We start from the raw sequence: 231,522 nt of genomic DNA on the forward strand, positions 1-231,522 counted from the left end.
TAATTAATTTAAATCTTTGAAGATGTTATGTACATTATCAAGCAACTAAAATCAATGGGATAATCACTCCCATAATGGGTGTATACATACTTCCAACTGCAACTTGAAGTGTGTATTACTTTTGGCACCTGGTGCGGGGTAGAGGATGTAGTTGCTTTCAAGGTTTGGTTGGATAGATATTCATAGTTGGAAGGTGTCAAAGGCTGGGTGAAAAAGGTCTCTCACTGCATCATAATTGGAGTTAGTTCAATGGAGCAGTCACAGAGGAGCAGGTACAGAAGGTGAAGAGCGACTGAATACATGGGAGCAGACAAGCCAGGCTTGAAGGTACCCAAAGAGGCTTTATATAGGAACATCCTGGTAGCCTCCTTATATAAAGGCCATTTGTCATTATAAAATTGAATCTCTTGAAAAATTGATTGCTTACAGAATTCTGTTTCCATTTTGCTTCCCTCAATGTTGATTCACAGTACTTCAGTGATGCTGATCTCTAGGTACATATTCATGGTTGCTAAAACATAACTAAATTCATCCATCACAATTGATGCGCCTCAAATGAAACAATTTCAGCTGCTGTCTTGTTGCATTAGGATCTGCATCCTGCGTGCTTCATCCAGCTGTCCTTTTACTGGATTCCCTGTGTTGATAGCGGGTCTCACAAGTGGAAGCTGCAGCTATCTGAATCGTTTATGAGGCCAAATGTGGACATCCTCAGACCCAACATTGCTAGAAAACGGCCTCTATTGTGAGCGCTTGATGCTGCATTGTTACACACACTGCAGAATGTGAGGATTTCCAGGATAGCAGGAGCACAAAGGTTCCTGGAGCAATATTGAAAAGTGTGAGTGTGTTTATGTTCATGCCTTGTCCAGAGAGAAGCTAGGAGGTTATTCATGAGTTTGAAAAATTAATATGTAAAGAAGAAAAAGACCTCCTTTCACACTAGGGGGTTTTGTGTGTGTGTATGTGTGTGTGTCAGTTTGGGACAAACAACACAGACACATGTACATATTAAAAAAAAAACATTAAAAAAAATTACAGTTTTGTACAGTTTTATTTTCTTTTTGTTTTAACTTTTCTCCAAATTTTATCACTTATTTTCTTCTAAGATTCCTGTGCCATGTTTTTTAGTGAGTAAAAATAATTACACCTTAAACAAACATTATGTGTTACTCCGTTGTGACAATTAAAAAAACAAAAACAAATTAGAAATTAAAATATGTTTCTATGTAATAATGGTAAACATCTTTTATACCCTTAAACAGACAGAAGAATAGGAAATAAAGTTCTTGTTGCATTAAGTGTATTTTCTGCATCTCAACAGAACGCCATCTTGCACTCTTTAATATTCATGTCAACCTTACATAGTAATATGTAGAAATGACAGCTGTTCTTGCATCGTTTTGAATTTAGTGTAGCAAAAGAACAATGTGAAACTGAAATTTTATTATTATTATTATTGTTTCTTATAAAGGGTAAGAAAATGGCTACATACCTTGCATCTTAAGCTGCACTGCAGCATTGCTCTAACAGCAGCTCAACTCTCCAGGTACTTCTATGAAAAAATTGAATGGGGATAGTCATATGTAACATAATAGTATGATGATAATAATCATCACTTTTGTCCTATGCATTCAAGTCACCCCTTATTGGAGCAGTGGTCTGGCACTGTGTTGTGCCTGGGGTGCATTCCTAAACTTGCCTGAAAGCTGAATTCTCATGGTATTTTTACATTCATAAACACACAAGAATCCATCTTCTCCCGCCTCCGCCTCACAAATCAAAAATGGTTTGGGCCAATCATGTTGCAGTATTGTGGTTTAAAGTGGGACATACAGCTGTCAGCTAAGCAAGAGCAACCAAACCAAAATAAACATGGCAGCTCAGCAGGATGCACGCATAGCTGCTGCTATCACATCTGCTTTTGTCAGGATCCACAATTTCAACTTTGACAGAAGAGCACCAAGAAGTGCCTTGACTAGCGTAACTTGTGGTTTATCATGGGGCCTGCTGCTTACAACCTTTTTATTTGATACCGTGATTGGCTAAAACCAACCTCGTGTAGGCAGGCCCTAAAGTGTCGCTTTGCCCAATCAGCTCGAAAAGTTCTGCTGAACACCCCCTCCCCCCCCCTCCCTGAACAGATTCAATGGGAGGAGGACCAGATTGATAATGGGCAGAGAGCTACACATTATCAATCTGGCTTTCCAGGTTAGAGCATATGGGTTTCGCCAGAAGATCCAGAATGGCACTCTGTGCAATTTGAACCGGGGAACTTGCAGCTTTCCCTGCATGCAAACACCCTGCTCTCACCACTACGCCAGTTGTAGTTGTCATATTTTGATGTGTGGCTGGGGGGATTGTTGTAACCTGTCAGTGTCTAACCTTCAGTAAAACAATCACTTTGAAAAACTGTAGCTGGGGAAAAAAAAATGTTTTATCTGGAAAATTGTGGTAAAGACTACTAAAAAAGGGATCAGGTCCAAAGTGGAAAGAGAACATCTTAGAGCTTAAGCTTAAATATCATAGCAGTTCATGTGGCGGTTTCGGGCTATGTTGGTTTGCAATGTTAAGGTCTGGAACACAACTTTTATAAACAATGAGTGCATGTGTAGACATAAGTGTGCTTGGGTTGAGTGGGTGTATGTGAGGAAATGTGTCACCTGGAGGTTGTTAGAGTGGACAGTGGAAGGCCTGCAACAAACAGCAAAGGACAGGCGCATTCAACTCTGCAAGGTTAGAGCAATAAGGAGGGAAATTGGTCAAACAAAAATTCAGTCAAACAAAAAGTAATTTCAATTAAAATAAATATTTGTAAACAAATCTTTTAATTATTCAGTCAAACAAAAGTTATTTCAATCAAAAGATATTTTTGATGAAAACGTTTTAAACTGCAATTAAGTAATTTTAAAATAAAAGTTTTGTTAACAAACCCTTTTTTTTCAAATTGCTTTTGAAAAATGTTTTTCTGCAAATCAGAAAATTATGTTTAGGCATGTCAGAATTGTTTTGTTGCAACACCAACTTTTGGTTTTGACCCTCCCTCTTTTGGACAGAGCTCAATGATTTTGAGTGTTGAGAACATGGACATCCTGGGCGGGGCTTAAGGAGGAACAATGTTAGAATTGTCCCTATTGGTTAGTGCGGACTGAAATGACAGCCTGTGTGATCCGTGCAGCAGAGCACATTAAGGCTTCAGTGAGTGGTCGTAACCAGAGGAGACGATGGGTTACTCAGTAAATCTTTACAAAATCACATAGTTCAGGAGCTTATGTGTGTCATTAGAACTTTTCCAGCACAAAAACTACAATCCTCAAAAACCTGGACTAAACTGTTCTTAACTAATAGCACACATAGATCAGAACTTAAAGGTATGTGTCTCTGGGGTAAACTTTAAACTTGTAAACCTTTTTTAATAACATTGCAGCACTTTATGTAGACTGTACTGTTTTAGAGATCTGCAAAAAATATTTGTCTCAAGTAATTTTCTCCAATTTCATACCTTACTGATGAACTTTATGTACAAAATGAAGTGTAATTTTGGAGATATAAAATAAAAAAAATGAAGGGCTTTGACTGTTTCAACAAAAATGTTGCTCCAGGTATCGTGCAAGCCTCTGTCTGGAGACACAATGACAAGTATGTGTGTCCTCTCTCTTTTCATTTAATGGAATGCAATTCTTGACATGGACCAGTATTTCTGAAACAAATTCAAATCTTGATAATAATGTATGACTTCAAATCTGTCCTTGCTCTCAGCTCAACTCTGATTAGAATAACCCTTCAGTTGCACAAATTGAGGTTGTTTTAGACAGGTTTCTGTTGCAGGTAACATAGTGACTACAAATCAACACTGCTGAATCACACTTAAAAGGCATACTCTTTGGTTTGCAAGATCTTACAGCACACCTTACATATATTCTGCAAATTTGAAATGAACTCACATAGCATCTCAGTGTATCAAGGAAATAAAGAAATGTAACTATACATTTCCTTTTCAATGCTTTACACTTTGAATAATCTTTTTACTGAAAAGTGCTTTATAAATAAACTTGACATGCCTTGCCTTCTTCTGCAGCTTGTGAATTAAGATGGAGGAAAACCCAGACATAAGAGGAAGAAGCCCTGGTTATGTTTTGCATATGTAGACAGTATGAACACTACACAAATGAATGTACTGAAAGAGTGATTATACTTAAGTAGCAGATCTAACAACCTCATTACTGGCTTATTTACTACTTCATTTTTGCCTTTTTGTTGTTTCTGTTTCCTACATGCCCATCTCTCAAGCAAGGCATGCTTCAAACAAAACACATCTACTTAGAGTCATTAACTCTCATGTGTTTCTGAGACTCTTATTAATATTTTCATATTATCATTCCCAGCAGAGATAAGAAATATCACAATAGCTTGTCTGGGCGTGATGATTAAGAAATAACTTATTTATTGTTGAGAATTTGTGTGATGATGATGTGTTAGCAGACTTAATTCATGTGCTTCAATAAAAGCACATCTACATTTGGCTGCAAAGAACAAGACAATAAAAAAAAACATTTACAACTAAATGTGATCATTATTATATGTAGAGTAATTTCATCTTTGGCTTTCCATAAGTGCTATGTTTAAAATAAATCCTAATCATTTCAGCAGGTTAGGTGAGGTTCAGGTCTGATTCTCAAATTTTCCAAGACTGCATTGACTGCTGAGCAGTTAGAAAATCTTAAGAAAAGCCCAAGAACAGAACCAAGATGTGGAGTGATGGTGGAGGACATAACAGATTCACTTTCCCTTAAATATATCAAAGACCATCTTCACAATTATCTGGTTAAAGTCACCAAGCTGATTAAGTCTGTCTTGTGAGAACCAGTTTTTCTTTTTTGTGTGTAGGTAGAACTGTTACATAACACCGTTTTATAATGGTTTCTGCGCTTCTTACATACCTTATACAAAAAGTGTCTTGCAAGCCTTTTTTTACTTCTATCATCCGTTTTACATTTTATATCCAACCTTTGAAGCCTCAAATGTTCTGATTCTGAAATGTTAGTTTTTTTTTTTGTTTTCTATTGTGTTCCTGTTTTCTGGCTGTTGCTGTTTTCTAGCTTGTGTTCATTGTTCATGTTGAATTATTTCTTTTTGAGAGTTTCCCCTGGTTCTCTGTGTATCTCCGATCAGCTCCATTCATGTTAATTAGCTTCCTTTCCTCCGCCTCATTGTGCTTATTCTTCCCCAACCGCTTCACATTATCTCCTGATTGACTCACTTGTATTAAAAAACATTCTCCACTTGTCCCTAAGTATTTATGTTTACTGGTTCTCATTTTTACTATTCGCCTGCCTCGTTCTTGTATCCGTTGCCATGCCTGTTGCTAACCTAGCAAATTTCCTGTTTACCCGTCCATGCCACATGTCCTGTTTCTTTTTTTCGTGCCGAGATGTACACTTTTTTTTTTTTTTTTGCCTTTTTGTTATTATATTTATATATTATATTATATTATATTTCGCTTAACACTTCTTCCATGGGTTTTGTCTGAATTTGGGTGTTACTACACACCTAACATGGCATCAAAAGCTTTAATCTGCCTTGGTCCAAAATAAACTTTTAGTTTATCAGCCGCCTCTTATAAGTACACTTTATTTGGACATTTATTCATCAGACTACATATATTGAAACTATTGAAAAACAGAAAGAAATCTTAATTTGTCATTGCAAGTCTACATTGCAATCTGGGGCTGAGGGTCATGCTCATGAGAAGGCGCTCTTGCTTGTCCACCATCTTTTTCGCACTGGACTGTTCGGAATTTGCGCAGAGCGGAAACCTTTGGCTGCCCGGAGGGGCGTGGTTGCCAAAATGATGTAATATGGCCACACAAACCTTGTGGATAAGTCAAGCATAAACCAGGCTTAAGCCACCACTCTATTGTACTATGGAATACCATGTAATGACCAAATCCTTCCAGGGACTAAAAAAAATAACCAAGTGATTATTTGTAAGAAAACAAAATAATAAAATAAAATAAATGAGTGAGTAATTGATTAACTAAACATATAAAGTAAATATAAAGTCAAGTATCTGAAGCAAAAAAGGAAACCAAGTAAATAAGGATTTAGGTAACTGAATTGGTAAAGAAGTACAGTTTTATACTTAGTTACAAAATAATTAATAATTAGGGAAAGTATCATCTAACTACTGTGATAGACTGGCGACCTGTCCAGGGTGTACCCTGCCTCTCAACCATTGACAGCTGGAGATAGGCATCAGCACCCCTCATGACCCCAATAGGGATAGATGTGTTAGAAAATGGATGGATGGATTATCTAACTGCCACATTAAGTCATAAAAAAGGTAACTAAGTTACTAAAAGAAAACCAACTAGGCAAACAGTATGACATTATAATTTAAGTTAATGGTCAACATCATAAATATTTTTTATGACACAACCCACTGCATCCAAGTTTTCTGAGTTGTACCTTTGCATTGTAGCTAAAAAGAAACACATTATTATCATAGTCTAATAAATTTAGTAAGTTTTTAAAAGCTGCAATCAGTGACTTCTCCAGATGGCCATAGTTCTTGAATTAAACAAAAAATAAGTTCAAGTCTTCCACTGATACAGTTATATGACTCTTCATACGCTATCAGGAGCATCTCCACAGCGTAGCATGGTATTACACTGTTATTGGGTCTTTTGGCATTCTGACATTTCCACAAAAAATCAAGGTAGATACCCAGTAGTGCAACAGGAATATGTCATCTTGATGGTTTTTGAGAGACCTGGAAGAGGTGCTGGAACACACTGGTGCAACATTATTGTTTTGAATTTTATCTTTGAACTCTGACCAGGGCATTAGAAAATGCTATCTACATCATAAGGGTAAGTCCCAATACAGGTGATAGGGACAACAGACAAACCTACCAAGCATACAATAAAATATATTCCAACATTCAATGAGCACTGCAAGCTGCAGAGAAGATTTGCTGAAATAATTTGAACTAGACAGGACGTTTCCTGTCGGATGCGAAGGACAACAACTGTTACTGTGCACAGAGTGATGAATTATTACTCAGACTGGCAACTGACCAGGCGGCTTTCATAAAACTCTGCCATGCTTCTAAGTTTGGTGCACACAGAGTCAAGCTGTCTGCCATAACTATTAGGACAAGCTGAGCTGAAGTTTGATGTAGAAATATGGTGAAAGCCGGATGTTTTCTGATTGTTAGAAATTTTGTTATTCTTATTTGTAACATGATGCCATGAAGTCTATACATTTAAAAAAAAAATCTCTTTTTCTACACAAGACAATAGCATTATGGGATAGCTGGTATTTGCAATCTGTGTCAGCTTGTCTTTCATCAGTCAGTGTAATAAAACAAGTCCAAAGTTTCAGGCGCTCAGATCAGCTGTCCATACTCCACCTCTGGTCCAACCACCTTTCTGGCGCTCCTGACCTTTGGCTGATGTCTACGCGATCCGACAAACTCTGACTATCAGCCAGCGTTCTCCCCTCAGATTGCAGGATTGTTTACCAGACGAGGTATCGCAGCTGACTGGCCTCACGACTCGAGCGCTGCCAGTGTGTTTCCATGGCAACCGTGTATAGTATGGAGAAGAGGAGCAAAGAGAGCGAGAGGGGCGAGAGACAATGAAGCTTTGGCACTTGTAATATGTTGTTTGTCTCTGTGCTCCCATTATCTGCTCTACAGGTAGCAGCTTAGCTGTTACATTAAAGCAACAGATGCCTGTTTTTTTGACAAGACTTTAAAAGTTATCTTGATATTATTAGTACTATGGCTACGTTCTCATGCCATTAAAATATTTGCTTTTTAATCAACTCTGCCCACATTACTTATTCAAACATGTTCCTCAGGCTGTTAGATATGCTTGGACACAATTTGCCTCCCAAGGGGAAGGTCCACATGGAGAAACTAAACCAAAGACAAACACCTAGTGTATCCAGTTATTTATGCTGTGTTTTAAGCGGCTTAAAAAAGACAAAATGCTTAATCATTTATGGCTATGTTTACTGTCCCAGACTTGCTGGAAGGTGAAAGGCTGACTTAGCCTCAAATTTTTTACAGCTTCAAACAAGTTGTCCTCCATGATAACTGTGATTGAGCCACATTCCTCCTTCTAACTCTGACCAGTGTCACAACACGGCTTATGGTTGGGACAAAAAAAAAAAAAACTCGGTCGGCAATTTATGGAAAAGTATCCAAATAATTGATTTAGTATGTGACGTCTTGAACACTATGATGTGTGTCCTTAGTCCTCAGTCTGTCAGCAAATGGACGTGTTGTGCAATTATGCACTGTTTAAAAGTTAGTTAATGTTAAATAAATAACTCTCTGTCTGTTAGGTATTGTCCGGTGGATATCAGCTCTTAAGCTGATATCGGGACAATGGTTGAAAGGAATGATTGCAGCACTAGCGATCTTTTAACAGCAAACTCTGCACACACATAGAATAAATAAGTAACAACTTCTCTTCAAGTTCAAGAATTTAATAACAGAAATAAAATGAACATCCAGAGAACATCACTATGTAATGCTGTTTATCTGAATTAACACTGAATTTCAATCGACAAATCCTCTCTACTAGGCTAGTGAAACTTAACTAAACTACTAAGCAAAATGAAGATAAAAAGAAGCTAGGCTAAGGAACTATGTACATGCAAAAAGATAAAAGATCATCATCAGAATAATTCAGTGAATACTGGTTCACCGCAGATCTGACTTAAAGAACATGGAATGGAGTTAAATTAGCTTAACTAATTCAGAACACATTTCAATCTGAAAAACTCACACGGAGAAAAGAGACAAGAGACTTTGGCGCTCAGACCTTGGCAGGAAATATTCACACTGAATTATACTTCAATATGCATTAGCAGGTGAATGAGAATAGGGATGTCCCCCCGCCCCCCCAGGCTTGAAACTGGTGGTGGAGTGGAGATAGATGAAGTTGGTTTAGTCCATAGAGTCTGGTTTGCGAGATGATCTACTTGAGCTGAATTGGTGGGATCCAGTAGACTGCGTAAGCTGGTACCAATGCTTCACTCGGAGACTCGAAAGATAGATGTCCAACTTGGATAAACACAGGTTTGCATGAACTGTCCATGATGAGCAAGCATGAAGTGACTGTGGAGAGGAAAAACTCCCCTTTGGAAAGAAACCTCTGGCAGAACCAGGCTCAACATGGCGGTCTTCTGTTGGACCGATTGAGACGTGACAGGGAAATCCGTAAGAGTCCGGGAGGAATTACACTCTGATAGGGACAAGGTTGAAGGAGCACCATAGGAAGCCAGACGGAGCTTGCTACGATGGTGGAGAAGGGGATGGGGGTGGGTTGAATCCAGTCATCAGAGTCCAAATCAGACATTGAGCAGCCACTGCTTGCTCGCTGGGTGGAAGGCTGAGATGTGGATTCGAAGTTCTTTTAAGATGAACCCAGGATGCTGATTGGCTTTGTGGAGGAGCAGCTCAAAGCTGATTGTCTTGCGTCGGAGGCGGATGAGTCTCTGATTGGATGGAGGTATAGGCAATAAAGTTTCTTCAATTTAATTTCCGCTTAAGCTCCATTTGGAATGTGTTTCAACCCATTCGCAATGCAATACACAAAACATTATTTGACAAAATAACATTTTAAAAAGTTAAAGAACCAAAGTTCATCTTAAAGAATGTGAATTGAGGTTAAATTAGCTTAACTAATTCAGAACATTTGGTATGTTTGTCAACCCATTCACAATGCAAATCCTGAGTTACACAAAACATTATTTGAGGAAAAAACGTTTTAAAGAATGGTTTGCTCAGTAAAATCATTATTTAGTAACACTCGATTTTATCAATGCGATTATACCTCTGGGAGCTAGGGGTTGCTGTAGGGATTGGTCACTAAAATCGGCTAATCCTAAAGTTTAACAAAACGCCTTTAAAATCGACATTATTATTCCATATTAATGCGGTAATAACGCTCATAGCACTATCGAACGATGACAGAGCAAAACAAACAAGCCTTATGCTTGAAAGAAGTTTAGTTGAATAACCAGAAATCGGAAGTTACCAGGGCTAATAGCATTTTGGCTAGTGGACTTTCGCCGCCAACTTTAAAAGCTTCGGCCTTATTTTTCGTCATAATGAGTGAACCGGATAACATAAACATTAATATCCCATCAATGTATGAAACCCTTGTGGAGATAAAGTTTGTTATAACCATAAAAACACACTCGAATCATATCAGCAATGGCCTGATACAGAATCCTAGCATGAGCTACGTCCGTTAGCTCTTTGTGTTTAAAAAAAAACATGTAACCGGATCACACCAAAATTTCCACAACGAACCCTTCAACTTTCCCTGTGGTTTCTCTGCTCAACCTGTCGGTGCCTCGTGAGAGTTCGGTTCATTTTGGCCATCCAAGGAAGAGCAGTGGATAGCATATACGTTGGTCCTTTCAGCAGTGGGCTTTGCTGCTTAGCAGTAGCAGAAATGTCGCCATGAGCTAGCCGAAACATGGTCGGAGGGGAGGCCTGGCCCGGCGTCCTTCATATAGCCTCTGACCCGGTTTCAGTCAAGTCCCCTTAATGCAGATTTTCGCCGATTTCAGCAGATTTTGCCCTCAGCTTGGGAAAGTGGGTCCTATGCCGGCCTTTCAGCTCCGTCTGGAGTCCGCTGAGGTAGCAAAACAAAGCTGGCATAGACGGATTTGTTCACTTCGGCATCTGTTTTAAGCAGAAGTGAGGGACTTGTCTTTGATCCGGCTGGCAGTTTCTCCGATGCCAGCGGGAACTGAGTTTCAGAGAGGCTAATTTTTACTCAGCTTGCAGGTCTATCGGGCCCTATGAGGCCCCATGCCTGGCTGGTTTGTGCGGGGGGGCTCTCTCTCCTTGAGAGTCCCAGGAAGGAGTGGTGAAGAGTGCGGGGTTGTCCTGTGGGAGCAAAGTTTTATAGCAACAGGGAATCCCTGCTGTGAGCGCTGTCTCTGCATCAGGGTGGTGAAATTCCTTGCTCACAATCCAGTTTGAGTCCTTCCCCATGTCACATGTTGTTCAAAATTCACTCTGAATTTTGCCATGGCGCGATGGTATAATAGATGTGTCACCATGTCTTTGTAGTGTTTTTCAGTGCAGAACAAAAACTAAAACATATGGAGTGAGTCCCAGCAGGAACCAGGGCAGAATAGCCTTCTCCCGTCTTTATGTTTAAGAGTCTGTGGTAGTCTTTGGTCGGTTTGGGTTAGGACCTGCAAAGTAGCAGGAAAACAGCAAAAAGAGGCCATAATACTGGCTTTACTGTTCTTCCAAAAGAAAAGCATCCTAACAAGATGATGCTCCTATTACCCTGTGTAGACATAGTTATCTCTTTTTGTTAACATGCTCCGTTAAAGATCCTTCCACCTTCTTCCATATATTTATATATACCCCTTACATGACTTATGGAAATTGAAAAATTCTTTTTGTGGATTTATTTCATTGGGGCCTTTCTTATACTAATTCTTTAATATATGGATTTTTATGGAGATTATCTCTATTTGTTGTCCTCTGAACAGAATTTCCCACCTGAGCCGAGGAGCCCCACTGCTTCTCCATAGTTACCATTGTTCTCTTTATCACTTCTGTGATTATTGCTTTTCTTACCATGATTAGTTTTCTGTTGTATCATATTCTAACATTCTTGCATGAGCTTGAACAGAGTTCTTTAAAATGTACAAAGCTTAGCATATTGTTTTATAACCTAATCTTGGTAGAAACTTCTCCACAACTTAATCCCCAATATGTGATTTATTTCTTAATGCTTGTTTACTGACAAGTTCTCTAGGGAACCTCTGAAGCTTTTGCAAAACTGTTGTGTTTATACTTAATCTAAATAACACATTACACACAAGTACACTTTGTACTGGTTCCTTGATTTGTAAAAACAGTTGGATTGGATTTTATTTCATCTTCTCATTTAATCTTTCACATTCATCATAAGACGCCAATTTGGACCTAGAAACACCAGAAGTGTCTTATTTGGGCTAAAAAGAAAAACAAACTGGACTGTTGCTCAATTGTCCCAAGTCCTCTTTTTAGATGAAAGTCAATTTTACATTTCATTTGGAAATCAATGTCCCAGAGTCTGGAGTCAGAATGGAGAGGCTTAGAATCTGCCTAACATGTGTCATGATTTCGGCACTGTTGTCTGGACTTAATTCTCTATTATACACCTGCTTAGCTCCGCCTATTTCCCATTACCACAGATTTGTTCCACCTGCTTCCACTAGTATATAACCAGCTCTAAGACCAGACAACAGTGCCAGTTTATTTCGTCAGCCTTTTGATCGACTTATTCCAGCGTTCTGTTTCCTGACTACCTGATCGTGACCTGTTCTGTCCTCCGACTTCCGAGCTAGCCTAGCCCCACCTGATCCGTGTACCCGACATGACTTTAGACACCCGACCGACCTGAGTTTCTGCCTGTTCCTTGCCCGACCGTGTACCGAACCCTGAACTGCGACCTGACTACGATTTGGATTATCCTTTTGTACTTCATCGGCTCTCTGACCTCCCGGTTCCGACCCTCTGCCTGTCCACCGACCTTCGACTCTGCTACACGGACCCTCAAGGCTTCACATCGTGCCGTGTCTGGCGGGCAGCTCATCAGCTGGAATCTCGTCCCGTCCCCGGATCCACACTGGACATAAGGACCAGAGGATCCAGCTGCTAGCGCTGACGTCGGTCACCTCCGGTCTTTCTTAAAATAAACTGTTTGTCGCCTCGAATACTGGGTCCTTCTGTTCTATTCATAACAACATGAAGTCCAGTGTGACGTTTCCACAGTCAGTGATGGTCTGGGATGCTATGTCATCTGTTGGTGTTGGTCCACTGTGTTTTCTGAAGTCCACAGTCAATGCAGTCGTCTGCCAGGGAATTCAAGAGCACTTCATGCTTGCTTCTTCTGACACACTATGGATAGGCTGATTTCATTTTCCAGCAGTAGTTGGTACTGGCCCACACCGCCAAAGGTAACAAGTGGTTCAATGACCACAGTTGTACTCGCTTAATTGGCCAGCAAAGTGGCTGGATCTGAACCCCGAAGAGAATCTATGGAGTATTGTCAAGAGGACGATGAACGACACCTGACTCAGCAATGCAGAACACCTAAAGGTATTGATCAACGTAGATGAGCTTCCTTGGCAGAAACACAGGCAGATCACTGCCATACCACACTGCATCAACACAGTAATTTGTGCAAAAGGAGCCCCAACCCAGTATTGAGTGCATACAAATGAATAAGCTTTTCAGAAGCCTAACATTTCTGCCTAAAATATCCCTTTAGTATTGATCATAAGTTAATATTCTGATTTTCTAATACACTTAATTTAGGGTTCTCATTAACTGTATGCCTTAATCAAAATAGCAAGAATTAAAGGCTTAAAAAATCTCCCTCCATGTGTTTTCATGGGCCACATTTAGATTTGTAGAAATTTAAAATGAAATTAACTTTATTTTTACCTGCTCAAGGATATACACAATCCTAAATTGTTCTCCGTTTTCTGTTCCAAGAAACTTTTTCAACTTCACAATCTGCAACAACAGCGATGTGTCATTTTTTCTATGAAAATCCTTGCTTTATTGGACCAAGTTTAATCAACAGGTGCACTCAAATCTACTATTGAGTAAAAGTCATTGGGCATTTACTGTTTTATCTACTATGAAATCAAAATTGGGAGAAAAAAAATTAGTTGTTGTTTTTTCAGTGAATGTTTCACTTGACAAAATTAAAGAAAAATTATCCATTGGCATCAACAGTCTGTGGTGATGGACCAGAAATCCTCCAAATGGCCCACAGGCTCATCTTCAGACACTCCTAGTATATGATTTAAAATTCTAACACTAACCAATGAAGTTTGTGGTTGTACCTTGACAAATAGACAAAGACTTCAAGGGGTATGAATACTTTTGAGAGGTGTAGTGCACATCTCTCCCTCTTCCGTTCAGGACCTACAAGTTACACCAACGTAGCATCTCCAGATCTTCTGCGTTACATTGACGCACAGTCTGCTCTGTATATATATATATATATATATATATATATATATATATATATATATATATATATATATATATATATATATATATATATATATTGTCTGCACCATCAAATTCCTTGTAAGTGCAAACCTACTTGGCAATAAACTTGATTCTGATTTGTTTTTTCCACTACTGGAATATTTGTAGTAAAAAAAAAAAAAAAAACATAATGTTCTAGATGTGTTTTCTTTAAATAAATCACATAAAAAAAAACAGCTTGACTAAATCGTTGAGATACAAGAATATTCATGATAATGGAAGTAGGTTTGCAAGTGAGAATATGAGTGGACAGCATGAGACCACTCTTTGCTCAGTGTCATTAAATTGAGCTGCGATGCTGCCTGCACCCAGGCAGCTGGAACATTGAGTTCTCATCAGTCCTCACGGAAGCTGCACTAAACATTAAACATGAATTTAAAAAAAGCAAATAAATTGCATGGGTGTTGAGTCTTTTATAAACATTTGCATGCAAACATAAAATTACCAAAATTTAGAATAGCATTCACGTGAATGTTTAATCTCATGCAATCTTTATTCAGGTTTTTTTATACTAAATACATCTGCGTAGGCATGTGAAAAAGCAATGCTCTAATTTGTTTCTTGGGAAAAAAAAAAAAAAGGAAAAAAAAAAGCATTGTTATGGACCAAAACACCGTAAGAGGAAACAAAGCAGTCGCAACCTTGGGTGCTTTGTGACATGGACATTGTCTAGTTTACTGTATACTGATTCTTTCTAGCAATGAATTACCGTGAAATGTGCAATGTCCATATAGCCACTGGGGCTAAACTCTTCTTATAATTGCAATTATGTGCGAGTCTGGAAATAATATGTATTATCTGGACTGCCAGCGACATCTTGTGGCAACTATGATAAACTACAAAAACATCAACAGGAGTGCTTTATGATGCATCGGAGGATTTTATTCCAAATATTGCTGTTCTTGAGGGATACAAAAAAAAGTGTGCAATAATTTTTATCTTATAGTGATTTCTAAAGGTGCCCAACTCTAAATTATTTTGTCTTATTGGATGGCAACTCAGATGCCTCAAAGCCTTCTTATGACATCAGTCATCTGTGTGACAAATAATACTTTTATTAATGTTTTGTGTAGATGTTTAAAGTCCAGTTAACTTAAAGTGCAACTAAAACCATTTGAATTTCAAACGTATTCATACACCTTTAACCTTTTCACATTTTGTCACTATAAAGTCAAACGCAATGCATTTAATTGGTTATCTCTTTGATACACCAACACTAAGTATTTCATCATTGTGATGTGGAAGCATTTTTTTTCATGGGTTTAAAAACTAAAACAAATACTTTTGGACTGTTTGTGCATCAGTACTCAGCCCTGCACTGCAACTACAGCTGCAATTCGCTTGGGGATTGTCTAGACATCATTTGCACTTCTAGAAACTTAAAATTTGTTCCACAGAAGGAAAATATATGACAAGTTGAAGAGAAAGATCATACGAATAGAAACCAATGGGCCCGGAACAAACTCCAAATAAAGGTGAACTCCAAGGTCGAGGTACATCAGTGTCAGATTGCACCATCTGTCACTCTTTGAGCCAAAGTGAACTTCATGAGAGACACCAATGTTGAAAGCAAATAATCAAAAGCAAGACTAAAATTGGTCACAATGCATATTTTAAAGCCACAAAGCTTCTGAGAGAATTTCCTTTTGACAAATGAGACAAAACTGGAGCTTTTTGGCAAGGCACACTAGTTGTTCAGACACAAAAACATAAAGTTCACCTAGGAAAGAACACTGTCCCTACTGCGAAACATGGAGGAGGCTTCGTTATGTTTTGGAACCACCTTGCTGTATCTGGCACTGGGTGTCTGAAATCTGTGCAGAGTTCAATGAAATTGCAAGACTATCAAGGCATTCTGGAGAGAAATGTGTTGCCTACTGTCAGAACGCTTGATCTCAGTTGTAGGTAATGAGTCTTAACAGCATAATGACCAAAAACACAGTTAAAACCACAGAAGAATGGCTATACAACTATTCTGAAGTGGCCTCCTTTGAGCTCTGGTCTAAATCTTATTGAACATCTATAGACAGAGCTGAAATGAAGAGTTGGCCAAAATACCCGTTGCACTGAATGAGATAAAGTTTTGAGAGTGAGGTTTGTGGCTGGAGTGTCTAAGTGACATGTAGGAGAACACAAAAGGGAGGAACAGTTCAAGGATATCTTTAGATTAAAATTTATCAAAGAATGAGTTTATGGTTTATAAATGATGGCCAGTTGACCAAGGCTTTAAAGTACAGCGATTAGTGAGAAATGTAAGGAAATCATTCATGCTAGATGTCAATTGTGTGTCATTAATACTGAACTTGCTGCAAACTCTATCAACGCAAATATTTTAATATGGAATTTTAATGTACTATATGGTAGGGCTACACTGTGGTGCAGCAGTTAGCGCTGTTGTCTTGCAACAAGCATAGGCTTGTTCTGCTTGGAGTTTGCATGATCTCTCTGTTTGTATGTGGGGTTACGCCAGCTTAATATAAAAGTCCAAAAAATATATATTTTTGGTCATTGGCTACTAAATGTGTATGTGCAGAGCCCCTGGCGATCCTGCAAAGACAAGCGGGTTTAGCCATTGGATGAATGGATGGAAGACAAATCACTGGTGATGATGTAACTAAAAATGTTCCTATTTCTGAAACATGAAAACAGTGTTATGCAGTCACATGCACAGGGAAACAGAAATTGACTTTACAAATGCTCTGTAGTAGTTAGCTTTGGCAGCAACTAAATACATATTTTATTAAATAACACTGCATATTTTTCAGAGATCATATCATAGGCGTTTTCTGTTTGTTTTGCTGTTCTGTCTCTTTTTCTGTAGGCATAGAAACAGACTCCAATGATGTTATCTTGGGCTCTCTTTTCACCTTCTTTCCCTTTAAATGTTTCGCTTCAACTTTCTCTTTTCCTGTCTTTCCATTTTAGCTTTCCATTTCAGTGACCATTGAATTTGAAACAATCCCAAAATAATATCCAATAAAGTTTGTTGTATACATATCAAGCAGAGCACTATAGTGAATGCAATAATGCTCCACTTGTGAAAGTAAATCTGTTGGGCTCTCTTTGGCAGTACTACACTGCCAGACGGTAAAGAATTTTTTTGTACCGTGTTAGCTATCTTGGGCTATAATCCCAGCTGGAGGTCTTTCTTGCTTTTTACATGTTCTGATGGACTTTGAGTAGACTTTTAAGACCAGTCTTAAAACTTTTCTTTATGATAAAACTTGTAGTTAGACTGGCTTGGGTTATCCTGAGCTATTTCTGGAGTTATGCTGTGATGGATTGGACTGCTGGAGAACATCAAGATTTATTTCTCTCACTCTGCTGAGTTCTCCTACTGTTCTCCAATTTTGCATTATTTGTTGTTATTTCAACTTTATATTCTCTGGGGTCTTTTTACTTTTCATGTTTGGTACATCTGGCCTGGCATTCTGTTTTGTTGTGACACCCTCCAGGGGAGGAGTTAATCTGCTGCTTTTTGATGCAATCTGCTGGGTTTCCTTATATAGGAAACTTTTTGATCAATATGTCTGTATGATTTGATTGAATTTGAAAAGTGCCTTGAGATTACATGTATTGTGAATTGGCGCTATAGAAATAAAATTGAATTGAATTGACTGTTTCCCTGCAATGAACCAGCAACCTGTCCAGGGTCTGCTGAGTAGATGCCGGTGTCCACTGAACCTGCATAGAACAGCAGGCAGACTGTAAAAGGACGTTCTAGAGACCACTTTTTTTATTTTAGTACACTGATAATATGAACTAATGTGAACTGTGTCTGAAAGATGTGTTTTATTCCCTTACAAAGTGGAAAGTATGACTCAGAAAAAAACCCACGAATATAAAAGAATTTAGTGAGCCAAATGATTAGGTTAAAAAAATAGGTTCTGACCCATGCATGTCTTGGAGGGTTTTTTTTTCCTTCTTTTTTTGGCTCCCTGTGTGCCTCACAGATTTTTTAAAAAGGTAAATGCCTTTATAAAATGTTTGACTTTTAATGTTCTCAAGATAATCACATGTCGACATATCCCAGCTCTGTTGTAAATATGATGTGAATGAAAGAAGTAGGAAACAACAGAGGCCTGGTTGTGTTTGTACTGAATATATTTTGTTTTATATGAAAGCAGGGACTGCAGAATGAGTGAACAAAATGTTCCTGGCATATCCATATCAAGACATATTAGACAGAAACATAAACAGTTTTGTAATTTTGTAGTTGAGCATATTGAGGACATGTAAAATTATGAGTCTGTTTTTTCTCCAAAACAATTTAGTAATTTGGACTGGCTAAAAATAAAGCAAATCACTAAAATTGTTCCATTAAATATAACCCAAATAAACATCGGAATAATTATGGTGAGGGATATTCTTAATATACAGAACTGTACATGAAACTGTGCAATGAAACCTTCCTGATGGTTAAGATTGTGCAAAAGATATTCATTCACAGTAGCGATATTGTAACATGTATAGACTCAGTAATCTCATCAGGGGGTGATAACCCTTACAGCTTTTGGAAATAAGTTGTTTCTAAGTAAAAATCTATAATGTCAAAGTATTATGGAGAGATTACTAGAAGAGAAGGTGGAATAATGTTGAAGATGAGAGTATGGTCATACCTACAAATTATTTTCTATTTATAATCAGAAAAAGTAATCATAAGGAGAAAAAGAAAGTGTGGATCATGTTTCGATGACGTGTTGATGCAGTTAATGGGGAGAGGATGAGGAAAAAAGTAAGAGAAGCAGTGAGAGAGAACGGAGTCTAAAGGGAGTATTGAGACAAGAAGGAGGGAAATGAGGTAATCAGAATCATACATAAAGCATTGTTTTTATTTTTACACAATAAAAATCTAAACCACAGATCTTAGTGGGTTAAGGCTACGATGTTATTACACGTACAGAAGAGGGCGGCTTGCACCTTTTCAATTTGTTTGCGAGCTGCCGTTGAGCCAAAGAAGAAGAGGCGCCGCCGGTTTGCAGCGGAACTGTTTGTTACTGCTTGTTTCAGGCCGGCCTTGTGAAAGGAACGCACAGCACATAGTTGACAGTGGTGTGTTACTTACTAACATGCTCAGTTCCAAGTCCTAAAGCCGTGTTTAAATTGAGCTGTCTTTGTTTCACACAGAGGTGAGTGGGTTTGATAACCAGATTAAACCAGTTAGAGTGAAGTTAAGGACAGTCGGCAGCAAATTCCCCCACAGTTTTATTCAATCGGCAGGCGCTAACCATTGTAGCATCGGTTGCTAACGGTAAAGCCTTTAGATAATTTAATTTTTTATCGTTATTATTTTTATTATTTGCCTGTGCAAATAATTATATTTTTGCTAGCATTGTTGTAGCATTCACTTGCATTAAACGTAAATTCGCAAAGTCTTTGGTTTTAATAATACTCTCCTGGACACCGTGAATAGCACACTGTCTATTTCCCTTGCATTGTATACATTGTTTTACATTGTTTACGTTTCAACTGTTTGCATAAATCGCTGCTGCATCTTTATCCTGAAATTTAGTGCAATTTACTGTGATTTTTTTCAAGCTGTATGCAAACGAAATTTCGTTCTGTTCTCACTTTGTCCATACAAAATGACAAATAAAGTTGTCTAAGTTCGTTCACAGCTGTAGCGACATTTAGCTTCAATTTGTGGTTTTATGCCAAAACATTTGGTTTAAGAAGAAGTTCTAGCGGTATTGAGGCTATTGTCTTAATTTCACCCAGTACTAACTATTACATGCTCATCAAATCCATTTTTCTGTGTGTGGTTTAGTGTACTATACTAGACTGAAGCACCTCTTGATAAATACAACGGTGGATTACTGACCATGACGTCTCTGGTAAGTAGTGACTTTTACCCTTAAAAAAATCAATAAAAATGTACCTTTCTTGTCCTTTCCAGCCACTTTAATACATCCAGTCCATTGTTTGAACTTACACTTAAAGTCTGAATCAAATACGGCTTGTGCTGCAACTCCTGAGTCACAGAAAGGCCAACGAAATGTTTTTAGACATTTTCTGTTTTATCCTTCAGAGTGGTAGCGGTCCCTCAACCACAGAGTACACTGTGCGAGTCCCCAAGTGAGTAACGCAGGCCAATATGTTTATTGCAACTTGTGAAGTTAAGGTTTTACACTGAGTATAGGCATGAATTTGAAATTTAAGCTGCATTAAGGGTTCATCTCTGTGTCTTTGCTATAGAAACACCAGCAAAAAGTACAACATCATGGCTTTCAACGCAGGGGACAGGGTCAACTGCTCAAGCTGGACACAGGTGGGCCTTTATATCCCCGTATGAGAACTGAATCATTTTAAAAGAATTTCGAGAGGTGCCCAAATATTACAAAGATAAAAAAAACTGCAATATACCTCAGTGTTGGTTTGTAAATGTTCTCCTTTTCTTTTTGCCTCCCAGGCCCGAATGGAAAGAGACATGAGCGCTCGGCGAATATACGGGGAAGAGGAGACACCGGAGAGCGGGGCGGGCAGCGAGTTCGGCAAAAAGCAGCGCGAGGAGGCTCGGCGAAAAAAGTTTGGAATCGTGACCCGAGAGTTCAAAGTGGAGGACCAGCCTTGGATCCTAAAGGTCAATGGCAAAGCTGGCAAGAGGTTAGAAAATAAGCTCTTTGTTACTTTCTTTAAGACTTAAGAAGTTAAAAAGCTTCACAGGTTTTGAAAGCAATATATATACTTTTTTGCTTAATTGTATCAAAATTGTGTGTTTGCAGGAATTTGTAAAATACATTTTTGCATTACTCTTATTTATAATGTTCGCATTTATTTACTTATTTCAACTGGTGTTTTCTACTTTCCTCTGCTTGTGTTTTTCTCAGGTTTAAAGGTATAAAGAAGGGCGGAGTTACAGAAAATGCGTCCTACTACATTTTCACCCAGTGCCCAGATGGAGCTTTTGAAGCCTTTCCAGTTCACGGGTGGTACAACTTTACACAGCAGGCGAAACATCGAACGTTGACCGCTGAAGAAGCCGAAGAAGAGTGGGGAAGGTGAGGGGTGTGTGGGGTTGAATAAACTAATTGAGAGTTAGAAGCTAATTTGAAAAATTGGGCCATGAAAAAATATAAATCACTTGCATGAAAAACAATTTAAGTCACTTGCTCCTCTCCTTTCACAGACGGAACAAGGTTGTTAACCACTTCAGCATCATGCTTCAGAGACGCCTTCGGGAGCAGGGGGGTTGCGAGGACGATGAAGACGAGACAGAAAAGGGTGGGAAGAAGAAAAAGAAGGGGGGGCAGAAAGGTGGCGACCTGCGCCTACACGACCTCGATGATGACCTGGAGATGAGCAGTGACGACAGTGACAGCAGCATGGGAGAAGGTAAGGAAAATCAAAAGAAGTCGCTGCCTTGACTCAACACATTATGAATTTTCATATTGGTCAAAATTGTGTCCATTTAACCAATATTGACAATCTTCTTTGCTACTTGGGTCCTCTCGTTTTATGTAACAGATGGAGAAAGCAAGGCAAAGGCAAAAAAGGACTTGGGAAAAGGGAAAGCGAAGAAGAAGAAGCAAAAGAGCCATGATAAGGAGGCCATTGAAGAGAGTGACGATGGAGATTATGAGGGTCTAGAAGTGGATTATATGTCAGAGGAAAGCAGGTCAGATCACCAAAACCTTTTTTTTTACGATCCCAGCAACACTATACACAATCCAGAATTTCTCACGTCTGATTTTTCAGATAGTCCCAGGTGGCATAAAAATACACCATTTAAATGTTTCTGTAGAAAACTGTTGTCCAGAACAGAGAAGAAACTCCCATTTAAGACTTGATGATAATAATAATAATAATAATGTAATTAAGTTATGTTTGTAGTATAACAAATCTTACCTTATTGCAATATCATTGAGTGTAATTTGCATATCACAAAGGACCTGCCTGGACTGTGATAACTGTTTGCTGATGATTTAAGTACCATGCAGTCAGACTATCTATACCTGTAATCTGTTTGGTGACCTTTGCTTAATGTAGGATGGAATAATTTAGAAGGTCATGTGGTAAAGTTAAGTTGTTTTTTTGGCAAGACAGCAGATGGCGACCAGATGAAACTATTTCAGTAAAATGTTGTAGTTGAAATGGAGTGTGTGAATGTTTTTTTGGCAAGTAGGCAGATATACTACATTATCTGTAGTCTACATTTGAAATAAATCCAAAGCGGAAAGGCGTTAACAGTTTTTATTTATCTATTCATCACAAAGCAGATCTGAGATGGCACTGTCCAATATTATTGCATATTGCTTGTTTTCCTGATACCGTGCAGCCAGTGGGTGTCTACTGCCCAGTTCTGTAATAAAGGATTTGTTGCTTGGTTAGGTCCGACATATATCCGCTGCACTGTTAATGGGAGCATGGATATTTTTTTCATTTTTATGTCTTTATTCATTTCACAATCCCCATGAGTTGCATTTCAAAAATACTGTCAACTTTGTATTTTCAGTGGTCAGTGTTTAGATTAGATCCAAAGGATCTAAAAAAAAAATTTTACCATAAGTGCCCCAGTGGCATAACACTGCAGAGTACTGTGGTACATGTTCTAGGTGGCATTGCAGCGATTAGTTGTGGCGCTCAGTGCGATGGGGTTTTATTAAGATATAAACATAACTCTGCTTTAAATTGTACAAATTTAAGTGGTCTTTCCTTTGAAAGTAAACTTTCAATCGCTACTAGCGATTTGTGGGGAAAACTAGGATAGATCAGCACAATATATGCCATCAGGGAGACTCTCGCAAATCAAAATTAAGGAAAACTGTCAACCTTTCCAAATCGCAGTGTGCAACAAGAAAGTAAAATGCAAGGGGATAAAATTGTCTGGATACTTATACAGATCCTGCATTAACATTTTGCCCAGAGAATTGGTACTAGCCTGTCCTCTACCTTTCACAACAGATTCAACTAGCAGTTTTACATGTACACCCATTATTTTCTCCTTTTCTGTCTCTTTAACTTTCGTTTCTCTATTTCCTTCTCCAACCGTGGTCCATACACAGCCTATTCGTGTACCTGCCCGGTTGCTGCAAGTACCCACAATGCACTGCTGTTTGATGTCTATGTTCCTTTCTAACTGCAACGGTTGCACTTTTCTTCTTGTGATTGCTCTTTGCTGTCTGCAAATTTTACTGAACTACGCTAAGAGAAATCTGTCCCACAGCAATAAATATTCCCTGGTGAAAATGCGGTAGTATAAACCATATTAATTATGTTATTCTGTGTTTCCCCCCATCAGCTCGGACGAAGAGCCCGCAAACGAGAAGCCCAGCAAAGCAGAGGAGCACCCTAAAGGTAACTATTAAAGGTTGCTAAAGGTTGCTTAACACTGCGGGATAACTGCCAGGGCCGTGTCAGTGTCGCCCTAAAGGCCTTAACGTTTCTGTGTCAAAATAAATAAATGTATAGGTATTGATGAGATGTCAGAGAGCGAGGAAGAGAGTGAGGAGGAGAAACAGAATGAAGAGGAAGCAAAAGAGGAAGAAGAGGAGGAAGGGAAGAAAACCCCGGTTCAGGTGGAAAACAAGAAGAAAAAAGGTGAAAACTGATGAGGTTTTTTGCTTGTTTTTTTTATGAAGGACATTAATATTGCCAAATATTAAGTTGGATTTTATTGTCGTGTTTGTGTATTAGACAGCAGCGGCGAATCGGACAGCTCCGATGACAGCGACATCGAGGGGGAGACTGCTTCTGCTTTGTTCATGGTGGTTAAAGTGTGCTGAACAAATGGTTTATACATCGTGATCTACTTAGATTTGCGGACATGAGTGTGTGAATGGTTTCATGTTTAGCTGTCGCGTGTTTGCTTTTATTCCTATGAAACGTCTCTTTTTCTTACACCTCGCAGAAGAAGCGCACACCTCCTAAACGGCCGGGTGGACGCGGCTCCGCGGGCAGCTCCAGGACGGGCAGTCGCCCGGGGACGCCCTCCATAGACTCTGCCTCCACCTCCAGCACACTGCGAGCTGCTGCCAGCAAGCTGGAGCAAGGTATGCACTTGTAAAGCGGCAAAAAATGTCTAAACCGATACAAAACCTGGATTTAAAGCAGAAACCAGTGTGAGTCTGCCTATGATGAAGACTGGTTAATTTTTTCATCAGGGAAGAGGCAAATTCAGGCTGCGGGTACCGACTCGCCAGCTGCCAAAAGGCTGAAGATGGAGCCCAGCAGTCAGAGCCCCGTCCCCTCAGGGAAGAGCACACCCCAACCCCCGTCAGGCAAATCCACTCCGAGCTCAAGGTACAATCTACATACACATTTATTTTGGGACTGGAGCTAAGTTTCTGGGACAAATGAGATGCCTATGTTTGAATTCCCTCCCCACAGTGACGTGCAGCTGACGGAGGACGCTGTCCGTCGCTACCTGATCCGTAAGCCGATGACCACCAAGGACTTGCTGAAGAAGTTCCAGACAAAGCGCACGGGTCTGAGCAGCGAGCAGACGGTCAACGTGCTGGCCCAGATCCTGAAGCGGCTCAATCCGGAGCGCAAGATGGTCAACGACAAAATGCACTTCTACCTCACGGAGTGAGCAGGCGGTGGGGGTAATGATGAAACCGACGTGACCAGGTGTTTGGTCCTGGTGCTTGGAGAGGAGGCGTAACAAAGGTTGTGCTCTCGTGTCACGGCTGTTCAAAGAATACATTTATTGAAGTAGTTTCGTTGAACTTTTCTTCATTTGGTTGAGCCTGAACTCGTAAGTTGGAGCCGTTGGTAATGTTTTAGGAAAAACAATGTTTTCAACTGCAAGTGTGGACTTGGAGCTTAGTCTTTAGCTTCTTCAAAACTTTTATAATAAAATTTGAAACTGACTGGTTTTTGTCTCACTGGCTTGTCTATACATACACTTTCATTTTATGTGGACAGGAGGAGGAGGAGTGTCCTTACTACAATCCAGTAAAAAGTCCTTTAACCTTTTTTTTTTTCTTTTTTACAGGAAGTTATAAAAGATTAAATATGAATTAGAAATAAATTGACTTTACAAATAAAAACCACCGTGTGTGATAACCTAAAACTAGTATTAAACCAATAAGCTAAATTTCAGGAAAGTATGTTAATAAAAATGCTGAAAAACTGATTATGAGGATATCTATTATAATTAACCCCCATTTTGGTGACGCTTTTTCTTTTTTTAATGTATTATTACAAAGTACCCACAACACTTTGCGAGGATGGGCAAAAATATACACCAGCTGTGAGTCCATCCAGCTCGCCAAATATTGGCTGCACAAAAATATGAAAGAAACACCTGATATATCGAGCCATTTCAACTCCTGGAATTCAGAGTCAGTTCAGCAGTAGAAGGGGTTGTTCATCAGTGTCAGCTGCTTTTAGTGTTCATGACTTTAACAACGGAAGGAGTAACAATGAGGAGACCCCCATATCAAGAATATCAGGAATGGTTTTGTAGGTGGAAGACTCAAAACATTTTCTACATCGGCAGTCCAATACCACAGACTGTCCAGGAGCTCAGTGATGTGGCTTGATTCTTTTCATTTTCATCAAATGATCTTGCATCTTAATGTTCTTAACACATTACGCATGATTAGGATGGATATCCAGCCTGATTTTTTTGGGGGGTTTTTTCTGCCCAATTCAGAACTGGTTTGTTGTTTCCAAAGTGTTCCTTTTTTTGGTCCGTGTATTATACAGAATTTAAAGCTCTTGTTCTAACCAAATGTTCATCCAGAGTATTTTACTATTTGGGATATTGCAAAGACTGCAGTTTATATTGCAATCTGCTTCTATAGGAAAATGTTCTAGCTCCCACTAAAGTACTCGTTTGTAGGCATTTAGTCAGGGACCAGCTTCTGATAAATCAGGTTTTTTTTTTTCTTTTTTTAATCTGCACCATTAGAGGGAATGGAACTCTTTTGACCCAGTTTGCATCATGTCGTTCAAATTTTCTACAAAAACAGCTGCATTTTTTTTTTTTTTTCACTTTTAGGAGAAATATTCCGACATTATGACAGTCTATGAATCATTTGGCTAACGCTGCATATTTAAGGCTAGTCTGAATACACAATAAAATAATATAGGCCGGTTGAATACAGAAGCGTTTCTTTATAAAGTTAACTTACAAGCTGCTCTTTCACGTAAACAATTACTTTACGAAAATAGATGTCATTTGCCTAAAAAAAAGGAACCTTTGCACACGATTTAAAGCAATAATGACAACATAGTCCTGGAGATAAAACTAATCTGGAGTCCACCTCTCTGCACACAGTACGATCTGTAAAAGGGAATGACAAATTTCTCACACCAGTTTTGTTTCACTTATTAAACACCACATATTGTAGAACAAAAAAAAATACTAACTTGCAATGAAAGATACAGGATTCTGGGAAAATTATAAGAGCGGCAAAACATTTTTATTTCAACTACATATAGAAGGGTAATGGTCTTCTCTGCCTTTAGATAAATCAATAATCTTACGTGTTTTTTAGCTTCATCTGACAATTATTTGAGCAAAACGGGGGCTTCGTGCTTGTAAATCATTTCACTCAAAAGTCACACTGTTGTGATGTGCTTTGATTTTAAATGAAATCAACTTTATTACTATATCCAACTCAGTTAAAACAATAAAAAAAAGTTATAAATTTAATTATTCAAATTTCTATTATGCGGAACATTGTTCAGTTCTGAGCTTTTGGTACCTAGCTATGAAGAGGAGCAATTGTTACCATTAAAACTTGGTTACCTTTTCACAGAAATCCCCCCCCCCCCCCCCCCAATCTCGATCTCAACGGATGAGAATACAGCGGGACTGAGGTGTTTAAACATTTATTAATAATTCTTTAAGAATAATCAGGTTTCAGTAGACAATACTCAAGCAATCGATGCTTCTAGGTTATGAAGCTTTCCTTCGATCAGCATCAGGAATAGTGCTGTTTCAGTGCTTCCAAAAAGTGTCTGTATCATACACAAGGAGAAAAACACACCAAAACGATGGTATTAGATAAATAAAACCTCTCCTTTTTTATTTGGGGGGGGTTGATAGTTCAATATATACTGGTAACACAATCTTCTGTAGCCAGTCTATGTGATGCTCTTTAGTTAAACTGAGCTTGGGAAGGTGCTAGCCTGGAAGGTTACGACAGATAACGGAGATCCGCCGCTGACGAGGCACTCTTTGTCCGTTGAACACCGACTCTTCGTCCTTTAGGATCTCATGGGAGAAGTTGTATCTGGCTTGGTCCCTGTGCAAACAGAAAATAAATAATTAAAAGGAATAACTGCAGTTTAAACTTTGGGTATTGTTGAGATAATCAAATTTAAAAGAATGTGATCTCCAGGTAATTTCTAGTATAACAGATAAGCGTAGCAGACCTCAGTATGTAGAGGGAGCGGCGAGTCAGCAGCAGATCCAGCCATTCGTTCGGCGCATCATCCTTTACTAAACGCATGATGCTGTCGGACAAAAGACTCAAACCAGCAATGGTGCTGCCACAAAACTGAAAGCAGGAGGAGAAATAAAAGGTAAGAGAACAGAAAAAAACAAACAAAAGAAAAGTGATGTGGCTAGAGAGCGACACCTTGACGCTGTCGACGTGGGGCTTGATGTAGCCGGCTTTGTCCAAATCCAGGACGTGCACGGGGCCCAGAAGAGGACCGCCTTGAGGGAACGCTACAGAACGCACGCGGTTCAGGATCTCCTCACACACCGGACCCCACCTCAGACGCTCTGTCTCTCGGTAGCCATGAATTGCCTGAGTGTGCAAGAGCACGGGGAAAAAAAAAAAAAAAACATGCTAAGAAAGAGTGAACATACTTAGGAATTCTGATCAGATACCTTGAGCAATTTCACCAAAGACATGTGTGCATGGATGCAGTTTTTTTTTTTTTTTGAGAGGTCAGATTTTATCTTAATTAAATGATCTTTCATAAAAATAAAAAAAACAAAAGTCTGGCCAGGAGCATTTGAAATATCTAACGGCTATCAACTATCAGGTCTGAAACTAGAGTGAACAAATACAGACTAATTTATGTGCGTCCCACACTATGACTGGGAGTACCTGCCAGAACAAGTCACCAGATGGAGTGGCACACTAAACTCATGAATAAAAAATGTATGTGAAATTGTCTTAAAGTGGTGGCAATAGGTTTTTTCTTCACAATCCACAATCGTCTCGAGACTGCGGTTATCTCTGTCACTTGTGCACCATTTTTTAACACTTTTTCCTTCCACTCAACTTTCCATTGATATGCTTGGAAACATCACTCTCTGGACATCCGTTTTTTTTTTTTGTTTTTTTTTTTTTTTTTAGCAACAAGCTTTTATGACTGACCCTCATCGTGTAGGGTGTAGCTGACTGCCTGCTGAACAACTGTTACGTGAGAAGACAGTCTTAATCATGACTATGTGAACTATCTAAATGTGTGTTTCGTGGTTTGAGATGTCTCTACAATCCCTCAGAGCTCGTCTTACATCGTCCCAGTGGTCGAACTCGTAGCGTTTCTTCCTCAGACCCGGCTCCAGCTCTTGCAGCAGAGCAGCCTCCTCCTCTTCTGAGATGAAGCCCGGCCTCACCTGCACCTGAGAGCCCAGCGTCTGCACCAGCTCTAGGCTTGACCCCACGATCACCTCATCTTGCAGAGATGGCAGGCCTCTGCTGCTGCTGCTGGGGCTCGAACAGCACCGCCGACCGATGTAAACAGTCGGTTTTCTAGTGTGTTTCAGTGCCGTCAGCAACAATTTCATCCTCCCGCACGAGCTACCATGAGTTAACCTCGAGGAACAGCGACCCAACTGTTTATTCCAGTCGCGCGGTGTTTCTCGGTAGGTGTCAGGCGGCTGTGTGAAGCGCCATGTTGAAACGGCAATGCATTGTGGGGAGGGTGGTTTTTCAGCAGGAAGAAAAACTACAAAAGCGGTTTAGCGCTCCTCCTGGGCCTTTATTAATTTCCCTTTTCCATTTTCCACATGCATGTTGTCTTTAAAGTTAAAAAGAAAGCATCTATGGATACCAGTGTATCTTTTTAGCCGACAAATAGCTCCACTCCATAAATCCGAGAGCTTTTTGTAGTTTATCGCCGTGTGTAAAGATCGTAGGTGAGCAGGCTCGGTTTAACCACAACAAGCTTTTGTGTATCATCCTCTTCTCTGTCCCACCCTTTGAGAAATGTTACCAAATACGTTTAATCAACAGCATAAAAAAAATTATTACGTATTCCTCCACTGATTCTGCAGTTCCTGGCTGTGAACACTGGAGGGCAGTGAACACCAATGTCTGTAACTCGTGTTCTATTTAAAAGCATATTATTGAGTGAAAGTGTGTTTTGTTTATTCCTTTATTTTTATCGTCCACTTGCATTTGTGTAAATGTGCATAAAAGTCTGGCCAATTTCTAATATCGAACTGGCTTCGAAATTTCACCCCTCTAAAAACAGGACCATGGCAAAAATCAGTGTTGTCCTACCTAACTGAACTCAAAACCCAACAAATATACTATTGGGGGAAATGTAAGTGGCTAGAAATGCTTGAATAATCTAGTTATATAAATGTGCATACTCATTAACACACTTTGATTCCGTTTCAACATTCAGTCTACAAGAGTTAACTTCAGTGGTCAGTTATAGTGAATTGGTGAACCTGAAAGAGAGTTTACCTGTCTTTAATCTTCCTGAGATTCAATAATGAGAATCCTCTGGCTATAGCAACAGTGTGCAGAGAGTTTGCAAACGATCAGAGGAACCTTATTGTACAAAGCTCTTACAAAACCATGTGGAGAATTATGAGTCCAGGCTTACATTGAATGTAAAAAGAAAGGCAGTTTTAAGGAGACATATTGAAAATGTAGTGGTATAATTAACATTATTGAAAGAACCCTATACCCGCATCTATTTGCTACAGCTTTTGGTTTAAAAGTAGTGAGCCATTCCACAGATAACTATTAAAGGTTTCAATTTAAAAGGAAGTCTAGAAGATTATAAGAAACCAATAAAGGCAGAATATTTTCTTAATGGAAGTGCAGTTGTTATACCTCACACAGCAATTTAAAGTATAACATACAGTTAATTGTTGTGTCTTTTGCTCTTTGATACATGAAGCTGATCTTAAAATATCAAGATGCTCCATTATGTTCATGAGGATCATTGATTACCCCACTGGTGGTCATGTAAGCATCTACAACTCCACCGTTCTCCTCCAACAAACTCTGATTCAAAACCCCTTTCAGTGTCAAATGTATTACTTTTATCCAGCCACGATGAGTGTTTTTTGGTCAGATGAACCCAATTTTCATTCTGTATTCAGTGTAATTTTGTGTGTATATCTCATCATCTACAGCAGGGGTGCTCAATTCCAGTCCTGCTGCTACTATCCTACAACTTTTTAGATGCAAGAATTTCTCTAACATTTCTGAATCAAATGAATGGCTCGTGACCAGGCCTCTGCAGAAATGATTGAGATGCTGATGATTGAATTTAGTCGTTTGGTTCAGGTCTGTTGGAGAGAGGTTGCAGATTAGAGGTGCAGCACAGTAGCTCTCGAGTACTTGAGTTGGGCACCCCAGATATGCAGTATGCAGCATCCGGTAACTGATCATTTTAAATACATTTTGGAAGTTGCGTAAAGTAAATATATCCTCAAAATTTATATTCTGAGTCAGAATAGGGCGGAGGTTCTTTATGTAAAGACTCATATGCAGGCAATGTCGAGAAAAGCATTTTTGAGCCATGTCTTGGTATGACATTGTCTGCCCCTCTGTTGTTTTTCCATGTGTGCTGTGGACCAGGCCTGCAGAGGTTTGCCTGGAAGTCTGTAACGGGTCTGTGGAGGAGCAGGTTCAGCAGGGGCGGAGTGCTCTACATGCATACAGCCATTGAATTATTCAGTCTTATGAATCATTGAGTCATGCCACTCCTTTTTAGGCCCTTGCCTCAGAGCTGCAGCCTCTCAGCTTCAGACTACATCAGCATCTGCCAGAGACAAGAAAAAAAAAAAAACGACAGCAGAGAATTATGCAGACATGTTTAATCTCTAGATTAACTGAATGGGTTGAAACCATAATTTTCAGTGGCATCAAATTTTATGTTCTCGTATAAATCTGTTGGAGGTTTATGCTCCCTTTTTTAAAAAAAGTTATTAAAGGTTAATTAAATTTCAAATCAGGCTTAGGAGAAATAGACCATTACCTTTTTAATCTTTGTTTGTAGTCTGCTTTCTTCTTAGTTTCAAGATTTAAGATTCCAGCATCATCTCAAGTTATTCCTACATCATTTTGGAAATACACTATCAGTAGATAATTTGAATTATTGAAAGAACTGTGTGTAGTAATATAATAATTTACAATGCCATTATATAGGGATGAGGGCACTACCAGGAAAAGTGGAGTGAACTCCAGGATAGAGAAATGAAACCCATTTATTTCAGAGCCATAAAGAGCTATGGATACCTAGATAATAAACATCTTATCCACATTACATTTTTGCTTTATGCAGTTATTTATGGACCAGGTATTAATAAAAATGCTTGTGTGTTTTTTGCGAATGAGTCAGATGGATTAGGGTGAACGTCGAAACAGATCGCTCTTGTAAATGAGATTTCAATGAGACCCCCTGTATAAATAAAAGTTACATTAAAAATTAAATGGTTCACTGACAATGCAGTAACAGTCCTTCATGTCACATTATTTTTCTCATTCATAAACACCTTGAACAAAACATGCCTGGTTTGCTGTCAGCCGTGTCTCATTCTCTGTCTAGATGAGGCTACTGTTCAATAAAGGTTCAAGCACTGAAGTGTAAACACACACTTTAGTGAAAAAGCACAGGTAAAAACCTCATATCTCAACTTGTGTCTTGTATTGTCAAAATCAACTCTGTTGATCAAATGTTTACATCGTTACGCTCGTTTCATACACGGCAAGTTACAATATTGGAGATATATCTGCAATATGTGGGCACATATGGCTGAAGATGCCATGTAAGAAGTAAAAATAATAGAAATTGACAGTGTTGATAGACAAATACAAATAAAACATAGCACTTTAACCTAACTGTTTTTTCTGTTTGTATTTCATAGGCTTGTTTTCCAGCTATTGATGCTTTGCTGTCACAATTTTTATTTTATTTTTTTAACCTTGGTGTTTGCAACCATCTTTAGTTAATTAGTACATTAGTTGTAATGTATTTAACTTTACTTTCTAAATGCTGACATTCAGTGTTATCCAAAGCAGAAAAAGCACTGAACCACAGTGCTGGTAATGGTTTAAAAAAGGCCCACAACCTACAACTTCTTATCATAGAAAATAAAAACACTAAAACCAAGGGAGCCCAAAACAACCACTTTCTGAAAGTTTGTATGTTGCGGTGATCAATCACATGGCTCCTGTTTTGGTCATTCTGTGTTTTGATCATGGTGGAGTTTTTATAAGTATGCTTAAAACTTTGCATACCCCTTTGTCATTAAACCAAAAATATTTGTTTCTGATAGGAAATGAGGGGCATCTCTAGAGAGATGAGGAGAACAATGTAAAAATATATAATTTAAAAAACTCAACTCTAAATTTTCAAAATATAAATAAAAAAAAACTGAAACCTTTGATGTTTCACAATGTATTATTGGACGGTTGTCTTGTTCATTTTGTTTCACTTTGAGACCTATATTTAAACAATTTTGGACATGTTACATTTGAATTTGTACATATGTCTTCTCCTTGTACCTTCTTCACTCCGCTGGTTTCTCATCTTGAACCAAGCTGTGCTGGTGGTTTATTCCTGTAAAAAGAAAAAATGTTCTTTACTGTACTCCATCATGCCATGAAGACTGAGGATGAGAAACAGGGTCAAAGTAACAGTTTCATTCAAAGTATTGGCTTCGTCAGTCGGGCATATTTTGGCTGAGCCTCATCCTTTTTCAAAGAACACCGCTGTTAACTAAACAGTGGTGTGCTTAGGTGTCTCTAAACCTCTTTCATAGGATGAAATAAGAGTTGGTACGATGGTAAGTGATGCTGTGCAGTGATGGTAACGGCAGTGGATTTTTAAATTGACTGTAGTTCATGCTGAACAGGCTGAACATTAGTTTTTGTACCTGGTACCTGGTAATAAGTACCACTCTCCTCCTACAACAGCACATCTTCATATAGAAGACAGATAGGGAAAACGCTTATGGGTGACAAGTTTGGCCCCTTTCTGCTATTGAAATTGGAAATGGTGGCGCAACATGGCGTATCCCAGTGGGTACAACGACACCTATGTATTCATAAACTACTAATACTAAGTTATGAAAACGCTTTCATTTTTGATGCGATGTTATTAGACTTTGCCAGAATATGTATTTATAAAAGCCTTATTTTAATAGTTTTGAATATCATGTAATTTACTCTACTTTGCAGGACCTTTACTAGGCACCCTAATAGATTTGTTTTGACTCATCTTTTAAGAAACAGCTCGTTACCAGTGATTGCAGTTGATTACCGCTGTACACAATTCACCAGGGAGAGATTCAGTTTCAGTTTTAGGGTGTGTGGAGCTGTCCTCGGTTCTGAAAAAGCAGCTTGGCCCTGGCCTGCACCTTCGTTTGCTGATTATGTCTGTTTTATTATCGGGCTCTGGAACTGTCCCTGGCTCTGAAAAATCTGTTTGGTACTTCTGTGTGTGTGTGTGTGTGTGTGTGTATTAATATATATATATATATATATATATATATATATATATATATATATATATATATATATATATATATATATATATATATATATATATATGTATATAGTGCATGAAAGTATGAGCCTGGGAGGTGAAGACAACAGCAATGCCCGTGGTCATGGGAGCACTTGGGGCAGTAACCCCCACTCTGGAGAGGTGGCTCCAACAGATACTTGGAGAAACATCAGACATCTCAGTCTTAGGAACATCTTACATGCTACGAAGAACCCTTCGTACGTGAAGACCACCCACCCTGCTCAGGAATATGAGGGGTGGGTGAGAGAGCAGTCAATGTATATATATATATATATATATATATATATATATATATATAGATAGATAGATAGATAGATAGATAGATAGATAGATAGATAGATAGATAGATAGATAGATAGATAGATAGATAGATAGATAGATAGATAGATCGATAGATCATTTATCTGTCCTTGTAGTAGGGTCAGTCTCACCCTGACAATCAAAAGCCTCTCCTAAATGGACACGAGGAAAAATGATCCTTTTTCCGACATATCGGATGCCCAGTTAAGGTCGCGCTATTATTGATTTGTACTCGCGTTTGCAAGCTTTCCCTTCCTCAGTCTGTCCGATAGGTGAGAGGGGCTGATTCTCCGGGGCTGATTCTCCGGGTCACCCTTAAATCTGGATATGCAACATCACTGCCATTCACAGACTCAAACGCACACACATGCCTACTGATGCACAGCTATTTATGGAGTCAATCAATTGGGTCTGGTAATACCATTTTGCACTGTGACAAAGAAAAAAGAAGAATATGATGCTGCTAATGATATGAGGTTCAACTTTCCTCTCCACTAACGCTTCTCGTAGCGTGGCAACAGCCCTTTACAGAATGTGTACACTGAGACAAGTGACATTAGTCTTTAACATCCTTCCTGTAGATATCCAAACAGAAGCCGGAAATTTGACAGATTTAATAACAAAAAAAGATTATTATCATTAGTGGTATTATTATTCCCCCCTCCCCAATGTAGCATCTGAAAACATTTTGCAGGAATTGTTTGGCTTTAGCGCAGAGCATGTGCCTGCTGGTCACACCTTGGAACGAGCACCAATGTTTTGGTGGCGGGATGAAAAAAAAAAAAGTAGCCTCGGGTAGGGGAGAGTGAGGGAAGAAGATCCTCGACTCACTTTCAGGGAGGGAGGGGAGGGAAGCGAGCTCTATTCGTCCATTAATTTCCAAACGTCTGTTGCTAAGAATAGCCTCTCCCCCTCCACCTTCCCTAACAAACACATGCAGACTTGCGCGCTCGAACTGTGACGCGCATCTCTCTCTCCCCCCCCCCCCCCCCTTCTTCTTCTTTCTATTACACGCTCCCGTGTGCGCGCAGTCATTGTCAGCTCGGGTTGCAGCTGTGTCTTTTGCAGGAACTGCGTGATGCCAGCATCAGGCACACATACATACACGCGCATCTGGTTTATGATAGACGCTTGCCCAATTATTGACACTCATGAGATGTGTAACACCTCACCTTTTTGTACATTAACTGCATATTTAACGCATTACTGGGATGGCTCAAGTCATATGGGCGCGTCTATACTGCAGTCAGAAGCATCCGGGGTAGAAAATAAACGACGAACGAAGCGTCCACTCGTGACATACGTGAGGAAGTTGCGTGCGTCATGCGCCGTGCCCGCAGAACACAGAGTTTAGATAAACTGATGTTGCGGGTGGTTTCAAATACATCGGCTTGGTATTTACAGAGGGAAAAAACAGTCGACCCCCTCCCCTTTTTTGTTTCTTTTCTATCCATCCACCGATCGATCTGTCTCAATAACCATCCATACTGTCGTTCGTCCGTTTGTCCATCTCCTTCTCCCCTTGAGGGCTGCTGGATGAGGAGAGAGGAGGCCCTCTCCAGTGTGTGTATGAAAGCGAGAGCGCGAGAGAAAGGGGATAGAGAGAGAGCGAGAAAGAGAGAGAGAGAGAGAGATAGTGAGCGAGAGGGCGCTCTTCCAGGACATTTGGGCTCATCGGTGCGGACCTAAGACTGTTCGGGGTGGGGATGGTGATGGAGTTTTTTTCTCGGCACCTCCTCGAATGGCCGAACCTAGATCATGAAAGGGTGTGAGGAGCCGAAGAACAGCCTTGTCTTTGACGACGCCGTCCCTTTCCCCCCGCTTCAGGATGGATGGCCGCTGCAGGTGAGGGATTGAAGAAGAAGACAATGTGGTCGCAACGAAGAGGATAAGAGGATGTTTCGGCAATCGTTTGATGAAGAAGAACAAAAAAGACTTTCATGTACAATAATGAAGGCGACGCTCCTAAGGAAAACGGTATCTTTCCCCTAATTTTTTTTTTTTATCTCTAATTGGGATTAGGCGATCTGAATTGAGACTCGAGATTAACAAATGTTACATTTTTTTCTGGTGACAAGGCTTGTCAGAGCGCACCTGTAAAGCAGCTTTAGGGAAACGGGAGCCACATTATTGCCACACGCTGTATCAAACATTGCGGATGTTCCAAAAATAAATAAATAAATAAATAAATATGCCTGGCTCTCCCTCTTTTTTTTTTCCAATGCCTTTTTTAATATCTAGAAAATGAGAGAACGACTGTGAATTAAAAAACAACAACAACAACAATCTTTTTATACATTGGAGCCTACATTTTACGATTTTTATTCCCAAATTCTAATTTAAGAGTGAACAAATGAAGCGTCCAGAAAGGGAGAGGAAAGGTGCGGGAACATCTGGTGCGCTCTGATCCAAGACCCATACAGAAGAACATGAAACATTCATGTTTAACTCGACACTCTCCCCATGAGCTCATGTTTGGAGGCAAATCCTACTTTTTATGGACATAAAATTGGACTAAGACTGAGACGCCCCACAGCACTGCCATACAGTGCAACCAGTCAGCCAGCCGACCACACAGCTAATTTCCTCACACCCACAGTTGGCCGTTGGCAGAGGCATACAGAAGAAGGAGACGCCGCAGGTTTACACCGTCGTCCTCGTCTGCTGAACCCCGGTGGTGCGGGAGTTGATCGGCAAGCTCGCAAGGCAACCCCCGTTGTGCATATGAGACGTTCGGATCCAGATGAGATGTAATGTGGTGTGGCCACACAGCTGAGCATTGGTCTCCTTATCCGCTGTTTCGTGAAGATTGGCGTCCAAGATCGGTGTCCACTGAATGGCGCGGTTCGAAAATGAGATGCCATCCAGGTACGGTGGGGGCCCCGGTGGAGGAGGGGGCCCCGGGGGCCGTGGCGGCAGCAGGCAAGGTGGGCCTCACGGACATGGCCACGGCCACGGGCACGGCCACGGCCATGGAGCACCTGGAGGACCCGGGGCCCAGAGAATGTACAAGCAGTCTATGGCGCAGAGAGCCCGCACAATGGCCCTCTATAACCCCATCCCTGTGCGCCAGAACTGCTTCACAGTCAATCGCTCGCTGTTCATTTTCAGCGAGGATAACTTCGTGAGAAAATACGCCAAAAAGATCACCGAATGGCCATATCCTTTTGCTGGCGTTTTATAGTGAGTAAATGTTCATGTTTCAGGACTCACCAGGTAAGTCTAATGCTTAGAGAGCAGTGATTTATTCATCATTGCTCTCACTCTGTCTCTACATACATACATACATATATATAAAACCTGCATATATATATATATATATATATATATATATATATATATATATATATATATATATATATATATATATATATATATATATATATATATATATATATATCCAGGTTTTGCATAACAAAGGAGTAACGTGAAGATATATTTGAGGTGGTCGTGAAGATGCTGGCTATGCAATTTTCAGGTAATTAGGAGGAGGGTGGGGGTGGCTGATCATCATCAATCAATTTGCCCCCTTTAATATCATGTCAAAGTAAGGCAGGGTCTGTTTGATACACCTGTATGTGTGAGGTGTGTGTAGTGTTAGACTGTGATAAGGGTGGGAAGTTTTGGGTGGGGGGTGGGGGGGGGGGGTGTCTAGGGCGCCGCTGGTTGCTGATGTCAGCATGTGCAGCAGGCCCACCGCCTAGTACAGAGATAGTGGGGAGAGGAAGCGGAGTGAGTGGAGAGGTGAGGGAAAGACCTGGGGGGAAAGGCGGAAATGAACACAATATTGGTGTGATTGTGTGTTTTGCTGAGTGGGTCCTTGCTGTACTCACACTCCTATCAGCGTGGTCCAGGTGTCTTTATAGATACGATGCACAGGAGACATAACAGGTAAAAGTCTGTAAGGTATATTAACTTGAGTATTAAATCATTACTGGAGCTTTCACCCCCCATTCTGAGGCTTTACGCTCTTAATCGGGCAAGATGCAGACGTCACTGAATTAATGTCACAGTTTCCAAACTGCCTGCATGACTCTGTGTAGCAAGCAGCAGCAGATTCTATCCAGCAACCTTTTGCATTTCAGTTTTGATAATTCAAACAAAACACAACAAATGAAACAAAGGTTTTGATGCCTATATGATCGGTGAACTTTTTAAAAAGGTTTTCATTCTTTCCGCTGGTTAGTGCAGGGAGGGGAAGTTGGAGAAATGATTGTGCGGATGCTGAAGCCAGGACATAACTGCACACACTAATTGGTCTCTTCTGGTGAAATGCAGGGCTTACATAGCCTTCAAATCACCATTAAATGACTCGTGTTGGTGGAAGAAGGTACTGTACCGAAAATACTGTAAGGAGGACAAATAACTCCAACATAAAATTGTTATTGGATCTTAAAAGTAGACTCCTATGCCTCCATCCAACCTATGGTACTCTAGCTTCTATAAATATTTTACAATACAATATTTTGTTAGTAATCTAACAAAATATTTGTAATTATTTTACGAGAATTTTTTATGTTTTTTTTCACTCTATGTCCGCATTGGTGTAGATACATATATAACACCCAAAAACAGATATGTTTTTTTCATTTTAAAGAGCAACCTTTGGTAATTCCATTTGTTTGTTGGACACATAAGTTGTCAAGTGGCAGCAACAGACAACTGCACATATTTTTTTGTCATTCTGAATATATTTATAATAATATTTCTATCCTGGGGTTAAGTACTGCCCCTTGTCTTTCTCCTTGTAGTCTTTTCAGTGGCTCTTCTTGTGTAAACATGTACAATACACAATATTGGCCACACAAAAAAATAAGACAAAGAGATCTTTAGAACTGCATGATTTCCCTTTTGCAACTTCTCCAAACTATGTTTGAAAAGTAATTCACTCCAGGGTTGACAGGTCTCCTGCATTTTTTTTTCATTTTTTGTTTTGTTTTGCTTGTTCATGTTTTGATGTCAAAAAGCATTAAAATGCTCTTTTTTGAGACATCACGTTTAGAAATAATGTTCCTAAATCTCAGAGTTTTGCGGGATAGCTCTATATTAAATTATTCAAGTCAGGTTTGAACTTGATTTTGTGCTGATTTTATGAGGTCGCTGCGTATGGCCATATTTTCTGACAATGCTAACACTGAATGAGACTGAGGTATGACTTCTCCCCATGATTTGGAAATGATAACAAGCAATAAAAAAAAACTCCGGCAGAACTCATAGATGATTTTCTTTTTCATGCGCTTGCACCTTCCCCTGACACAACAGCGGCCTGAGCAATGAGCCATTCTGTACATATCTAAAACCTCCTCTGAGTAATTTTCTGTCCTCTTTAATTGACTTTTGTCTCTTTTGTCAGGTTTTGTACTTTCCTAAAATAAATGTTGATCGTTTTAGTTTCCCGGTTCTGTCACAAATGGGTTCTCTGGCTCTCACATTTAAGCGTTTTTTATAGAAATCTGTGTAGCAAAATGTGTCACTAGTAGTGGATCTAATCATCAACATTTTTTTTTTTTTTGTAATTTTTCTGATTAACAGTTAAGACTGTAATTTAAAAAAAAAATCTATCCACTAAAACATCAAAACATATGAATTGGTATATTTCTTTAGATTCTGACACAGGTTTGTCCAAAAATGTGAAGCATACATACAAAATGCTATCCCCATTACCAGACTTTAGTCACAGTCTGGTGCACAACATAATTGAATGAGAGCCACCATTAGAATAGCTAAAAGAAAGCTACGGAGGTGTGGAGACAACTATGGGGAAATTTGAAGAATAAAATAGATTTTACAATTGCAAGTTATCTTAGCTCATATTGTGCCTTGTTCAGCAATAAAGGGAAGTTTTGTTACCATTTTAAAGAATCTGTACAGTATATTTAATATTACTCCTTTTATGTTTAATCAGTCTGTTATTGAATAATATGAAACCTGATTTAACTGTACCTCATATGTTTTATCTAAATCAAATTTTTATTACAAACTGTGCATATTGCAGCAAAAATCTATGCCAATATTACCATATCGCTCTCTAGATACAGCACAAATTTTGTAGATTTTAGGGCTTTCTCATTAAAATGTGTCTTCCATATTGCTTGACCTTTACAAAAGGAAGAAAAAGTGCAAAGAAATGTTTATAGATGTATTTCTGTCTATTTTTATTTAATTTATTTGTTTAATTTATCTTCTGACATAGCTGGCAAGCACCAATGCTATGAGAATCCATCATAAAATATATTGACGGTACAGAAGGTGAATGTTTCATTAAATTCAGCATTCAGAATTTAGCAACATTTAGCAATTTTAAGATTTTGTGAAGATTTGAGTTTTTAGAAAAAGACTATTTTAATATCATTGTTATGTCGAAAAGTTGAATTTCATTCATTAAGTATTGCATAGATACTTAATAGTACTGAAAGTAGCTATTTGCGAAGTGCATAGGTAATTCTATAATATTTTACTTTAAAACGGCTAAACATAAAGCAATGCATGTCATCATTTTTTTGTAAATGTTACAAATATGCATGTAACCTTTTCCTTATTCTTGCTTGCTTTGTGTTGCATCCCACGGCTCTTTTGTCATGCACAGTTTCTGAATTGTCACTGAACAAGATCAGAGTCAAATAGATTGTTGGGTGCTGTTTTGATGCTGACTAGTCATAGTGCTGTAACAAAGGTGTCCACTGATACAACAATTCGCTGACACAAATCAGGAAAAAAGTGGAAATTGAAACAGTTTGATTTGTCAGCTGAAATATTATATACGTTGCTCCCTGGTGCTGGGAAATAAGTGTAAATGTAATGCTTGTAGGTTTTTTAAATAACTATTCGGTATCCAAAAAAAATTCTAATCGGTATATAATTGCACCTGGTATCATGTAAACAGAGACAGGCAGTCACATTGCATGCACACAATCTGGTTTCTGCATCATCCACATGCTTTTAAGTGCTTTTTTCTTCCTGATGCTGTAAATGGAGAGGAAGTCAATATATGTTCTATCTATAGTAACATTGAGCTCCGTTTGAAATACATTACTGTGCAAAATGTCCCAAGCCCACCTCAATTCTTTATATTTCTGTTTCAAGAACATTAGAGTTATCTTTTTAAGTGGTCTTAAGCAATATTATTATGGGTTTTTTTTTTAAATGGGCTTAGTCATGTACTCTGACCATATAAAAGAAAATACATAAATTCATATTCAAATAATATATCTACCAAGTGTTTGCACTGGTGGTGTTTACTTAGTCCTTTTTCAGCCTGAAAAGAAGTTTGCACCAAGCGCGATCAGCCGACAAACATTATTGTGCCGTATCAGAAAGAAAGATGGCAACAGTTGATGTTGCTACTGTAAGAGCCAGTAGACCATCCGGCAATGTCTTGCAGCGAAGTGACAGTTTGGCATTATTATGGTAAATATACACAAAAAGTACTTTTTATTTTCTCCAACAAATAGTGTAAAACACATAAATAAAATATAATAAGCCAACATGGCGCAATAATATAATCGGAAAACCTTTGTCTGCAACCAGAGAGAGCTGCTGGCATAGACAGTTGTAACTTCAAATCACATGACTAGGCCCTTTTAAGCTCTTTCAAAGTTTATCTTTAGTTTCTCTGATACTTATATTCATCTGACTCTGTATCTCGCCATATTCAAAACCATTTTTTTTCATTGTTATTGTTGTTCTTTTGCTGCTTATCAATGACCTATGACTCATTCAGACAGTAAAAGGTCATAGCACTCAAACAGTAAACTAGTGTTGCACGTAGCTGTATAAAACAAACAACTCTGAAACAAGAAGATACAAAGAACCTTGCAACAGCTTTATTTCTTTTTCCCCATGTTAGTTTATACTAAAGTCCATAAAAAGGAAAATAGGATGCAGACATACAGTTGCACCAATATGCTGATGCCCAAAGAAATGTTAAACAGACTCAGTGCAGGCTATTCATATGGCTTCATTATTGTTTTGTTTTTCTGTTTGTGTTTTACATTTTGTAATTGCACATGCAAACTTTAATGTTTTATTTTTGAGATTTTTGTGATAAACAGATGTGATAAATAAAATATGATGCATTTGTAATCACCATCATTAACCCCTAAATAAGTTAGTTTCACCAAGGGTAATTTATGAGTCATCTAATTAGTAAGAGTATTAAGAAGAAAATAATTTAAAAGTTAGAAGTTCTGGTTGCAGTTTACCACAAGTAATACAAGATATAAAGCAAATATTAACACTCCTTTGTTTATACTCATTTGTCAAATCCAACTCTTGCCATGACTGTTTTTGCAGCCTATGTTTGTTTGCCACTGGCCTTGCTGCCTGTTTCTTGTGTGCGTTGTGTAAAGTGTTATTTTTTGCAACATAACTCTCCTCTTCCAAGCAGCATTGTTGTTACTTGCATAAGAATGTTTAAAGGGATGTTATTTATCTGCTCATCATAACAAGGGGAAAGGTGTGTCACTTAAAAGTGACCCAATCTGTATAATATGATTGAACTTGACTTTGTAAAGTGCCTTGAGATGACATGTTTCATGAATTGGCACTATATAAATAAAATTGAATTCAATTGAATTGAAAAGCTACTCTAGATGGGCTACTCTAATTACTAATTCTAATTCTATAGATGGTCAAGGATTAATGCAGTCTAAGCTCATAACTAACTCTATCCACTGTTCGGATTAAAGTCATATTTTTTAAATGTTGGCATCACCCTTCTATCAGCCACAGACATTGGGTCAGTCATAATTTAATTAAAGTCATTAGGACAGGCAGGTTGACAAAAGGGGATCGAGAGACACAAATGAGTCAAGAAGCAGAAAAGAGAAAGGGATTAGGGTAGTTTTAGGTGGTGATCTACATTCACTGCAGGATCTAAATTATTCATTTGCTGCTCTCTAACTTGCGTTTGTCAGCTGATAATGTAGGATACTTGACTTCTGTTTGTAGAATTGGTCTTGTATTCATCTGTGAGTTATTTCATACTGTCCTTTCTTGTCTTTTTTCCTTTTTGTATTTAGAAAGCTTGCTCTTTTTTTCAATGGATAGCTCATGGTGTTTTTTTCTGTGTGTTTTTGCTTGTCTTTAGGCCAGCTTAAACGTAACAAGATCATCTTAAAACAAGCACTATTGACAGCGGACAAAGTCAATCCTCTCACTTCTGATTTCGGTTTTTAGTATTTGGCAGTTCAGACTAATGTTTTAGAGCAGGCTTGGGGTACTATGAGATTCCCACGATATGACAATAGTGGTGAGCAAAAATTATCTTAGTTTCACAGTATTACTGTGCTTACACAGGAAGGAAGACGTTAAAATTGAGTTGCTCTCACTTAAATCATAAAAGAAGCAATTAGTACTATTGCTGGTAATTAGTCAAAACAGTATTTATCAGATTTATAATTACTTTATAATGTTTAGATGGTAATTGGAATGTACAGTTGAAACCAAATCTTTGCCTTCAGTGTAAAAAAAAAAGATACTTAATGTTTTTTTTTGTTCATTGTCTAGTATTAAACTAGGCTTAAACTTTCCTGTTTTTATATTTCTTAAATACCAGGAGAATGAGAGAAATATTTTTAAATCAATTGGAAAATCCCAGATCATAAGGTCAAGTTTCCAATTATCTAATTTGCAACATTTAGGTTAAATGGAAAAACTCCATAGGATGTATTTTTTATGATCAGCTCAAAGGCTGCTTGGCAAGGAAATAAGCCATAACATGTAAAGGAAATGAAAAAGTCTAATTTTATGAATGCACTCATGGAAATATGTTTTAATTTTAGGAGACATGGCCTGTAGTTTGATGAAACTACGGTTGAAGTTTTCAGCCCCTCTTGACAACTGTCAAAAATTTATAGAGGTGAGCGGTTCATGTTAAGCGGGCGGTTTGCTGCAGGAGGGGCAAGGTCCTTATTTATTTTTCTCATATCAGAAATATCTCTATCCAAATATTTTTTTCTTTTTTTTTTAATCTAGGAGCAATATTAGTAACCTTCTCTGAGCCAGCTTAAGCCGAGTGAAGTGCTGCCTTACTTAATCATCCAATCACAAGGAGAACTGTTAGCAAAACTTTGAACTGCAGGAATAATGTGTGTGAGAAACATTGTGCACTTTAAAACCCTTGGTTACTTTGATGACAGTAAGCTGTCCCTTCCTAATTGTTGCCAATCTTGTCAAGATTGAAAATTATTTTTGAAAACAGAAGAAAAAATATATGTAAGCCCAAGTTCTAACCTAACTTGGCATCCATTTTGGCATAGTTCACATGCCATATTAAAATGGATTTGATCCCATCATAAGTGAACAGTGACACAACAGTGCAAACACTGTTATGTTTTAATTCTTATTGTGAAGCAAACGTAAACAATTTAATTTGGTTGTTTAAAGTTTGGAGTCAAGAAACCCATAAATATGCTTTACAGTTTTATAGTGAGCGAGGGTATTGTTTGTCAATTAAAAAGACAAACCCATTTAAAAAAAATATGTTTTGCCTGAATCAGCAGAGGTGCTGTCATGTCTGCCTAAACAAAAGACAGAAATAAGCCAATGTGTAAGTTTTAAGGTTTCAAGCAATAGCCAGCAAAGACGTGGGTTATATACTGCTCTAATTGAAGTTGTGTTAATGTGCTGCGATTTGATCGCTCAGACAATATTTATTGGTAGTATGGGTGGTGTATGGCCACACTGTGTCATCAGTTTCAACCCCAACAAGACCTTGGCTGCACCAGAGAGCAGGTAACTCAATTGACGTTTCTCCCTCTGACGGAAAGTAACAAAACATTTGGCAGAGTCCACAGACTGCACTGGCCACCAGCCGCTATTTTTAGCTGTCCGTTTTGCATAAGGCTCTTGGCCAAGTGTTGTAAAGTAAAAGTTAAGCAGTTGAATGAGTCAGTCTTTCATGAAGGTGAAGCATTTGTAATGGGTGTAAAAAAAAAAAAAAAAGATGACCGTTGCATTTTGGGAAATTTAGTGCATGGAGAGGAGGGGCTATTTCAAATCAGAAAGGAACGGGTTGAAAGACATAACTTATTGACAGGGCCATGCTTATGAGGAAAGAAACTGAAAGAATCCAGCAAAGTGGTAGAAGATGTGCTAAGGGTGTTGTTGTTGTGGTTCTTACTTGAGCAGATATTTCTTGGATGCTTAACCTGCAGAACATTACTATGGATTAAATTGTAATATTTAATGGGAGATCTGTTTGTTCCTGCCTAAATATCAATTAGCTCTGAATAATAGCTTTGCATACATTCAAACTGTGAAGGTTAACATTAAGACTCTTTTACCCATTTGTTCCCCTGTCTTTTTCTCTGCTTTGCTGTCATTCTTTTTGATTGATAAGAAGTGAGGGTTTGTCATCTCTCATGTTTCACCACCAGGGATTTTTTTTTTGTCTTTCAATCAAATGTGATTTATCATACCCCCCTGTTATATCATAGGTGTTACTATGTGGAACGGAGTGTGTTTGGCTTCTACAATGTTCATTTAAAACCTGAGTCGGAAGTTTTGGGGGATAGTTTGCAGAGCATCCTGACCATTGCAATGGTAGTCAAGTTTAACGTGTTCGCGTTGCTTTCTTTTTTGGAAAAGCTGCTGTAGGTGCATTAGGTGCTTGTGCGTCTGTCGGCACACATGCACCACATCTTGTTCTCTGTGAGAGTGTGTCCTTGGGGCACAATCTGCCCCCCTTGTAACTTTGGCTGTCTGGTAATAAATGTGTGAGTTGATCCGTATCCCCAGCCCTTAGGCGTTCTCTGCACTGAAGTTTGCACTTGCACACACAAACAATAAATCCTAATCTTTCAAAATTCTTATTTCTGTGTTGCATAATATTTGCACAAGCTTCTATCTGGTGGCTTTTAAAATGTCTTTTAAAAAATATTAGATTATGACGATCTGAACAAAAACGGTATAATTTTCACTCTTCATGTCTTTTGCTTAAAGCGGCTTGTAAAAGTGTTCATACCTCTTTAACTTTTCCACATTTTGTCGCAACACAACCACAAAATTGATTCAGCGTGGTTGATTCAAGTTAATACTTTGTAAAACCACCTTACGCACCAATGCAAGTATTTTGGGATATGTCTCCACCAGGTGTGTACATGTAGAGACTGACGTCCTCTTTGCAGTCAACTTAAACTCAGAGGGGCCGTGGACATTCAGTTTCAAGTCCTGCCACAGATTCTCAGTGGGATTTCGGTCTGGAATTTAACTCGGCCACTCTAACCCAAAACATTCTCTGCTTTCCAAACCATGAAATGGCTGCTCTGGTTGTATGTTTAGGCACGGTTTACCACTGGATGCTGAACATCTGTCTCAGTCTTTTGCAGATTCTGACAGTTTTTTCCTAATTTTATTTTGTATTTAGCTCCATCCATCTTCACAACACATCAGCTTCCCTGCCTCTAATCAAGAACAGCACCATGTTTCACGGAGGATATAGTGTGTTCTGGCTTATGTGTAATGTTAGCTTTGCCACCATATATAACATTTATTTTTGCTTAGATCAAAAAGTTTTATGTTAGTATCGTGTGAAACAACACATTCTCCCCCTGTGCCTCTCACATGGGTTGGCAAATAGGACTTCGTACGGGTGTCTTTCAATGATGGCTTTCTTATTGTCACTCTTTCGCAATTAATAGTTGATTTGTCGACAGGCTCTCCCACTTGATCACTGCAGCTCCTCCATAGTGTCTGTAGGCCTCTGAACTGCCTCTCTGATTAATGCTGTCCTTCTCCAGTCAGTTTTGGTGCATGGCCAAGTCGTGTTGAGTTTGCACTTAGAACACACTGTCTCCATTTTCAGATTTTGGACTGGACAGTGCTGGTTGAGCTGTTTGAAGCTGAGGATATTGTTTTATCCTCTTCCAACCCTGTCTTGTTGGAAGCATCATGGTCTCCATGATGCTTTTTTGTACTCTAATATTTTCTCAGAAACATCTCAGACCTAGCTTTACTGATGTAAAATTACAAACAAGTGGACATCACAGGTTGCACTGCATTTCATTTCATGTTATCTGTGCAAAGGTGTCTGAATACGAAGGCCAGCCACACTTTTCAAATTAGTAAAATAAATTGAAAACCATTTATCAATTTCCGTCCTCTTGACAACTTTCTGCTATCTTTTATTGTTCTTTCATCTTAAATCCCACTACAATACATTGAAGTTTGATGTTGTAATGTGAGCAAATTTGTAACAGTTTTGCTGCGCACTGAAGAGTTGCATATAATAATAATAATAATAATAATAATAATAATAATAGTAATAATAATAATAATAACAATAATTAATAATAATAATAATAATAATAATAATAATAATAATAATAATAATAATAATAACAAAAATAAAAATAATAATAATTCATTTTATTTAAAAGGCACCTTTCTGGACACTCATGGTCACTGTACAAAAAAGATAAAAACACAATGTCAGAAACAAAGTCGAAACACAGAATAAAAACCATTTAAAAAATACAAAGGCTGGGGCAGGGAAATTGATATTAAAGAGAATAGGCAATCTTAAACAGATGAGTTTTGAGTTGTGATTTGAAATGGAGAAGTGAGTCCGTGTTTCTAAGTAGGGGTGGTAGAGAGTTCCAGAGGCGGGGGGCAGAGCGGCTGAATGCTCTGCTCCCCATGGTGGTGAGACGGGCGGAAGGGACAGACAGGTGTAAAGCAGATGAGGATCTAAGAGCACAGGAGGGGGTGGGAACACGCAGGAGGCCTGACTGATATGTGTGGGGGGGGGGGGGGGGGGCAAGGTGGTGAAGTGCCTTGAATGTCACCATGAGAATTTTATATTGAATGCGGAACTGCACGGGGAGCCAGTTGAGCTGTCGGAGGACCGGGGTGATGTGGTGGATAGAGGGAGTTCTTGTTATAATGCAGGCAGCTGAGTTCTGGACCAGTTGTAGTTTATGGAGTGATTTTTGAGGAAGGCCAAAGAGGAGAGGGTTGCAGTAATCCAGTCGGGAGGTGCCGAGGCTGTGGACAAGCATGGCAGCAGTGTGTGGGATACAAAGTTCTACAGATTCTGAACATCAGCAGCGCATCCGATGCTATTCTACTCAGCCAATCAGACGGGGTATTACTGCCTTTAAGGCCCATGCCTTAGTTTGAAAATAGATGCTTGGATCTGAAAGCACATGGAGTGAGCTGGGAGCATTTTGGTGACATACTGTACCTGTTGCAATTAATTAAGTTTCAGTGGTTTTCAAACACAAAACATGCCTTGTTCCCTATATCCTTTGGCTAAACTCATGGGCTAATTATTAGGCAGGTTAGAATTGGTCATTTGTAATTGAGCGTCGTGCTTTTTAGAGAAAAGCGAACACAGTTGTTAAAATCACAACAGTAACTGTGTCCTTACTGCAGAAGGAATAAACTTGAAAATAATTAATTGGATGACAGTACTAAACAGCACTTTCATCCAGTTTGTTTTTTTAGTGCAGCCGTGACGCGTCACTGTGCACTTGATCCGAACCATCCAGCCGCTCATGTGAATAAATTTGACCACAGCAAATGTATAAACACGACCAGCCGTGTCACCGGTCATGGCTGCCCAAGCTGAAAACCATCACAAACCCGGCCATGGTCTGAGCATTCGTTGCGTATGAATCTAAGATGTGATGGTTGCAGTGTGAGCAGCTTTCCTTTCTAGAATGATTGCGGCTGGATCTTGGTGTTGGATGTAAGGCTTAAAAAAAAAATCACTGTGCAGAGCTAAAAACAGGTTTAGGCCAACATCATGGTAGCAATATGGGAGTCAGTTGCCGTCAACTGTGCCCAGATCTCATGCGTGCGGATGTTTTACACAACATTTGGTTTGTTTGATCCACCTGATTTGATCCGTCTCCGCATCACTGCATGATTTCGGACACAGGTATATTTGAGACGCTGCCCTGAGAGGATATACTGGATGCTGTCAGCGAAAATAGAAACTTTTACCTGATACAGATAACGTTATTGATTATCTTTGCTCTTTAAGTCATTCATCCGCGTTTAAACTAAACACATTATTGTAAACGTTTCATTTTTCCTGTCCAGATCTTCTTGCCTTCAGGATTCGCCTCGGTCTCTTTTCTCCTAGCTCTGTGCTCTAACTCTGCTGAATTATTCAGTTGCAGTCGAGTTCGGACCAGTGCGCGCGCGCGCGCGCGTGTGTGTGTGTGTGTCTGCGAACCTGTGTGTGTATGAGAGGGGCGCAGTGACGCTCAAGAGAGCTATTTTTGGGATTCGGATACATGGGGAGAGAGAAAATAGAGGGAGAGCGTCTGTGATGGATTGATTTTTTTTTTCTTTCATTTATGTTCATGTTTTTTGTTTTTTTTTCTGGTCACGTGTTGCAGCTGTTAGTAGACAAACCCCATTGGAGGCCCGCACTCTACCTGCAGGGCATGCTGGCATGTTGTCAAGCTCAACTCCGCTCACTCAACATACAAATACACGTTGGCAGTAAAAAGAAAGGGAGTAAGCGGCGTTTAGATAAGCCTGTACTGTCAAGTATACAAACGCAGCTGATTTTTAACACAGTGCCTACGTTACTCGAACATAGAACTTATGCGAGAAGGAAATGTCACGTGCCACCCGGCACACACTCCCTGCTGCACTCGCCACTGTCAGCATCTTGTGGAAAGTGACAGCTCGGCTATATGTGGGTGACGGGGGAGGGCTGGTGACAGGGTGAGGGAGAGACAATAGACTTGTGCAAGAAGTAGAAAAAGCCACCATTATGGTTTATGAGCTACCATTTTGAAATTATGACATGGGTTATATTAAAGGCCAAAAGTGACCATCTAGTCTATGAGTTTGAAAGCCTATTGGACCTACGTGCCTCATTTGTGGCCTTGCAAAAGTATTCATATCCATTTTTGTTCAACTACCAGCTTGAACGCATTTCAGTGTCATTGTATAGGATAGACCACCACAAGATTGTACAAGCGTATAATGGAGAATGCGAAGCAAAAATGTATATGCGGTTATTTCTGTAATTAAAAATACCAAACGTGTGGCATGATTTTATAGTCATCACCTGTGGAATGTGATGACTTTCCACAGGTCAATACTTTGTAGAGCCATTTTTTAACCGCAGTTGCCACTTCAAGGCTTTTGGTGTATGTCTTTACCAGTTTAGAGACAGACATTAATCTAAACCTACTCACTGTAGCTAACTGTATGTTTAGGGTTTTTGTCTTTCTAGAAAGTGAAGTCATCTACAGCCACAAACAGCTCCAATCGTCCTCTCATCAACTCTGACCAGCTTCTCTGTCCCTAACAAAGAAGCCTATCCTCACAGCGTGAAGCTACTACTACCATGTTTCTCAGTCATGATGGATTATCAGGCGATGGTGGTGCAGGAGCTAAGGAGTTTGTCTTGTAACTGATGGGTTGCTGGTTCAACCCCACACTCTGACCGTCTCAATTGTTATGTTACTGGCAAAGACACTTTACCCGCTTTGCCTGCTGGATTTCCTCAGCGGGCCCCGTGGTGCTCATATATAGCATACTCGCTTTTGTCATTCTACCCCAGGGCAGCTGTAACTACAAACCTAGCTACCAATTTCAGCCTGTGAATGACTGAATGAAGTGTGAAACACTTAAAGCGCTATACAAATACGGCCATTTACCATTATAAATGGGTCAGATTTTGTCCTCTCTGACCAGGGGATGTTTTGTGTGTTTTGGCAAGCCTAAACAGGACTTTTATGGTTTACACAATGGCTTTATTTTATTTATATAGTTACATTTTAAGCTGTTCTGTCAACAGATTTTCCCACCTGAACTATGGATGTTTGCAGCTTCTCCAGAATTACCATGGGCTTCTTGGCAGCTTATTTAATTAATGTAGTCCTTGCCCAGTCCGTCGGTTTAGGTGGATGGCCACGTCTTGGCAGGTTTGCAGTGTGCGGCACCACATTATTTCCATTTTTGGATGACAATTTGAGCAGTCCTTTTTGAAAGCCATGCATTCGCTTCCTCTCTTTGTCTTGGTCGGTCACATAAAAGCCCCCAAAAAGAACACCTTTCACTCTTCTTTTCAGCCATAAATTGATAATAGGTACCTTGTGGAGGGAAATGCTTCATGAGAGGAGTACAACCTTTTTTTTTATGAAATGGAGCAATATGTTTCTTTGAAAAACAGTACCTAACAACTATGAGTAGCGTGGGACTGCGGGGTAATCAGGAATCTGAAACTAAGCTTTGACTGCAACCATGAAAATCTATTCAAATTCTGCCTTACAGTAGTGAAACGAAGCACTTCCACCACTTTGCCTCTTATCTTTGCAGCTTCAGATTATCAAAATAATTAGCTGGGTTTCAACCACACTGCTTAATCCCATTCATCTGATCAAATCTGAGCTTCTTAGGCAGAAGTGACAAGAACGTGAAGTAATTATTTGAGCTGTTCTGCCGCTGCTCCATAATGTAACAGGCCACAGAAGAGGGAGTGGGAAGAAGGGAGAGGAAAGAAATTAGAGACTTAAATTAAGTCTTGGGATGAAAGAAGGGAGGGGGTGTACATTTATGAGATCGGCCTCTTTCTGTGTACTTTTATTGTGGTGAAAACATCACAAAACCTTTAAAGATAAAAACTTTTTTTTAATATAAATCTTCTTCAGGGATACTTCAAAATTCTAAAAATCTTTTTTGATTTACTACATTTGTGGTTAAATGTTTTTCTTTTTGCCCAAATAAAATGTAAACAAATAAAATGTAAATGTACTTTCATTGCTTATTTTACAGATACAGATCTATAAATATAAAAAGTGGCTACTCCGCTCAGAGCTCTACCACACTATGGCTGCACATATTCAACTTTGCTCATGGACACCTGGCTTGTTTAACAGATGATGTTCACAATGTGCTCAACACAACAACGTCTTAATGAATTTCAATGGAAAGTCCCATTTTGTCCTTTCGTACCTGTAAACAATCAAATTCATCACCATCTGTGTAACCACTGCATCCCAATTTATTACTCTTAGTATTTAGGTATGTTGATGAATTAGTTATGTTAGCTTATTTCTATTCACATACCATTTAGTTACAATAGACTACACGCAGATATTAGAAGACTACTTTACATAATATTAAAGCAAGTATAAACATCTCCAGTATGGGAGTGAATTTATGCTTTGTAAAAAACATCCTGTATGAATCCAAAATGACCAATAAGGCAAAAGTACAAAATTATGAGGAGTGAGATTCAACCCGCATCCAACTTAAGAGTCTTTTAAGTGAAGCAAGGTTTCCAAACAAAACTGATAAAATAAAGTTGTATTTTGGCACCAAAAAGATTATGTCCAAAGACATATTAGCAAAAAACAAACTTGGCATACAATAACTGATTTTTAGGAAGAAGATGCATCTCTCAGGTCCTGTGTCAGGTTTTTGATTGATTTTTTTCCGAAGTAAAATGGCTGTTAGATCCCTTTAATCTGCTGAGTAGTTTTTGCCTGCCAGAAAGTTCTTCTTTTATATTCTGCTTGTCACTTTTCCCATAGCATTTTTGGAGCCAATCACACAGAATACTGTCATGGTCACCCACAATAACTAATGACTGCTTAAAAGAGTAAATTCTGGCTCCTGGGATGGTCTAAAACTGACTCACTGTACTGTTCAAAAAAAAAAAAAAAGAAGACTGCGTTGTGACATGAATATACCTCCCCCAACTTCGATGAGAAAGTCTGTCACCACACGTACTTCATGAAGTACTTTAAATCTTCAAAACGAGCCAGGATGTTACATAAAAAACAACCATTTACAATCTAATCAAAATATAATTGCCCTGGGCAATCTTAACCAGTTAATAAGCCAGTCATCATTGTGCCAGCAGATCAGCAGGATCTCTGAAAACATGTTCCCTCAGTATTCTTCCATCAGTGATGCCTCCAGCAGTACCAATGATGCCATTGTTCCACATTTACGCACAATTTTACGTAGCTGTTTATGGACACGTGATTGTTTCCACTTTAGGGATCATCACACCTGACCTGATAGGAGTCTGCTGATCCGACCCGGTTTTATTTTTCATTGAGAATGAAAGTGTCCCTCAGATGTCCTACATGCATTTCAAGCACGTCAGCACAAAGACAGATGTGCATTTCCATCTACATATGAGAAGAGCAGAGGAATATTTACCGTTTCCATCTGATTCCATTATTGTATTTAGGTGTGTTACATTGGAGGCTAAATGAGATCATATTCCATTGTATGGATTTAACCCATAACAGTTTAAACTCATAGAAAAAATGTTGGGCTTGGTGCTCCTTCCTACAACTGAACTGAGTTACATTTCAGTCTACTTAAGTGACATTTAGGACTTTGCAGTTTTTTGTTGTCGATTAAAGAGGTTTGCATTGTTGCCACTCATTTTCAAGACTGCTCAAACATGAACGTGGATTACCACACACTTTCCCACAACGTTAGATTTTGTACATGCCGAGTTGGGCGTTAAACATTGCACCGTAGGTTTTTTTTTACGTACACACGCTTCGTATGCACGCTTTGCATATGAAACCCCAGAGCAATCACATAAACACAAACTCCTAACATTTATTCAAGGTCAGGTAAAAACATAAGAGCCTAATTGTTATATTTTGACACCCATCTTCCACACTGGATTGTTTATGTTGGAAGAAGAAACTCAAGCCGACTTATAGCATTTCTTCCTAATTGCAGTTTCTTCTGCAAACATCAAATGGAAGAATCAGTTAACAGGTATACATTTAGTTCCACCATGGGGTGTCACTATTGTTATTTTTTTAGATGACCTTTAAAATGTAGAGCTTTCTTTTGGAGTAAACTATACAATTTAGTGCTAACAAACATGAACACTGCATGTTGTCAGGTTCTGTTCTCCGGTGAGTGAATAAAATAAGATGGTGGAAAAGAGGGATATAATGAACCAAGATGGACACATTTTAGATGAGGAGAATGTTGTGCCTTCAGTCTCCAGCAGACTGGGTTTTGGTGACAGTTTTAAAATTGTTATGCTTTGATTTCCTTCCCATTATGCAAATATGACCAAATCTAGCTAATAAATATGTTATGTTATTTTCAAATTGAACATAATTAATAGTCATTAGAAATAAATACATTTAAAACCACTTCATTTGTGCTTTACCAAAACGCCATAATCAGACATCCCTCCACCATCAGTATAAAAATGCATGAGTGTGTGTGTGTGTGTGTGTGTATAACCTACTTATGGGAGAGTATACACGACGCTCAGCAGGAGAAAATACTGCAATCTTATCACACCCCTGTGTAATTCTCTTGCTTTATTCCTCATTCAGCTCTACTATGCTCTTCATCTCTTCCCTTCTCTCCTCCCGTCTAGGTCCGCCCTTCTTTCTCTCTCTTGTATTCCTCATCACTCAATCTTTTCAACCATGTCTGTGCCCACAGGACAATTTCTTTATCCTTTCTTCTCTTTTTCTACTTTTCTCCATCTCTCTCTTTCTCATTTGAACCATCTATATACCCCCCCCCCCCACCTTTTTTTTTTTTTTTTCATACTCCTCATATAGTCTTGACGTTTCCGTTTGAGTACATTCGCTGACGCGGCATCATCCCACTTTCCTTTTTCTCTGTCTCATTCGATATTAAACAGAGATGGCGAAATGATTGATGGGCGGGCTGGGTGAAAGAAAGGAGGCATACGATGGAGAAATGCACAAATGCAAGAGTGAGCAAGAGGAAAATGGAAACAGAGAAGTGAAGGAGACTTTAGAAAAGAAGTAGAGGTGTGGCAGTATGTGATGGAGGTTTAGCAGGGTAGATCGTGGAAGAAATATATCAGAGGAAAGCATTGGCTGCACAGAAGTGAACATTAGACACTCTGCATACAGCACTGAGGGACAAGGTTAATAAAAGCCATTAGAAGTGTGTCTTGATGTACATCAGATGCTTTCATCGATGTGCTGTTTCCTTTCCAAACAAATTGTTCTGCAAAGAAACATTGTCCACAATTCAGAATACAAACATACACACGCATGGAAACAAAACAGTGATAATGGAAAGCAAATATTTTGTGAAACAGTAGAGAGAAAGGAAATGTAAAATGGGTTTTTGGAGAGCGTACTGTTGTCATCTCTTTAACTCTAAGCTCTGGGGGTTGTTTCTAAGTGTTATTTTTAAGAAGGAAGGAAATATTCATTATTGAAGGTTTATAGCAACACATGAGTCATCAGTTCTTCTGAGTTTTGCATGTGTCTGTCTGCATATGGATTAGCACTTGTGTCTCAGTGAATATTTAAAACCCATGAGTCTGCAATCTAAGTGTTTGGGTGAGTAGAAGATGATTCAATCACAAATAAAGCAAAAAACAAACAAAAGAAAAAACAGACTAAACATCGGTTAAAGACATTCTGATGTTTTCATCCAAAATTTACAATCTATGTAGATTTCAATGAATAATACTGAGGCAGCGGCTAGTGTATGACTAAAAAATAAAATCTGTGTCAGACCGCGGCAACCAATAGGTTTGGAGTCAAACTGCTGGAAAAAAAAATAGACCTTGAAGATACAAAAAGAGTTAACTTGCAAATTGTTCTACATCCGAAAAGAAACGATTTGGCAAAGAAAGAGGTGTTATTACAAACATCATTTAAATCATCTTTGTTTCTCACTAATAACAAGGGTATGATCCAATAATTTATTCTGTAATGTATCATCATTCTTTAACCTATCCAGGTGTCCGTCTTGTCCATCAAACACAGGAAACAATTTACAGTAACAATTTATCTGGTAGATTCCAAAAATAAATTCTAAAAACATCTCCTTACTCTTTCAGGTAGTAAACAGGACGATGAAGGTGATATCTAATTTAAAGCCTCGTATTCTGCAGGTCAGGAAACAATCCCTTGTCTAGCTGCTAAATCAGAAGCTACAAATCCTATCTCACATACAGCTCCTGAGAATGAGAGATGCCATTTACCAATGTTTTTAACCAATCTATAATTTAAGGAAACCCAGATGGAAAAACCTAAAAGTGATTTAATTTTAGAATTAAATCACTGTGGATCATATTGTGGAGCTGGATTAGGGAGGGATTTTTTTTTTTTTGATGGACAGTATTCATCAAATGTGCACTCTTGCATTAAGAGTTAAAATTGTCCGCTTTAAAAAGTGTTTCAACACCAAAAATCTATGGTTATGGGGGATTTTTATAAAATATACTTCCAATTATACTAATCAAAATGTATGAATACAGGCTTCTGTAAATACACCATTCATTTATACCACAAAAGCTGTTTTCAGGCTTTGCTGGAGGATGTTACCCCCCCCCCCCCATTTTAAATCAAATCCTCACTTGCTTTAGCTTGTTGCAAAGCAAAAAAAGAAGATAAGTGGCTATTTCACATACTTAAATGGTCATACAAGATGCAGGCTTAATGGAATGCAATCCTTGTATGCATTGCATTGTGCAAACTGAGACTGACACCTGTGTACACCTCTCAGGTTTGTGCTTGTAGTGACTGAATAAAACAGAGATAATGTGAGGAGGTAATGTGGAGATGCACCTACTTAGACTTTTCTGTGTAACAGTTTTTACATCATGCAGATGGAGATTGTGTATTCTGATAAATTGCTTCCTCTTGCCGTCTATCTCTTCACCATTCAGTCCCTGCCTCCTGTTACTACGAGAATGGCTGCTCCTAAAGCAAGCAAGCAAATACGAAGGTGGAGAAGAAGAGAAAAGAAAAGGGCAGCAAATGAGCAGTGATAATTAGGTCGGCTTAAAAATGTTGGATTTTTCTAAAGGTGAAACTTTGTGTGATCACACCTTTTCTTCTCATCTCTTCTCTTTTAATCTTTTAATCTCTTGTTTAGCTCCATCGCAGTGGCATATCATGCACAAATTCTGCCTTGGGTAAGGCTGTCTCTCAGCACCCGATGTACACAGGTTTCAAATAGCAGAAATCTGTGCGTTTAAGAATCTGAAAACAAAGTAGAATAATTCAGTCCAGGTTTGACCAGTCTAAATACTGAGATTTTCACACCAGTCCTTATGGCAGAAATCATTAGGAACACTCTTTAGAGCATTTTCACTAAAGGTTTCAGTAATTTCAGGTCACTTTAAATTATATCTGTCAAGGGTAGAATGACCGGACGGATGTTTAACCAGTCTAAGTATTTAAAGTTTTTAACTTTCATATGATCCCATGTCTTCCAAATTCCTTAAAAACACAGAAATAGTCTGTTAATTTTGGACTAAATACAAATCTCAAAATTGGAACATCACCATCATTAGCCAGGCACTGTACTGCCATATTTCATTACGGTGTTTGAGTATAAAATGTAATTAAGCAATAAAAACCTTAATGAGAAAGGTACACTGATTTAAAACAACACTGTGTTGGGTTTGAGAAAAACAATCTATGATAAAGACATTATGATATGAACAATCTGTTAGATGCTCTAGGCCTGTACATGGAGCTGAATGGAATAAACCTCTCTTAATGTCCAGGCTCTCTACCACTTTAGTGTAGCCTATGTCTGTGTTTGTTTTGTTTGTCTGCGTGGGAGACGTGTTACCAGAAAATACACTTAGCAGAGCATATTTAAGTGACTCATGACGATGGGCTTGTGGGCGTGTGTGTGTCCTTTTGTGTGTATAAACAGGCAGCAGTGGCAAAAAAGAAGGTGAGACAGCAGTCCATTGGAGCTTTGGACCTGCTGTCTCTTTGACTCACTTACAGTCAGGGGATGCAGATTGTTCTTCTTTCTTTTAACCCCTTGACATAAGAGGAGGTGGTGTATCTTAATTGTTACTTACCGTGTGTGTATATTTTTATGCACCGTTGCAAAAGTAAAAAATTTTTTTTAAATCAACAAAGTAATTGAACTCTCATTTGTAGTTATTAAAGGGGCCTAGTCACATACTATGACCATAAAAACACAAACAAAACATATATTCATCTTGAAATAAAGCAATACACGCCGAGCGTTTGTCCTGATAGTTTTTACTTAGTCCTTAGTCCAAGCAAAAGCAAGGCTCACATATGCATGTTGACTGAGTCAGAGCTTGCCAACAGTAGTTTCAGACTAAGATTACTTTAATAAGAGTGATGGATGGGGCTTTTTAGTTTCCAGCCAATGGCAACCCATTTTCTTTTTGTAACTGAAAATGTTGACAAACAGCCGAATGTGCAGCCAGCTGCTTACTTCCATCCAGCTGACAGCCAGTGTGCAGCAATTGGGTCAGGAAGTGTTTTATGCAGCCTGTGCAAAAAAAGTCTAGACCTTTCTGTGGCATGTCCATGAATGGACTAGAAAAAGCATGATAGACAATTAATTTTCAAGCCAGAATTTTTGGTACACTTGGAACATAGAAACCATCTTAGTTCTTCATTTTATGTGTGGGGATCACTTGTTTGTCTATTTCTATGTGAATGTTACAGTACTGTGTGTGTACTGTCACCAGGATATGTTTTACTCACTATCCACATTAATCAGTTTGGGGTCTTTTCTAGCATTTTTCTTTTGAATGGAGGGATTAAGAGAATATGATTGCATATTTGCACTTCTAACCTTTTTTTTTTTTTTGGTCTTATTACAAATCACACTAAATGTATTCAATCATGTGCAGACTTTATCAGGTAACGCGTGTCATATAAGATACTGTATTATGGATAAGGTGTTTTTTTTAATAGTTAGTAATAGTATATCCTATCATGCTATGTATATTAATATTTTGTCAGATTATTTTTCTTAACTGACCCTCCTTACTCCATTTGAGTGGATGATTCTAGCTACCATCATTGCCAACTGCATTGTCCTAGCTCTGGAACAACATTTGCCTGACGGAGACAAGACACCGCTGTCTGAACGGCTGGTGAGTCAAACCACTATCAAATTAGAAACACGTTATTTTTTAAATAAGTTTTGTTTAACACAACATACACACTGCACAAGAAAGTGTTGAAAGTTAACATTACATTTGTGTTTTATATAATCTTTAGTCCTACCTAAATGTAACTAAACAAAACTTTGGGGTATTTCTTTAAAAATGCTTTCTCCTAAAGAAAGATCCAGTCTTTCATTACAAAGCCCCTGTTCATCTTTTTTATTCCCTTTGCTTTCATTTCATCTTCTTTCTCAGGACGATACAGAGCCGTACTTTATAGGAATCTTCTGCTTTGAGTCTGGAATAAAGATCCTGGCGCTTGGTTTTGCCTTCCACAAGAACTCCTACCTGAGAAATGGATGGAACGTCATGGACTTTGTGGTGGTCCTAACCGGGTAGGTGACAAATAACACACACACACAGAGAAATATTTACTTTAAACATAACTTTTCTGCAAAAGCAAACCTCCAAAAACAAGAAAACAAAATCCAAAAATTCAGAGTCAGTTGACCAATGCTGCCTTTTTGTTTCAGCTTCACTTATCATTCACTTTTTGTTTAAGTTTGTATGTCCTAGGTTTCCCTACACACGTGTTTGAGTGTCCTTTACCAGCTCGTCAGCTCTAATGAATGGGCCCCATTCTGTGAGAGGTAGCAGTCAGATCACAGAGCTGAGCTGCAGGCAGTGAGCCGCCTGGGTGGTGAACAAATGTCACCTCGGTATACACTGAGACAAGAAAGGGTTGGTGGTGGTGGTGGTGGGGGAAGGGGGGGGGGCACAGATGGAGCAGACACTCGTGAGGAGGCAAGATGAGAGGTTTTAAGAAAAATCGACACATGTTGGTAGCCAAGTAGAAACAGACGGAACAGTTGGATGAGAGACAAAACAGAAAAATAAGAGTATGAAGGACAAAATGTAAAAATCTGCCCAACAAAGGGGAGGTGAAAGTTATCATGAAACCGTGAGCACATCCAGATACACCGATAAAAATGCAATAATTTCATTGAAGGCAGAGAGGGGGGGATTAGAACAGTGCTTCCCAACCTGAGGTCCGCTTCCTATTAACACGGCAGGATTTACTTTTTTCAGGAATGGATTGATAAAACAGCATAGACCTTTAATGATTAAAAAAGGAATTGGCTGCGTAAGTTTTATTGTAGTTTTACTTTAATCCATACAGGGTCAAAATTGCTCAGAAATGCTTTTAGATACCCACCAGTATTTAGAGAAATGTCCCTTGGCAAGCAGTAGAGAAACCACATTATATGTTGCCTTCAACAAGCTTCTGGCACAATTCTGGCTAGTTGCTTGTCCACTGTTCTTAGAATCGACATTGTATTTAAATTAGTTGTTTTTTCCTTGTATGGCTTTAACTTTTAGGGAAAGCCTACAAATTAAGAAATGTCTAACATTGTTAGTGTTCTTTATTTATTCTAAAACCAGTTGCTGTTTGCATTGTGTCCAATATTTAGCTGTAGATTTAAAGAGAAGGTGAATAATTAGGAGGTAATCCTCCCATTACATTATGCCAATCAGCTTATTCAATCCACCAGTACCACTGGAATACACCCTTAGCCATGTTGCTGCCATGCTTGATGGTTGTCAAAACAGGGTAATTGGTCAATTGTGTTTAGGCCCGGACAATTTAAGAAGTTTAATGTTAGCCTACTTTATTCACTCCAAAATTAGTTCTGATGTGTTTTTTATCTTGATCCTAGCTGAAACACCCAACTGTGTCACAGCTTCCACAAACTCACTGATAATTGGAGGTGAAGTTGGGCAGTTTAGATGTAGTCCACCATCTTTTTCAATTCCTTAGACTTGCAATGCCCCAGGACCACTGGCAGTAAAACAGACCCTCACTATGGTGTTGTTACCCCTATGCTACACAGTTGGTAAACTGAAGTACAATTTAAAAGCTAGACCTTGAGTCCTCCAAACATGCTTCTTCTGACTGTGTCCACACAGCTCAATCAGCATCTCTGGAAAGCAGCTGGCCTGTGCATGTGGGTAGCTGACAATTTCAGTCAAGCTTGAAGAGGTCGGTTTTGAAGCAGACACTTGAAACTTTGTCCTGACTCTGCATGTCAATGTGACATGTGTTTTGCTGTAGACGAAGTCACAGATGTTTCCTCATTTTTTTGTTCATGGCAGGCTTGAGCCTTGGTGGTTTCTGGGTTCTTCCTAAACATCCTCCATTTATTTTTCTCTTGGTGGGGAAGTTAGGGTCAGATGATTAAGCATTGGGCACAGCTGTTCTAACAGGTCTGATGTTCCGAAATACACAAACCAGTTTGGGAATCGATCAAGCAGACTAACGTTAAGCTGTAGATGTGACTCCAAACACTTGGAAATGTCTTGACTTCACTTAAAAGGTGAGCCTGGGTCCCCAAAACACCCAATCTCAATAGATTCTACCAATTCTGTCAGCAAATATTTAGCTAGATTTATTCCATTAGCTTGTTGAAGGCTATAAAAAGCTTGTGGTAGAGGTGATCCTGGCTGAGGGACATTATTAGATGGGTTATGCATGTGTTTAACCTGTATGAATGATTTGTGTACCAGAGAAAATACACCCTAAATTCAAACTTGTGCTTTTGTTTTAAAAATATTGAAAAAGAATAACCTAAAAGCATTAGCCAAAAATATTTAAGACATTCTTGCAAATGGTTTTTAACATAAAGTTCTGATGGGAATAATACAGGAATATTGTGCTATTTTTTTTTTTTTGCTGACAAAGCATCAGCAAAAATGATGATTGCTATCTTTATCTCACCTGCTTTCCCTCTCACACTTTGTCACAAACACAGAAATACTGTACAGCCTCGGATTTACTTCGCAGTCTGGCAGTATGGTTATAAGCTTTAAAAAGAGCAACCATGACACCAAGCTCCTCTCAGTGTGGCACAACAGAGTGACTGCGAGTGAGGTGAGAAGACATGTGTCAGCGAGACAGTAAGACACAGTGAGGAAGAGAAGAAGGAGGGAATGTAGAGAGCAGGAACAGAAGAATGTAACTACATTTAAAGTAGACATACAGAATTATATCCCAAGATTCATTAGAAGAAATAATTGGAAATCCATTATTGAACCTCTTCATCATGTTTCTTTCTTCTCAAGTATTTTTTTTCTTTTTTTTACAGTGGACTTGGTGTGCTCAAATTTTCTAAGTGTAAACAATTAAAACAAAGCTGTACGTGTCCTGAATACTTGATGTACAGGAAAAAGCAAAATAGATAAATAAAAGCCCAGGTAATATAATATGGACCAGCAGTGAAAATGCTAGTGTATGGAGAACTGGCAAGTATTATTTTGTTGGTGCAGGTGTGGAAAAAAAGGAAAAAAAGAACTAAAATAATTAAGGAACTAAAAAAAAATGAAGAAGAAAAAAAAACAAAGGTGTCATTTACTAACAATATTATTAATCACAGAGAAAATAGGCAAGATGGGCACATTCAAAAGTGAAATTAAGAAATTCTTTATGAATATAAAGAGCAATAATAAGTCACTATTGTAAATAACAGAAAAGGAAAGGATTTGTTGTGAGGTGGACAGAATGTGTGCTCCTCTTTGTTCTAATGTCTCTCCTTTTTCATGACAAAGGCGAATGGTGTAAAGATTTACCCACCATGAATATGTGGCAGCCATTACAGGGATGTTTCTGTGATTCATCATGTATTGTCTACTCACAGACACACACACACACACACACACACACACACACACACACACACACACACACACACACACACACACACACATACACATACACATGTTCTTTGTTGTGCTTTCTTTCAATGGCGGTTGTTGTTTTTTTGTGGAGGGGGGGGGGGGTTCACAGCTCTTTGAAGATGAAAGACAACTTGGCCTTTCTTTCTACTTTTGGTTGAAAACCTTTGATAACATTCTGACCAGCGTCCACTCACACACACACACACACACACACACACACACACACACACACACACACACACACACACACACACACACACACACACACACACACACACAATTATTTCCATTTCAAACATTTCTTTCCATTTCCTACTCCCATTTTTAACCCTTTTAGTTGCTCATTTTAAAACATGCCAACTCGCAAATGGCACCTGTCACGCTGGAATAGAATAAATAGACAAGTTACACTCTGCAGCCTCTTGGCATGTCATTTATTTTGATCGATCTGTTGTTGTAAATTTCCAGAGTGGTTTAACTCTGGAAATAGGCTAGTTGTTTCTAATTTCTAATATTGATTCTTAGTCCAATTAGCCTTGGTTTATAGCCATTCTTACCATAAATAACCCCGTCTGCTGTACCTTCCTGTGCTCTGCCTACACTGGCTACCGTACCGTTTCTTACCTAGCCACGCATGTCGGAATATCTAAAAGCATGTTTTATGTTGACACAAATGTGGAAAAGATGAGATGTCTAGTCGTGAAGAAATGTACAGCTTAGCTGTCAATCAAATCAGCTGTGTATAAGAGGAAAGTTTATTTATTTCAAACAATAACTTTAAATAAAAAATACATAACAACACAAGAGAGATAAATGTGCAATAATCAGTTTGAAAAGCAGCAAGGAGTATACAGTTATTTACATGTCACACTCAATAACACGTCCTTGTATATAATACTTTAATATACAATGTGTATACACACACACACACACACACACACACACATATATATATATATATATATATATATATATATATATATATATATATATATATATATATATATATATATATATATATATAACATATACTGTTATATATAAGATGTGTCAAAGTTAATGCTGTAGTGTTATTTTCCCAAAACTCTGTATCTTAGTATGCCATTGAAATGAAGGGCAGATATACCACTGCAGGAGCGAGGTGTTAGCTTTATTATCATTATTATTAAATGCAGTACAAAAGCCTAAGAACACTACAGGAAATTAAGTCATTGTTTGGCCTAAATTGCTTGTGTTTGGCTGTTAGCACCTGAAAAGCTGGGAAAAAAACTACTTCTTTTTTCTTTATGGCAACTGCGTCACCTATTGCATCTCTGTGTTGTACTGAAGGAGTATCTCTCCTAGTTTAAAATGTGTCCTTGGGTTAATGTGAAAAATGAATGTAATTCCCCACAGCATTAGCGTTTGGATAATTAAATACTGTGCAGGCTATTCTGCAAGCATTCGGTGTTGTCATTGAACAAATTTAGGCACATTGTGCTTTGGATGTAACCTGGCCAGCCAGATTGATAATGTGTAGCACTGTAGTTCTGCATATTATCACCTGGGACTGCTCCCTTTGAATCCGTTTGGAGAAAGGAGGGAATATCAGTAGAACTCTCTGAGCTGATTGGGCGAAGTCACACCTAGTCAAATTAAAACCTGAGCAGCACACGTCATGACAAAACACAAGCAAGTAAGCTAGTCCAGGCATTTCTTGCTGTTCTACTATCAAAGAAGAAATCGTGGATTTTTACAAAACATATGTGATAGCAGCAGCTATGCATGAATCCTCCTGCAATGCCATGGTTGTGGTAAAGAATTAACCTGGCTGCGGTCACCCCAGGTTCTTTTTCTGAATAATGTGGGGTTTCTATTGTAGACTTCTGTAGTAATAAAAAGACTCTTGAAACCAAAACTATATTTTAACATATTTAATCTAAAAGGCAGAAGGATGTTTACAGCTTCAGTACTAGGCTCTTATACACAACAACGCAACTGGCAGATTTCTGGACACCAGAGAGAGCCCCGTTCATACCTCACACAGACATTAAGTAGGACCAATTGTGTACACCCATTCAGGGACATGCACAGTATGATATCAGTGTTCCCTTCATCACATTGGTGAAGAAGATCATACTATAATGCAGACATGTGATAGCTTACATGTCTTCTCCTTAATCAGTCATTCTGTCCAATCCAATTATGTCAGACTCTGTGTCTCCAGAGTCTGTTGTCTATCTGTAATTTCCATGGTAACCGACTTTGCAGTCCAGTCTCTGTAATCTCATAATCCCTAACAGTTGTGTTGGTTCATCTGTGGGCTCAACCACTCTTGCTTTCGTCGCACCAGTATGTCCCACCTTAACCCACAATACTGCAAGGTGATTGGCCTGAACCGTTTTTGGTTCGCTTCAAACCTGAGCGGTACAAAATTGGTTCTTGTGTGTTTGTGAATGCACAAAGACAGCGAAAATTCATCTTGCAGGCAAGGTTACTTTGGATGTTCGGATGTTATCTTTTTCATCCAATTAGATGTCATGAGAAAAAAAATCCAGTAACAAAACTAGTTTCATGTCATTTCTTACCAAAATAGTGTGGAAGATTATTTATCTTATTATATAAACTGGACAGGAGAGGATCTTTTGAAAATGTGGAGAAAAGAAGAAGCAGTTTACTTAGCAATTTGAATATAGATGATTTGTTGCATTTATTTGAGTTTAACAGGAAGTCAGATGAGAATATCAAACAATAATATTATTGAAATTATGCTTATGACTTCTTTGAGTTATGTTATTTTTCCACACCATTGCCCAAAGTGCAGACTTATAGTTTGTGTTTTTTTAAGTTCCCCATTAGAGACCATCTTTGTCTAAAGATGGTTTCTAATGGGGAACTTAAAAGATTGTTTTTTTCAAAGATTTCTTTAAACAACCCCATTTCCTGCAGTTGTACTTGAATTATTTTCACCCAACATGTTTCAGCTCATGTTCATTTGCATTGCTGGTGTGTGTATGTGTGTTGACATGTGTTGTGTGTCTGTGGTATTTCATAAATGTTTATATTTAACACAGAAGAGAATTGGGGGGGGGGGGGGGGTCAGTCTAGCTCCTCCCATGGCCTTGTTGCCAAGGCGATACAGATATTCTATCAATGAGCCAAGGTACCGGTTGCCATGGAAACATTTATGAATGAGATAGGGTCCTGTAACCGTGGAGACGGTGTGAATGAGGAACTGTTTCATCAGTCTGACACTGTGACAATGATGCTGTTTGGAAGCAGAATTCATATCACTGTCATTGTTGTCATTATTTTTCTAGTTCTAATGACATTTATCATTGTCCAAATATGTTATAATTAAACGTACTACTACAACGATGTCATGACAATATTTATATTTGCATTATTTTACTGTTATTTTCAATGTGTTACCTTCTGTAATGGAAACAGGCACTTTAGTTTTTGTATCTTTCCATCAGACATTATAGTTATGTTTTTGCATTTCTTTTGCATTTCTTTTTCTCCTATCGCCATAATTACTAAACACTCTTTAGCTGCATTATGTTCATACATTGTTGTTATCTATGTCATGTGTTTAGCACCATAGCCTTCATCATTCCAATCATTCACTAGGACAGCCAGATAAGTGTTGTTTTACATTGTGTTGGAGTAGCCCCAAGAATAACAGATGCTTTTTAAACAGGCTATTTTAATTTTTTTTACAGTTGTATGTCATTATAAGTAAAATCACAAAATTTCTAAATATCATAAAAAATTGACATCATTTACAGATAAAATGAAATCAACACATTGAACAAATATATTTTAGCTTATTTATTTTAGAAAAACAGAAAAAAAGTAAGATCCAATCACAAGCCCTGTGTTGTGTTTGTATTGGTTCTGTTTTAGTTTTATTTATTTATTTATTTATTATCAGAAATCGATAACAAAACAGAAACTGAAAAACTGGAATATTCATGATTAATGACAGTGGATGACAAATTTTAGAATGAATGCGTAACAAACACTGGCACTTCTTACATCATACTCACACGAATGCTTTGACTTTACATTGGCTTCACTTGCAGCAAGTTTATGTTTCATTATCAGAACTTCTTAGGCCAGCAGAGCTGTAAACTCAAAATGGTTTGTTGCTCAGTGCATATTAGCTATAACTCTGAAAAAAAGTATTTGTCCCTTACAGATTTCTTCTCTTTTAGCTACTTTTTAGACTCTATAGATAATCAGATACATTTTAATATCAGGCAAAGATATCCTAAGTAAGCACGATAAACAGTATTCAGAAAATGATTCAATTTGTTACACTGAAAAAAACTTTCCAAGTCAACCTGGCTCGACAGGAAAAAGTAGTTTAATAAAGTTATGTCCTTCTTCATGGCAACAACTTCCATCAAGGTGCATGTGTAAAATCATGTCAAAGCATCTCAATCATTTTCAATGGTAGACTTTGATAAGGTCACTCCAAAATATTATTTTTTTTTCCCCCTTTTTGGCTAATAGCAATTATTGCTTTTTAGACATGGCAAGCTGACTAGGTGCTGTGGAAGCAAGGTAACCCAAGGTCATCATACTATCACCACCAGGTTTGACTTTGATTGATTTCGTGAATGTAAATGTCACACAGTAATTGCATCTGGGTGTCGCTAGTGCAATAGAACCAAAATCTCAGTAAATTTCTGATTCAAAAGTGGGTTGGGATCGTCATTTAAAAGCTACATTTCATTCTTACTCTGGCTACACTTGATATTAAAGTGTGAAAGAAAGTAAAAAAAAAATAATTAGAAAGAAAGAGAAATCTGAACGAATCTGTATGGGGGGCAATACTTTTGAACAGCACTGTAACTAAAACAAACTGCATCTTGGCTGGAATATTCTTCTACCCTCTTATCAATGATGTCTTATGCCGTTTGTTACTTAATACCCCTCACATTAGTCTGCATCCACCTTCCCTTTCAATTACATGAAACAAAACAAGGGCTTTGTGTAAATGCTCCATCACTGGCTTTTTTACTCAACTGATACTTTAACACATTAGACAGGCCTCTTCACTACTACTACTACTTTTAAATCTGCTGTGAAAACCCTTCTTTTTTCATTGGCTTTTGACCCAGCATGAGGGAGCCTATTTTATTTGTTGGAGCCGCTTCATATATAACATATTTTATATATCTTCTTGTATTTGAGTTTTTAATGCTTTTATATATTTTTTTACAGGCTTTTGATGTAAGTTGTTCTGTTTTCAAAGTGATAAATAAAGTTGGCTTGGCTTGATTTAACTGAAGAAACTACGCACAACTTAAAGTCAGGTGATCTATATTGTCTAGACCCAATTTAGCTCGACCCATCTAACATTAACCTTAAATCAGTTGACCAGTTGGCCTTACAGACCGTGTGGCGTGGCTGCAGAAATCTAACCTGACTCTCGCCAGATGGATGTAGTTCTGCCTAGCTCCACACATCCATCTGGACTCGCTGCCATTGGGAGGGATTTCAATACCACATAAAATGGACAGGCCAATCAGGATCGCTGGGCAGGATTTTTGTATCAGAGAAGTGACTGTTTGGATTAAGACAACAATAGAAGCAAGTTGCAACAATAGCCCCTTTTCCATTGCCACTCAAAAGCCTCTGGCTTTGCAAATCACGGGAAGCGTTTTTTATACACATTTACCTGACTAATTTAATTTACCTGCACTTCACTTTCCTGGGGCGTTGGTCCCCCAACCGACCCAGTACTCCTCTGCTTTCTCCGGACTTGTTGAGGGGGCAGGGTTGCCCACCTCAAGTTGGAGTAAGGAGATGAGGAGTTTACAAACCTATCCCTTTTATAACCTTAATTTATCACAAATAATTGTTTTAAGATCATTTTAGAAAGTACACCTCCAAAGTACACCTTCAAATTTCATCTGTGCAGTTAGTTCATCAGGATTATGAGCCACTTTTAATTCTGCTCGGACCTGTCGGGAGCGGCAGAGACCCGCTGACAGGCAAGCCTGGCCGGGAAGACTGCAGTCTTATGGCCACTGCTGCGTTATTACTCGGCTAGACAGTCTGTGATTTCCCGCTGACTAGATCATGTTTGTCGCAGCTAAAAAGTCAGCTAAAAAGCTAAAATATCCCCCACTTACTATGTAGTGGGGGATATTTGTGCATAACAGAAATCAAGAGTTTTTGAGTTAATTTCAAACTTTTTCGCCACTCTTTCTCTCTCTCTTTCTCTTTCTCTCTCTCGCTCTCTCTCTCTCTCTCTCTGTGCACGCGTAGCAAGCTTTCTTTCAATAGCAGAGAAAAAGTAGAAGAGAACTGTTTAGAGCTTATAGCCTGGTTTAAACCTACATAAAATAATGTTGCTGTGATTAAAAGTCCACAATGATGTACTTAAAAACCGTCTTTGCGACAGAGAGAGATAGCTCTCCCGCTCAAGTAGTGTGTCTGTCCGCGAAGGGGCGGAGCAATATGGGAAAACTATTTAATGCGCCTTACAACCCAGCGCGCCTTATGGTCCGAATAGTACAGGCGATTCTTTAAAAGAACACCGACATCGGTCATTTACCGACATTGCGCTATATCCATGACGGCGACTGTTCTGTTTTGGTTTTCCCTGCATCGCTCTCGTTAGCGTCACCGGTTGGTTTCGATGTGAGTGGTTGAAGTAGGACGTCAGTAAATATGACGGACAAGTGGTTTATCCGATTATATTCAAGGATATCTGATAAGACCCCTCTTTCTAAAATACATCTCAAATGGAGCAATCCCGGATGGATGTGTGGAGACGTGTGGAGCTCAGTGGAACTGCATCCATCAGGCGAGAGTCAGGTTAGCAAAAATCGACTCTTCCAGAGCTGTGGCTACCTCCATTGTCACTTTGGTCCATTCAGATTAAGAAAGTGGGTGTTGTTTCAATGGTAGTGAAACCAAGCAGTTTGCCAAGTGCTTTACAGTATAATCTATTACTGAGAGGAATGCTATTTCCCTATCTACTTTGTAATTAACACTTTATCTTCTAATTTTGTAATTAGAAGGATATCATGCTACTACTAAGAGCAGCACCCTGCCAAAATGACCTCCTGCATGATTAGTTCTGTTGTGTTTTAACATGAACATAGTTAAGACTGAATGGCAGAAAAAAATACATAAACAGTTTTTATAGATAAAATTAACTTTTTTTTTAAAGAAATAATTTCAAGAAAAATAGCTTGAACATGAAAATGTACCTTGTTTTTAATATGATATTAAATCAATGCCTTGCAGTTTTCAAAGTTCTGCTCAAAGGCACAGGATATCATCCAGGACTATTCACCAAGCCTGCACCAATTTTATAACTATACCAATGTAGACCGTCTTAGCATTAGTATTCCATATTTTAAACCCCTTTCATTCACCCACTGTCCATTAGTTAAAGTTTATTTTTCCAAATTTCCAAACGTGAAGTATCCCAATCATAGTAGGCAGAGATCAGAGTCATGATTAACTTTTTGCTTTGTCACTTCACATGCTTCAGGAGGAAAGCAAAAAATGTGTTAGAGATAAATTGAATGAGAGAGAGAGAGAGAGAGAGAGAGAGAGAGAGAGAGAGAGAGAGAGAGAGAGAGAGAGAGAGAGAGAGAGATGGAGAGAGAGGGAAAGTGGGAAGTAAGGATGATTCACAGAATGCGTCAGACAGGAGGACTGACTGGAAGTCTGTCAGCACCCGGGAACATCTTAACCTTCTCAAGCTGTTAACTTTGATGATCAGTGTTGATAAAGGTGCTATAGCACACACTAACAGTGTGTTTACTGCGTAGCATGACTGAGAAAAACTAAAAGTATCTCAAATACACAAAATAAAATAAAAGGCATCTCTGATTCAGGTTATCTCATAGTGCTCTGTCTCCCATCCTCTTTTTCATTTTCCCATACTCCATCTTCTCTGCATCTCTTTATTTTTATATTTATTTGTCTTTAGGAATTCCTCTAAAATCCAGATAGAGAGCAACATCTCTTCAGCGTGCACCTCCCTCACCCTGATACAATTATCTGTCTAACTTCACTTGTCAGCTCTATTGATTGGTTTGACTCTTACAGGATTTACATACAGTGCTCACCCAGTTGCTGGTAATGGCCTTTCAGGGGTTGTGTGTGGATGAAAGAGAATGTGAGAAACAGAGAATTTGACTGACAGTGACAAGCCTGACTGGCTTGAATATTGATTAGCCGTGCACATGTCTGAGCAGTTGTCTTTTTCCTTTCAGGATCCTGTCCACTGTGGGCTCAGATTTCGACTTGCGAACCCTTCGGGCTGTGAGGGTATTGAGGCCTCTCAAACTGGTGTCTGGTATACCCAGTAAGTCAATACTTATCATTTGAACAATGAAAACTTTCTCAAGCCTCATTCACGGATTGCTTCTCTGTCATTTATTTTTAAGAATTTGGACTATTGTTTAAAAAATGCTGAATTGCTTTTAGAGGACTGTTCTCTAGGTCAACGTTTTATGTTTATATATCTATATCTATCTATATATATCTATATCTATATCTATATCTATATATATATATATATATATATATATATATATATAGATATATATACATATATAGATAGATAGATAGATAGATAGATAGATAGATAGATAGATAGATAGATAGATAGATAGATAGATAGATAGATAGATAGATAGATAGATAGATAGATAGATATAGATATATAGATATAGATATAGATATATATGAAATTGCCATTTTGTGAGCTTTTAATTGAGTTTAAAATTAAACATTTAAAATGTGCAATACATGTTTTTTTTAAGTTCAAAACACTTTTTATCGAGGTATGTTAACTTACTAAGAGTATTTCTAGTTAAATGAATCGAATAATTACAAAAATATAATCAATTGCTAAAATAATCAATAGCTGCAGCCCTGCTCTATTACGGATGGTACTTTGAGAAAATATTGCTGCAGGGATGTATGTTATTACAATAGATCATGTATTTGAAGCTTTCTATTTTCTTCTAAAATAAAAGGCTGTTTTACTTTATTTTATTTATTTAATATTTTATTTTTTTTTGATGAATCTGAGATAAATTAGATCCTCTCTATTTCAAAATCTAATATAGCCTACTCCAAAAAGTGAAACTTGAGAATAAGGAGTGGTTTTCCAGGGTACTACGTATATTCAGTGGCAGCAGTTGGACAAATAGCAAAAATGTTTACCATTCAACTCGGTGGTACAGAGAAATAAAGGAGCATATATTATGCTCCTTTATATGTCTAGATGTATTCTTCGATTTCCCTCAGTCACAGTTCCACAACCTTGTGTCTTTTTCTGCCCTGTGCATAGATTCTTATATCAGAATAATACATTTATCAAAGTGAAGAATTCCCTATACATCTTGAATTACTGGCCAATGTTTACCCAAATGTTCTTCTTAAGAGACCGGCAATAAGTGATTTGTGTGCCTTATGTTGTTCTTCATGGAAAATACATTTTAAGTGCTAATCCCTTAGTCACCCATGACAAAAAACATCTGATTAGATCAGATGCTGGGCCTTGTGGAAATGGCATAAAAAGGTTATTTTGGCTGACCTTCTGTTAAGTTCAGTGATGAAGCAGCTTCTGTTAAATATAGATTGCAGGAGCAGGTTGTTGTTTTTCTTTTTCTTTTTCTTTTTTTTTTTTTTTTTGGGGGGGTAGTTGCCATGTAGAAGTGCCCACAGACACGTGAGATTTTGTTGCTGCACGTCTAATGATACTAACAAGTGGTATCTTGAGTGAACACATCAAAAGGAGAAAATGATGCATCTGGACCTGGTGGAATCTGCAAGGCTGTAGTTATAAAAATAAAAATCATGATGTCCAAGAATAATTATTTGTCCTCTGTGTTCCTCAGGCTTACAGGTGGTGCTGAAATCCATCATGAAGGCCATGATTCCCCTGCTGCAAATTGGCCTATTGCTTTTCTTTGCCATCCTCATGTTTGCCATCATTGGTCTGGAGTTCTACATAGGGAAATTCCACAAAACCTGCTTCGACAATACTACAGGTGAAAAGGACTACATGCACATGTGCAGCATTTGCCCCAGAGCAGGCATCTGTGTCAGCTGGTGTAGAATTCATTTAGTCATAGTAAAAAAAATAAATAGAAAATCAAGCCCTCTACTATTTCCATCTATCTATCTATCTATCTATCTATCTATCTATCTATCTATCTATCTATCTATCTATCTATCTATCTATCTATCTATCTATCTATCTATCTATCTATCTATCTATCTATCTATCTATCTATCTATCTATCTATCTATCTATCTATCTATCTATCTAGTCTGTCTGTCTGTCTGTATGTATATTGTATTTATATATTTTTACCCTGACGCAAACTCACTTCTTCCCAGATACAGATGAGATCCGGGAAGAGTTTCCATGTGGAAATGAACCTCCATCCCGGCTGTGTCCAGAGGGCACCGTTTGTAGGGGGTACTGGTTGGGACCAAACTATGGCATTACCCAGTTTGACAACATCCTGTTTGCTATCCTCACCGTCTTCCAGTGCATCACCATGGAGGGCTGGACAGACCTGCTCTACTATGTATGTACTATCGAATTTCTGCCATTTTGGCAATGTTGCTTCATGTTTTACAGGTCAATCCACTTTATGCAATGCAGTGATAAAGACTATGGGTCAGCATGATGGCTCAGTACAGTAGGCTACATGATCATACGGATGACAATTCTCTTAAGATTCCAGTCTTTCCCTGTTACTGTTGCATCTTTTCGTACCACACTTTTTCGTACCACTCAATTATTTTCAGCAATAAAGTTTTGAGGCTTATCCTCCTTGTGTAGAGTGTCAATGACTGTCTTCTGGACATTGTCACGTCAGCAGTCTTCCCCGTGATAGCCTGTAGCCTACTGACCCAGGATGAGAGACCATTTAGAAGCCCAGGAAACATTTTAACTTTTTCCACAATATTTACATTTAATGAGACTCTGAATTTCGGGTTTTCACCAGTGAGCCATAATCATGAAAATTACTAGAAATAAAGGTTTGAAATATTTCACTATATGTAATAAAACAATTTAATATTAATTTAATAATGAACTTTTCAACAATATAATTTTTTTTAGATGTACCTTTATGTGATAAACTTGAGCTGTGCTATTACTAAGTTTTATTAACCTTCCTCATTCAATTCCTGCCAGATTCTGAGACAATTTTCTGAGCCACATTTAGAATTACGGCGAGTACAAAGGTAATAAAATGCATAGGGTTTTATTTAAAAGGACGATAGTAACTTTCAACCCGGACTGCAAGGATTCTGAATCCAGGGATTTGGCTTTGTCTGAAAGAGGAGACTGAGCTGGCAGAAAGGTCAACTGAACATAAATGTAGGATGACTGGAGAAAAGAAGTTCCTGGATTTTAGGAAGGAACAGAAAGAGTGAAGATACTGAGGGTTAATTTTGGAGGTGAGGCGATGGAGCAGTTCTTGTGTTCTAGGAGGATGTTGTGGAGACTTGAGCTGGTGAGTTAGTTCTTGGAGAGAAGTTGAACGAAGTTGAAGCCAAAGAAGCTGCGATGGATGACCATGGAGCGAAGCAGATTTAGGGTATAATCTCACAGTTGAGTTTGCTGGAGGAATCCAGGACTGGAAAGACGACTTTAACCTGGGAGCACGGAGAGCACAAAGTTAAGCTGAGATAACTATAAATAGCTTCATTGCAATCACAAATAACTTCTAATAATACAGTTAACATGAGCACATATGGCTTTACTTACCAACAAGGTTGATAATCAGGCAAAGAGTGATCATCTTGTATTTACTTATATTCTCAGTAGTCAAATGATTGTGATTGCAGAGAGGTTTACTGTCTGCCATTGGTCAGCTACGCCCTGTAGCTGAGATCTTCTGTTCAGGAAGAGATTCACACATGCACAAAACATGCTAACACTCATGACAACAACCCCGCCACCCTCCCCAAAAAGGCAGTCACTTGGAGGTTTGGAAGACCCCGATAGGCTGAAGCCTCAAGGGTGTCATCAAAAATGATGACACCCTTAATCCAAAAATCCATGAACAGTCCTCCAAACTGTCAACATGACACTGAAAGCCCCTGCATCGTTGGTGAAGATGTAAAATCTTAATGTAAACTAATAGACATATATCAAGATATAAACAAGAAAAGGTGCTAAAATACAGGATTGATCTTAAGACTTCAAGGAAGGTTGATTTGAATGGCGGTGGGGCTGAGAACAGATTCAAATGCATAGGGACCAATGCCTCTTGGATAACATTGAGAGTCAGACTTTCAGACCAGGTAAGTATAATGAACCTGGAGACCTTTTTCTCTTAGACAGATGGCAATCTGGTACAACGGTATGGTTGAGGGTAGCAATGGTGATGTTTGTTTACATTTGCAAAGATGGTGATGAACAGAGGTGTCAGATATGTTAATTGGAATGAGAAAGTGGAGATAGTGGAGATGACTCAAAAGAGAAAGTCTGGTAGCAAAGGAGATATGACTATTGTGAGCATATATGACCCAGGGAAGTTGATAACTTAAGAAGATGGTTTACAAGAGCAAAGACAGCCTAATGTGCCTTTGGGTTCCTGATTCATGTGTTCAGTTTGACTGTTAATTTGGGGATCAAACCCAGAGCTGAGGTCAACCTTACCTCCTAAGGCAATGCTGAATTCATTCATAACTTTGGAAATGAATTGGAGGCCATGGTCAGCCATTATCTCAAGGGGTATACCATGGAGTCGAAAAACAGGTTTAACTTGAAGATTAGCTGTTTTGCTGGATGAAAGCATGTCACCAGTTTATTTAGAGAAACAAGTGACATGCCTTAGAAAAAGAATCAACGATGGTAATAATGGTGATGATACAGTTTGATAGGATGACAATAATCCGGTTACAAAGTCAAGGGCAATGTGAGATCAAGGGTGTTTAGGAATGGCAAAAGGCTGAAGAAATCATCTGGGAGGTTGATTACTTCTCTTGTTTCCAGCGAAGATGGGACAGGAAAGAACATAATCCTTAAATCTTGTACAAGTGATGACCACCAGAAAGACCTGATTAATACAAAGGTTTGATTTATGCCAGGATGACATGAGAACCGTGCAGTGTAAATCCGATAGATGAGGCGAGAGCAAACTGAGTTAGAAACATAGGCACGATTACGAAGACCTGTGCCGGGATCAGGATCAAATCGTTGAGCTCCGAGGAATTGATCATGAATCTCCCAGTTGAGAGCCCCCACAACATAAGATGGTGGGACTATAGAATCGATGGGGACCTCCTCAGAAGAAAATTGCCGAGATAAATTGTCAGGTTTAGTATTCTTAGAACATGGTTTGAGAATAAAGCCTGGAGGCATGCCAGGCCTATATAATACAGTAGGGGAAACCCTGTAAACCTTACACTTTGTGGCCATCCTTCTTGGCCACAAAGAAAAAGCCAACACTGGGAGGGGAAGTGGAATGGTGAATGATACCAGCCGCCAGAGACTGATTAATGTACTTCTCTCTTGGGTTTTGACAGATTATAGAGACAACTAGAGGGTAAGGGTGCACCTGGAAAAAGTTCAAAAAAATAATCATATGGCCGATGATGGGGTAACGAGAGTGCTTTAGATTTATTAAAGACTTGTTTGAGATCATGGTAGTCTTTGGGTACACTGGAGAGGTCGAGTGAGTTCACCTCCTCAATCAGACCGAATAAAATTGGTGGTTAGTTTTGGAGATGAAACAATGGAGCAGTTATTGCAGAGGCTTGAGTTAGTGAGTTCTCATGGTTTTGGAGGGAAAAATGAGAGCTGGAGAGTTAGCAGGCTGAAAGAAGGTGAAGCCTTTGCAGTGGATTACCATGGAGCAAAGGAGATTCTGGGAATAATCTGTCGCAGTTGAGTTTTTTGGAAGAATTTAGGACCAGTAAAGTGACTTTAAACTTGGAGCACAGAGCACACAGAGGTAAGCTGGGCTGAGTAACCATAAATAACTTCTAGAATCACAAGAAACTTCAAAGAATGTGGTTAACATGAGCACAGGTGGCTTGACTTTAGGAACAAGGTTGATCATCAGGCAAAGAGTGATCTTCTTGCAGGTTTGTATATTCTAGGTAGTAAGATGATTGTGATTGTAGACAAATTTGGAGTCTACTATTCGTCAGCCACCCCCTCAAGCGGAGCAGTGGGGCTCCGCTTGAGGAAGAGATTCACACACAGAAAAAAACAAATCAACACACCATGATCATAACTATTGGCTTTGGTCTGATTTGGACTAGTTTGGGTCAAATACCTGCTATTTAGACACAAATTAGTGTTCCAACAGGAAAATTATTTCAAAAGACACAGTTCTCAAATAGATAAAGCATCTTAACATTAGGCTTCTCGAATGCTATCCCCAAAGCCCTGTTCCTACCTATGTTCAAAATTTGTGGACTATGCTTAAAGCCAAGTCTGTATTAGAATACCCTGAAATTTTAATGAACTCTGGCAGTTCTGCCAAAACAAAGTCAAATATCCAGCCAGAACTGTGCTAAGATTTCGTTATAGTGTGGGAATGGCAATTCTTTCTTTCACTAATTGCTGTTTGGCATTCTTTATCTTTCTCTGGCCTAATCTTTCTCTCCTCCATGCCTCTACTCCTTCCTGTCTTTCTCGCTTTCTCGTTGTGTCGTTCCATCCCGGTGCTGCTCCATATTTAAAAAGGCCTGTTCAGCCCAAGTTATTCCTGCAGCTGCTGAGAAAGGGGAGCAATAAAACTTTTATGGTTGAAAAAAATGGTCTGCAGTACTCTGAGTATACAGCTGCAGTACCTAGTTACATGCTAGAGGAAGGAATGAGTGAGGAGATGGGTGACTTTAGATAAGGATCTATGATACAGAGTTTAAAAAGGTATTATTAGTCAAGGTCTAATAGGTGGAAGGAGTAAAAGGATGAATTTGTGTAAAAGCAAATAAGTGACAGAGAGGAGATGGGCAAGAAGGAATAGAGAGAGCTACACAAAAATAAAGATTAACAACTACCTACATTAGGACTGATAGGAATGGATAGGGTTTTAAAAGATTATGCACACAAGGAACAGCGGTTCTAAAAAAAAAATGAAAGAAAGCAGTGCTCCAAACAGGGACATTTTAGAGGCAGAGCAGGAATGAGAAAAGAATTTCTTATGCATAATTTACTCTGACAGTGCAGCTAAATAGAGTGGCAGAGATGTATTTACTTATTAAGATGATTTCAAGCACATTCATGTCATTACCGCTATGCTTCTGTCTCTGACTGCAATACAAAGCATGAAAATTGGAAGTATACTCTTAACAGGTATTGATTATAATCTAGTAAGCATCATTTAAACTTATAACATAAAAAGTATAAATGTATTACATATTAATACTGAATTTAATTCTAAAAATCATTGAAACAAGCTTTTTATTCTCAGTGCTACATTGAACCTGGATTAGGATTCCAGTAAACACATCATCAGTGCTCATTGTCCATCTATACTTGCTTCTCTGCTTTGCTACCCGATTTTCATATCTATCTTATTTCTTTAATGAACTAACAGTTTAGAATTCTTTTATATTGGTAATGAACTGGATATTTCTGTTGTGGTAGATCAATAAAACGGGCACAAAGCAAAACATTGACTACTCTGCATAATATCTGGGTGTGTGTTTCCAGAGCAACGACGCCTCAGGGAGCGCATGGAACTGGATGTACTTCATCCCTCTTATCATCATTGGCTCCTTCTTCATGCTCAACCTGGTGCTTGGAGTGTTGTCAGGGTAAGTGTGCAAGTTTATTTTCCTGTATGTCTCTTGCAAAGGGCACATAAAAGTGTTTGCTATGTTATTATATAGTAGCAAATGTAAAACTAAATGTATTCCTTTTTCGAAATTTGATTAGTTCAGTCCATGGCAAATTTGTAAAAATATTTATTTTGTGTGTCTCTTTAGGGAGTTTGCCAAAGAGAGAGAGCGTGTGGAGAACAGGAGAGAGTTCCTGAAGCTCAGAAGACAGCAGCAGATTGAAAGGGAACTCAATGGATACCTGGAGTGGATCTGCAAGGCTGGTATGGAACATGTCTCAGCTGATTTGCAGATGAAAGATGCCATCATAAAATTTACATATACCTTTATTTTTAATTCATTTTAAAAATAGAATTTTGTTCCAGCTTCTTGGCAAACAGCAAACTGGACTTTAACTTTTAATTATATCATCAAATCTACACAGATAAAAAAAAAAAAATCTATTGGAATTAGAATTACAGGAAGGTACACATCATTACTATTTCAAGTGTCCAAAATTATAATACACTTTATCTTTGTTTCTTAATGTAAAAACGACAAATTTTACTGTGGCACAAACACAGACAAAAAGTGTTTTATCATTAAATAAAAACATAATTGTCCAAATAAAGTGTTTAATAAATTGACACTATTTTTTATATTGTACATTTTTGTTAGAAAAGAAGCTGAGCTTGGTCACTGCATGGCTGCAAACCTTTCCACTGTGCTGAACACACAATTCCAATATAACCTTTGTATCCCACACATGAGGAAGGAATTGCTTATCGTAACTCATAACTACCCTATCACAAAAAGTCAGCTCTGCTTTAGTTCCATATTCCATGGTGTTTCCTGCCCCTTCCACTACATGTTTTAAGACATTACCTAACATATTTTTCCATTAGTCTTAACTTGCGTAGCTTTCATCCTCTTCAACTCCTGCACTATAGTGATAAGATGGGAAAGCAATGAATGCAACTTAATATGTTCTTGTTTTGAAATATTTAGCTTTAATAACTCAAAGTAGGGGTATGTTTTTTTTTTTTAGATCATTAAAGACACAAATATATGAAGCAAAATCATTAATGAAGTCAACCTACCAAAGGGGCATTTATATTGGATTAGGACATACACTCTTTTGCAATATTATTCAGTTATTATTATAATTTTGTTTTTTTCTTCTACTTCTTTTTTACATGAGATATAGCAATATAACATCATAGCAATATATTGGGCACTTTGAAATTATTCTTTTATTAAAATAATTTCCAACGACCTCAAATGTTTTAAACTAAACAGTATTAATAATCCAAAACTTGGACATTGTAGAATTCATCTTATTTATCAGGAATATCAAGTGGATATGCTCAGTCTCCATATTTAGCCCAGCCTACTTCTCCCTTATATTTTAGCAATTTGGCATTCCCTTACCAGTTAGTGAAGACCTTTGTGTGTTGGCTACAACTGATGATACCTTCACGATAAATTTAGTTTGCTGAACTCATAGCTTCCATCACTGATAATCTGCTGTCAATCAGGGAAATACTTATTTTTCTTGTCCTTTAACCCAGCTGCCGGGTACATAAAAAATGTGTAGTAAATATTGGGGATTGGGGTCATATATACAACGGATATAAGTTTCTCTCTTATTCACTTTTTGAACTTTAGTCTTTTATTTATTTTAGTGTTAAACTGTGATGATCATCTTGTCTTCATTGGTGTTGCAGTAAAAACATGAATGTTTCAATGCTATATTCTAACGTTTTCTCTCTGTGTTTTGTAGAAGAGGTCATCTTGGCAGATGATGAGAATGAAAATGATTATGATGGTATGAAATAATACTTTGCATACATTAATGAGCTTTTCTAATTAGGTATCGCAACTAAAGAAAACACACATTTCAACAGTATTGTTGGCTTATGGAAACGTATTTCTGCTGCTCCAGGTTCCCGTAGAAGAGCTACAAAGAACCACAAGAGCAAAGCGGAGCTCCTCAATCCAGAGGAGGTAGAGGGAGATCTGGCATTGGGTAAGATATGTTGTGTCCCGCATAGTCTGTCTCAGACACACACACAAACATCAGATACACAGAGATGGTATCTTATCTTGCATTTCAGCATTATCTGACTGCCCTTTCTTTACTTCTTCTGCCCTTTGCTTTTCTGTCTTCTTCTTTACTGCTGTGTTTTTTCTGATATTACATTGCTCCTTTCCATTTTCCCTTTGTCTTTCTCCCTCTCTTTGTCCAGCCCCTGTTATCTCAATCTAACTTGACTCCTCCCAAAGTTTTTTCCGCCACCTTTTTTAATTTCAAACAGACTGGAGGAGGTGGAGACAAAAACTTATGTTTCTGTTTTGACATGCCCTGGTTGCAATTTTACATTTCTGGGGACATCACAATCTGAGTATAAACAACCAGAAATTCAATTTATTCTATTGCAAAGGACATTTTGACTGTAAATTTGAAAGAAAAGCATGTTATTCATTTGTATTCAGCTGTCTTTACCGTGAAAACAAATCCAGTTCAAGCAATTGCCTTCACAAGTCATCTAGTCCCAATATAAATGCAGCTGTTCTGTGAGGGCCTCAGATGTTTCTTTGTTAAAAAAAAAAAAAAAAAAAAAAAAATTGCACAGAAAACAGCATTAGAGGTTCAGTTTTCCACAAGCCATTGTAGCAAAACATTTGGAAGACGTGCTCTGGTCAGATGGGACTAAAACTAAACTTTTTTGGCTACATGCAAAGAGTTGTGTATGGGAGAACACTACCACTGAAAATACAGCATTTCCACACTGGCGACTGCATCAGGGTTTGAATTTCTTCAGCAGAGAGTGAGAAACTGGTGCAAGTTGATGGGAAGATGAATCAAATAATACAAACACTTTCCTTTTCGAAAACCCATGAGAAGCTTCAAAAGACTAAAAGCTGGGATGAGGTTCACTTTCCAACAGAACAACAACTCTTACTGTACAGCCAGATTTTTAATGGAATTGTTTAGCTTTATGTGTGGTAATGGACGTTTTGGTCTAAGTCCAGATTTAAAGTCAATCCTGAGTTTTGGAAGACCTCAAAACAGATGTTCAAAGATTTTCTGTCTAGTCTGACCAAAAATGTCAGGCTCTTTATGAGCAACGAGTGATAGTCCAAAAGACCTTTAACTACATGTGCCAAATTTGCCAAGAAGCTGAATTCTCGCAGTAATTGTGCACTCACAAATACACAAGAATCCTACATGTTCCACTCCCGCCTCCGCCATTGGAGAACTTACACAGCACGAGTCGGCCAATCATATTGTGGTATTATGGTTCAAGGCGGGACATACAATTGTCACAAAAGGAAGAGTTGCCGAACCCACAGCCGAACCAAAATAAAGATGCAGGAATCCACAATTTCATCTTAGAAACAGCAAGAGGTGCATTTTTAGATGGCAAGAATGTGTGTGTCTGCCTATGAAATTTTCATTTCATACTGTGATTGGCTAAAACCAGGCTTTTGTAGGAGGGTAATGGGTATCGCTCCACCCAACCAGCTGAACGTCCCTCGTTTCCCTGAACAGATTTGATGGGAGCAGAATGATATTGATAATGTGTAGAAGATATGTGAAGAACTTAAATACAAATGCATTCCACGCTTTTTAGATTTAATCTGTTTGGGGGGAAAAAGAAAATCACGTTTTATTCTACTCTCAATTCACAGTAAGCTTCCAGTGAAGTGTATTAATGTCTGTTGTTGTAACATGTTGAGAATTTTAGAGGTAGGAACAGTTTTGCAAAACAATTGCAATATATGCTTCAACAGAAATGTTTAAAAAAAAATTCTGTTATTTTGCTTAGAAATTTCCAACTAGCAAAACAACCTTTATGACTGTTCCACTTTGTTTTTACATCAGAAAAGATTTCACGATGAACTCATATTGATTTCACAGCTACCTTAGAGGTCATACATTTGTTATAAATGTACTCAGAAATTAATACTACATAGGGAATTTGTTATTTTCAGTCAGAAATGTTTAGGATCAAATTTGTCCCTTTCACTTCTCAGTGTTGCACATACAAGTTACACAATTTGCCAATTTGTGATAGTTTGAGGCTAAAAACATTTTTTTCTCTCTCTTTTTCTTCATCTTTCCCAGGCTCGCCATTTGCTCGTGCCAGCCTGAAAAGCTCAAAACTTGAGGGTTCATTGTTCAAGAGGCGGGAGCGGCGATTCCGTTTTTTTGTCCGACGTGTCGTCAAGTCCCAGGCATTTTACTGGACCGTGCTGTGTTTGGTGGGCCTCAACACACTGTGTGTGGCTGTAGTGCACTACGACCAGCCGGAACCACTTTCAGATTTTCTATGTGAGTAGGAGGGGAACACAAGCTCACTTTATGTACAGATTATCCCTGCAAATACACAAATGCTGTCATCAAAGGAAATGAGAAAGGGAGTAGGTTAGCAAATTCTTCAGCAATGTGGCTAAATCCAAGAAAAGCCTGACGTGAAAATTGACTAACAAGTACATCCGAAAGCAACCCGGAGCTACATATTTGAATGTTTGGAATATATTAACTATTATATTCGATTAGTATACATATAGATATAAACTGCTGACCATGTTTTAGACTAGATTCTGGTTTTGGCAGTTTCATTCCCCCTTCATATATCTGAGAAAAAATCGCCGTGCTCACTAATTTGTTGGGTGGCATCATTGTTCTTATATTTTTCCCTAGGCTTGAGAAAGTAGAGTATTAAATTAGGAGTGAACCTTTGCTGTTTTACATGAAAAAAATATTTGTTTTCGACTTTCATCTCCCCTTTTTGACTGTTTTCTTCCTTCCATAGTTTATGCTGAATTCATCTTCCTGGGGATTTTCCTGACTGAGATGTGTGTTAAGTTGTATGGCCTTGGAAGACAGGCCTACCTCAACTCATCCTTCAACTGTTTTGACTGCATTGTAAGATCCTGCATTGCCCTAACAATTCTGTGAAAAAATTTATTACCCAATAAATGTATTACATAAGTGAAAAAAAGTTATCCAAACCAACCTGCCTCTATGTGAAAACATGACTGCCTCTCTTTATAAAGATCATAAATGAAATTCTGATTGACGTTATTTGGACGCCTGAGTTCAGTTTGATTAGCTGCTTAAATAGTACTTGTCTGACAACATGAAATAGGCGAAATAATTCTCAAAATGCAACACGACATGCACCAATCTAAAGCAATTCAGGACCAAATGAGGAACAAAGTCTTCCGCATCTATCATTCGGGAAAAAGTTACCAATCCATCTTTAAGGCTAGGGGACTCCCGTGAAACAGCAAAATGAAAGCCACAGTTACAGAGAACTACAGTGAAAACAGTGGTGAACCTTCCCAGGAGTGACCATCCTACCAAAATAATTCCAAAAGCACACTCACGATTCATCTGGGAGGTCACAAAAGCAGCAACTAAATCACTCCAGCCCTCACTTGTCTCACTGTTCAGGTTCCCAGTAATATTCAGTGAGTACCAGGAAAATCATAATCAAATCATAATGCTCAAAAATGTGACTGATTGAAAACCATTCTGCCAAGAAGAGTGAGCCACAGTTCTTTCACTGTGATGTTAACGATTCATTGCCAGTCATTTCAAACGTTTCATAGCAATTGTTGCCTCCAAAGGTGGCACAACCAGTTATTCGTTTTGGGGGCACTGACTTGTTTTCACATCAGACCAGGTTTGTTTAGATAATCAGCATTTGATAATGCTTTCAGTAATTAGTCTCATCTTTCTCTCATACAAACAAAAATGTGATGATCTGAAACATTTCTCACAACAGTTTTTACATGGTCTCCTTATACACAGAAAAAAAATCTAAAGTTACAAACTAACACAAACACCTGCAAGCACTTTCTTTACCGCTGCATTACACAGGAAATAGCCCTTTTCTCATGCACATTTGTTATTTTGTGCTAATAGGAGTAGAATTTTATTTTTGCGTAAAAGAAATGCTCATATTTGTGTGTATTTGCGTTAGGTAATATGCGGTAGCATATTCGAAGTGTTGTGGTCAATCATCCAACCGGGCACATCATTTGGCATCAGCGTGCTACGGGCTCTCAGGTTATTAAGAATCTTCAAAGTCACCAAGTGAGTCGCAGAATCATTATCACTTCCACCTAAAATGAACAACATCCTGCTGCAATCATCATTAAGCACAACTTATTGCACACTTTCTTTTGTCTTCTCGCCAGGTACTGGGCATCATTGCGCAACCTTGTCGTCTCGCTGCTCAATTCCATGAAGTCCATAATCAGCTTGCTCTTCCTGCTCTTCCTCTTCATAGTTGTCTTTGCCCTTCTGGGCATGCAGCTCTTCGGAGGACAGTGAGTGCTGTTGTCTTGGCTCTCTCTTTTTCTTTCATAATTGACCTCATTTGCAGTGGTTTTCCAGATTTTCACTAAATCACAAGGTATTGTTGTTGTTTTTTTTTTTAAACAAGAGGAGTTTTTCATTTTATACAAATCTGGTTATATTGCTATTTGTTACGTTTTTTCATATTTTCACTCTCTTTTCTTTCACCTCCTACTAGGTTTAATTTTGAAAGCGGCACCCCTCCGACCAATTTTGATACCTTCCCTGCAGCAATAATGACGGTGTTTCAGGTGAGCGGAGACAATGTTCTGAAAGAGGGAAGATGAGAGAGAGAGAGAGAGAGGAAATGATTGCAAAAACTAGTTTTTAATAGACCTAATTATTTGCACACAAGCATACAGTATGAAATAATAAGAACTCTTCTTATAAATTCTGAATATTTTTTTAGAAGCGTTTGAGGAAAACATGATTGGGAAAAGATCCATGCTGGCTTCATGAATTCTCTGTGCACAGCATGTGCCATATTTACTGGCACCCCTGGTAAAGCTGCGAAAAAAAGCCTTAAAATAGTTTCACATTTGATCGCAGTTGTATAATCTCAAACTAAAAGATTTCACAAAATGATACCTTTAATTTGAATATATTTATTCAATGGGACAAAATCCCATGAAAAGATGTAAAGAGAGTTTACCAAATGGACAGCACTTAGTTTTGTCCTATAATTTTACACATGGTTGGAAGTTACAGAAGTGGCATCATTGACCATTAATCTTTGCATAATCTTTCAAGATCATTTAGAGCTCTGAATTGTGTCTTTTCTTCACCTCAGCCTAACCCTTTCAATAGGATTTAGGCAGGGCTGGCCAAAGGTTGTATTGGGGCCTTAAGCTAAATTAAATCTGGAACCTCTCTTCCTGTGTAAGACTATGACCACAGCTAACATTATTCAATACAGATGTGGAACAATATGCGAGAGGGGGGCCAACTTTATTTGGTGGTGCTTAAAAAAGCCATTATGAATAATTGGTTATCATTTTCTGAGATGTACTCATGAACAACCCAAGCTCAAACACAATGAAAAGATTAAACTTGTGGCATCAGATTGCAACAATGGTATAACACAACAATTTAACAAAGAAGATACTTTTTTTGTAGTTTTAAAAAGTAAACTTGCCAATCCTTGTAAATCTAAAGTTTACATTTGAAACAATTATAAATTGTTCTGTCTTGCACTTGTTATGTGTATCAATAACTTTCCCAACAGTGACTTTGTTAAAAACTACAATCCCTTCCCTGAATCTTGGTGTCCGCTTGTTGGACTGTGTGTGTGTGTGTGTGTGTGTGTGTGTGTGTGTGTGTGTGTGTGTGTGTGTGTGTGTGTGTGTGTGTGTGTGTGTGTGTGTGTGTGTGTGTGTGTGTGTAATAGATCCTTACTGGTGAGGACTGGAACATGGTGATGTACGACGGCATTCAGTCTCAGGGTGGAGTTAACAAAGGGATGGCCTTCTCGGTGTTCTTCATTGTGCTCACTCTTTTTGGCAATTGTATCCTTTACCAGCATTATGGTCAAGATAAACATGAGCACATAAATCACAAAGCTAAATAAAACCAGTTATAGGTAATAATAGATTTTTATTTTAGCAAATTTCAAAAACAATGGAGTTAATTTCACATACAATCATTGATAATATGATGAAACAATTTTTGTGCAGCTAGCATTGTAAAATAACCAGTGACCGTTTATAAAATATATTTGATTTACTATTTGTTTATGGGTTTTCTGTACTCTACTCTTTTACAATGTCCAATGAACTGTATTTTTTTAACTCTGTGCTTAGACACATTACTAAATGTGTTCTTGGCCATCGCTGTGGACAATTTAGCCAATGCACAGGAATTGACAAAGGTAAAGTTATTCACAGTTTTGCTTATGATTTCACTGGAGTTTCTTACTTAACCATATGAGAGTTGTTCTGTTGCCCTCATTGGTACTTGCAGTTTTTTTCACTTATATTGTGCTTAATTTTCCTCTATAATAATTTTTTCACTTATATTATGCTTAATTTTCGTCTATAATAATTTTTGGCAGGATGAGCAGGAAGAAGAGGAAGCTGCTAGTCAGAAGATTGCCCTGCAGAAAGCCAAGGAGGTGGCTGAAGTCAGCCCACTGTCGGCTGCCAACCTCTCCATTGCAGCGTGAGTTTTTGTTAATGCAACTGTTCTGTTTTGAATTTTGGCATAGGACGCCTGAATCTAGATGTCAAACGATTCAAATTTGTTTCAATGCTTCTTTTGTCTTCTTACCTTGCATTTCTCTGTTAAAAGTTAGATTTTTGGGAATCAACATTAAAGGAGAATACATCTAATTGAATTTTCACATTTTTCTCATTTTAGTTCATAGGGCTGTATGCTTAGTTGAGAAATGTAATGTTGCTCTAATGCATTCATGTATTTACTTCCTTGTCTTCTTTTTGCCATTTCATATGTCTGCTCTGGTTGTGTCCTTTTACATCTGTTTTCAGCTACACTTAGTGTTTTGACTGTGCCAACTAAAATAATCCCCTGGAGCATATATATGTATTTAGAATTGTACAATATTTTTTTTTCCAATGTAAAAACATGGAACCTTCAAGAAACAAATGACAGAGAACAGAGCACTTATGCAAAAGAATGTTTCTTAACAGATTTTACTGTTCTGTGAAGAACTATACACATTTAATATTTAAAGACATAAAATGTACCCAGTCTCAGACTATTTATGCTGAAATAATTTGCGTATTTTTGCTTAAAAGGCAATCAAAAACTGGACCAATCACTCCTGGGAACGTTTACCACTCCTCTCTGTCTTCTTCATTTGTGGATAAATGTTTCGCTGGAGTCTCAAAGCTTTAGAAATGGCTTTGTAATCATTTTTTTACCAATGAATCCCAATGACTTGTTTCTCATTTGTTCTTAAATTATTTTTTTATCAGGTCATGATGCTTTTTGAGGTCCTTTAGGCTACTTCATCTTGTCACATAATATTTTTTAAATGGAAAAGGTGGTTAATCACAGTTAAATAGGGCCATGTTTGTTTGGATAGCTTTTTACATTAGTAAATAAAATTATTGATGGTTATTGATGATCTGAACCATTTCAGTTGGACAGAAAAAGCAAAAACAGTAGAACTTGGAGAATGGCCAAATACTTTTAAAAGTAGTGCATGCCCCAAAAATTTACATTATTTTTCATAAAGTTCTTTCAGACCATTTTTAGACATCAGACTGTGTGTTAAAAAAATTAAAATAGTGACGCAGCTCACCAGAAACATACCCAGTATGCCAAATTACCAGATAAAAACACAAATCCTGCTCTGTGCCAGCTCTCCTCCTGTCAGAGGAGTCTTTGATCTCTTCTCTCTGGATACACAGGGGTCTTTCCTTTTGTGATTGGTAAAGTTCACACTCCTCCACTGAAACACACTCTCGCACACAGATAAACTCACTTCACAATATGGTCTGCACAACAGGGAGACAACACATATGACAGACACACTGTCCTGACCTTACCACTTTGATACCTTAGCCTCTGCACACACAGTATCAGGCATTGATCACTGTATTTAAAATAAATAAAAACTACCTGACATTTACTCCATCATTGCATACATTTTTCTTTATTCCTTTAGTTTCCTTTGTTCTGCACTTTTCCTATAAGAATGTATCTATGGCTTAGTACATGTATTTTACCTTGAATGAAATATTTTGCTTTGTTTCAGATGTATGGAGGAGCTGTGTCACATTATTCACTTTCTAGGGATTGTTTTCCAATATATATATATATATATATATATATATATATATATATATATATATATATATATATATATATATATAGTTAAAAAGCTGAAGAAATTTTGATTTATCCACATGTTGCAGAATTTATGTAGAATAAATAATTATGTTTAAATCTTAGTTAAAATTTTAGAACACAGGGCTGATGTTATTCTTCAATTCCACTTGAAATCCTTTACTTGTGTAAGGATTAAGGGAAATTTATTGAAATTCCTTCTAAAGAAATTCCTTCTTCCTTTTTCAAGCAGGGATTTTCAACATGGGGTCACCACTGGTGCATAAAGAATCTTTTAAGAAGATATTCTATGGTAGTCTCAGAAAGAAGGCTGCTATAAAATCTACATAAAACCCTGCAAAACAACAGCATGACAATAGAGTTGGTTTATATACCCAAAATCAAACCATCCTCCTAGTGCAATGTACAAGTGTAGGCAATTTCCATAATGTTTCCTCAACTAGGGGGGAGTTGAGTTGCTTTTGCATTACAAATCACAGTAATCTTTACAAAAATGCTAATAAAAAAAATGTAAAACAGTAAGCGTCAACTGGGAACTCAAACTGCATGAGTTAACACAAACATTTAAAATGATACACTGTGATACAAGTCACAGTGACAATTGTATTTTGTTGTGCATGACTTCCCCACATTATTTAATTATTGCAAATAAAACAAAAACCGAGCTTCAATGGATACTTCCTCCATTTCTTTTTTAAAACCTTTGAAATAGGATACCCTGTGTCAAACACACATTAAATGATGGTGGAAAGCACGCAGCATTAGTACATACTGAATTTCACAAAAAGACTAGCACTGCATAAATGGCACAGTTTTTTTTATTGTGAGGTGGAGAAGACTGCTGAGTCAGTGGTTTGGGTAACTGTTTAACGTGCATTTTGTATTGTGTCTTTATGTAAAGGATTGTATTCCAAAATGGCAAAAAAAAAAAAAAAAGAAAATGCGCAAAAATATAAGCAAATTAGCATTCAAGAAATCAGAATATTGTTTGTGATTAATTTTTACAGTACAGTTAATCTAGCTGGCTCACTCTGTTAAATGGTGGACGGACTTCCCATTTTGGAATGAAATCCTCCTCTTATTTTGTGCCATTTCACTCACCAGCTGTTTCCCTCCTCAGCAACAAAGTACACAGTGAGTGTCACAACGCATCCGACCCCTTTCTGGACTGGTATTTATTTATTTGTTTATTCATTTCTGAATTCCTTCTGTTTGACTTTACAACCATTCCTTGATTTCTTTTGTGTTTGAAGAACAGGTGCCTTTCCCTTTTTTTTACGTTTGTTCTTTAACTTCCCTTTAAAACTGACATTTCAGGCTTCCTTTAGCTCTTTTTATGTTGGCTTATTTGTTTTACAGGTTCTTTTTTGTTGTTGTTGCCTGCTCCACGCAGCACTGCTATTGCTTTACTGTGGTTGACTGCTGGCCCTAAGAGACAATGGAGTAGACGGTTGTAGTTTTGGAGGGTAAGAAAGGAGGTGGTCACAAATAGCTCTTTTGATCAACTCATGGGTGATTCTGGGGGAGTAGTTTTAATGAATTGCTTTGGCTGATTAGAATTTTAAGCTCAGTTTGTGTTCTGTGGAGTTGTTACCAGCAGTCAGTCTATTACCTGCAGTAGACACCAAGTCAGAGTGGTCTGCTTTTGGAAAAAACAACAACAAATGGAAGTATAAAACAGAGAGTTAAGGCAATGCCTACTCAAATATGACCAAGACCAAAGATTTCTACTTTCCTAAACCACTCTAGTGTCACATGGAGGCTGATGGCTATATCCATTGGTCTTTGAGTAATGTATACATTCATCATGGACAATTCGCCAGTCCATCACGGCACAACACAGAGACATACAGAACAAACAACCATGCACACACACATATTCTATACAATAGAAAATTTAGAGCAGTGGTGTCCAAAGTCAGTCCCCAGGGGCTGGTGTCCTACATGTTTTAGGTATTGTCCTGGCTCAACACAGCTGAACCTAATGAGTAGGCCTCTGCAGAGCTTGATGACGTACTGAGAAGGTAAATCATTCATTGGAATCAGATGTGTAGGAGCAGTGTCTGATCTAAAACATGAAGGAGACCTCTCCCTTAAGGACTAGAATTAGACATGCCTGATTTAGAAAGACCAGTTACCCTACCAGTCAGGTTTTTGGACTGGGGGGTGGAGCTAGAGTACCATGAGAGAATCCACGGAAAATATGCTAACATGCAGAAAGGACCCAAACCAGGATTTTAACCCAGGACCTTATTACTGCTCCACCACACAGCAACACTGAAAATGTGTGGTATAAAAATAATGGTGCATTTAAAAGCCAGTGTTGGGCACAGTTGTTATATTCCAAAAACCGATAATTGCAGAGCTAACTTTTTGTTCATCGCATTATCAATCACATTAAGTTTAGAAACAGTTTGCGGACTGGTAAGCGTCCAGCTTGTTGGGTATTGATACATGTAAGAACGATAACAATGTTAAACATATTCATCCGCCAGTTACGTCACTGTCCTGGCTCTCAATTCACATCTACACAGCCTTCTCCTCAACACAAGTAGTCACGGTTCCACAATAAACATTGTTAAAAGCTGTGCTTTTTCTTCTTACCTTTGTTCTCTGCTCAAAAACAGATACACTCGTATCCACATTTGTTTCCTTTTCTTTAAACAGTGTGCTGTTGTGTGACTCTAAAAGCTCGTTAATGCTTGATGCAAGAACGTTCCACGCAGAAATGAAACTTGTGGACACAACATCTGCAGCATTTACACGCCATGTGGCTTTTCCTCTAAAGTAGCACTATTCTCCTAGACTCTAGAGGGCAGCGTTGTGCTCCTATGCCAAGCGTACTACACCTCACTACATGTAAAAGTAGAAATAAACTGTTGTTTCCAACATTTTAAAGCCTCTTTTCCAAGAGTGACAGCGATTTCACTCTAGGAATTGTTATTTCTTGATCACGGTGATGTTTATGGTTCTGGATCATTAAGATGTCTATATTTACGAACCTCTGCCAGAAGGAGCTCTTGTTCATCCGCTATGTTTTTTCCACGTGGAACTGTCCGGGTAATTAGAAATTTTCCTAGGGGCATGGAGCAGAAACTTTTGGCCATACGGAGGGGCGTGGTCAAAGACCATTAAATGGCCATGGTAGCCAAAACGATGTAATATGGGCGAACAGACCTTGTGGACGCATCAAGTATAAACCTAGCTTTTACTTTTTAATTATTATTGTAATGAAGCTTTCTGAGTTTTGTTACCGGCACCACATGAGGTGAATGGTGACTGAACTCGGAGCTGGGTTTTTGGGTCGCCGCATGACCTTTTTTTTCCTCAAAACTTACGTACAAGACACCATCTGGCTTGTTGCCTAACCTATGTAAATCCTCGAGAGACATTTAACCTGCATGTTTAAAATATATAAAAACTGTTTCCACACAGCAGTAATGAATTTAAAAGTGATTTATACATACTAAAACAGCTATATCCTCAAACATGAGGCACATGTTCATCATGCACTGTGTGCGCGTGTAGCAACGTTTGTCTGAAGATGCGTGACTCAGACTCAGTGACAGCCATTGGTTAGCGGTTAGCGTCTAATGTTAATGTCCTCAAATTTACTTTTTATCATCGGTTTGATGGTAGCGAAGCTTATATTTTGGTTTCCGGGATATGAGTTTTCAAAACTAATGTTTTGGTCTACTTTGGTCTTGGGTCTGTTATGACTAGAAATTACTTAAACTCTCAGTACCAAACTTTGTTTTCTTTTTCCAAATTTCAGCTATCTAAAGCAAGGGTAATACTGACCACTGACAACTACACAAAAGTCGAGTTCCAAAATAATCAGAAATTTCCTTGGAAATTGCTTAAATGTGGGTTGTGTCAATTATATACAATGGCTTCAGACCTTGCCTCAGATTTATCCTCCTCTTTGTGTCCACACATGGTTCAATAAGTAGGGCCAAACTGGCTTTCACTTTGGCAACCTGTGTAGACAGTAGTAGATATGTCTTGTTGAGACCTGTCAAGTTTTATACATCTAACCAAATGATCCCTAAATACATGTGGGCCCCACTGTGTCTTTATGCCCTTGCTACTTTATGTACTTACATTTTGGTGTTGATTTTCATGTCATCATCTTCATATCTATGAGTGTATACTTTCATAACATTTCACCTAAAAACAGTTCTTAATGCTAGCCTTGTTTTTTTCTCCTCTTTTCTTTATGTCCAGTAAGGAACAGCAGAAGAACAACAATAAGGGTATCAATAAATCAGTGTGGGAACAGCGAACCAAAGAGCTGAGGAAGCACACGCTGGCATCCAGCCGCGAGGCCCTCTATAATGAGCTGGACCCTGATGACCGCTGGAAGGCAAGGACAGGGAGGGAAGAACACAACGATGTAATGGACCAGGCAAAAATTAGCCCTTAGACTTGTGCTATCAGTGTACACAAGCTGGCTGGCATTATTTTACAATGTGCACTTCAAATCTGGTTAGAAAATGAAATGTGTAGACTTTAACTTCCTTTTTGCTTCTTGTGTTCATCCCTTTACATTTTGGTTTTCTTGTGTCCTCTTACCTTTTTGTAGGTCAACTTTTCACGTCAAATCCGCCCTGACATGAAAACTCACCTGGATCGACCGTTAGTAGTTGATCCCCGGGAGAACCGAAACAACAACACCAACAAGACCACTGCCAACAATTCGGACCTTTGTGTTGCCCAGCACCATTCTTCTGATGAGCTCCACAAACAAACACAGCTACAAGACCAACACAGTCAAGTGGGAGTAGGAGGTGGAGGTGGTTCAGGTCAGCCCAAGGCTCCCCTGGATCGAGGGGAGTCCACTGAGAGTAGGCGGAGTCGCAAAGGTGAACATCATCACAAGTCTCATGTCCGGTTGGATACTACAGTCATTCCAGGTCCAGGCTCAGAAGAGAGGCCACCCAGACGCCATCACCACAACAGGAGTGGAAGTCGAGGGGGAGGGCAATCGGAGCACAAAAGGACCAGGTCGCATCGAAAAAATGCCGAAGATGGAGAGGATGGTCGAGGAGGAGCTGGAAAATCAGGGAGGCATAAGAGTAAGGGGGTGAATGGAAGTGGGGAAGGAGGAGACCACGAAGGAGCCAGTGAAGGCGGTGAGAGGAGGCCGAGAAGGAGTCGACATGGCAATCAAACAGACAGCGATGGGAGGAGGATATGCCAGCACAGAAAGAGGTTTGAACCGCTTTAGTTTTTTTCTACTGTGTTGTGATGCTCTCAGACCAAAAAAGTGTCCTTTTTATTTATTTACTTCTCACCTTTGTTATTCTCTTTTTCAAGGGAATGCAGTGTCCCAAACCTTTCTACTACTCGTCCCATCCAAAAGAGCCTCTCCAGGCAGAATAGTCAGTACAGTGAAGATATGGACAACTTAATGAATACCAAACTGGTCTCTGGCTCTTCTCCTCCTGGCCATGGTCACCCTAATCCAATTGCCAACTACACAGTGGCCCCTAGCTTTGGATCTGCCCTCCACCTTGCTAACAGTGGCACTCACGGAAGTTTGGTCACATTGAATAGCTACGGGAACATTGGCCATCATCGGACGCACAGTGTGATCAGACTGCCTCACCCTGACTACACAGCAGTGGACATGCCAATCTTTCCATCTATTAATGCCATTTTGCAAGGTAGGCCGGAAAAAAACACAACTGTTTCCCTAAATGAAAGACAACAAACAAATTCTCACCTAAACCTTAACCTTTTTTTTTGTTGGCTTAACATCCAGTCAATAAAAATGCAAACACTGAGCCACTGCCGGCCAAGGAGGATAAGGACGATGATGATGATAAGGGTGGTGAAGGAGGACCCAGGCCCATGCCTCCGTATAGCTCCATGTTCATCTTGTCCACTACTAACCCGTAAGAGAAGCATTAAGCACATATGAAACAAAACTTTACAAAGACATGATGATGCAAATGATGCATTTATTAAGTCCATGCAGAAGTTGTCTGAATTTGAAACGTTTAGGAGTCTGTTCTTCGATTCAAAACTTTATTAAAGAAAATGTTTGGGAATGTGACAATTTATGCAAAAACGTTCCACTCAGGAATTTTATTTGAATGTGCAATTTGGGGTTGTTTGTTTCACTGAGGCCTTTTGTCCTCATGGAAACACTGTTTGATGAGCCCTGAATGATACTGTACATCAACACGATTACTACATTGAAATGATGTCAACATTTAAAAGTAAGCCTTAATCAGACAAATGCAGTTTCAACAGCCAAGATGGTATGCCTCCACTAGTTCACACACACACGTCAAACAGAATTGGCCATAGAGGAAACCTCTTTCAAATTAACAAACATGCTGAAGTTTACTGAAGCACTCTCCTTCAAATGTGCTGAAATCTGAAATGCAAAAGTATTTGCAACTAAATTTGATTTCATATAATTTAGGACTTAACTTTTATAATTTAAGCACCAAAGAAGATATTTTTTTCACATTTACATTTCTAGTGTACACACAAAAGCAGACTTGATTACAAAAAGGTTTTGTGTGTGAATGGACAGAATGTCAATTAATTAAATCAAACGCAATCTCTAGAGAAGTTTTCGCTGATGCACTTAAAATCTAAATTTAGACTGGCTGGAGTATGTAGTGGCATATTTGCCCATTGTTTTGTACACGCTGTTGAATCAACACACTGAATTAGTGAAAAGCAATCATGAACACCTTGAATTTATGAAAACTAATCCTGTGAGCATAAGTGATTGTCATGAATTAGCTTTACTCCCACCTTGTAGTAAACGTTTTGCGCTGTTTATGCTATAACCAATGCTGGGGGAGGGGTGTTGTTGTGTGCTTCTAGCTTTCGGCGGGCGTGCCACTACATTTGTACCCTGCGCTATTTTGAGATGTGCATCTTGTTGGTCATTGCTATGAGCAGCATCGCCTTGGCTGCTGAGGATCCTGTCTGGCCCGAATCACCTCGAAACAATGTAAGAATGTTAACATACATTGTTCTACTACTTCTGATATCATGTATTCCACTTTCTTTTTCAGATTTTATACTGTTGCTGTTTTCGTCTCAGTTGCCACTCATATAAACTCTAGCCCAGTAATTTAAACATCTGAAACATACCAAACCAGCAATTAAATCATCTTGTTTTTTTTATAGTAGACATTTCAGATGAACAATGTTTTTTTATTATACAGCCATATTAGAAATGTATTTGTCATGATAAATTCTTAATTCTATTTGTTCTAAAAAAATTTCTGGATGTAGAGATTCTTTTGCTTTGTCACTACTATTCTCATTCCTTAAATATATATATATTTTTTATACAGGTACTTCGCTATTTTGACTATGTTTTTACTGGAGTTTTCACGTTTGAGATGCTGATAAAGGTAAAACAAAGGATTAAATTAACATTTTTAAATGGCATTTTTATTTTCAAATGCTAACTAAAGCCAAACTTTGTCCATCACGACCTTTTCATTCATTCTGCCTCCGTTCTAGATGGTGGATCTGGGGTTGGTCTTGCACCAGGGCTCTTATTTTCGGGACTTGTGGAACATCCTTGACTTTATAGTGGTTAGTGGTGCTCTGGTGGCCTTCGCCTTCACGTAAGTCTCCCTCCTTTCCCTCTCCTCTCCTTTCCTCGCTCCTGCACCTCATAATTTATCATGTCTTAAATTTAATTGCACCTTGGAGTAGAGCCCCTCATACTCCTCTTTAGCCACCCATTTGTTTTGGTGTTTTCCTGGTGTTCTGTTTAGTTATTTCTTTCTTCTGTTTCACATGTTTTGTCATTTGCATTTGCATTTAGCCCTTCCTCACTTCAACATTCGTTTCATTTTTTGGTTGCAGTCCTCAACATTTGACCATTTTCTACATGTTCCTTTTCCCATCCATCTTATATTTCTGTAAACCTTTTATTTCCTAGTAACTCGTCCTTCAAAGCCCTCCTCCCCCTGCTTTACACCCAAACATTTAGTAGAAAAATGTGCCCCCGCATCCTTCCTAACCAACCCAACCTTTACCCTGTGAGAGGGGAGGACCACCCTTTGCACCTGTAACCCTTTAGTGCCCAGGGCGTTCTAGATTTAAAGGGGGCCCAATGCAAAGCCAGGCCAGGTCATGCTGGACTTGGCTTCCATGCCCTTCTTCTCAACAAAGCAGGTATTTTAACTCTACCTAATCTGCATGGCTGGGATGAAGCAAAAAAGATTGTGAGAGAAATAATTTATAGTTTAAGTTAGAGTGTTACTCTGGGTATAAATAAAGAACGAGCAAAATTAGACTTGCATGTGTGTTCTCCTATGGCCACTCAAGAGGTATAGCGCTAAGCCTTTCCTTGTGATAGGTGGTGGGCTACTATTGGGGTTTTGCCATATATTTAGCTTGTTGTCAGCAGGAAATGGTAGCAACAGACTCACATTTCTTTGAGATTGTACTTTTCATAAATGATATTAGTTGGATCTGTTGTTTGCATAATGTGCTTTGAGATTGAGTTCATTATTAATTGGCTCACTAGAAAAAAATGGAATTACACTGACCTGAAATGAAGCCAAAACAGTTGATCATTTTGCTGCTTTTGTCCAGTAGCATTTGTTTGAATATTATATATTCAAAACTATTTTAAACTGTTTTTTACTGTTGCCAAGGTGTGAAGCTTATTTTTCAAATTAGTATTATTAATAAACAATTTTATTAACAGAAAACAACTGCTATAGTCAGTCTCCCAAGGTAAAGTTATTAGAGTTGTCATATCAAGTTAAGTGGCTCTTTCTTTTATCCTTTTTATTTGTATCTCTTTTTTTCATGCCTTTACTACTTTTAGTACCCAGATTAACACTCTGAAATTAACTTGCTTATTTCAGATTTTTTGTCAAAAGCCATGAATTTGGATGTCCCATGATCACTTATAATTTTTCAGAGTTTTTTTTTTTTTTTGTTATTAAAAAATAAAACTATGAACAATGCAGGGGCTTTAGTGGTGGTTTTCCATTTATAAGAAGAGCTTTTATCCTGGGTCATTCTCTCTGCATCATCTTTATGTGTGTTATCTTTTTACCAACTCCCTGTCCTGCCCTTTGTTTCAGTGTAATCGACTGGTGTTTGTATATGTGTATCAAAAGATCAATGTACATCTGTAACTGCGTCCTTAAAGCTTTTTGCATAACATGTGAGTTTGGTTTTGTGTTTGCATTTTATTTCCACTCGGGAAGCTGCTTTCCATGCAAATGTGTAAATTGATGTATGGGCAGTTATACTGTGTTTTTAATCAAGAAGTGAATTAGCTAATAAATCAGACTAAACCATAATCGTGGTTTATAACACTAATGAGTATTGGGTAGATGGGAACCAGTCAGACCAGATTCATACCCATCAAGATAGCACCTTAATTCGATTCCAGGAAATCGAGCAGCACTCCAGAAAGGATCAGCAGTCTTGTTGGAGATGTTTATCGCTCCTTTAATCCAATCAGTCAGGTCTGAGAGCTTCAGTGTTGTTTGTTACAATTGTAGCTGTCCTTGGTTATTTCCACAGTCAGGCTTAGATTCTTGTCCAGACCTGCAGTCAGAGCTCAAGCAAATACCAGTATCTGATCTTATTTCCTAATATAATTTTAAGCGTTGAAAACTTTGAGAACTTTGTCTATTAATTATCAGCAATTCAATCATGCATCCCTTGCTATTGGACTCCAATTAAGATGTTAAAAGGAAGTTCTAATTTACATACTTAATCATTTATTTTGGAAAATGTTCATAGTTGAATTTTTTTATTTTATATGCATGTTTGCCTTAGCAAGTACATTAATTTGAAGGTTTATCTAAGGAAGCACAGTCCTTATGTCGTCTTATTTATTTCTTGCTCTGTCTCTCATATGGATGTATTACCTCCTTTCTCTGTGTCCCATCCCGTGTCTTTCTCTCACCTTTGTCTTGTCGTCTCTTCTCCTTTATACTTACTGTCTTTCACTTCTCACTCATCTCTTCCTTCGGATCACCAACAGCGGCGGCGGGTAAAGTTCTCTGGCTTGCTCAGTCTCTCTCCTCTCCATTTCCTTCTGCACTTTCAGCATCTGTTCTTCTGATCACGCTCAGTTTTTTTTTTCTAGCCATCCAACAAACAAATCTGCTTCAAACACATATATACCTGATATTAATCCGCATCATGTGTCAGCTGAATCACAGGGCTGTACAGTGAGGTTATGCGCTCATGGAAGGTTTAACACAAAAGGAATCAATGAAAAAAATACTGTTGCACAACAGGTTTCTGTTATGATTGTTATAGTTGTTTTTTTTAAAGGTGAGAATATTGTAAAGAAATATACATGTTTTGTAAAAAAAAAAAAAACAACTAAGTGCTTCACACAAATGCTCATAGCACCATGTACCGATGCAAACTGTTGCAGTCTTGCACTAAGTCAGAAATGTTTTGAATTACCACCAGCAGACTACCATCTGGTTTGACAGCTGGAAGAAGCTGGCAGCTGTATAAACAGCTGCTATCGCTTTGGTAACCTTTAAACTTCAGCTTTTCACTAAAATTGTTACAATTCATGTGTGATGTTTTTTTTTTTTTGGAGAAAACTAAGAGAGCTTTAGAATTAGTGTAAAGTTTCTCACTTTATAACCAACTCTCACACTTTTCTTACAGATCACATTCTGACGTATTTGTAGTTCTTAAAAGTAAACTATGAAACTATGAAAACTATGAAGCTTTCTTTGATTTAGTTTACGGTTTTCAGCTCAGGTTGATCTTTGACCTGGCATCTCAGGAAGAAATACACTCAATTGTCATATTTTAGAAATGTTGAATTATGCATAAAAACAAAGATGATTTTTCTGTTGATTCAGGTTTTCAATACTTCAAAAACTGAAATATTAGCAAGTTGTGACTTAGGACTCTCTACACACTTATTGGACTATATCAGCAAGATTTGTTAAAAGCCTTATAATGCAATCATCTTTTTTCAGCAGCATAATCTCTAACAGTCAGAAATAGAAAACGCCAACCTTTTTTCAAGTAAATCAATGGGGGAAAACACAACATTAAAAGATAAACATATTTAAGTGTCACAGTTGTTAATAATTCATGTGAGAAAAAAAAGTGAAATAAATGAATGCACAGTTGCTTTAAATCCAAAATTCAAACTGTGACTGTGAAAAATAAGACTGGACCCAAGTTTATAAGTGGAAGAAAAAAAAAGATATGACCAACATTGAGATTTTCAGCTGCACTCCTGGCAAAAAGATGACTTGTCAAATACACAGAAAAACACCTCATACCCACTTTAAGAAGGGTGGAACTGGAGGATTGTTTCTGTTCCTTAAACTTCTTTGTTAATTTGCAATGGATCTTTAAAGAAAATTCTGGTGGATTATGATACAAAACATGTGTCGTTAGCAACAAATGAATGGTTCAGCAAAATCAAAAACCTAGACCTGAATCTTATAGAATATGTTTGTGGTGAGATGAACAGAAGTTAAGCATTAGAGAGGACTCTGGACAATCTATCAAATTTGTGCAAAGATGGAAGGTTAAAGCTCCCTCTACTGAGTTATAAGAGTGAGAAGACTGAAACCTTTCCTGTAGACCAGAGGTGTCAAACTAATTTCTATATAGGGCCACTTTGGCATCATGAAGTCATTAAAAGGGCCGCATGCATGTGTAGAGACGATACTTTTCATTTCATAATTTCATTCCAGTTCACACAGTAGTATAAAAAACGCACAGTAACATAAAAGTAGCACTCTTAGGCCCAGTTTATACAGTTTATCTGCAAAAAAAGTTGATATTGTGGTCAGTTACACTTACAGGAGGCACAGTTTTAGCCACTTTATACACTATAAAAGGATATATTCCTTTTTTTTTGGCTCTCGAGGGCCGGATAATTTACCTTGAAGGGCCAGATTTGGCCCGCGGGCCTTGAGTTTGACACCTGTGCTGTAGACCCAAGGGGCTTGTACAAAGCATAACAGGAAGGATAACAACAAGTGCTGCTCTTGTTATTTAACTATTTTGTTTTTTTGCTTGAAATTGGATCCTCATTGAATAATTGTACTTAAATGTTGGATTTTTACCCATTTGAGATTATGCTGCTTCTATAGTGGATAAAATTACATAATTTTACATTTTTTATTCCTGACTAGGCTTACCAAAAAGTATTCAGAGAGCTTTATTTATGATTTTTTATATAGTTATTATGGCAGAGTGGAACTTGCTAAAGACCTATTTATTTCTGGCTAATGCTGGACCAAAACGCTCTTTAGGAGTATTCCTACAAAATATACCCTTCTCCATCACTCTGTCTGCTGCTGAAAAGAAGAAATTTTTCAGCATGAAAAGCAAGGTTTCAATGCAGCATGAATAGATTTCACCATCGGCTGGGCATGTGCAAGCCAAGGCTTTAGACACATGTGTAAAGCATTGAAATACATTGCAAACTGTTTAACACATAGAGAAATAATTATCGCATTAAGGCAGGAATGATACCAGCATGTTTAAATTAACACCTAACTCTAGCATGTAGCTACAATGCCAAAGACCCACTTAGAATTAAAGATGGAGTGTAATATTATAGCAATGCTGCATGTGTTGCTATGTATTTAACCCTGACGCAGTTACTCAATTTGAGCTAACTCGGATCAGTGCCAAACAAAAAATGGCTGCATACTGCCATTTTGGTATCCCGAAGGCTAAAGCTGTAATAGATTCCTGAAACTGTTTCATTTATGTGTGTTTGTCAATATGTTCATATGTAGGGGGAGCAGTAAAGGAAAAGACATCAGCACTATCAAATCTCTGAGGGTTCTGCGAGTGTTGCGTCCTTTGAAGACTATTAAACGGCTTCCCAAGCTAAAGGTATTCTCACGTTATTCCTCAAACTTGAAAATAGGGATCGTCATAACCAGATTTCAGGCTTTACTATTCTATTTGGCAACAGCTTAAGAGAAAATAACATAGGTTATTGATTTGTGTATTTGACCAATGTCTTTTCTCTGCTCTTTTTCTTCGATCAGGCTGTGTTTGACTGTGTGGTGAACTCTTTAAAGAATGTCCTGAACATCCTGATTGTCTACCTACTCTTCATGTTCATCTTTGCTGTGGTGGCAGTGCAGCTTTTCAAAGGACGTTTCTTTTACTGCACCGATGAATCCAAAGAGTTTGAGCGCGATTGCAGGTCAGGGAGAGCCTATGCTCTATGACAGCCGTACACTGTTTGTTTGTAAAGCGAACCTACCTCTTCCTCTTTCTGACATCTTCTGGATCCGCACGGAAACCCAAAGATGTATACGTATGAGAACAAAATCTGGAACTTTTTGCCGCACTGATTATGTGATACATGTCTTGCAGAGGCGAATATCTGGTGTATGAACGTGATAACGAAGTGAGGGCGCAGAAGCGGGAGTGGAAGAAATACGATTTCCACTATGACAATGTGGCTTGGGCCCTCCTCACCCTCTTCACTGTTTCCACCGGAGAGGGGTGGCCGCAGTAAGCTATTGAACATATATGAACCTAAGTACGGTGTTCCAATTCCTTTTTCAATCTGATAACCAATTCCTCCTCTCCCCCCCCCCCCCCCCCCCCCCCCCTTACAGGGTGCTGAAACATTCAGTAGATGCGACCTATGAGAATCAGGGCCCGAGCCCAGGGTATCGGATGGAAATGTCCATCTTTTACGTGGTGTACTTCGTGGTCTTCCCCTTCTTCTTCGTCAACATTTTCGTTGCTCTCATTATCATCACCTTCCAAGAACAAGGAGATAAAATGATGGAGGAATATAGTCTAGAAAAGAATGAGGTAAGACATTAATAAGAAAGTGAGAAGTATGATCAAAATGGAGAGTTCAAAGACATCAGCTGAGACTTGAATCCATTTTTTTCTCTTGTTTTGGACAGAGAGCTTGTATAGATTTTGCCATTAACGCCAGGCCTCTGACACGTCACATGCCTCAGAATAAGCTCAGCTTTCAGTACAAAATGTGGGAGTTTGTCGTGTCGCCGCCATTTGAATATACAATCATGGCCATGATTGCGCTCAACACCGTGGTGCTAATGATGAAGGTAAGTCCCAATGAGCTATAAACAAACATACATTAGCATACCCCATGGTTTTCATACCATGTTACAAGTAACACGAACAGACCATGGGCTTCCTTGCTATTTTAGGAGAATTCTTTTTATTGCTATTTAGAAAAAATGCTGGCATTTGCTGGGAAAATACAGCTCAATAAGCTGCTCTTGCTGTGTTCAGTTTTTGTCTGCAACTGGGATCTTGGTTCTAAGAGTGACTTCAATCTTAGTTTATGTTTCAGTTTTAATTTTGAAAGCATGTTTCCAATTTATATTCTCATTAGCAATATTAATCACATTGAGCAATACAAACTAATTGCATCGAATACCTCTGTGTTTTATACGTTCAAACACTATAGCAACATTTACACTGAAGGAGATTTTATAAACGATATATGTGAAAGATTTAATCAGACATTTGTCAGAAGTGTAAAATATTTTTTTTCTTGTAACAATCACTAAGTTTCATAGGCATGACAGTCATATTGGAATTTTGATGTCAGGGTTGGCAGAATTCCACCTCCTAGCTACATTCCTGTCAGATTTTTAAACTAAAACCTTTAAAGTCTCAATGTGAAACATGTTTAAACGAAATCCTTTAGTCGAGCAAGGCCAATGGATAAGAATGTGTTGATTTTCTTTTTTAATGATATAATACAATGTAGGCCATGTCCTATTGCAATATTTTTGTAATCACAAATGTCTTTAGACCATGGTACTTGGAAGATTTGGTATTTTATAAGGTGGTACTTGTTATTCAAAGTTTAAAATCACTGACATAGACTTTAAGATAATTCTAATTTGTCTCTGACACAATCATCTCTCTCCGTGATGTAAAACATTCAGTCAATACAGACTAATTTGCACTGATCCTCTTGAGTCTCCATTACATTTAATTCATTCCTAATTGAGCATGTTGTGTGTATTTGTATTTAGTATGATGGAGCTTCTGATACCTACGAAGCAGTTTTAGCCAACCTCAACATTGTGTTTACATCGCTCTTCTCCTTGGAATGTGTCCTCAAGATCATTGCCTTTGGAGCTCTGGTGAGTGTAGATATGTGTGAGCTTATATGTTGTTGTTTTTTTTGTTTGTTTGTTTTTTAATGCACTGCTCTCCTTTAAATTTGTAGGCCTACTGGAAAAAAAATCTGTTATTAACGTTAAAACTGTCGTTATATGGGTGCAAATACCTTTTTAAAAATGACATGTTTGGAAAGTCTTTCGACAAATCAGATGACAAAAAGTTAGTTAAAACCCAAAAAAGTATTACAAGAAACCAATTTTGATACAATTAAAAAAAAAATGTGACAATGCCTAAATCTCTGTAACTTTCAGACTAAAGGTCGTCAATTACCCATTGGCCTGGATTGTCACAGATTGTTTCATTTTTTTACAGTCTTAGGAAAAGGTCATGAAAGCTACATAAACCCACGTGGGATGAAAACAAAATACCTAATCTGCATGCCTTATTATCCTATAACTAAAATATTGTTTTATGACACCAAGAAACTACTATCTGATAATAATTAATATTGTAACATGTTATCTGTGAGTGCTTTGTATCTTTGTTACTTTCTTACAAAACTAGGTGTTTCTTCCATTATACTTCCTGGAATCTCTGTTAAACTAACTACCCTGCACTCTCAGTGTCATGTATGGCAAGAGTGACCCCCAGTTTGCTTGTCCTTGATAGCCTACTGGGAAACAAAGTTATAAAAATGCATCCCCTCACAAAAAAGCAATCATTTTCACCTGTAAAACTATAACAATCAATCTCTCACAGTCAAATGACACCATACAAAAGTAAAACTCTAAACAGCTTTAAGTGTATTTCATTGATGCAAACTTATTGCATTAACATTCTAATGTAAATGGTTTAATAACCATGGTCATTCCAAAAAAAGTAAAAAACAAAACAACTGGACTTGTTTCCGTAGTTGAAGACGTTTCGCTTCCTCTCCAGGAAGCTTTCTCAATTCAAAAAGTCTGGAGTAATGTGGAGTAACAAGCTTTATACCATTGCCAAACAAAGGCCTGTAATGGCTTAGATAACATGCAAATTCAACCGAAACAGGTCCACCCCTCTAGTAATGGGCGGTTGTTAAAGCCATTAAACCAGCAGATTGAACCGAAACCGGTCCACTCCTCTGTAAAGGGGAGTCGTTAGGGTCGTTACTGGCTTGGCTTACAGGAACAATGTTTTGATCACCCGAATGTCCAGTTGTTTTGTTTTTTACTTTTTTTGGAATGACCATGACCTGGATGACTAAAAATCTTCATCAGCAGAGGTCTGTGATCTAAAATCTAGTGAATGATATCAAACAATATCAACAGTAAAAGAGTTGTAAGATTTAAACTAGCATATCTTAAACATAATACTGACAAAATTCAGTCAAATTAAGCTCCCAGCATCCAAAAAGTCCAACCCACAGGTTCAGGGTAATATCAGAGATAGCGTTCTCTTATTAGCACAATTTTCTGGGGTAAGTGTCAAAAGCTCTGTTTCCATCAGCATTTTATATGAACATTTTGAAGTATCTCTTCAGAAAAGGTTGATGGAAATAGCAAAATTTGAAATAACTTCCTCAATTTCCCCCCCAAAAAATAAGGTTTGCGCTCCCTTGAGGTCGTTTTTGGCTTTTCCGAAAGAGAGCTAATGCACAAAACAGAAGATGGAAGTAGATTAGTTCTGATGTAGTGAATATTTACCTCAGCTGGCATCTTCTTAGATAATCCAATAAAGCGCATAGAAATGCATTTCTTTCTCTGCGTCTCCAGACAGCATGTAACATCGGCAATACTAGTTGACTTGACTGAAGAATTACAACTTGCCTGATAGGAACACATTCCTGACAACCTCTCAGTTTTTCTCAGATGTGTGCTCCATGCTAGTTTGCGACGCCTACTTCCTGTTTGCTACAGCCACGCTTAACGCCGACTTCTGACAAAATTACGTTTTGCGTAGCCTGGTTAATTCACTCCATACCAGTGGATGTAAGCACGCCTAATTCTCGTTTTCTTTTTTTTCTTTTTTCCGACATTTTAAAAGTTGTTTGCATGACAATTGGATGGAGACATAGCTGATGTGGGTAATCTATTTCTCGCTTTCTACTGTAGAATCAGTGGAAAATGGATGCGGGTAAAATATAGTTCTAAACCGATTCCTGGAAAGGGTTTCTGAAGTGGAAAAACACCTGCTATTTGTTTCACATTGCACTATATGTTTGATGTTTTCAGAGAAAACTGGCCTAACATTGTGATTTACTTTATAGTAAGCACCAAAGATTCAAAGACAGATAAAATCAACAAAAATCAAAGGGTAAATTGCGCAGTTGCATAAACTGTGAAAGAACGAGGCAAGAAAAAAAAATCAAGGCATATTTTGAGGCTGAATGGTCTAGGAGATAAAGGACAGTGTGGGAAGTAATTAATGGAAAGCAAGTGAATGACATATTGGTGGCAAAAATAGAAACAAAGATTACACTGAGGGCGGTGATTAGACAGAAGGGGATTTGAATCTTTTTGAGAGGACTCGAGCAGAGTCAGCTTGAACATCTTAGGCCCAAAGAATGCCCATGCATGTGCTTGTAGGTTTGTATCAAGGTGGTTTATTTTGATAGCTGCCACAGTGTCTAATGCACAGTTTGGCTCCAGGCAACAGAGAAAAAAGGAGCCTTCAGAGTATCAACTCTTTGTCCTGACCATCGCTCTGTGATTCCTCTTTAAAACACTCAAACAGCAATCACACACCTGGAAAAGAAACGCTTGGTTTCATACTTATGGACAGCAAATTGCATGTTAAGTTTGGCAAACAGGAAAAGAAGTGCTGTTTTGTGAGTGCTTCTTTAAACTAAACACATTTCTGTGGGCCTACAATGTTTCCAATGTGTGACATTTGATGGCTGCTCTTGTTGTCTGAGGCAGCAGAATTTGTCCTTAACCTATCTAATGGCATCCATCCAATAGACTGTCAGGGATGGTCCATTTGTCTTATCTAATTTCCTCCTGTTCCTGTCCGAGTCTGACATGTCTTTTTTCCCACTTTCCCCATTCGGCTTCTCTCTCTCCTGCTTTTTTTTTTTTTTTTTTGCGCTACTCTTCATCGCTAATTATTTAACCTTGAATTTATAACCACTTCACCATGCTCTGTCCATTTTCTCATTTATTTTATTGTGTTCGACCTTACTGGACTCATTACATCACCCTCGTTCTCTACCCAAATTTATTTCCTCTATTCCTTTTTATGCCTCTCCTTCTCCTCCTTGTGCTTCCTCTCTTCTTCGATTTGTCCAGAACTATTTCAAAGACGCCTGGAATATTTTTGACTGTGTGACCGTTCTGGGCAGCATCACTGACATCCTGGTTACAGAGCTTGGGGTAAGTTGCAACTTTCACCATTTATGCACAAAACATGTTTTCTTTCTAAAGTGCCGCGGGGTTACATTTGAAAAAGCCTGCGTCAGTACAGTTTAGGTTAGGTGTGCTGCAGCGTGTGTCGCTGAGGGTTTAAATCTGTGGCTGCCTGTCAAAAACATATACAAGCCAAGAGAATAACGGAAGAGCGTGAGTTAGATATCACTGTAGTGTCTGGCATTGCTCAGTCATGCGTGACCGTCTCTTGAAAGTCTTATATAATTGTCCCAGTTGGTGAGATGGGGATCCAGCCAGCCAACTCCGAGCCACTGTCAGCACGGCAGGGAGCATGCTGATGCTCTACTTAGACCCAGTTAACAGCTTGTCAAAGCAGCCAGTCGGGTTATTTGCTTGTTTAATTTATCCAATAGTGACTAAAACCAGAGCAAGAAAGTTCCTTTTTTTTTTTTTTTCAAAACATTATTTTTTGTAGAAGCAGTCTGCAATCTAAGTCCTTGAATTTAAATCCCTACTGTCATGGAAGTCACTGATTGTTTGAAAGGGTGAGCAAATACTTGAGGGAATAAGTTGTGTCCAGACTAAACAACGTTTACAAAGATATTGTAGATTGAATTTGGTTGCAAACTAAGATGAGCATAACGCCAAAACTAAAATCCACATTTATTTATTTTGCTTTCTGGGGAGCAACATCAAAAAGAGCAAATAAAACTCTATTCAACAGATGTGAGTTAGCTTTAAAAAAAATGCCTAAGAATTGGTTTTACATCTGCTTAATCTTGGTTAGATTAAGTTATGAAGATGATTGAAAACTTCTGTCCATATGTGGTAGCAAGAATTACTAGTAATTCGAGGCACTTTGTTACGGTTAAAATTACTGTTGTTAAGCTGTAAAAGTTTAGTCCTTGTTTCTGTGTTTTGCTGCTCCTAATATTGGCATAAAGCAGGCATGGAGATGTATGCATATCTGAATGCACAACTACTGTATTTGTTTATTTAAAAATATCTAACAATGTTGCTACTGCTAAATTACCATTAGACATTGTGATCATATTAATTATTAAGATACATGCTAAATTAGTTCTTATTATTTAGTTATTTTGATTCAGATACACAAAATAATAACTACTGTAAGAGGACATGCATGAATTCTTTGGAAGTCACTAATTAAATGTAATTGTTTGCCGTTTTCAATCAATGTGTAATAGAAAGTATTTGGTTAAAATAAAAATAAAAATGTATTTCACCTAAAAGACCAGTGAGCCAGCAGGTTTTTAAAAGTTTCACATGTAACAGTGATGGAATAACAAAGGAAGAATATAATATTAACACCAGCTGTAGATATTATAAAGATATTGGATATTATAAAGCTGGTAGACTGACAGGTTATACGGCATTTTGGCTAGATGGGTTCTCTACCCTGGCCACTGGTCTTAGGTGGTTACTTTACAATCACACATTTCAGGCTTGTTAAAAATGTTTGTTTCAAAAACCCATTGCATCAACTGGGTGCTAATCTAGACATCTGAGAAAATGGTTGCACTCTCTGAAATGTCTCTAAGATGAATTTAAACCACAGAAACCACTGTAGGGAAAATCTGAATGGTTTTAAAAGCCTGACCCATTTCTAAATAGAGGTTACTATACCTTTAATTCCGGAACTGCCCAATGTCTGTAATGAAATTATAGCTGTTTTTTTTAATAAAAATTCATCCAAAAAAATGTTTTTTTTCTTTAATATTGTTATTATTTTTCTGGTCAGTTCCATAAAGTTGTGCAAAGTCTATACTTTGAAACCTGCTATTGTCCAGATTTCTTTGATGTTATGACCATTGATTTTTGTCTTGTTTTGTTTTTTTATCTTTTCACATGCTTTCTTTAAATCGTCTACACACTTTACGACGGCCTTCTGTAATCTACTTTGCCCTGTCCCCCTTCTCTCCCTCCTCCCCCCTGCCCCCTCGACTTGTTCCTGTGATTTCGCCCAATCAAAATGCACTATGAATCCTCTGTGTTCCACCCATGACAACCCGGCTTGGTCAATCTCTCTGGTTGTTCTTCGAATCAACCAAAAAATCCCCAAAATGCGCTGCTATAAACCATATGTCTGCAACATCCACATGTAGATGGTTTGTAATTTTTTTGGAGATCTTATTTTGCTGAATGCGTTGTTGTTGTTTTTTTTAATCGGCATCCCAACCAGTGGTATGTTTGTGAATTGTGCATGCTGCGGTTGACTCACCCACAACACTCGCTGCACATCCTTTACCGAGAACTTGAGCACAGTTTGTAAAGGATTAAGACACTATAAATTGCTACAGAGTGCTACATTTAACTATGAGTTTACAATATTCACATATTCACCCACACATCTGAAAGTGACTGGTAGATTCTCTCTTTTCTGCCAAGACAGTGACTCCAAAGCTTTGCTCCTGGCAGAGAGAATAAGTGATGCATGATGACCCTTGCATGCCTTTGGCAGCAGCTCTTTATTTTCACAACAAACACAGGCAACACACAAACACACACACAACCACACACACACACACACACACACACACACACGCAGATGCACTAAATGCCGTACAGTAACCTGCATGTGCTGCTGCCAGTTCCTTTTCAGCGCTCAATTCAAACAGCAGTCTTTTGTTCTTATCTGTGATAAACAGTTAAAGAACACATACTGTAAGATGTTATATATATATATATATGCAAGGAAATCAAATAAAAGTAACAAAATTAAATATGATGGTTCTTGTGCAAATTTGAAAAAATAAAAACAAAATCTGAAATAATTTTTCCAGATTTGGGCTTTTGTTGCTCTTCTTTGATTGTGACATCGGTGCATTGTCTTATTTGACTTCGTCAGTCTGTTCAACTGATGCATGAGCTGCTGTTAAATTTGCTGTTTGCTTTGTGTCCTTCTGCCTCTGCACGATGTGTGCTTGTCATGCTTTAAAAAGTGCATCTCTGCCTTGAGAGAATTAGTGCATTTGGTTGTCTTTGAAAGAAAATGTCCTGAAATTCCTGCACTCAAACTGTTCACCTTCTCTGCCACGGCTACTAATAACGTATCCCTAATTGGATGAAGATAGTTAGACTTGAATGTTTCTTTCCCTCTTGTGTTGCATTGTTTTGTTTGCCCGATCTACTGGATATGAATAGCTTGTATGAGCCTTGCTGACTTGAGTTTGGTTTGCTTTGACTTGTATGACTCTTTATTATTTCATTTCTATTGACTTTAAATCTGCATAAGTTTGAGTTTTGTTTTTGTTTGTTTTCCCCTATTTATTTATTTTTTCATTATTTTAAGTATCTATGGCATAATTTGCTTCAAAACTAACTACTGTTTCATTCTATTCCAACCCCAATTCTTCTTCTCTGTCCCTCTTTTACCTTTCTCTGTGCTACCCTCTCCTTGTCCTTTTCCTATCTTCAACCTCCCCATCTATCTTTATCTCTGGTCATGATGTGCCTGTGCTGTAGGATAATTTCATCAACTTAAGTTTCCTAAGGCTGTTCAGAGCAGCTCGTCTCATCAAGCTTCTGAGGCAGGGAGAAACCATTCGTATCCTGCTCTGGACCTTTGTTCAGTCTTTCAAGGTTTGCTTCCAATCACGCAGCATAATGTATGCTAAGATTATATGTATTCATTTGTGATCACATACCACATAATCATGTGCAGCAAAGCTTTTGAAACTCTTAAAACCATAATATCTGTGTAAAATATGGCAATGAAGTAGCACAGTCACTGACCAAAACAAATATTTTGCATCATCTGCTATTTTGAGTGCTGTCGCTGATGAATCTCACCGGTGTTCCCTTAAAGTAAATCCAATGCCATTCCGTCTGAGTGCTTCGCTATTTGCAACTAATCATAGTTAACTTTAAAGCAAATGTCCCCAAATCCATTCTTCTATAAACATGGGGGACATCTAGAATGCCATTTATGGTATGCACAGTCAACATTGTAGCTGTCTGAAGTGTAATTCTTCCTGAGACAAATTACATTGCTTTTAAGTGTCACTGCCAGATACCTATGCATATATCTGTCCTGTCAAAACTGTATATTGTTCATTTCTGATGCCAAGTATCTCCTAGGAAAATAGGAAAATGAAAATCTGTTCCAGGGATTCCTAATATATGTCAGATATTGCTAATTTACTAGATAAATAACATCATGTACTGCGACAGACTGGCGACCTGTCCAGGGTGTACCCCGCCTCTTGCCCATTTAATGCTGGAGATAGGCACCAGCACCCCTCACGACCCCATGAGGGACAAGGGTGACAGAAAATGGATGGATTGATAACATTATATATATATATATATATATATATATATATATATATATATATATATATATATATATATATAGATATATATATATATATATATATATATGTATATATATATATATATATATGTATATAATATATGTATATATATATATATATATGTATATATATATATATATGTATATATATATATGTGTGTATATATATGTGTATATATATATGTATATATATATATATATATATGTATATATATGTATGTATATATATATGTATATATATATATGTATGCAACATTTTAAGATTTTAGCTTGGATATGTAAATAAATCTCATCACAGGTATCTGAACACAAGTTTCTCCTGTTGAAATTTCTGTATTTGGTATCTAGAAGGTTGCTAGGTAGCAAGAAACAAATATCCGAGGCTTAAGGCTCTCTAAGGATAAAAAGGAAATTTAATTTTTTTTTTATCTTGAAGTTAAAGATATTTCAAACATATGAATCATGGCTTGTGCATAAGAACAAATCTATTCTGGATGTCTGAAATGTCCTTTTCGACAGGGAAAAAATAAGCACAGCTGCTGTGCATTCAGTCTTGGCATTAAATGTGGAAATCTTCACACTGAAGGAAATCTTCAGCAATTTCTTAAGCCTAAAGAGTGATTTTGGTCTGAGTGTTGTGGTTTCATCACATTTTCTAAATTCCTGTCATATGTGTTCCTCCTTAGGCGCTCCCTTATGTCTGCCTTCTCATTGCTATGCTGTTTTTCATCTACGCCATAATCGGGATGCAGGTGGGTACCCAACTGTTCCTACAGTGCTGTAAAGATGCATTTAATGTATTATACTGCATTAATTTACAGTGTGGGGCAGTATAGAGACAAATGGTAAGAATGATGATCATTAGAGTTTGGTGCAAGCTCCAAAGGGGAATAAGATTTTCGCCATGGTCTCAACATTCTGTGTTTTTCAGATTTACCTTGGGGATTTTCTACTAAAATGTATTTTATTTGTAATGATATAATTTTGTTTGGCAGCTGTTTGGGAATATTGCTATAGAAGAAGATGGAGAGAGTGCCATCAACGAACACAACAACTTCAGGACCTTTGTGCAGGCTTTGATGCTACTCTTTAGGTGCTTATTTGCATGTGTTTGAACTCAAAAACAGGAGTAGATGTTTTTATTCTTCCAAATTCCTTCTTCTGTGAAAATTCATAGAGATTTGGAACAGATTGTGTGTATTTTTCTGTATGTTTGAAGGAGTGCAACGGGCGAGGCGTGGCATGAGATCATGCTGGCTTGCCTGGGGGGTAACGAGTGCGATCCCCTGTCAGGAAACACAGGACCAGAGTGTGGCAGCCAGGTGGCCTACCTTTACTTTGTCTCCTTCATCTTCTTCTGTTCGTTCTTGGTGAGCGCACACTCTAAAGTTTCACATTAACATTCAATGTAATTCTGTTTATTTACATAGTGCCAATTCATAACACGCGTTGTCTCAAGGCACTTCAGGATGAACAAACTCTATTTAATCGAATCATACTGAAAGATTCCAAGATAAGTACATCCATTTCAAATTGGGTAAAAGTTGTTTCTATCTAAGGAAAACCAGCAGATTGCATTGAGTCATCGACTTGCAGCATTCACTCCTCCTGGATAAGCGTGCATTGTGTTGATTGACTTTGCAGCAATCCTTTGTACCGATCATGCATGTAGTTACAGCAGGAAGTAGAACTCCCCTTTTACAAGGCCACCTGCCACCTGCTATGTTAAAGAAAAGTAAAAAGCTGTGAAGATTCTTTACGTTAGTTGGGTCAGTAAGTATTCCCACTGGGCCACGACTTGACAGTAAAATTTATCAAATGCTCTCCTTTCTGTCTGGGTGTGCCCAAAAATAACAGGCAAATAGACCAAAATGATTTTGCGGCTATAATTGCTGCAAAATATTGTTCTGCAAAGTATTGATTCAGAGGAGGGGTTCAATGTAAATACAGATCACACGTTTCAGATATTTGTTTATAGAATATTTTAACAACCATGTACTAGCATTTGCCTCCCACTTCACGACTATGCAGGATGTACTGTGTTGTTCCACCACATAAAATCCCAATAAAAATAAATATAATTTTGTGGCGAGAGAGATCTGAAATAAAGCTTAAGACATATACATAATTTTGCAAGATATTGTATATCAAATCTGAATGCATTGGGGGGGGGAGGGGGGGGGACAAGATATTGACTCCAGATGCAGGAATTATTTGACTGGTTGTGAGATATTGTTTGTCAAACTTCTGTAATTTCCTTCTGGGATTATTAAAGTATTTCTGATTCTGAAACTTGATGGTTAACTTCTCCTCCTTCTATGTGTGTCCAAATGCACGTGTGTGCAGATGCTGAATCTGTTTGTAGCCGTCATCATGGACAACTTTGAGTACCTGACCAGAGATTCTTCCATCCTGGGGCCTCACCACCTCGATGAGTATGTAAGGATATGGGCCGAGTATGATCCTGCTGCCTGGTGAGTGCTAACATGCATGCATGCACCCAGCTGCAAACAAGACACAAAGACCGAAGTGCAAACAACTATAATTCAGATTTGCATTACTAGGAGAACAACACATACTCTAAAATATGTCATATATAGCTTGTATTTAGCATATACAATATTGCATTCAGATCTGTTAAATGATTGTTAATGACTGTTAAATGTTTTAACAAGTTTGCTCGTACAGGCATTCTCACCGGTGTCTGTGGTCACCTCAGAGTAGCTCTGGGACCGCTCTTTCTGGTAAAAAAAAAAGAAAATCTGACTTGCAAATGTCTTTATAAGAAATAAAGCTGTTAGGATCACACGGCTCAGCTTGTCACAACAAAGTGATGCACTTACCATATGGCTGCAAGGGGGCAGTAACAGATCTGAGTATAACCTCGTGGGTCCTCTGGTTATCTCCATCACACTTGTACAGCCCTGAATTTCTCCTCCCTTGCCCTCCTCCTTCCACTGTGATGTATCCCGGGATATATCTTTCACCCGTTACTCAGTCTTTTCCCTCTACTGGAATCGGCATACTGGCAAAAACTTAATGTGCCAGTGTCTACAAGCCATGCCAACCTACCCTTTGATGTAAACGTCTGCTGTAGACATGCTAAGTTTCAAGGTATCTGCATTCCAGATCCTGTGTGTTGCCCTATGCTGTCTTGTAAAGTATTAAAAAGTAAAAAGACTTGAGGGACTAAAACCAAATTGAAAGCTTAAGAATAGTATTTAGATTTTTTTTTTTATATTAAAAAGTCATGATAATGAAGGAACTAAGTCTGGATAGATTTGGTCATTGAATTGCTATGCGTATTTTTTTTTTTTGCACAATGTCTGAGAAGACTTGCTTTTCTAAAAGCACATAGAAAGAATAAGAAAAAAGAAACCCAGGAAGCAACAATAAACAGCTAACACCAAACATGCATTTAAGAGGGCAGGGCTCCTCGCATCACAAGCAGCTATTAAGCAATTACCAAGCACATGCTTTCCTAGCCTGTGTGCTATTTCTTGAATTGCTTTGTTTATACACTGCATTGAAAAGCGTGCGTTATAAAAGGCTAAACAGTCATTTCATGAAAAATGCCATGCACTGAAGTGATGTTTTTTTTTGTAAAATATGTTATCTCAAGGATCATTTTTACTATACTGTAAAGTCTTTTCTTGTTCTTGTCGATCTTGTGTTCTTGCTCCCAATGTCCTCTCTTCTCTCTGGATGTTTTTTCTTTTCTTTTTCTTTTCCTGTTTGTGTGCGTGTTTAACTCCCCTGTATTCTTCTTGCAGCGGGCGCATACATTATAAGGACATGTACAGTTTATTACGAGTTATCGACCCGCCTCTTGGCTTAGGCAAGAAATGCCCCCATAGGGTGGCCTGCAAGGTTTGACTCTCACTCAAATGAAACCTTCTCAACCACACTTGCTAGCCACGGCATCCAGGAATGGATTGAATGCTGCTTTTGTTTTTGATTTGTTTTCGTTTGTTTTGTTTTTTTTTTGTTCTGTTCATTTAGTTGGTTTTCTTTTCCTTTTCATTTCAACTTCTTTTCCACCATTATTGACTTGCATTCTGAACTGCTGAGAGAATGTGCAGGACAATGCAGACACTTAGAGAAGCATGTGAAATGCACAAACTGAAAACGTTACGATGTTTCTCCATTCTGAACTGGATTTGTTTATTTATTTTTCAATTTCTTTTGACTATCTTTGGATTTTTTGTCTTTTTGCTTGCTGTGGAGCCATGGCTTTAATGTAGCAAGCTACGGTTGTCCACTGTAGTGTTGCATTGTTCTTGGTTCTTGGGGGGTTGGGGGAACAACAGAAACTGCATTGACACCCCTTCCTCTTCCTCCCCTCTCTGATCAGAGCAGACGCAGCTTGTTGCCTTCTGTCAAGCTTTGCCCTGCTTTTCTTTGGGAACATACGCAAACATACAACGACAAACATACTGAACACACACTGGCATCCAACAGCCTCAGTTTCCCTGGTCAGACATTCTGGTACACTAAACGCTGTTTTAAAAGAGAGAAACTAAGTATTGATGATAAACCTTTGTAAATTATCTAATTACCTAATTTCTCCTTCCAAAATTGATTACCTTATGATTTCTCTTAAACACTACCACAACATTAAATGAAGTGTTTAGCACACAGAAGTAAAAAAAAAAAGCCAGATTTTTTTGGAGGTTAGTAAACCAGAACAATATGTTGCTGCTGGTAAAAGTAATGTTACTGAGGGCTGCTTGCAATACTATTCAATTCAATGTAAAGGTAAAAAAAAAAATCATTGTTAAAGAAAACATACATGGACAATAAAACAGCTTTGCAAGCCTCTGACAAGAAAATAGGCAGTGATTTTAAAAACAATAGTCCCCAAAACTGCAGATTCATGGTTTGTTAGGGGCGCAGAAAACAAAGTAAGTGATGGATTCATGAATTTGAGCATTTTCTGGTGTATAGCTTGGGGAACATTTTACTACTAGATAAATGGTTGGTTGAGTGACAATGAATTTAATTTAGCACAATGTAAATGCAACCATGGCACCATTTGTAAGGAAGTTAAATAAGCTAAAAATGATGAGTTATCTAAACACAGGTTAGAATTTTGGCTTCTTCGTTGTCCCTGACCGTGTCTCCAATTTATATTCTTTTTGGAGATTAATTGATCTTTTACTATTTTTTTTTTGTTCCCTTTGAAAGAAATAACATAATTTTTGGCTGTAGAACCAATCCTTTGAAATTCTTGTTCATCATCTGCATGGGTTACATATATCTCTATGCCCAAACAAGTAAAAATATCACTGAATCTCAGCCTTCAGCTTTTATTTACGATCTCCTTCATTTTCTGACTCTCCTTTTTCTGAGCTAGAGAATATTTTAACTCAAAAAAAAGCTGCCCTCCCACAGACTCTCTAAGTCAAAAGCTTGTCCTCCTGCTGTCTATTTTTATTTGTCTTGGTGAATATACTCCCACTTTCTCTTGTATCTTTCTAAAATCCTATTTTCTATATTCAAATCTATACTTTAACTACATCTACTTTCTGCCTCTCTCTCTCTCTCTCTCTCCCTCTCTTGATTTTGATAACGGGGTTGGTGGCACTGGCTGATGATGCAGTGGCAGGATCAGTTGCAGGGAAATGTATGACATGCTGAGACACATGAGTCCTCCGCTGGGCCTAGGGAAGAGGTGTCCAGCACGGGTGGCCTACAAGGTCAGAAAGGCCCACCCCCCACATCTCTATCAAAGCCTCCTTACGGGTGTCGTGGGGATTCGGGGGTGGTCTGTAAGGGCGGGACCAGGGATTTCAGTGCTCAACGTGGTGTAAACTTTAGTGTCATTGTTTCTTTGGTTCTGTTTCTGTTTCTTTTCGTGGAAAACTTGGGGTCGGCTGGTCGGTGTTGTGGCCTTTGTGTGTTGGTGTGGAACCGGTGGGCGCAGGTAGCAGGACAGTTAGTTCGTAGGGATCCAGGCGGGGGTCGGCGTATCCGCAGGAGGGGACAAGAAAGAGGGACCCTCTCAGCTTGTTTGCACTGGACACGCAAGCTCACAGACGCATACATGCAGAAACTGCACGGATCATGACCAATGTCATGTTATTCGCCTTTTTTTTTTTTTTTTTTCAAATACTGAGATGATATTAGGTGTGTAGGTTATTGCAACTCTTTACATAAGCTAAACTTTGTTTTACAGAAGGGGACACTGACAAAGAAACACACTCGTATCCGACAGCATGCATGTGCAACAGGGCTTGGAAGGTCCACCAGACTTAACGTCCTCTGATTCGCTCCCTCCTGCGGATGAGGCCGACACTCAAGCAAACACGCTCACATACACAGAAACACACGGAATTAGGTCACATCAACCTACACATATATATTTTCTGCTATGTCTCATGGTAGAGAGAGCAGGAGGGCTTGTGTCAGTGATGTGTTTTCCTCAGGGAGCCTTTGGTTGCCATTCAGAAGCCGTTCTTTTTTTCTGTCACCCTTCATGTAGCAGCTTCAAGCCCCCGAGCAGCCTTTTTTCTATCTGCAAGTCCGATCTCCTCTTTGTCCTTTGGTTCTGTCGTCAATGCAGTTCTATTCTGTTTCCAGCCCCCTTTCATCTCTGAATATTGCTGCTCCCCTCCCCACGCATACGCTCACCTGCCTTCTGCACGGCCGATAACCACCCACTGCCAACTTATACTTTTTCCTCTGCACACGCCCCTGTTTGTCAAATACCGCAGACACAAAGAGTCACCCATGGAATATTTCCAAAATAGAAGCGTACAGAATGGTAATTACATTCATGTGAGCATATGTTCCCTTAACTCCTCCCGTGATCGGCTCCCATGAGAAATCACTGGCAGATCACTGTAAGCCTCCGGGGGGGGCAGCCAGCCAAACAGCCTGTAGGCCCAAGAGACCATTTCCATCCCCAACCATCGCTCCTTGATCAACAGACTTCGGGCAAATAGTGCTGACATTTTACTGTATTTACTGTTGTATATTGAGTCAGACTTAGACACAGTTGCAATTACCAATAACGTGTCATTCCCATGCCCAATTTATTTCCATAGTTAAGTTAACTTTTACATCAAGACTATTTTCCTGTTCAGTAATTTGCCTGAACCTCACCTCCCAAATTAAAAGAAGAGGTTGCAACTATTTGACCTGTGCTTTTTTAAGCTCTGTTGATCTCGTTCCCATTTATTTGTGGCTTTTAATTTGGACATCCGTGTCAATTTCCATCGTTACATCAGATGCACCCTCACTCTCATTCCCTTTTTTGTCTGTTAGCCGTTTGTTTTCAGACCACAGATCTTTGCAAATGGATTGATACCGCTTGAGTTGTTTTTCACATTTGTTGGTATTACAATCACAAACTTTATTGTGTACAATTATGCACAAAGTAATGCAAAATAGTAACACGCAAGGAGGGAATTTGGCTTTCCATATACTTCTCAAATAAAAATCTGAAAAGTGTGGCAGGCGTTCCCGGCCAACGCAACATGTGTTTTGGGCGGCACGGTGACACAATGGTTAGCGCTCTTGCCTCACAGCAACAAGGTCCCAGGTTTAAGTCCTGGGCTCGGCAGGGGCCTTTCTGTATGGAGTTTGCATGTTCTCCCTGTATCTGGTATTTTTTGTACCACAAAAATACATGCTGGTCAGGTCGGCCGTTAGTGGCAGCACGCTCAGTCGCAGCAGCTTTGGCTAACCCTCCCTCTGATCTATGAAATATTGTAGTATGTACCTTATTTGTATAATGACAAATAAAGCATCTTACCTTATGTATATTCAGCTAACTTGAGTCACTACTTTATAGAACAAACTTTTGATGCAGTTCCAGCTCTATGAGCTTTGCACATCTGGAGATGCCAATATTTGCCGATTCTTCATTACAACGTAGCTCAAGCTCAGCCGCACTGTACCGGCAACATCTATGAACTGTAAATTATGGTCGACTGTTGGAATCGTGCATTTCCGTTGCATATGGTGTTTTGTGCATCTCTAACACATACAAACCCAACAAAATGCCTCAAAGTTTGTGGTTGTGATATGACAAAGTATGAAAGGCTTTGCAAGGCATTATAAGCATCCTCCCTGGTAGAAAGGAATTTTGTAACCCCTCTGTTCTCCTGCCTAACAACACAACATGCTTTACGTGCATGGTTTAATCCAATAATCTGTCCCTTGGATATTATTACGACAGCATTTCCATACATGAGTTTTCAATCCAAGCTTCATTTTTAGTTTTCTTGCTAGTTCACAGAAACAATGATCTATTTAGTTACATCGCCTGCCACTTTTGAGTGTCTCTGTCAGGAGGAGAGACACCACAGCCGTCAGGCAGGATTACTTTTACACACACAGCCAACCAAGAATGATGTTTCCGTTGTTTTTTTCTGCTTCTTTTCAAAATCATTGTTTTCTGCTTATTTTATTTTTAGTTACTTTTTTTTTCTTATGTTTACCTCTTCCAGACCAGTCGAGTTTTCTCACTCTGTCAGCTCTCTTTCTTAAACTTTCCTTTTCAGTTCTGATACGTATTTTCTGGCACTTCATGTTTCACTTCATATTACCTACATAGCTTCAGTTTCTGTTAACCCAAAAAACTCTATATTTCCTTGCCAAAGTAACACCTCCACAGTGAGCTCTTCTTGCTTTTTCCCCTTCCCGATTTACAAAAAAAAAAAAAAAAACACTGCTCTCTCTCACCTATTAACCCTCTTAACCTTAACCCATTTTTCACACACTAGACCTCAGAAAACTAGCAGTGCAGCAAGCTGCTCATCTGTGTCAGCACAGCTGCATCCCTTTTTCTCGTCTCTTTAAACCTAAACACCACACTAAAACAACTCGAGCTCATTCTAATGTCACCAACAGTGAATTTCTGTGCACCGCTACATAGCTGCTTGTCCCTGTGAGACATTTTGTGTGTGCATGGCACGCTTGCATGGGGACGGGATGTGCAAGAAGGACTTGGGGAAACATGGACTGACGTAGATGCTTTTAGATGGAATGTGCGCGGGGAAGGCATGATGCAATGCATGCAAGGGCTGTTTGCCCTTTAGTTTGTTTGTTTTTTTCCACCAAAACACACACGAGCATCGTGCAGTGAGTTGGTGTTTGTCTTTGTATGACCCTCTTCTAATAATACTAGTCAACGAGACCTATAAAAGATCAAACCAATAAATAAAACACAAAGTATTTTATTCCTTTGAACTTCCCCCCTTATTTGTTTTTGGTTTATTGGTTTATCAGGTGGTCTCGGTTGTTTTTACTGTGAACCTCCAAACCTTGAGGGGGAGCTCTAGGCAACGCTAGGCACTGCTCTGCCTGTAATGCTGCTGGTTTAAGGCTCATTTGTAAAACTATCCTGTGAGCGCCTTTGAACATCTGTAGTCACGTGATATAAGTGGCAGTTATGAAACAAATGAGTGTTAGCTGATTGACTCATCTGATTGAACTGTTCTTCAATGATATAAAAAGTACCAAGATATATTTGGTGTGATTCTTCTTCTTTTATTTTTTTACTGAAAATTCACTGTCTGATCTGAGCCATTACAGGTAGAGTTAGTTCCTACTAAATATGCCACGCAAAGCTCCTTTAATCTGAGGACTCTTGCCCTTCCCCCTTTCCCAGCTCCCCTTCCAGCCACAAACCTTGTGGTCCTGTCACCTGGAGGTTCCACAAACGCTTCCCTTACTTCCTTATGTTTCTCACTGCTCACCTTAATTGGCTTTCTCACAGAGATTACTTCGTATGGATCTGCCTGTGGGCGACGACAACACGGTCCACTTCAACTCCACTCTCATGGCCTTGATCCGCACAGCTCTGGATATCAAGATCGCGAAGGGTATGTAATGTTTGACATCACTTTTTATCACGGGAGGATACATCCAGCTCATGAGACAAATCAATGCACAATTTTCGGTACCAAAGAACATAAAGAGATCATAACAATAGTGTCAGAATAGCTGTGATTTCCCATTTTTTTTATCTAAAAGAGTAAAATCTCCACAAACTGCTTTAAAGTCTGTAATCAGTATAGTGTTACTTATCCTATGACTTATCCTTACAAAAAATGTTATGCTTAGCTAAAGCTAGGGTGGACCTAATCTGAAAAAAACTTAGAAAACTCTTATGTTTTGTGTTTTATAGTTTAACATTTGTTCTGTGAACAACATATGCTCTTTAGGCCTCACACTCAACAGCAAGGTCCTGACACAGAATGGGGGGGGTTGAAGTCAACCCACCAAAACTGTGTCCCTGATTATTTTCAATAATAGCTCAGAACAAGCAACTAACACCAATTTTAATGTTGCTGGCGGCTAGTCAAATGGGGTCTTCTCGCAGTGTAAACCATTCCTATATTATCGGACACATTTTCACCATTTCTTTGGTGCTGAGTACCCAAGTTGGACTCAGATAAATTATTTAAAAGTGATGAGGGCTTCTTCTGTGCTTTTATAACCTGTTGCCAACGCTTTTGTAAACAGACTTGTTCAATACAATAAGGTGACTCAAAAAATAGAGCCTGTTTGAGTTTCAGTACCCACAAATCTGAACTTTATAATAATAGTTTGTGCTTACTTCACCGGATAAAGTCGCATTCTGAAAGAAACTGCGAAGAGCTTCACAACACAGACTTTGATGAGAAATATTATGTATTTAGATATTGGGAAATCTCACGCCATCTTATTACATCTTTATTGTCTGTAGATTATACAACGTATTTAGTATGTCAGGGCTTAAATTTGAAGGGGTTCCAGATAATATCACAAACTCAAATGATCCTACTCCTACTGTATTACTAATAAACACCTTTTTTCTTTTTTATCTTTCTCCTTGTTTGTGTGTCCTGTTTTCCTTTTTTTATCAAAAATTTTAATGTGTTCTTGTATGTTGAACATTTTTAAACCACATTATTCGTTTGTACTTGCATGTTGGATGCATGCGTTGCTCCTGTTATGAAAATGTCTAGGTGGCATTGACAAGCATCAGATGGACGCGGAGCTGAGGAAAGAAATGATGGCGATATGGCCCAACCTCTCCCAGAAAACCTTGGATTTGCTGGTCACACCACACAAGGGTAAGTCTCGGAGTGCTGGTGCAGACACAGACTCGTGGCTTGGTCCAGCCACCTTCTGGCACCCAGTGCTCCAGCGATGATTCACTTCACACCACCTGAGGTCCGCTTTGCTCAGTCAGTCTCTCTCTTTTTCTGTCACTGTCATGGCTGCACCCTCTGAATCAGCGGGCAGGTCTATAGAGCCAAGAAAGGGTCAAAATTGATGTATATTTGGGGAAAAAATAACTAGTTGACACTTAAAAATTAACAAACTTAACCCTGTTAGATTTTTGCCACAGCAATTTAATACAACCTGCACACAGACTTGGCAGTTTTTTTATGCCAGATGTCCTCCCTGAAGTAACCAGGATTTGAATCTGGCTCCCTCATATCAAAGACACCGACTTTGCCTCACTTCATCAAAGAGAAAAAAAATGTGCATGACTAACACTAACCACAGTAAACCGAGAGACACTTAATGTGGCTACTGTGTGTACTTCTCTACAGAGAAAGATGGAAGCACTAGCCTCCTGCTGCTGTTCTTGGTAACATTTTACTTACAATAACCCCATATCTGGATACTAAGGGTGACCAGCCCATTTCTAATATTTAAGGAGCTCAGAGTGTTCATATAGATTCTCTTCTGTCCTTTGTTTATTACATCTTATCCCATGTGTCTCGTGTATATCACAGCTGTGAGTTTACATGAAGTATGCCACCGGGAAGTATGTTGATTAAAAAGCAGAAGCTTGCTTGTTTTCCAGTGTCGATCCGTATGGGCGGTCATATTGAAGAGAAACACAGCTGCAGATAGTTTGTGGGTGTGGGAGATGCCAGCGCCTAAAGTGTGGCTGACAATCATTTTAAAATGAAATGACATCATACTTTTCTGCTATGTTTTTTTTTTTGTCAACTGCCAACTAAAATGGTTATCTTTGTCAATATTTTATGTTATTTTACCGAAACTGTTTTCAGAAAAATTTTGTTTTTGTGAAATCTGAAACTTGACCATGAAAGTATTCAAACTTCACATGCTTTTTTTCAAAGTATAGAAATTTGTAAAAAAAAAAAAAAACAATAAAAAAGAGGAAAAAAAGAGGGTAACTACCACCCCCCATAAATAAGCCTTTATTTGAGATGAAAGAAAGGTTATTTCTCAGATCTGAAGATTAAAATTTAACATTCATTTTCTACATTTAGTTTTCAGCTTCAACTTGTTTTTTGTTGGGTTTTGTTTTTGTTTTGTTTTTCTTTTCAAATACACAATAATTTTGACCCATTCTTGGCTCCATACTGATCCCCAAACACATAAAAACTTACCTCCACCAAATAAAGAAGGACACATAATGGACACATAAAAGAAACAAAAACACACCCAAGACATCATAACTCTTGTCCTACTATTTGTTGCTTTATCTGTGCCTGAAGTCAGAGGGTGTCATACTATAGATAAACTCTCTATAGATGTCTTTTCACTCCAGGCAGTCAGAACCAAAGACTAAATGTAGCTTTCTATGACTTATATACATAGAGAAGACATTTGCATACATCCCAGACTAACAACAGTTAAACCCTCTTGGCTCTCATGCTTTTTTTTCCACCAAACCTGCTGCAGTGCCAATAAAGAAGCCAATGCTCACCTAGCACCCTCTTGTCGTTGTGGCTTTGACAACTGAACCAGTTGTTCCACCTCCTTTTAAAAACAGCGTCAACTCTTCGCAAACACGTAAATAAACTCTTTGCCGGGATAGAGCAAAGAACTGCTTTCGTTAAATAGGACAACTCCAGAATACATTTTAAAAACATCGGCCACCATGTTTGAATTTTCTGACTAGGGTACAGTCTGCCAAATTCAAAACAATACAAAAATGCAGAACATTAACATTGATAAGATAAAAACAATTGTGTCATAAATGTTGGTCTTTGGGCCCTATCCAGCATGTTTTTGCTGCCTCCCTGCTCCGCTGTTCCTGATACAAAGGGCTCAACTACCATAACAGCTCTTCATTGAGTGATATGGGCGACTTTCACGGTCAATCGATTTATTATGGATAAACATCAATAAGATATAGGAAGATGAGGACTGAAAAACATTGCTTGACAGAAACTCCTGAGGGAGTTAGAAGTACACAATGCTGGCAGGCAGAGTAAATGTAGTTATGCTAAGGTGACTCTCTTGCTGCTATTAAAAAACAATTTAGGTCTCTCTAATGGTACCCAGAATAAAATTAGATATACTCCAATATCCAAAGTTACACTTTAAATCAGTTAAGATCTTTTCAAAGCTTACATGGTTACATGTTCTTTTTCTAAGAGGTTTATCTGGGTGTAAACAGTTTGTGGACTTAAAGACCTTTATGTCACACAGCTTAACTATAAAGTTGAAGAAATTATTTGGATGACTTTGATGCTCGAGATAAACTGGTAAATGCTTGTACTGCATGCACAGACAAAGTCTTTGATTTGGAAATGTTCCTTTATGTTTGTTAAAATGGCAGCACCCCCAGTGTCAGATAATTTCGAATGTTGTTTGTGGTTTAAAAGATTGGGAAATGTGCATGAAATTTGCTAGAAAAACCCCCCAAAAAAAACATGTCAAATGATAGAATAATGCATCCATACTGGCAATGGCACGGGGACTGCATGGCGTTTTGTTTAAAATATCAAGCACAACTTACAGTGGATATAAAAAGTCTGCGCACCCCTGTTAAAATGGCAGATTTTTGTGGCCAATGAGACCAAGATTAATCATTTCAGGGTTTTGTGATGTAAAAAAAAAAAAAAAAAAAAAAAAAAAAGAGACAGATTAATCATTTCTGACTGTTTTCAATATTTCAACATGCAACAGTAAAACTAACAAATCTGTTGGCAGGCTAATTGTAAAAAAAAAAAAAAAGAAAAATTAAAAGGCAGTAAAACTTTGTTGCAATACAGACCCGAAAACTAAACTAAATATTTAGGAATCTAGAGAAATTAGGAATTAGAGATCTAAATCAACGAGAAAATCTGCAACCAGGCAGACTTATGCAACCAGGTTATTAAGGCTGTTTAATGTGTTTATTTATTTAAATTTTCCCTAAAAAAAATTGTTTGATTCACAATTGAACTGTATAAGAAAAATGTCACGTTTTTTTAATTAAACTACTTAATTGAACTGATCATATTCTATTTTTTTTTCATTATTACTATTTTTGCATCACAAAAACCTGGAATTGTAACACTTTTGAGAGCCATTGTATTCGAGGAAACATTTTTACAATTTTTTATCCATCTGTCAGTGAAAAGACTTATTGCTCCATCTGTGTATGTTCTTGTGTGGTAAAAGCGCAGGTTGCACTTCGTGTGCACGCCTCGCTCTTCTTTACCATCCCCCCCATGCTCAGGGTCCATACGAAAGTGTCTAATCCTGCAGGATAACTTGTCATTCTCTCAGCAGCAACAGATCTGACGGTGGGGAAAATCTACGCGGCCATGATGATCATGGAGTACTATCGGCAGAGCAAGATCAAACGATCCCAGGCCCTTCGTGATGAACAGGTACTGCAGTCTGTAGTAGAGTACCGCCCTGCCTGCATCTGAGCCCCTTGAATTAAAAGGCAGACTGACGCGCTGAAAAAAAAAAAAGAGAGAGAGAAAAAGAACCACAGGTGTGTAGGTTCATTTCTACAAACGTGGGCTGTGACAGCCTCTGTTCCAATCAGGACTCCTCTTTCTGGCAACTTAAAAGAAGCAGGAAGGACTTTTGGATCCTATGTTCGCACGGTGGGAAAACCTTTTTTTTAAAACACGCTGCTGCCATCTTGTGGCCAAAGTCCTTTACCATTTTTTTTTTTTTATTATTATTATTATTTTTTTTTTTTTTTTTTTTTGCGTTGACATTTTTGCTGGTGTGGAAGCTCAAATCGGAACCTTTCCCAAAATTCAAAGCTCAAAATGCTAAAATTCTGTTAGCTTCATGCGTTGTCACAGCCCCAAAGGTGCCCATACCTGAATAATCATGGGTGTCTTTCCTTTATACTCACTGCCTGCAAAAATGCTGCATCTGCTCACCTTCCGCCACCTGAGCTTGTAACCTTGGGTTGTTTGCTCTGCATAAAACACTCTCCCTTACCCCGAAACTCAGCATTCAAGCGCTTGTCAAAGAAGTTGAGTGACCACTCTGTACACTATGGTTAATTCATCTAATCATTTTTCGCCTGAAGGTCTGAGTGGAAAGTTTTTGCTTCTTGGTGGGATTATGCTGTATAATATTTGCCTGCTTTACACATTAACTGCATGTGGTAATATGGCCGTGACGTTTCTTTATTCTCTCATTTGTTCCCTTTGACTCTAACCACACACATTCAGGCAGTCATTTGTCTTTATTATTAGTTCTTCTCACCAGCATTACACGCTATCAAACTGTCGCTATTATTACACTATCGTAGTGATCCTCAACAAGTTTTCTAAAGAAATATGTTGTTCTTCTGAAGATATCAAAAGTTGAAATGCCTGGAAAGTGGTTGTCACTTGAACACACTCCGGAGTTTAATACCATAACAGCGGAAGCCTTCAGACCATAGCTGCATGTGGGTTCTACTTTATTACTTACAGGCATATTTTCATTTGCTTACCTTATTTCTTTTTATGAATTCTAAGTAATTCCTAACGCTATAGCAATAGCACCTGTTACATAAAACCCATAAAGGCTGAACTGATGCCTGTAGCCACCTTCTGGCCTCCAGTTTTTTACTGAACAGTGGAGCAGCCGCCACGTCAAGGCATGTGGATTTGTTCAGGGGCATAAAGAATATGTTGCAGGGTGGCAAAAAAGTGATACGCATTGTCCACTCCGCTTTATCATTAGACAGCACCGTTTTTAATGTTTTTGGATGACAAAATAATAACAAGTCAGCTTTTGTTGGCAAAGCTATATCTTCACAAATGTGTGTATTGTGGCATTTATTAAAATCTTGTCATGAAATGGATTAACAGTCAAAACAATCATGTAAATAACTCTGGAGGCTAATTTACCTCAGCTCTTCAGCTGCAGCGGAGTCTGATGGCAGACCTAGCTGCACTAGCACGGCTCATCCTCAGTTCAGTACGTTGGTTAAATACTATCTAAATCACGTTCTTGAAAACATCCTCTCTCTGACGCTTCAAACTACAACACCTCCTGCTCAAGCCCCGAGGAAAAACAATGAAAACGCCCAACAATGTGTCTGCTCTCAGAAACTCTTAAACAAATTTGGAAAGGAAGCATAAAACCAACTGGATCTATAAAAAAGTCAGTCTGGTTGCAGTAAGACAGCATGAATTACATTTGCTGTGTCTAATAGTTCAAAACGTTTTTAATGAAAAGGTTTAAAAGGAAGTTCTATACATAATTGTCATCACTCTTGTTATTTTTTTTTAATGTTCTATGTAGTGCTTGACACCTCAGTTTGGGTAAACATCAAAGATTGCTCATGTAAAACCTCATTAAAGTTTTCTTAAAATGTCTTTAGCAGATGAATAATAATACAATGGCAAGGAAAGTAGACTATTTCCTTTATTGTCCTCATTTTTGCATCACTGCTTTCCTTCCAGTTTTGCCTCCATTAATCAGAAGCATGTTGCATCTTGTTTGCCCTCTTCTGTCCGTGTTCATCATTAGCTCATTATCAGAAGAAACCCAAGATCGGGGTGACCTATTGCGGTCTTCGAGGGCTGGCTTTCTAGGTTTAGGTGTGTCACTGCGGTTTCAAAAACTCACCTGACGTAAACTAGTGGGTCATTAACAGGCCCTTAAGAATGCGATGGCTTGCTGAGAAACTAATAAGAAATTTAAGTCTGGGGTATCGGAGCAGATAGAATTTAAAATGTGCAGGACACCAGCCCTCGAGAACTGAAATTAGACACGACTGCCCTAGATGACCCCTGATCAGTTTCTTTAACCTGGCTTAGTGGTAAATTCTACTTATGTCTATACCTTTACTGAGTACTCTGTTCCTTAGCTTCCCTTCTTAACCTAGCCGTGGGGGCATCTCTTGCTCCAGAGCTACTCTTTTTAGTTTGATCCCACGATTTTGTTTGCCTGGCCTTGCTTTAGGCAGCTGCCTCCTTTCTGTTCCTGCTCTGCTCCTTGTCCCCGCATTTCCCTGTCAGTCTGCCTGATAGCTGGCGGCGGCCATGTTGTATATCTCAAACAGAACCGAACGCCATTACTGTTTCAGCGCGTGGAGCCACCTACCCCCTCCCAGGACGGGGGACCGGGACTGAACAATGCCTTGCCACCGCCTGAGACAACGGATACTGGCAACAGCTTGTAAGTTCATTACCGGAGGCAGTTTTTTTTTCTTACCTTGCACAGTGTTATTTGTTTAAGGAAAATCAAAGGAGGAAGGCGGGTTTCTGTGTGTCACAGGCCAGTGGAGGGCGGCATCCCAGAGAGCCAGTCGTGGGTGACGGCCCGTGCCAAGGAGATGTCCCAGAAAGTTGGCAGCTGGAGCCCTGAGGGGCATTCTGAGGATGGCCTGGGAAGCATGAGCAACTCACAGGTATACGGTTCAAAAATATTCACCAAAGACAAGGTTTAGTGCAATACACAACACCGAACAGTTAAAATGCATCCTCGTCATGTGTAAGTTTGAGTCTGTGAGTATTTAACGTTTTTTTTTTTTCTTTTTGCTTTCAAGTAATTTCTAATTACTAAACTCTCCATCAGAAGTCACCATGGACATCAATGTCATATCCATCTATGGTTTCTAATAAGACACTCAAACCATATTTCTCAGGCTGGATTGATTTGATCGCATGCAACTGCAAAGATGTATATAAAAACAATAATTAGATGCATGAGTGGTGTTTTTTTTTTTATCCACACAGGCTCAAATCTAGTTCCTTAGGCTTCTAGATGTGTTCATAACCAAACATCAAAATAGAGGGGAAAAAAAGGGGGATTTAATTCACTTGAACTCATAAAGGACACATTTTAAGGCACAATCATGTCACATATCAAGAAAGAATTGATATCCAGCAAGTGGCTGTTGCGTGGTCAAAAAATTGCCTCGTTGATGTCAGAGAAGAAAGGGGAGAACCTTGAAGCGGATTGGCTTATCCAATCATTCCTCGCCCAATGAGCCTCGACTTCAGCTGCGTCATTCAGTTGGTAAGGTTTGAATATACAGTGACTGGCATGATATGCAGCAATAGCATGCTGGCATCATATCAATTTGGACCAAAATCTTTGAAGAATGTTTCTGACATCTTGTTAAGAGTAACGACAGGTCTAAAGGCAGAAGAGAGTCCAGGCTGGTAAAAGCAAGATGGACATGATAAAGTAGGTGTTGAGAGTACATCTCCCCTGATGTTTGGTTTAAAGGTTCATAGCAACATGCATCTCGACCTCATTCTGTTTGTACCCATCAGCAAGCCACTGGCATAGATTCAGCAGCGATAATTAACCATTCTTCTTGGCAGAACGTGTAAATTTTATTTATACTGGTTGGTTTCCTGGGACAGACTTGGCTTTTGAACATATTGCACACATTTTTAGCATACCTAAGGTTTAAGCATGCGCAAGGCAATTATAAACTAGAAAAAATGCAGAGAGAGCAGTTTCAGTTTGTTTTGATTTTTTTCATAACAATTCACCATGGACCAAGATAGTACCGGCCAAGAAAGTAGCTTCTCCCTCTAAACTGAGCCATTTGCGTTCAGTCAAAATGTCCTAGCTACCCATATGAGCTTGCATTTGGGTAGACAAGTTGTGATCAGAGGAGAAAAGGAAAGATGTATTAGGCCACAGTGACAGGAAACATGTTTTATTGCAATGAAACAGAGGCCAATAATGAAAACCTGAAGCACTAGGCCTCTGACCCTCTGTTTCAATGACAGGATCCAAACCCATAATTAACAAAGCTGATTACACTTGCTCTGATCCTCAATCACATTATTAAAAATGTAGAATTAGGTTCTGTGCCCAAATCCAATTAAAAATGTAAGTTATCTTGCCAAAAAAAAACAGTAACCAATCTTGCAAGAATTATACCATTAGCCTTCTGATGGCTACAAAAAGGTGTGTTGTCACGGTGCAACTTTCAAAGTACAGGGAGATCTCGGTAAATTAGAATATGCATTTTGATGTGGCTCTTTTTTTCAGATTAAAAGTACCTTTTAAAAATAAGAACCTCTAAGCAGGTATTTAACATACTTTCCTTTAAGCTCACATTTCTGAATTAAAAATATTTAATTTAAATTGGTCTGATGAGATAGTCTAATCTCAAATGTTGCGTTTTCATTAGCTGTAAGTGGAATGTCGTCTTATTAAATAGAAACAAAGGCTGGAAAACTTTGTGTGTAGTTCATTTAAATCATGTGTGCCACTTAGTGCACTAAGATACAGAATTACATGAGATGTAACGGTATGTACCATTTTGACGCTGTGTGGATCAGAAAAAAAATCACAAATAAATCAAAATTGTACCTCCTGCTTTTGTGTTTTAAAATTCAGTGAAGTCATATGTTGTATTATCAGTCCACACTTATGACAAGAATGTTTCCAAAGAGTATTAAAAGCTCCATATTATTATGATGACCATATTTAAGGTTCTGACCATAACTGGTGTATCCCCCTTGTTTACAAGTGCTGGTTTAATTACTAAAGTTAAATCAATGCTGTTTACTATAATTGAAGATATTCTGAAATGTCCTTTGTTCCATGTTTGATAGCTATTTTCACTGATTCCTATCTCTGTTTTTATTTTTCTGCTATACAAACTAAAGCTACCTTGGTACAAAGTCAAAAGGATTGAAAGCTCCCACTGGACCATCCTTACTGGCCTTTTGACTTTTCCACATCCTTTCCAACCGTTGGCTTATTTCCTCTGAACTTTGATTTACTGAACAGATTTACTGTTTTGTAAATCGTTTCATCCTCAAAATCTTACTCTTCAGATGTTTTTTGAATGTTTCCAGATATCCCCTGAAGCACACAATCACTACATGCATCTATCTTGTGTTTGTTTTCAAAGTGACTCATGTCCATGTTTTTTTTTTCGTGCTCGCGGATCTAACCAATGGCCTGAGCGCCGTCTGCTTCAGACATAGCATCCCCTCCTCAGTGATCGACAGATGTCCAAAAAGGTTTCAATTGACACATGTATGGTTTAAAAACACGAGAGCAGTGCAACAGTTCCTGCAGGTCAGATTTTGCTGTACTCCGAATAGAAACACAATTTGCCATATTTGAAATCTAATATTTGCACATGTCAGCAAAAACAAGTTGCTTAATTTGCATTGCGTGCAAACTAAGCTTCACCAGCAGTTGCCATTTTTTTCAGAACTACTGTATCTGGATAAACTTTTTTTAAATCGTTGTCTCAAAGGTTCCTTGGGTTGCACGTGACTTTCTCCTCAAATCCATTCTTGCTGTGTTTCCAAGGCTTCTTTATGTATCATAAATACCTTACAACAAAGACAACTCTTCCTCCATTGCCCACTCGGTTGATTTGGTGGCTCGTTTATCGTGTACTCCCCGTCATTTCTTGTTTGAATTCAAATTGTAACCACTGTCGACGACAATGCATACACTTCCCAAATCCTCCCACCCATGGTTCTCTACTGTATCAGACATTTTCTACCTGTTCCCCTACTCCCTGTCAGTTATCATGGCAGCAAGTCACACCATCTCCTGCTCTCCTGCTCTGTTTACAGACGGTAGAGATGAGAGAGATGGGGCAGGATGGTATCTCGGATACTGAGCAATTTCCACCAATGGAAGGCCATGGCAGGGCCGCTTCCATGCCCCGCCTCCCAGGCGACAACCAAGTGAGCAGCATCCCCACCTTTCCACTGTCTCTGTTTTTTCTCCCCCCCCCATCATGTGTGTGCCCCATCTGCTTTTATGTGGCGTCATCGCATCTTATAAGGTCTGAATCAAAATTGATCCCAAGTTCCCAGACTGAAGAAGGTTTGGGGCCAGATTAGGGCAGCGTTAGTCAAATTGCTGCAATCGCTGTTTTGTTTTGTCTTATACGGAGATTCATGTTTAGTCAGAAACGATCAGTGTCCCTAACTGTCATGGAAAATCCTGTTCTTCATTTAAATATTTCTGGCTAAAACATGGATATGTTTTACCAGCTGCTGCCTCCTTGCTAGAATTCTGCTAAGCAAGTCTAAATGAGACCTTCTCTTAACATCCGTTTATCCTTCCACCTGCATGAAGGTGTTCAGTCACGACTGTCTTGTTTTTCATCTCACGCCATCATCCATTTTTATCACGATTCATGTTTCAATGAGTGCTCTGGTTGTCATCCACGCACACAGCTCTTATAGACACGTACACAGCTCCCTAGCCCCACGTTTCGATTTTTTTCCTACGTCTTTTGTCAAGACCCCTATCTATTTTTCATATTGTGTGTTTATTAAGCTGTTTTTTTTTTTTTTCGTCCGGTAAAAGGTTTTAACTCGCTGTTTGGAGGAAAACGGATGTAATGCTGTGTGGCTAAATATGTGTACAGATGTGAATGGTGTGTGTGTGTGTGTGTGTGTGTGTGTGTGTGTGTGTGTGTGGGCTTTGCAGGTTTTCTGTGATCTTACTGTTCTGTGTGCCCTCAGAGTCACTTTGGTCCTGTTGCTTCGCTGTGTGCTACTGTGTCAGATTAAAAGTGTGCGCGTATTCGTGTATGCAAATTCATACGTCTGGGGATTTTGGCAACAGTCATCGCTGTTGTTGTCACCAATGTGCTGTAGATTTTTTTTTTCTTCTTTCAGGCACTCAAGAACAAAACCTAAGTCCATATTTGATTGTCTAAGCAGAAATATGGTGCCTTGCAAAGTATTTAGAATCCTTGGACTTTTTCACATATTATCGTGTTGCAACCACAAACTATTTTATAAGAACAATATCTTTATGAGAAAGATCTATCATAATTTTAAACAGGAAAGAAAACCGTACATGGTTCAGATTATTTTTTATAAAAATCTGAAAAGTGTGGAATGCATTTGTACTTAGCCCAGCTTAATTTTTTGATATTCCTAAAGTCTAGAGGAGCTAATTGCAGATCGGTTATATGTAGAGGTTAGCAACTTTGGTGGAAAAATTAGTTAACAAGACCACTATTAGTTGTGCATGCCACAAATCTTAGCTGTACGGAAATGTGGTAAGAGGAAAGCCATTGTCGAAAAAGAAAGCTAACTAAACCCCTGTTTAAGGTGCACCACAGGCCATGTATGGACCACAGTTAGCATTTGGAAAATAGTGAGCTGGTCACATGAGACATAATATAACGTTTTAGACTATATGTAAAATACTACGTATGGCAGAAAACCAATATTATGCATCACTTTGACCATACCATCCCCATGATGATGCTCAGCGATGTCAGCATCATGCCGTCAGGATGTGATTTTTCTGCAGAGAAGGGGAAGCTGGACACAATTGGTGGGAATTGTAATCAATGAGAGAATCTGTCAGATGCTCTAAAGGACTTTAGAATGGGCTGGACAGGTATACAAAGCAATATAAGGTATTGACTCATGAGGGCGGAATGCACACGGTTTAGCTGAAAACTATTCATACCCATGGCGGATTTAGATCTAGGATTATTTTCATTCAACCAATAATTTTGTGATAGGAAACAATATGTGCTTCTCTAAAACGTCACAAATTGTGAAAAAATTGTGAAAAACGTCTGAGGATCACATGCCTAACAAGCGCACCTGCTGAGGGATCTCAGACTACAGGATTCTCATGGCAACGCTCGTTAGGGCGACAGACATACCAGTAGGTGGCAGTAGATATTTTCAGACTTCGAACAGGCTATATTTCTGTCCCACTCTCGCATAAAATTATACAATTTCAAATTTAGTACATTTTATCCACAAGGGAATGTGATTTGGATATGTTCACTGTATTCATTGTTGTAATCGTGTTGTGAGTTGGAACTTCTATTTGAGGCTGTGAGTTGTCTTGTGGGTTATGGAATTGGCTATTTTCTAAAAATTGTATTATTTCTTAAAGGTACAGTCGCCGATTTTTCCGGAGGTTTCCCCAAGTCCCTTTTTTAAATACTGCGCATGCACAACACCATTTTACCTTGCTCTTCCACTCCTGAGGGGGATCCCATGAAAAAAATCTCCTAAAATCCACTCTGGTCTTATTTCTGAGGCCTTCCTCTTCTTCTCATAGACTTGTTCACGGTTTGCTTCTTGCTACTCTCAGCCATGTTAAAAGTATACGGTGATAACAGAATTTAATGTGTTTAATCCTGACTATCTGAATATCTGTCTTTTGTCGTATTTAATAGTGGTTATAATTAGTTTGTTGATAGTTTCTATTGTGACCAGAACCATTTTAAGTTTTTTGTTCATTATGTTGTAGAGTTATGAATAAAATAAAATAACAAATAACGGCGATAAGCCTCATAAAAGTTGAAGCATGTTTGTTTGACTGTGACTGAGGTTGGATTGGTCCCCCCTCGCACACTCCAGTCTTCACCCAATTTCACACTAAGAGCGTTTTTTGCCTGACAGACCACAACCATAGACTGACGGTTTCTCCAACTGGGTAAGATCAGTCCAAAAATCTTGCAGTATGTCCCCAGCTAAAATTTTAAAATCACTTTGAACCTGGATCTTCCAGCGGTATGAATAGTTTCGGGCTTAACTGTGTGGAGTCGAGACATCAATTTAGTTATACATGAAGAAATGTGGAAACTATGTATACTTGAGCACCCCTTGGTGTTGGTATATCACATAATAGCCCTATAAATTACAGCAACGTTTGTGGTTGCAACAAGAAAAAAAAAACTGTGTGTCAATATTTTTGCACGGCACCGTCTGTTTCCCTGACATAATAAATTGAGATGAGGCCTTCTAACAAACTTAAACTGAGTTAGGCATACAAACTCGATTTAGCAAGTGGTAATTTGAGTGCTACTGTATGGCACGCCACTCCCAGCGTTTGTAGGAAGTGTTTTTTTTTTTTTTTTCTTCTTTCACCGTCACTGCTGCTTTGGTGTCTAATCTTTCCTTCCTTCTCCTTCTGTCCCTCTCTTTTCTTCATTGTGGCTCTCCATTTTTGTCCGGGTTAAACCTACCCACTAACATCCCTTTGCTTTTACTTGTTTTTTGTTTTTTTTGTTGTTGTTTTTGGTGTATCCCATCCTATCCTCATCTCATCTCATTGTGTATCAAACCAACCATCCTTGTGTTCTTCAATCATCTCCTTGCCCCTCCATTGGTTTCGTGGGTCTGCTCCGTGTGTGACCGTACCTCTGGTGTACCTGTGGCTCTGTGTGTATGCGTGTCCTCTTTGTGCTCATACAGCAGCGAAGGAAAGGGAAGCACCGTGGCAGTAACCTCAGTGTATGTACCCTGTCTTCTGTTGTTTGTTCCTCTTAATCATTCACAACCTCCAAGTCAGTTTTACCCCCATATGTGATGTCTTCATGTCGTGTCTGTCAAGTTATTATTATTATTATTATTATTATTATTATTATTATTATTATTATTATTATTATTATTATTATTATCATCATAGGGGGAAGTGATCTGAGGAAAAGTAATAAAAGCATGACATTTTATGCCAGCCAAGCTTCCAAACTGCTAGAAGTAGATTCGGAGCTTAACAGTTTTGAAGTTCGGCTGACCCCGCTCCTCTTTCCAGCAACTTCTTTTTTTTTTTACTACTTTATCCTGATCTTATAACCCTGTCTCTCTTTGCTCAGCTGCTGCCTCTGCTTTGTTGCTGTGTGTCCTCGTCTGCTTAACTGTGATGATGTTGATGGTGGCCAATCTGTGCCCAAGTGTGCACTCCCAGTTGCTCAACTTGCATGCGAGAAAAAAATGTTTCAAAAGAAAACGCGTATGCATGTGTGCTTGAGAGAGACGGAGTATGGAAAGGACAGATGGAGCAAATGGACAGGGAGGGGTTGGTGACGTTGTTTGCTTTGTTCTCAAATTTTCTAAGAATCTCCCCACATATATTCTGCCGACGTATTTTGCTGTGAACACTGAAATCTCGGTCTGCTTAGCTGCTAAAAAAGATTTAGTTCTGAGATGAGATATCGTTTTTGCACCATGTGCGTTGTCCATGCCGTTGTCCTTCTTCAGAGACCAAAGCCTCAGCACTGCTGAGGAAATAAAAGAACTCCTGTCTGAGGATTCAGAACAACCCCTATGTATGCATGGCTTTAAGGAAAGCACACCCGGCGTGGGAATAGAAAATAGGTTTGCAGCCCGGACGCAATGTTCAGGGCAATTCTGAGTGAAGACGGGAAAGTGCTGCAAGTTGTAATTGACTCTTGAATCTGTTTTATTAAAGCAAGTCAAAGAAGCATGAAAGGCATGGCTGTTTGCCAATATCTCCTTTTATTGTATTTCTTGTTTTATTTATTGCTTGTTTTTGATCAGGGGACTGCAATTAATTGTAAGTAATCATTGAACACACACCCCACCCGGCACCCCATAGAGATGCTGCTATTTAATGGCAGGAATTGTCTCCCAAGCAGTCTCAGTACATGAAATAAGCTTATGAAAGAGGTAGCTGTCAGAAACTGTTATATTAGTTCTTTCTGAAAACATGGATTCAGTGCTTGACAATGTTTTTACCTTACTGCAACCGAAGCTGATGCTTTAATCTGGGGTATTTTCCTCTAGAAGGAAAACAGAAACCTGGTATTTTCAGTGAAACTGTTTTCAAGTAAAACACTTTCTCACTGATAGATTGAAGAGGCTAAAAACATTGAAGGGCTCATTTGAGCAGTGCTACTAAATCTTTGCTTACGAGCCCTGATCAGGTTTCTCTCAAGTATTTAAAATCCTCTTGGGTATTTTTCTAGGTGGCAGTAATTGGAACAATATTTAAATTGTATTGTGACTCCATAGTATGTCCTGTGACAAGTTAGGCTTTCCTGTAGAGATAAAAGACCAAACGTGCCCTATTGGCTGCTTTGCAGACCCCTGACCTATACATTTTATTTGCCATAAAAGTGCTTTTGAAAGAGCATGCTTTTAACTTTAATAACTGTAAATATCCTTCAGATGAGTTTCGGGAAAAATGCTTAAAGATTTATGACATTTACACACGCATTCTCTTACTCATTTCTGCATGACAAAAAAAAAAAAAAACTCCGCCATCTCGACAGTCACATGGAAAAAGCTTTTCTCTTCATCTCCTCCTGGGCTCTCTTTCTTTCTTAGACCATCAGTGACAACAGTCCAATGAAACGGTCCGCCTCGTCTCTGGGCCACAGCAGGACTGGGCGAGGCCACAGAGACAAAGGAGATGATTACCACATGGAGTGTTCAATACCCGAGGAGGGGAGAGCTTCCAGACACGGACACCGCCGAAAGGATCGCAGTCATCGAGCGTCTGAGAGGTCCCTCTGTCGCTACAATGAAGTCGACACAGGTCGGAGAAAAAGCATAAAAATAACAAAATGCATTTACATCTGTTGCTTTTAGGTGACTCAAGAGTATGATTTGTAAATGTAATGATATGTTTTTTTTAGCACACTTAACCCCACTTGTAATTCTAATATGCCTGGGCACAGACCTGAACACGACCACACAGTCAGGTGACCTTACATCTAAGGACAAGGACCGGGACCGGGGTCGATCCAAAGACCGTAAGCACCACCACCACCATCACCACCACCACAGTTCCATGGACAAGGAGCGCTACGTGCCAGAACGAGGAGGCGAGTATGGACATAGGCACTCCCGAGAAAGGGAGCTTGACCGGGACAGGGAAAGAGACCGGGAACGGCGCTGGTCGCGATCCCCCAGCGAGGGCCGTGAGAGCGTCCCGCACAGACAGGTGGGCTTCAGGGTCATTTAGTATGTGCATGAGCCAAAAAAAACACTTATTTAGTGTTCTGGTGTTATACATTCTAATTTGATGGTAGCTCTCGTTGATATTTTCAAATAATAAAGAGGCTGGAGACAGAAAAACCATATCCTTTTCAGAAAGAGACTACCTAATTGATAAAAGATGAACTGAAACCAAAATAAATGTATTTGTCACAGGCCATTTCTGTCTTGAAAAGGTCAAAACATGTTATTTATTGCTCCATTCACATAAACATGTGCTCTACTGTGAGATTAATAATTCAAAATGTATCATTGAGGCATGTTGATTCGATGAAGTCAGTGTGTATCCAACAATCTAACAAATATCCATAAACGCTAGAGATGCATTGACCCGAATCTTGTGGTCAATTTCAGAAAAGCTCTGTCCTGCCGATGATATAATATAAGAAGAGTTAAGAAAAGCATTCAGGATGTTTTTTCTAGCCTTACTGCCCTGAGCAGAGCACTGGCAGCCATCACACTGAATGTGAGAGAGAGTCGCCGTAAAACAGGATTTTACCATTTGAAAACCGTGACAAAGCGATTACAAAGTTGACATTTCAAACTATTATTAGCATGCATCTTGTCGATGTCATCGGTGATGTCAGTTATGAAACAATTGTGGACGCAAAACTGCATTACCAATGTTGTGGAGAACAGCAGAAATGTGCAATGCACTACAGACATTTTCATGGGAACATTGTGTTCTCCATAGCCTCCCGTCTGTTTGCACAACATATTGTAAATTAAAAAAAATTGGAATATCACTATATGCAATAAATCTTAGATAAATTATTATTTAGGCTCTCTATGCCTGTATTGGATGACACGTGTTTGTTAATGCTGGATAAAAAAAGGTTTTAGAAGGTACACAGGTGAGAAGGTGGTGAAGTCATTAAGAAGCTACAATTATAAATTGCTAGATGGTCAAAACAGCAGACATTGGACAGCATCTTTTTTGAAAAAACTATGCTGTTGAGATGAAAATATTAAAGGGATTATTTTGCAGTAGCTGGATAGATTACACAATATCTGGAATCTGTGTTTGCTATGGCTCTAAAAAAGCATAAAGACATAACACTTTTCAACAGTTTATTCATTGCAAGCCATATTGCTATCGTGACATTCATCAACACCAACAGCATGTTTTTCCAGTAATGTGCAGCCAAAATCTGCCAGAACTGCTGTCTACTAGGAAGCAGAATTCAAGCTGCGAAAGGAGAGCTGATGCAGGGCCTTCTGCATTTTAGCATTACAGACCTGTGTGCTAACTGTTGGATGAGTATGGTTCATCGGGTTCAGACAGATGTGGACCCTGATCTTTACATGAATGAAACTCGGGGGTAAAAAATAAATAAATACACATTGGGGAATCAGTGGGCACTTAGTCGTAGCGTTGCGAATCACGGCCACTCGTTGTTGGCTACTGAGATTTAATAGAGATATATTTATCTATGCATGTCACACCGGCCATCTAAAATTCCCCCACGGTTAAACGGGTTAAGTTGCAATTTTTTGTGTTATAGCAAATATTTGGACAGTGTTTGGTAATGCAAGTTTTAACAAGACCTAATAAATGATGGTTGCTAAGCAAATACCAGTTCACCTCTTCTTGCCAACACATTAGCAGCAACAGCAAACAAGTGAATAGGAACACGCTGAAGTTGCCTTCCAAATCAGCAATTTAATGTGGGGACATTTCACCATTTTTTCGGGCGTAAACCTGGACTGAATTGTTCTATGATAAACAAATACACCTGAAGACACAGTTTGGGATTCATGAAATGACGTAGCCTGTTTGTGGGAACAGTTGCAGTCATTGCATTATAATACAGTGAGAAGTGGTGGCCAAGTTCCCCGGTTCGAATCCCACAGATTGCAACTCTGGGTCCTTGAGCAAGACCATTCGGTGCCACTCAATGTCCACCCTGAGCGATGAGTTAAATGCAGAGGACAAATTTGTTTGAACTGTAAAAAGTTGCAATGACAAATAAAGATGACGATGACACAATTTGGCTAGAATTAGGACCAAAACTTTTCACACATATGTCAGATTTAAAATAATATTTTCATCTTATCAACATGTTTCTTCGAACTGGTGCTAATATTGGTATTTTTTGAGTGACCCAGCTCCTTGAATCTAATTGAAAATATGTGGATGGAGCTAAAGATGATGGCAAGACTTGGAGCTCATTTCCAAATATGCATCGCCAAAATGCTGCCGTAGTCATGCAAAAAGCTATTAAAAGACTTTGATTTCCTTAATTCCAAGAATTAATTTCCATTTGTTATTGATTTTTTTTTTTTTTTTCGTTAAAGCATACACACTTAAGAGTAATGTTAATGTGAGCTGGGAAGTACTTAGGTAATGTGCTTTCAATTATCAAAAGAAAGAACTTTGTGATTTCAGCCGGCAGGTCAGGGTCAAGCTGAGAATTGTCAGATTCTGGTTCGCAGACAATTTCTTGGTGCATCTCTAATAAAAATGGATATTTGACTATATTTATGTGACTGTCTTTAGCTTGCTAGTGTTTATCACACCCCAAAAGTGTAAATTTCCTTTAAGTCTTCATACGATGGATAAACACTGCACATTTAATTGAAGTAAACTAAAGGCGTTTTCTGTTTTTGTTCTCAATACTTACCCTCTGCTGTGTTTGCTGGTCTGCAGATCAACCCTTTAACTTTTTTTCTTCTGTCGTCTTTTGTTTTCTTTCCTCTGCATGACATCTTGCTTCTCTTTGCATGGTGCCGTTTGAAATCTCATCCTTTATATCTGCATCCTCTACTCCTGTTTATCCACTGCTCTGCTGCTGTCCGATGCCATTATATTTTTCATCCCACAAACATCACGACTGGTGCTTTTCTCCGTATCGTTGCTCTAAATCTTGTTCTCGTCTTCTCTTGCTCTTCTGCTGCGCTTCTTCTGGCTTTCTGGCATTTTTTCCCCCTTGATCTCTGTTTGTTTTGATGCTCTGCCTTCATCGCCTTCTGCTTTATTCTACATGTTGTGTCTTTGAATTTGTGGTTCGTTCTTTTTATTTGCTTTATTTCACTTCTTGTGTAGGGCAGTAGTTCAGTCAGCGGAAGTCCAGTTCCATCGACCTCGGGAACCAGCACACCGCGGAGAGGTCGCCGACAGTTGCCTCAGACACCCGCCACACCCCGACCTCACGTCACGTACTCCCCTGTAGTCCGTAAGTCCATGCCCACGCCGCCCGGGGGACCGCAGGGCAGACCCCCAGCCCCAGGCCCCCGCCACTTTTCTCCAGAGCCTCTCCAAGGGCAGGGTCCACCCCCGGCTGGAGTGCCAATAGCCCACCACGGCACACCTCGCCAGAGCAATCATCCTCCGCTTCGCTGGGGAGACTCGGGTGGAGGAGGCGGTTCCATGGAAGGGGACGGCTGCTTCTACAATCAGGAGTACCAGGACTATGATCCGCACCATGAACCACCTGCCTATGAGCCAAGTCCCATGCAGGGTGGAAACCCCCACCCCCATGCCCTGGCCAACCACCCACTGCCTCCGCCCACACAACCACAGCCTCACAACCCCCATCCTCTTCCTCCGCCACAACCTCACCCTGTTAACAACCCCCACCCGCAGCCAACGCGCACCTCGCCCAGGACTGTCTCCCACGCGATCCCTCCCACCACTGCCCTGACTGGGCCTGTGCAGAACCAGGTTCAGCCCGCCGCCCAGCGCCGTTTACCGAACGGCTACCGATCGTCATCCCCTTCCACACACCTCCATGGACCTCCGCACACTGGGCCTCACAAGGTTCCTCCTCCTGCGGGGCATCCAAGAGGTCCCCGCAAGGGACTGCATGAACCCTATGGTGAGACGGAGGAAGATGATTGGTGCTAGCCCCCGGGGAACGGGGAGGGATGTATAATCAACAGACTGGGGGGGAAAAAAATGGAAAGCTCTTAGCCAGAGCAGTGACTGCCAAGGGAAACCACAACCTTTCTTTTTAGTCTGGTCATTATTTTTAGACAGCCCAGCTTCTTGGGGGGGGGCGACACATGGATGCTTCACTGGATGAAAGGATCGGTATCAGCATGAAACGGACAAAGTGAGGATGCAAAGGCAAAATCTGGAGAAACAAGAAGCAACGACTTTTGCGTTCTGCTTGCAGTGTTGTTCATCTCTCGATGCCAAAAGAGACAAAACACAGGTTCAAGTTTGTAACGACGGGAGGAGAAATGATGGACACTACTCGTTGTGTCTTAATTTTATGCCTCTGGCAATGAGCTATAGCCACTTACAAGATGTCAAGAGTTGCGACTCGATAAAAGACACTTTAAAGTCAGAGAAACAGGAACAATCTTTTCCTTTTTTTTTAAAGCTCCCCCAGGCTAACTGTTGAGTTAGCTGTAAAAAAAATAAAAAAAATCAGATCCAACCCTCCCAGCCACCAACTGAATATTGATGAGTTTTATCATCTGTGTTTTTAAATCTGACAAAGAGCCCTCTGCCTGTAAACGGTGAGAAGGCTAAGTGGGTGGGAGAGTTGGGAAGTCTTAGAGGGGTGTTAAAAAGTCTCTCTGAGAATAAAAAAAATACAAGCCAGAGGACGGGATGGGTGTGTTGGCGATATTTAACACACTCCTCCTAGAGACAAAAAAAAACTTTAGCCGACCTCATCCCATGACCAGGGGAAAAAAAAAAAATTGAGGATGGATTTAAACCACAACAAACAAACAACTGTTTTCTGCAGTATTTCGTCTTCTACTCCTGCGGCTGCTTCTTCCTCTTCCTCCTTTTCTTCTTCTTCTTCTTCAGAACATCGAAGCTTGAATCTTCTGTTGCACCCCACGCAGCTTCGTTTTTGTTTTTTTTTAAGACTTGCCGGAGTTGTAACACATTATGGAATCCTGCATGAATGCTACAAAAGAATACTAATGATACAAACAATGAGAATCTACTGTCTTTTCTGGGGAGGAGAGCGGTTTCTCCTCCCTTTCCATTGTGCTCTGTAGGGTTTCTCTCTTTTTTACTGAAAAATGCTTTCTGTTTCTCTCTTTGTGCTCTGAATGACATTCCTCTCGCCGTACCTTCATTTTCACTAACGATTAAAAGACAGAGGGCTACTGGGGAAATCGGATAGTTGGTGTACGTTTATGTGGGAGGTGGGGGGGGGGGTTGAAACTTTTTGCTTGCTCGTCAGCTGTCCGTTCTGTGCCAAATGCCTGCCACTGATACAGCTGGAATTGCACATATTTTTAGTGAAAGTAACTTTTTTGTAACAAAGGTCATCGTGCGATTATGATATAATGGGTAGCAGGGTAAACTTAACATGGGTTGATTTGTTTTTTTTTTTCTTAAATTATTTGTAATGTGGTCTCAGCGGTGGTTAAAAGTCAGACAAATCAGTAACTCAAATCTTAAAGTCTTCCAGGGTTTGGGGTTCTAACAGAGGTATCAGAGAAGAAGAGACCAATAGAAAGGCACAGAAAGGAGAGAAACTCTTCATCTTTGTTTTTCTTTGTCTCTAAAGGAAATGATGGTTAAACTGCTAATGTAATTGCTTGTATTTGATTAGTGATTGTGAGAGTGAGATGGATGTTGTGTTCCGTGTTTGTTTTTTTTTTTGTTTTGTTTTATTTGGAGCTCAGGTAATTCTTTTTCCAACCCTGTGGTGGACCTCTAACACTCAGACATAGTGTGGGAGAAGGCTTTTTGCTTTTCCTCTCTCAAAACGGGCCTGGTGACAGACAGCATCCGACAGGAGGCGGACTCAGTTCCAACTGGTAGGCAGACGCGTATAATCTCCAGAGCGGGAACACCTGCAGTAAACTAGCCTACACCTTCAAGAGAGATTTGGCTTTTCTTTGTGAGCTTGAAACAAACGGCGAGGAGGCTGGGTTGTATACATTTATCAATACCGTTAAGCCTTCCTAAAATAATAATTAATAATATTGATAAAGCAATGTAATTTAGGGTGTTTTAAGTGTTTGTCATAAACTATGAACAATACTTTCTTTGATTAAAGACAGAAACTACAGATTTTTTTACACTGACATAGCCCTACCAGAGAAAATGTAATGGGTAATTTGACAAGCTCTCAAAAGGCCATTACTATTTTAGTATGAATCAACAAAAGAAATGTCAAGGTTGTTTTGATTAGAAACTGTGCTCATCCGGACTGAGCAGGAGCCCCAGCAGCTTAAGTTGCATTTCTAGGACAGGGACTGTCATGTTGTATTTCCGTAATCTCCACAAACCCTTCTGTCACCATTTCCAAATGAAGGACCGCTCCAAGATGTGCTCCTGAAGATGAACACAGGACTTAAACTTTATGTCTGTTTATCATTGATTTAATATCCAAACACACTGGTTTTTGCCTATCCCTATTTGTCGTTCTGTAGAAAGTAATGGCAACAGAAGAAGAATTTACGGGAAGTATACTTTTCACAGATCAAAGCAAACATAACACATTTAAAAGTATCGTGTGTAGTGTGTAGCGGTTTATAATGACGGTATTTGAAGCTTCGCTGTCATTATTTTTGGATACCTTGACATCTTATTACTGCCCAACAGTACGTAGCGGTGATAGTACCGTTGCACAAGAAGAAATTTAGGTTTAAATCGACAGAAAACAGGGCTTACTTTATGAAAAGATCAGATCAAATTCTAAAAAATGCTTCAAACTATTGTCATTCTTCCCCAAATCTCAAGATTGAAATGAAACCTAACATAATGCAAACTATTGCTTATCCATATCGCTTCTCATTAGTCATCCATTGTGTTAATCTCAAATCCACTGTTAATTAGCGCTTTGGGTGGTCAGCATGACTGGAAAAACGCTATATAAGTTCAGTCCATTTACCATTTACCATTTACCAATTAGGCCTTCCTCATCATGCATGTTAACGTTTACAAAGATGCTCTAGGAAATATGATATTTGGAACAATTTGAAAAATGTAATCCTCTCTAACCATGTGCTCTCAAAGAAATGTAGTTGTTTTAGGATGCTTTACACCTGAGTGCAGCTTAAGAATATCAAAATTTGTAATGTTGAAGAAGGAATCAAACAGCAAAGCCTCTTTGCCCAAGGACGGGAGACTAAGAAGCTAATAAAAAATTATAATAATAATTCAAATCTTTTTACAAATACATATTTAGACAACAGTTGCTCTTCTGATCCAATGTTCATATCATAGAAGGAGCAGTTCTTGTCGACCCTCTATACCTGCCCAGGTAGGTAATTTCCGTTATACATGCATTTCGGACCTTTTCATTCATAGAAATTGCAAATTATGAATTGGGCAACAAATACAAAAAATTATTACATTTTCTCTATTTTGTTTGTTTTCCACTTGAAAACCAATACCTTAACAGCAGGGTGGTTGTAAGAAATCAGAAAAAGAGAAAGGAGAGGTTCCATCTCACACGTCGTTATATGCAGTCTCCGTCAGACTTGTAAATAGTGCAGGTCCTTTCAGCATGGAGCTGATTCCACCTATCAGTGAAGCTCGACCAGTGACAGCGTTTGCAGCCAAGGTGCTCTCGGCTCTCTCAGGCAGGTGATAAATCCAAAATATTCTCACACCACTGGTGACCTCCAGGGGGTGCCGTGTGACGGCAAAACTCAATGACTTTTGAGCGAGCGTTGTGCTTGTAGCATTGTTCTCTCTCACTTCCAGGCCACCTCATCAGGGTTCACCTTGTCAGCAGGTGACCAAACTGCACTGTAGCACAGTTCAGGCGGGTTGGAGAAATGACGTCTGGGCTTTTTTTTCGCCCCGATCCTGGAAATCACAAGGGTCCTGAGTGTTGTGCTCCCGTGTGGCTACTGATTGTGTGTTTCTCTGTGTGCCTCAGAACTAACCCCCCACCCCGGTCACCAATGCACACCACTGTCAGCCCCAGCACTGTTGTTCCCGTTTATTGTTTTTTTTTAAGTTGACCAACCTTTTTTAACCTGGAGGCCTATCACACGTTGACCAGAGAATGCATCAAAAACAAACAGAAATGAAAAATAAAAACTGCCTATTAGTGTCTTTCCAGCCTTAGTGGGATGTCACCAGTACTTTTGACATCACTACACTGGAAAAAAAATAAAATAATCAGAAAGCAACTAGGTATGTAGCTCCTGGTTGTGGAAGTGGGCCTTTTGCTGGTATGTATGTACACGGGTGAATGTGGTTCTGATATCTTTGGCGTTTTATTTCTTAGGCTTGCTTTTGTTTCCTATGCTTTGTCTGCAGAACTCCTTTTTCAAGTTTTGAACATGTCTGTCATGGCATTGTGACAGTTTGCAAATATCTGTGTTTGTGAGCGTTTGTGCTGTCAAGTCAAACCTCTGGATGAGACGCGCAAAGCCTGAGCATTCACTTCTCCATCATTGTGTATATGCTGCAGTAAAATCCACTAACACGCTGATTAAGCACACGAGTTCTTCAAAAAGCAATGTAAAGTCGCAACGGGGAGAAAAAAAAAAGTATTTTTGTTTGTTTGTTTGTTTTTTCTTTTTCTTTTTTTTTTTAAGTATAAAAGATCTTAAAAAAGAAAAAAAAAATCTAGTTCCAGAAATGCATGTGCTATGTGCATGCCACACCGTGGGTTAAAGTCATCTTCAGGACAGAAAAGAAAAAGCACATTAATTAATTCAGAGAAATAAGGAAAAAAAAAAGATATATAAATAGATAGATGTTTTTAACAAAAAAAAAACAATGTTTCTTTTTTTCTTCTATTTTTGAAAACAAAAAAGGCAAAAAAATGAAAAAAAAATAAAAAATGAAAACACTGAAGATACTTTGGTAAGAGTCAAAGTCTTGTTTCTTTTCTTCATTTACATGGGGTTGAGACACAACACATCCAAGTTTGAGCTTTGAGACACCGCCAAAAAAAAAGAACTGTTTTTAATGAAAAAAAAATATATAGAGAGAGAAGAACACGGTTCAGAGGACGGTGTATTCTCCTTTCTACTCCAGGGCGTACAAGGGGGTGCAGGAGCTAGCCAAATCTGTTGATGTTCTCGTTCTAACTGGCTGTTGGACCTTTTGACCCTTCACCCACAACCTTGTTTTCTGCCCCCCCTCCCTCTCCCTCTCTCTCTCTCGCACTCTAACCTTTCTCACTCTCGGCCAGTCTCACCGCTATTTCTACCAGTGCATTTTGTAATTCCAAACGGATCTCTTCCTAAAGAATAAAATCCAGAGAGAATGCACACGCCTTTGTCTTTTTCTTTCCCAAAGTCGTATTTTACTCCACGTTTTATTTTGTGTGGCCATCAGTGTGAATCCAAGCATGCTAAATTCTTCGCTGAAATGACCCGGGGTACCCAGGGTATATGTTACATTGAAGAGGAACACACTGAGGTCTGTTTCGATGGGAATCTGGATGTAAGGAACATCCATGCTGCTGCAGGTAGCTCATCAAAATCCAACGTTCGCTTCTCCTGTTCCCACTGATTCAGATTATGCTCAGAGATTAGCTGTGTCTGCCGGACAACTGATTTGACGCTCCAAGATAGCTTTTAGGAAATGTTCTATTTATAAATCACAGAAAATGTAGTAGGCCTATGTCTCTGCACATTCATATTAGGGTTATGATCATTGAAGAGCACATCATAAAAGATTGATTTCATTCTAATTCAGTTTCCATTCAATTTAAAAAAAAATGTAACAATGAAATGAATTGTTTTTATGAGAAATGTTGACTATTGCCGATCTGAGATCAAACAGGAGATTTCAGTTTCTTGCTAAATAAGTCAGTGTATTTAAACACTTTCAAAAATTAGGATATGAATGACAGGTATGAACGAGCATGCATGGCAAAAAAAAAAAAAAAGGCATACAATTCCTTTTAGTATTACAGCCAGGCTCTCCAATTCTGTCATTTAATAGCTGCTCTCCAAAGTGCGAGAAGACAGACTAATCGGCGTGAGTGGGTGCCCACCATTTGTCAGTCTGTGAATGCCCCGTTCATATATCCACTGCTAGGTGGATGCCCACTTTCACCATGTGACCGACGCAGATATCAGAGCCGTTTGCCTGCTGAGACGCAAGGTTGTCTTTAATAAATTCAAGGAATCGGTTGAAAGTCAACCACCAGATGATTGAAAACTGTAGTTTTTGCATTAATATTAACTTATATTGTGAATGGGTCACGACAAATTCGCCCTGACCCTCTCCTGCTGTTCCCACATGGCCTTTCAAGTATATAAAATCAAGTATTTACGCAGAAACTCATTACTGCAAGATGGAACAAAATTGGGTCAATTTCTCATTGCTATCTGAGAGGTGTGATGGAAAATTATTCAGCAGCGACTCAGTGAATGAGCGGCTGATCAAGAGGAAACAAGGCTGTGTGTGTGTGTGAGACGCCCGCACTTTCACAGGCATGACCAGACGCATCCAGATCTGTGTGTACACAGACTGCGCTCCGGTTTCAGCCGGAAGAATAAGCTCTCAGTCGGGTGCCCCACACACAGAAGTACAACCTCTCCTGCATTCCTCTCCCCCTCCTCCTGGGCTATTCCCCTTCCCCCAAAACAAACAGCTACTGGTGAATCCCTGCACACCAGCTACGTCAAACTTTTGATTAATCCTGTCAGAATTGCTTTGATTCACTCAATGTTTTTCTTTCCCAATTTACAAAAGTGTTGCATTGGTTTTTCAAGGTGACAAATGGAATACGACTAACTCCCAAAACATGTAGTTTTACATGAGGAGCAACAAACCCTCCATTGATTTCAGTGTTTGGCCAGTCAATGGCTTTATGGCCTCCTCCCCCCTCTTCTTTCTTTAGCACCCCAGTCTCCTGAATTGTCCCTGCTTTTATTGTGCTAATCAGCATGGGGGGTGAGAAACTGTGGGGGGAGGTAGACAACTTTTTAGCACCCTATTAAGCTTTGTGGGGCAGCACTTTCAGTTTTCCAAAATACAAACCCCTGTAAATAGAGCTATTTGAATGAATGGTGTTTCAGGTGGTGGGGGAAAAAAAAAACACTCTACACTGTTTTATCAAGTATAAAAAAGTTTTAATAAATACTGAGGTAGTTGTCAATGAGAATGTTACACTTGATCACGTCTTCTATGTTAAGTCAGCATGTAGACAATAACAAAGATCACAGAGTCTGCCGTGTGAGGCAGCAACAGAGTTCACATATCTGTGGAAGTAAGTCAACGAAAGGCAGAAATAGTCCCAAATCCTTGTAGCTTTCAGGCGTTCTGCCTGTATGGAGTGATTCACGGGAACCGCTGCGCCCCAACGGGAACAAGCCCAAGCTGCCCGGGGCCACGCTTTCCCCGGCGGGTCCCCGAAACCCAGACGCGGGGACGGGAGCGCCGCGCTGGGCGTCCGTGGCTCCCACGGGGCCGAGGGTGGAAACTTTCAGAAGTCCTCTCTGGACGCGTTCAACACGCTGCTATGACTGTCGGTAGGGGCACGGCGCTTGGAGAAGGTCCCAGCTCACTGCTACAGTTCGCGTAGTCCACCAAAACTGAGCTGACGAGGAGCTGTTGAGCAGTCCCGTACTCCATTTTCGCCTTCTTGCAGGGCAGGAAGTCCGGCTCGGCGGTAGCTTTGCCCCGTCTTTTCCGCGTGTGGTGCGGCGGCCCGCTCAGGCAGGTGTTCTCCTGCTTTCCCGTGCCGCTCTGCGCGTCCGCGTCGGCGGCCAGGTGAGGAAGAGACGCGGAGGGACCCTGGAGCTCTTGGACGCCGCTCGCCTCTGCGGCCATCTCAACCTCGGAGTGCTGCTGCTCCTGCTGCTCTTCCTCCATGCTTTCCGCCGTCGTCTGTGCCGCGTGGTAAATGTCCCGAGCGGATTTCATCACCAGAGTCAAGAGCAGGCTCCGGTGCAGGCGGAGACCGCCGCGCTGCGTGCGGGAGCTGTACAGTTTCCCCAAAGCGACCACCATGATCCTCCTGGCTTCGGCGCTGACCTCCATCTCGCCGCTTGTTTTGAAACTACTGGTCCCAGGAAGAAAAACAACCACCTCAATGACAGCGTGGCGCCGCGGAAACTTCTGTCGCAGACACAAAACAGAGTGCCGTCCGCGCGGGACAGATACTTATAACCTCGCCGACGTCACACACGCCCAACGTCATCAGTCACAGGCTAGAGCCCCGCCCATCGGCCGTGGAGCAGCTGTGTGGGTCAACTGTGAGCTATTTTCAACAAGAGCTTCCAACTTTAGTTGGAATACAAGTCCTAAGACTGTAAATAAAAAGCTGATGTAAAACAGCGACATCATAAAACAAAACCACACATTAAAAAAGGCATGAATGCATTGGATACTGATTTTCCACAACTCTAATAACATTTTTAAATGACATTTGATAGCCTATTTCATATTTGTGATATTTAGAGCTTGAAATCCATACAAAGTCTTCATTATGGGATTCAAAGGGACAGTTACAATTACAAAGCCACAATAATAAGCTTTAAAAGCCATAACAAAGACATACAGAACAGAGTAAATTATAATAGTAATTTATATGATTTGATAAAAATTGAGACTTCTTCATAATCATAAATATGAGTTTAAAAGTCAGTATCCTGTGTTTTGAAGATGCAAAATCACAATTGTGACCTCCTGCCACAGCAAAGAGGTTAATAAAATAAAAACCCTCCATGAGGTTTCTGAGATTTAGATTTTGGTTGCTTACTATTACTATTACTTGCTGCAAACGAATTGCCCTTCGGGGACCTAATAAAGTAAAGTCTAAAGTCAATAAACGGATACACTGTTTGAAAGTCTCAGTTAGATTTTTTCAAAGCAAACTTTGTGATGTTCAAAATTATGACATAGAAAGTAACAATTACGGCTTTTGAAGTCAAAGCCAAGAGAAAATAACTAATAGGATTCAGTCATAACTGTGACCTTTATGTCCAAAGTCATAAATAGGAGACTTTAAAGATCAAAAGTATGACTTAATTATCATAATTGTTAGATATCATAGAAACCATTTACTTTCAAATGGTGGAAATCACAGCAGCTAAGTCAGCTGGAAAGCATTAAAAGTAACATTTCTTCCAACACAGATCATAAGAACACTGCAAACCTTTGGTGAAAACTAAAACATCACATTTACTAATTTCCTACATATTCGCACATGTTTAAGAACATTGTCGATGGTGAATGTGTCTGTTTTTTTCTCTAACATCAGTCAATGTCTGTCACAGTCTCTAAGTGTAGTCGTTCCAAAGTGGCTTGCAAAAGTATTCATATACCTTGCACGTTTCCACATTTGTCACATTACAACCACAAACATGAATATATTTTATCGGAATTGTATGTGAAAAACCAACACAAAGTGGTACACAGTTATGAAGTAGAAAGAAATTGAAAACATTTTAAAAGTGCGGTGTGCAAAAGTCTGCAGCCCCGTTTTCTCTGAGTGCAACCGATTGCCTTCAGAAGTCGCCTGATTATTGCTAATGACTGAATGGAGTCCACCTTTGTTTAATCTAATCTCAGTACAAATGCAGCTGCTGTGTGATGGTCTCAGAGGTTGGTTGAGAGAATACTGGGGAGCAAACAGCATCATGAAGTCCAAGGAACTCACCGGGGGGTCAAGGGATAAAGTTGTGGAGAAGTTTAAAGCAGGCGTAGGCTGAAAAAGGATTTCCCTAGCCCTGAACGTCTCACAGAGCACTGTTCAGTCCATCATCCGAAAATGGAAAGAGTATGGCACAACTGTAAACCTACCAAGACAAGGCTATCTACCTAAATCTACAGGCCGAACAAGGAGAGCACTGATCAGGGATGCAGCCAAGAGGCCCATGGTGACTTTGGATGAACTGCAAACATCCACAGCTCAGGTGGGGGAATCTGTCTTTGTCACAGGATAACTATTAGTTATGTACCACACAAATGTGGTCTTTATGGAAGAGTGGTAAGAAGAAAGGCATTGTTGAAAGGAAACCATGGGAAGTCCCGTTAGCAGTTTGTTCAGACAAGACCAAAATGTAACTTTTTGGCCAAAATGCAGCACTGCACATCGCTCTGAACACACCATCCTGTCAAATATGGTGGTAGCGACATCATCCTCCAGGGGTGCTTCTCTTCAGCAGGGACAGGGAAGACGGATGAAGCCAAATATAGGGAAATCTTGGAAGAAAACCTGTTGGAGTCTGCAAAAAGACATGAGACTGGGGTGAGGTCCACCTTCCAGCAGGACAACGACCCTAAACGTAAAACCAGGGCTACAATGGAATGGTTTAAAACAAAACATAACCATGCGTTAGAATGGCCCAGTCGAAGTCCAGACCTGAACCCAATCGAGAATTTGTGGCAAGATCTGAAAACTGCTGTTCGGAAAGGCTCCCCATCTAATCTGACTGAGCTTGGGCTGTTCTGCAAAAAAAGTATGGGCAAGAATTTCAGTCACTAGAGGCGCAAAGCGGGTAGAGACACCCTAAAATACTTGCAGCTGCAATTGCAACAAAAGGTGATTCGACAAAGAATTGACTCAGGGGGCTGAATACTTTTGCACAATGCCCTTTTCAGTTTTTTATTTTTTTTTAAGAAATGGTGTCTCTCTACATCACAATTCTATAGCACTTTGTGTTGGTCTTTCACATACAGTTCTAACTAAATATATTTGTTTGTGGTAGCAATGTGACAAAATGGAAAAAAGCATGCCACAACTGTAAAAGTTCAAGGGATGTGAATACTTTTGCAAGCCACTGTATACGGGAGTAATCAGGCTTGTATGATGGTAGCAGCTCCCTGTTTGCAGATAAGCAATATTTAGATTTCATTATTATTATAATACCTATTATCTTTTTTTTTTTATAAATGCAAACGGTTGGAAAGCCATAGTTAAATCAGTGGAAGGAATTTCGGTCTATAATTAGCCAGCCTCACATGAATGCCATTCCACTCCTGCAGCTTTCCGGATCACTCAAGAAAAGAAGCTGTATTATTAGTCCAAGCTTCCTTCTCTCACCCATCCCCCAATGCGCTGCTTCCTCTGGCAGGAAACACAAAAAGGAAGGGGAGAATGGAGGGAGGGAGGGAGGGAGGGGGTTGGGGTTAACAGACACATGCCCATATTGGGCACATCCTGCTCTCGTGGGGCCCTCGCTGAGGAAAACCCATGACGTGCGTGGGAGCCCTTGTTTCCTGAAGCCATTTAAAGCAACAGCAGCAAAGATTGCGTCAGGGTGCCGCTTCCCTGAGACCATATTTGGGCATAAAAATTTAGTCCGCCGAAATTTTTGCCTGAAGTGCCGAATCTGAGCAGTCTGCAACCTTTCGTTTGAAGCAGCACATTGAGGGTGTTATAGCTGTTTGCATATTGACATTATGTAATGTTTGGAAGTATAAAAAATAAAATAAATAATAATAATAATTCTGCACATTTTGCGAAAAGCTGTTTTCCCCCAGAGTGCTCCACGTTTTCAAGGAATTTCTGGTATGTGAATGACAGCCATTTATTGGAGGAAATTGGCTCATGGATGCGTGATTTAAACATCATATAAGCTGCCAGAGTGGTCATCTTTCAAATGAAGTAGGTATATGTAGTGTAGATCATGCTTTGTCGGTAGTTTTTTACCTGCTACGTCAAAGCTCTTTTCCAGCAGGTAAGTAAATAGTTGTCACTTGCATCAAATATAAAAAAAAATTAGCTTGCCACTGAAGAAGTACAGCGAGACTGTGTTTCTCAACCCTTTTCATACTAATATTTTTTTCTATATGGGTGCCTATAGTGTAATTAGTCTTGAAATCACAAAACGACATGGACACTGGCATTTGAAAGCTGGAGGTCTGGCAAACTAAACGATCGGCCAAAGTGAGATGTCTGACAGCACTGGTTCGTTCACAGGCCTCTCTGTGAATTCCTGCTCCACCTCCGCCATCTGCTGGACACTCTGGGTTAAAACAATCTCTTCTTTCTGTGGTCTACCTTGGGCACCCAGCCATTGCTGCGTTGAGCACCTGAGGGTCCAGGTGATCTGGTTTCAGTCCTGTCCCTTTTCACTGACTTTCTATAATCGGAGGTAGCAGCTGAAAGGCAGAGTGAATGATCAAATGATGGGTGATGCATCTCTTTTCTTGTTTGCTGGATTTTTCCTGCTTGTTGCTAAAGGCATTAAACTTGGATACTCCCAATTTACTGTGTATAGTTTGTTTCCCTTACCGTCAGGGCTGACATTCGTTTTTTTTTTCTTTACTTGTCCATTTTCTTCATTCCTGTATGGTATGTTATTATGGTCATGTGCAAAACTGAACAGAAAATGAATGCAAAGCCATCCAAGAAAATCATTAGAAGACCTTTTAAAAGGACAGGCTAAGAAATCATAAAGAACAATTTGAAAGATCCCAAGATCTGTCTTGCTTCAAAGGAAGGTATAAGGAACTGATAATTGACTAATTTGGCATGTTTACAGCACAGCAATTTCTGAATTATTTCCAGGATAAACAAAGAATTATACGGTTAGTTATCAAATATATATTTACACTGAAGCAAATAATCTGTATGAATTCTTCTTCTCCCTTGTATCTTGCGATCACACATAAGCTACTGTAAACCACATCACTGTAGCTCTGTTTGTTACATTTAGTTACAAATCCGCAAGCTCGTTACTCAAGTGACTGAAAGCAACACGAAATGAGCGCAGTAGACAGACAGAGGTCACTATACATGTGATTCTGGGTGATTAACGCTGAGCAAAAATGACCCTCTAGGAGTTACTTTAGGATAATGTGCAGAGGTGGGTAGTAACTAGACACATTTACTCAGTTACCTTTTACTGGAGTAACCTTTTTGAACAAAATGTACTTATAGGGGTAGTTTTACTACACTCTACTTTTTATTTTACTTGAGTAATGTTATTGCACATGGGCGACTGTGACTTAAGTAATCGTCTTGCAATCGGAAGGTTGTGGGTTCAATTCCAGCTTCCCCTTGTCACATACACCGATACCGAGCTGCGTATCGGTGTATATATGTGTGCGCTTTAGTGAGTGCGATTGGGTGAATGTGGCTCTAGTGTACAACGCTTTGAGTGGTCAGTATGATTGGAAAAAGCGCTACATAAGTTCAGTCCATTTACCATTTATAACTCAAGTATCGCTACTCTTGCTTGAGTAAGATTTTTGCCTACTCTACATGCTGCGAGTTACTTTATGAATAAAGAACATAATTGTTTTAACCAAAAATGCACCAGAGAGAAAAGAAACCTAGACTTCTTGTCAATGTGAGACTTGTTATTTGTGCACAAGCATTGTTACTTTAATGTAATTTTCCATGTGCTGAGATCATTGAGCCAATTGGAGGTCAAATTAACGTACAGTAAACAGTTGATATTGTCATTGGAAGTACTTTACACTGTTCTAACATACTTTATATACATTAACTGCTGTAAGTATTGCTTTCAAGTTTAATGTTGAACAACAAATTATTTAGAAAAGTGTTTCTTCTGCCTGAATTTGTTATTTTGAAATTTTGTTATTCTTTGAATATTTTTTCATTTTTGGCTTTAATATACCAGAATTTGCACATAACCTTATACGTTTGTCTGTTCGAAAACATACTTTTTTAAATATTAAATCATCAGTTATTATTACTCACTACTTGAGTAGCCTTCTTACTGAATACTTCTTTACTCTTACTTGAGTAATTTATTAGCTGTCTCCTTTTTACTTTTACTTGAGTAAAAATATGTTGAAGTAGTGCCACTTTTTCTTGAGTACAATTTTTGGCTACTCTACTTACATCTGATAATAGGATACATTAAGGTTCTAAAAATGAAACAGCAACCATGTAATACACGAATAATCCACAAGAGGGACCCAAAGCTAAACCTTTCCCACTTTACGATTAAGAAGCTGGACACGAACAACTGAGAAAAAAATTATAAATATATATATATATATATATATATATATATATACATACATACATACATACATACATACATACATACATTTTCCGTCACGCTTATCCCTGCTGGTGCATATATATATATATATATATATATATATATATATATATATATATATATATATATATATATATATATATATATATATATATATATATATGTGTGTGATATTCGGGATCAGGTGAACTATAGACCACTGCCTGCACATGCATTGTGGATCCAGAGTGATATTCCAGCATTGCAGCTGAAACATTTTTGAGGATAAAATTAAAATTTCATTTAATGTTGATCTGGTGTTTTGTAAGATTCAAAGTCCACTAAGAGCGTGGCAGTTGTGTGTATTGTACTTTTTTTTTTCTAAAAGGACAGTATTTTGTTTTATGGCTTTCTATGTCCAACAAGTTTCCACCTGATGGAGCCAGCTTTATACCTGCATGCAGGCCGCATGCATGCCCACAACATCTTGACCCGAGCCAAGTACAGACTGGAGATAAAGTGAAGTGAGAGACTGATTTGCTCTGTTGAAGTTTATAATATATCTTTTAACTGTAATACAAGCTGGGAATGGTGGTATGAACACTGATACTATGAATTATTTTATTTTACCAGCAATTTTGTTTCATGATGTTATTAGAGCAACCATAGGGAAGTGTTATTTTTTCCTATACATAGTGCTCGTTCTACCTGTTTTTAGAGATGATCAATATATAGGTTTTTAACATCTGAATTGGCAGATATATGTGGTAAAGATGTAGCTTTTTATACTCACAGATCAAACCATATTGATCAACACACATAGGAGTGGTTCAGAGTTTAGTTTTATACAGGTTTCTTCTTGATTAATGGGCTGAAAAGAAGATAAATTAAAGTATAGGGAACTCTATAGGGAACATCAGAAATGTTTGGGGATATTTTCATTCTTGGAAATCACAACATCATACTTGGGGGTGATTTTAATCAGCTCAGATACCCAAATGAATAAATCAACAGACAAGAAGGGTGCCCCTATAATATGTACAGCTATTGAAACAACGATAGAAGAGCGAAACTTAATAGATATCTGGAACACACTTCATTCTTTAGACAAAGATCATATTCCTGGATTGATTATATACTAATTTCCAAAACTCTTATCAACTAAACTCAATCTTCCTCAATTGGAAATGTTATTTTCTCTGACCACTCTCCAGATGACTTGACTATATCCACCCTAGATCATTTAGACAAGCCAACGTGTTGGAAATTCAATTTAATGTAATAATAGACTTAGCTATAAAAGAAAATAGGATATACGATACGGCTTCGGTTTGTGATCCAGGTATTGTATGGGATGCATTTAAGGCAGTCGTAGTGGAAAATTGATACAACATCACTCATACCACAAGAGAGAAGAGAAAGACCGGTTGGCTGGGCTGGAACACCGCCTGGAGCATCTTAGACACAAACATACCCAAAGCCAGGACCAAGTCACTTCTAACCAAAAAAATGCATTAATTATCTATTTTCCAATGTCAATGTTAATTTTATAACTGTCCATGGTGGCGTTGTTACTGTTTGATTGTGTTTTTGAAGACTGATGTTCTAAGTTTGACAAAAAAAAAAAACTTTAATAGGCTATTGCATGTGTTGAGGGAATTAGATAAATGGCTGATAAAGAAGCAAAGGTGTTGTCAATAAAGTCAATTTTCCACGACATTCTACGACTCTAGAGGGAGCTGTTTTGCTGACTTCTCCAGAACAAACACATTTCCTCTCAAGTGCACAAAATACGCAATATCACAGCTCAAACGGGAAAAAAAAACCCTATGTAAACTGTAAGGCACAGTGACTTAACAACTGTGATGGGGAAGAATGTTGCTGTGTTATGGGACAAATCTTATATATCAAATATGTCCTATCGAATCTGTTCGGAATGAAACCCCTGAACCATAGATTTTCACACATATCTGCTTGTAAAATTAGATTATCAGAAAGTATGTCAATATCTAAAACGTTTAGAGTCAAGTGTCCCCTAGGACATGACCTATTTGGGAATTAAACTTTCTCCTAACATTAAGGAAATTATGGGAATAACGCTTTTGCCTGTCATCTAAAACACTGAATAACTATTACAAAATTGGAGCAAATTGAATATTTCTCTAATTGGTCAATTAACCCTTATTTAAATGATTATAATACCCTAAGTCAGCTATGAAATGTACACGTTGTATCTCTCTCCCCAATACAGTTAATTTAGAAATATAACAAATGCGTAAATTTATTACCTTGGTCAGGGAAGAAATCCTTCTTAAATCGCATTAAATTCTATTCTTGAAAATATAGTCTGGGCAGGTTCTCCCTTCCCAGACTATATTTTCATTGCTCCTTTTCACTTGCACACTTTTCCAAATATAAACTGCAGCCCTATGAAGCCCCTGCTTGGGTCCAGATTGAAAATGACACAATGACCCTGTTTCAAACTTACACAGTTTGAAACAGGGTCATTGAGACAGGGTGCTGTCTGTCACCTCAAAGGTCGCCTTTTCTGTCCACTGCTGGTACCAGTGGACAGAAAAGGCGACCTTTATGCCTGGGAGAAACTATTTGAAAATGGTCATATGGTAATGTTCAACTATCTGAAACTAACATGTAATCTGCCTTGGAAAAGATTTCTGGAAGTATTTCCAGCTTAGACACTCTTCTGCACAGAAACACTGGCCTAACCAAATACTACAATTCAAAAGTTAGTACTCCTGGAACCTGAAATAAAGATATTATCTCTCTTTTACAACATTTTTGGGAGGGCTAATACACCTACATTGGAGGAACTGAAATTGGCGTGGCAAAGAGATATTGGGAAAACCATCACAGAACCATAGCGAAACAAATTATGCGCATCTGGTTGCTACACTGGCACAGCTTATTAATTACAAGATCCTCAACCAATCTTACTGAACATCAAGCAGAACGGCCCACCTTAACGCTGAGCAATGAAGATTTATGCAGACGTTTTGGAATCCAGAGCAATGCCACACTTGCTGTATGAATGTGATATGGTTAAAGGTCTGTGGGATAAGATCCTGTCCAATTTCTGTCATTTATACATCCTTATGCATGAACCAAGCCTTATGTCTCCCAGGCATGGTACCCAGAAGCCTTTGAAAAGGGGTTCTCAACAGACTTTGGTGCCAACCGCCCATGCTAACAGGACGCAGCATCATTGTGAGCCATTAGGAAACAACAGCACCATAATCCTTTGAGCGTTGGATGGATCTGATGGTGGGATATGAGGAAGTTACATCCAAACTGCCAGGAGGGGCAATGCTCACTTCCCAGAACAATAGAGATCCTTTCCGGATTGCATCACCAAATCCTGATTTCTGTAGTCCCAGTTTAGCACCTGTGGCCCATGTTTCAGTAGATGAATCTGAGAACTATAAACAAATACAGCCTGTGTATTAAGGTTGGCTCCTCCGCTCTCTTTTTTTTTTAGGCTGTCCAGAGTAATAACATCTGTTGGATTTGAATGTTGCAACCCCTGCTGTAACCAGCTGAAAAAGGAGAAATGTTGGGGTGGGGGAGGTTATGTTATGTTATGCACTACTTTGTAACATTTTGACATACATATAAATAGAAAAAGAGGATAAGGGTTAGTTCTTGGGACTGCAGTTAGGGATAAAGAGACTATAGGAGTTCATGCATCGATGAAACCCGCTGTGCACCTACTGCAGCCACAAGTCAAGCTTTGTCTCAAAAATGGGATTTTTGCATTGGACAAAATAGAAATATTATCTTTACATTCTTAATTTTTTGCATTTCTTTTTTTTTAAAAGTGATGTTTGTTACAACATGTGCCAAAATGTATTTATATCAGTGCTTTTTCTTTTTCTTTTCTTGGAGTGCTTTGAGACATGCAGGAAAAATAATGTTGCGTTAGGCCAAACCGTATTTCTGTTCTGCTGTCGAGGAAACCTTTCTAATTGTTATAATTAGTGTCAACTACTTTGTCTTACTCAGGAACCTTCCCAAGAGGCCAAGAACACAGTCCAACTGGATTACAATCAAATAAAATGGATTAATAATTAGAGCACTCATTGAAAGCTGGAATCACATTCTGTTTTTAGATTTTACTGTTACATTTCTGTCCAATGTGCCCATCCTCATCAGTCCCTTGGTGGGAGGCCGGGTACACCTTGGACAGACTGCCAGCTCATCACAGGACAACACAGAGACACACAGAGAACGACCGTGCACACACTTTGTCATTAATCCATGTTATTCTAAACATTTTTCTGTACATTGTGTCCCTTTTCCCTCCTTCAGAAGGAGCCTGGAGGCATTTGGTGGCTTCAATACAGCCGGCTCTCTTTCTGCTGGTTTTCTTGGTTTCCATTTCTACAGCAACCAAAACTGAATAACATATGCTGTGAGCAAAGTAACCTCTTTACGAGAAACATTTAAAAGAACAGATTTAACAAAGGAAACTAAAAATAACCTGGAACAAAAGGTAAATCAAAACCATTTTGAAAAAAGGGCGATTGCCATTTTGTGGCATCTAATGGACTGACACAGAACATGCGAAGAAATTAGCATTTTCATCTATGCACATTTAACTTATGGTGTGCGAACACCATACGACACGTCTACATTCCTGAACCAAACAAAACAGACATGCCCATTAAAGCAACTACCAAATTTGATCACAAATACAGGTACTTTGGTCTATTATTTATCATTTTTACCCAAAGAGACATAATATCACAGGAAAAAAGCTGGACACAAAACACAGAGGAGCTGTCACAACAACCTGATGTTGATAGATTTGTCCACCAGGTGTCAGCAGTACTCCATTCCTTTTAAATATTAAATTAAAACAGCAGTATGTTGGGGCTTATATGATTGAATCTGAACAATAAACATTAGCTGCTAATAAGAATAATGTGTGAAGCATCTACAAGCTGTAGGTAAAAAAAAAAACCCATAAATGATTGAGTCTAAAATATTCTGTTTGAATAGTTGAAATAGTTGAAATATGCTTGAGAATTGATATTGCTGCCACCAGTTAATCAGTCGGCATCATCTCCTTTTTCTTGGACCGACGGATGTAAAAAGTCATTTATTCTGTGTTAGCACTCTGAAATTAACGGTCTCTGGCGTCCTGTTGGAGAGAAAATGTCATCAATTTACCAATCTTTGTGTGACACAGCTTGGTTACCACACCGTCGTTTTAACAATAAAATCTCTGCCATAATGTTTAAGATTCCCCCATGCTCACCATAAGATCAACACAATTACCCAATATATAAAAGAATGTGTGAAAACAATTCTCTCAGATAATAGTCTAAACGCCACAAGTGTTCAGTCCCAAAAAAAAAAAAAAAAAAAAAAAAAAAAAAAAACAACCTTGTGTTTAAGGTACTGAAACATTGTAAGGTCATCTTTAACTGTATTCCTTTTTTGATGGCATCCTCATAGAATATTGAGCATTACAGAGATTTCAACAACAGCATGCTCTAAGGAAGAGACTGTGTAGATCTGGGCTGGACAGTATAGACAAAAAAATATATTGCTAAAATATAAATAATATTGATCGATGTCCATAATTAAACACATTTATTTGAGCAAATTCAAAACATATATTTTTAAGTGCAGCCCTGACTATTTTATGCTGATGCTTAGCGATCTATTCTTAGATTCAGAACACACAAACCCTGAATTCAAACTCAACCCTTTATTCAACCAACTTTTTTACCAAAACTGCAAGTTTTTAAAAAAGGAAGAAAAAAAAACAAAAAACGCGTGTTCTCTGAACTCTTTGAAGGGGGCGGAGCTTGGTGATGGAGCGTTCCTGGGTCTGTGTTTGTGATTGGTTTGGAGGGTGTAATGACTGTAGTATTAACCTACATTGCTAGGATTTAAAAAGAAAGGAAAACTGTTATTCTATTGAACTTTTTATTGACCCTTTTTTTCTATCATCATACATCTATCAATCGATACATATTGTTATTGAATTATCCAGTCCTAGCGTGGATCATAAAACAAGGGAAGGGCTTCAAAAACCCTTTCAGTGTACATGGACAATGTTCATTAAAGACACACATCTGCTTGAAGGAGATGAGGGAACAGAGGGTTCAGGGAAAAAAAGTGGTGTCTTCGATTATTTTACTGCCTGTGGGAAGGTTTGGGGCCTTGGTGGGTTTCTTTAGCTTTGGCTCTGCTTGAAGACAAACAAAATTAGGTTTCTTGCATCAAAGATTGCAGGAAATTGTAGCTCATTCCCAGATTTACTGCTACATCACTGTCTCCCCAAATTATTTACTTAAAATCCTGGACTAAGCGGAGACCAGTTCTCACAACTCCCACTGTGAAATGGCTTGTGACCTTTCTGAGCTGCCTGGTGGAGGCAGAGCCGTTTGAAAGTCCTCCGTTTCTTTAGAAGCTGCAAGATGACTGATGGTGGATTTCTATGAGGCCCACAATCACTACAAAGTGTTGCTCACCGTTTATCTGGGTCTGCTGCTACTTAATTGTCTTATCTTGCTAAAATGACCCATGGGGTGCTCCCTTAAACACTTTCATTTTAACTCAGACCATAGGAAATGAGAGTACTGTTAAATCTGATTAGGTGCTTTAAGTAAAAATGTGTTAAAACATGTTGAATTGTCTTTAAATTTTCATCCAAGGTTAAAAAGAACTGGAAAGTTTACTTTGTGGAGGTGCAGAGAATAATCAACATTGTTTAACTGTTAACATGGTCACAATCTGATGCTACAACTTTAATCCTTACTTTGTGTCTGTCATTGTGCTTAGCTCGATAACAAATACATCTCAGCAAATAATAATCCAGAATTGCTTTAAGGCCGAGCCAATCAAACGTGGTTCCCTCTCCCAGATTCCACCAAGTCGGTGTTGAAATGCTGTTAGTAGCAGGAATTTAACAGGAAGAGGGGCCTAAAACCCAACTCTACTAACTCAAGGCCCCATGGACCAACTTTGCTGAAGTTGCTCAGGCAGTGTAATAATAATTGAACACTAGGTGGTGCAGTAGCAAAGAACATTTAGAGATGTGTGTTCTGTTTTGCATTGACAGTGACTGCTGTCTCACTCTGAGAGGGAGACTAGAGGATATTGAGTGAAAATTTAAGTTTACCTCATGCACACATTCAGGTTTGGTGGTCTAAAGTAGTTTATGTTTATAATACACAGATTATAATACAGTTTTTATTGGTTGCTTTGACCTGTTTGAAGAAACTGGCAACCTCTCAGTTTTCAGCATCACCATCTCTGCAGAGCAAAAGACACTTCTTGCAAATGAGTTAACCCATTTTCATTGGTTTGACTCATTTTCCACACCATTTTGCAAAACAGTTAACGTGGATGTCATTCATGCAGTCCAAACTCCATTGCTTTAGCTGTGGTAGCAAAACAGAAACTATATGTTCCAAGCTCTTAGAAAATTCTTGATCAGAATGAAATCACTGAAGCACCTGATTGACACCTCTTTACACAATATTTCAATTTGCAGTCAGTTTGCAGGCTTTACGTAAAAGGTGCCATGTTGTGTGTTGTTCTTTGCAAGCATGGATGGTCAACGTAAGGCAGATGAGAGTCAGAGTAAGAGGTAGATGAGTCAGGGGAAGAAGATTATGAGGAAGAGGAATCCATGTGTGAGGTGGCGGTGTAGCTGGAAGGGCTGAAGTTACAGATGAAATTTAGGCAACTATGATTGATCATGTGGTAAATCATGGCCTTTCACTTAGAAGTGCAGGACAAAGAGTCCAAACATTTCTCAATAGAAATAAGGTTGCATCCATGGTAAGGGTTTTTCGACGGGACAGCAGGTATTGCTGCTATACAGTATATACATCTCTATCTATTCCTAAAGAGGAATTCTTCAGTGCATGGAGATGGAAGGTAAATGATCACCGCCCCTATGAGCAGATGCCCTCGCTCAATGCAATGTCTGCTGCTGCCCGTGATACAGATGCAGAGGCATGTCAAGGTTGGATCAGGCATGCAAGAAGATTTTTCCCTAGTTGCAAGGGAAAATATTGAATATGACGTAGATGAGGCCATGTGGCCTATTCTTCAGGACAGAATGGACTAGAAGGAACAAACAGCCCAAGTATTTTCTGTTGGAATCTTTCATTTTTTGGAATATTTAATTTGTTTATCTGGAAAAAAAAGAATGAAGAATCAATAAAATTTGCATCACAACATATTTGCTTCTGGATCCATTTTTTGAAAAAAGGCATATTTGATTACAAATGACACTGACATGTAAGCTGCATACAGTCATTAGCTACAATGACCAGCAATGCTGCACTGATTCACATTGAGTGTGGTGTGTTGTATTTTGTTGCCCCTTGTGTAATGAATGATTGGAAGGGCTCAAACATTTGTGTGCAAGTTGTGTTGTTTGAGGGCAAAATATGCTTTTGGATCATATGTTAAATGTTTTGGCAGAGTTGAAGCCTTTTGCAAAGAAAATGTTTAATTTTGACCATTGGTGCCACTGTTTAGACCTCTGCGTTAACTGTTTTGAAAAATGTGGGTTTTGAGTTGACTGCTGTGTCAAAGCAACCAATAAAAACTGTAATACAGAGCCATCTGTGCCAGTTAAGGACTGTGACTCCATCCATATTTATCTGTCTTTTAATATAAATCATTTAACTTACTTGTCAGTATTTAATGAAATCGGAAGTTTTTTTTTTAATTAAAGTCTTGATTAAGGTCTTGATTTATTACTTTTAGTATTACAAGAATCAAAGGTGGGTAGTAACTAGTTACATTTACTCAGTTACATTTATCTAAATGAGTAACTTTTTCAATACAATGTACTTTAGGAGTAGTTTTAGTGCACTACACTTTTTACTTTTACTTGATTCATATTATTATAATACATAGTATCGCCACTCTTACTCAAGTAACATTTCTGGCTACTCTACCTACTGTGAGTAACTTCATGAACAAAGAACATACTTGCTTTAATCAAAAATGCACCGGAGAGACAAAAACTTAGAGTTTATGTTAAAGTGAAACTTCTTGTTTATGCACAAGCTTTGTTATTTTATGCCATTTTCAAACTGCTGAGCTTAATGAGCCAATTGGAGGTCAAATTAACATACAGTAAAAGGTAAATCTTGTCATTGGAAGTACTTTGCACTGTTCTAACATACTGTACATATATTAACTGCTGTAAGTATTGCTTTCAAGTTTAAAGTTGTTGTGTAAAGTGTATATTAATCACGTTGTGGGTTATTTCTTCTTCTGTTTCTTTTCAACATCTCACTCTCCTCTCAGGCCCGACATCGTTCGGACACAATATTAGGAGCACTTACAGGTAAAGGGAGCAGTATTGCCCAAGTTGCTTTGGTGTTATTTTAGGAAAACATATTTTTCAGACTGGTCCTTAACAGCATGCCTCTATAGTTGTAGTAGTAATAATAGTAGTTATTTCCATTCAGGTGCACATCAATAGGACCTATATGCTGGGAAATGGGATACATCCATGAACACATCTGAGATGTTCACCAGGCCCTTAAGACTCAAAAAACGAACCTGGTGGTATCGGTGACCAACACTAATGTCTCAGTAGCCTACCAGAAACCTCAGGAAATCCCCAACATCCACCCCAGCTTTATTTGTCAGTGTTCCAAGTGATCAGATGAGTTTTTCTGGCATTCAATTCGAAAAATGAAACTCACACATTCATTGCCCCCAGGGTGATAAGTTTCAAACCTTAAGTTCTGTTAACCATGATGATTAAAAATTACAGCCAATGAGAACCCAAGATTCAGCTTCTCAGAAAATTGGAATATCATATGAGGTTGATAAAAATAATACAGGCATGTCCACCTACTCTACAGTGAAGGCACACAATTCTTATTTAGGGCTCCTTTTTGCGTGACATACTGCATCAGTGCAGCGTGGCATGGAGGCAATCAGCCTGTGGCTCTGCTGAGGTGTTGAGGAAGTCACCTTCACCTGGGCTGCATTGTTGGGTCTGCTGTCTCACATCTTTCTCTTGTCAATGCTCCATAGCTTCTCTATGGGGTTTAGGATTAGTGAGTCTGCTTACCAAGCAAGCACGGTGATATGCTCAGAAATCACATACTGGTATTTCTGGAAGGAGCCAGTTGCTGCTGGAAAATGATTTAGGATCTGCATAAAGCATGTCAGCAGAGGGAAGACCCCTAGCAGACAGCTGCGATGACTTACGACTTTATAAGAACAATGGGCCAAATTCAGCAGATGGCTTGGTTCCCCAAATCATTTGGAATTGGCTAAACTATAAACAGGACATTATGCAACTTGGATAATGCGCTTCTCCACTCTTCCTCCAGACTCTGGGACCTTGATTTCCAAATGAAATGAAAACCTGATGTTCATCTGAAAAAAAATTACTTTGGACAACTGTGGCTTAATGGTTTCTCATCATGAGCTGTCAGCTACAAACACAATTAAGAGAAATTCTTAAAATAAATGAATGTGTGAGTTCTGAAGCCGCACAACTTTAACTTTCCACATTGAATTACTGATATAAACCTTTTGATAATATTCTAATTCAGTGAGAATAATTTAGTAATTTACTTATAAACGAGAAGTTACAGTGTTAGGGCTCATCAGCCCTTGGATCTTAGATGTTGGCATGACTTGAATTTACGGTGTAGAGCAGGGGTGTCAAACTCATTTTGGTTTAGGGGCCGCATTCAGCTTAATCTGATCTCAAGAGGGCCACACGAGTTAACTCATTGCAATATTAAATAGAACTAATAAATGTGGACTTGTTCATTTTTATATTAAGTTAATTTCACTTTTACACAATATATTATGAATAACCTCAGCGTTTTTAAGAACAGTATGTGCAATTTCAACAATACTTTTATTCAGTTAAACATTTACTTGTGCATTATGCATAAGAACTGATCACAGTGATTATACAATGTTGAAAAACATTTATTCACATTTTTTGGAACTTAAAAACACTGTCCTGCATGACAAAATACATCAAACAGATAAAAATTAAGAAGTGATTTGAATTTTTCCTCACCTGAAGCTTAATCTGCTAATTAAAACACAGCGCCCCTCGTGGGCAATATAGGAACAGCATATTTTCAATTAAACAAAGTACATGTTTTTTTCAATAATTGTTTTATCATTCTCTTCCTTTTATCTTGTCCACTTGTGAAAGTCAAATCTGATGAGCTCTTTGTGGCATTTTATTGCCACATTGCCAGACAGGACACTGGAAAAAAAAAATATTATTATTATTATTATTTTTTATAATGATAATGCATTTAGCCACAGGGCCGGACTAAATTGTTCGACGGGCCGGATCCGGCCCGCGGGCCGTATGTTTGACACCCCTGGTGTAGAGCCTAAACTTCCTCTATCCTTATACTACCCCTCAAAATAACAGGAACCCGGCCAGCATGCACCTCACACCTCATTAGGTTTACAGCTGGTCACAACAAGCTTCCCTGCAGTGGAAACCTGTAGCTAACAATTTCACTTATAGCCGTTCCTCTAGAGTTGGAAATCTGCCTAACTAGGATTGCCCGTTCGATGGTCTTTTCCTTTTTGTGGGGGAAGCATTGGAAGAAATGGGCCTCTGTCATATATGACATTTTAAACGTTCCTCAACAATATGATCGACATGAGGGGAAAAAAATACTTTAAATATGACTCAGATCAGATTTACAGGAAATGCTGAGGTATGTCACCGGCTGCCGCACTAGTAATTTGAAACACTTATGTCTTCACCCCAAATTATTTCCAAATCCTCAATAAATGCACTAAAATTAAAGGTTCCCCCCCCCCCACGCACACACACACTTTTTTCAATGTGAGACTATACAACGGATGAGACCGATGAATATATTTTAAGGCTTGCTGTGCATATGTATATATATAAATATAAATATATATATATATATATGTGTATATGTATAAATATATATATATATATATATATATATATATATATATATATATATATATATATATATATATATATATATATATATATATATATATAAACACTAAATAAAATTAATTTTTTTCCCAGTGGGCTTATTTCTCACATAGTTATCTACCACCTGATGAAGAAGTACCCCCACCCCCCATCCAGGCATGCAAAGTTGAGTTTATCAAGTGGAAAAACTAAACTCTCAACCAAATGAAGGAGGCAACAGCTGTGTTTGACATTCTCACATAGCATGAGAATCTGGTCACACATGACAGCTTCCAGGAAAGAGCAGTGAAGTGTGCTGCATCTCTTTGTGTTTGTGCATGCCGTTTGAGGTGAGCATGAGCTGACAAAAGATTTAGGAGATTTAAAACGAGAAACAAACAAAAAAACAACAACACAGAAATTGTTACAAATCTTTTATTAGGATGTTTGCTTTTAAGTCATGACAGTTTTGTTTGCTTTCCATTTCTATAATTTGCATTTCTTCTATTTTACAGTTGTTAATGTGCAATTATGTTCGATAATGTCGGGTCACAGTTACAGGGCTTTTCACAAAGTTATTGGCACTTTGAACACACAAAGGAGAATGAGCAGTACAGGAGGTCCACTGGTGCTACAGGATTACAGAGGGCAAAGAGCAGGGGCGGTGAGGACGGGCCTGGGGTCTGGGTAAATATACACCTCATGCTGCGAGTGCACAACAAACAATCGGATCTCTATGTGTGTGTCTATATATAATATACAGTATGTATATATACATGTATAGAATCGTATTTATATATGTACTGCTTGGAGCCGAAAATACTCCTCATGCTGTGCCACAACTTAATTCATTCAAGTGTGTAGGTCTACGTGTTGTGGGATGTGTAAAAGCTACACAGATGACATCTTGCTCCGAGTGCGCAAGACAACACACACACACACACACACACACACGAGCGCGCGCACACAGTGAAAACTTTCGGTTCTCAAATGAGCACGGCTGCAGAGAAAACACTGCAAGTGGGGTGCGAGCGAGGGACTTTTGAAAGCCGACATGTAATCATAATTCTTTCCACTCGTTTTGTTAAACTGACAGCCAGAACCAGTGTTTTATCAGGAGTCTAATCTCGACGGACCCAGCGGGGTGCACCCGGCGTGTGCGTGCGCGCGGCGACCTCGTGGTGTTTGGGCTGGGCCGGTGTGTCTCACTAACACGGACGACCCGGCGGTGAGACGTCGACTCGGGACAGATTACAAAGTGGCTCGCTACGCTGCTCGATTCCTGCAGGAACCAGTCTGCAAACTCCCCGTGAGGGCTTCTTCGTGCGGCGGTTTTTACTAAAATAAACAAATGAGGGATGCAGCTCCTGATCCCGGTTCTGCGCGGCTCAAACCTCTGCTTTGCCTCTCTCCGACACGCGTGATTTAAGCTGGTGGAAGTGAAACGTGTCAAGCGGCTTGAAGCATGAAGCACAGGAAGTTCACAACAGTCTTCAAAGATGGTGGAGAGGTACGCGGCGGAGGCATGCCCATGTGGCACTTACAGTCGAATGCAAAGAAAGTTGAGGTTTTTGAAGTTGTCACCCTTACAGAATACTGCATTGTTATTCTCCACAACGGCCCCGGTGAAGTTATCTAAGTCAAGTCTTAAACTTTAAGCGTCAACATAAGAATACGATGAGTTTTTGTACACCTGCGACGCTCCCAGCTATGTTTTCTGCGAGAAAATAAAATAGCTCTTTCAGATTCAACTGCATTGAAAAGGACAACACTGATTTTTTTTTTTTTTTTCCCCTTGACCCGCCTGCAAAATAACACCCAATAAGAAAAAAAAAAAAAAAGTTTTACGGCACATTCCAAGTCAGATCACCTGCAAGAGGAACAGTGAGTCCCCCTGTACTGACCAACGTTTTGACAGGTCAACATGCATTCAAAAGGCTTCAGTCAGACACAGACGTTCACATTTAAAAAAAAAAGAATAAAAGATTGGTTGTCGACACTTTTCTAACGGGACGCTGCAAAGGAAGAACACTTGGGATTTAACTCAACAGTCTCCTTGGTCACCTACAAGAAACCCAGGCAGGCCTTGAAGGGGGAAGGGGTAAATAAAATGACATATTCCACCTACAGGGGTCTGATTGCTACACGTTTCTCAAAAAGGTGCATGAACCACTGGTTCTTCTCATTAAGGTGCAGAAATCACCACTATATCTACTTCCCAGTCTCACGGAAGGTGCAAAGTCATCTCAAACTCAAAAATAAAAGAGAGAAAGAAACAAAAACCTTTTTTGAGTTCCCTCACTGCAGAGGTGCAACGGATAACATACTGACACATACATCTGCACGATCCACACAGAGGAATTATGTGGCACACTCAGACAGTACCATTAGAATCGGTTTACGTCAAGCAATAGCTCATTTAGTTTTCTTACTGCTTTCAGTTAAAAGGCACATTCTTTTGTCTGATAACTACTAGTGACTCTATTTTTTTTTTGTTCTAACTTCTGTACAAAGACAAAGCTAACAGGTTTATTTCTAGATCAATACAACCTTTTGAATTTCTGCAAGTGATCGTCGGAATCGTGAGCGAACGTTTCATCAACGCCGCAGATCCACAGCCTAAGAAAGGGTTTTAGCAGACAATGTAATCTTTACTAAAATGGTCTACTCTTTTTTTTTTTTCCTGTTTAGGCTGCTGAACAGAAGATGAAATGTGTCAAATCTAGCAGTTCGACTGCTCATTCCATCTCTTTCGTTTGAAAATAAAGCTAAAAATAAATGACACAGATTCCTATCATAAGACTCGTTTCTTTTTTTTTTTTTACACTCCTGCAAAAATAGCACTTTGCCTCATTTGACAATAGCTCTTTCAACAAAAGCTTACTTACGTGGAGATTTTAAAACAATCCCTCTCGCTCTCGCCGCTCCTACCGATTTAGGTATGGGCGCCTGTATAAATATAGTTTCTCCTCTGAAAATAGAACCATCTTTTTACCATCTTTTTTTTTTTTTTCGTTGTTTTACCTGCTTCCTCTCAGTCCTCTTTACAATCATCTCATTGAAAAAACAAAAAACAAACAAAAAAAAAACTTCCCCTCTCCCTTCACTTTTCAGTTCACAGACAGAAACATGCGTGCACTTTTAGAAAAAACAGAGAAAGGTGAGATTATTTCTACAATATGCGGCACAGTGAAACACTCTGTGAGGTGAGGTTGGCTGAGAGGAAGATGTCAGGAGGAATAAGTAGTGTTAACGTGTTTAATACAATTACATCTAGTTCCTTTCCCAAGGCTGGAACACAAGTTGTCAGGCTTGCATAGAGAAAAATGCCGGCGACACTTACATTCATTTATATATATATATTTTTTTGCCACCTCTGCTCCCAGCCTATCAAAAAAATCCCTCCCTTTTTCCTCTGGCTGCACTGGTAGCTCCCCCTACCTGCACCTCGGGGAATGTATTTAGTATGCAACAGCGGCTGCATTTACACGCCGTACGAGACGAGGGGAGGCAGAGGACAAGCCCTCATGCGTTCTCCTTTTACTCCACTAACTCGGTTTTACGGTCATAAAGCAAATTAAAGAAAGAAAAAAAAAAAAAAAGTTGTGAGTTTTCACGTCCTGGTTATAGAGGAGTGACAGCTGTCGCCCCAAGCAGTGTTGCACAGAGAGTCGAGATGTAAGAGCGATCGGGGTGGGCCAAAAGAGTGAGGAGTCAAGCACAGCTGGGGGAATACTGGTACGTGCGTCACCAGAGTTAAAACCTTTCCGGACGCCGAGCGTTCAGAACAACGGTCCTCCGTCCCCGCCCACGGCTGGCAGAGATTCACCCGAAGAGCCGCCCATCTCCATGCCGGCGCTGCCGGTACCCTCCAGGGCGGCGGGCTCGAAGCCCTGCTCTGCGCCCAGTGCGTCGTCCTCGGTCTTGACTCCGTCGGGGAGGAAAGAGGAGTAGGCGTCGCTCTCCGCCATCAGCAGCTTCAGCTTGGGGATCCAGCTCTTTCGCACCACGCGGCGGGCGTTGGTGCACATGTCGGCCGCGATGGCGTTCATCTCGCTCTCTTTGAAACTCGTGGCAAAGTTCTGGCAATAAACTGAGACGGAAAAGACACAGTTAGGCTGATCGGACGCAGCATGTAGTCCGCAAGCAGGAACTCTTTATTGTTACAATAGCTACAGCTCACTCCAACTATAGGCAAAGATGCGCATTAAGGTTCAACATAAAGACCAAATTCATGGCAGCTGCATAATCACACACAAAGAAAAAAATAAATGAAATCCAGCATTAAGTAAGAAAAAAAAACAGATGTTTAAAATTGGGAAAGAAAAGCGAACATGCCACACAAGTAAGGTGTATGCATGGTTGTTTGCATGTTATCTAAGCCATTACAAGGCCTTTGTTTGGGCAGTAGTATATAGCTTGGTACTGATCATTACTCTAGACTTTTTGAATTGAGAAAGCTTCCAGGAGAGGAAGCGAAGCGTCTTCAACTCTGGAAAACAAGTTCAGTTGCTTTGTTTTTTTACTTTTTTTGGAATATGTATGGGGATGAAGTAAACAAAGATGGCTACAGGAAAATCACAATTTTCCCAGACATGCCCTTATCTACAGTCAGGGAAACAATTTGGCTAACAAAGCTGGATCAAGATCTAACTGAAGTAAAGACAATCCTCTTGGGGTCGTAGCAAGAACTTAGAAGCCATCTGCATGCTAAATAGTTGCTTGGGAAACATGCCATGGAAAAGCCATGTCCCCCCCTACTGTCACAAAGAGAAATGTGTGACGTATTTCCTTTTATAGAGCTTCTGGCTCTGCCATGAAACAAATGACTGTTAAAAAGCCCCTGATGCTGCCCACTTTTAGAAAAGGTGGAGGATCTGTGATGCTGTGGGCCTGTCCCTCTTTTAAAGACACTGGGAACCTTGTAAGTGTGCATAGCATTATAGGCCCCGTAGAATACCAGGACACTTGCATAAATATAAATCTGGTTGTCTGCAGGATATTGATCCAAAACATTTAGTCAACATTGAAATGGGTCGGCAAACACTAAAATCCACCTCCTTCCATGGCTTTCTCGGAGAGGACACAGAGTAGAGAGATCAAATATCATTCTTCGTGTTTTAACGTATTTAGAATGTTGCAAAAAGGGTTGCACAAAGTGATGAGAGCAATGGTGCCAATAATTAAGGTACACTTGATTTCAAGTAAACACTAGATCCATAAAGATGGAATTTCTTTTCCAAATGAATAAATGTACTCAAATAAAAATGTGGATCTTTTAAAGATTTCTGGTGTTAGACGCCAGAAAAAAAAAGACAGATTTATTTTAAAGCTTTTCATGCATGTCTAGGAGACAGCCTACTTTTTATGCAAAGCTTTTCATGCATTTGCCAGTCTAGAACATTAATTACTGTCCTCTTCTAACTTTACAGTGTTCTATGATTTTTAAGCATACCTGTGATAAAATCACTTTTCAGTTTGACACCATAACAGTGCCAAGTAAATTTTCACACCCCTATTTAGGAAGAGTTGTGACTTTTCAACTGTGGTGACGGATTTGTTTTTCCACCACTGCGGTTTTGGCACATTGCCAGCATGCAAAGTGCAAGTAGGTGGGACAGCTTGCATTGGTGCTTTTCTCCCCAAACCTCCATAGATGAAAGCAAAGAGTCAGATTGAAAACGATCCGTTAACTGCTTGGGAATTTTCTAAATAAAATATTCAACTCCCACCTATTTGGAGAGAAAAAAAAATCATTTAAAAAAAGAAGTGTGTTTTTTTTCCCTTTAAATGTCAGACATTTATCGGACAGGTGATTTCTGAAAGCTCACCGCTTCATTATCAGTGTCTCTCTGCAGCAAAGGCTTTCAATTTCCTGCTACACACACGCTAATCTTATTCTGCGAATATCAGATGTTGTAGAAAGTGCTGTTTTGTGGTGTTCAATTTAAACACAAAATACATGTTGGTGCAGTGAACCTGCATACTAAACTATGGTGACTAAAGCAAGGAGCCACTCTAGTTCACTGAGCATTACTGGAACTCCTAAATGCTGAAATGACTTATTTCAGCAGCTGACACACATAGAATAAAATGACTATATATAGCTTTGTTTGTCTTGTTGACCCACTTTATCTATGCCTTCATACAGATATCATCTTTTCACTCAGACATCTGTTATTGGACAGCCATCAAAGTAGAACTCTGCATAATAGATGCACCTTTGTCCTAGAGTACTGAACGTGTCGGTGAATTCCCGCATCTTCTCAGAATAAGTCAAGATTTCACTGGCTGATGTAGATTAGTAGATCTAGCCCAGCCAAATTATTAATATTACTTTCTTTTTTTAAAACACACTGTCACATTACAACCACAAACCTCAATGTATTTTATTGGGCTGTATTTGTGTTAGGCCAATGCAAAGTAGCACATCTTTGTTGAGACTTCTTTATTCTGATACCGCTGAAAAAAATCTTAATGAACAAAGGGTCTCACGAAGACCGAGGAGCACACAAAGAGCACTGACTGAGCATCCATAAATGGAAAAAAAAAGTATTGAGATCCCAGGCCCGTTAGTATCTAAACTAACGGGCCTGGGAAGCAGAGCCTTGATTAAAGAAGTAGCCAAGAGACCTATGGTAACCCAGGAGGAGCAGAGGAGAACCATGGCTCAGTTGGGAAAATCTGTTGACAACAACAACTAGGTCCTGCATGCTACAAATCTGGCCTTGATAGCAGAGTAACAAGAATACAACCTTCGCAGGACACCTCTTGCTAAGTGGTGCTGCAGCCCCTAGGCCCTAAAGCAGGAGTCAACAACACGGTGTCCGTGGGCACCAAGTAGCCCTCGAGAGCCACAGGTGGCGTCCACTAGCCTGTTCTAAAAAAAGCACAATCTACCAATGAGATGAATCTAATACTTTATATTATTCCATTAGTCTTCCTGTTTATTCACATGTGCTTTTATATAGATTTAAAAATGACAATATCTATAACAAAGCAGGAAACATGTGTTTATTTTACATAAAGTTAAGGTGAACTCTGACTCTTCTAGTTCAAAGGTCAGTTCTGCATGCCAGTTTTCTTTTTTTTATTCCTTTTTACATATTTTTTTCGTTATTTCACTTCACCATTTTAGACTATTTTGTGCAGATACATTGCATAATATAAAATTAAAAAACATTTAAATTACATATTGGAACGCAAAACAATAAATGCAGCCCCCAAAGGAGGCGCAGTGTCCTGTGCCCTGTTTTGGGTCGGCCCCAAGCCAGGATAAACTCAGAGAATTGCGCCATGAAAGGGCATCGAGGGTAAAACTTTTGCCAAATTTACAATGCGAGTTGGACTGGGCAATATGGACCAAAAATATCTATATATTTTTAGGCGGAATGCCAATATACAATATTTATCTCAATATGTTTTACTTATCATAAAGTATTTATAAAAGAGATTCTCTGAATCAAAGCTTTATTCCAAACGTCTCACAGCCACATGTTTAACAAATAGTTGTAGATAAATGTGAGGAATGGCTGAGAAATAACCTACAGGAATACATAACAGGTATAATTCATCCCAAAATAAATGATACAGTCTCATCTTATATCTCTTTTGAAAAAAATCTCTATACTTTTTTTTTAATCTTGATATATTGCCCAGCCTTAATGCGAGTCAATAACATGATATCAATACCAGATCGTTCGAGGCGCAGGTTAACAACCATTGTCACTGGTGCTGGTGACCGACAAGTTACTGGTGGAAATTGGGCGGCTGTTGGTCAGCAAAGAAAAAGAGGAAGAACAGAAGGAAGAAGTGTTTGTAGGCAGAGAGAGAAGAGGAAACGCAAGAGTCTAGGACTGAGAATGCTGGGGATATGACAGGAACAGCTACAGATTTGGTTGACATGAAGGAGAGGAGTAAAGGGGACGTACTGTGTGTTCAGGAGACCAAGTGGAAAGGTAGCAAGGCTATAAGCATAGGAGCAGGGTTCAAGCTGTTCTACCATGGCGTGTATGGAAAGAGAACTGGAGTAGGAGTGATCTGGAAGAAAGTATTCTCTACAACCATTTCCATCCTCTTTGCAAAGTCTACCACCATCTGTCCTGCTGGATCCCTCTTCTGGATACCAAACCTCCCCATCACTTCCTCATCACCCCTGTTTCCAGCTCCAACATGTCCAATGAAATCTGAACCAGTCTTCTCTCTCTCATCTCTGGGGATATTATGCATCCCTTCATCTAGCTCATTCCAGAATGTCTCCTTCTCATCCAACTCAAACCCAACCTATGGAGCATAGCCACAAAAAACATTGGACTTCAGTTTCTAAAGTAAGACTCATCACCCTATCTGACACGTGTTTCACCTCCAGAGCATTTCTGACAAACCCTAAACCTTCCAGATTGAGGGGTAGGAACACAGGGTGACTAAAGCCGGGCTTACACTGTACGAGTTTTTGCCCTTTTCTGGCCGATTCTTCAGTCGTGCGAGCATTTTTTGAATCGAGCCGAATTTCAGCTTGATCGTACGGGGGGGGGAGGAGGGGCGACTGCGGGCCGGGCAGTCTGCCGTGCTGCGCGGCCGCCGGGGTGTCTCGTGTTTCCTCTCTCCCCTCCGTTCCCCCCGACGCCCGGTGCCTGCCGTGGGCCTCGTCCGAGCCGGGCTCGACCCCCTGGTCTGGGTCCCTGTCACCCACCGAAGGCGCCTCTGGCGTCGCTCGCCTGCCTCTGCCACCAAAAGTGCGCGGTCCCGCCGGCCTGCTCCCGTCAAGGCCTCTGCGGGACTCGACGACGGGCCGCACGTTGGAGGTCTGGGCGGACGGCGCCACGTGCACAGTGACCACACGGTGCAGGACCTCCCTCCGCGCGGTGCGGCGGTCGAGGCCCTGGCTGTCCTCCGTGCGCTGGCGGGTACCCAACTCTCCCCCCTCTTCCGGAGGGGGCACGACGTACAGTGTGAGCACTCCGGTCACGTCCGAGCGCCGCGCCGTACAGTGTGACAACACAGATCGTGAGCGGTGAACTTTTAAACCCCGCGATTCCATCGCACAGTTTGAGATGTATATAAGTACCACGACTGAAAAACTCGTACCGTGTATGCCCGGCTTTACAAGAGTGGCGGTAGGAGCACACAGGTGGACTACACCTTGTGTAGAGGATGGAAACTGAAAGAGCTCAGTGAAAGCAACGTAGTGTTTGATGAGAGCGTTGCCAGACAGCACAAGGCGGTGGTGTGTAGAAGGACTCTGATGGTGTGAAAGATGAAGAGGACAAAGGCTACAGAATACAAAGTGGTGGAAGCTGAAAAAGGAAGACACTTATGTGGCTTGAGGCAGGCTCTGGGTGGCCTGGAGGTGCTTCCAGATGAAAATTGCAGCTAACACTATCGGGGAGACAGCCAGGAGAGTACTCGGTATTTCTTCTGGAAGGAACGCTGCCGAGGAGACTTGGTAGTGGAACGAGGGCGTACGGGAGTGTGTTCAGATAAAGAGATGCAGTGTAAAGGGAAGGCAAATGTAGCTAAGGCCAGATGGAGGACATACAGGGACTTGTGTGATGGGCTGGACAGTAAGGAGGAAGAAAATTATTTGTACAGGTCGGTGAGGCAGAGAGGCAGAAATGGGAAGGATCTTCAGCAGGTTAAAGGTTGAGGTGGAAATGTACTGACAGATGCAACAAATGTGATGGGAAGATCGAAGGAGTACTTTGAAGAGTTAATGAGTGAGGAAAATGGGAGGGAACAAAGAGCAGAAGAAGTGACCTTTGCAGATCAGGAAGTAGCAAAGGATTAATAAGGATCAAGGAAGGAAGCCATTGAAAAGAATTAAGACCGGAAAGGCAGTTGGTCCTGATGCTATACCTGTGGATGGATGGAAGTGTCTGGGAGACAGCCACAGAGTTTTTAAATAGGCTGTTCAATAATATTTCAGAGAGCTAGACGATGCCTGAGGAGTGCAGGAGAAGTGTGCTGGTATATATTTTCAAGAACAAGGGAGATGTGCAGAATTGTGGCAACTACAGAGGAAAAATGTTGATGAGTCACGCAATCAAGTTATGGGAAAGCGTAGTGGAAGCTAGACTGAGGTCAGGAGTGAGCATCTGTGAGCAGCAGTATGGTTAAGTGCAACAGATGCAGTATTTGCTTGGAGGATGTTGATGGAGAAGCAGAGAAGTTCACAGGGAAGCTGCATTGTGTTTTAGATGAGGGTAACATCTGACAGGGTGGTGAGAGAGGAGCTGTGCTACTGTATGATGAAGTCTGCAGTAGCAGAGAAGTGTGCTAGAGTGGTGCTGGACATGTATGAGAGCTGTAACACAGTGGTGAGGTGTGCTGTAGGTGAGACAGAGGAGTTCAAGATAGAAGTGGGTCTGCATAAACTGTCGGCTCTTAGGTTGACAGATGAGGTTAGAAACGAATATCCATGGATAATGATGTTTGCAGATGACCTTATGATCTGTGGTGAGAGCAGAGAATCAGCTGGAGGAAAATCTAGAGACGGAGGTCTGCCCTGGAAAGGAGGGGAAGGAAGGTTAGCCGTAGCAAGACAGAATACAAGTGTGTGAATGAGAGCGACCCAAGTGGAGCTTTGAGGTTACAGGGAGCAGAAATAAAAAAAAAGTGGAGGATTTTAAATACTTAGGGTCAACAGTCCAAAGCAACGCCGAGTGTGGAAGAGGTGAAGAAACGTGACCAAGCAGGTTGGAACAAGTGGAGTAAAGTCAGGTGTGTTGTGTGATAAGAGAAGAATATCAGCAAAAATGAAAGGAAAGGGGTACAGGATGGTTCTGAGACCAGTGATGTTGGTGTAGAGACGTGTCACTGAGGAAGAGACAGGAATGGAGAGATGAAGATGTTGAGGTTCTCTTTGGGAGTGAAGAGGGTGGATAGGATCAGGAAAGGAGTACATCAGAGTGACAGCTCATGTTAGAAGTTTTGGAGATAAAGAGGCCAGACTGAGATGGTTTGGAAATCTACAGAGGAGGGACAGTGAGTACATCAGTAGAAGGATGTTGAGACTGGACCTACCAGGCAGGAGGCCCAGCGGAAGACCAAAGAGGAGATTTATGGAAAGTGGAAAAAAATAAGTAAAACGCCAAGATGGGTGAACACTTTTGCAAGGCACTGTATATGTGTCTCCTTTTCTGAAAGGATTGAAAAAAATATTGAGCTTTTTCCCAAAAAAGCTCAGACATATATTTTCATCTAATTTAAAAGAGTTTGCAGTATTATATAATAACAATAATTGGCAGGGATGTGTCTCTAGATGTGCAAACCTGGCAGATTTATGCCCCCAAAGACTACTAACTGTCAAAGTGGATAGATGTAGTTCCACAGCTTCCACTATCAACATTCAACATTTAATTGTTGCTAATTTCTGGGCACTCAAATTATTATCTAATTGCAATTGCACGGCACAAGTAATAAAAATTTTTCAGAATTAAGGCACTCATATTAAAATCGACAAATGTTCTCTTTTTCATTAATTTCTAAGCATGAAACAATGTTGGGCGAGACTTAATGTACAGCAAGGAGCTGTTTTGACTCCTTCCTCTAATCCCCTCCTGTGGTTCTCGGCAGGATTTCTCAGGGCAGGAGACGAACAGGTACTTAAATTCAATGCCGTGTTTTGACGACACACAAAGACTTAGAAGAACGTCAATGTTAAACTGGATGTTTAGGAATGTTTTCACCAAGCTTTCATGAAGACATAATTTGTTCCCATTCAAAGTTGAATCTATAAAAACACTAATTAAAACCTCTTTAAAACATCTGTGTATCACAAACGGGCTATTTACCGATGTAAATATTTTTGCAATTCCTTACATTTCTTATTCTTATTGAAATTAATAAGCAAAGGCTTTAACTGTTTGCATAAGCAGACATAAAGTCTGGAGGCTCACATTTGACCGCATGGAGAACTCTGTTGTCCAGGGGCTTGCGGCTAGGGTCGTTGGTGGATGATCGGATCCCTGTCCCACAGCTGTTGGCCAGAGTATTCCTGATACATCAAAACAAGAATGAGGCGGACAAAACAGAACGGAGGGAACTAAAATAGCTGTCCTATTTCTCCAAAACTGAGCACATCAATAAATAAAAGATAATAATTTCCATATGAAAAACGTAGCCTTATCTACCTTTACATGAACGTGTTACATAAATAGACCCCTGCGGAGGAAACAAACCTGTCAAAGAAGGCAGCCAGCAGCCTCCTGAGCAGCACCTTGTGTCTCGTCCCTGCGCTCACGTGACAGTTCATTAGCTGGGCTCTCGAAATATACACAGAAGTTCCTGCAAACAAAAAAGCACACGGCAGAAGGTTAAGAAGCAACCGCGAACAAATTAAGCTACGTTCTCCATAATGGTTATTTATAGAGATGCGTTTTATCTGGTTACGTTCCGACAGAAACTGTTGAAAATGTTTATCTAGCGGCAACTGTGATTCATATCAGATTGCTGTGGCTGCAGCTGCTCTCAATAGGCTGGTGCGTTCGCACCTGTTTTCCTTTCAGGCCACCTTAACATTTCGTTTGCTGTTTTAAGTCTGCCTATCAGGTTTGTGGAGTTTGCATGTTGGGTTGGAAGCACTTGTTCTTCTCTCACCTTTCATACCCACAGGAACACGCGCACACACGGAGAATACTATAAAGTAATAGGCGTAACCACACCCGCATCTAATGAGGAGATTATCACAGGATGTCCTTGACACAAACAGATCGAATCATATGTGCAACACGGTGCCACACTTCAGTGCCAAGCCCTTGTTATCACGCGAAGAGCTTCCTCTAAATGTGTACATACTACGACTACTTGCAGGTTTATGATAAGGTCTACGGATTAAAGAGACTAAGGCAGGGAAAAAAATGTGTTTTACGTTTTGGCTGTGCTCCACAGATGAAACAGTAAATACAAGCACAGCAAAAGGCAGCGTTGTGCTTTACTTACGCTGCAAAAACAACGACAGATTAAATTAAATCCAAACAATGCAAGAATGTATCAAGCAGTGCAGTAACAATGGAGCTTCGATTATTAATAACTCATTTTCTAACAGCATTTAACCTAAAATGCAAGCGGTTGGTCTGGGAGAGATGATTGGAGAACCTCCACTTGAACCAGGAAGAAGAAACTTTATTTCTTTGACACAGTGTTACCTGCTGTACACATGATAAGGCACAAAGTAATAAAAAACATAGAGAGCAGAATGGATAATAAATGCGGGTCATATGTTGGTCATTCATTAACTATCTAGTAAAATAATGTTGAACACCCTACTAATTCTGTCTCAAAATTATTAGGTTTTCTTTAGCCTTACAGAACAACCACACAACTTTACTCATTAAAATATGTCAGAAGCAAAAGAGTTTAAACGGGACACGCATAATCTTTGCTTCTTGTATTGTCAGATACTCAACTTAAGGCATGAGACGGTTTTAGGCCGAACTGTAAATTACTGCATTACAGGTCCCGCCTCTACAAAAAGGCTGGGATATTGTGATCGGCATTAAACTAAAAACAGAATACAGTTATTTGTGATTTTAACTTCAGTTTGACAGAAAACTGTGAATATTTCAACTGTGATTATTTCAAATGTGAGAGTAACTTTGACGCTGTAGGCATCTTTTAAAGACGCGTGCTACTTGTCATGGGGAGGTGGTTTAGGAAGCATCCAAAGGTAGACAGTGCAGTGCAGATTGTTTTGTCGATCTAATGAATCGGAGTTTTCCCCGAACAATCTTAAACATTTTGCACCATTTAAAATAATGTTCAAAAAGTGAAAGAAAAAAAAAAACACGATGCAGGTCCCAGTCTCTCAGGGCCACCTGAGCAGGCCAAACACCAATCTTTATACTTTATGACAAATCAAAGCAACAATTTTGCAAAGCAGAAAAACACATTTTCTGCAAGTATCGTCACGATTAACTGTAACTGAAATATCTTACTAGCCAAATTAACAGGTCATATCAAAACTGAGAGGAAACATTCAAAGATTAGCCTAGCACTTCTACAAAGGGCTTTGGATGCAGCGATTGTAGCTGGAGACGGACATGAGTTTATCTTTTAGAAACAAGTGATAAGGCTGCTGTTTATGTATTCAGGAGAATCATTGTTAGAGCAGTATAGTAGCTTTTTTTTTTAAACCTAGCTAGCTATCAATCAAACTTTATTTATAGACATTGATATAGACTTTATGGTGATATGGGCTGGGTGCCTTGTCATATAAAATGAAGATTTGAAATGGTGGAATCGCCTTGTTCTCAGGCCAGACGGTTTTTAACTGGGCTCAAGTTCACAGCTACCCGTGGTCTGAAGAGATTGCTACAATATTTTCTCTTTGTGATTCAAGTTCTATTTACAGGAATACTTGGTGTGATCTGAATATTGATAAACTAAGGATGTTTAAGAAGTATAAAGATCAGAGGGTGCCAGAAATTTGTAAGAAACCTACATTTAAAAATTAAGGATGTATTTCAAACTGAATTACTGATAAAGTTAAAAATGAAAAAAAGGCAAAGGCCACTGTGTGCCCAGTTAAGAACCAGTACTCCTCTGTCGGCTGAAGTGGGCAGCTTCAAAGGGGTACCTGAAGACCAGTGTTTATGTGTGTTTTGTGAACTCAAGGTAGTTGAGGATGAATTTCAGGAAGATGGAGCACATCACCCCAATTCTAAAGTCCTTACACTGGCTTCTTGTGTCTCAGAGAATAGACTTTAAAATACTTCTGTTAGTTCATAAATCACTGAACGGCTTTGCACCAAACTGCATTAAAGAACCATTTTGTATCAACTTAGATACAACAACTTAGATCTTCTGGTTCTGGTCAACTCTGCATACCCAGAACCAGAACCAAACATGGAGAAGCAGCATTTAGTTCCTATGCACCACAAATCTAGAACAAACTTCCAGAAAACTGCAAAACAGTTTAAAACAATGAGCTCCTTTAAATCAAGACTGAAAACCCACCTGTTTAGAGTTCATATCAGCCCATAATACCAGGAACATTGACCAGCATATCTGATGTGTATTGATGTTTTCACCTGATACAATTTAATGTTTGTTACTAGTCTCACAACCGGTGACTGTGTTTATGATGTTTTTATGATGTAAAGCACTTTGAACTGCCTTGCAGCTGAAGTGTACGATACAAATAAAGTTGACTTGTATTTCATTGTCACTTGTATTGTGATTTAAGAAATATTTTTTGTTTAAGAAGATGCAACAGAAAACTCCTGATTGGTTTTGGTTGTCTGAAGCAGATATGGTAAACTGGGCATTTAATGAAGAGACTTTTGTTCGAGCTAAATGTATCGAAAAGAGAGACAGAGAATCGTGTATAACTCATAACATTTGTTTTGTAATTTCGTTTTGGTAAATGTTTGTCTTGTGGTATGATTTGTGTTTGGTGGTCATACTGGTGTTCTTTTGTGTCCTGTGGTGGTATCGTATCTTATAAGCCTCTGCAGGTTGGGTGCCATACGGGTCTTCAATAAATAAACCAATCAATCAATCAATCAATCATATAGAGCTGGGAGGCTGGTGTAGAGAGCTGGAAGTAAGCCAAATGAGAAATTCACACGAAATAGTAGAACTACAGTCCCAAAATAAAGTGAGGTCAGTTCACTAATTTCTAAAAGTTGGAGAGCAAACCAACATTTCACCATTTATTTCAGATTTTCATGACAAGGCAAATATCTTTTAAAGACTGAAACTACTTATTTGGCCTATAGGCTGGTATATCTCAGGACCTGGGGTCTGTTCTCACTGGCCCATTCAGCAATATGCACTGTTTAACTTCTTCTACCTTCTATTTTAACTTCTTTTATTTTCCATAAAACAGGATATGTATAGCTGCATACCTTACTAAAACATGCATAAATATGTGAGTAAAAACAAGGCCTTGATAGATATGCAGGTTATCTCTCACATGTGATTCAATGCGTCCTCAACCCATTATAAATGTGCAGGATTCGTCTTGACCTAATAACCGGCTTGCCTGCATGTCTTCTCTTCCTTTTGTGGCATTGAAAGGCAAACATCTAATCAATAAATCTAGGTGCTGGCAGAATTCACCCCCTGTGCCCCACCAGGACCGCACAGTAGTAATCTGTTGTACTTACATACCTGAGACTAACTCTAGTTTCTCAGCAGGGTCTCCTTCCTCGTACAGTTTGGGATGGCAGCGGTTGCCTATCTGAGCGATAAGTTCTGGAGGAAGACAGGTGAGATCTCGGCCTCGCATCCGACCGCGGGTCTCTGTGTGGTCAGGAAGGGCCTCGACGCGCTCCCCGGCAGCTGGAGAAACAGTAAAAGCCACATTATGTTCACACGCTCAATGCATTTTCTGCTCCTAAAATTGATTTAAAGACAGAATTGGAGCCACACAAATAAAACAAAATAGGGCTGTGTACTTAATGCGTATTAAATGTTTGATTTAGTGCCACTACCTGCTGCTCCCATGTTCAGCATACTGTACATGGTATACATGTTGCAGATTTGCCTGTACTGCTCCTCGGCACTTTCATCTGTTCCCTCCTCTTCCTCCTCATCATCGTGGTAGCTGATGGGTGAATCACTAGCGTAGGTACTCAGCGTGCCAGGGCTAGCACCCTCTGACATTCCAGCCCCTGCTGCAGAATTCCCATTGGTGCCGGCATTTCCACTAATCCCACCACTGGGCGCCATGCCTGCCAGGCTGGTTGTGGTGGCGTTCATACCCAAGGCCAGTCCGAGAGCTCCGGGGGTCTGGATGGCACTGCCCCGAACCGCCTCCTGGGAATAACGGGCCGCCTTCCTGGCTCCTCCTCCTCCTCCTCCACCCGAGCCCAGCCCACCGCCATCGCGGCTGCTGCCACCCTCCCACAGCCGCTTGGCGACAGGAGTGCAAACCACAGAGTAAGGAGTGGCCGCTTCCGTCTGGTTGGACGGCTGCTCTGTCTTAAGTCGTGAAACAAGAGGGAGCGGTGTCACACTGGAGGCGGGGCGTGGTGCACTGTTACTGGTCTGTGTTACGGGGCTCTGGGGCTCTGAAGTTGGAGCTTCCTCTGCATGAAGACCCTGGGAGTCACAACTGGGGGAGGATACCTGGAAATAAATGTAAACATCAGTTTCACACTAGGATACATGGTCTCTTTATGGAAGATACGGACTTAAAAGTATTCTGATGTTAAACATTTTTTAGTCTGGTGGGACTTTTGGGTTTTCATATCTTGAGACATAAAACTAACTTACTGTTTTAATTTCAATAAACATTCATACTGAAACGTAAGTAAAAGAAATATTGGGCCAACATTTGCTCAGATGTGCAATACACATGACGTACACTGTGTCATAACTTATTAGACAAAAGTAAAACCAAACCTTAAAAGTAGCAAAGGAAAACCTACAGTACATTCATTGCAAATTTCAATTGTATGTAGAACCAACTTCAGCACTATTGTGTATACTGTATACAATTTACAACTTGTAAATGATTGCAGGCTTTCATTTTTGTGCAACTTCAATCAGATCTGATAAGGTGTTAATTTTACGCCTTGACTTGGGACTGAACAATGTATCGCAAATGTATTGCTTTTTGCAGGGTTTTCATTTGCAATAGAAATAGTGGTTCTATATGGTCATAATGTATCCGATGATGCTTGTTGCTGCCTAATGCAACAGAAAATCGACATTAAGATGCTTTGGTAAAGGCATTAAGAAAGTAGAACTGAGTTGAATCTTTGGATAAACAACTCATGTAGCCAAATGCAGCTTATTCTATAAAATCATGTTGTGGAGATAGAAATGATGAATTCAATCCTTTTCTAGTAGCTGGAAAGACCCCTCTCTGTCCGAAATCTATGCTTAGTATGATCTCAGAGCAGAAAAGCATGAATACTGTTTTGTTAGGTATTCATTAATTACAAGTCATAATACCACCACACTGTAATAGATGCAAACACACATGCATATACGTATAAACCGTATTTTTAGGATGATAAAATGCACCGTACTATAATGTGCCTTAAATATTCTTCCAAAGTCACATACACAGCTCTCTCCTGAGAGAGGGATATCCATCTCTGTCGGGAGGACAGAGTAGTTGGACTACACAGCCAAAATAAACGTACATTTTATATTGAACTAACTTGCTAGGATTATTGTTGCTAGCAAGTACTCCGGCCGTGGGCTACCACAAACTTGGGCATACTGTGAGCTGCGCTGACCCCGTGCTGACGTTTTACCCTTCACAGTTAAGTGTACTGTTGCCCAAATTTCTTATGGCAAATTCTTGCAATTTCCCACACTTTCTGCCAGTGGGACGAAGAGGCGGAACGGATGGTAAACTGTGATTAGCTAGCTGAGCACCTAGAGCCGTTTCTTTTCCAGCAGGCTCCCACCGCACACCTGTCAGTGAGAACAGAGAGGGACTGTGATGCTGTCCGTCCTTGCGACCGCCTGCTTGGAGCAGCTCAGTGTATCAAACTCGGTGTTACATATAAAACAGTTCGGTGTAAAGACTTCTAGCCTACAAGAAGTTTATTGTGTGACAGCGCATACGTGATCGTAAAAATTGAGTCTGCCCTGAGTATGCGCAGTCCTCTGCGGAGTGAACTAGGCTCCGAGTATGTGGGGGCCTTTACATGAATGCACTTTTAGTTTACTGGAGATATGTACCATATCTGTCGCAGTATATATATATATATATATATATATATATATATATATATATATATATATATATATATATATATATATATATTTAGATATATATACACATACAGATACACACACGTGTGTGTGTGTATGTCATGCAGCACCACCTTGCTTCTTTTAATCATCCTGTTGTCAATTTCTTGAACATCGTCCATTTATGTGCCCCATTAGTATTCAACAAGCTTCCACTGTTGGGCACCACCTTATATTTGGTTCAGACATTATTTGGTAGACAGAGATTTTTGGTCAGACCCTTTGACTGCAAATCCTGACTCATTAACCCTCTTCCACTGTGCTCAAAAGCTGGAGTTATGCATGATGGCCAAGCATCCCCATTTTGGTACCATCTGTTTATATGGCCCTGCTTCAGTGGTTATTGGATTTAGTGGTTATTTTTATATCAGCTATTCCCAATCTTGTTAGGTCTTATCCCAACTATGCTAAAATAAACTAACCTTAAGTTCATCTTAATTTGCTTTTAGTTTATTTTTTTTAACAAGTATCTAAGTTCAGACCATCGTCATAGTCTGACAGGATTAATTTACTGGGGCTCTGGGACAGGCTACTTTAATTAATGTCTTCCTATTGTAATTAAGCTTGCTATGAAATAATGACCTCTAAATATCATAAATTGGCCTTATAGCTATTTTCAGATTGAACGGAAGTAACAGCTGCTTTCTAAGAGCATTATTAGCTTTTTCCTGCTTGAAATGAAAGTAAAAGACTTTAGTGAAATAAATGAAATAAAATGGGAAGACCCACTTGCTAAGGCTCAGTTAATCAAGTGTATGTTTACTTGCAGAAGTAAGCCTTATATATTTGCAAGCAAAACTGGTTACTTTGTTTTAACACATCGCTATTTAATTTAAGATTAGTTCCATAGCTTACTTTTCACAATTCCTTAACAGTTTGGTCCTTCATCATTAAAACCCATTTCCCACTTTTAATGTAGGTTTACCTTGAGGAAGAATTCAGTGCCCTTTTCCATGATCTGCTGGATCTGAAGGAAGCCTGCAGTATACATGAGAAGAAATTGGTCTCCCACTGTCATGCTGAGGCGGCCTGTGTAGCAGAAAGCCAGAATCTGCTGGAAGCACTGGGGCTGCACGGCTGGAGGCAGCTCAACCACCGTGGGGCTTGTCTCGCTGCTGTTAGAGCCCACAGAATTGCTGCTGCTGCTGAAGAGGTCCCGGAAATAAGAGCTGCTGGCGGCCAGGACGGCCCGATGAGCCTAAGGTAAGGAAATGATACAGCGGGCAAAAGTGGGTGTTACCTTTCAGGTCTTGCTAGTTTAGTTTAGACAAATGCACAGATTTATTGAGGGATAGATACTCATCAAGGTTGATGTTAAACTTTTTTGTACCAAAACCAGTGGCAGTTTTCCATATGAGTATTGTGGCTCACTGACTAGGATGCTATTGTGTCAGCAAAGGTTTGTATGGTGAATAGGGGAGGCATTTTAAAAACGATGACTGAACACCTTAGATCGCTCATTCAACAGGTATCTGATTAGAGATTATCTAATCAACGCTTGATCGGCTTTAGTAAAAAGTCTAAATAACCTTGACGAAGAGGTATAAATCTATTCTCAATACGAATACAAAAGATGTCTGGTCACCCTAAAACTACACTGACTGTAGGTGCCCACCATTTTACTCCTGTCCTTTTTGTATTTTGTCTGTGGATGATGATTCTGGACCGTTGGGAAAGTGGGGAAACCTCCATCAGATGAATATGTTTTAGATTCAGATGCATGTTTGTTGTATTGCCGTGTTTAGTCGTTACCGTTTTACAACATATGCAACATACCAGCATGCACAGATTAAGTGGTTCACTACAATCATTCGGTTTGAATCTGAGCTTCGAAACTAATTCCAACTCTGTTTTCACAACTCTCAACTAGCATTTCTCTGGTTGCTACTCCTCACGGGGCTCTCGTGCTACACTCTGAGGTAAGTAACAAGACCATGAACCTGGCAAGTACCTGACGTAACAGTTCACTCCTCTCTACGCTAAGGAAACGAGGAAGGAATGGCTGAGTCATGACCGATGCACCAGAGGGAAACCTTTTGTCATCCAGTCTCTTTAGTAGAAAGAGAGGGAGACAAGAAAAAGAAGCATGCAAATGGAAATTACCGAGCCCATTTTAATTTATCATGCGATTAATAGATTTCTTGCTTATTGTGACAGGCTTGCGTGAAATCATAAAAAATAATCAAGGCTTTGTTGACGTCACAACAACCTGTAAAACATTAAAAGTGAAAAAATGGGAGTAGTCAAACTTGGATTTTGATTACAGATTCTTAGAACCCTAGTTTGGATTTGTGAACACTTTTTCACTCAGAGATACGATCAAAATAATTTCCTTCCTGTGAGCCCAGTATTGTGTATTATGTACGGGGCACAAAAGGAGAGGCTTGCCTAGCGTTTATGGAAGAACTGCGAGTTACCAAAACTGTGGTATTACAGTGCAAAACCTGAACTCAGTTCACGGTTACAGTAGCCACACATATTGCACCCTGTACAAAACAAATCAAAAAAAGGGGTCTCAACAGTCCCAACTTCTTCAATTTTGTACTTCATTACCAATCCAAGCTCCTCTCCAATGATGAACACAACAGTATCATAAAGCACAATAAGTACCTTGAAGGCATGGCCCTTGACCACGACGGAGACATCACAGTAGAGGCCCTGCAGTCGCTGCTCGTTCAGACACTCTAAAATGTTGTTGCCAAAGTTCGGGATCGCCATCTGGAGGGTCTGGGCCATGGCGCGCCTACGCACACCACCAAAGGGTTTGCTGGGAAAGAAAGACAGAGAAGAAGTGAATAAGTTGAGCTACCACTAGGTCAAGTCTTTAATTTGCGACAAGGCTGTCTCTACAGTACAGCTCCATAAATCCAATGAGCTGCAAGGCTGGCTATGACATTATTCACATGGTAACTGCAGAGCTGCTCGCCGGGTAACACTTTGATTCATGGGTTTGTGCAGCTTTATCCACAGCTATGAGCAGGATGGAGGCCACACAGTGGGATAACTTGGACGGATGCACTCACAGCGATGACAAAAACTCTTCTTGTGATGTCTGTGTGGTGTGAGAAGCATTTCAGAGGGTAATGTGTGGAGGAGGAGCAATGTAACAAGGCTGTGTCAAAAGACAAAAGGCTCAAAAAAAAGGAAAGCAGGTGAGGAATGTGAGACTCGAGACACTAAAAAGCGGCTCATGGGATTTCCTCAACACAAAAAAATTCCTCACTTAAACATAATGTAATAAAGGACTTCTAAACCACATTATTTCTAATAAAAATGTATTTCAAACAACATTTCTTAGTTTTCTAAGTGTTGAAATCCCAAGTAAAGATGTGTAAAAAAACCTTGTAGTAGCATAATCTGAAAATAAAAAGTTTAGAAAAATATAACATTTCATTACATTAAGTGGCAAAAAAAAGGCTTTGTTGAGGAATAACTCTTTGCAATTAAAGCTATGTGGCCACAATTAATAATTACTAACGCTGATAATTCCTATAGAAATGTTTTCTAATTAACACTTTTATAGTAACAAGTGTGTCCACCACAATCCATGGTGTTCCCTGGTGTATGAATATGACATGAGACAGGGGCCGATTTCACCTAGCCAGTCTTAAAAATAGGAAAGACAAGAGAACACGCCACTTAACGTAAGGAAGATCTTCGTATGGAAAGAAATGACTACATAAAAACAGCTACTCACCCAAAAGCCTAAAACAACCAGAACTGTGGAGAAAAGAAGACTGGATGAAAACCCAAGTTTTATATTATCACTGTCCACAGAGTGGAGGATGGTAACGGAGGTTAATAAATGTTACCAAACCTGACTGTTAGATAACTGTGGTCAACTAGTGTCCAAAAAAGGTCCACGAGAAGCTATACATTTGCTTAGAAAGTTTTCAGACAAATGAGACCAAGACCAAGCTTTTCAGCTTGGCCTGAATTTCTGGAAGAATCCCATAGTTAAGTGCAGTAGAGGATCTACAAGCTGTGGGCCAATTTTTCTTCAACTCTTTTAGATAACAGGAAATTTTACATACAAATCTGGAGGTCTCTGCCAAAAGACTAAGACAGAAAGGGTCAACTAGACAGTATCAATATTATTTTAGACTTTTGTACAAGTCTTTACCAAGGCTCTGCATATACTTTGTTAAGAATAAAACACTTCTTTGTCCGGCTGAAGGCCTTTAGTATGCAGTTTCACAGATTTGTTTAAACTTCCACATATAACCCATAATCACGATCTTCCTGTAAATACATTCAGGTGTGCAAAACCATTACTGTCAGGCCGGGGCTTGCTAGAAGCCTTTTTTTTATTATCCTCTGCTTTGTGTAAGCTATAAAGTTGCACGTCCTCAGATAAGTGGGTCATGTTCTCTTATTCCGTGTGTGAAAGTGCTTGTGGCCTGAACAGAAACCGCGTTGCATGTTACAGTTCACCTCAATCAACAGTGAAACCATTACACACCGGCTTGGCTTGAACCTTCTCTTAAGACTGCTGCATTACGGTCTGTTAAGAAAATATGAACGAACGACAGAGTTTGCGAAAGGAGGACATGGGGAAGACATATCGGTTTACTGATATGTGATAGGGTTTGCACGTCTGCATTACTTCAGTCCAGTTACATTCTCAACCCGTCGGCTACACAAGTATTGTTACTCTTAAAACTTTTCGTCATGTTATAGCCACAAGCTGCCATGTAATTTACTGGGATTTCGTGTGAGACACAAAGTAGTGCCTAACTGTGAAGGGCAAGGAACATTTCGTACAAATAGATTTTTGCAACTAAAAACAGAGCTCTCTTTAATCAGTGCATCTGTTAATTGAAAAGGTACGACAGAACAGGAAGCCCATGCATAATAAAATGACAGCCCAGGCAAGGAGGTGCTGCAGCATTGCAAACAAGAAGGTTCAAACCCCACCCTGGGGTCTCGCTGCACTGAGTTTGCATGTTCTTTCCGTGCAAGCTTGGGTTCTTCTCAAGATACTCTGGCATCCTCCAACAGTCCGGAAACATTGCTGTTAGGTCAACTTTTCACTCTGAATTGCTCTTGGATATGTGAGTCCTGAGCGTCTCAGTGTTGTCCTGTGCAGTTTACCTGTCCAGGGTGTACCTGGCCTCTCATCCAATGATAAACAAGGGACGGATCAGCAAGAACAATGGGGAATATTGGCTTAGTGGTTAGGGCAGCGCGCTTGCACTCAGAGAAGGATGCAAGTACTCGGTTCGATCCCCAGTGCCGGCACTCTGGGTCCCTGAGCAAGACCCTTAACCCCAGATTGCTCCCCGGGTGCCGCACATGGCAGCCCACTGCTCCCATAGGGTGATGGGTTAAAAGCAGAGAACAAATGTCGTTGTAATGTATGTTTCAATGACAATAAAGATGATATTACTATTAATATTAAGAGGCACAAGGTAAACCTGGAGAAATGGCAGAGATCTACAGCTCAGGTGGAGGAATCTGATTGTCCTCAACCATAATATGTCATGTTGTCTATTTATGGAAGGTGACAAGAAGGAAGTCACTGTTTAGAAAGAAAGCTATAAGAACTCTCTTTTTAAGTTTGCCAGAATCCATAGGGGACACAGCAACTTCCTAGAAGGGGGTGGGGGGGGGTGGCACTGCAAATCACCCTGAACAAATTATTCCAGCTATAAAACAGGGTGGTGGAACATCACCTTATGTGGTGCCTTTCTCAACAAGGACAGAGAAGCTATTAAATGTTTATGGCAAGATGGCTGGAGGTAAATACCGGGTAATACTGGAAGGAAACCTATTAGGGCTGCTAAAGATTTCAGACCAGGACAAAGGTTGACCTTTTCATCCCAGGAGATGAGAAAGCAAGAACCCCTTTGCCCTAGTCTGAGCTGGTCGATCACAGAAAACGGCACTAAGTAGACCGAGGCTTGTGGTTCCACCAGGACTAAAGGTAGAACAGTTCAAAGTGTAGGAGTACTTTTGCAAGACTTTGTGTGTACTTTGCAGGCTCTCTGTCAAAAGTAAGATTATAGAAGGTGCCAATGATCAGCCTAAATAGCAGCGGTGGCTGTTTAAACTAACACACAAAAAAAAACGAAAGACAACGCTGACTATTCTCGCATGCTGAAGACAAAGCAGGCTTCCACCACACTTTTGAGCGAAAACATAGCCAGAGCTTTTCGTCAAACAGATTCTTTTGCACTTACAAAAGGGGCTGTGTGACTGCTCTCATGCAAACAGGAAGAAACAGATATGCCTAAGATACATTTTGTTTTCAATTGAACAAACTGACTGATACCCGCCCTGTAGGAAGTATGCAACCAATTTTGGTGCGACTGAGACTGATGAGGGCCAGAGTGAGGAGCCCCATCATATCCAAAGCCCTTCGTTTGGGACCCAGCCAAGCTCCGGGGCAAAAGAGAAATGCTTTCTTTGTCTCTGTCTCTCTCAAGCTCCCTTTCCCTCATACTAAAACACAGATGCACACACACGCAAACTCAAACAAACCCACAAAAAGCACACTGAGTCACACACGGACATTAGACAATACCGCTTGTTTACAGTTTGGCAAGCTGCACCAAGCACACACATGCATGCACGTAAAGACACACACACACACAAAAAAAAATGCCACGCTGAGAGCAGGGTGTGTTTGCTTAGTTTACCCTGACAGTGATAGAGAGATTGCGTGTGTGTATGCATGCTTGTCCTCATGTGTGCCTTTATGCACTAAGGAGGGATAGTTGGGCCTGCAGAGAAGAGAGGGATCATCTTAGGTCATTATGCTATTAAATATATTTAAAACCAGCAATGGGAACAAGTCAATCTCGCACTGTGGCTTAAGTTTTATACCAGCCAGCCTGGAGAGGAAAGTAGGTCAAACATTCTTGCAACATACTTAAGACTTTTCACTGTAAGATTTAGGAATATTTGGCCCACATAGAAATGGGACAGCTCAGACATTCTTTTTTTTCTCAGAAACTCACAATCCAATCCTTTATATGTGTGTGTGTGTGTTCTCTCCAGGTAGTTTAGGCAAATAAATATGGTCTAGGTCGTTACGTCGGTATCTGTCGATGTTAGTCATTTTTCAACATATCGATATCGATCCGATGAGTGAAACCAAATCATTGGTTACGAGATGGAAATAAAACATTGGTTACCGATGTTTTATTTCCATCTCGTTGCCTCGTTGATTTTAAAAGGGGAGGGGTTGGCCATGTGGTATTTGTTTAGGCATGTGACAGTGATAGTAATACGGGGCTGGATTGTGGGCTGCTGTATTAAAGCAGAGAAGCAATGTCAGTTTTGTGTTTTTCTTTTTTGCTTTTTTTCATGGTGTCAAAAGGGTACAGAAATGTACACAATATCAGTAAATATTGGTTATAACAGCAATATCAGATATGAATATCGGCCCAAATTTTCTGTTTGGTGCATCCAAGAGACCCAGCGAACCATCACAACAGACTAGTTATGCTAATATGAGTGACTGTGTGGTTGCTGTTTTTACTATAAGTGCTTAGTTAATAATTAAGCTGCTAGCTGCACATCTCTTCGGAAATAGCTTGTTTGCTATTCCGGGGTTTCTGTTCTAAGAATGCCAGTTGATAACGTATTGATACATTTATCTAGATATTCATTCATTTTAACAACATACTATCCAGGGAGTAGCCTAAGTCTGGCCAAATGCTTGCTGGAGATAGCCACCAGTTCAAGTTACCTTTAAAAAAAATATTTTTTTCCTTTCAATTTCTGATTTAACTATAACGTTTACTTTCAAAAACATAATAGAAGAAGGGTGTATTTTGTTTCAATACAGGTCATGAAAATATATTCCACAATAATATTCATAATTCTGACATTTAAGTGATATTCATTGCAATTAGTTTTTTGAATGCATGATGACAATATCAAAATAGTTTTTAAATGTAGCTATTTGTCTGTTAAAACACCAGCGGCACCTTCATTTCTGCCCAACAAGCCAGAATCAGATTAAGATTTAATCGCCAAGCTGCTTCATACAGGAAATTTGACTTCAGTTCCACTTTGCTCTCAATGAAGACATCAGAATCGACTTTATTTGCCAAGCTTTTGGGCACAAACCAGGACTTTGGATCCCAGCGCTTGCATCTGGGCCCTCTGGCTGTTAAGTTTTCATCAGATTGACAACTTGGGGGAAGAAACTGTTTCTGGGTCAGCCGCTTTTTAGCAAAAAGCGCTCTGTAGCGTCGACCTGAGGGTACAAGTCTAAACAGTTTGTGTGCAGGATGTGTGGAGTCTGAAGAGATGGTATTTTCCCGACCCTAGAACTATAAAGTCCTGGATGGAGGGAAGGTCAGTCCCGATTATCCTTGCTGCATATCTAATTGCTCACTGTAGCTTGGACCTGTCCTGTTTTGTGGAGGAGCCAAACCACACGGGTGATGGACAAACACAAGACAGACTGAATGATGGCAGCATAGAGGAGGACCAGCAGCTCCTGTGAAAGGTTGAAAATTACCTTTTATCACTTATGGGTTATCAGATTAAATAATTTGTATGTTAAAGCAAATTCTTTATGAAAGTTTGCAAACATACCTAAAAGGTGGTGATCACTTCTCCACTCTATTCTGTCCCTTTCCATTATTTTTTTTTGCGCACGAGAAGATTAGGTATAAAACTATATAAACAAGGAGGTTTTGTACCTCCAATAAATTAATCGGTGCTTGCTAGGGAACAAGACATACAGCTCGCAGTTTAAAGTAGTACTATGAGAAAAAGTTAAACCTATCTACAGAAAGGACATCACAGAGCAATTTTGATTTGATGAATGTCTACAATCTGTCCTAAAGTCAATGGGTGCTGGTCATTTTGTCGCTTCCCTTGTTCTGTAGCTTTGCAGTTATGGTTGTTTTTTTGTTTTTTTTACTTGACTTTTGACAGAAAATAGTGCCGCTGCACGTTTTCTACTGGCCACGTGTCAATTTGACAGCTGATAGCTTAAATAAATGTTTTATATTTCATTGACTCTATATTGACAAATATGTGGTTATATGACACTATTGAATACTAAGTTCATTTTCTTTATCAGGGGTCCAGAATCAAGTGGCATCACCCAGGCATCAGAATGCTAATCATTGAAACGGGGTATAACATGATCATACATGACAACATCTAATCTTATTATATATTACATGAGACTTTTATGGCCATTTCTCTCCACAATACAAAAATACTTAACCCAAGACATGAGTTTATTTTTGGAATTTTTTTAAGTACATGGGTATAAAATATTTTTTTGCCATGTATGAAATGGCAGTAAGACGGAATTAAATTCCTTTCATACCTGCTTTGACGGAAGACAATTTGAAGTAATGTTCTTTATGGAGGACTCATCGGCAACACTGATGTATTGTGGAATTATAATAATGAAATCTACCACCTGAAAGTTACTTAGAGTCATCCTGCTTGGATCAGGAGTGGACTGGTCAAAATAAGGAACTAAACCAAAACAAAAGCAGATAGGATGCAATTCCAATTTCTTTATTAAACAATATGCAACTAAATGAAATAATTTATGAGATGGGCTGCGAGGGGAACTAACTGAATTTGCAGCGATTTCAGTAGATGAGTACAGCATGATTTCTGCTTATGGGCTGTAAGACAGGATGGAATGGCACAGCTTTTTTTTTTTTTTTTTTGGTACCAAATGGCAAAGGGCGCACTGACCTGGAGCCCAAAAGTGATACACAAAACAAAACAAGGAAAGGAACCCACAAAAAAGATCATCACGAACGAAAGTTACTTCATAAGAAAACAAAGCAGCTCTTAAAGAACATGCAACGATCCAGTTAATCCAGCTCAAATAGCACAAGTTTGGACACAGCAACGCGGACGACTAACGCAGTCACCGGTTCACCTGGCACCGACATTTCCTGCTTCTCATGTGTTCATGCCTGCATACCTGTGCCGAGCTCCTCTCATGTCAAGACATATACAGCACACGGGACTGATTCGTGGTTAGTCATATCAAAGCAGCACGGAGACGCATTATATACACATATACCCAAAAGCTTCTCCTTTCTCAATCTCTGCCCGTGCATGCCTCGCTGCGGATATGTTTAAACGGGAAAAAGATGTCAGACTGTGATGAAGAAGTGATAAGGAATCCAGTGTGTGTGTGGGGGGTAAAAAAAAAGGTGGATGGGGAAGTCAGGATGCAGCAGCAGCAGCAGCAGCAAGCCCCAGTTGATGCCACTCTGTCCCGCCCGTGTGGCATTTAAGTGAGCCCACCTTGTTGGGCTCTAAGCAGACTATCCGGTCTTAATTAATCTTTTTTTTAAAGGGCTGTAAAAATGCTCCAAGCCCTCTCCCATCCGCAGCAGGCCTATTTTGGAGGAGGCTAACGGCTAAGCTAGCGCTACTGTTAAAATATTTTCGGGCGCACCATCCCACCTCGCCGGCTGCTCTCATCCCGGGCTGCACAACATCGAGGCATTTCCGCGCTACAAACATAAACAAAGCAACACTTACTGCCCGGGAGGACGAGGGGGGTTAGGGAGGTGCCAAGGCGCCGGCTGTGAACGGAGACGCCAATTTTTTTCTTCTTCTTTTTTTCTTTTTTTTTTTTTAGCTTATTTGAATATTTTGGTGATTGGGGAAATCGGCTCCCCCTCTGCCATTCTCCATTCTACCGGCATCAACAGGTCATCCCAGGACACGCAGCAGCTGAGGGCGAGCCAGACGGAACCAGTGCGGCACGGAGCGGAGGGGGGGTTCGGTGGGAGCACAACAAGGCACAATTCTTCGAAACCGGCTATCTCATGGGGCTACCGGGCTAAATAGAAGAGGGGGGGGGGGTAGAATGAGAGACTGCTTGCGAGTTCTGTGAGACCTACGGTGTAAATCTTTAAAGAAAAAATCTGAGAGAAAAAAAACAAAAAAGAGGTATTGGAAAGTTTAAACTGCGCCAACCTGGACCCATCCCGTCGTTCGCATGGTTTACCCAAAAACTTTAATCGTCCCGCATCGGCTGGACCGATTTGACCCCCCACTTCCGCCGCCGCCGGTGAATCATCATCAGATCAGACCCCCAGACAGGACCCCCCCCCCCCCCCCCCCCCCCCACCACCACCACACACACACACACACACAGAGAGATCAGCAAAAGAAAGCGAGCCACTCACCCCCTCACTGGGAAGCTGATGCAGAGCGGTGGTCTAAAGGAGGAGACGCGGCGCTCTTTCCCCCCGTTCTTCCTCGATCCGGCCGGCCATTCAGTGCGAACGCGACGGCGATAGCAGAGCCATCGAGGGCGGTACAGTATCCCGAGGGATTGCGGAACACAGAGCCACTGATCGCACAGAGCAGAGGAGGAGGAAGACACGCATGACGCGCTCGTCACTCAATCGCATGATCGTTTCGAGCGCAGCCTCGTTTTGGGGGAGACCTATCCCTGAACGGCGGAGACTGTTTGCGCATTGGCACAGCAGCAGCAGCAGCAGCAGTAGCAGCAGGCTGCAACGAGAGAGACTAGTTTTCCAGTCTTCCTTTTCCTACCGCTCCCCCGCCTGTCAGCGCTTAAACCCGGGGAAAGTAGGCCGACTGAATGCACGTATTTCAACTCGATTAAACCCTGGGCACGCATATAGAGTAATGACAACAACAAAAAAAATCTTTTTGAGGAAAATGCCGGATGATAAGACACACCTCAAGCTTTGCAGTTGCATTTTTATTAATGCATAAGCCACCATTGCCTTGCTGCATTGGTCTCAGTTTTAGTCTAGCCTTCATTTGTCAGTGTGATTGGTTTACTGTAATCCCACGCTGTATCACAGTGGCGAACCTTGCGTGAACAGGGCCCTTGGCGAGCCCCTTCTTTTCCAGCCCCCAAACATCACTGGAGGGCAGTTTAAGAAAAATAGCATGTGCAGATTTCTTGGTTCAGCACAGCCTAAAGCAAGATAAGTTGGATGGTGATTTGTGGCTCACTCCGAGTGGGTTCAAACACAGAATGACTGATAAATAAGATCCATTTTTGATATGGTGCTCATCCCCCCAACCCACAAGCTTCTATAGCCTGGTTTATGCTTGACACATCCATAAGGTCCACGCGGCAATATTACGGCATTGTGGCTAAAGTTTTATCCTCCACGCACCCAACTATGCGGCCCGTCCCGCATAGTTGGGTGCAGACGAGCAAGCGCTCCTGGCGGAGGTTTGTGAATATAGACATCTTCGTGATCCGGCCCACAAAGATCACCATCATCGACAAATTTTTAACAAGTGCTAGACAGAAATCGCTGTCACTCTTGGAAGAAAAGAAGAGGGCCATTTCTCAAAATGCGTGCTTGAGCGTTCTCGTGTGCTCGTGACACGTCATCAGCCTCAGCCCCAGCAATGTTCCAAATGCCAAGAGCAACACAGCGAGAACGGACCAAATCCCTGGATGTTGTTCTCGCCCCGCCCTCTTTATCGAGCCTGCATCAGAGCAGATTTGTGCGTTCTTCAGACTGACTGCCTTCCCAGAATGCACCGCGGCCGCAGCTTGATTCAGGACAGAGCACATTTTTTAGATATTTTTTTTAGGCTATTTTAGATATTAAAAAATAGTATTGTTTTAAAAATGTTTTCAATAAAATATGGTGTAGTGTATAAATCGTTTTGTATGTTAAAAAAGGCTAAAGAACTTAAATTATAATTTATTTTACACAAAATATTACCTCTCACATTCAACAATGAATACATTATTCATACAATTATTTCATTTTATGATCAATATAAGAAATAATTTATTATCATCTAAAGACTACTAATAACAGGAGGTGAAATGCAGATCCAGACGAGCTGTGAGTGTGGAGATGTCACGATCTGTGTGCTCCTGTTCTCCCCAAGTCCGTACTTCCTGTGTTCTTGCCTAAAACTTGACGAGTACGCGAGTCCGTACTCGCGTTCTTGTGAATTGGCATTAAAATGTTTGGAACAACTGTGTTTTCTACCTCTATGTGTAGTGGGGTGTAGTACGCTTAGCGTAGGAGCACAACACTGCCCTCTAGAGTCTGGGAGAATAGTGCTACTTCGGAGGAAAAGCTACACGGAGCATAAATGCTGCAGACATTGTGTCTCTCATTTAGTACATGTGTCAAGCTTAAACAAGCCTACATACTGCCCTGAGCAATTTCTTACTAAGGCCCGAGTCAAAATCCACAACTACTTCAAACATTACTCAGAGAAATACAGTACCTTGCAAAAGTATTTATACCCCTAGAATTTGTTCCATTATTTTGTCACATTATAACTTCAAAGTATTCTATTAGGATTTGTGTAACAGACATACACAAAGTAGTCCATAATTGTGAAGAGGTAGTAAAATGATACATACTAATCCAACATTTTACCAATAAAAATCTGTCTGTTATTCAGACAGATTAGGGAAAAAGTTGTGGAAAAGTTTTAATTTAGTGAAACAATTTTGCAAACTTTGAACATCTCTCAGAGCATTGTTCAATCCATCAGAAAATGAAAGTAATATGGCACGGCTGCAAAGTCACCAAAATATGGCTTGTTAGTTGTGCACTGCAAATCTCCATAATCTTCTTTATAGAGGAGTTGCAAGAAGAAAATCATTGTCAGAAGAAAGCCATAAAAAGGCCTGTTTTCCCACGTGCCCTTTTTAGTGGACGGCAAACACGTGGAAGACGTTGCTCTAGTCAGAAGAGATCAAAATGGCCATATTTAGGGGATAGCTAACACTGCAAATTACTCAGAACATACAGTGCCTTGGAAAAGCATTTACCTGCTTGGCTTCTTACCTATCTTTAAATTCCAAACTGTAATTTAGATGTTCGTTCATTTTATTTTATGTGATTGATTTGCATAAATCAGACTATGGCAAAGTGAAATGATAGAAAAAAGACAAAGAAAATTGTCATGTGCATATATATCCATCCTTTTTTTTCTGAAGCCCGCAAAAAGTACTGGTGTAACCAATTATCTTCAAAAGTCACATAATTAGTGAAGTTCACCTGCTTGCAGTGTAAGTGTCACATGGTCTGTCAGTATAAACACACTTTTTCTGAAAGGTCGCACAGGCTGCAAGGCAGATTTATTTGTATAGCACATGTCAGTACAAGGAAAGCACAGCTGTGCTTACCATGATTAAAACATAGGAAAATAAAAACAGAATAAAAGCAAGTTGGAATAAAATGTAAACAAAAATAAAACACGGAAAAATGGAAACTAAAAGCAAATATTAATAATTTTTTAGTGCAGCACCACTGAGCAAGAGGCATCACACCTTGAAGACCAAGGAGCTCTCCAAACAAGTCAGGGACGAAGTTGGTGAGAAGTACAAGTCAGGGTGGGGGCTATAAAAAAATAAAATACAAAATTGTTGATAGTTCCACAGAGAACTACCAAATCCATCATCTTCAAATGGAAAGCACCTGGATAAACCTGCCAAGGGATGGCAGATTTATCCAGGTTTATCCACCAAAACTTCTCAAACTGGGAAAAGAGGGTGCTAGATAACCCTGAAGGAGTTGCAGAGTTCCACAGCAGAGACTGGAGGATCTGCCCATAGGACCACAACAAACTGTCCACTCCATCGAGTTGTGCTTTATGGGAGAGTGGCCAAGAAAAATTAATTACTTAGTGTTCAAAATAAGAAGACACACTGAGTTTGCCAAATGGCATGCGGGCAACTCCCCAAATATATAAAGGAGGGTGCTCAGATGAGACTCAAATGTAACTATTCAGCCACCAAGGAAAATGTATGTCACACAGCCAACACATCCTAACACCCCAAGAACACCATCCTCACAGTAAAACATGGTGGTGGCACCATCATGCTGTTGAGATGTTTTTTGTTTTTCCAGCAGCTGGGACAGGGAAACTGGTCTGAGCAGAGGGAAAATGAAATGTGCTAAATACAAGGATATTCTTGAGCAGAACCTGCGTCGTCTGCCCGTGATTTGAGACCAGGACAAAGGTTCACCTAAAACAACAACTGAGTGATTTAAAGGAACAATAAGCGAAATTTCAGTATTTTAGCCAGAACTAAAAAAGAGTGATGCAAAGAACTAAAGGTATCTTTGTAGGTGGAATATGGTATGATGTCACACACCATCTCTGTGTTGTTCTCCACTCTCTTCTTTACAAAACCAGGGCTTAGACCCTCCCTGCCCATATAATGCCACCATCAGAGCAGCCTAGGAGCAAAATGGTGGAGAGGACATCCAGCGGATCAATGTGTTCTCTTGTTAACAGCATTATAAAGTTATGATGACAAAGCTCAACAGATCACTGTGGTGAAATGTATCATATTGCTCCTTTAAGGGTAAACATTTAAACATAATGGCCTGGTCAAAGTCCAGACGTCAATCCAAATGAGAATCTGTGGTTAGACTTGAAGTTTTCTGGGGGAAAAAAACAAGTTTTTTCATGTTTCTTTTGGTGGTCAGAGTGTGGTGACGCTATGGCAGCCTCGCTTCTGTCGGTCTGCTTCAGGGCAGCTGTGGCTACTGACATGGCTCACCACCGTCAGGGTGTGAATGTGTGCGTGGATGGGTGAATGACTGACTGTAGTGTGAAGCGCTTTGGGGTTATTGGACTTGATACTGTACAAGCACAAGCCATTTACCATTTTACAAAGTGTCGACTTTGGCGCAGAGGTTTGAACAAATATGCACATTGTTGTTTTCTGTAATTTTGTCCTATTTGTTTTCTGCTTCACAATAAAAAAATAATAGTTCTTCAAAGTTGTAGGCATGGCGCAGTTCCTCAGACAATCCATTTTAATTCCAGGTTGTGTGGTAAGAACACACGAAAAATGCCATGGAGGCTGGTTTTGCAGGCTACAGTATTATCTCCATCAGAAAACAGGGTGGCATCATGCATTTTCTTCCTTTGATTTCATGACAAAAACTGGCCATCTTTGGATGAGAGCCTCTGAAAAACAAATTGCTTAGTTAATCATTTATTCTGGGTGACATATCTTTGGGCTCAGGTAATAAAGCAAGGGACCTTGGCATCATGTTTGAACATGTATTGTCAATTGAATATTATATACTGATCTGATCATAAACAGGTTTCTGGGACTTTCTTCTTTCACCTTCAGAACATTTTCAAATAATCCTTTCCAAGAGTAATGCAGAAAAAAACAGTTCATGCATTTGTTACATCAAGCCTGGACTACTGCAGTTCCTTACTCTCAAGAAGTCCACAGAATGAAGCTAAAAGTCTTCAGCTGATCAAAATCCTGGCAGCAAGAGTTCTATTGAAGACTAAAAAGAGTGGAAATGTTTGTTATATTAGCTTCCCTTCATTTCCCTTTGGGTTAAATAATTCGTTTGGCTTTTCCCTTTTAAGGGGATGTCACAGGGAGTCATCTGACTCTATCTAACCCTGTCTTCTACATCTTCTTCTTTCACACCAGTTACCTACATGTCCTCTTTAACTCCATCCATAAATCTCCTCTTTGGTCTTCCTCTGGTCTTCTCTTGTTTCATCTCCAAAACATGTAACATGACCAGTCCCTCTGATGTACTCATCCCTGATCCTGTCCAGGTTGAAGAGAACCTCAACAACTTCATCTCTGCCACCTCCTAGTTGTGAAAAAAGTAGATCTTCTTGGCGGGTTCTTTTTGTTGAAACACTTTGTCTCTTCTCCAAGAGACTTTTTAAGTCTGAGGAGTTACAGGTAAACTTAGCCTTACAACTTAGACCTTCACTTACAAGTGTAACAGTGACAATCAAAACTGGTTGCTCACATGCAAAAGAGGTCAGCTAGCCCAACAACTGGTCGTAATTGTTAGTTGTTATCTTTCATGGAGTTTAAAGGTGTTTTAAAGGTAATCTATTTATCCATGTCTATCTCCTAGATCAACAGTTCTCTCCCAAACCTGGTCCTCTAGTACCCCTGTCCTGATTGTTGTAGACGTGTCTCTGTTCCAGCTCACTTAATTCAATTGATTGCATGACCTTCTCTACATCCAATCAAATGCAGAAGAAGCCTCTCAATCATCCATTCATTTAAGTCAGGTGTGTGGCAGCAAGGAGACACCTAAAACATTCAGGACAGCATGGTTCCCTGAGAACCAAGGTTGGGAATGGCTGTTGTAGAAGAAGCATGTAAACTGACTAATGCTGCCATTGCCATGCTCTGGAGACTTCTTTCCCGTTAAAGGAGAGGTCGCCTCTCCACTATTACTCTATGCATGCTTAATATGAGGGATTGCTTCAAGTAATTAATTATATACAATTGGCTGGGTTTCCTCAGATAGATCACTTTGTCACGCTGGTGACATGTCCAGGGTGTACCTTGTCTCTAACTCAATGACCACTGGAGGCCCTGACACCAGCACCCCTACAACCATTGAAGGACAAGTCTAGACAGTGGATGGATGGAGGACTGATTAACAGTGCAGTAGTATTTAATAAGTAGGATACAATTGGAATGTATGCAATTGAGTTTTTTTCTGTCTGAATGATTGGATCGGGGTGATTATGTATTTTTGTATACACATTTTATGTTTCTTTGTGTAAAGTGCCTTTAGGAGACATTGGTTGTTCCATTCAACTCAACAGTTTATTTAAACAGCACAACAACCTGAGCAGACAAGGGTGCTTTACAATGGTTAACACATCACAGATATAAATAAGTATAGAACAAAAAATAGGAATAAAGAAATAGGGATTAGTAATAAAAAAGCAATGATATAACAGTGAAGATGACAAAAGTAACAAACCAAGGGATACTTTGTTTCAATTGCATTTCAGTTACAATAATTTCCCAATTCTGGGATAAATAACGTACATCTTTCATATCTTATCTTATCTCAGCTAATGTTTAAGGCCAGGCAGAAGAAATGCATTTCCAGTCTGTACTTAAACTGACCTAAGGACTGGGATAATCTGACAGACAAAGGGAGACTATGTCACATTCTGGGTGCTGCTACAGAGAAGGCACGGTCACCTCTGGACTTTAGCCTGGCTTTAGGAACAGCGAGCAGGAGCTGGTTGGCTGACCTCAGCGCTCTGTGGGAAGTGCAAGGCTGCAACAGCTCACTTAAATAAGACTGGCCCAAAGAGTTTAAACACTTAAAAACAATGACTAGGACCTAAATTTCAGCTAAAAGCCGAACGGGAGCCAATGAAGAGTATAAAAAACAGGGGAGATGGATTCACGCCTCTTTGTTCTGATGAGCAGGCGAGCTGCAGAGTTTTGGACACTCTGTAGATGCTGCAGGGAATGCTGGTCCAACCCTATACACAAATAATTACATTAGTCCAAACTGAATGTTATAAATCCGTGGATTGCTCTGTCAAAGTCAGTGTGAGGAAGATAAGATTTAATCTTTGCAAAGTCCTTAGCTGGAAAAAGCTAGCTTTGATGACAGCGCTGACGTGCTTATCAAATTTAAACAGAGTATAAACTATCACATCCAGATTTCTTACAAAAGGGTGGCAAAAGGAGGACAGCGTATTGTTTTGTTCGAAAACCAGAATCTCAGTTTTGCCTGTATCTCCCTATAAGACAATCCTGTAACATTTTTACAGAGGGCAGGCTGTCATTTGCCGTTACAGGCAGATAGATATAAACATTGTCTGCAAAAATGTAAAAAGAGACTTTTTGGTTTTTTAAAACAGATGTACTGGGCATAAAGAAAAGGCGCTAGTAACGACCTCTCTAACCCACCGTAAATCAGAGGAGACGTAGAGGAAGAGAACTCTCCAAGGTTTACAGAAAAACTCCTATTTGATAGATAGAAGTGAAACCAATTGAGTGCTGTGCCTTTGATGCTGACAAGTGTCTCCAAATGCGTCAGAAGGACCGTGATCCATTGGTTTTACCTGCAGAAAAATCTAAAAGCAAAAGGACTGCTGATTTTCCCACATCAACAGTTAAAAGAAGATCATTAAAAACTTTTGAAAGGACCATTTCAGTGTTGTGATGCAGTTTAAAACCAGACTGTTTTTTTTTTTTTACTAATTTCATTAAGATCAAGATAAGTCTGCTGTTGTATATAGGGAACATTCTCTAAGATTATTAATACAACACTGCGCTGTCGCAAAATTAAACAGTGTCCTTCCATGTTTTGGAAACTGAGAGCAGACCAGTGTGAACCACTGAGCTATATAATACACTGGAGTGCTGATTTTGCCGAAAAACTGAAGTCACTGGCCGCCATCTTGCTACTCCCTTCTCTCACAGAATCCCATAGGATTTGGTTGCAACAACAAGCAGTTTTCTGGCTGTGGGAAAACGTTTCACAGGTAATTCTACAGTCAGTGGATGTACTAACAATATCAACTACTAGGAAATTAGGTGCTGAAATATTTTACATGTTATTCTTATTAAATATATATATATATATATATATATATATATATATATATATATATATATATATATATGTATATATAAGTATGTGTATATGTATATACATGTATACATATATGTAAATATATGTTTTTGTATATTGTTATTTATAGGAGCTAGTAGCTAGTAGTAAGGGTATGCCGATGGAGCCTGCCCCCATTTAGCAAGGGATCCGACCCTCTGAAGATACAAAGGTGAGTTTTTGAGAGGAGGAGCTCCCACAGTGCATCAATGTGTGCCAAGTGCTGTATATTGACTGAAAAAAAATCATTGAATATATCTCAAATTAAACTAATACTTGGGCCGAAATTTACACAGTGCTGCTTTAAAGTTGTTAAAAAAATGGCAGAATTTAAAAAAAATAATTTTATGTTTGTGACTCAATATTAAACTGTATTATATTTTCTGTAGCTGTGGTGTTATTGCTCTTGTTTTTTTTCCAAGTAACAAGTATGATCAAATAGAACAAATAGTGTGCCAAAAATTATGAATAATGTGTTTTGTGGAAACTTGCGGTCTAATCCACTCCCTTGTTTAATTTTTCCCCAAAGAAGTGGGTTTCTCATATGCAGATAATCACAAAGCAAGTTCATGGAAGAGTTGACATTCTCACAAAAGGGAAAAGAAAAGTTTGAATGCTCAAACGACTGGGGACACACGCAGATGCGTCCTATAGATGTGGAGCCCATAAACTGGGAGATTTCCAACATTAAAAAGAAGAAGTTTCCACAAACAAAAAAAATGTGGAAAGGTTCACAGGACTTGAATACTTTGTTTTATTTTTTTATTTTTTTTTACCTTTATATGCAAATCAATAGACTTGCTTTAATAACTGATTTATTTTTTCAAAATTAAAAATAAATTATATTCTCAACAAGGAATACACAATTAAAATGTTTTACTAGAAAATAAATTATTAATTTGTTTGCCCTATTAACCAGTAACAGGGGCTATGGATGAATTAAACGGTATTCCCAGTAGGCTGAATAATTGCATGGTTGTGTTGTTATTAATCATATTGCCAATGTGGCTCCTACAGTTGTTGTTATTGCGTTTAAGAAGCAAATTAATTTTGTTTGAGATAACAATTTGATATGGGAATAATGTTTTAATATATATTGCTCAAAGCACTGTTGACATTTGGTTTTCAACTTGGAAAAAGACTGCTCAAAAATTATTTCTCAATCAGCTTCTATGAAACTGTAATAAATCCTACAACCACTAGATGACACTGTTGCTGTGAATTTTAAGTACAGGTTTTAGACAAAATGTCAGGCCTAATTATTTCTATTTTAATCCTATTTCTTTTGAAGCCGTGCTACCAATTGTGCTATTACAAAATAAGTGCAAGAACAAGCATTTGGATTGTACTGTATTGGTAGAATATATATATAAGTAAAAATACAGATAGATATCGGTTCTTTGAAATTGTTCAACCACGAAGCCACTAATACGACTAATATGACTATGACGTTATTTTGCTCAGTGGTCTGAGTTTCAGATTATGACATCGTCTGACATTAAAGAGGTTGTGTAAAGATCTGAGCATCTCAAAAGTTACTAAGCTTTAATGTTCCTTTTTTTCCCCCAAGGTGTTGCTTTACTGTCAGGTGAGCGTCACTGTTAATTCCCTGGAGATCTGTAAGCTTGCATGAGAATACAAAGGGATCAAAGCCACATCTTTAAGGTCGGCCGGAGAAGATGAGAGGACACGGGAAATACTTTAACACTTTATTTTGCTTGGTATGAAGCGCTTCATAGTTGGCCCATTGAAAGGGGACCGGCATGCAAGACTGGCAACAGCACGACGCGACTCCGTCCCAGCAACAGCGTCACAGATGTGTGTCACATGGTTCACAGCCAATCAGGGACATAAACGCTCCACATCACTAAAGCAGCCAATAGTAAACTTTGATGGTCGTGGTGTCATCCATAGATCAACATTACAAAGAGTAGGCCTGCATCGACCGCTGTTGTCTATGGGCGCTGACGAGATTTGGGTCCGCCATCTTGAAGCGGTCATCAGCTCTGCTCAGTCTAATGTGTTTAGCAGGAGCAGTGAACTGTCAGCGTATTCATTCAAGGAAAATTCGCCAAATGTATAACATGTATTTTCAAATTTTTTTGAAACCTTAAATATACAGCTATCATATGTATAAAGATACATTTTTAATGTATTTAAATTTTTTGTTAGTGAAGTGCTATAGTATAATATTCTAATGTAGAAATGATTGATAAAATAAGAAAAGCTAAGATAAGATAGACTTTATTGATCTCACAGTGGGGAATATTGCACAGGTTATTGCACAGGGTATGAAATAGTAATTGCACATTAGTTATTGCACACGTTATTGCAGTTATAGTGCAGCATTGTAAAGTCTGAAACCAGCCAATTCAAACCAGCTATTCAAACATTTTATACGCACAGACAAGCACACATTAACAATTACAAATTAGCTACTAGAACTGTCACTAATGCTGCATTGTGTCACGTTTTACTGGAATAATAAGCTATCTTTTCAGGAAGTCATTTTTGTCTTCAGCATGAGCCTCCATCCTTTTATGTTAATAATACAAAATTATAAATAAACAAGATGTGTTAGAAAACAGTGTTTGGTGACTGACTGCTATCCGTTAGATTAAAAGTGAACAAGATTTTCTAGGCAATTAAAAAACAACACAAAACAAGACCAAGTCAACTTTTTTTAATTGTATTAGTTATTTTTAAGTAAATGATTAAAAAGAAAGTATCAACGTTACATGATTGGGCATCGTTTTACTAACAAGTTGATGAGAAATCCTGAGAAGACTGTGGAATCCGCCTCTGGTATCCTTGTGCTGTTCTCAGGACGACCGCCCCAAGATGGCGGCCGTACTTTATGCGCCGCGACAGTCTTTTTTTTTTTTTTTTTACAATAATAGATTTACATTTTTATTACGTACATGAAAAATGTAATTGTCAAACATTTATGCAGGGTCTACTCTTTATATATGTCTATGACGTACCTAGATAGACACACCGGCATAAATCAAACAAAAGGTGGAAACTCCATGGAAGAATGTACACAGACCAACTGCACATGTGCATATGGAAGCGAAACATTTTATTTAGTTTTTATAAAATGTACATTTGTTGTTTTGTTTCTTTGTAAACACATATAACGTCGGTTGGTATCTATTATGATTTAACTGCATGGCCTGTGTGTTGAAAGTTGGAACAGACAAAGCTGAATATAAAGCTATGTCTCCATCTTGTGGACAACTTGTTCACTACAAATGGATAGACAGAATAGCCCACTGTAGTTTCATTACGTTTACTTATCTTAAATGCATTTAAATGTATTGAACATCATATACACTACAAAAACACAACAAACGATTGATTTACTATGAACTAGAATAAAACAACTTGGCAAAATTGGCGAAAGGAAATAATAAAAACTGATCATCAAAACACACATTCTAAAACAAACAGGGAAAAAAATCTAAAAAAATATGTCTTCATCCAGTTAAAAGCAATATGTCCTCTGTCACTATTTGGTCTGAAAGGAGAAGAAAATAAAATCTGTCAATGTGTTATACTTTCTGAGAAAGCGATTAACGTTTCAATTTACAACTCCACACGTCAGAGCGGCTCCAACATTAGTGCAGTTGCTGCTGAATCTTACCTTAACGATGAGGACAACAAGACAAAATATGATGGTGAAGAGGAAAAAGCACAGGAACGTTAACGCCATAGACCAGGTTTCCTTGAGTGCATCTTGGCTCACATCAGTGTCCTTGATAGTATCAAAGAAGTTACAGTGGTCCAGTGTGTCTGTAAAAGCATAATTTTATTAGTTAAAACCTTATATTAACATTAGCAAGAGATCACTAACTCTAATTCTCAATATGAATAAATAAATAAATTTAGCTACCTGGTTTGGACATATTCACTGTCAGGGTGGTCCCTTCATGCGTCACCTGGCAGGTTAAAACAATGCCTGGTAAAGAATCAATTGGGGCCAGGCGAAGGCGGCTTTGAATGCTGAATTTCCCATCCTGGCCAAGGTAGGGCTCAGTTATGTTGTAGTCCAAAAGCTGTGGGGTTTCACTGCGGAACCAAGTGATATTGATGGATGGTGGGCTGAAGCCTGAGACCAGGCATACTAGTTTGTCCTCTTCCTCGAATAAGATTGCTGAAGGTTTGCTGTAGGTCACAGAGGCTGCGGGGGAAAGACATTGCTTGTTTAGAATAAACCGTGGAAGAAAATATGTTTCTGAAAACTGACTGCAAGCTTACCAAACATGTCGCTTATGCTGGCCACAACTGGAGTCTCAGACGATTCATGGACGACAACACAAGAGTAGGTCGACTTATTGTCCTCAGCCCTAGTTACATTTAGTCTGCTCCTCATTGAAAAATAGCTTGTTCCTGGTTCTTTCCATGAAGGACTGTTAATATAGTGAGAAGCTGGGAGTTGTCGGCCATTCTTTTCCCAGTGAACAATGATGTCAGATGGAAGAAAACCTGAGACTAAGCAGGTAAGCGTGACGCTCTCTGACCTATACAGCTCAGTAAAAGTTGGTTCCACTATCCTCAGAACTGGTTTGTACAGAGCTGGAAATACACACAAAAAAGAAGGATACATGTTACGTGACAGCAAGAACAACCATAGTAAGCAATCATTAAAGTGCTTACAATACCTGTATTTTTGCTGATATGGGCATTATAAATTTTGTTGGCGCACAGATGTTTTGCCTCACAAGACACTTGTTTATTTGAGTACCAGTCCTCCGCTGACACACTGAGGAAGGTGTGTAAAGTTTCCGATCCGTTTCTGCAACTCACAGGTTTTTCCGTACGGATGTGACCTGGGGAAGACTGCTGACCACCTAATTTCCAGGTTATGGAGAAATCACTCAGACTAGTGCCAACCAAAAGACATGTAACAGTCACAGATCCCCTCTTTTGAAGCTGCTCTAGTTTAGGTCTCTGAATATAGACGGCGACCTCATAAGAAGATGTTGGGGTGACTGAAAAAAAACAAAAAAACAAAAAGAATCATGAAGCAGATGAGTAAGGAAGAACGTAACAATGAAATGTTAATTTAAAGAATATATGACCTAATGATCCACATTTAAACCTACAAATCGGCACAGGTATCTTTTGCTTGCATTTTACCTGAGCAGACACTGATTTCCTTTTTGACCTTTTTATTTAGAGAACTGTCGGACACTTCGCATGCAAATACCATTCCTCTTGCCCACTCTGTCTGATCAACATGCAGCCGACTCGTTACAGCAACGTCTCCATTTTTGTTCATGCTGTCCTCAGTTGGTGAGTTCATCTGCTCTGACTGATTAAACCATTTGATTTGTGGCTTGAAGCCCCGACCGGAACACACAAGCGTTTGTTGCCCCAATCTTTCAGTGGGAGCCAGATAAAGTTCAACAGAGGGTTCCACTAAAATGTTTTGAGAAAAGTTCAGAAATGTAAGCAGAGTAAAAAAAAAAAAAATTGTCAATCATCCTGTTATCCAAGAAAACACAAAAACCTCTCACCAAAAATATTGCTGATGGAATTTGAGGTGACAACACTGCTGGAGAAGCCTTGCTTCACTGCGCAGGTTAAACTTGTATCAGTTTTCCAGAGCTCTCTGGGAACAGAGAAGGTCCTACTGACTGAATGAGGGCCAGGGCCTTCAGGAAGATCAACATAATCTCTGTCCGAAATATCCTTTCCATTGGCCTGAAATGTAACATAGAGGTCCTGCGAGGACAGCTTAGAGATGTCACATTGGAAGGTGGCACTATCTCCCTTTAGCAGGTCTGGAAAAGGTCTCCTGATTTCCACCTGTGGGGGTGTAACTAAAGGCCCTGGTTCATAAAAGTAAAAGGCAGAAAACATTAATTCCTACTTCAGTTTCTTTGCCATTCTATGAAGTGAAATAATTAACTTGCAGAGTTCCTTCACCTGATACAGTTACTGTCTTTTCAGCAGATGAAAAACACAGATGTTCTGCTCTGCATGTTACAGTTTTCAGTTGCTGCCACTGAGACGCAGAAACTGTCACCCCACTGGCTATATGAGTTTTGTTTGGAACGTGCTTCATTGTGTCACTCTGGGGACTGAGTCCATCCAACAGCCAGGTGACTTTGGCATCAAAAGCAGTGTGAACCAAACATGTAGCTTTCACTACAGATTCCGTCATCACAGTCTTAAAGCTTGGAATCGCCATTTCAAAGGTAGGAGGGGTGCTTGAAAAAACTGAGAGGGTAAAGCACAAGTAAAAACTCATGACTAAGAACAACCCTTCACAGTAAATATTCACAAAGTCATGCATTAAGCATAGGACCAACAGTATTACCCCGATATTGTTAAAGAATGCAAAAACAAACCATCCACTGATCACGATGGAATAGATATAAAAAATTATACAAAAAGTAATAGAGGGGATCGCCAAACCACTAACGAAAATCTGCAATTTATCATTTTTAACTGGTAAATTTCCAACAAAAATGAAAATAGCAAAAGTCATTCCGTTATATAAAACTGGAAAAAAAAAAACACCACTTCCCAAATTACAGGCCTGCCTCTCTACTGTCACAATTTTCAAACATTTTAGAAAAATTATTCAACAACAGATTGGAGAAATTTATTGATAAAAATAAACTATTCACTGATATGGATTTAGAAAAAATAGATCAACCTCACTAGCACTAACAGAACTCATTGAAGAAATCACAAACTCCACAGATAAAAAGAAATATGCAGTTGGGGTTTTCATTGATCTAAAAAAAGCATTTGATACAATAAATCACAAAATATTAATCAGTAAACTGGAATGAATCGGGATCAGGGGGGTAGCTCTAAATTGGATAAGTAGTTATCTGAGAGACAGACAACAATTTGTGAAGATGGGAGATTATTTGTCTGAATGTCTGGGCATTGTTTGTGGTGTCCCCCAGGGGTCAGTGTTGGGACCAAAGTTATTTTTATTATATATCAATGATATTTGTAAGGTATATTGTATTGAATTTTGTATTATTTGCAGATGATACCAACATATTTTGATCAGGGGACAGCTTACAGCTACTCTTGGAATCAATCACTTCAGAATTCAAGAAAATAAAACAATGGTTTGACATAAACAGGTTATCAATAAATTTGAGTAAAACTGCATTCATGGTATTCGGAAACTGTAAGTCAAAGCATCAAGCACAGATACAGATAGAGGGGGTTAACATAGAAAAAGTATATGAAAATAAATTTCTTGGAGTGATCATAGATGACAAGATTTGCTGGAGGCCTCACATAAAATACATCAAAACCAAACTGTCCAGAAGTATTTCAGTCCTAGCAAGAGCTAAGCACATTCTGGATCTCAAATCACTTCACATCCTATACTGCTCATTGCTGTTACCTTATTTGATTTACTGTGTAGAGGTTTGGGGAAACACATAACAACACTCACTAAAGGCACTAGTCATAATGGAAAAAATAGCAATAAGAATCATTCACAACGTAGGATTTCGGGATCATACAAACTCATTATTTCTAAAATCTAAATTACTAAAATATCATGATTTCATTGAATACCAAATTGTAGTATTCATGTTCAAAGTAAGACATAGCCTGTTGCCTGGGAATATACAAAAGATGTTCTCTGAAAGGGAGGGAGGGTACGATTTAAGGGGAAGGGGAAATTTTAAGACTAATAGATGTAGAACTACAAGGAAAATATTATGTTTATCAATTTGCGGAGTTAAATTGTGGAACAAACTAAATGAGAACCTAAAGCAATGCCCAAACATATTCCTTTTCAAAAAAATTTACAAAGAAATTATTTTCAGAAGATATAGATAAGCATGGTAGAAAGTTTTGTTTGTGTTTTTGTTTTGTTATTTGTATATATTATATGTATGAGGGTATATGTGTATATATAATGTATGTATGTATGTATATGTGTAGGTAGGTGTATAGATATATATATATATATATATATATATATATATATATATATATATATATATATATATATATATATATATATATATATATATATATATATATATACATATATAGTTTTATTTGTATATACTTTCTCCTGCATGTTTGAAATAAAGATATCAATTCAATGCAATTCAGTTGCAAACAACACTAGCTAACAGTTTGCCATCCCTTTTGATCAGATGGGACGTGACACTTTGGTCTATTTATCGAACTACATATATCTTGACAACAAAGATTGACGACTGCAGTCGGTTCTGAGGAAAATATCTGTATTCTTCAATGTTATCTATATTTTACTTGTATATCCCCATTAGATGCAATTGTAATGGTCAGTAAATCTCTCAAACAAAGCAAGCAGCTGTAAATGAGCAACTAAACTCCAGACCAAATCTGCACCGTACTTGACTTCTGTATTCCAGCTACCTATTTCAGATATAATTACATTTTACATTGAAATAAGTAAGAATGTCCCATGGGTTCACTAGTTCTATGTAGGGTGGTGAAAATAAACACAGAGGAGGATCTTCTCCTTGCAGTAAGGGGTCCTAAATAGGCCTTATGCATAGGATAATAATTTTGACCCTCGCAAGAGCAATAGATAAACACAAGAAGCACAAACCTATTAAGGTAGCACTTAAACACAAAAAAAGGATATGCTCACTAGGCAAAAAACAAAAAATTAAAATAAATAATTTATCATTAAGACATAACTATAGAAAAACATGTGTGCTACACTCAATTATAAGATTTTTGCTTGTAAGTACTTCTCTGGTTTACCTGAGCAGATGCTGATTTCCTCCACGACAACGTTATTCATAGACTTGTCAGAGACTTCACATCTGAAGACCTTTCCTGATTTCCACTCTGTTTCAGAAACTGTCAGTTGACTTGTCACTGCCACACGTCCTTTTGTATCAGTGCTGATCTCATAACTTGATGTAGATATTCCGTCTAACCATTTAATATGTGGGTTGAAGCCCAGTCCAGAACACAGGAGCGTTTTTTGACCTTGTGCTTTGCTGGAGGCCAAATAGAGTTCCACAGAGGGGTTCACTAAAATGATGTTGACACAAAACACAAATTATTAATGTCTATAGAAACATGTAAACATGTAGATCAATAAAAAAAAACTCTCACTAGCAAACACTGAATTTTCCAGAAAGCTAGGAAAACTCTCACCAAAAATATTGCTGGTTGAATTTGAGGTGATATAACCCCTGGAGAAGCCTTGCTTCACTGCACAGGTTAAACGTGTATCAGTTTTCCAGAGCTCTCTGGGAACATAGAAGATCCTACTGACTGAATGAGGGCCAGGGCCTTCAGGAAGATTAATGTATTGTTTTTCCAAAATATCCTGTCCATTGGCATTAAGCGTAACGTAGAGGTCCCGTGAGGACAGCTGTGAGATGTCACATTGGAAGGCTGCACTTTCTTCCTTCTGCAGGCCTTGAAAAAATCTCTTGATTTCCACATGTGGAAGTGTAACTGAAGGCCCTGGGTCGTAACAGCAAAAAGCAAAAGAAAATATTTAAGTACGCATACAGTGTCACAAAAGAATGGACACCCGCTTATGTTTGGGTGCATTGATCTTAATCATTTATTAAAAGCAGAACAAAACATTACACATCCAACCATTACAGCACATTTTAGAGATTATGGAACGTTTTAAATCTTTGGTGACAGTTCTTTAGCATTTCTATTGTCTTATCCTCATACCTGAAAAGTGCACGGTCTTTACATTCGAGAAGCAGGGATGTTCAACTTTACACTGAAGACTTGTCATCTTTTCCCAGGTAGTTGAAGGAACCGTCAGTTTAGTGATTGTAAAAGTTGTGTTCTTATCCAAGATTGGTGTTGTTTGTGGGGGAACTCCATCCATTAACCAGGTCAGGTTGGCATTCAGCGCATTGCGGATGAAACATGTGGCTTCCACAGAAGCCTTGTCACTCACTGTCTTATAGGCTGGTATCTCCATATGAATGAGAGGAGGGTTTTTTCCAAGGACTGCGCAAAAAAAAAGAAGAAAAAGAAACAAAAACCATGTACACTACAATTCATTCCATCGGTTTTTATATAACCTAATTTACCATTTGGTAATGCACGTATAGACTTACTCTGACAAATGTCTATTGTTTTTGCAAATACACTGCTATTGTGAACAGACGTGCAGGTAAACGTTGATCCTGCCTCCCAGTCAACGGTTCTGGGTGTGATCTCAGTGAATCGACTGTAGGCTTTCTTGACCTGATCCACAAGAGTTTTCTCATTTGGAGTGATGTCTTTGAGAATCTGGCCATTCTTGTGCCACTCCACGGACAATTTATTAGGAAAGTAGCCACTCAAAGCACAGATTAGTCTGACTTGCGAGTTCCCAAATTCACCTTCCCAAACAGGGTACAATGTGATGTTTGGGGAGACAACCCGAACATCTGTGGAAGAGAGGAGATCACATGCCTTAAATGCAGCATTATGGGTTTTATCATTTTTTCTTTAGAATATGAAATGTGGTTAAGTTAATCCATACATACCTGAAAATTGAGGTCTTTAACTAACAAGCAACTTTGAATTATAGGTGCAGTTTGCTTTTTGTATGCTAGGTGGCAAAGTTTTACATTCTACATTGTGCAAAAATGCAAAAAAATTGAGTTTAAAGTCTGTTGCACAGATGTTGAGCTTGACAGAGCAGAGCGACCAGAGCATGCAACGAGCGGAAGGTTTGAGTAACACCCAGGTTCAAAATGGGGACCGAAAAACAGAAGTGAAACCGAGCAGAGAGCAACAGAGCAGCACAGACAGCAGGTGTGAGGAGCCGTTATACCAGTTAGAGAAACAGAGAGTAAATTTAAATGTCTCAGGTTGGTTTACATAAGATATCACACAGACAACATCTCATGACTTTGCCAAAGGTTTTAGTTCACAAGTCCAGTAATAACAAACTGAAAAGAGTAGCCAACTGTGAAATGTGCCAATTTACATACAGAGCTGAACTTGGATCATTGATTCCAGGTGCTGGTGGTGTGACGGTAATAAAAAACGTCAGACATAAAATACAAAATTGAGAACAGATTGAAAATATTGCAAAGAAAAAAGATACAAGAGAGCACAACAGTCATGTTGTTTTAAAATGCATTGCTCAAAAGTTATATGAGGCCTTTAGATGTAGAATGATCAAGACATAACATTTGCAATTACTTACATGATATAAAAAGTATAAGGAAAGTTCTGAAAATATATAGATTTTTTTTTTAATTAAATGTCCTTTTTATATTCTTCTTGTTTCATTTGACCTGAAAAAACAAAACAAAACAAAAGTAAACATGCATGAAAAACAGTATTAAACCACTGAATCACTGAGTTACAGATATCAATTCAAAATTGTCTGCTGAGGTTTTTTTTTAATGTTTTTATAAACTCTCCACCAACAGCAATTAAAATGTAACTCTTAATGCAAAAATGGTATTTATGTTTTGAAAAAAATAAAAAAATAGGTCAATAGGGATTTCAGATGCATTTTTACGCAGTCAAGATTACAATATTCAAGTTCCCTTATTTCTGAAAATAAAACTACATTTCACATTTTTAATATAACAGTGTGATAATCCGTGAAAGTTCATTATTATGTGATTTTAGCTTAAAGTATTTGGATGCATTTAACTGCTATTCTATAAATATCTATGCTATCCTTACCAAAAAACAGCAATGGTTGATATTTATTTGTTTTTTTAAGATAAATGTTGTTATAATATTGTAGTGAAAATACTATATTGTGGTATATTTGGAGATTATTTTTGTTTTATTTATTGTTTTTAGAAAGTTAAAATAACATGATCATCAATACAATTTTGCCAGATTCCTTTCTCTCCAGATTCAGAGTTTGAGCCTCTCTTGTCTCTGATGTTGTTTGATAAAAAACTTGTTTTTAGTCATCTAAGATAAACCTTAGATAAACAGATTTAACAACAAATAAGTTTTCTCTTTTATAATTTTAGTTCAGTAATCTGATTAGTTCCAGAAACATAAAACTCATACCACTAAAGTGTGGTATGAAATAAATATAAAGTTCTTTATTTGATTATTTGCTGTGCTAAAAAGTTATTTATTAGATTAATTGCTGAAATATATGCATGCCAACAGGAAACTGTACATAGCGCAGATATTGTGCATAACTGCAATGAAAAGGGATTGAAATGTTTAATTCTGGAGGATTTATGGACAAATTATTGAATGTTTCAATGGAGAAAAACATTCTACGTCAAGGTTGAGCAATTGTCTGGAAATTTCTATATTGACTTTTTTCACCAGTTTAGACATCATATTTTAGAAACTCTGGTTTCTGGAGAAATTGTTGCTCTGAGAAAGCCAAACATGTTCTACAATAATAATAATAATAATAATAATAATAATAATAATAATAATAATAATAATAATAATAATAATAATAATAATAATAAGAATAACAATAATAAGAATAATAATAATAATAATAATAATAATTATTATTATTATTATTGGAGATAGGCACCAGCACCCCCCCCCCCCGCGACCCCATGAGGGATAAAGCGGTTTAGAAAATGGATGGATGGATGGATTATTATTATTATTATTATTATTATTATTATTATTATTATTATTATTATTATTATTATTATTATTATTATTATTTTACTCCTAAAGCACTTTGCAATTGGGCACAATTAAAAAAATGCATCACAGTTCCAGTATATTCTTTGTTTTGATCAAACCTAAGCCAAACCAACTTTTTCTTATGCCACATTGCTAATACAATTAAAATCAAAAGTACAATTTGAATGGACACCTATTGCATTTGGCGAATAACAACAAAAAAATAGGATAAAAAAAGCCACTTTGATAAAAGGCTTTGTTTCTTTAAGATACCTGGTGTTATTATAATGCAGTGAAAATACTATATTGTGGTATATTTGGAGATTATTTTTGTTTTATTTATTGTTTTTAGAAAGTTAGAGTAACATGATCAACAATACAATTTTTCCAGATTCCTTTCTCTCCACATTCAGAGTTTGAGCCTCTCTTGTGTCTGATGTTGTTTGATAAAAAAACTTGTTTTTAGTCATCTAAGATAAACCTTAGATTAACAGATTTAATAACGAACAACTGTTCTCTGATTAGTTCCAGAAACTTAAAACTCATACCACTAAAGTGTTATAAAGAGGCTTTATTCGATTATTTGCTGTGCTAAAAAGGTATTTATTGGATTAATAGAATCTATGCATGCCTACAGGAAATTAAAACTGTACATAGCGCAGATATTGAACATAACTGCAATGAAAAGGCATTGAAATGTTTAATTCTGTAGGACATATGGACAAATTATTGAATGTTTCAATGGAGAAAAACATTCTACGTCAAGGTTGAGCAATTGTCTGGAAATTTCTATATTGACTTTTTTCACCGGTTTAGACATCATATTTTAGAACCTCTGGTTTCTGGAGAAATTGTTGCTCTGAGAAAGCCAAACATGTTTTACAATAATAATAATAATAATAATAATAATAATAATAATAATAATAATAATTATTATTATTATTATTATTATTATTATTATTATTATTATTACACTTTGCAATTGGGCACAATTAAAAAACTGCATCACAGTTCCAGTAAATTCTTTGTTTTGGTCAAACCTAAGCCAAACCAGCATTTTCTTATGCCAAATTGCTAATACAATTAGAATCAAAAGTACAATTTGAATGGGCATCTGTTCCATTTGGTGAACAACAAAAAAAAAAATTAGGATAAAAAAAGCCACTTTGATAAAAGGCTTTGTTTTTTAAGATACCTGTTGTTATTATAATACAGTGAAAATACTATATTGTGGTATATTTGGAGATTATTTTGGTTTTATTTATTGTTTTTAGAAAGTTAAAGTAACATGATCAACAATACAATTTTTCCAGATTCCTTTCTCTCCACATTGAGAATTTGAGCCTCTCTTGTCTCTGATGTTGTTTGATAAAAAAAAAAAAAAAAAGTTTTTAGTCATCTAAGATAAACCTTAGATTAACAGATTTAACAACAAATAACTTTTCTCCTTTATAAATTTAGTTCAGTAATCTGATTAGTTCCAGAAACTTAAAATTCATACCACTAAAGTGTTATAAAGGGCTTTATTCAATTATTTGCTGTGCAAATAGGATAAAAAAAGCCACTTTGATAAAAGGCTGAAAAATAACCTCCAACCAATGGTATGAATGTTTTGCATAATTATTGGCATGAAGGCAATTCTCATGACACTAGAAGAGAGAAAAACAAGGACTTATAAAGGAGATAAAGATTGCGCATTGTGACAAAATGCATTATTTTACAGTGTGTGTTTTCTATGTATATAAATGTATTGAATAATACTATGATTTTAATATCATACTTTGATTCAATATGACGAAAAATTACAGAAGAGATGAAAGGATGATGTTACTTGTTTTAGAATTGGCTGCATCATAGTTTAATCACAGCTATAAAACAATTATTCAAGGATGCCTCTACTTTCTCCTCCAAAGGCTTTGTTTAAATCCCCTGCACTGTTTGTCATTTTGTTAATTTACATTTGGCTTTTAGTTTGTATCCCAGTAATTTGAAATTTGCCCCAGCACTGACTTTACACGTTACCTTAAATGCAGTGGTTCCAATGGAGAACACCAGAGTGAGTAGGAAGAGAAGGATGAAGGTGATAGCTGTGTTAGTCATGTCATCTTCCTCTTCTACCACGGCTCCACTTGCATGTTCGATCATTTCAAACAGGAATACTGGTCGTGCTGCACAGTTAGAAATCATTCTTCAGTCTTTCAGTATTTTCAGTATTGTGAAAAAATAGCACATATTTGCCTTTTTAGAGTTTATCAATGAAGTTAATATATAGACTTGCAAATATTAGTATTTTGAAATTATTTGTACCAGCTTTTACTACTTTCTCAAAGGTGAACTTGCTTCTTTTGTCTTTGAGTTTTTGATTAGTGTTACAGTAATTAAATTACTATTATCATGATTCTGACTTGCTTGTGAAAGACGCTGTCGTCAGAGTTAAGTTGTCATCCCACTTTCTTGGGGTGCAAGACCCAGTAGATGAAACACAGGCAGACAAGGACATGTCACAAAAAACACAGTCAGCTCTAGTCGTGCCAATAAACGTGCCAATGAAATCTAATTCAAGCGTTTTATGAACTGACCTTATTAAGGTTCTAGTCAGTAGTGTAAGACTTTAAAAGCTCGATATGCTATTATTGCACGATTGTTTATAATTTAAACATACTGAACTAAAACCTTCAAATCTCATTTGTGTTGCATAAGCACAAAATCCTGACATGACATAAACATTTAGTTCAAGACAAGTCAAGTACACACAAAGTGCTAGCGACAGACATCAACACTGTTGGTGAATTATTTTTTTTTATTTTGTTTTTAAATTTGCACTAAAAACACACAAACACAATTTAAAATCACATGCAACAAACATAAAAAAACAAAAACTAAACCTCAAATAAACCATAAGACGCACAGACACAAAGTCACATCTACTAGGCCTTGCACGTTTCAGGGACGTTCATGTTGAGGTTGACCACGTTGGTTTTTTCAAAGGTTCTGTATCCAATAGATCTGACAATGGATCTGGTTGAGTTTGCCAGTGCTGGATGATAAACGGCGCAGCTATACACCATGTCAGTCTGCTCCCACTGATCTCGTGTGAGAATCAGCTGACTGTAAACATAGAAGGATCCATTGTTTTCCACCGGTTTTGTGGTACTGAACAGATATTTTGCATCTGCGTCTTCATCATCGACAAGCCAAGCCACATAAACCTCCTCGGGAGAGAAGTCTTTCACATAGCAAGTCAGGATCACTGCATCTTCTCTAGTTTGTTCTACGGGAGGCAACATAAACACTGATGGACGCTTCAAACTCTTTCCTGCAGGCATGAGAGAAGAATTAGTATTTAGGTCAGAGATGAAATTTACAGTGTAACCTGAAGGAAACATAAATGTTCCTGAGAAGATGGCTCCAAAAATGTGTTTGCTGTCATAACAAACAGAAATAAAGATAGGCAGAAGATCAATATTGAAAAATGTTCTTACTCAGATTTCCATAGTAGTCTTTTCTGTATTGCTCGATACTCTCGCTGTTTTCAATGACACAGGTGCGCTTAACTCCTTGGATCCATTCATCAAAGGTGATATCAACCGTAACTTCCTGTACTGCTGATCTTTTGACACCCAGTGGTTCAACTACCAGGTCCTTTCCGTTCTCGTCCTCCCAGCTAAGCTTTTCAAGTGTTCCCCTAATGACGGTGACTTGACATGTTACAGTTCCCTTTTTGTTGACAAGGAGGTCCTTGCTTTCGGGGGCTATGATGCTTATCTCCACATCTGGTGTTTCGCAATTGGCAGCTAAAAGATAAAAAGAAGTTAATCAAACTGGTTCTAAAAAAAACAAAAAAAAACCAAAAAAAAAAAAAAAACATTGTACTCACCACGACACTCCTTATAGGATGTAGTTGAATTCCGCTGGACATCAGTGTTACGTTCTCCTCTTCCCGTAAATACACACGTAAGCGCTGAACCTTCACCTAATTGACTGATCGGCAGTGTGAGCAGACTTGAAGCACTGTACAAAACGGTTCCATTCGCGTCCTTCCTTCCCTGAGACAAGGTGTTGACCACTGCTGTTGTGTCGGTGATGTTTTGATCTTCTTTCATCCATGTGAAACTATACGTATTTGGTGAAAAATCTTTGGCAAAGCAGGAGAAGTAAGCCTCTCCTTGTCCCACGTCAGCGGAGGAACACACTTTAAGAGTCGGAAGCTCATAAACCACGTCTGAAAGACAAACAGATACACATATATGTTTGCGGAAGCAAGGCAAAAAAATCTATATATATGCAGAAGCCCTGGGGAAACAACGTGCTGCTTGATTCATGTAGTCAGGTCTTACGAATCTTTAACGAGTTTCTACAACATAAACAAACTAATGTATGGAAAACATTTTATTTTTATTTTTAAAGAGTAGGAAGTTGTTCTATGTCGTCTGACAAGGAGACACAACTATTTAAAATTGGCATTAATGAATACCAAAGAGCTAACACTAACTTCTGCATATACATTGACTGGCAAGCACAGACCAATATGGATATGAATAAGGTTATTAATCGACAGACAGAAAAAAACAGGCACAGGCAGATGCTTGGAAACAGATGGGATTGTTCAGGCATCAAAAAAGCAGAAGATGCAAATATTGTTTATGAGAGGAAGAGAAGAGGGATTAGTCAAGAGGAAAAACCAATTAAGTCAGATGCTGGAAATACTATTGAGTTTACCCTCTTGTTCCACCTGGTTAAGCCTGCTATATAAATTAGCAAATGTCCAAAAAACTAATTACAAATTAGTTTTTGGACATTTGCTGACACTTACATACTCATAAGAACTAGGAGTAGGATAATGGAGGCCTTTTTAACTGTTCTTTCAATGAACAGTATAAAATCAAACATATTCTTAAAAACTAGTGTATTTCAAATTCGTTAAATTACATAATTATTGATGATACCTCACTTACAGGGCGAGTTAAGCAGTTTGTTAGGGAAAATATGTTTTTTCTTGTTTAATATAAGGCATTTGCCATTTTTTCCCCTGAAATGTGGCCTTCAAGACAACCAAATGCAATTAAAAGAAAATTACTAAACAGTAAAGATTTATCACTTTGTGTTTTTCTTACTTGGTTTCGCCATTGAAGCATGTTGTTGTCCTGCAGCGTGATTTGCAACACATTTGAAAGGTTTTCTTGCTTCCCAGTCCTGTCTGCTGACTTGAATCTGACTGATTCCCATGTATTCACTGCCTTTTTGGATCGGAGGGTACTGGATGAAGTTGTCCAAAGAAGTACTGCCTTGTTGCCATGAAAAAGTGATGGATGGGGGGTTGAAACCGGTGGCGAGGCAGCCGAGGGTGACCATGTCGCCGCTCCCAGAACCACATTGAGCCAGAGGAAATACAGTCGGAGCATTCTGGGTGGCTGAAAAAGGACAAACAGGAGCACATTTAAAACAGCAATATAAAAATGGAATGTAACATTTTTTCTCAAGACTTAAGAGAGAGAAAGGTCTCCAATGTGTCAAAGCTGTGAAATCCTGCTTTTATTACCTTTAGCTATTTATAGTTAATTCCTTTTAAATAAGATATTAGAGCAGAAACAACAACCAACTTTGCTAATGACATATTCATACCATTTTTTAACTATTCTTAACAGATATTGCTGAAATTCAAAAGTAATAATTTTGTAAATGATGCAATACTTTGCAATAATTTTTTCCCCCCACAAGTAAAAAGCAACATTGTAGGACATTCAATCAATTCAAATCAATTCATTCAATGTTCAATCTATTTTGTGTTATAGAGCAAACTATTTAACATTTCATTTACCTCATCATTTTGTCAAAATCTATATGAACCACCAAAAACACATTTACCACTGACATTAATTTTAAGGACATGAAAAGCAAACAACCAAATAAAAATAACCAAACATGACCCTACCCTTAAAATGATCCATATTCTACATAATAAACTAATTCTTTATAGCTCTTTACCCAAAACTCAACTAGGAACCAGTCCCATTTGAAAAATAGTGCATTGAAATACACAATTTTTTAAATACACCAAATCTCAAGTCGATATTATTCAACACTTTTACAATTTGATTTTAGGTTACTGACTTAGTACAGTATATACCGTCCAAAAATATATCACTTTAAGTATCATAACACATTTTTGTAATTGAAAATGTGTTTTTTGTTAATAATTTTTTGTAGTTGAAATTTTTAAATAAAATGTAATCATTTGAAAATGTAATTTTCAATACTTCAATTTATTTAAATAAATATGTGCCTGGAATAATTTTAAAATGTAAACCTGTTCAAACTCTAAGCTAATTTACAAATCGCAAGATTATATAGTTCTGCAATTTTCTTTTGATAATTAGAAAAAAAAGAACTTCATACCTGAAGTGACGGTGACCATTGTTCCTTTTCCCCAATAGTCAAAAGCGTGATAGTAACACAGTAAGTGATCAGCTTACTCTTAACATAAAAAGGCTAATTTACCTGATCGACTATGTCAAAGTCTTTAACACTACAGTATTCCTACTATGAAAATATATTTAAACTAATCACATCAGGGCACATATTAACAATATGCAATTCACAAAGTACAATAAATATCCTTCAGCAGTTTACTTGCGACATTATAAACTAAGTTCATCACCCAAACATGGATTAAATCATAAACCATTTTTAAATACAAGTCTGCTCACAGAGTTACATCTCAGCTTCATTTATAACTTGTTTGATTTAATTTTTTTTGGATTTTACGTGTTACCATCTAATAAGAAACAATTAAATTTCATACCTGATGTGACGGTGACCATTGTTCCTTTTCCCCAATAGTCAAAAGCTTCGTAACACAGTGACGAATCTCCTGAACTCTTGTACGTAAAAGATCTACATATTGCTGGTAAATTTTAAATTCTTTAACACCTAAATATTCTTGTTATTATTTGAAATCCTATTAAATCTTAAAGGCAACTGTAGAATTGTCGTTACTGGTTTTATCAACTTCGATTATTTTGAGAACATTGATTACTAAACAAAGAACCGTTCCTTTTGGGCATTTAAAAAAGTTTTTTTCAATTTAAATGTTAGTTTAAAATAATTTTACCATGGTAACAAATGCATGTTTTAACCTAATAAACAAGCCGCAAGATTGTGTCTTAACCGTCTATAATGTTTCTGTTGAACGACAAAACATTTAACTAAAACAACTTTTAATTATAATTATCTTTTCCTTCTCAGAAACAATTTAATTTCGTACCTGAAGTGACGGTGACTGTTGTCCCTTTTCCCCAGTAGTCAAAAGCAGCGTAGCACAGCAATGAATCTAATTAAGTCTCAGTATGAAAAGCCTGATGAACTATTGGTGGTCAGGAAATTCTTCAACATGTAATCATCTTAACTATTTTATTAAATATATTTAAACCTATTTTAAGAGGGATTACTCCAAATTATAACCTTTTAGTCATTATTATGTTTCAGTACTTCCTTTTACAACAAAATACTCTCCAAAAATATGCTTAACTTTTAGTATTCATATAGTAACATTTTATCGTGAGAAACCTTTATAAAAAATTACAAAATACAGAAAAGATTTTTTAGAGATAAGAATCCTACCTGATGTTACTGTTACCGTTGTTCCTTTTCCCCAGTAGTCAAAAGCACCGTAGCACAGTGATGTCTCTAATTAAGTCTCAATATGAAAAGCCTAATGGACTAATGGTGACCATGAAATTCTTTAACATGCAATCATCTTAACTATTTTATTAAATACATTCAAACCTATTTTGAAAGGGATTAATCCTAATTATCTCTTACTGTCATCATTATGTTTGAGTAATTCATTTTTACAATGAAATACTCTCCAAAAATATATTTAACTTTGTGTATTCATACAATATTTTTTTTACAGTAAAACTTTCATAAAAAATAACAAAATACAGTAAAGTTTTTTTTTAGAGGTAAAAATCCTACCTGATGTTACTGTTACCGTTGTTCCTTTTCCCCAGTAGTCAAAAGCCCAGTTGTCACAGTAACAGAGTCGATTCAGACTTCTAACAAAAACCTATTCCACTAATATTTAGATTTTTAATAGCATTTGGTGTAAATCCACCCATTGAGTAATGACTTCACAAGCATTTAATTAATTTTAACCAGCCGAAATAACCTAAATACTGTTGAATGTCTTTAAATGCCTAACCCGATAAAACTATAAATAAACAATTGTTCTCATGTTGTTTCAAAATTTGTTACAAATTAGAAACAAAAGCTTTTCATACCTGAGGTAACGGTGACCATAGTTCCTTTTCCCCAGTAGTCAAAAGCATAGCCATAGTCACAGTAAAACAGACCCTCAACTGTCCAATACTAAAACATGTTTAAGAATTTCCCTTGACACAAAAATCTGGAAATATTTTAAAGTTAAATTTAAACATTAGAGTGACCAAATACGATCGACTTACCTGATGTTACTGTGACCATGGTTCCTTTTCCCCAGTAGTCAAAAGCGTAGTCACAGTAAAACAAACCCTCAACTGTCCCATACTAAAACATGTTCAAGGATTTACCTCGACAAAAAAATCTGAAAATCTTTCCAAATCAAATTTAGACATTAGAGTGATAATATCCAATCGACTTACCTGATGTTACTGTGACCATAGTTCCTTTTCCCCCAGTAGTCAAAGCATCGTCACAGTATGACAACTTATCACATTCAACATACAAAAACAAGCAACAACAGTTTTCTGCTGCCACTGGGATCTGACACCTGTTTACCTAAACAACTTCATAATTACTACTTTAATGAAAAAGTTTGAAAGAAACAAGATGTCATTTAAACTAGTTTTGATGTTGATCTTTGTTTCTTTTCCTCAATCAAAAGGGTGCCTTAGTTAAGTACGTTCAACATAGAAAATAAAACATCTAAGATGCTGTGAATGTCTTCTGGCTAAAACAAAGAAATTGAAACGTAATTAATTTGACGCAAGTATGCGAAAAACAAGCTTTGTATTTTACCTGATGTGACGGTGACAGTGGTTCCTTTTCCCCAGTAGTCAAAGTAGTTGTCACAGTGACAAATCACAATGGCACTTAAGTGCAAAAATATCTTGTCGTCTAAAAATTTAGATTTCTTCACAAGCACCTACCTGTTTTACACAGTTTTTTTTGTGTGACTAAGATACACCGGTTTTCATAGTGATGAAAACCATGAACCATAAAATACAACTAAATGAAAAAATTCATAATAAATCCTGTCATCTTAAAATATATTTGATTAAAACTTACCAGAAGTAACTGTGACTTGTGTTTCCTTTCCCCCAGTAGTCGAAGTAGCCGTCACAGTGATATACTGGAGCCTGTTTCTAATACAAATACTGAATATGTGTCAATCAAGATAAGATTATATATTTATGGGTATTTCACTCTGTACTATTTACCAATATCTCCCTGGAGACATGTATTTCCTGTGGTCTGAGTTATATACAATTATGCCAGTTTTTCAACAGCTGTTGCTCACTTCCTCTTTGCCTGATCTTATTGCCAACTTTAATTTGCACAGTCTAGAGTTTGCTCAGCCGGGGAAACCCGAAACACATGATGAACTTAATATTAAGAGTTATTTGTTGTTTAAAAGACAACTTTTCACTTGCTGAAGTTAGAAATGTCTCCCTTCATTGGAGTGATACAGCAAGTAGTGCCACAGAAGCAGAAACAAATTAAATACACTTTTATTTTTTTAATGAACAAACATCTGAAAAGTATGTCAACATGTACTCAGGCACCTTAATCAGATTACCTCTGCATTAAATCCAGTGTAATCAACTTTTTTATGATTGCTGCGGCTTAACAAAACAGTTGGCTTTTCAAATATAAGATAAGAAAGATAATTTAAGGATTACTTTTACACAGTTACACACTAAATCAGTAAAGTTAGCTCCAATGAACTTATCAGAGAATTAACTTATCAGAAAGGGCAAAATAAAAGCAATAGATAAATAAAATCAGGCTGTAGTGCACAGTAATTATTAAGATGGTGTATTCAGGTAAAAACCAAATGAGACATTCAAAGAAATAAGGAAAAACAAGCAGCCTATTGGACAACGTTTGTGAACAAATATGCAATGTGCATGATTGTACAGCAACATCTCTGCGTAGCTGAGATGTGTGAAGGTGTACCGTAGCGTTAAAGAGACTAGTGATAATAAGATTTCCTCTGCTTATTCCATTAACAGAGGAAATACAGCCACTGATTAACACAATGATGTGAGAAAAAACTATGTGAAATGCATATGATTGTACAAGCAACACCCAGGGTAGCTAAAACATGTACAAATGGACATCAGCATCTGAGATACAGTGTACACGAGTCATGGTGAGATCAGAACCCATGCAACCATTAGTATGTTGTAAACATTCATTGAGTCTATGGTGAGATGCAGAGATTATAAAGTCTGACAGCAGCTGGAGGAAGGACCTGTGAAAACGCTCCTTTGAGCATCTAGCATGCAACAGTCTCTCAACTAAGGAGCTCTCCAGCAGCTCCATGCATGAGGTGGGAGACATTGTCCATCAATGATTTTATTATTCTTACAGTTCTTTGTCTCATCACCTGCACTGGGTCCAGGGGACATCCAAAGACAGAGCATGCCTTCCTAAAGAGTTCATCCATCCACTTCCTCTCAGTTACAGATTAAGCCGCTGCTCTAACAGACCCCACCACTAGACGATGGCTGATGCCACCACAGGGTCAAAGAAGGTCTTCAGGAGCAACCCCTGCACTCCCAAAGACCTCAGCCTCCTCAACTGCTAGAGTCTGCTCTAACCTTTCTTGTAAAGAGCGTTGTTTACTCCAGTTAATTGTTCAGGTGACAACCCGTGTTTTAGAAACGTCCACTATCTCAACATCAGTTCCATGGATGCTAACTGGTATCAGGAGGTGGGTCTGCGACTGCGAAAGACACCAGGTAGATGATAACATCCTCCATGGTAGGCAAACTGCAGAAGGTCCAGAGAAGACCTCAGCAGGGGGCAAAGATTATTGGAGGATAAGCCTCTCAAAGGTCTCATCAGGTGTGATGTTAGTGCTACGGCCGTAGCTGCTGAGGTGTGTGGACTTAGGCACTGGTACCAAACAGGAGTCTTCCACAGCTCATATTGACTCAGTGTCAGAAATGCAGGCCTTTCTGTACGACTATGCTATTGTGGATATTTTAGATGGGGTAAAAATACTTTTTGAGTTTTGTTTTTTAAACAAGGGAATTCTGCTTTTCTAAAGTTATTGATGTTATGTTTATAACCAAATCAAGGGTACATAAACTTAATGAAGCACCTATTCTGATAGAGTTGATGCCTCCAAACTACAATTTCTTTGTGAGAGCAAACAGCAAAGGAGAGGTAGAGGCCTGGCATCTTTGTTTAGTGATTCACTAAAGTGTAGAAAGGTGTTTCTGGGAAAATTTGACTCTTTTGAATATTTGACTCTGCCCAGCAGAAACTATGTTCTTCAATGTTTGCAGCCCTCCTATGTCCAAATTTAACATTTTTTAATGATCATAATGACCTCCTACCTGTGATATGTGTTGATTATGACTGTTTAATTATTGTGGGAGATTTCAACTTTCACATTGACAACCCCGAAGAGTGAGGTGCAAAAGAACTGTCTGACACACTTAGAAAATTTGGTTTAACTCAACGTGTTAAACAACCAACACACAGACAGGGACATATTTTAGCCTTGATCATCAGTAAGTATGTAAAGATTTCTAAAGTCAATGTAACTGACATTGCCCTATCTCATCACTTTCTGTTACCTTTCAAAGTATAATTTTCAATGACTTAGCCAAAGGGACATCATAAGCAAACAAACTTTAAGGACGATGCCACTAAGTAGACAAAAAGTAGACAGGGTGTCTGCCTCACGGACCAAAACTGGGAGTTGGTTCCACAGGAGAGGAGCCTGATAGCTAAAGGATCTGCCTCCCATTCTACTTTTAGAGACACTAGGAACCACCAGCAGACCTGCAGTCTGAGAGTGAAGTGCTCTGTTAGGAACATACGGGGTAATCAGAGCTCTGATATATGATGGAGCTTGATTATTAAGGGCTTTATACGTTAGAAGAAGAATTTTAAATTCTATTCTTGATTCACAATTCAGCCAAAATAACTACAAAGCTTAGAGGAAATTGCTTAGCAGCTAAGTTCCTTCTCCTGCTGCCTCGATGTTCTACCCACAGCTTTCTTTAAAAAGTTTTGCCTGTCATAGCGGCTGATTTGACTCAGATAATAAACACGTCCCTTCTGTCATGTGTTTTTTCCCATACCCTAAAAATGGTAATTATCCAACCGCTGTTGAAAAGAACAATTTGCAAAAACTGCTTCTGCAGTACTACAGGCCTATCTCAAACCTTTCCTGTATCAATAAGATTATTGAAAAAGCTGTTTCAACAACTAAATACTTTTTTAACAATGATCAGCTGCTTTGGCATTTTCCAGTCAGGTTTCCGTGCTCACCACAGTACACAGACCGCCCTTATCAAGGTGTTTAATGACATCCATATAAATACAGACTGTGGAAAAACCCACCGTGCTGGTTCTATTGGACCTCAGTGCAGCATTCGATACTGTCGATCACACCATCCTGTTAGAGCGCCTGGAAAACTGGGTCGGCCTTTCTGGTACAACACTCGACTGGTTTAAATCCTACTTAAAGAACACGGGTTTTTTTTGTATCAGTAGGTAACTTTACATCAAAGACGACAAAAATCACAAGTGGGGTTCCCCAAGG

General features: G+C 38.9%; 6 protein-coding genes across 40 annotated transcripts; 2 read left to right on the forward strand and 4 right to left on the reverse strand.

Annotated features, from left to right (window-relative positions):
- The first annotated feature begins 19,084 nt into the window (after positions 1-19,084).
- On the forward strand, positions 19,085-24,912 carry gtf2f1 (general transcription factor IIF, polypeptide 1). The gene is made up of 14 exons (XM_012881602.3): positions 19,085-19,230; positions 19,869-19,935; positions 20,130-20,176; positions 20,297-20,369; positions 20,511-20,704; positions 20,929-21,099; positions 21,228-21,433; positions 21,566-21,716; positions 23,340-23,395; positions 23,510-23,638; positions 23,735-23,805; positions 23,949-24,090; positions 24,202-24,340; positions 24,428-24,912. Exons 2-14 carry the CDS (start codon positions 19,924-19,926, stop codon positions 24,630-24,632), a joined length of 1,596 nt encoding a protein of 531 aa, XP_012737056.2. The 5' UTR covers positions 19,085-19,230; positions 19,869-19,923; the 3' UTR covers positions 24,633-24,912.
- A 2,141-nt stretch (positions 24,913-27,053) lies between these two features.
- Positions 27,054-28,933, reverse strand: alkbh7 (alkB homolog 7). Its single transcript, XM_012881569.3, has 4 exons — positions 28,530-28,933; positions 27,637-27,810; positions 27,431-27,555; positions 27,054-27,300 (listed from the first exon to the last, which is right to left on the reverse strand). The coding sequence occupies exons 1-4, from the start codon at positions 28,800-28,802 to the stop codon at positions 27,180-27,182; spliced, it is 693 nt and encodes a 230-aa protein (XP_012737023.2). The 5' UTR covers positions 28,803-28,933; the 3' UTR covers positions 27,054-27,179.
- Positions 28,934-35,465: 6,532 nt separating this feature from the next.
- cacna1aa (calcium channel, voltage-dependent, P/Q type, alpha 1A subunit, a) lies at positions 35,466-143,355 on the forward strand. Of its 34 annotated transcripts, none has more exons than XM_036148247.1 (51): positions 35,466-37,249; positions 58,829-58,934; positions 59,202-59,341; positions 70,910-71,001; positions 72,545-72,697; positions 73,050-73,243; positions 78,340-78,443; positions 78,615-78,730; positions 80,230-80,274; positions 80,392-80,475; positions 82,579-82,785; positions 83,270-83,382; positions 84,446-84,558; positions 84,663-84,794; positions 85,001-85,073; positions 86,210-86,327; positions 86,622-86,689; positions 86,873-86,979; positions 89,753-89,803; positions 92,860-93,028; positions 93,218-93,846; positions 93,952-94,301; positions 94,400-94,532; positions 95,482-95,611; positions 95,961-96,020; positions 96,133-96,239; positions 98,633-98,641; positions 101,388-101,487; positions 101,646-101,806; positions 101,980-102,120; positions 102,228-102,429; positions 102,528-102,692; positions 103,638-103,748; positions 106,998-107,081; positions 109,202-109,204; positions 110,562-110,678; positions 112,098-112,163; positions 112,407-112,504; positions 112,631-112,781; positions 113,758-113,885; positions 115,185-115,281; positions 121,139-121,244; positions 122,373-122,480; positions 125,893-125,996; positions 128,633-128,748; positions 128,848-128,980; positions 132,138-132,251; positions 135,753-135,791; positions 137,628-137,838; positions 137,981-138,246; positions 141,351-141,437. In XM_036148247.1, exons 1-51 carry the CDS (start codon positions 36,927-36,929, stop codon positions 141,351-141,353), a joined length of 6,750 nt encoding a protein of 2,249 aa, XP_036004140.1. In that variant the 5' UTR covers positions 35,466-36,926; the 3' UTR covers positions 141,354-141,437. The 34 variants fall into 34 exon arrangements, with proteins under 34 accessions (XP_036004140.1, XP_036004127.1, XP_036004121.1 ...); XM_036148234.1 differs by having other exon boundaries at positions 35,486-37,249; positions 128,657-128,748; positions 141,346-143,355; XM_036148221.1 differs by having other exon boundaries at positions 35,487-37,249; positions 125,896-125,996; positions 141,346-143,355.
- A 5,898-nt stretch (positions 143,356-149,253) lies between these two features.
- Positions 149,254-150,298, reverse strand: ier2a (immediate early response 2a). Its single transcript, XM_012881570.3, has one exon. It carries the CDS (start codon positions 150,178-150,180, stop codon positions 149,647-149,649), a length of 534 nt encoding a protein of 177 aa, XP_012737024.2. The 5' UTR covers positions 150,181-150,298; the 3' UTR covers positions 149,254-149,646.
- Positions 150,299-168,482: 18,184 nt separating this feature from the next.
- On the reverse strand, positions 168,483-198,186 carry LOC105939441 (nucleus accumbens-associated protein 1). Of its 2 annotated transcripts, none has more exons than XM_012881596.3 (8): positions 197,922-198,186; positions 189,391-189,547; positions 187,706-187,978; positions 184,500-185,136; positions 184,177-184,347; positions 180,243-180,348; positions 179,961-180,058; positions 168,483-172,156 (listed from the first exon to the last, which is right to left on the reverse strand). In XM_012881596.3, exons 2-8 carry the CDS (start codon positions 189,514-189,516, stop codon positions 171,846-171,848), a joined length of 1,722 nt encoding a protein of 573 aa, XP_012737050.2. In that variant the 5' UTR covers positions 189,517-189,547; positions 197,922-198,186; the 3' UTR covers positions 168,483-171,845. The 2 variants fall into 2 exon arrangements, with proteins under 2 accessions (XP_012737050.2, XP_012737052.2); XM_012881598.3 differs by lacking the exon at positions 197,922-198,186 and adding an exon at positions 197,269-197,787.
- Positions 198,187-209,053: 10,867 nt separating this feature from the next.
- On the reverse strand, positions 209,054-227,073 carry LOC118556553 (the record flags this gene model as incomplete). The annotated part of the gene is given in 18 exon segments (XM_036148041.1): positions 209,054-209,658; positions 209,785-209,933; positions 210,034-210,321; positions 210,399-210,716; positions 210,803-211,132; positions 211,281-211,562; positions 211,661-211,975; positions 212,073-212,366; positions 214,890-215,165; positions 215,292-215,606; positions 215,829-216,116; positions 216,227-216,600; positions 220,325-220,384; positions 221,664-222,051; positions 222,218-222,529; positions 222,613-222,957; positions 223,850-224,146; positions 227,018-227,073. Coding segments are annotated over 18 exon segments (4,696 nt in total), but the record flags the coding sequence as incomplete, so codon positions are not given.
- Between the last annotated feature and the right edge of the window lie 4,449 nt (positions 227,074-231,522).

The sequence above is a fragment of the Fundulus heteroclitus genome, chromosome 16 (genome assembly GCF_011125445.2).
Source record: "Fundulus heteroclitus isolate FHET01 chromosome 16, MU-UCD_Fhet_4.1, whole genome shotgun sequence".
NCBI classification, from domain to species: domain Eukaryota; kingdom Metazoa; phylum Chordata; class Actinopteri; order Cyprinodontiformes; family Fundulidae; genus Fundulus; species Fundulus heteroclitus.

What these genes read in the sequence shown, in the direction of transcription:
- cacna1aa (XM_036148218.1), top strand. Translation starts at nt 36,927, where the DNA reads ATGGCGCGGTTCGAAAATGAGATGCCATCCAGGTACGGTGGGGGCCCC. An exon ending in ATGCACAGGAATTGACAAAG is followed by an intron (nt 86,690 to 86,872) that starts GTAAAGTTATTC and finishes AATTTTTGGCAG; the next exon opens with GATGAGCAGGAAGAAGAGGA. An exon ending in CCGTGGTGCTAATGATGAAG is followed by an intron (nt 102,693 to 103,637) that starts GTAAGTCCCAAT and finishes ATTTGTATTTAG; the next exon opens with TATGATGGAGCTTCTGATAC.
- alkbh7 (XM_012881569.3), bottom strand. Translation starts at nt 28,802, where the DNA reads ATGAAATTGTTGCTGACGGCACTGAAACACACTAGAAAACCGACTGTT. An exon ending in AGTTCGACCACTGGGACGAT is followed by an intron (nt 27,811 to 28,529) that starts GTAAGACGAGCT and finishes TTGCACACTCAG; the next exon opens with GCAATTCATGGCTACCGAGA. An exon ending in CCCACGTCGACAGCGTCAAG is followed by an intron (nt 27,556 to 27,636) that starts GTGTCGCTCTCT and finishes TCCTGCTTTCAG; the next exon opens with TTTTGTGGCAGCACCATTGC.
- ier2a (XM_012881570.3), bottom strand. Translation starts at nt 150,180, where the DNA reads ATGGAGGTCAGCGCCGAAGCCAGGAGGATCATGGTGGTCGCTTTGGGG.
- gtf2f1 (XM_012881602.3), top strand. An exon ending in TGACAGCAGCATGGGAGAAG is followed by an intron (nt 21,434 to 21,565) that starts GTAAGGAAAATC and finishes TTTATGTAACAG; the next exon opens with ATGGAGAAAGCAAGGCAAAG. An exon ending in TGCCAGCAAGCTGGAGCAAG is followed by an intron (nt 24,091 to 24,201) that starts GTATGCACTTGT and finishes TTTTTTCATCAG; the next exon opens with GGAAGAGGCAAATTCAGGCT.
- LOC105939441 (XM_012881596.3), bottom strand. Translation starts at nt 189,516, where the DNA reads ATGGCCCAGACCCTCCAGATGGCGATCCCGAACTTTGGCAACAACATT. An exon ending in GAAACTAGAGTTAGTCTCAG is followed by an intron (nt 180,349 to 184,176) that starts GTATGTAAGTAC and finishes TTTTGTTTGCAG; the next exon opens with GAACTTCTGTGTATATTTCG. An exon ending in AGTTCTCCATGCGGTCAAAT is followed by an intron (nt 172,157 to 179,960) that starts GTGAGCCTCCAG and finishes TTTCCGTCTCAG; the next exon opens with TTTATTGCCAGAACTTTGCC.